At 39.0% G+C, this 288,358-nt stretch overlaps 2 protein-coding genes across 7 annotated transcripts; both read right to left on the minus strand.

Annotated features, from left to right (window-relative positions):
* Positions 1-2,173: 2,173 nt before the first annotated feature.
* EIF1AX (eukaryotic translation initiation factor 1A X-linked) lies at positions 2,174-24,788 on the minus strand. The gene is made up of 7 exons (XM_030306337.1): positions 24,552-24,788; positions 18,048-18,131; positions 14,913-15,016; positions 13,776-13,826; positions 10,942-11,023; positions 8,203-8,294; positions 2,174-6,029 (listed from the first exon to the last, which is right to left on the minus strand). The coding sequence occupies exons 1-7, from the start codon at positions 24,565-24,567 to the stop codon at positions 6,024-6,026; spliced, it is 435 nt and encodes a 144-aa protein (XP_030162197.1). The 5' UTR covers positions 24,568-24,788; the 3' UTR covers positions 2,174-6,023.
* Positions 24,789-30,815: 6,027 nt separating this feature from the next.
* On the minus strand, positions 30,816-151,378 carry RPS6KA3 (ribosomal protein S6 kinase A3). 6 transcript variants are annotated; one of them, XM_030306332.1, is made up of 23 exons: positions 126,077-126,170; positions 125,069-125,105; positions 119,398-119,454; positions 90,721-90,837; positions 85,029-85,110; positions 75,561-75,641; positions 74,682-74,761; positions 73,979-74,085; positions 69,929-69,966; positions 69,578-69,720; positions 69,330-69,400; positions 59,568-59,656; positions 59,302-59,366; positions 59,125-59,227; positions 55,913-56,037; positions 53,789-53,914; positions 51,156-51,245; positions 49,090-49,248; positions 46,939-47,100; positions 43,539-43,615; positions 42,885-43,002; positions 37,539-37,679; positions 30,816-36,245 (listed from the first exon to the last, which is right to left on the minus strand). In XM_030306332.1, exons 3-23 carry the CDS (start codon positions 119,437-119,439, stop codon positions 36,123-36,125), a joined length of 2,139 nt encoding a protein of 712 aa, XP_030162192.1. In that variant the 5' UTR covers positions 119,440-119,454; positions 125,069-125,105; positions 126,077-126,170; the 3' UTR covers positions 30,816-36,122. The 6 variants fall into 6 exon arrangements, with proteins under 6 accessions (XP_030162192.1, XP_032448162.1, XP_030162195.1 ...); XM_032592271.1 differs by having other exon boundaries at positions 125,069-125,169; XM_030306335.1 differs by lacking the exons at positions 125,069-125,105; positions 126,077-126,170 and adding an exon at positions 151,050-151,378.
* Between the last annotated feature and the right edge of the window lie 136,980 nt (positions 151,379-288,358).

The following is a 288,358-nucleotide window of genomic DNA, read 5'->3' on the forward strand; positions in this document are numbered from 1 at the left end:
CTCATTGAAAACTAAAACAAAAAATTTATTGACTGTTTCACATTTTTGCAATTCTATTACTGTTTTGCTTGATAGTCTCAGATCTGCTTCTGTATTCAATGTGTTGTAGGATGTGGTTTTCGTTAAAGCATATAAAGAAAATCCGGCCTCAGAGGTATGCAGATGGAAAGGGGAGAAACATTCCAATAGCCTCTTCAGATAACTGTGTATGTTCTTCTTTGTTACCACCCAATCTTAGCAAATGGTAATTTCTACAAGGTTAGCTGCAATGTGGAATCTAACACTGAATCAATGATCTTTCTATTACATTAAAATCCACCCATCATTTAGAAAATATTGGTTGATTCAGCTGTGAAGATCTTTCAAACGTCAACACATTTCATTCTACAATATTAAAAAGCCATTCATTCATACCATTCACTAATCTCTTAAGAAGTCTCTACTGTGAAGTTGCCAAGCTACCGATAACTAGTTTTTCCAAACTCTTTAATTTTTTGCTTGAGAGCTTTAATCTTATCAACACCAACAAATGCTGCCAGTTGTTTTCCTGGAGGCAATAGCCTCATCTCATTCATCTTTGAGGAAATGTTAACCACAAACACAAGCTGCAATAACCAGTTTGTCACTTGTTCTTTCAAGTAAAAATAGTGTTCCATGAAAAACAGTGGACAATTCAGCTTACAACTCAATCACCCAAGTATTTTTCCTTGAGACAATGGTTACACTTCATTCACAGTATGCAGAAGTGCTTTATGTAGCACTTCCTACTTTGTCATTTGCTACTTTTTATGTAGCATTGCCTACTTTGGGCACCTGGGTGGTTCAGTCGGTTAAGCGTCCGACTTCAGCTCAGGTCATGATCTCACAGTTTGTGAGTTCAAGTCCCGAGTCGGGCTCTGTGCTGACAGCTCAGAGCCTGGAGCCTGCTTCAGATTCTGTCTCCCTGTCTCTCTCTGCCCCTCCCCTACTCACACTCTCTCTCTCTCAAAAATAAACATTAAAAAAATTAAAAAAAAAAATAAAGACATGTACTCTAGGGCTGGATTCAATGAAATTAATAATTTTTACTGCTTCTCAGGGGCACTCTTAAGTAAAATTGGCTTTTTAAAAAGACTGAGTTTCTATACTTTTTCAAGTTAACAAAATTCCAATTATTCTTAGATTTCTAAAGTATTTTAAGTCATAAATATGCATGGATTTTTATTAAATTTGCAAAAACCCAACTATATTTCAATACCTGACTCTCCAGGGGATCAGCAATGGGAGTTTACTCAGATTTTGTCCCCACTTTTTGATCTGCCGTTATCAAGTTGTGAATCGGACAAAGCCTGGATTGGAACAGAAGTGACCAGTTTTTAAAAAGTGAGCAGGTGGGGGGCGGGGGGAAGTGAGCAAGTTCACCAGAGGATATCTGTTTCACCCAAGTGTCTGCAGAGTACAAAATAAGGTCCAACCTGTTGAATGTGATTTTGGCAATTTGAGGTGATTCTGGATGACTGATCTACCTTTTGAAAACATCTTCTGCACAGGTTAACAAACTCACACAAAATGCAACCCCATTGTTAGTCTGAACATCTTAAACAGCCAAAAACACAAAAATAAAATACAAAGTATACATTATTCTCATATCACAGTTGGTTTTCAGAAAAGAATCTTCATGAATGTAACTTTAAATAGTTTAGAGAAAGTCATAGGGGCGCCTGGGTGGCTCAGGTGGTTAAGCCTTCGACTTCACTCAGGTCATGATCTCACAGTTTGTGGCTTCGAGCCCCATGTCAGGCTCAGTGCTGACAGCTCAGAGCCTGGAGCTTGCTTCAAACTCTCTGTCTCCCTCTCTCTTTGCCCCTCCCCCACTCATGCACTCACTCACTCTCAAAAAATAAACACATAAAAAATTTTAAAAATTGAATTTCCTTAAAAAAAAAGTCATAAACAGGGGCACTTGGGGGGCTCAGTGGGTTAAGCATCCTGCTCTTGATTTCCTCTCAGGTCATGACCTCATGGTTCATGAGATAGAGCCCCCAAGTTCAGCTCTGCAAAGACAATGTGGAATCTGCTTGGATTTCTTTCTGCCCCTCCGCCGCTCACATTCTCTACTCTCTCAAAAGAAACGCGTAAACTTAAAAACAAAAAAAAAGTCATAAACCGTTCAAAAAGAAGCAATTGCATACTATTGAAAGTTATTTCATATTTTATTTTCTAATTGCATTAGTTTGCGTCCAATTGTTTTTACATAATTCGAAATGACCGGAAAGTAAACCTTTTAATCAGTCAGTACTAATTAGCTGTCATGAATCTACATAGTAAAAGAACTCATTAGACTTAAGAATAAAATATGACCAGAGCTATCAATAGCTATAAACTTTCAATGAAGAAATATAGAGTAGTTGGTATTTTGCAAAAACATCTTTAAGCAATTTAGAGACTTCCTATCTGTTAGCCTTATGCTGAATTAAATGATGGTAACAATTATTTTAAATATTGTATTGACATGAATATATATATATATATGCACACATATATATATATTCTACAAGTTTTTTTTTATTATAGTAACCAAAGACTGCAAGTGAAAGAAATGACAAATAGAAAATATAAAGACGTGCATGTTCAATTTTATACGGTCCTGGACACCAAGTGAAAAGCAGCAGACACTGCTCTAGGTGCATTACACATATGGACACATAATCAACCCTTCCACCAATTCTGCCGGTACTCTTCTTATCATCCCAATCTTACAGGTGAGGAGCCTGAAACTCCTACAAGTGAGAGAAGGTGCCCATGGTCACTTGCAGGTAAAGGGCAACGTGAAGGGTGGGGGAAAAGGCCTCCTGACCCCAAGGCCCAAGCTCTTCACTCTCCATCACACTGCCTAAATACCTGGCAGCTGGGGGGAAGAGAGGACCCAGTCCAATACTCTCCAAATTCTTGGTTCTCTCTGTACTTAAGAAGCTTGTGTCTTAATGCATCTGTAGTGAGACTTAAGATTTTGTCCTTTTCTGAGTAGGAAGAAATAAGCAAGGATAAAAAAAAAAAAATGACAGTTTAAGGTAAATCAACAACACAACATGGTGTGTAAAAGTTCATGGGAGTCCAAACAGTATAAATGAAACTTCTTCTTGCTAAGCAGGATAAAGATCTAAGCATTTCCTACCAACACAAATCTTTTTAATCATTATGACAGGTAAACATAAAGAACTCACTTTCATTCTGATACTTTAACTGTAAAGTTATAGTTAATATTGTATATTTTAAAATCTGTAAACAACAGAAATAAAGTATAAATCCACCTAGGTATTTTTATTTCAAACATGCTTTTACCTATTTGATTACTCAGTTGCTCTGAAGTCAATACTGACAGCAGTTTCTATCTACTAAAGATGTTATTCACCATCCTATAATTTAATATTTACACAAGATACATGAGATTAAGTTAAACTACAAGTCACAAGTTTTGTAACCAACTATATTCACAGCCATGATTATTCTGTAGATGTGGTGAGTAAACCAATGGCCAATCCTTAATAAAATACAAGAGTTTTCATCATGCATAGTTCACAGGCACCTTAAAAGGTGGCCTCTTAAGAGGCTGGATGTTCAAAAAAGATTCAACAGTCAAGCAATTAAATCCTGGCAAATCTTTTTTCACACAAATGCTTGGTTTGGTTATTGAGCCATTTTAGTAATACAACTTATTTGTGCTCTAACTGGAAGTAGAATAAACACTGCATGAAAAATGCAAGCCCATAAAATTCATTAGTAATACCTAATACCCTCTTAGCAGGAAGAATCATTATTCTTGGATTTCAAACATTTTATTTTCTTTTAGGGCATACCCTATAGCATTGTGTTATGGGAATCAAGGAGTATAACCAAAAAACACAAAACACAAACCAAAAACCAACCAAACAAAAAAACTCAACAACATACATACAGATGCTAAAAAACTAAGGACCACTCCCATTCCTCATTTGAAATAAATCAGTAAATCTATACAAATATCACATTAAAGACAAGTTAGTAAAACACTTCTGCCAAGCAGTGTTGCATATGACCTACAACTTTACCAACCACTTAATAATCATTAGGGTATGAGATTTTCCAGGATGCAATGGCACTAGATTGAGCTGTTATTACCTAGGCAAGGAAAAAAAAAATCACTAAAAAAAACACATGAATGGGGGCCATAGTTGTAATTCAAGAAACTTGAGACAAATCATATTTGCTAGAGGAGGTAAGCAGAAAAAATGTGAGTTGTACCATCCCTACCATGAACTACCACAGAGGCAGAGTTACTACATTCTTGGTAAAATAACACAGAAGGATCTATATATACCACAAATTCAGCAAAACACTTTTTTGTACACAGGCCTAAATATCTTTGGAAGTTTAGGTTTTGATGAAGACAATCACTAAGTCAATTCTTCAAGGCTAGTTTCTTTAAGTATTAAAAACCAGCCCATGGTCTCAGATGCATTCCATCTGGGTAAGTGTTCAGAACTCCAAAGAATAAGAAACATGAATCGCAACTATCCACTCATTTCTATTCTTTGATTTAATGTTTTCTAGTACCTCAGATTTTGATTCCAGTGCTTGCACACTTAGGAATAAGCATGAGATTGGAGAAGATACGCTTATTTTTTTGAAGCCACATGAAGGTTTCTCTCCCTTGGTAGAACTTTTCATCAATGAAAACATCTCTGGAGACCAGGAGAATAAACGTTTCACAGCCTAAATGATGGATCTCTTCTTGTGAAGTTGCAGAAGATTTCAATGTAGCTAGCCAATAAATAGCCCAGCTCTTAATTTCATCTTAGTCAAGTTGAGAACAAAAAAACTAAATAAGAGAAAATCCAAATTCCCAATAATATACAAGCAAAACAAATCTTTACACACAATAAAATACATCCTAAACACAAAGTAAGGGTATAATATACTCTGCAGCATGACATTGTCTTTATTGTATTTCTCAGCTGTAGCTCTTCCATTCAGAAATGAGAAACCATCTTTTCAATAAATTGTTATTCGCTCCCTTTTTTTTTTTTTTTTACCAGCTTAGGGATGGTTTGAAAAAAGCTTAATTATACAGTTGTTAGGAAATTAAATTTTCATTTATACATACTTTAAGTGTTTACAAAGCACTCAAAATTGCAGCTTATGTATATGACTTCTGAAATAAAATGACACTTTTAACAATAGTTTTGTTCTTTAAAAATTTTCTACATACATGCACATGATCAAAACAATCTTTTCTTGTTTGGGAAATTTCCTAAGCATAGTAAGAAAAAAAAATGGACAACTATAGCAATATTTCAATGTTAAGATGACTAGGTGCCACCTACTGTTTGATTCCTGTAACTACTAACCTTACAAATTAAAAACTGCTATTAAAACCCAGGTCCTAAAACCTGCATTTTGTAAATGCTTTTTTGTTGATATGTTTATAGTGGCAAAATAAGGTTATGAAAGAACATAAGTGATATCAAAATTAGTACAAAAATAGCCACATGCTACTTAAATATGAAAAACTGACCTAATCATTTTTTAATTCAAATGCAGATTTCTGCCTCTTTTAAATTGTATCAAAATCTCAAGGGAACATCTAAGTAACTGGAATATACAGAAAGTCAATGTACGGTCAACAGGCTAGTCAAAGTTAGGGCTTAATCATGATCGATAATGAATGTACGGTAAATGGTTTATTTGGAACATTCATTTACTAACTGGAAGTGGTCAAAGTAGGAAAGGCAGTAATGCATTTTTCTCCTCTTTTTAAAAAATAGTAGATGTGGTCTTTTACCTATAAGCTCCAATACATCAAAAGAACAAAGGGGGCTTAACATTTCATGTAAGAGAATTCGGCATTACCGGTTTTTCAAGAAATACCTTAGAAACAAATCAGTCTGCCTTAACAAATTGCACTCATGCTAATAAATTTTAATCTTCTTTAACAGGTCACAGCCAAAATCCAAATTGTTGGAACAATCCTCAGAGAAATTGGAATGTAAAATGTTGAATTCAATTTAGATCTGGAAGGGAAAAGAACATCAGATCAAATGAAAGAATTCTTATATTCCAGAAGTCTACCACATAAGGGAGCCCTGCACCCCCTAAGGATATCTTTGAAGAGGAAATTCTCTACACCAGGTTTTTCTCAATTATAGTTTGCTGCCAGTAAATCTTTACAACTTCCTTCAGAATGTTATGCTATACAAGATGTTTTTAAAAAAAATTTTTTTTAAACGTGAATTTATTTTTGATAGAGACAGAGTGTGAGCAGGGTAGGGACAGAGAGAGAGACAGAATGTGAAGCAGGCTCCAGGCTCTGAGCTGTCAGCACCGAGCCCGACGTGGGGCTCGAACCCACAAACTGCGAGATCATGACCTGAGTTAAGTCGGATGCTTAACCAACTGAGCCACCCAGGCACCCCGTATACAAAATATTCTTAAAAATATTCTTAATAAAGTTTACTGTCTCTCTTTTGTGCTGGTGATGAGAGATTTTTTTTATTCTGGGGGGGAGCAGATATGCAGGAGTACTATTTCTTTCTTTTAATGTTTATTTATTTTTGAGAGACAGCGTGAGCGGGGAAGGGGCAGAGAGAGAGAGAGGGAAACACAGAATCCGAAGCAGGCTCCAGGCTCTGGGCTGTCAGTGCAGAGCCTGATGCGGGGCTTGAACCTACAAACCATGGGATCATGACCTGAGATGAAGTCAGGAGTTTAACTGACTCAGCCACCCAGGCACCCCTAGGAATGTTATTTAAGGTACAAGTGTGACAGTTAGCAAATTCTCTCAATCTGGTTATAGGAAAGAAGGCTAGCATACCTATATACCATCTGGAGAAATGTCTTGGAAAAATAGGGTTCTCAGGTGATAAAAAAGGCAACCCTTGCCTTTGCAAATGGTTCAGGGAAACTCCAATTCCTTTAGTATCCACTGTCTTTAGCATCTCTTTCCCTGCCGGACTAGAGTCCAGTTCCAAGGAATCACTGGCATAGATTCAGAAATTTTTTTCTTAGAAAGTCTTCACCTTGTTTACTAGATCCTCATCCTAAAACCTCTGTGTATGTGGTTTCATATTCAAATGTGTTCTCTGCTTAGGTTAATTTCCCAAAATGCCTTCTACCCCAGCTCTAAAAATGTTTATATCACCCCTTAATTTACAACACAATTCCATGTCAGGTTCTTGTATATAATCATTAAATAATAATATCAATAAATCAATAATAATCATTAAATAATAAATAATATAATAATTAAATCTACTATCAAAGTATCATTAACAATTTAGTCACTAGAATTCTCTGGCTCAGGATCTCCAAAGGGAAGAACATTGAAAAAAAGTAGGATGTATTTATATAAAAATTCATAAACACATATACACATTGAAGATATGTACTCAAATTTTAATTCACCACGAGCATTCGTAATGGTCTGAAGACGCATCAAAATATAAGATAGATCGATGGACAAATAAAGATAAGAGATATGGGATAAATCAACTATAGGAAAATGTTAATTACAGAATCTTGCTAGTGGGTACCACTTGTGATGCCTAACTCAGACTTCCCCAAGACCAGCCTTTGTAGTTCTGAAAGGCTCCGGTAATTCTGTTGCAGTCTTAGCAACTAACTTTTACTGTTAGCAAAACAGTACATTCTCCTCAAATACACCAACTACAAACCAAGAGTTTGCCAACAGTGCATATCCAACGGATAAAATAGTGTACTGACAAATGGTCTCAATTTTAACAAGACTTTTAATATATGTTGTAATTCCAATGCTTCATATCAAGCTGTTCAAACAAGATTCTTCTTTTAACATACTAGTATTTCAATTGAGTAGGCATGTTTCTTTGAGAAGATCTTGTATTTCTTTCAACTGTCTCCTAAATTTCATAATAGCTATCTCTTTAAACACTCAAACAAGTTATGACTGCAACGCCTAGCATTCAGGTTGCCAAAGAAGATATTGATCTTTTCTGGAAGAAATGGTGAAAAAGATTATAAGAATCCTCAAAGTATAAACAGTTTGACTAACTGTCTGATAAATAATGAGCATTTTAATTCATGGACAAATCTTGAAATATATCCTAAGTATTCAACATTCTTAGATTAAACAAAGATAGGACAAAGAGCTGGTTTCTCTGTAGATAATTCAGAAACAAAAGTTGAAAAATGTAAGGTGCATCTACTTACATCATCAATGTCTTCATCATCGTCTCCAATGTCATCGAACTGAATTTCGTCATCATCTCCAGGACCAAATGTATCCGTTTCATTGATTTTAGCTAAAGAAACAATAACAAATGCACTCATATAACCAAGATGATATTAAAATGAGTAACTGTCCACTAAAAGAAGTGGTCTGTTGGGGCGCCTAGGTGGCTCAGTCAGTTGAGCGTCCAACTTCGGCTCAGGTCATGATCTCACAGCTTGTGGGTTCGAGTCCCACATCGGGCTCTGTGCTGACAGCTCAGAGCCTGGAGCGTGCTTTGGATTCTGTGTCTCCCTCTCTCTCTCTGCCCCTACCCCGCTCATGCTCTGTCTCTCTCTCCCAAAAATAAATAAACACTAAAAAAAATTAAAAAAAAAAAAAAAAAAAAAGGAAAAAGAAGTGGTCTGTTGAATTATGAAAAGAGACTCTTAGGAGTCAAACTTAAATTTTAAGTTTTGTTATAAGAAAGATCCTCCTAACTTCTACCTAACAGCCCTACTATATAGAATTTTATACAACAAAATCTCAAGGTCACTGCTAAGCCAAGATGGAAAGTATGAGTTCTAATTTTGTTTGCAGAGATTTTTTTTTTAAGTCAGCTTTATGCCCAGTGCGGAGCCCAATGCAGGGCTCGAACTCACGCCTGTGAGACCAAGACCTAAGCCAAGATTAAGAGTTGGACACTCAGCCAACTGAGCCACCTAGGCACCTCTAACAAAGGTATTTTTAATTCAGGGGGCACCTGTGTGGCGCAGTCAGTTAAGCATCCGGCTCTTGATTTCAGCTCAAGTCATACTGTCACAGTTTATGAGATCGAGCCCACAGAGGGCTCCATGCTGACAGTGCGGAGCCTGCTTGGGTTTCTCTCTTCCCCTCCCCTGCTTGCTCATCCACTCTCTCAAAAATAAGCAAACGTTAAAAAAAAAATCCAATTCAGGGGCACTTGGGTGGCTCAGTCAGTAAGCGTCTGACTCAATTTCAGCTCAGCTCATGATCTCATGGTTTGTGAACTCAAGTCCCATGTCAGATTCTCTCTCTCCTCCTCTCTGCCCCTCCTCTGCTTTCTTTCTCAAAATAAATGTTAAAATTTCTTTTCTAATTTAATACTTGACAAATGTATTAGTTTCAAGTGCACAACACAGTTGATTTGACAATTATATACACTATGGTATGCTCACCACGACAAGTATAGTTATGTTCTGTCACCAAAGTTATTACATAATTGACTATATTCCCTATGCTACTTTTCATCTTACTTTAGAACTAGAAGTTTGTACTTCTTAATCCTCTTCACCTATTTCGCCTATTCCCCCAACCCCCCAGCAACCACTAGTTTGTTCTCTATATTTAGTAGTCTGTTTCCCTTGTTTGTTCATTTAATTTTCACATTCCAACGCTGCACAAAAGTTCCTTTTTCTCCCCATCTTCGCCAACACTTGTTATTTCGTCTCTTTGATACTAGCCACCCTGACTGGTATGAGGGGATATCTCACTGTGGTTTTGATTTGCATTTCCCTGATGATAAGTGATGCTGAGCATCCTTTCATGTCTATTGGCCATTTGTACGTCTTCTGTGTAAAGTGTTTATTCAGAAAAAAAAAGTTATTGAAGAAATAAAGTGTTTATTCAGTTCCTCTGCCCATTTTTAATGGATTATTTGGGGGGTGTTTGGGGTGTTAAATGGTAGAAGTTCTTTATGTATTTTGGATATTAACCCTTTATCAGACGTATCATTTGCAAGTATCTTCTCCCATTCAATAGGTTGTCTCTTTGTTTTGTTGGTTTCCATTGCCGTGCAAAGCTTTTTAGTTTGATGTAGTCCCGACTATTTATTTTACAAAGGTATTTTTAGTAAGGCAGGCTTCAGTCACACAAATTCTAAAGCCATTACAACTTACAACTATGCTTCAAAAAAAAGGTCAGAGCACAGGCTAACAATTTACCACTCACCAAACAGATTCACCAATCAGAAAATTTAGTCAAATCATGATTACCCCTAAGCAAGAAAATGAACCAGGACGTGCTAGTCCTATTCCCAGACATACTAGATTGAAAATGTCAAGTATAGAATTTCAGCAGAATTTTCATGCTTAAGTAAAATCATATTGTTTTTCTAATAATCTCCAACAGAGATAAAACAAACACAAAAAACAACACACAACGAAACAAAAACACCAAGTGAAAAATGTAGCCTTACAATATAGTATGTAAAGTACACTGCCCCTTTGGTGGGGTTATGAGGGACTTATTTTTGTTCAAGTTTCCCACATGAGAATGCGTAACTTTTTATTGGTGACAATGTTGGTTTTAAAAAATCCAAAGGAATCCTATGATACCTAGGATAAGAACTGAAAACTGACTTTGTAAAAAACAACAACAGTAGCTAATTACAATCACTGCTTCGTATTTAAAGTAGATGAATACTAACAATCTCTTGAGAAGGTTATTGTGAAATAAATACCGTAACAGTATTATTCTTTGGATTGGTATTATGCAAACGTTCAGAGTTTATAAAGTCTACACCAGGAGTGTAGTTATTAGGGATATAAGTTACTTTTTTTCTTAATGTATCCAGTATTATGAAGTATAAGCATGCATACTTAAATCATGCAAGCACTGAAGTAATATGCAAAATCCACAAAATTCTAACAAAATTTCTTCACCTAGTAACACCAAATACTAACACCATATGACAGGTTAATAAAACAACTCAGACATACCATGCTCTGGAAGCTCGCCATACGCCTTTAGACTTCTAGCTTCATCTGCATTGTATTTTAAGATTACATCAGCTTTATTATCCTGAAAGAGACAAGTAACTTTTAGAACTGATTATGCCAAAATATTATTTCATAAATTACTTTCAAACTGGATAAAAAATTAAATCTCACATCTTTATAAACTTTTTTCACATTTCAGTTTCCTCCTTCCCAGTGTACTTGTTGTGAAGAGCACAGGATCATGTATGGAATTGCTGAATGACTATATTATTAATTATACTGGAATTAAAATTTTAATTCAGTATTAAAACAAAAATATAAAATAATACTTTTCTCCTACTCTCTAAAAAACATGCAGAACTGTGCCAACCCAATCTTTTTACAGGATGCTTAAACAGGCTAATTAAAAAACTGAGACTGGGGGCGCCTGGGTGGCGCAGTCGGTTAAGCGTCCGACTTCAGCCAGGTCACGATCTCGCGGTCCGTGAGTTCGAGCCCCGCGTCGGGCTCTGGGCTGATGGCTCAGAGCCTGGAGCCTGTTTCCGATTCTGTGTCTCCCTCTCTCTCTGCCCCTCCCCCGTTCATGCTCTGCCTCTCTCTGTCCCAAAAATAAATAAACGTTGAAAAAAAAAAAAAAAAAAAAAAAAAAAAAAAAAAAAGGTGTCTTGTTAACCCTGAGGTTATTCCCCTTCCGTCTCATCCCCTAGGCCAGCAAAGATAAACAGGTGCGGAGGCGGCTCCTGTCTGCTGTTAACAACCATCTGCCCCGTGCCTGGATTTTGTTTTGTATTGACCCCAAACCCCAAACATTGTATATCTTCAAAATCCCCTTTCCCCCTCACGTCAAGTTAATGTTCCTAGTTTCTTTGTCTCCTTGTACATGCCCATCACGTTTGCAAGCCTTATGATCTAAATAAATATGGGGCAAGGACCCTTATTTGGGACTCTTGTCTTTTTCGCGGACATTAGCCATCTCTTGTTTTAATCCTGCGTCTGCTCTTTTGCTAGTCTTAAAGAGAACTTTAGACCTAGAGTCTACGACAAACACCTACTGCCTTAGAATGTTCACGCTTTCCCATTTGAAAAGAATCTTAGTTAAGGAAAAAGTGTTCAAGTTTATTATTTCAACTTCTAAAGGTTCTTTGAACCTAAAAGTAGGTCCAAATGGCTACAAAAATGATCAGTGATGCAAGGGCAGTGTGATTCAAACCAGCACTTCTTCAGCTGTGTATAGAAGCTCAGAGGTAAATTGTTAAAAGGCATATTCTGATTTAGGAGGACTGGGGTGGGGTCCAAAACCCTGCATTTCTAACAAGTTCCCAAAAGCCACTGATGCTACTGGTTCCCCGACCACCCTTTTAAGTGGCAGGGGCAGACAGGTGGCTTGTGAGAGATTAAGAATCAGAAAAGTTGGTCTTGACTGTCATTTTATAGTCAGAATGTTACATCTTTCTGAACCTTGGTTTCCTCATCTGTCAAAGAGAGAATTATTCTTCCTACTTCTGGGGTTATTTTAAAATCAAAAGAAAATGGACATTAAAATGGTATTAACTGGGGTGCTTGGGTGGCTCAGTTGGATAAGTGTCTCTTGATTTCGGCTCAGGTTGAGATCTCACAGTTTGTGGGATCGAGCCCCGTATTAGGTTCTGTGCTAATAGCGCACAGCCTACTTGGGATTCTCTTTCTGCCCCTTCCCTGCTAGCATGCACATGTGCTCTCTCGCTCTCAAAACAAATAAACATTAAAAAAATGTTTTTAAATATGTAAAAAAAATAAAATGGTATTAATTAAAGCAGGATTTTCCAACCTCAGCACTATTGATATTTTAGGCTGGATAATTCTTTGTTGTAGGGGCTGTTCTGTGCAATGGAGGATGTTTAGCATCTACTATATGCCAAGAGTACTGTCTCCCTCCCCTTGGCCAGCAAGTTGTAACAAGAAATGTCTCCAGGCAGTGCCAAATGTTCCCCGGAGGAAACAAATTCACTCACGGTTGAGAACCACTGATTTATAATAAAGATTTTAATTCTTTATTCTGGAATATATATTTTAAAAAATTAAAGTACGATCAAGGTTATAAGAATAGAAACATCACTCACAACATGATTAAATACATGGTGATGAGTTCTAACAGGTGGAAACCAAATGGATTGCACAGACCCACAATGAGCAGTCTCCAGGTTGAGATCATGAAGGGCAACTATCATTTTCTCTCCTAAGTGCTCATCCAAATTTAGAGCACACACTTCTATCATGGTTTGTACTGTAATTACTTGTGTGCCTTATTCTCTTCACTACCAAGCCATAAGTATTTTTGGGGATGGGAGTTTGACTCATTCAGCTATATACACTACAGCAGCAGTTTCCATATTTTGATTTCAGTATGTACGCATTAAAAAAAAAAAAAAAAGAAAGAAAGAAAAGAAAAACTGGCATGTGAGGCCCACCCTAAGATTACATTTTTACTTTAACAAATAAGAACACGAACAACACCACAACTATATAACATCATTCATTCCAATAAAGGGAACTTTTTAAATATCAAAAAGGGAAAAAGGACCATTTATAGCTTGATGGAAAATTCACACTGCCTATTATTTTTTCCACAGTGAAAATGTGGACTCCAGAGACTGGCCATTTGGGAACCATGATGACTAGTGTACTAGGCACAATATTGAAAACATAACTAGCCCTTAAGAAATGTTTGTCAACACAACAGTCAAGAGCATGAAGAGGTGGAACTGGGCAAAAACAGTCATGACTTAAGTTCTAAGAATTAATGGCTCATAAATACAATCAAGTGAATGATGAAAAAAATTATTATTATTTTTTACCTGGTAGTCTCGGAGACCAACCAATATAATGTCTGAGGTATTTATCCAAACCTAAGAAAGAAAAGTCACTGTATGTTACATTTAAAAATACAGAATCAAAGCAACACTCGGTCAGTCTTTCCATAAAATACTATTCACCCAACTGTGGGTGAAGTACCTAGATTCAGAATTAGGAAAAAAAAAAAAAAAATCCAAAAAACTTTATTAAGCAGGTGAGCATGTTTCAAATCTGTAATTTGGAATGTTAAAACACACACACACACACACACACACACACACACACACACACAGAATGATCTTATTTAACTAAATGAGTTCATTAATTCCAGAAGAATGATTAGAAATTTAGTAATTTGTAATAGTGAATTACTCCAGGTGGTTAATTATCTATCCATTATATGTGAGAATATAAAGTTAGAAATGTGTTTTCTCCTTGCCTCTCTTCCTTCCACCAGCCCACATACACAAAGCTGGCAAACCTCCCTAAAATAACCCATAAAATCAGAGTCAGAGGGACTTTTACCCAACTTGACTAATAAATTGGCCTTAACACCCACTATGATGGGAAATTAATTACTTTCCAAGGAAGCCCATCCAGCATCACAATTCCAGAAATTTAGTATCACCATAACACTTAATGTAATTCATATTGAAATTTTCTTAACATGTTTTACAAGGATTTCCCCCACCCTCAAATCAGAATCCATACACGGGCCACCTACCCCATTTAACCATTAGGTCTCTTTAATCTCCATTCAACTGGAATAGTTCTTACCTTCAGCCCTCTTGCCGCTGCTGCCCATTTCCCCCAACTTTAAGGTCACTAACCTTGTAGTAAGGGTCTGGACATTTGTTTTACAGTCTCCCTTAATTTGGATTTGTTGGTTGATTCTTCATGACTAGGTTCAGGTTAAACATTTTGGGCCTAACAACATAGGTGACGTAAATGAGTCTTTAAATGGAATCCGTATAAAGTTATCATCATGGAGTTTGCTGTTTTGATTTATCATAGTGTATCACTGTTCTACTGAAATCTTTGAGTAATTTACAAAAATGAGGTCCTTGACCCATAAAAACTATAGAGCCATTTCCCCCCATTAATCATAATTTTAAAGTAAAACAAATCTCCACACCTACCTTTTTCCTCAATTTCCCTCTGATGTGACATAACCTCTTTACACCATCAAAACACATGGCTTCTAATCGTCCATTTCCCAACATTTTGATTACTTGAGCATATTCTTGGGGGAGAGAAAAGAAAAGTGTATGGGATACTGTTCAACTTTTCATACAACAGCAACTTAAAAATCCACATAAAATGAACGAGAACACAGGGGCACCTGGGTGGCTCAGTCGGTTGAGCGTCCGACTTTGGCTTAGGTCATGATCTCACAGTCCGTGGGTTCAAGCCCCGTGTTGGACACTGTGCTAACAGAGCCTGGAGCCTGCTTTGGATTCTGGGTCTCCCTCCCTCTCTGCCCCTCCCCTGCTCCCGTTCTCTCTCTCAAAAATAAATAAAACATTAAAAAAATTAAAAAAAAATTGACTAGAACACATAGGTATATTGGTTAGGAATAAATGTGTAGTAAAATAAATATAAGGGAGTGATAAACCAACCCAATGGCAGAACCAGAATCTAGATTCCATAATGCCATTTCTATGGTAAACTGTCTTTACTATCAGAAATGCTTTAATTACCTACTGATTTTGAGTAAGTAGAATGACTCTGGTCTTCTAAACTGTATGCTTTACTTTTTAAAGTTTTATTTATTTAAGTAATCTCTACATCCCACATGGGCCTCAAACTCATGACCAAAATCAAGAGTCACAGGTTCTTTGGACTGAGCCAGTCAGGCACCCCTTAACTGTATGCTTTACTTTTGGAGATCAAGGTGGCGTGTCCCAAAATGTACATCACACCCCATCAATCTCTCACACTGGGATCCTCTCCCAATTTTGGATCTCCTTTCCCTCAAAACCTTCAGAAGCTAATCCCAACATAATTTTTGGTATATGTGACACATAAAAAGTAGCTTTAACGTTAGTCATGTCTTTGTGAAATTAGATTTCATTATTAGGGATTATTCTAAAGTTTTTGTGAAGCCAGAAAGATACTTAGGCAAAATGCCAAACTTTTAATCAAAACCTTCCCAAAAGGAAACCCAGGAAGTCATGCAGTTTTACTACCACTTGGAAAACTGAGGGGATGATGAGCATTCATTAGCTTGCAAAGGGGCCTTGACTAGGGGGCAAGGGAGGGTATTGCTTCAGAACCTTGAGCTTACTCAAGTTGTGCATAAGACTGACTCCCACAGAGAATATCCACTGATTTGTAAATACACTGAGACTTAACTTTGAAAGGCTCAACTGTAGGGCTGACACGCTGAAGTGAGTTGCTCAGACTACAGTGAACCTAGAGCCTCAACATGGTAGGCCAACTCAAAGGCAGTCTGTCTTCCAAAGTGGGGAAAATGAAAAAGTGATGGTCACAGTAAAATCAACTATTAATGCAGGGAAGAATGAGAAAGGCTAAGAAACTGAAATGTCTTTTAGCCATAATATGTGTTTCATTTTTAATGGCTTATATATACACAGCCATGAACAAATTCATCAAAGTTCTATAAAAGGATAATCGAATAAAGTTCTTTGTTAAAATATGCTGGAAATTATTGCAATAACTGGACAACTTCAAAAATAGATTATATACTACATATATAATGTATTCATGCTAAATTATCTGAGCGTGATAATTCTATTGTAATTATGTAAGAGAATATACTTAAACACAATAAGGTAAAAGTATCATGAAGCCTGCAACTAACTTTAAAATGGTTCAGGAAGGGGCGCCTGGGTGGCGCAGTCGGTTAAGCGTCCGACTTCAGCCAGGTCACGATCTCACGGTCTGTGAGTTCGAGCCCCGCGTCAGGCTCTGGGCTGATGGCTCGGAGCCTGGAGCCTGTTTCCGATTCTGTCTCCCTCTCTCTCTGCCCCTCCCCCGTTCGTGCTCTGTCTCTCTCTGTCCCAAAAATAAATAAAAACGTTGAAAAAAAAAATTAAAAAAAAAAATAAAATGGTTCAGGAAATACACACACATGAAGGGTTTAAGGGAGTTCATTGCATTAATACTGCAATTTTTCCGAAGCAGCTTTTGAAGTTGCTCAAGGGTTGTGGGGCACCTGGGTGGCTCAGTCAGTTAAGCATCTGACTCTTGATTTTGGCTCAGGTAATGATGTCATGGTTTGTGATACTGAGCCCTGCATGGGGCTCTGAACTGACAACACAGAGCCTACTTGGGATTCTCTCTTTTCCCTCTCTCTGCCCCTCCCCTGGCTCGTGCTTTCTCCTCTCTCTCAAAATAAATAAACATTAAAAAAAAAAAAAAAGGAAGAAAGAAATTGCTCAAAAATATGGGAAACCAGTGTTATGTATCTTAGTTTGGAAAGGTCAATTGTTTGGTTTTACTGTATTCTGTTTTCTGAAATTATATGCTAATAGTACTGGAGAAATGAGGCCAAGGCCTCTAACTCATCCCTTAAAAATCCACTGTCCAATGAAAATACTATGTAGCACCATTTACTGGGTGGCTCAGTCAGTTAAATGTCTGACTCTTGATCTCAGGGTTGTGAATTTAAGCTCCGCGTTGGGACTCCATGCTGGGAATGGAGCCTACTTAAGAAAAAAAAAAATCTACGAAATCATGGAATTGTTAACTATAGCTTTTGAGGCTTAGTTCTTTTTGAACTGTACAATTCTTTATTAGTTATGAATATTCATGCAAGACAATGAAACCTATAGGTTTATAAAAATGCTACCAATAGGGGTGCCTGGGTGGCTCAGTCTGTTGAGTGTCGGACTTCGGCTCAGGTCATGATCTCACAGCTTGTGAGTTCAAGTTCCGCGTCAGGCTCTGTGCTGACAGCTCAGAGCCTGGAGCCTCCTTTGGATTCTGTGTCTCCCTCTCTCTCTGCCCCTAACCCACTCGCATTCTGTCTCTGTCTCTCTCAAAAATAAATAAACATTAAAAAAAAATTTTTTTTTTTTTTTCAAAATGCCACCAATCAACACACACTGAGCATACCAAGAATTGATTACTAAAAGAAGGGCTCTAGAGAGGTGGGGGGGGGGGGGTGAGAAATGGAGGACAAAGAGGAACACATGATTTTATTGCTCAGGATTACAAAGTTATATCTTTTATGTTTAGAAACTGAAAATTCCCTATTTTAAAAAAGAAAACTCTTACTAAAAAAACCCCTCACTTATAGAAACGCTTACCCTGTCCATCTTCTTTAAACACCAGCTCTCTCTTTTCAGATTCATTCTCATTCTTACCTCTGCGTCTATTTTTACCTCCTTTACCTAATGGTTTTAAAGAAAGAAAAAGACATTAATTATTTGCAAAATAGGAAAGAAACTAAATGACTCACAACATGCTTTTAAAAAATCACTTACATTTAAAAATTCACTTAATGTGGTCACACAATCATATTAAATTTACAATCTCCGATCATACTAAACACACACATAGCATTACTCCCCTACCCTTCTTGGAAATTCCTTTTGGGTTATTTCTGTCATAAACTACAAACTGCAAGCAGATATTATATAAAAGTACATAGATCCCTGAGGACATCTGCATTCAATGACCAAAATTCCTAGATCATAATGACCACTGGTTGAGCACACTGCTCAATGAACCCCTCCCACAGGTGCCCACAAAGGCCAGGGTGGGAGATATTATAATGAGTTACTGATAGATTTCTAAATAAATAAATAAATAGTCCCCCACCCCTTTTACCAGACTTCCCCACGAAAGGTCTGAGTTCAATTAGGATGACTGGAGGTGAGGGGGTCAAGTTACAGCTCCTGGAATGGGATATACTGATTTTGTTGTGGAGGGAGAACAACTCTGGCTACCTTCAGAATTTGAATTCTACCTTATAGCTGTAGCAAAGATTCAATGAGCCAAGTATTTGAAGTTAAAAAAGCAAGTTACTACTGCCTGAACTTGGAAGCAACCAAGATGTCCTTCAGTAGGCAAATGGATAAACTGTGGTACATCTACACAATGGAATGTTTTCAGGGCAGTGAAATTATTATTCTGTATGATAGTGTAATGGTGGATACATGTCACTATACATATGCCAAAACTCACGCAATATACAGCATAAGGAATGAACCTTAATGCTAATGTAATCTATGGACTTGGCTGGGCTGGTTGGGAGAAATCAAAGGCCAGATCCTACTAATACATATACTGGCTCATGTTAACAACATGCTGGGGGGGAATATGAGAATTCTACTTTCTGTTCATTTCTCTACAAATGTAAAACTGCTCTAAAAACAAAGTCCATTAAAAAACAGGGGCATCTGGGTGGCTCAGTCAGTTGAGCATCAACTCTTGATTTTGGCTCAGGTCATGATACCAGTGATGAGGGAAGCAAAGGCAAGAAAAATGTAGTTTAAATTAAATCCCCTTACAGCTTACAGCCCACTCTGATAGATACCAGAGACCTGCAGCATGTAACATTCCACAAGGAGTTTATGGCTGCCTTAATGTCGATAAATGTTTACATGATATGAAACACCCAAAGCAACTGGAGCGCCTGAATGGTTCAGTTGAGCGTCTGATTAGCATCCAACTTCGGCTCAGATCATGATCTCCAGGTTCACAGGTTAAAGCCCCACATAGGGCTCTGTGCAAACAGCTCAGAGACTGAGCCTGCTTCGAATTTTGTGTCTGTCTTCCTCTCTCTCTGTCCCTTCCCAAGTCACACTCTTGTCTTTCTCTCTCAAAAATAAACAAACATTAAAAAAAAAAAAACAACCCAAAACTAAATGCAACCTTATCTTGACAATAGCTAAATCTTCAGGGTTCTATAAGATTCTGCTTTCAGCATACAGAAATTCCTTAGAAACTATCTCTATCCCCCCGCCCACTGCCTCCACAAACTTAAAAGTGTATCATCAGTCGCTCCTCACAATCCCAGCACAGCTCTTTCTGCCCACGGATCCTGTCCCCTGTGTTATAATAAAATCACCTTTTTGCACAAAGACATCTGAAGAATTCTTTCTTAGCCGTTTGCTCATGAACCCCACTTCAAATTTCATCACTAAGGTTGTGGGATCGTGCTGAGCATGAAGCCTGCTTAAGATTCTCTCTTCTCTGCCCCTCTCCCTTGCTTTCAAGCAAGCGCACTCTCTAAAACAGGGAAGAAATCAGCAAAATCCAGACAGTGGGGGCAAAGGAAGACAATTTGTTTTCCTCACTAGATACCTTATGGGGGAGAATCAGATAGATGGGGAACTTAAAGATTTTTTAACAGACTTAAAAGACATTATCTACCAATAGCAAGGTGTAGACCAAATCTGGATCCTGATTTGGTGTGGATGGTGCTGGTGCAAGTTTAGTTGTGAATTGTGTCTGGGGCCAGGAGGTAACTACCTAAATGTATATTATACTAGTATACTTTTGTACATATGTATATATTCAAAATTCTTCAAAATGTAAATTTAAAAATGAATACAAGGTGAAGAAGAGTAGAAGGCTACCACTGGTGTAAAAAAAGAAAAATGCATATTCATATTTGCTTGTATATACATAAAATACTTCTGGAAAGGCATATGCAAAAAACTTAACAATGACCGCCTGTGAGAAGAACTGTTTGGCAACAGGACATGTTCTAGAAAGAGACTGCACTTTTCACATTTTGAAATTTGAATTGTGAATGTATTTACTATTCAAAAATTAAAAAAAAAAAATACTTCAACCAAAAGCAGAGGTATATGATCCTTTAGGTGGGAAAACTGGTAAAAGGTTACTGTCCTTATTACAGGTACCAAGAAGCAGGCCTAACCTAGCCATAAAGAAGAGACAAACAGGAACAATATTTCTGAGATGGAAACAAGAGAATTATGACCAGATGTAGAGGGAGGGAAAAGCAAAGGATGAATGGAGCTTTCACAAAAAACTTCTCAGGATCTCAGACTACGTAAAATGAGGGAGTTAGAACAGAAGATGTAAACACCTCCACCTTGCTTCTACCATTTAGAATTCTAGATTCTTCTATCTCCTGATATCCTTAAAAAAAACCCGTAATTCTCCCTCTCCCTTTGTTTTTCATACTTTCAATGATGACAATACCGATCATTTCCCGACTCTCTTTTTTTCTTAGAGGGCCACTTGCACTATTTTTTTTTTTAAAGTTTACATATTTTGAGAGAGAGAGAAAGAGACAATCCCAAGCAGGCTCCATGGGGCTCACCTGGGGCTCAAACCCATGAACTGTGAGATCATGACCTGGGCCGAAATCAAGAGTCGGATGCTAAACCAACTGACCCACCCAGGTGCGCCACCACTTGCACTATTCTGGATCTTTACCAGCCCCCACCCCACATAATGCCTATTCCTCTGGAGCTTCATTAATTCCAAAGTCCCACCATCTGCTAGCCCACTTTCTAAGGAAATTAAATTTTCTCTTACCTATCACTTCTATGCTAATTTTGTATCTCAGCCCTCTACTTCAACTAAGCATTGGTTTCATATTTACAATGGGTCCAGTGAATGGGCTACTGTCATCTCAAGCTCAAGATTTTATTCAAAACTCAGTTTTTCTTTACAAAGCTGGTCCTTAATCAACACTCCCGTTTCTGTTAGTGGTAACATGATCACCTTATGGAACATAAATCTCTCAACCTATAAACAAGCCAGCCTACCTCTCAATACTTCCCTTCCACTATCTTATACTTCAATCCAAGCAGATTTCTCACTGTCCCAGTAACTTACCCTTAAGTTACTATGTCCAAACTATGCCTATGAGACAGGTACTATTTTGTCTTTATTTCACAAGAGATGATAGTCTTCGAAAGGTTAAGTGACTTATCCAAGGCGATATCACATGAAGTGAGATCTGGGATTTGAAGTGAGCAGTATGTCCCCACTTAACTATACTCTTAACCACTATATGATAAAGTCACCCATTTACTTGTCATAATCACCCTATGAAGTAATAACATTTATCCCCAGTTTACCAGGGAGTTCACTGAAGATCAGACAATTAACTCATTTATTATTTCAGGGTGTGTGGGTGAAGAGACTCAAACCTGATCTTTTTGTTCCTGACCCTCATATTAGGGTCCCTCTCCACAGCATTTTGTTCCCATTCCAGAACCTACTAAACCACATTGATGGCCATTTTCAAAAGGTAGGAGAAAGGCTGTAAGTGGTAGTGATACTAAAGAACTCATGGAAAGAACCTGGAAGCAGCAAAAGGTTCATAGTCCAAACAAAATAATGAATGTGCACCTGGCCACTGCAAAGACAGACACATTAACTTCTAGAATCCAGTGCACTTAATGAGTCCTAGGGGCAGTCTCATAATGCTTTGTGCTACTGTCAGGTGGACCTCTATATCCTGACCCACCCAGAGTCCTTAGAGTTCAGTATGTGAGGCATTCTTCAGGGAAACCCAAACTGCTTTCCTAGGAAGAGTAAAGTTATCTCTGGCTTCAAGCCATTAATCATTCAAGCCAGATCTTCAAACTAGAGTGAAAGCTCCTTTAGGGCAAGGATCTTACTGGCTTTGTTTACTGAGTTATTATATACAGAGCTGGGCAATTCTTTGAATGAATCCGTCAAGGGTAGTCTATACATTCCTAAAGGAGGGGCAATTTTAAAATTAAAGGCAGTAACTTCCTCAAAGTGTGGGAGCACCTTACCCCAAATGGTCGTCATGAGTGGATCAAAGGATACCCTTTTTTTCTGAGGTAATAAGCTAAAAGAATCTAGAGGATTCTAGAGGAAATAAGCTGGTAACAATCAGTCCAAAGCAAAACTCATTCAACACACAGTTCATGGCAATTTATATCCTTGTGAAATCACCACCAAGATTATATTCAGAAGACTTCTGGCTCTTCCAATAAAGAAAAACAAACAAACAAAAAAACCCCATGAATTTATTTCTACATTAGTAAACCTCATCTTATAAAATCCAGGGGTCTTGGAAAGCACTGTTCCTCTAAGGTAACAGATTGGTTTTACATGTAATGGAATGATAAACACCAAATTCAGAAAGGCGGTTACCTCCAGAAACAGGAAGACAGGGGAAGAGACAAAGGGTTTTAACTGATCCTGTGTTTTAATTTCTCAAGTTCAGAATAATGGATTCCCAGGTGTTCACTATATTGTTACATTTTTCGTACGCTTCAAATATTATTTATAAAGAATGATCTATTGCTTGCCAATTCATCAGAACTAACCATACCCTGATCACTCCCCTCTCTATTTTACTGCCATGTAATGGAATACAACTTTAAAGGAGGCTAGTGAATTAGATGTGATTTAATGTATAAGTTTAGTGCAGAAGTCCTGTTCCCGTAGAACCTATTATTATTCATCCGAGAGTGAAGTCAACAAAAGGAAGGTGACTTAATCCAACAAGTATTTATTGAGCATCTACTAAGTGTCAAGTGCTAGCAATTCAATGTGATTAAGACAGATACCATTACTGTCTATTATAGCTTACAATCTAGTGAGGGAATTGGAAGCCTCCTCACTAGAAATAAAAGGGAGAATAAGATACTTACTGAGGTGATCCAATTACCATCTAAGAGGAAATAAGACAGGTTACCCCAGAAAAATTAACAGTAAAATGCTACAAAAAGGGTCTGCAAGCTACATTTTGAGATAACCACACCAAATCTTGCACAGAACTGCAAGCAAGTACCCCAAGGGATAAAATGAGTAGCCACAGAGACAAAGAGGAAATCAGGTAGAATCCCTGGAGCCGTCTGTGAAGTAGAAAAGAGAACAGAAGTAGGCCTGGATCCAGGCAAGGGTCTGAAGGATTAGTAACCAAAGGAAACTTCCCGTGGGTTGTGTAATACGCTCCTCTCCTGAGGGAAACACAATGATTTCCCTGTTTCTACTGGCACAATTTCCTTGGAGAAATTATAAAGATACTTAAAAAGACAGAAGTCTCCTGAAGTCTAAAAAAGGGGATAATTTCTTTAAGACTCTTCCGCTTTTAGGTAGATTAGGCCTTCCATTTTAGAAATTCCAAATAAACGTCTTCAAGACTGATAATTTGTGGACGTTTAGCCTCAGAATGGAGAAAACTTAAAGGTCTTTACTCCTAATACAATATATACAAGATCTGAAGCAAAAATAAGAAAACCTGGTTAAATATGAAAGTGTTCCAAAAAAAAAAAAAAAGGTAAACGCCGTAAAGGGATGGGGAAGAGTAAATCTCTAGACATGAACCCTAAATATGTAAATACGCATTAAGGTTTCATTCACTGTGAAAAAGGGAGAGGGAGTAGTCTCAAAAACACTCAACTATTCATTAAGAAACCCATGCAGGAGTACCTGATCACTAAAGCAGGCATTACTCTTTCAAAGTTAAGAACTGCTTCCAGGGCTTAACTCTCGTTGCCCAGGAAGTCCAAAGGCTCCCATTTGTGAAACCCTGGCCGCCCGGGAGAGGTCTCCCCACGGGTCCATAAAGCGCCGCGGTCAGTCTGGCGCGAATCGGGAGCAAAAGCCCACATTCTCCCGCAGGAGGCCCTACAAAAATGGCGTCGGCTCCACCCCAATGTGACCAAACTGGTACACAAGAGTAACTTCTCAGCTCCTTTCCCAAGCCCCAAACCGCGTGTGGATCGTCCAGCCGCCTGCAGGCAGAGAGGAGTGTAAGGTCACTGCGGCCTGGGCAATACGGGGCGCCGCGGACAGGACCGGGCCGACCGGAGTCGCGGTCCCGGGGTCCAAGGCAGCATTACCTTTATTCTTGGGCATGGCGGTGACGGCGGCCTCCCGGCGTTTCCGACTCCTATCCGAGTGGTGGTGGTGGTGGCGGCGGCAGCAGCGACTCTTCCGAGGGGCCCCAAGGGCGACGCGTGGGACCGCGCGGTACCAAACAGGCAAGCGAGGCCGGGTCGCGTGCGCGGGAGAGTCTCGCAACCGACTTCTTCCGAGATCCGCCTGCGCCCACGCTCAGCCGCAGCAAATGGCGTCGCGACTGCTTGCGTCACTTTTCCCCGCCTCCCAACGCCGGCTGGCCCGCCCCCACCTCTCCGGCCCTATGGCGCAGGCGTGGCCGACTGACCCCCATTGTTAGGGCGGAGGGTGACGCGCTTTTGAAGCGTTCGCGGTAGTTCGCAGAAACACGCAGGGGGCGGGGCCATGAGCGGGGAGGAGAAGGAGTCACGGAGGGAGTGGGCGGGGCCCAGGCGTCAGAGTAAAGGACGGATTCAGTTAGCGCCCGCTGCTGGCTGACATCAGACCTCCCTGCTGCTATGTGACAAACCCGTGTCTCTGGGCTTGAGCTGCTGACTCATTAACTAATCTCACAGCTAGTTTTAACTTGGCCCTTTCACCCGCCCGACCAGGTCTGGGGCCTGAGGGGAAGGGCAAGGCTTTCCTGTCATTCCCATTACCGAGGCATAATATCTGCATGACACTTGTTATTTATAAATATCTGTCTTCCCTACCTCACTGTAGGCAGAGACTACATCTGTTGCTTACTATTCCCACCAGTTAGCAGAATGTCTGCCACACACTGGGTGCTCAATATACACAAGAAGGGAGGGAGGGGAGAAGACAAACTCAGTGTTATGGGCTGAAATGTGCCCTCCCAAATTTCATATGTTGAATTCTTAGCCCCGAACACCTCAGAATGTGACTATTTGGAAGTAGGGTCTTTAAAGAGGTAATTAAGTTGAAATGAATTCATTAAGGTGGGCCCGAATGCAATATTGACTGGTGTCTGTATAAGAAAAGGAAATTAGGGGCACCTGGGTGGTCTGGCTGTTCATGGGTTCAAGCTCTGAGCTGACACTGGGGAGCCTGCTTGGGATTCTTTCTCTCTCTCTCTCTCTCTCAAAATAAATAAATAAACTTAAAAAAAAAGAAGAAGAGGAGGAGATTAGGACACAGGCACAGAGGGGAACACCATGTGAACAAGAAGGTCAATAAGCCAAGGAGAGGAGCCTCAGAAGAAACCAAAAGTGCAGACCTCTTCATCTCAGACATCTAGCCTCTAACACTGTGAGAAAATAAGTTTTTGCTGTTTAAGGCATATTCAGTTTGTGGTATTTTGTTATAGTAATCCCAGCCAACTAATACAGCTGACTATGCAGGACATATAGCTTCACTATAAAGTAAACTTATTTTAGGGGCACCTGGGTGGCTCAGTCAGTTAAGTATCTGACTCTTGATTCTGGCCCAGGTCATGAGCTTGAGCCCCACATCGGGCTCTGTGTGCTGACTGTGGAAAGCCTGCTTAGGATTCTCTCTCTCTCCTCCTCTCTGGCTGCCCACCCCCCCTCCTGCTTATGTGCGTGTGCTCTCTCAAAATAAATAACTTAAAAAAATAAAGTAAATTTATTTCAAATAAATCACCTTTATTTCAAAAAAATTTCTAACGTTTATTTATTTTTATGAGAGAGGGAGAGAGAGAGAGAGAGAGAGAGAGAGAGAAAGAGAACAAGCAGGGGAGGGGCAGAGAGAGAGGAGACACAGAATCTGAAGCAGGCTCCAGGCACCGAGCTATCAGCACAGAGCCCGATGAAGGGCTCAAACTCACAACCCATGAGATCATGACCTGAGCCGAAGTCGGATGCCTAACCAACTGAACCACCCAGGCATCCCTAAATAAGTCACCTTTCTGCAAACATTAGGGTTTCAGCATTATCTCTCTAGGGAAATGGACATACCTCAGTGACAGAGAAATGAAGTCTAATTGTTGAAAACGGTGGTTCTATACCGGGAACATTTGACAATGTCTGAAGTATTTCTAGTTGTCACAACTGGGGAATGCTGCTGCTGCTGGCACCTAGTGGACAGAGGCCAGGAATGCTAGTAAACGTCCTGCAGTGCACAGTACAGGCCCCCCGCCCCCAAACACAGCATAGCCCAAAATACTAATAGAGCTGAGGATGAGAAACCAATGACATACATTTCTTACAGGGAAACTAAAAGACGATGGGCACTTAAAGTTCTGGGTTTCTCTTTCCATTTGCAATATTTTGCAATATTTACAATTGAGGATGAAGGATATCTATGAAATTTATTTAAATTTTGCTTCAAGGCCAAATGATTATGGACTTGGGCTTTGAAGTCAGAGCTGGGTTCAAATGCAACTTTGCAGCAATTTATTACTCTATGACTATGGACAAATTACTTAACCAATTTATAAGTCTCAGTGTCTCAGCTGTAAATTGGGTATAGGAATAGTACTTACCATATTGGGTTGCTGTGGGAATTAAATTGATATAATGTATCAATTTAGCAGTTGTGCCTAGCACATGGTAAGGAATCAGACTCCAAAGTATCTGGAAGTTCAAATATTTAAAAACCAAAAGTCCCTGCCAATTACTCAGTATAAAACCCCAAAGGAGAGAAAAAAATCAGGCTTCATTTTTCCATTATAGGATGGTTCCCACATTTGACTAATCATCAGAATCACTTGAAAAGAGGTTAGACATAGGGACATCATAGGGGGAAACAGGTACTGAGCAGAGGACAAAGACCCTGAGTAGGAGCATGTTTGGCATATTCAAGAAGGCCAGTGTGGCTAGAACACAGTAAGCCAGGGGGAGTTGGGGCAGATGAAATCAGAGCGGGAAGGAGACCAGATCACTTGTTATAATCCTCAGTAGGTTTTGAACAGATCATTTCAGCTTCTTTACTAAGAATAGACTATAGGGGTGCCTGGGTGGATCAGTCAGTTAGACTTCAGCTCAGGTCATGATCTCATGGCTTGTGGGTTCAAGCCCCTTGTTGGGCTCTGTGCTGACAGCTCAGAGCCTGGAGCTTGCTTCGGATTGTATGTCTCCTGTCTCTCTGCCCCTCCCCTGCTCATGCTTTGTCTCTCTCTCTCAAAAATAAATAAAACATTAACAAAAAAGAAGAACAGACTGTAGAGGGGCAAGGGAAGAAATACACCATGCAGGATACTACTGCAATTGCCTTGGACTAGGGTATAAGGTTTCTTTGTGACATGATGAGAATGTTCCAAAATTACATTATGATAATGGTTACACAACTCTGTAAAAATATTAAAAAACAATAAATTATACTCTTTAAATGGGTGAACTTTATGGTATTTAATTATATCAATAAAGCTGTTTAAAAAACAAAAGAACTGGGGGGTGCCTGGGTGGCTCAGTCAGTTAAGTGTCCGACTTCAGCTCAGGTCATGATCTCACAGTTTGTGAGATGGAGCCCCGTGTTGGGCTCTGTGCTGACAGCTCAGAGCCTGGAGCCTGCTTCAGATTCTGTGTCTCCTTCTCTCTCTGCCCCTCCCCCACCTGTGCTCTGTCTCTCTCTGTCTCTCAAAAATAAATAAATGTAAAAAAAAATTAAAAAACAAAAGAACTGGGAAGATGGATCTGACCAAGGAGAAATGAAAGAATTGACAAATGGTACTGAGAGCTTAGTTGAGGTCAGAAAACATAAACTTGCAGTGGTAGCAATTTGCAAAATTGTATGTTTTTTCCCAACAATACCAGTTACTGCTCAAGTACAGTATAAAAACAAGGATGTAAGGAAGTTCAGGATGCTTCTGAGGTAGAAATTCACGTGACCAACTATAGGGCAATGAGGTTCAGCCTGGTAGTAGAGGAAAAAAAGAATTAGGATTCAGGGTAGGGTCGTGGGGAGAAGCCAAAGGTATAAAATTCAAATTCCTTAATATGACTTATTATTTCTTTTTTTAAAAATTTATTTCTATTTTTTAATGTTTATTTTTGAGAGAGAGAGAGAGAGAGAGAGAGAGAGACATATTTTGAGTGGGCGAGGGGCAGAGAGAGAGAGGGAGACAGAATCCGAAGCAGGATCCAGGCCCTGAGTTGTCAGCACAGAGCCTGATGTGGGGCTCGAACTCATGAACCGCAAGATCATAATCTGAGCCAAAATCAAGAGTCTTAACATTTAACCTACTAAGCCATCCAGGCACCCCTGTAACATATTATTTCTAATGATTTGGCTCCTATCTCTTGAACCTTATATCTTCCTTATGTTTTAAGTTCCATTCATACAGAACTTTTTATTTTCTTGACTGTCTCTTACTCTCTCTGTACATTCCATTCTACCCCTTCCTTCCCCTTTTATGTTGCAGCATAACCATTGTTCTCTTAGAAGGTCTGCCCTGATCCTTAGGCAACTCTGCTATATACCCCTATAGCACCCTGCACTTCCTTCACCTAATTTTGCTAGTGTCAGTCAATTCTATTATTTTAGGGTGGAGTAACAAAATTTCCAGATCTACAAAGCTGCAGAAGAGTGACCATGGCAAAAACTGCTGCTCCATGCTGGCTTTTCTGAGGAGCCACATGTTTCTCTAGATAACCTTGGTAGGCTGGCTAATGGACCCCAAAGATCTCCATGTCCTGATCCCTGGAAACTGAATATGTTATCCTACAATGGTAAAAGGAATTAAGGTTGCAGATGCAATTAATGTTGCTAGTCAGTTGACCTTGAGATGGGGAGATTATTCTGGATTAACTGAGGGGGTCAATCACATGAGTCCTTAAAAGTGAAGAAAAGGCAGAAGAGAGGAGTCAGAGAGATTCATGTGAAGATGACTCCACCCACTGTTGCTAGTTTTGAAGATGGAGGAAGGGGGCTACAAGGCAAGGAAGGCAGGTGGCCTTAAAAAACTGGAAAAGGCAAGGAAACAATTCTCCCCTGGAGCCTCCAGAAAGGAATTTGGCCTGTCCAACACCTTGGTGTTAGCCCAGTGAGACCCATATTTGACTTCTGACCTACAGAACTGGAAGATAATAAATTTGCATTGTTTTAAGCCACTATGTTTGTGGTGATTTGTTACAGCAGCAGAAAACAAATACAGTAACATTCCCATGTTGCCTCTGTATAATGCCAAGTAGACCTTGAAGCTCTCCATCTTAACATAACTCCCTAAATTAATCCAAGTGGATAGTCCCTAAACTGTGTTTGGGGCTCTACTATGTCTTCCTCCAAATGCATATGTTGAAGCCCTTACCCCCTGTACCTTGGAGTTAAGCTCTTTAAAGAGGTAACTGAGTTAAAATGAGGCTGTTAGGGTGAGGCCTTGATGCAATATGACTGGTGTGCCTATAAGAGGAAGAGACACCAGGAGTGGGATGACCACGTGAAGAGGCAGCAAGGGGATAGCCATCTGCAAGCCAAGAAGAGGCCTCAGGAGAACCCAACCCTGTTGGCACCCTGATCTTGGACTTCCAGACTCCAGAACTGTGAGAAAATAAATTTCTGTTGTTGAAGCCACCCAGTCTGTGGTATTTTGTTATGGGAACCTGAGCTACTAATAAATACACCATCATAATATTAAAAAAAAAATACTAAAAATGTCACCTGGGAAGGAAAGGGCTGACTGTAGGCCTATAACCTATTCCCTACCAGGATTCAATGGCCTCAATCAAATTTCCTTTTATACGTGCCAATGATATTTACTAGCAGAAAGAAAATGAAGAGTCCTTATCTCTAAAATGCCTTTAGTAAGATACATTTGGTCTATAGAGATGGCTCATTGTAAAACTTGGAATTTATGGATTTATGAAGCATGGTTGGCTGGAGAATGGGGGCTCATCATTTGTGCAATTAGGAATTAAAAAAAAGATGTTGCAAAACCAAATGATTTAAGCAATGTCTCCACATACATTGCTCAGAAGGAAACTTGTCCTTTAACTCTGAATCCAAAATGCACCATAATGAGAAAGAAAAAGGGTATTTTGGAGCTCAGTCTGATAATCTTGGACTTCTCCAAGAAAAGCTTGTTTCATCTGTGCCTGGTGATCACTCTGTATGCTTTGAATCATTACTCAAGTTTGGCATTGGGTAAGGTCTATGACTTAGGAGTCTGATGTGATACTCTTTGGGCTAACCAAGACTTTGCATACAAAAATTATTTTGCACTTATTAACTCAGAAACATTCCTGTTTTAAGTTCTGTCAGTCCAATATGGACTGATACTATACTTTGGATAGAATTTGGCAATATGAAGGATTATCATATAATTGAAATAACCTGATAAATGACATACATGCATTTATTTGAAACTTTATTATATAAATTTTCATTTCTTTTAAAGATTACAAAACCTGTTCTGTGACAGGAATACAAGCAATATTGTTCCAGGATTATTCATGGATACATCTGAAAGAGCTTAGATTACACATTAATAGTATGATTTGAAAACTTCCCAGATTAAACTCTTAAGTAAAACAATTTAAAGTATTCAGTGATATTTAATCCTTTACAAGCATTTCATAATTATGGCAGCAGGTGCCAAGCATCTGATGTGATTTGACCACCAATAAAAGGTACAACACATAGGAACTCATGATAAGGTACCTTGGGCTTCTGGCATGCCTCACTAGAGAGAAACTAGTATAAAGTAAGATCATGTATAATAGTAGAAAAATACTTGTGATTTTTTTTCTTTTTAAAAACTGTTTAAGTAGATGCCCACCCCATTCCCACCCAAGGCCAGAAATGCAAAATAATTACAACCCTTAGGCGTATACCTTCCCTTTTGCTCAGGGTAAGAGTTAAGATAAACCTAATACATGTACATAATTTTAAGAATTAAAACCTCATCACCCACAATTAATAAGGATGCTAAGGAATGGCAATTATATATATATATATATATATATATATATATATATATATATATATATATGGCTTTAGATGGTAAACTACACTTAGAGAAACATAAACCAAAACCTTTATCCTTATGCCCTTGCTTTGTATTTAAAAGTTCTACTTTAAATACTTGTTTGAAAAACTCAGTATACAGTTCATTCAGTACTATAGTGATAATAGGAGTAAAGATTTTCACTTCCATTAGATAATGAACTAATCTACTTAGACTATTACAGAGACTTCTCCTCTCACATACGTTTACATATTTTGTATTCAAATGGTACATGCTCTCAAGAGGTTTTCTTGAGGTCTGCATCTCTGAATTTAGTCTCTAAATTTTCCTTTCCACTTATCTCTATTCAATGTCATATATTTTGCTAGTTGCTCTGAGAGAAGTCATGGACATTTAAACAGCTTATCATGCACTTCAAGGTTATATGGCAAAATAATGAGGAAAGTGCCTTAAGAGGTAGGAAGTAGACTCTCATCCCAACCCTTGGTATGCCCTGTTATGAACAGTTAAAAGACTAGAATCAAAGTGGTAAATGTGAGACTGATAGTAACACAAGGCTTAAGAAAATTAAGTCGACTTAATTACCAGAATTCTTTGAGAACACTCAGTCACATTGGAACCAGTTACAAGTCACCTGACCACAAAAAATACAGCAGTGTCAGAAGTACATAAAGCACACTGTAGATACAAATTTTTCTTGGCCATCCATATTTAGGTACTATAATTCTGTAGATTCTTCACTAGAAAAAGTGGTTAAACGTGGCTCTGCAGAATACCACAGTCGCAAGAAAGCAAATCTCATTCCTTCATTAATTGGTCTCCACCAATGGTCACTTGGGGAAACCAGCAAGATATAAGCAATCTGGAGGTGAAGAGAGGACTATTTTCACTAATTGAAATATAAATACTGAGTTAAGTCAACTTATCTGTGAATTAACTAAAACTCAAAGTATACATCTAGTTTGTGAGTCACAAGGAGTTGAAGCTTTTGGAGGGACAGAACTCTAGGACTAGAATTGGAACCTCTTGGTTTAAGCACCACGGGTCAACCATGGAACCCGTTGCATTTGTTAATCACTGAAAACAGACCTTTTCTAACCCTTCACATTCCTGAGATATCTGTCCTAATGCCTTCATAAATCTCACAACACTTGATACTACCATGAGAATTTTCTCTATAAAATACGGTAAAGCGAGCTGAAAAATGTTCATTTATAAAGGCCAGCAAGTAGAGAATTTCAAAGCCATGTTGAGATATATATTGCTGACTTCCATAGTGATTAAGTACATCTGTACCAAGGCTCCCAAATCTTGAATGCTTTTCTGCTCTCATCCCAGGCTGGACCCCTCAGCCCCTTTCCAACCCAACCCATTCTGCCTACTCATGAAGCCGTTGCACCCCACTCCCCTTATAAGTCTTTCCTGTACTGAGGGTGCAGGGCACAGCAAACAGGCTAGCCCCACCTCCCATAATGTGTCCTGGCCCCAACAGCAACGACTTCTTAAAATTAGGTGAGAAACGGTTGATTCAAACCCATACTTTGCAGCCCCGGGCATGTGAAATGTGAATCTCTACTGCATACACATCACACCACTCACTAAATGGCTTTTCCCACACATTAACCTTGCAGCATCTTGATTCTGTGCATTGGCAAAATCACTACATTTTTGGATTTCTGGGGTTGCATGTGAATGAACAAATCCGCATCAAAACTGTTAAAGTTAAGGAAGGGTCTATGATTATACTTAGAAAAAGGCATCTCTATAAATTAGAAGGAGCTGAAATGAGTTACATAAAAAATTAAAAGGACAAAACTTACCTTAATTTAACATCATCACTTGAAAGAGAAGATATAAAACTCATGGTAGTGTAATCCATATTTTTCAGCGTGTGCTTGGCAAAGTTAAATGCAATCTTCAATTCTAGGTATTATTTTGGATTATAAGGTAAGAGGGGGGTTGTAAAAGTGGCCTGATAGTTTCGTTCCTTCTTTCACACTGAAATATCTTTAAGACTGAACTTAAACCTTTCTGGGAGAAGCCATGGTAACCAGCAAAACTAACTGGTGAAGGGCCCAGAAGAAGTGGACTCAGAAATTAATGAAAAGGTAAACCCGGTGCAAGCACTACATTTAGAGCACAATTGTTGGCCAACTCGCCTGTTTTAAGTCAAAGGCAATAGGAAACCCAGGACCACAGATGAAATAAATTAAGGTTATGAACTGCATTTTAGGCAAAAGCCTTCACTTTTGTGAACATATGACTTAATTTTCTCCAATAAAACTGGCAGCTGGAGTAGGCAAAGAAAGCAATATCTTTGAGAGCAATCAATTTGGCATTCATATACCAGTAGAGTAAATGTCCTAAGAACTATATATATATGATTTGAACAAGTATGCTCCTGGTTGGGTGATAATATGAAGGGAAGGCAGCATGGTGTTACGAGGGTAAAAAACCAAACGAGAAGTCTTTGCTTTGGGTCTTAGGTTCTTTACATGCAACATGAGAAAGCTGGACTAGATAATTTATAAGGGTTTACACATTTACTTCTGGTTCTAAGATTATGATCGACAAAACACCTAAGCAATTATGGAATTGCAAGTGTCCAAAATTTGCAAGTGTATCTTTTTTCTGTCCAGAGTTACATTAACATTTTAAAAGTGACAAGAATTTGGGATGGTCATAGTTTGAAATACTGAATAGAGAGAGAAAGGAAAAAAAAAGGTTTCTTTCCAGGCAATGGGAAGCAGCTTTTGATAGTTAGCATTTGTATACTCAAAAATTAAAAAAAACCAACACTTTCTCTTACTAGATCTTCTGATATCCTTCCTCCTATATGTTTTTTATTTAGAAGATAAACTTACATTTGATTTCGATGTGATAATCATTTTGTGTCACTTAAGCAAAATTAACATTACAGACTTTCCCTTTCTCTTTAGTTGCACAGAGGAGAAATTAAGAAATGATAAGTGGCTTCCAAGACATTTAACTAAAGTATGCTTTCTTGGCTTTGTACTTTCAAGAGAAGATTTAAAGCTTCAGGCAGGAAAAAAAAAAACTTCTGATGTAAATGGCTTAGTACATGACTATGATCCGTTGGGTACATTTCTGATAAGGCTAAGCTAAATCACTTTCTCTTTGTTCATGTTTTTCATGTTATAAATTGATGTATGGTAGATAGCTTGACCAAAATACAGGTAATAATGGATACAAAAGTTTCCTTAATTAAATGAAACTGTGAAAACTACCCAGATTAGATGTAGATAATGAATACTGTAATCGAAGCAGACCCCGTGACCACTATGAAAGCTGATCAGTTCTGAAGTTAAAGGAAAAATTATAGGGCTATAAATCATCAGAAGGAATTCAGAAAACACTCAATGGTGAACATTCACTTAGCCTACCTTAGCTATGATTTCAGGTGAGAACAGATATTGTTTGATCAAGAATGTTTTATTCCCTCGAATAAGAAAGTTTAAATCCAATTTCATATAGAGGCTGGTGGCCTTTATTACATTCAAATTAGTGTTTAATATAGAGCATTGTAATGGGACAGAACTCATTATGATTTACCTTTTTTTCCAAAAAAAGCATACTTTTCTTGCAGGTATACAAGAACATGTATCCTGTTATTCATAAGCGAAATTCTGCAACTTGATCTATTTAAACATGAAAGATCCAATGGGACTTGAATGACCTGTTGCTAAATTTTCCTTTGCCAATCTCTTCACCATAACTCTTAAAGGCCTGATGTATACTGGCAAAATCCCAAATTATATGCCAAATACTAAATATGGATACTATTCAAGATTAAAAGTGCAAGAACTACTTCCTCAACTAAGGAAAAAAGAACCCTAAGGAGTTGCAACGTATATGGACTAACTTCATAGTTGTACTCTTGATGTCATGCCACACACATGTGATAACTTTCTCTACCATAACAGCTCTCTAGGTTAGTCTGACAAAGCACCTGACTTTAAGAAACAAACAAATGAACGAACCAGTGAAACAGACATGGGGAAAGATATGTACATTTTGGAAGTATTACATTCAACAGCTGTTCCACAATCTGGCCATTTTTAGGGCTGTCCAACAATACTGTTAATCCAGGTGAACTATTTAACCAGATTTAATAGTCAATTGATTAATAATAATAGATTCCAAGTTAAACAAAGCATGTATACATTAAAGAAAGCAGTACAGAAATGTACTGTATATGAACTGTTTACAAAAACATACAAAATGTTGGATGGCACAAGGGATACAGTGCTAATAGAAACGGATTGTTTAAGCTAAGTGCTTAACATAAACTGTCCATCCCTATAACTAACAAAGAATATTTCAGGGACATGAAATATTTCCTATAAAAATAATGCTATATGGTGTAGAGTACTTTATTCAGTGTATTTTTAGGTGGTATTCATATGTTCATTATTCTCGTTGATTCAGTGAATATGTCTTCATCATGTTTCCATTTTCATTTCATCCGAAGCTCCAGGAAAATCTAACTTGCTAACAATCATTTAAAGCGAGAAGAGACGGAAGCAGGAGCAGCAGCAGGAGCAGCAGCATTATGGGTACCAGCTGGGACAGTGTGTGCTTGCAGGTGTCTCTCAGATATGTGCTACCTGTCGCCAGAACTTGTGCTATCAGCTTACACCATGGTACCAAATATCTCACTGAGGTCACTTCACAGGGCTGTGGAGGTGATTTTTTTAATACCTCTCCGCTGAGCAAGAGTAGAACGGCCTACTGGTTCCAAAACCGGTGACTGATTACGGTTTAAAGCAGAATACGTAGCTGCCATGGCACCCTGGAAACAGGAAAGAAAGGTCACAACATAAACGACAATGGGTAGTCACATGTACACAGAATATGAAATTGAGATTCCCCCCTCCCTATTTTCTTCATATGAAAATTTATACAGATTTAATAGGGCTCATAATGAAAACAACCACCCTGGTCAAACCCTCTGATTTACCTAAAGTTGAAGATGCAAATGTGGGTGCCTGAAATTATGGATGAGAAAGGACAGGGATGGTCTTATAACAAGCAGTCCTCACTTTTCTCAGGACTATTCAACTTGTTGTTTCTTTGCAATCCTTTAATGTGAGAGGTAGCAAAGCATGCTCTTTGGAACCTGTATTTTGCCACCACTGGTGACCTTAAAGTTTGTTTTGTGTTTTGCATAAGAAAGTAAAGTATAGAAAAAAATTAGGAAATGCTTAAGCTTATCTGAATGATAAATTCAGAAGTCATTCTTTTTTAAGATTTTTTTTAACATTTATTTTATTTTTGAGAGACAGAGACAGAGCACAAGCAGGAGAGGGGCAGAAGGAGAGGGAGACACAGAATCCGAAGCAGGCTCCAGGCTCTGAGCTGTCTGTCAGCACAGAGCCTAATGCGGGGCTTGAACTCATGAACCGTGAGATCATGACCTGAGCCGAAGTCAGACGCTTAACTGACTGAGCCACCCAGGCAACCCAGAAGTCATTCTTAAACTAGTTTTTTTTTTTTTAATTTTTAAAAAATGTTTTTGTTTATTTTTGAGACAGAGAGAGACAGGGCACGAGCAGGGGAGGGGCAGAGAGAGAGGGGGACACAGAATCCAAAGCAGGCTCCAGGCTCTGAGCTGTCAGCACAGAGCCTGATGTGGGGCTCGAACTCACCGACTGTGCCACCCAGGCTCCCCTTAAACCAGTTTTATTGTGATATTTTGGTGTGTCTTGACTTTTCCTTTTCTTTTTTAACGTTTATTTATTATTGAGAGACAGAGAGACAGAGCATGAGCAGGGGAGGGGCAGAGAGAGGAGGAGACACAGAATCCAAAACAGGCTCCAGGCTCTGAGCTGTCAGCACGGAGCCCGACGCGGGGCTCGAATTCACAAACCATGAGATTGTGACCTGAGCTGAAGTCGGACGCTCAACCGACTGAGCCACCCAGGCACCGCGACTTTTTCTTTTCTAAAGCACTCACTATAAGGGAACTCCATTCGAGAAATGGAAACAGGATGAGGGAAAGGGAAAGGTGGTGCGGGCATGGAGAGGGCGGCTCAAAGTCTTCTGCAGAACATGTGGAAAAGAGTGCCTGAATAGGGACACTCACCTTGACTAGATGGGGCGCGTCCTGTCTATTTAGTTGGTATTGCGGCAGTTGGTCCCAGTGGACAATCCAAGGATGCCTGAGCACGAGGGCAGCTGTCAGTCTCTGATGAGGGTCCACATGAAGCATCTTTGACACCAGGTCCTGGGATGGGAAGAATAATAATAAGACAAATTTAAATCTTTCTGTTTGTTTTTCTATAGCCCTTGACACTGGTCAGCATTCTTCCTTAGCTTCTATGACACTATTTTTTCCTGGTACCTAACCTTTGGGCTCAAAGCAATTTGGTCAACATGATAATTTCTTAAAAAAAGAAAACAAAGAAACAAACAAACAAAAGCAAAAACCTAAGTCTCTGTTTTCTCTTCCCTTAGTTAACAGTAATTTTGGTGCATTACAAAGAGTAAATTTACCACATTTATGTATCTTGAAGTACTTTGGCTCTTTTTTTCATCTAGATATTCTGATTTTTCTATACCTTTGTAAGTTTATTTCTAAGTAATTTTTAGCTACAGACTTTTTTTGTGCTGCTGGTAATAATGAAAAACAGAATGTAACTGCCCAATAATATAAATTTAATTAGAGGGCTCCAAATGCCCCCTACAAAAGATTAGAGTTTTTTTTTTTTTTTAAATAGGATCCATGTTCAATGCAGGGCTTGAACTCACGACCCTGAGATCAAGAACTGAGCCAACTGAGCCAACTACCAACTGAGCCAGCCAGGGGCCCCAGATTGGAGTTATTTTTATTTTTTCCCACTTCATAAGCAACTTATAGGCATTATAAAAAAAAAATTAAGAACTACAGAGAAGCAAAAGAACATGAAGAACTCCCAGAATCCCATTCTTCAACAAGAGACAAATGCTATCTATCCAAATGCTTTCCTATGCTGAGGTATAGATCCATATAATTGCTAGTTTTATACTTTCAAAAATACCACAGGATTTATAAAAGCCATCTCCAACTTGATTTTTCATTCCAAATGTATCTACTAAGTATCCACTGAAGGCCAGGTATCCTGCTAGGCATTGGGTATTTAGCAATGAATAAGATAAAATGAACTCTAACCTCATGAAGCTTTCAGCCCTGTGAGGGAGAGACAAAGAATCAATTACAAAGCAAACAGTAAGTTCTTGGATGGGATGAATAAAGAGGTACAGTTGAACACAAAGAGATGCTTAACCTGAACAGGGTGCTGTGGCTTTGGAGTGACTTCCTTAGAGGAATGTGAGACCTGAAGGATGAGCAGGAGATGGATTAGAGAAGAGGGCGGTGGTGGGGCGGGGGACAGAGCAATTCAAGTAGGCAGAGCCGAGTGTATTTAGAGGAGAGCCCTCAGGGATAGGAGAACATGCCACAGTTAAGGAACTGAAAGGAACGGCAATGTGGCTGTAACAAAATCTGCAAAGGAGACCGTGGCAGCAGATAAAGTGATAAAGGTGAGAAGGGACCAGACCCTGAAGGTCCTTGTAAGCTACATTAGCAAAGTTGCACTTTTTCCGGAGGTAAGAAATCATTTAAAGCAAAGGAGTAATACAGTCATGTTTGTACTTTAGAGAGATTATGCTCACTAAATGTGAACGAAAATGGATTGCAGGGTACAAGCCTGGAGACTCCAATGTGAGACCGGTGAGAGTTGATGGCTTCAGGGCAGTATAAGAAATGGAGAAATATGGATGGAACTGAGGTACTCAGAAAAAACAACAGAACCCGGTGGCTGACTGGATATTGGGAATCGAGATGTTATTCTAAGGATTCCTCTGCTATTAGATACTACCAGTTTCTTATTTTTAGTTTTCATTAACAGCTAAGAGCGGGAATAAGTTACTGAACAGAATTAGAAATAAAAGGTGAAACAACCAGTAACTCCCCTTCCAAATTCTTAAAGTGCGAAAATGTTCTTCAAGTACATAAAAGATTGCAAAACTGCTGAGGGACACAACAAAACTCTACTATAACTTTAATCAGACCTGTGCATTAAGCAGTGCACTTGGGCCAAGTCACTGAGAACCACTTCTCTTCCTCCTGTTCTGTTACCCTTCAATGGCTATTCCTCCTAAGCTTTCTCATTAAATGGTGGTGGCTCCCTTGAATTCCTTCCATAGCTCTCATCACTCTGCTCAGATAAGCTCCTTTGTGCTCATGGCTGTAGCTACTCCAGATGATGACAACTTCCAACTCCACAGTCCACCCAAGACCTCTACTTCTTCCTAAAATCTACATCCATATAGCCAGGTGCTTGATGGACACACATCTCTTAATTATAGATCACAGTCACATTTCAAATTCTTAATTTCCAAATCTGTAGTCATCACTCCTCTCAAAACTACTTTTGCATTCCACATCTTGGTGAAGGGACACCACTACCCTGCTCGTTTGCCTGACGTGGAAATAAGGACTACATGCTTGCTATCTGCTTCTCCCTTGCTTCTTATGTCCAATTAACCACCGAATCTATTCTGCCTGCTAAATTTCTCTTCCATTTGGCTCAAATCCTGCTACTACTGCTCTAGTGTAGGTCTTCATCATTCATGACCTGAACTACTGCAAAACCTTACAAGTAAAGTCCCTAATATTAGGTCAGTGAGGAATGAATGAAATAATGTAGGCAAAAGTACTAGCATAGTTCTTGGCACATAAATGCCCAGTAAATGGTCCTGTTCTTCTCAAAGCCACATATGAAACATATGGCCCATATGACTGATGACATTCACATGTGCAATGTACTCTTGAGGTGACATATCAGATTGATAGAACCCTCCTTCTTTCCAATATTGTGGGTATTCAATTATCACATTATACTTGCAAATTCAAGTCTTTTAAAAAAATTTTTTTTATGTTTATTTATTTTTGATAGAGAGAGGGAGAGCGCAAGCGGGGGAGGGGCAGAGAGAGAGGGAGTCACGGAATCTGAAGCAGGCCCCAGGCTCTGAGCTGTCAGCACAGAGCCCAACATGGGGCTCAAACTCACCAATCATGAGATCATGACATGAGTGAAGTCGGACGCTTAAGTGACTGAGCCGCTTAGGCGCCCCAACAAACTCAAGTCTTAACTGGACAAATTAGCAAAAGTTGTTAGTAATAATGTAACATTTATAAGAAAGGCTGTGACTTAGATCCCATTTTTATCTCATCCTCACTTTTCTTTTTCTTTCACCCAAAACAGCATACTGGCATGCAAGTCAATGAGAACGAAATTATCAAAATTAGAGCAAGGTGAGGTTATCTCTAGAATTTATTTAAAAAGCAGGCAGTGGGTAAGCTCTGATACTTCATATGGTGACATTACTTGATATGCCTCACAACTGATCATGGCAATTTGTGGTAGACTCCATGGATAAGAATTACCCCACCAGAGAATAAACTTAAACAAGGAAAATTTTCAGGGCGCCTGGGTGGCTCAGTTGGTTGAGTCGGTTGAATCAAGACTCAGTCTTGATTTTGTCTCAGGTCATGATCTCATGGTTTGTGAGATCGAGCCCTGTGCTGGGCTCTGTTCTGACAGCACAGCCTGCTTGGGATTCTCTCTCTCCCTTTCCCCCTGCCCCTCCCATGCTCGCTCTCTCTCAATAATAAGCATTTTAAAAAAAGAAAATGTGATCATGAAAATGCTTAAGATTTTTCAACACTTCTCCAATACCTAGAATAGACCCCAAATCCTGAGCATAATCTACAAAGCCTTTCATAATCTGGGTTCATCAGCTACCTTCTCACACGTACCCTGTACTAGTCCCATCAAACCGTGCACAGCAACCTGGAGGCGTTCTGCCATGCTCAGGCTGTCGTGACCACAAATAGCATGTGCTGCTCTCTCAGCCTGGGATGGAATACATCCTTCTGCTCCCTAAAGCTGCCAAGAAAGTCCCTTCACTGCTTCTGGAAAGCTTTCCTGGAAATCTTTCTGACTGAGCACCATCTGTGAACTTCTTCAACATAAAAAAATGTACCAATGTAACAGCACACGTGACACTGTACTGTATACTTGGGGCCATCTCCCAACTAGACTGTGAGATTCCTGAGATCAGGAATTCTATCTCAGTCACATCTTTTATCCCTGGACTTTCACTTATTAAGTAGGTTGTAGGTGCTCAATACATGGAAGAAAAAGAAATCCCAGAAAAATGAATCATCTGGTTTAAGAAATGTTATGGCTAATAAAAGGGAAAGGATACCAGGTCATTTTAAATCAGTTATAAAGCCAAATGTTATCTATATAGACATTAAATTGGCTAACATAGGCTTCATCTCTAGGCCAAAAGTATCAATCGACATTTGTTACATGCCCTATTTACTTACACAATCATCTCACCTCAGGCTTCCACCTCTAAGAGAAACCAGCAAGCACTTTTACCAGTAATTATCTTCTTTATCTCCTCTATGTTTTTCTTCCTTGGAAGTGGAAAACTCTGCTCTTCTTTTTTTTAGGTTTTTTAAAATGTTTATTTATTTTTGAGAGAGAGAGACAGAGCACAGGTTGGGGAGGGGCAGAGAGAGGGAAGGAGACACAAAATCTGAGGCAGGCTCCAGGCTCTGAGCTGTCAGCACAGAGCCCGACGTAGGGCTCTAACTCACGGACCTTGAGATCATGACCTGAGCTGATGTTGGAAGCCTAACTGACTGAGCCACTCAGGCGCCCCTCTTTTTCTTTTTAGTTTTTAAATTTTTTGCTCTTCTTTTTAAAAGAGCATTTTCTACGACTAAAGTGGAAGTAGAGCAGAATTGGAAAGCAAGTCAGCCAGAGGATGGCAGATCTTTCAGGGACAAAGGCTTTTCAAGTGGATTTCAAACAGATACTATAAAACTATACTACTGTTTACTGTGAAGAAGAGGAGACCCCTTTCTACATAATATGGACCAAAAAGAGAACATGGTATAGTCTATTCTAGGGAACAAGGGCTTTGGAATCAACTGTTTAATTTGAAGCACCCACATGTAGCTGGTGGGTAACCAAAAACAAATTCACACCAAAATTCTGGGCCTTGGTTTCCTTCTGTGAAATGGAGATACTAACGCCTATTTTACAGGGTTTGTTAAGAAGATTAAATGGGATAATTTAGGAGAAGTGCAGTGTGAGGCACAGAATAGACACACAAATCATGAAGACAACCACCATTATTATTCATTATGTTTGTAAGTAAGAAGTAGTTTTAGATATATAGATAATAACAAAGCCAAACCAATACCTCTGGGAAACAAATTAATTGGTCCATTTGTGAGTTCAAGTTATTTGGTAACATCACTTCAAAATACTACTTCATAAACAAAAGTTTTTAACTGGCATTATTTTTTCTCACTAGGGATTATGAAAAATTATTTTCTCAAAAGTTTATTATAGGAAGCTATACTTGCCTTTGCTGTGTCTGAAACAGAATTCCAGTAACCACCACTGAGTGAGAATTTCCCGCTGCCTATCCGTGCCAATATTTCCTCTGGTGTATCATCAGGGCCATTTGCAAATGGAGTGTAACTATTTTATAATAAAATTAAAATGTTAATGAATAAAATTTCTTTTTGGTTGGTAATCTTCACATTTCTTTGCAGTATCCAAGAGTACTCTGAGTAATTTAATGTAATACTTCACTGAAATCTCCAAAAGTGAAAAACATCAACATCACGAAGCTTCATAAAGCGCCAGTTCAAGGTATAAGCTATGAACTATTAATTAGACTTAATATATTATAAAATAAATATTTTAAGATATGACATATAAGAATGAAATATTTAAAGTAGTGTATATTTATGACATAAGAATACAAAAAAGGCATGGAAAAAAGTCAAGGTAAGACCTTAAGACATTAGTAAATGGTACATTATAGAAAATCATCAATGATACAGTTATAAATATATATTTACAAATCCACACACACATACAGGATTGTATTATTAGGTAATAGGAGAAAACATGAAAAGAAGGATATTATAACGCAGAAATGAAAGAAATAAAACTAGATAATTTGAAGAAAATATTGATGAATAAATGCTTGCAAAATATGGTCCACTCACCCAGTAAGCATTGTATAGAGGAGGACACCAAGACTCCATATATCACAAGCAGCATCATAGCCTTGTCGTTTTAAAACCTAGAAAAAATAACAATTAGTATTAATACACCACTGTTTACTTTAGAGATGTGAATAGGCCATGAACTACACTGTATCTTCTAAATCAGTGTATTTAAGAAAAACCTCAACAGAACATGATTAGCAAACAAGGCAATAATATATTAACCCTATTCCAAAACATTCTATGACTAATATTTCATATATATGTAAAATTTCATTTTGGTATTTGAATTAGCATTTATTGAGTGCTGCTGTAGCATAGAGAGAACTATAAAATAAATTGAAGCTAAGTTTCTTTCCTTCCCATCCCCACTCCCCTCTAAGTTTCTTATTTAAATGAATATATATTTAGTTTGTATAAGGCTGCAAAACTGGTTACATAAAACCATACTTTTAAGAACACATATGAAAGTACAAATGATAGAGTGCAAAATTATACTTCTACATATATAAAATGATTCACTTGAGCATTTAGTAGTCACCAACTATTCCTAGGAATGAACAGTGATAAACACAAAACACTCTGGTTTCCTTAAGAAAATCAGAATATGGCAGGGGAAATAAATAAATAAATAAATAAATAAATAAATAAATAAATAAATAAAGTTAATAATCCAATGTGGTAAGTATTTTTTTGGCTGATTTTTTTTAATGTTTATTTATTTTGAGAGAGAGAGAGCAAGCAGGGGAGGGGCAGAGAGAGAGAGGAATAGAGAATCCCAAGAGGCTCCACGCTCAGCATTGGGCCCAATGCGGGGCTTGATCTCATGACTGAAAAATCACCACCTGAGCCAGAATCAAGAGTTGCACTTTGACAACGTGGTATTATAACAAAATTATATTTAAAGTGGTCTGAATATAAAGATGAGGAAAAAATTCATTCTTGAAATGTGGAGAGAAGGAAGGCTAGAGGGCAGCCTGCTTGTACTGGGCCTATAAGTAAGAATTCAGGAGGCAAAGGGAGGAGGTTGGGGAGGACCGAGACACTCAAAGGGCAGAGGCAAGCGAGCAGAGCATGCTTAAGGAGAGGAAAGGATTCAGTGTGGCCAGATCTCTAGGTAGGGTACACTGGAGAGAATGAAAGGCTTTTACATGTATCTTGTTAAGGAATTAAAATATTTTTCCAGGGGCGCCTGGGTGGCGCAGTCGGTTAAGCGTCCGACTTCAGCCAGGTCACGATCTCATGGTCCGGGAGTTCGAGCCCCGCGTCGGGCTCTGGGCTGATGGCTCAGAGCCTGGAGCCTGTTTCCGATTCTGTGTCTCCCTCTCTCTCTGCCCCACCCCCGTTCATGCTCTGTCTCTCTCTGTCCCAAAAATAAATAAACGTTGAAAAAAAAAATATTTTTCCTGTAGGCAATCAGTTGTCACTGAAGCATTAAACAGGGAAATAAAATAAGTAGATGTGTACACCAAAAGGATAACTCAAGGTATAAAGGAAATGCTGATAAGAAGACAGAGTGGAAAAAAGGCCAAATGACAGGAAACAATTTGTATCAAACCAAGTGAAAGGCTGTGAGGAACCACACCAAGGCAGGACATGGATAGAAAGAGATGTAAAGATAAAAGAGGAACAACTTAGTTCAGATGAGATGTACAGGGTAAAGGATAAGAGGTCTAAAATATTTAGGAATCAGAATGGAAAGGGTTTGATGACCCACTGGATATAGAGAAATGATGGGGAAGGAGGATTTTAGGAGGGCTTCCAAGTTTTAACCTGGATGACTAAGTGGTGAGTAGGAGACAAAGAGTTAAAAGCTCAAGTCTAAAGAGAGTTTAATTATGGAAGATTTCCTGAAAAAGATGAATTCAGAGGCCTTGAAACAAAAAACATCCAATGTGCCAAGGCAAAACAGCTACATGGTGATTTCAAGAAGCAGATTGATTGTCTGAAGCAGAAAACACTGATGGGGAAAAATGAGATGGCTAGATGAAGTGACTATGCTTGGATATGTGTCAGATGCTGTGGGTATGTAGACAAACAAGCAGAGAGTCTGTCCCTCCTTAGCTCTAGTACCACCAGAACAGGTGCAAGGAGTCTTTTTAAAAGTATTATTTTATAACTCAAAGTAAGAAAATTACAAAAAGTTTGGTAAATATAATGCAACCATTCTAACACTACCAACTATTATCATTTTTTGTGAAATATATAATGGTAAATGCACAGACTTTGCAGCCATATTGCTGGGGCTCAAATCTCGACCTGACCTCAAACAAATTCTGTAACCTTTCACTGTGCACCTGGTTTCCTATAAGAATTGAGTGAAAGTACTTACTTCACAAAGTTATAATTAGAAGGAATTATTACATGTAAACCCTATGTTGTGAGGATGAAATCAGTTAATACATGTGACTGGCACATAACCCCTATGTTAGGGTTGACTATCTTTTTTTAACTTTATTTATTTGTTTTGAGAGAGACAGAGAGAGCATGAGTGGGGGAGGGGCATAGAGAGCGGGAGAGAGAGAATCTCAAGCAGACTCCACGCTATCAGCATGGAGGCCAATGTGGGGCTCAAACCCAAGAACCGTGAGATCACGACCTGAGCTGAAACCAAGAGTCAGATGCTTAACCAAGTGAGCTACCCAGGTGCCTCGGTTAACTATTATTTTTTCTTATCTAGTTCATAGTTATGTGTTTTTACACAATGATAATAAAAAGACAAGAAATCGTGAGGGCAAAGCAGTGGATTTTAGATTTGCTACAACGGGGAACAGAAATTTCTTAGGAAAAGAAGCAACTTGATCAAAGTAGGGCTTGAAAAAGACTTCAGTAACGCTGCAGCTCTTCTGTGGAATGATCAGAGATCGAGAAAGGGAGCAAGGTGAAATTAGGCCATGGCAGTCATTTGGGGTGTGGTGAAGGAAGCAGGGCCTAGGATGGCAGTTTTGTGAACAGAAGAACCTCAAACTGGTTTTTGAGGATAACAGAGATGATACCTAGTTATGTAGCTAAAGACAAGAAGAGACCATGATGTTTTAGCCTCAGAAATACAGGAAGATGGTGTCAAAACCAGTAAATTAAAAAGGATATTAGGAAAGGATGAGAATAAGCTACTTTCCATTTAATTCCATGCGCTGACAAGCACAAAAGTGTTAGTGACAGTAGACCACTACAGATGAGTGATTATGTAGAAAGACAGAAGTTAGGGCAAGAAAAGGACTAAGTAGTAGGGGACTGAGGACAGGATGAACTACCATCAGAAGAAAAAGAGCTGACATTTTATTTTAATTATTTGTTCAGTAAGTCTTCAATTAAACAACTATTAACTACTCCATATTAAACACAGCAAATGAGTTTTTAAATATACTGAAATACTGGAAGCAAATAATTTCACAATTACCTCTGGTGCAACAAAATTTGCAGTATAACAAGGAGTCATGAGAAGACCGTTTTCTGCTCTTAGCTGTTTGGCAAAGCCAAAATCACAAATTCGAATAGATTCTGGATTGCCAGATTCATCCACGTAAAGAATGTTGCTAGGTTTCAAGTCTCTGTGAACCACCTAATTGAAATACAAATTAAAGAGGTACATTAACAATACAACAACACATTTCCATGATGGAAAATTCTTTATTCACAAACTGTCAAGCAATGTACTTAACAAAAGGATGTGAGTGCTGACCTTCAAATGATCTCAACATTATAAAAGGCTGATAATGTAAGCATAACTCTCTAATACAGAACCAGGGTAAGGAAAGAAGGAAGAAAAAATAGTATGTACTTCCCTCCTCTTTGTCCATTGAGTACGTAGGTTAGGTTAAGGTAAAATGCAAATAGCAGTAATATCTGCCCCTAGGTTATTCATTTATTCAACAAATATTTATTGAATGCCTATCATGTGCCAGGGTATTATATAAGAAGCTCCAGATACCATATTAAACAAGACCTGTAAGATCCTTGCCTTTCCATGCTAGGAGCTTGCACGGTAGTGAGGAAGGCAGAGAATAAACAGGTGAGAGATGTGTCTCTAGAGGAGGTAACATCTGGTCCAAACAAGCTGGAACAGTGGGGGACAGTCATTCTAAGGAGAGGGAACAGCATGTATAATGGATGTATACAACAAACAAGTGCTGACAGGCTCAATGGAACAGGCACTGGGTTTAGGGGTAAAAAGGAAAAAAAAATCCAGACTTTAAGTACTGCCTATTTAATATCCAAGTGACAACGTCACACATACTAAAAGATATTGTTCCTTTAGATTTTTGTAATATTTCTCCCCCTTTAGTTACCTACTTGAGTACTTCTTTCACATAAACCTTGACATTCCTTATTAGACTTCTATGTTTCTTCTACCACTAAATTCTGAGTCTAGATTCTAATCAATCACCTCAGTTTTAGTTTCTAACATTGAGAACATTACTTCTCCAGATCATCTGAGTAACTAATTACTGCTGAAGCAATGGAAAAGAATATAGAAGACTTAGATGACTGCAAAGTCATCAATTCTCCAGTGACTATGGAGTCCCACTAATTCTTAGCTAGTATACTAGGCAAATCTTGACCAGCTAGAAATCAAGAAGCTCTAGAATGAAAGTGACACTTCCCACTTGTTAGCTTCTAGGAGCAAAGACAAACAAAATGAGAATAACATATTGAAAATAAACTCCTTAAGTAGTCTCTTAATTTCCTTGTATTTATTTAAAAAAATTTTTTTTATGTTTACTCATTTTTGAAAGACAGAGAGGCAGAGCACAAGCAGGGGTGGGGCGGAGAGAGAGGGGACACAGAATCTGAAGCAGGCTCCAGGCTCTGGGCTGTCAGCACAGAGCCCGACGCGTGGCTCGAACTCACGAACTGTGAGATCATGACCGGAGCCGAAGTCGGATGCTCAACCGACTGAGCCACCCAGGCGCCCCACGTATTTATTTATTTTTTAATGTTTATTTATTTTTGAGAGAAAGTGCGAGCGGGGCAGGGGCAGAGAGAGACATGTGGAGAGAAGATCCGAAGTGGGCCCTGCACTGATAGCCGCGAGCCCAATGTGGGGCTCAAACTCACAAACCAGGACATCGTGACATGAGCCGAAGTCGGACGCTCAAACAACTAAGTCACCAAGGTGCCCCTCTTAATTTCTTTTTATAAGTGAATACAACCCATGATTCTATGGTTGTGCTTCTAAACTTGCAATGGATCTAATTCTCAAGAGCACAGAGTGGCCTAGCAAAAATGGTGATACGTCTTCCTGGTCAGAAGACCTCACTCACTTTTTGTTGGGAAGCATAAGAACTTAATATAAACAAGTCAGGATTTCAAAGTAGCACTTCAACCTTGGTGGGAGAAATTTTAGTAAATGAAGAACAGCAAATAATTAAGCTAATAGTATTTTCCATTAATGCATAAAGTAACTTCTACCTTTGTAATTTTAGTTCAAACATTCAGAAAGAATAGGTAAAAAAAAAAGGTGAAAGTGTGTGTGTGTGTGTATGTATATATATGTATGTATGTGTGTGCATGTGTGTATTTGTATATATAAAATGTTAAAAAGACTTACCCCTTGTGCGTGAAGATATTCAACAGTTTTGGTTATAGTAAAGAGGACAGCACTGGCCTCTCTTTCGGAGAAAAATTTCTGTCTAAGAATTTTATCCAGCAATTCACCCCCTTTCATAAGTTCTGTCACTACATACACGTATTTTCCATCATCATATACCTGTAAGATTTAACACCAAAATGTCAAAAATTATTTGAGGCTTTACATGTGCTCAGAACAAAGTCTACAGTCAAGGAAATTTTTATTTATCACAACTGATGGAATTTGCAAGCCATTTTATACATGCAAGAATATTAAAACAGGAATTGATTAGATTGAATGTCAGAAAACTAATCTGCAACTTCCTTCTGTGAAACCTAAGTCATGGCAATCAAAGTAACGATGGGCATCGTATATGAAGGGGTACTGAACTGTTGCTCTCAGGTTTGTTTCTCTTGATCTTTCTATCGATGACAGCGGGGACTATGATTTTCCTGGAACTTCTGCAACTGCAGAACTTCTATATTTACATAAACAGTACAATGAATCAATTCTGGTTTTGATTAAACTGAAATACAAGCTGTGGCACAAATTAAGTAGGAAGATCAAGTAGCAGAAAGATATTCCATCTAACCACACAGAAGCATACAAGTTTCCTCCCAATGCAGAAATAGAAAGCTCATTGTAATTTTGGATTTGTACTTCAGGCAATCCCAAACTGAGATAGCCTCTTTATTAAGCTTCAGTTTCTTTTATTCCCCGTCACCACCGGGTTACTGCACACCTTTATTTAGCTCCGTAAGAGGTAGTGGGTGCTGGGGCCCCAAATATGTAGAAAACAAGGTACCTGTCCTCAATGTTTTTATTCTAGTAGGGAGAAATAGACATAGAAATAAGTTTAAAAAAATGTTGGAGATGCTGTGACAAAAGCAGGGAAAATTTTAGAGACCTTGGAATTTGAAATCAAAGAAGGAGGAAAGATGTAAAAACCAGTAACAGCTTAGGGAGTTTCCAAGTCAAGGAAGAAAGAATTTTCTGTATTTCCTTTTTTATTTAGTTGGTCAGATTCTTGGAGGTTTTGGTAATTAAAGAGTCACTTAAGATATGTAGCTTCACATTTTAATGGGACTAAGTTAACATTCTTCTTCTAACAATGAGCAGTGATAAATTAATCTCAGGAAACTGGAGTTTTGGTTAGGAAAAAGGAAGAGTAAACTTTGGAATTCACAAAATCTCAGAGGTGAAAGGCAAAAGGTACCTTAGAAATTCTCTGGCTTAGTTGGCCATGTGACATATCAGGTCTATGACACCCAGATATGGCCTTTGAGCCTATGTGAGCACCATCAGCAAGAGAAGGTTTAATGCTGCCTGGGGAGTTCACACCCTTTGCCAACAGCTCTGGTATGATAAAACCACAGGCAGAAAGGAAAGGATACCTCACTTGTCTAGGGTGTGGCGATCCGAAGAACAGACCTCCTGGAGGAAGTAATGTTTTAGCAAAGTTTTAGAGGAATGGTGGTTAGCCAGGCAAAGAAGGGAAGTGGTACTGTTCATTGAGGAAATCATAAATTCAGACAGAGCAGCATGAGAAAAGGAGGAAAGCTGAAAGATGTGTACATACTAGAGCATGGTTAGAGCATGGGGTATGAGAGGAAGTGTGAAAACTACTGCAGACAGAGGAAGGCAAGGACTGGAGGTGAGTGGGGGTATGAGATGTAGGTAGGCAAGTAACATATCTGAGTGTTTGCTTTCTCAGGCAGTACTGTGGAAGAGAGTTTGGGGAATCCATAGAGTCTGAGACTAGTTAATCCCTAATACTAATTAATATCCACATGTTCCTGTAAATATAGGTATTAAAAGCAATAATGTCAGTAACATTTTTCTTCTTAAAGCAAAAATACAAAAATTAACTACATAAACATATTTTTCTTTATAGCTGAAATTATGCTACATATGTTGTACTCCAGTCAATTTTTTTAAAACTTACGATATCGAGTTCTTTGTCTACCACATGATATTTGAAAACATTCCCAGAGCGAGTTAGACAACTGATTCAAATGATCGGAGTTAAAGAATTTACTACTTACATCCTTTAGAGTAATGATGTTTGGATGCTGTCCATAACGAAGAAGTATTTCAATTTCTTCTGTTGGGTCTCTCTTGCTTTTATCAATAATCTAAAAGGCAGGTATTTATCATAAAATCTCATGAACTATACAGTCACAAACCTTAAGTATTAAAGCTACAGATCTTAAGTATTATCTTATATAAATACTAGACATATGAGCCATTTATCAACCAGTCTTATTTAAGTCCCTGGCCACACTGTCTAATCAAAATTTGAAAGCCAGTCTAAGTTTAGAACTTACTAAATACTCAAAGGCCTCAAGAAAAGGTACCAAGAACATCTCTTTCTTCCATCCTTGAATGTCTTAAGCCCTTGTAAATGTAGTCAACTTTTAACCCCTATCAATACAGAAAATTAAGGAAAAGATGTATATATAATACTACCACTAGCCATCTGTTTACTAAATTACCTTTACTTCCTTTAATAAAATGCTTCAGTGGAAGAACCCATTAGTTGTAAGCTACTTATAAAGAATTAATTAAGAGTTAAGTGGAACAAGCTCATTTTTGAAGCTAGGCAGAAAGCTAAGCAGAAAACCACACCTAGAATTTTACTTGGCTAAAGTTAAGTGTAATTATTATAATAAAGCCCTTTAAAATACTAATGTAGCTTTCCAATCCTTTTATGTCAGCTGTTTCTTAAAAATACATCTCTTAAAGTTTTAATCTGTTAAAGTAATATTATATATATATTTTTTAAATTTTTTTAACGTTTATTTATTTTTGAGACAGAGCATGAACGGGGGAGGGTCAGAGAGAGGGAGACACAGAATCTGAAACAGGCTCCAGGCTCTGAGCCGTCAGCACAGAGCCCGACGCGGGGCTCGAACTCACGGACCGTGAGATCGTGACCTGAGCCGAAGTCGGCCGCTCAACTGACTGAGCCACCCAGGTGCCCCAGTAATATTATATTTTTAAAAGGATAACACGTTTTGCTTTCATTTTGTCCAGAGGGTAGTCTGAAACAAATTTTGTGACCTACATATTTTCGATTTAGGCTTAGTAATTAATGTACACAATAAATAACTCCAATGCTCCAGCAATCTAGGAAAGAGTTTGCAACTCACAGTGTGAGCCAAATCTGCTATCAGAAGTGAATTTAGTTGTAAAACAGTTCCGTATGTGAAGAACAAGGAATACAAACATAGGTGTACACTGTAATCAAATGCAAATGACAGTGTGGAATTAGGCAAATGGATGATTAAGAAGAAGGTATATTGAATAGACATGCAAATTCAAGGGAGATGAGTCTTCTGAAGACGAGAACACACTGGAAGGTGTTATTCCTAGCAACAATCTCTTTCATCCGTTAATCTGAGCAGAGCTTACATTTCATTCATACTTTTGCTTGCAGATCTTTGATTTGTAGTAATTTCAGTAGAATGAATTTATGCTGGAATTTGTTTTATGAATCTAATTTAAGTCACAAGACTCCACAAATAGCTTGGAGATATTCTCAAGGTTTTGGTATACTGCTCCTGGTTTCTGTAATTCAAAGGGGGCCTCAGGGCATTTCTACTTTTTTCTGATGTGTTTATGGAGACAAGATACATCCTTAAACTGCCTACCATGTACATTACTCACCTTATCTCCTTTCATGTAAGCAATCAGAAAATTTCTATGTACTCTAGATTTCACTATGAGCAAAGAGTAGAAGAGCAAATTAAAATGCCTTTTTATGGTTCATCCTTACACTGTACAGAAGGCCAGACACTGATGACTTTTAAAGCAATTACATCCAAGTTTAGAATAGTAGTAACAATTTTTTTGTGTATGTGTGTCTTCCCAGCTATTTGCTATGCATATATAAAAGACATTTATTTTATTTTTACACAATGAAATCATGGTAGATCTGTATGATAGATGGATGTACAGAAGTAATAACAATTAATGCTACTCCCCTACTAACTAAACATTTATAGATCACTAAACACTTATAGATCATTTCTAAGGTTCAAAATAAGCTGAAAGCTTTAGACATTAAATTGTTTGCAATGGGAGAGCAGAGACTACCATCCCAAGAAGTGAAAAGGCAGACACCTGAATACAGTATTTTTTCACTTTCAACTAAAGGTTTGTAATTCAAACTTTATCATAGAGCCATGTGCTTTGGTTTTTGACTTAGAAAATTCTTACTGTCTTGACCCTTGATGAAATTAAAACAGCTAATGATAACAAATTTTATAATGGTGGTGCATATTCTTTTATTGGTGCACAGATCAAGGACAGTATGAACACTTTTTGCCAGAAAAATGTAAACATAAAAAATTTGGCATACAATCTTGAGGAATTCCCTGACTCTTAGACCACAAAATTGGGGACTTTTTAGAGTAAAAGAGTGTTACTAAAAATCAGGTGTAAACGATACTGTCTTGAGCAAACTGTAGGTATGCGCTTACCTTTAGTTTACAGGTGAATCCATGGTTCCAGATTAAGGGCCCTGAAGGTTGCAGATATTTCAGTTTACCATACCCCCCCCCCTTTTTTAAATAAGAAAAAGCACATTTACCAAAGAAGAGTGTAATTTTTAAGTGGTACGGACATGCATGAATAAGAACTGTTAGAGATGCATTTTAAACCTAAAAATATTTACCTTCACTGCAAACTCCATGTTTGTAGCTTTATGTATGCATCTCTTGCAAACAGAGTAGGAGCCAACGCCAATATCTTCTTTTACTTCATATCCATCAGTAAACTGAATACTGTTTCTGTGCAACTGCTACAAACACAATTATAGGTTGACAAAGAGTTTTATAGTGACTATGGTATAATTCATAATAGTGGAATATGTTACTCGGTATGCATTGTTGATATTAACAATAAATATAAATGAGTATCGGCAAAAATAAAAATGAATCTTTACAGCATTTATTCTTCCACAACTGTGTATTTTAGCAGTGTCTACCATAAAATGTACAGCAAAAAATAGGCTAAAAAACTTGTGTTAAAAAGAAAAAACTGAGTACGTACAACAGAAAACACAGAGTTATTGATAAGGAGCTGAAAGCCTTGCCTGTGATTGAGCCCTATTCCACTCCCCAGCCAACGCTAGGTCCCTGAAGTACTTTTGCAAATAGGGAGCAGTGTGAAGCCTCCGGTACGGAAGAAAAGATTTAGGAGGATTCAGAATGAGAACATCTGGATGCTTGTCTCAGATGCACCTCTTGCAGGCTATGTAACCCTGAACGTGTGTTTTTTCAGAGAGCAATGGTGAGGATTAAACAAAATATTTGAAGGTGATACCTGTTATTGTCATTGGGGACTATCAGTAGCCATGCCCTCTGTTCTCTACCCTCAAGTCGGAGCTTCAATAGACCTTCTGCTAGAGAAGCTGTTAATGGGTTAAGGACTAAATAACATGGGGTAGGATGGTGGCTAGCAAATGAGCGCTTTCATAAGTACGCTGAGGGAAGTTGTGCTGCTCTTGGCTATACTGAAGGGAGAGCATCCCCTGCCACATCTGGTGTCTATGTGCTTTGTATAGGTTAAAATTTGAATTCTGTAGAATATATGTTTGTGACTTCTATGTTAGGTAGAGAAGTTATAACTTATAAACTTCCTATACATCACATGCTTGTTACAGTAAAAGGGACAGACTATTTCAACCATGAATTTTATTTAAAAACCAGTGCTTAAAATGGTTTTCTCGAAAGTGGAAAGCAAGATGACTAACCCAGGAAAGAAACGTTAGAGCAAAAGCAACTTCATCATGGAGCAAACTCAAGCACTAATTAGTACCCTAAAAAACAATCAATGCTTCAAAAGACATATCTAGCTCCCTCTATGATTAGGAAGATGAATTACATTTATCTTTCCATGATACTAGGATGGGAAGGAATAAATCTAATGGTTTATACTATTTGTGTTCCTCGAATAACATTTAATTTACTAGTCCAGTCTCCTGTTACAAACACACAGACATCTAGAAACCTGCTTCTGTGGCTTTTACCTCCTTCTCCAACTCTGATACACAGATGGGATAATGAGGAAGGGCACACCCTAAGGTAGTACCTACAACCATTTCTTCCTAATAGCAATGGGGATTCCCAATGAACAAGGAAACAAAACACGGAAAACATAAGACTGAAGTTCACTCTTATTTCTTATACATTTCTATGGCAGAAGTTGGCAAACTATAGCCTCTGGGCCAAATCTGTTTCACTGCCAGTTTTTTTTCACTGCCAGTTTTTATAAATAAAGTTTTATTGGCACACAGCCATGCTCATTCACTTAGCTACTGGTCTATGGCTGCTTTTGTGTTACAATGGCAGATATGAGTGGTTGTGACAGAGATCATGTAGCCTACAAAGCCCCGAACATTTAACTGGCCCTTTAGAAAGCAAGTCTGCTGAACCCTGTTCTAAGCTATCAGGGAACCAGGAGACCTCAGTTCATCATAGCTGACCTGACAGAGTCAGAAGATGAAACAAACTAGGCCTGATAAACATTTTTTCTTGATAAACAGGAAAGGGTGGAGACAAGATGGTGATATATGTCTCAACTCTCTTAGAATTCCCCTTTTAAGTCAGACAGATATCCAGAATTTTAGTGCATGCCATCTTTTTAAAAGCAAATGAAAGGAATTTCTAAAAGCAATGTCAATGGTATAAAATTTATTTTAAGCTGCCCACTTAAAATCAGATCAAATACAATCATCCACACAGTGAACTCTATCTTACAACATTTCAAACTTTAAATTACTTATACATTCACTCACCTGCACAATTGAATGCACACCAACTGTCTGCATAGCTTGGCTTTCATCATCTGAGGTGATAGCAACAAAACTAAACCCCCGAAAAAGCTGATGTGCATTAGCACTGGGTGGAATGCCAGGTGAGTCTGAAAAGAATAATACATTACTGAGAAGGTAATACTTGAAAGGTAATTAAGGGAATAACTGTTGACAGTATGGCCTTTCTCACTAATTCTGGAATTTTACTTCTTAGACACCCAGTGCTTCCAGTGCTTCCAGGATAACTCAGTAAAATCAGCCCTGTCCTGATGGCTTATGGGTATCAGAGCTCTAACATCCTAGTTCTTCTGAGCCCAGAAAATAGCTAATTCGTTGAAGAATATAATAAATCGATGAATTACTGGGCTAATGTTATTGTAAATTAGCAATGATCCATAGAATTTTCTGTAGTGATGTACATTTTCTTTATCTGTGCTGTCCAATATGGCAGCCCCCAGCCACATGCAGCTCCTGAGCATTTTAAATGTGGTTAGTGTGACTGAGAAACAAAATCTTAAATTCTGTGCTATGGCTCCTGGTCATGTGGAGATACATGTTCATCTACAGATAATTTAGGAGAAAGGAATTTAGGCCAGTAATCTTAATACACAATATCAGAATCTGGAAATCTAAACTACAAGTTAAAAATTACTGTATTTAGGGGCGCCTGGCTGGCTCAGTTGGTTGGGCGTCTGACTTCGGCCCAGGTCATGATCTCACAGTTCGTGGGTTCGAGCCCCGCGTCGGGCTCTGTGCTGACAGCTCAGAGCCTGGAGCCTGCTTTGAATTCTGTGTCCCCCTCTCTCTGTGCCCCTTCCCTACTCACGCTCTGTCTCTCTCAAAAATAAACATTGAAAAAAATTACTATATTTATATATATATATTTAAGGATCAAAAGTAATATTGAGGAAAATCATGGCATGTAGTCCTTAAGCTGTACCTTATGACATGACATATATTGTTATTCAAATTATTTATGTGGAATCTACTGGCATTAACAAAAACAGAAAACTACTTTTAAAATATAGTTAATAGTTACTATAAAAATAAAATCATAACAAAGGTACTACTCATAAATGTAAAGACACAATTAAGCATACTAATATTTATAATCATATTATAAAGGCTAAGGGCAAAAACCAAATAGGCAAATCTACTTAAACATCAACTCTGCATAAAGTTCTTTTTTAACATCAGCTTCATAGTATCAGCAATAAATACTGTTTAGTGAATTTTAAATCAAGGTGACAGTATTCTACTGAAGACTTTTGCTAACTACCTGGGCAGAATACAATATAGAATTGTGCTATTCTGAGGTCTTTCCTCTATCAGGACAAATTGTAATGAGAAAGCAAAGTAAAACATTACCATCTATCACCAATTCAATGCATATCACTGTTTATGTTTTTGATAAAATTGTGCTGATGTATTAATTCAAATTTCTAAGACTGTCTTATAAAAATAATAAACATCCATCAATGCTTAACACAAATCATGAGGATACTGACTGGAAAGTTTTTTTTTTTAATTTATTTAAATTTATTTTTTTTAATTAATTTTATTTTTTAAAATTTACATCCAAATTAGCATATAGTGCAACAATGATTTCAGGAGTAGATTCCTTAATGTCCCTTACTCATTTAGCCCATCCCCACTCCCACAACCCCTCCAGTAACCCTCTGTTCTCCATATTTACGAGTCTCTTATGTTTTGTCCCCCTCCCTGTTTTTATATTATTCTTGCTTCCCTTATGTTCATCTGTTTTATATCTTAAAGTCCTCATATGAGTGAAGTCATATGATATTTGTCTTTCTCTGACTAATTTCGCTTAGCATAATATCCTCCAGTTCCATCCACGTAGTTGCAAATGACAAGATTTCATTCCTTTTGATTGCTTAGTAATACTCCATCATATGTATATATACCACATCTTCTTTATCCATTCATCCATCGATGGCCATTTGGGCTCTTTCCATACTTTGGCTATTGTTGATGGTGCTGCTATAAACACGGGGGTGAATGTGTCCCTTCGAAACAGCACACCTGAATCCCTTGGATAAATGCCTATAGTGCAATTGCTGGGTCGTAGGACAGTCCTATTTTTAATTTTTTGAGGAAACTCCATACTGTTTTCCAGAGTGGCTGCACCAGCTTGGATTCCCACTGACTGGAAAGTTTTATAGCAAGGTTTGAATGATGTGCTCTATGGAAAATACATACAAGCACACTTTTTATTTATTTGCTTGTCAGTGATAAACCTGGGGTCTGGTACACCTAAATGAGGGAGTATTAGAGTGCAAAACATACCCTTATGTGTATACACACACTAATAAATATAGATTACCATTTCAAAGATAATTTCTCTGTAATAGTCACTGTTGATGCAATTTTAGGATAAGGCATGACACAGGATATGAAGCATTTTAAAAAATGTTTATTTATTTTTGAGAGATAGAAAGAGAGCATGCACAAGCAGGGGATGGGCAGAGAGAGAGGGAGACACAGAATCCCAAGCAGGCTCCATGCTGTCAGCACACAGCCTGACGTAGGGCTGGAACTCACGAACCATGGGATCATGACCTGAGCTGAAATCAAGAGTCAGAAGCTCAACCAACTGAGCCACCAGGTGCTCCTGAATTACTTTGAAATGATGACACCTCATACAAAGTTTAAGCTATGTTTTGGATTTAAACTTTACAAGTACTTGCAGAATTGTACTTAATATTAGAGTTTTAAAGAGCACTATCTATACTGAATAGTGTTTTAAGTAGAAACAGCTACAGGTAAATAAACACACAACCAAATAATTTTTTCACATAAATAGTATCAAAGTTTAAGGCACAACATAATTTGCTAAAAGATTTTTTTAACTTTGAGAGAGAGAGGGAGGGAGAGAATCTTACACAGGCTCCATGCTCAGTACAGAACTTGATGTGAGGCTCGATCCCACAACCCTGGGATCATGACTTGAGCCTAAATCAAGAGTTGGATGCTCAACTGATTGAGTCACCCAGGTGCCCCCATAGTTTGTTATAAGGTTCAACATGGATCTTAACTGCTATAAAATGCTGTAAAGGATTTTCGAATTATCTAGTTACCTTAGCAGGCATATGGTAGGAAGGGGAGGTATGAGGATAGCATACTTATATATCTATATATAGTCTTACATTTGGGTTTTCACATTTTCTCCTTACCTTTGGGAGTTTTTGCAGTAAACTCAGGATCAAAATAGAACGTATCTTCAGGTCTGCCAGTTGCAGGTTTAAAAGGTGGATGAATTTCTCTTCTGTACAGTTTCTAGAGGAAAAAGGAGAGACTTAGATATGCGTTAATTATAAAAAAATTCAAGCACATTTTCATTCTATACTTACATTCCAGTCTATTGTTGAGAAAAATGAGTGTCTTTTAATTTCCTCAACTCCATCTGGTCCTGCACCTATCAAAAATTAAATGGTTTAGAATTTTTGATTAAATATTTTTATTTCAAGGAGGAATATATAGTTTATTTAGACTTTGCTTTTAATATTTGCCCTAATATGTCATAATTACACATTAAAAACAAATATCCACCCCCCCCCCCCGCCAAAAAATCCCAAATACCAACAAACACAAAAAAGAAACTAATTACAATTTTTACCTAATCTGTTTGCAGGATTTCGTTTGAAAAGCATTCGCAAAAGACTCTGGGCTTCAGGACTCAAAAACTGTGGCATCCCAAGTTTGGCTCTAAATAATAAATCCACATAACAACATTTTATTTTCTGGAAGTATCTGTATTTCATTTTTAAAACTTTTAAACTAGTCTTTTCATTTTAAGATAATTGTGCGTTTATACTAAGTTGTAAGAAATAATACAGATAGATCCTGTGTACCCTTTCCCCAATGGTAATGTCTTCCAAAACTAGAGTATACTATCACAACCGGAATACTGACACTAATGCAATCAACTTATCTCATTTAGATGTCTCCAGCTTTAACCGCTGGAGTCTGTTTGTGTGTGTACATGGAAATTCAGTTCTTTGCCATTATATTATAGGTATAGGTCCCTGTATCCACCACCACAGTAAAGATAATGAACAGTTCATCACTACCAGGATACCTCACACTGTCCCCTTATAACCATACTGGCCTCCCTCCCTCTCCAATTCCTAACCTCTGGCAATCATGAATCTATTCTAAATTTCTATAATTTTGTCATTTTAAGAATGTTATGTAAGTGGAATCATAAAGCGTGTAATTTTTTCACTCAGCATAAATTTCCTGAGATTCATCCAAGTTGTTGCATGTATGAATAAATCATTCCTTTTAGTTGTTGAGTAGTATTCCATGGCATGGATGGACCACAGTGCGTTTATCCGTTTACCTGTTGAAGGGCACTTGGACTGTATCTAGTTTTGGATTACTACAAATAAAGATGCTATGAACTTTCGTATACAGACTTTTGTGTGAACACTTAATAGAATTTTAGTCCATAATCTTCTAATAAACTTTTCCATTTTTTCTGATTTTTGCAAAAAGCACTACTGTGAGAGTAAAATGATCTGAGTCTTAGTTCCTGCCCTGTTACTAAGAACTTTGTGACCTTGTGAAAAGACAATCCCTTTGGGTCTGTTACCACTCCCTCATAAGCAAAGGGTTGACCGTTACATCAATGGCTCTCTACTGTAGCCTTGGAATCTTTTTTCAAAAGGAATTTAAGAAATCCACTATTTTTAAAATTTTTTATTTTTAATGTTCATTTATTTTTGAGAGAGAGAGAGAGACAGAGCGTCAGCAGGGGAAGGTCACAGAGAGGGAGACACAGAACCTGAAGCAGGCTCCAGGTTCTGAGCTGTCAGCACAGAGCCTGATGTGGGGCTTGAAACCACAAGACATGAGATCATGACCTGAGCCGAAGTTGGACACTTAACTGACTGAGCCACTCAGGCACCCCAAAAACCCACTATTCAAAACTGCTAAAAGAAATGTGCTTCATATGCCTATTTTTTCCTCCCATTCCCTTTAATAGCCCCACAAGGAAGAGCAGCTGGTGGGAAAGGGGTCTGTGGAACACCTAAGAGTCTGTGGCACATAGTCTGAAAACCACCAGCCTGAATGAGCTTGAGGGTCAGTTTCAGCTCTAATATATAATTTTATTCTTTTTCCTAACCTACAAATTAAGGCCACTACTGATCCCGTAAGTATGAAAATAATAACAGAGCTGGGGAAATGGCTAGCGGAGAAATTTCTACTTCAGAAATAGAGCCATTTATTATTGAGTTGTTATTGCACTACTATGTGCCAGATATTGCCCAGTGCTGAGGAAATAGAGATAAAGATAGGCCCCCAGAGTCAGCAAGGAAGACAGAGACAGATAACCCTAGTACATTAAGAGAAAACTTCAGAAGGACATATGGAAAGACTGCTAAGGGAACAGCAGGGGATATCTAATTTAACATGAGAGACTATGAAAGGCCTTAAATGCAGTTTAAAAGTTGAGAATTTATTCATTTGGCCAGTGTCCCCCTAACATTTTACTAAATAACATTAATCTTTCTAGAGCTCAGCAACGACAATAAAAATATTTCATGATCTAATGAATTTGTGGAATACTATCTATTTTACTCCCTGTTGGAGACACAGAATAAAATACATTGTATATAAAAGGCTGAAAAATCGAAAGTAAGGAAATCATTATTTTTCTAAACATTTGTTTCCAGTATGTCTTTTTCAGAGAATACCTATTCACATCTTGTAGAATTAGGGCTCTACCAAACAAATCTGGAAAATACTGCCATATTAGGTAATAGGTATATAGCAGAGGTTTCTTTCTTTTAATTAAAAAATTTTTTTTTAAGTTTATTTATTTCTGAGAGAGAGAGCGAGCGAGCGAGCAAGTGAGCATGAGCTGGGGAGGGGCAGAGAGAGAGGGAGACACCAGAATCCGAAGCAGGATCCAGGCTCTGAGCTCTGAGCACAGAGCCTGACATGGGGCTCGAACTCGTGAACTGTGAGATCATGACCTGAGCCAAAGTTGGACACCCAACCGAATGAGTCACCCAGGCGCCCCGTAGAGGTCTTTTTTTTTTTTTTAAAGTTTATTTATTTTGAGAGAGATAGAGGGAACGTGAGCCAGGGAGAGGAGCAGAGAGAAAGGGAGAGAGAGAATCCCAGGTAGGCTCTGCACCAGCAGCACAGAGCCTGATGCAGGGCTTGAACCCAAGAACCATGAGATCACGACCTGAGCTGAGACCAAGAGCAGGACACTTAACCAACTGAGCCACCCAGATGCCCTTAGCAGAGGTCTTTAAACAGTGGACTAACGTGACCAAATTTATTTCCAAGAAGGTAACTGCAAAGGTAGTAGTATAGAGTGATCTGGAGTAGAAAGCAGTGGTAGGTTGTAGGCATTCTATTTAGGAGCTTGACCCAAAGTGTAGGTAAGAGACCACCATGGTCTGAGAACCGTAAGCAGTGCAATGCAAAGGAAAAGCTGGGACACTGAAATATTTCTAAGAGCAAATTTGATGAATACCTGCATGTACAAGAGAAGGGAAGAAATCAAGAATGATTCCAGGTTTCTGGCTCGGGAACTGAAAATACAACAAGAAGAAAAGAACAGCAAACAGATAAATTTAATCATGTGTTTTCATGTTTTGGGAGAGGCATGCAGGTGAGGACATGCAAATACAGGTCTGATGTCTGGTTAAGAAAGAATAATTTGAGAGTAATTAAAATGCTGAGAGTAGTTACAGAAAAGACTGAGGTCAGCCAGGAAAATGAGCACAGAAGGGAAGAAAAGTCTATCAAAGATGAAACCCTAGGAAACAAGAACATTTAAGCAGTGGTCAGAAAAAGAACAATTTGGGCATTAAAAATAATGAATGCAATTATTTGTAATTGCTGCATCATCCTGATTATTAAATCCCAGGGGTTCATTATAGTAAAGTAAGAAAAAGTCAAAGCTAACATAAAAGTCAACTCACTGGACACCATCCCCACTGGAGGTAACCAGGGCTCTGATAACTGGAAATAATTAAGAAAACAATCAAACACTTATTCTGCCTTTCTTGTTTGAGCCTTATTTCAAGGTATTTCAACAGCCCTAGCTGATGAGAGAAAGTTCACGGTTTTGGAAAATATCAGCTAATAAATGAAGAAAGAATAAAAGTAATAGAAAAGCACAATTTTGGAATCCCTACTAAAATTGTTATTTCAAGTAATGATTACCAATGTTTGAAACCACTAGATGAAAGCCTGCCAGGGAACGTTGCATAGAGGGATCAGGTGTAATCATGGGAACTCATCACTTAAAGTTGGGCAACCAGGTGTTGTAACCCTTCTGATGTGATGCAACAGAATGCAGCATGAGCTATGAAATAATCTTGCCAAAAAAAAGTTTAACCAGAAATGGAATAAAGGAACAAGTTCAACAATATTATAGGGAGAATAAAACAATTTCAATACTCCTAGGAAAAAACTAATTGTTGTGTAACCATGTTAACAAGAGAGCCACAAAAACTGGCTTTAAATTCATTCAATTGAGCAAAATCAACTTGCCCAGGTAAACAGTTTTTTTGTTTTTGTTTTTGTTTTTTTTTTTGCAAATCAACCAATCAGTAACTGCTGTCCATCTGTGAAAATCAGACAAAAAAGAAGGGACTCCAACAACCACACCTGAGTGCAAACTGATCAACAGTCCCACCCAAGTAACCACTCTTACAGATGATGTCGACCCATTTATGGCCCTGAAAATCTGCCAGTTCTTGAGCTCCACCCTTCCCCAAAATCCTCTGTAACAACAGTGGTCTGTGCTGCTTAGGCATGCTATTAGATCAGCATCACTCTTCCTTACTAGAGTAAGCAACAGTATCAGCTTTATGCTTTTTATTTCATATACTGAGAGGTTGTCTTTTGACAAGATAAATACAGAAAGTGGAATTCTATAAAACTGTATTGGTTTCTTCTACAAGTAAACGGTAGGGGGAAAAAACAATGGTAGACTGTTCTAGAAGAATGGAAGCTTAAGAAATACAACCAAATGAAATGTTCAGATGTGATTTGGGGCTTTAAAGACAAAGTTCTGGAGAAAATCTGAAAAATCAGGTTATGAATTGGTATTAGTGGATACCTTACCAATGTTTTGTTAGGTGTGGTTATGAATGAAAGAAAACATCCTCACTTTTTAGCAATGCACACTTAAGTGGGTGACAAACGATATGTCTGGAATGCTTAAAATATTTCAGTGAAGAAGAAAAAGAAAAAAGCAATAAATGAAGCAAATGTGGCAAAATCTGATGACTGTTGAATGTAGGTGCCTGGTATTTGTGTGTTCACTGTATTATTTCTATTTTTGCAAATTACATTAGATAGTTTTCATAATTAAGCAGAGAAAAGCAGGCAGAGAGGAATGGTCAAGCAAGAGATCAAAAGAGGAACTGTTAAGGAAGTAGGAGAAGCAGGTGAGAAGAGGAAAACCTAAATGGGGAGGAAGGTGCCAACAGTGTCAAATTCTCCTCAGAGAGACTTTTTTTTAAAATATGAAATTTATTGTCAAATTGGTTTCCATACAACACCCAGTACTCATCCCAACAGGTGCCCTCCTGAATGCTCATCACCCACTTTCCCCTCCCTCCAACCCCCCATCAATCCTCAGTTTATTCTGTTTTTAAGAGTCTCTTATGGTTTGGCTCCCTCCCTCTCTAACCTCTTTTTTTTTTCTTCCCCTCCCCCATGGTCTTCTGTTAAGTTTCTCAGGATCCACATTCAGAGAGACTTTTCTTAACTGCCTCACCTAAATTGGCTCCTGCCCCTGCCCCTTCCCTCACACTTAAGAAATATTCTGGTTTATTATCCCTATTGCTATTACTTTCTGAAATATATTAATATTAATTCCTTGTCTCCCCAACTAGAATGCAAACTCTGTGAGACCAGAGATCTTCTCAGTCTTGTTAACACTGCATCCTAAGTATATGTAGCAAGACCTCGATCATCTGTTGAATGAATTGTGTGAACAAATGGTACAGAGAGTTGCCTTTCTAACAATCTGCCACTGATTTAAGCAACCAGATCACTGGTGACCATAACAAGAGGAGTTGCAATAGAATGGTGGAAATGAACGACAAACAGGGTGTGGAATAAAAGCAGCCAAAAAATGGTAACAGAAAGCACAGACTACTCTTTACAGAGGCTCTGTGTTGAAAGGATGCAGGAAGATGGTGCAAAAACATGAAAGGAAGGCCAGGTCAAGAAAAGGGTTGATTTTTCCCAACACTAGAGTATGTTGGTCAGCTGAAAGGAAGGGGCCGAAATAGATGGAGTGATGAAGGTTTAGTGAACATTCATTTATATAGCAAACATTTTTTTTTACCTTTTTTATTGTGAAAAATAACATAAAGTGTAAAACAAACAAACCAACCCTGCACAACCCCAACACCAAAGTATACAGTTCAATGATCTACCACAAAGTGAATAGTCAACTGGCCAAAAAATAGAACATTGCCAGAACTTCTCATCCAATGTAACCACTTTTCTTATTTTGCCTTCCCTGTTGCCATCTGAATATGGACCTTAAAAAACTGTAGTTTGTCTGCTTTTAAAACTTTATTTTTTTTTTTTTAAATTTTTTTTTCAACGTTTATTTATTTTTGGGACAGAGACAGACAGAGCATGAACGGGGGAGGGGCAGAGAGAGAGGTAGACACAGAATCGGAAACAGGCTCCAGACTCCGAGCCATCAGCCCAGAGCCTGACGCGGGGCTCGAACTCACGGACCGCGAGATCGTGACCTGGCTGAAGTCGGACGCTTAACCGACTGCGCCACCCAGGCGCCCCTTTTAAAACTTTATATACAGAATCATATAGTATTTATTTTTTGGTGTCTGAACTGTCCTTGCTCAAAATTCTTGCACAATTTACCCAAATTGTTGCATATAACTATGATTTGTTCATTTTCGGCACCCCGGGACCAAAGGCCTCAGCCTGTTTTGGTATGGCTTTTGAGCTAAGAATGGTTTTTACATTTTTAAAAAATGTGGGGGCGCCTGGGTGGCGCAGTCGGTTAAGCGTCCGACTTCAGCCAGGTCACGATCTCGCGGTCCGTGAGTTCGAGCCCCGCGTCGGGCTCTGGGCTGATGGCTCAGAGCCTGGAGCATGTTTCCGATTCTGTGTCTCCCTCTCTCTGCCCCTCCCCCGTTCATGCTCTGTCTCTCTCTGTCCCAAAAAATAAATAAACGTTGAAAAAAAAAATGTGTATTTATTTTTGAGAGAGACAGACACAGTGCGAGCAGGGGAGGGGCAGAGAGAGAGGGAGACACAGAATCCGAAGCAGGCTCCAGGTTCTGAACTATCAGCACAGAGCCTGATGTGGGGCTCGAACTCACGAACTGTGAGATCATGACCTGAGCCGAAATTGGATGCTTAATCAACTGAGCCACCCAGGTACCCCTTTACATTTTTAAAGTGTTGGAAACAAACAACAAACAGTGAGAATATATGACACTGTGTGTGGCCTGTAAAGCTAAAACATTTACAGAGTTTAACAACCCCTGCTGTATTCCATTGTATGAATATGTCATAATTTATCAATCCATTCTACTGCTAATGTCCAGTTCCCACTTTTTAGCTATTACAAATAATGCTGCTATGAACATCTTTGTACTACTTTCTTGATGTGCAAGTACCTTGATGCATGTAAAATGAGTGCACCCTGAGGATTGGGATTATTGGATGAGGGTGTATATATACATTTGGCTTTAGAAAATAATGCCAAAAACTGCTTTCCAAAGTGGTTATAGGAGTATTTATATTCCTTCCAACTATGGATCAAAGTTGCCACTACTCCACATCCTGTCAGCACTTTATATTGTCAGTCTTTTTACTGTTAGTCATTCGGGTGGGTGTGCAGGTGTAGCTCGTTGTGGTTGTGATCTGCATTTTCTGATTAATGATGGTGAGCAACTTTTTATAAGTTTATTGGCCAGTGAATATCCTCTCTTGAAGTCCTTATGTCTCCTACCCATGTTTCTACTGGGCTATCTTTTTCTTATTGATTAACTGGAGTTCTTCATATATTCTAGATACAAGCCCTCTGTTGGTTATGTGTCTCACATGTCTTCTACTCTCCAAATGGAATCAATGTGAAGTTATCAGTTTTAATGTAATAATAATTTATCAATTTTTTCTTTTATGGCTAGTGTTTTTTGGGTCCGAAGACTATTTTTCCAACCCAAAAATCATGAAGATACCCTCCTATACTCTCTTCTAGAATCCTTTTTGTCTTTTTACACATATATATAAAATATATGTATATTTGTGGCTCACTTTGGCAGCACATATACTAAAATAAATGTATATTTGTAATATTCTTGGAAAGGATTTTTGTGTGTGGTGTGAGGTAGGGATTTTGTTTTTATCTTTTTCTATATGAATAACAATTTTTCTCGCATAATTTATTTAAAAAGGCTGTTCTTGGAGCACCTGGGCAGCTCAGTCAGTTAAGCATCTGACTTCAGCTCAGGTCATGATCTCACAGTTCATGAGTTTGAGCCCCACATTGGGCTCTGTGCTGACAGCTCAGAGCCTGGAGCCTGCTTCAGATTCTGTGTCTCCCTCTCTCTCTCTCTGCCGCCCTCCCCCCACCCCCCACCACTCATGCTCTGTCTCTCTCTCGAAAATAAATAAAAACATTAAAAAAAATAAAAAGGCTGTTCTATAATTTCCAATGGTCATAAATCGTGTCTATATATGTATAGGTCTGTCATCTGACTCTCATTTTATTGTGCAAGTCTATTTTTTATACTTCTTTAGTGACATATTGTCCTAATTACATTTATAGTAAGACTGGATATTTGGTAAAGCAATTCTTCTTATCTTGATCTCTTTAGGAGTGTTTCAGCTTTTCTTGGTCCTTTGTATTATGTGTTATCATATTAGAATCAGTTTATCAAATTTCACACAAAAACTTCTTAAAATTTATATTTGATTTGCACTGAGGCTAGAGTTATGCTGTTCAATATGGTAGCCACTAGCAGCAACAAACAGCCACCAAGGACTTGAAATATGGTCAGCCCAAATTCTAAGTGTAAAATGCACACTGAAGAAAATAAAATGTACACTGAATTTCAAATAAGTATGAAAAAAAATAATGTATCGTATTGCATTAATCATGTTTTTGTAGTTTTTTTGTTTATTTATTTTTGAGAGAGAGAGAGAGAGAGAGAGAGAGAGAGAGAGAGACAGGGTGAGCAGGCGAGGGGCAGAGAGAAGGGAGACACAGAATCTGAAGCAGGTTCAAGGCTCTGAGCTGTCAGCATAGATCCCCACACAGGGTTCAAACCCACAAACCGTGGGATCATGACCTGAGTTGAATGCAGAAGCTCAACTGACTGAGTCACCCTGGTGCCCCCTATCATTTTTTTAATGTTAATTACATGTTGAAATGATAATATCTCGGACATATTGGTTAAATAAAATATATTACAATTAATTTTACTTTTTTTTTTTACTCTTTCAATGTTGCCACTAGAAAATTTACAATTATGTATGTAGCTCACATTACATTTCTATTGGATGATGCTGATCTATACAAACCCACATCTTTACAACACTAGGTCTGTCATAATGTGAATACAGTACAACTTTCCAAGTTATTTTGGTCTTTAAAATTTTCTTTAAAATACAATCTTCCAGTTTTCTGCATGGAGTTCTTGCATAACTTTTGCTACATTTATCTAGGTATTTGAGATTTTTAAAATACTATTGTAAATACTATCTTTTTAAAAAAATTTATTTTCTGTTGCTAGTATACAGACTTGAAATAGATCTTATTTACTGACCTTTTATCCAACAACTTTGCTAAACTCTTATTAATTCCAAGAATGTATATGAAGATTTGGATTTTCTATGGACACAATCATGTTGCCTAAATAATGACAATTTTATCTCTTCTTTTTAAATCTTAAACCTTACTTCTTTTACTTGCCTTACTGTAGTTGCTAGTACCTCCAGGACAATGTGAACGGAAGTGGAATAATGGATGTCCTTGTCATATTCAAAATCTCAAAGGTAAAGCTTCCAATATTTTAGCGTTAACATGAGGATTATATGAGTACTCGTTTGGAGGGTGTAAACCAGAGACCTGGGCCCCTGGAGTTTCTGCTTGGGGCAGGGATCTTGCCTCTGGCTATATTTGGTGGGGGGCATGAATAAAGGCCACAGGCTCCAAACATGTATGTGGCAAAAAAATAAAAAGGTAAGTTGAGTACTCTAAATCTATGGGGCTTGTTCATATTTCAAACGTTGTATCGATGAATTTCTTAGGTATTTCTTATAGTATAGCCGACACTCTAAAATTTCATTTTTTAGTTTGAAGCATTTATTTTTAAATCTCACCAAAACATATCCACTAAGGAGTACTTACTTAAGAATCATAGTCATTGTTTCTTTTCGATCTTTTCCTTGGAAAGGTAGTGTACCAGTGAGCATTTCAAACTACAAAAGGCAATATCATTAAAGGTATTAGTCAATAAGTATAAAATCTCAAGGCCAGAAAGTAAAAAAGCATCATCGTAATTACAACCAAATCTTGTAAAATTGCTATGTAATAAAACAAATGATTTATAGTTCTACTATATTTATTACTGACCTCAAAAACACCCCAAACCTTACCATTAACACACCAAAAGACCACCAGTCTGCACTCTGAGTATGACCTCGACGATTAACTACTTCTGGAGCCATATATTCCACAGTTCCACAAAAAGAGTATGCCTTCTTTTCATGGTCAATAGACTCTTTACTTAGGCCAAAATCTGCCAAAATAAATATTGAATTCATAAATATCCTACAGTAACTTCCCCACTTAAAGTTTAAACTCTGAGTGCCAATATTTACCTTAACTATTACAAAATTCTAATCCAACTTTTCAAACAACGTGCTACTCAATATTTGTACCATGATCAACTTAAAAGAAATTATATACAGTAGAGGAGAATATTTTAATAAAATTAGGATTTTTACCTGTTAACTTGATGTGACCTTCTTCATCAAGAAGTATGCTGAAACAAAGTCAGAAAATCTTTTCAAACCACTAGATAGAGATTTATGGAAGCTAGGATGGAAATTACTGTGTTAAGCACTAGATTACTACATTATTCTAAAATATTTAGACTGTGAATAAAGCAAAGATAAAAAAGGAGAAATAGTTTTTAGATGCACATATGTAACAAATCCCAAAGGCAAAGTCTTACATATGTGTATTAAGGACACCTAAAAGCTATTAGAAAAAGAATCAAAACCTATATATATTCTTTCCAATTTCTAGTTGCTTTCCTTTTTTTTTTAAATGTTTATTTTTGAGAGAGAGGGGGAGAGAGAGAGAGAGACTGAATGCAAGCAGGGGAGGGGCAGAGAGAGAGGGAGACACAGAATCTGAAGCAGACTCCAGGCTCTGAGCTGTTACCACAGAGCCTGACATGGGGCTCGAACTCACAACTGTGGGATCCAACCTGAGCAGAAGTTGGATACTTAACTGACTGAGCCACCCAGGTGCCCCTCTAGTTGCTCTTTCTAATGCCATTCTTCAGAAGTAGCCTAATGCTTGCACAATAGACAGATAATCCACATATTTGAGTCAACTGCATTAAAGGTGTAATTTTCTTGGTCATATTTTAGGCATCTGACTCAATCATTCTTTCCTAGCTTTTCCATCCAATCCTGTTCTTTTTTTAAATTAAATTTTATTTTTTAAAGTTTATTTATTTTGAGAGAGAGAAAAAAAGTACGAGTAGGGGGAGGGTCAGAGAGAGAATCCTAAGAAAACTCTGCAGCACAGAGCCCAATGTGTAGCTTGAAACCACAAACCGTGATATCATGACCTAAGCCGAAGTCAGACACTTAAAGACTGAGCCACCCAGGTGTCCCCATCCAATCGTCTTAATACACCTTCCTTACACTCCTGGTTTTTCACTGACCTATCCCTTCACTGTATACAGTCTCCAATGTTTTCTCTCTTTCTCAGTAAACTGTGAGCTCCTAGAGGGTTTTACCTTATTCATCTTGTAGCGCAGTGCCTGGTAGAGCAGAGACAAATAAGAAATGTACGTTGAATGCATGGGGCCAGTCTACAATGGGTCAATAAGGCATGCCAAATAGTTTGGGCTTCTTCTCAAGTGCACTAACATAAAAGGTTTATATGCGTGGAGGGTAAGGATAATCAGATCTTCATTTTTATAAAACAATTTGGAGGGGAAAATAAAGGGTATTTGGTGATCTCTTAGATATGGACCATGATAAAGGACATATAGAGAAGACACTCAGGTTTCTGGCTTTAACAGATACTTCAGTGGAGAGTAACATCATTAATTAAGGAGCTATAAGAAGGGGTAAGTACTAAGCTGTAAGCCAATAATTCTATTTCTGGATAGGTATTTTAGCATACTGACTTGAAAGGCCAAGTAATAAACTGTTTCACTTATATTCAAAGCTATTCCATAACATAGGCATTTCCTTACTTTTAATTCTAACTAAAAATATGTGAAAGCCAAATTTTGCTGTAATATAATTTTACTGTGTCAAAAAAACTACTAACCCTCCTATGTCATTAATTCAACTATGATTATAATAAACTTTACAACTGAGGATAATTCATTAGGGACATATTTTTCATGTCTCTTTCATAAGGGATTTAATATGAAAAAAATAAAAATCTTGATTATTCTTGATTACAAAGCAGACCAACCATTTAAGGAATATAAAGGGAATTATTAGGTATGGTGGAAACCTCCTTCCTTCTGTCCAATAAATACATAAAAGACAGTTCTAAAAACAAAACAAACTTCAAATCATTCTTAGTAATTTTGAGAAAAAAAGAAAACATGGCTAAAAGAACATTACTTATGCCTTCTATAGCAAATTCATTCTCTTAAGATAACCATGCCCACCCTTTATCTTTGAAAGAAAAATATAGTTATATTAATAGGGAAAGTTCCCTTTCAACTACTAATAATCATTTTTAGCCATATTTATTATAATAGAGTTCTGGTTTAAATAGAATCTGGAAAATCCTTTACAGTGCATAAAACAGTCTAAAAACTGAAATGTCTTCCAAGTTCTATATGATGGTATATATTTGGATTATTTAACAACTAAATGTTATTTCAATTAAAAGCGTCATCTAGACATCTATATGAAAGATCTCACTTCTTACATACATTTGCTCTTATTCAACCCTTAAGAAGGGCTGATGTTCTATACATAATTTTATTACCAATGCTACTCCAATGGTCTACAGTAAATACATTCAATTAAAGGACATAAAACAAGGGGCACCTGGGTGGCTCAGTTAGTTAAGCATCTGACTTCAGCTCAAGTCATGATCTCACAGTTCGTGGGTTCAAGCCCGGCGTCAGGCTCTGTACTGATAGCTCAGAGCCTGGAGCCTGCTTCGAATTCTGTGTCTCCCTCTCTCTCTCTCTGCCCCTCCCCTGCTCTCACGCAGTCTCTGTCTCAAAAATAAGTAAATATCAAAAAAAAATTGAAAAAGGATATAAAACACTAACACATATTTTTATTACAAATGTTTAATCATGTTTATAGTAATTTTTTTTCTTCTAAGGACTATATGCTTGAATATTTATTCTCACCAGAAATTATATTTTATGTCATGATAGTTAGAAATGCGTAAAATAATGTGAAAAGCTCAGTAATTATCTGGGGAGTAACAATGGAACCAATATGAAACTTATCCAAAACCAAAATATATGAAAAACAAAGGTAAAATGTGAAAGTGTAACAGTTTCTAAATGATCATGTAATAGGATTCCAAAGGAGCATTTCCTCTGTTTCCTGTTTAAATATATAATTTAAACATTGTATGTAATGTTTTAATGTAAGTAGTATCTAAATTCTTGATAAAGATGATGGTTGTACAATTCTGAATATACTAAAAACCACTGAACCATACATTTTAAATGGATGTTTTGTATGGTAAGTGAATTAAATGTCCTAAAAAATAAAGACGCTTATTTATATCTTTAAAAAGGAAAAAAAAAACTTTCTTGCTCAAAGCAGTAGATAGTAAACACCAGCTAATTAAAACACAGAAGTGTGTGAAATTTAATATCAGCTTCTTGATAGCTGCTACTACAAAAACAATGGGAAATTTGCTCAACTCACACTTAAAATTTGAAATTATGTGGAAAAGGAATAAATGGTATTTGGAGGAAAGCATTAGCTCTATGCCATCCTTCATACCAAAAAATTTCCAGATGTAGTTAAAAGTAAAAAAAGAAACCATAAAATTAGAAGAAAAGTATCAGATTATGGGATTGGAAAAAGCTTTATAAGAATAAAAGTCATGGAAGAGATCACAAAAGATTGATCTGAGGAAAAAAAAATACTTGTGTAGGTAAAAATACAAAGTTAAAATTAAAAAACAAACTAGAAAAATCTATTTGCAATATATGTCAAATGGTTAAATTCTTAATTTGTAAAGCTCTCTTACAAATCAAAAGGAAAAAAACAATACTCCAAAAGATAAATGAACAAAGGCCATGAACAGAATAGTCACACAAAAATACAAACTGCCAGGGACACCTGGGTGGTTTAGGCGGTTAAGCATCCGACTCTTGGTTTTGGCTCAGGTCATGATCTCACAGTTTGTGAGTTCTGGCCCCATGTTGGGCTCTGTGCTGACAGCATGGAGCCTGCTTGGGACTTCTCTCTCCCTCTCTCTCTGCCTCTACCTGGCTTGCTGTCTCTTGCTCTCTCTCAAGAAACAAACAAACAAACAAACAAACAAACATAAAAAAATACAAATTGCCAACAAACATATGAACATGGATTTCAACTTCATTAGAAATAAAAAACGCAAATGAAAGCAAGATAACAATAACAGAGATTATGATTGACAGATTTTTAAAAGTATGAGAATATATAGTGTTAGCAGAAATGTGAAGCACAGGCGTTCTAGCACAATTCTTGTGGTAGTTCTATGAAGTAATTTTATTTTTTATTACCTCCTAAATAATCACATTACATTGTATTCGACTTAGTAGCATAATTCCTTACTTTTCTGGTTTTAAGTCTCTATAGATTATTCCCAGGCTATGTAGATGGTCTAAAGCAAGTGCAAGTTCGGCCAAGTAGAATTTGACATCTTCTTCTGTGAACATCACCTAAAATAAAATAATAATTTTTCTGTCTTTATTTTCTTTCTGTGTCTGTAGTTTTTATTTAAAATTCCATCCTAGAGTTCAAATATTCAAAAATTATAAATATGCTAATCACATGTAGTTTTACCCACAATTTACTTATGAAAGGAATTTGCAAAAATTATTGAATCAGTTGACTAATCACTTTCTAAATGCTAAATGTGCACTGTGGGAGAAATAATTTTACATTTTGTTAAGTAACAACTATATTCAGATTGTGACACTACTGCCCCACCACAGTAACATCTTAGAAATGAAAAATGATCTTTAAAATGTATGCTGAATTTCCACTACTAATCGTTTAAGGATATCTTGATATATTATTGCTTCTGAAAAACTATAACTGAAAGAAGCAGGACAAAAGACAAAGAATTTATTAAAGTCCTACTGTCAGAACAACTTCAAAAAGGAGGAAAAGAACTCTTTTTGGCTCTAATTCCTTAATATAAGAATCTTGTGCCACTAGAGAAAATACAATAAACACAATATTGAAATATAACAAAGCTTTAGTTAAAACAGTATACATATAGATAGATTAAAAACAGAGATTAATTATATACCTCTTTGGATAAGCGTGTAAACAAATCTCCTCCCCTGAGAAAATCCAAAATAAGATACAACTTCCCTTCAGTTTGAAAAGCTGAATGAAGAAATGAAAATTTGTTTAATCTACCAGGTTTTTTTTTGGCTTATATTAGGTCAACTCATTCACAAATGAATATCATTTTTAAGCAAATTAATGATTATATCACAGATCTAAAGAGATTTTTATTTAGAACATAACCAATGATTTTTAGTTTCCATGTGGAAATGTTAAATGTAGTGTTTCTTATTATGGAACCACTAGAACATTTGTTACATTTTCTTCAGGCAATAGTCTCTCAGGAATATAATAGTTTTAAAACATGTGATTAATAAGAAAAATTCCCAACATGGTCACTTTACCATGAAACAACAACAACAACAACAAAAACATGTCACTTAAGTGCAGAAAAAATGTGGGTTGGTTAGCTTTAATCACACATAATAAGAATCATCACAACTTTACCCACTGAGAAAAAGCACATATACCTTTGGGGAAAAGAAAGGTGATAAAAGCTTCAGGATGTGACATTAGGGATTTTTTTCTTCCTTTTAAGAGAAGTTGGGTTGGGCTAACACATATGGACTACAAAATGCTGATACACTGTTATTAATTATTATAATAAAAAACAATGATTATTATTACCTATTCCTATGGCTACCACTCAGAAACATAAGTATAAATGCAATAAAAGCTTCTAAAGTTTAAGAAGTAATGGCTTAATTTCCATGACTTTATTTATCTATTAAACACATATAAATCTACACAAGCAAATATATACATTAATACATCTGAATGCACTCAGGGAGTGAGGCATTAGGTGGAGGAATGAGGCTGCAGGTGGTTCACAACTTACCATAATGCAACTTGACAATAAAAGGATGATTAACTTCTACCAAGATATCACGCTCCATTTTTGTCCGAACACGGTCTCGAACTACAAAATATTGCACATATGGCTATACTACAATAGCTTTCAGAGACAATCCTTAAGACAAAATCTCTTTGGGGACTATTTTAAATAAAATTTTGCTAAAATGTGAATCTACATTTTTATATATGCCAATAAAGCTATTTATACATACAAATAAAACATGACTCTTGAAGTTTTAAAATTAATATATTGTTTACTAAATTACACAACCAGAAGAAATTGTTTGTATTTAAAAATCTGTGCTTTAACTTAAAAAAAAAATACAGATAACATATCAGATGTTGAATCAGACGTTGGCTTTAAGATCAAATTTACAAACATTTTAATCTAAGTTATGAAAATGGCCAAAAAGGAGTAACTTTTGAAAAACAAGGCATCCCAATGAAATATTAAAACATACACACAAAAACGGAATAGGTTTCACTACCCCTACCAACCTTATCAACCAAACAAGCATTCATTAAGCATCTATAAAATGTGGCAGACATGGTGAAGGATGAATGAATATACCGAAAAAGGTCTATTTTGAGTTAAGGAAGAGAAGGAGAGGGAGAAGAAATAATGTAGTGCAGCTGAAAGGGCGAAGGCTTTCTGGAGTTACAAAAAATATCTCGATTTAGATCTGTGTAATACAGAGCAAGTTACCTACTTAAACTCTGAGTCTCAGTTATCTCTCATAGATAAAACAGGGATAACACCACTGTACCTTTGGGGGCTGTGTGACCATTTGAGATAAGGTTTGTACATCCCAGAGCCTGGTACATAGGAGATACTCAATTAAATGGTAGCTATCGCACCATGAATACAGTAAAGGGATAAAATGAGTTATTACCGGGAATAAGGAGTACAGGAATTCAGAGAAGGGAGAGATGAGTTTTACTTGCACGGGAAAGCTAGAGGGAAGAGGTGGATTTAGGAACTTTTAGAGTGGAACGTAGATGGGTGGGAAGGATCAGGCCTAAAGAAGAAAAGTCCAGGTATGGAGTACCAGTGCAAGTGAGAACATGGAGGCATGCGTGAAGAAAAGAAAGCAACCAAATCAGTATGGAAATTGGGGAGGTGAAATTGGGAAGACCCAGATTCTCGATAATTTGGAATGGCATGATAAATTTATGTTTGATCCTGTAGGCAAAGCTCTCTTTTACCAACCAAACATTTCCTGAGTAAATTTTGTGTGTCAGGCACTGGGAGATACAAATACAAACAAAATCATCTTCAAGCAGCTCATAATCTGGTGGGAATGACAGATGAGCAAAAAAAAAAAAAAAAATTGAATACATTCTGGTAAGTATTCTGTGTTGGCAGCTCAAGGGATTTGAGAGGTGAAAATAATCATTCATTAAAATTTTAATTTTTTTCTGTTGCATAATAAGGATAAATCATAAACAACTTTTATTTTTCAGGCCAGAATGACTGAATGGTTGTGTCAGATATTAAGCAGAAAGAATGGGAAAGAGAATCTTTTGTGGGGGGAAAGAAGGGACAGAAAGATGAGTTGACGGGTTTTTTTTTTTTTTTCAATTTAAAGTGACTGCAGATTGGGGCGCCTGGGTGGCGCAGTCGGTTAAGCGTCCGACTTCAGCCAGGTCACGATCTCGCGGTCCGTGAGTTCGAGCCCCGCGTCGGGCTCTGGGCTGATGGCTCAGAGCCCGGAGCCTGTTTCCGATTCTGTGTCTCCCTCTCTCTTTGCCCCTCCCCCGTTCATGCTCTGTCTCTCTCTGTCCCAAAAATAAATAAAAACGTTGAAAAAAAAATTAAAAAAAAAAAAAATAAAGTGACTGCAGATATTTAAAACACAGAAATAAGACCTCTGGAAAAAATAAACAAAGAAGCTAACACAAAATCCTATGTTTCCCATTCTACCAATTTTCCACTTCCAACTGGGAGATTTTGGTGCCAGTGACTGGAAATGGGCAAACCAAGTATAGAAACCAATTACTCTTGATACCTATAAAGCTTTGTCTTTTAAATGACTTGTCCAGCTGGTGTATCAAATTCAGTATCAATCTCTGATTTCATTATCTGTCCTATCACAACAACTCTGGTGTCTTCTAATATTTATGTGAATGAGGTTCATCACCTAGGACTGCTGATAATTCTGCTCCAGTCTAGCCCACATCTGTGTTTTTTCTACTGCTACCCATATGATCTTGGATTCAGTTCCTATTACCTTAAAAGGTAGATTCCAAATTCCTACCTCTTTCAATAATTATACAAACATTACAAATCTTATCATTTAAAACTCACCTCTCTGTTCAGTAAGCAGCAAAAACATCCACCAACATACTTACTGTATATCTCTCTTCTATTATTCTACCACAATGAAAAGAACAATCATTTGGGAGTCAAGAGCTACAGTTTTTAGTGGCTCTGCTAACAACTGAATTACCTTAGTCAAATCCTCACACTCCTTGGGGACTTCCTGCTTCCTTCTCTATAAAATGAGAGGCTAGAGGGACCCCTGGGTGGCTCAGTTGGGTAAGCATCCAACTCTTGGTTTCAGCTCAGGTCATGATCTCACAGTACATGAGTTTGAGCCCTGTGTTGGGGTCTGCACTGTCAGTGTGGAGCCTGCTTGGGACTCTCTCTCTCCCCCCCTCTCTCTGCTCCTCCCCTGTTCTCTCTTTCTCTCAAAATAAATAAACTTATAAAATAAAATGAAATGCTAGAACAAGATGATTTTCAATTATGATTATCTTGTGAGGTGGTTTCCTTACATGTAACACTGATGAGACCTTGTTTAGTTGAAAATGAGCAGTGAGATATTGTCACTAAAGGATTCCTTCATTTTGTCTGAGGTAGGACTGTTTAATAATTCTAATCTGGTTTCTTTTACTTATGTAAAGACCTATTGACAAATACAAATCATCCTACAATCAGGAGTTCTGATGAGGATATACTGCTTTAGAAAAAGGCATGTTTTATATTGGTAAACTCTAAACCCTGAAGTAGAATTTGTTAATAATGACTCATGCTGGCAAAGCAACTACGTTCCTCTGAAATAATTTTTCTCATATAGTAGTTATTAGGTTTTAAATCCTCCTTGACTTGAACATGAGAGTGAACAAGAAGAAATAGTGTTTATGTTTCCAGGATTATATATTAAGAAACTGTTGAAGCAATGGTTTACAAAACTTTTAGGCCCACAGACTACTGTATTAGGACAAAAGTCCCCACAAACTCAACCTCACACTACTGACTTCTATTTGACCCCACTTATTGAATTAATAGGAACTCTGAAATGGAAACAAAGAGACTTCTGCTTAAATATAGATGTTTTATTTTCTACTTTCTTACAAACCCCCAGTGAAATTACATTAATGGAACAATTATGCATAAACTCGTAAGGACAAAGAACAAGGAGAGGAAGCAAGAGCAGAAGTAGGTAAGAGAAAGCTAAAAGCTAAGACTAAGGGAATGAAGCCAAGGAGAAAAAAGCAAATTCTTGCCAGAGAACCCTTTCCAATTGGTTATTTGGTACTTCACTCTTAAATGAGAAAAAGTTAGCAAAGGACCCGTAGGCATTTGAGGAAAGGCTCTAAAGATGAAAAACAGCTCTCAAAATAAATAGAAAGAAAAAGGAATATGGTGAAACAGAGACAATGTAAAGAACACAAGAAAACTTAAAAATCACCCTTGTCATTTATATCCACCAAGAGAGCAAAAATCATATGGCACCCATGAAAAAGAAGCTTTAAAAGGGATAGGGGGAAAGGAACCATTATCTTCAATAAACTACAAAGAAAAAAAGTGTAGAAGAACTCACAGATTAAAAGACTTAAAAGACATTATCGACCAACTACAAAATATAGATCTTATATAGATCCCGATTCAAACATACTGCAAAAAGAAAAATGAATCATAACAATAGTCATAATTGGAAATGTGAATACTGACTGGATATCTGTATATTAGATTTTTAGGTATAATGTTAGAGTTGTATCATTTCTTTTAAGAGTTTTTATCTTTTAGAGATACATACTAAAATATTTATGGAAAAAATTGTACAATGTCTGGGATGTGCTCCAAAGTATCAAAAGAGGGGGAGGGGAAGAACACAGATGCAAAAAAAAAAAAAAATTGACTGTGAACTGGGAAATGCTGAAGCAGCAAGGAGGGTATATGGGTGTTCTCTATATTCTTTGGTTTCTTTCTTCTTTTAAATTTTTTTAATGTTTATTTTTGAGAGAGAGAGAGTGAGAGACAGAAAGAGAGAGAGAATGAGCGGGAGAAAGGCAGAGAGAAGGGGAGAGAGGATCTGAGGCAGGCTGTGTGCTGACAGACCAACACGGGGCTCGAACTCATGAACCGTGAGATCATGACCTGAGTTGAACTCGGACGCTTAACCAACGGAGCCACCCAAGGTGCCCAATTCTTTAGTTTCTTTCTCTAAATGTTTGACACTTTCTTTCTTTTTAAAAAAATTTTTAATGTTTATTTATTTTTGAGAGAGAGAGACAGAGACAGTGAGCGAGTGGGGGAGGAGCAGAGAGAGAGGGAGACACAGAATCTGAAGCAGGCTCCAGGCTCTGAGCTGTAAGCACACAGGCCGACCTGGGGCTTGAAATCACAAACCGTGAGATCATGACCTGAGCCGAAGTCAGATGCTTAACCGACTGAGCCACCCAAGTGCCCTGATACTTTCTGTGAGAAAAAGTTTTAAAAAATGGAATAGAGAACACGGAAAATCTAGGAAATTAAAAACGGTGGTCGAGGGGCACTTGGGTTGCTCAGTTGGTTAAGCATCCAACTCTTTATTTCAGCTCAGGCCATGATCTCATGGTTCGTGGAATTGAGACCCACATCAGGCTCTGCACTGACAGTGTGTAGCCTGCTTGGAATTCTCTCTCTCCCTCTCCCCCATTCCCTCTCTCTCTCTCTCAAAATAAACAAACAAACAAACAAAAATGATGGTAGAAACAAAAAGGTCAATAGAAAGGTTGAAAGACAGTTGATAATATTTCCTAGGATATAGGGGGAAAAGGACAAAACTGGAAAACAGGAGGGAAAAACAAAATTAAGAAATGATCCAGGAGGTCCAACATATTTGAAGAGAAGCTGTTACAAAATGGGGAAGTAATGACAAAACACTCTGCCAAAACTGAAGAAATGAGTTTCTAGAATGGAAGAGGCCACCCCATACCTGGTATGATGAATTTTAAAAGTCCACACTAAAGAAATACCACTGTACAAGTTCCAGAACACCAGGGATAAAGTATAGAGTGATTCTAAAGACTTCCAAAGAGGAAAAGCTGCTTATGCACAAAGGACTGAAGTCAGAATTGCAATAAGCAATAAACTTCATAACTGCAACACAGGGAACTGGAAGACAATGGAAACAACGCCTTCAAATATCGGAGGGAAAATTACTTCTCACCTAGAATTTTACACTCAGCCAAATTATAAATTAAGCGAGGGGCAGAATAAAGACATTTTAAGACATTCAAGGTCACAGAAAAATTAGAATCCATTCACCCTTTCTGAGGTAGCTACTAGAAGATATGTTGCACCCAGACTGGAAAGTAAACTGAGAAAAAGGTAGAAACAGAATTTAGAAAATGAGATCTAATACAGCAAAGATGTGAAGGAAAAGTGACTCCACTATACTATTTGGCTCAGTGAGGAACAGTATGTACGTACATACATATGTATGTATGTATGTATGTATGTACGTATGTATGTATGTATTTATGTAAATTTAGTTGTTTATTTTTGAGGGGGGGTGGAGGGACAGAAAGAGAGGGAGAGGGAAGATCCCAAGCAGGCTCCATGCAGTCAATGCAAAGCCTGACGTGGTGTTCAAACTCACAAACCATGAGATCAAGACCAAAGCAGAAACCAAGAGTCATATACTTAATTGACTGAACCATGCAGGTACTCCAAGAAGTTTTTATAAACCTGCAATAATGAAAACATTACTGGGAAGACATGAAATGGGGAATTGTGTGTGGGTGATAGTATGAGAGAACTAAATCCTAATCTTCCATGTTACAAAGTCAATAAATTATAATATCACCAAATGAAAACAATCAAAGAATTGCAATAAAGAATACTGAATGTGGAGGTAAATGGCAGAAGAAGCAGTTGAGTAGATAGACGAAAGTCACTGTCTCTGAGGGTCAACAACTGGATGGGAGGGGTTGGTAAAGCTCTGCTATTTTATAAGATTCTATACATAAATTACTTTGATAAAAATAAAAATTGAGTTTAAGAATACATTAAAAATTATCTGACAGTTTACAATTCCAATATGTCAGATATTTTCACTTTTCTATGGTTTCTTCTATAGCTCATATGCATATAATTTTACATACTTGTGGTAGCCAAATTTGTTACAATTGTTTACTTTCATATTTTCATTAAGTTCATTTTGGGGATTATATTTGAAATATTTCCTTTAAATAATATTCTATTAAATTATATGCTATATTAAAATATTCCTCCATTTTTCAATGTTTGTGTGATTTCTAAATTATAAACATTATAAATTAATGTTGCTGTAAGAACTGTCAAGTACATGAATTCTTTCTTTGAGATTATTTCCTGAGGTTAATTTAGCAGCAATAATGGCTCTTTGTATTTACTGCAAAACCACTTTCCAATTTATGTTGCCATCATATGAAATAACTCATTAAAAATTTTTTTTTTAACATTTATTCATTTTTGAGAGACAGAGAGAAACAGAGGGTGAATGGGAGAGGGGCAGAGAGAGAGGAAGGCACAGAATCCAAAGCAGGCTCCAGGCTCTGAGCTGTCAGCACTGAGACCGACTGGGGAGCCCAAACCTACACACCATGAGATCACGACCTGAAGACACTTAACCGACTGAGCCACCCGGGGACCCCAATATCCAATTTTTTACATGTATTTCTTTATTAGCAAAATGAACATTTTTCCAAAGATTATTTTATCCCCCTGCATAAAACTTATCCTGAAATCCTTTAGGTAGAGGTTGTAATGTTACCTTTTAGGAACTCCTATTAATTGTTCCTTTTACATTTATTAGTTGGAATTCTACTATAAGGAAGAGCCTTCCCTTTCTCCATATTACTTAATATATGGATCAATTCATGGATTTTATACTATCACTATCATGGATTTTTGCAATGTTCAAATTGTCCTAGATTTGGCTGTAGGGGTCCTTTATTGATTCTTCATATTATTATTTTGTAATATTTGAAGTGAATAATTACATGATTTCCTATTTATACTACTTTTCATTTTATGAAAAGCTAAAATTTTTGAAGTGTCAATTTATTTGAGATTTGTAATTTGCTCAATATCTCTTCACAAGTTTCTTAGATGTGTTAATTTGTAAAATCCACTTAGATTGTTCAGTTAGATTGCTATATTTTTTATGACATAGAGTTTAAGAGAAGACTAATTTTTTTCCAGGTTGCTCAGGAATATTTCGAACAAAACTTATGAAATCATTATTTCTCAATGTTCTGTATACCTGGTTTGTCATACAGCACAGCAAGTACTCAATATTTTTATAAATACATTAAAATTTAATATGTAATACTTTTTTCATTCCAATTCACATTCAATCAGTGTTTACTGAGGGCATAAAATATGCCACTTTCCTTTTTTAATTTTTTATTTTTTTCCCTTTTTTAAATATATAATACTTTTGTGATGTTTTATTCTGATTTGTATGCCTATATTATTCCCCCCAATAACATAGTGAATTATTACTGTTTTAAATAAGCTTTAAACCTGAGAGAGCTTATTCCTTTCTTATTCTTCTTTTTTCAAATATTTTTTGAGGTGTATGCTTTGTTTCAAATGAAATTAAAAAAAATTTTTTTAAATGTTTATTTATTTTTGAGATAGAGAGAGACAAAGCATGAACGGGGGAGGGTCAGAGAGAGAGGGAGACACAGAATCCGAAGCAGGCTCCAGGCTCTGAGCTGTCAGCACAAAGCCCGACGCGGGGCTTGAACCCACGGACCGTGAGATCATGACCGTGAGATCATGAGCCAAAGTCAGACGCTTAACCAACTGAGCCACCCAGGCGCCCCTCAAATGAAATTTTAAATATTTAAAAGAAAATTCAATTGGAATCTTGAGGATATGGAGCTAACTGGATGGATGGCTAGATGAATACTGGGATTCTTAACAACAGTTGGCCTTCTGTAAAAGGAACTGGGCATTTATTTTCCTTCCTGATATCTTTTAGATTTTTCAGTTTCATAGTTTATGTATGTTATGCACAACACAGATCCTGTTAAACATATGAAACCTACTTTTGTTGTTTTTGTGAATGAACTCTCTTATGTAAGTTCCACCTATGGAGTTTTTTAAAAATTAATTTTGAGAAAGGGGGGGGGAATGAATGAGTGGGAAAGGGGCAGAGAGAGAATCCCATGCTGACAGCGTGGAGCCCAACACAGGGCTTGATCTCACAAACTGTGAGATCATGACCTCAGTTGAAATCAAGAGCCGGACACTTAACCAACTGAGCCACCCAGGCGCCCCTCCACCTATGCAGTTTTATAACATGGAATTCCTAAGCATAAAGTTATAGAAGTACTGATATAAAGGAGGGCACTGAGGATAAAATTTAATTTCCTGGTCCTAGCAAGAATCAACTATGTAGTGTTCCAGGAATAGAGACTGGATAGGAAAGAAAATACATTCAGGAAGGGAGCAAGAGAAAGGAAGCAAAGGATGTTTATAGAAAAATGTGGAATTTCTTAGAATAATGATATCCAGAGTGGGTGACTAGCTGGGAAGAATAACATCAGAAATAATAAATGATCATCACAGATATTCCTTTCAGAATATTCTAAAATCTTTAAAATTACATGTAAATTGAAGAAGAAAAAAATGATGTTGGGAATCAATACAAAAACAACTGGAGGTTATGTGGTAAAATAACCAATACTACTACATAAAAGGAAGATGTAAATATTTTAAGAACTATGTGTAATTTCCTCTAAATGACTATTTACCTGTAAGAGTCAAATCCTACATTAGATTGTTCAAAATCTGAGGCTTAGTATAAAAATTTACTTGGAGACCAAGATGATAAAGTCCTTAAAATAAACGGTATTTTGCATCCAGTAAATCAGTAAGTTTTCAAAACATTAAAATAATGACATTAATTTGAAGATGAATCAAACCCAGTTTGAATCTTCTCAACTTCTACTTGCATAAGCCCAAGATGAATTTACGATACTTTTATAATATGGCAACTCCCATTCTCACTAGCCATATGATTCCTAGCCCAGTAGGAAAAATTCACTAAAAGAAAGTCTAAATTTAAAGACAGTAATAGGAACAGATTCAGAATGTAAGTAACTGGCCTAGGAGTCACTGGAGATCTACTGAGACCTTTCAGTCTGTTTACACTACACAAACGTTATAAATAGTCGCAGCACTTACCTTTCAAGGTGGCCTTCTTCAATACTTTCATGGCATAAAGCTGTCTAGCATCAGAGCCTGAGATTTTTTTGACTAAGAAAACCTGTATTTAAATGAGAGAAAGAAAGTTTGACAAAGTATCACAAATGACACCACTGTTAAAAATGAGACCCTTTCTATAATACAGTTTATTATTAGAAAGATTCTAATACACTGTAGAGGCCGATTTTCCTTATGTATCAATTATAAGTACAATGAGTTGTAACAGCTGGCTATAACTTCAGGTGTCAACATAAGTGAATACATTGTTTTCTTTCTTTTTGTTGTTTGCCAATTCTAGAAAAGCATGTCACATATAAGACACAAATAAACATTTTTAAGCTATGTCATAATTAGATAAAAGCCTAACTTGTTTGAAGTATAACACAGGTGGTCATTGCTCTGCTTTTAACAAAACAAAAATTCTTCTGATTCCATAAAAATTGTCACACAGTTGTTCCCCTTGACCACAATTTTCTGTTGATACAATTATTCATTGATGATTGGTCTTTTCTATGTATGAAAACTACACATAAATTTCTCATTGCTGGGCAGAACAACTTAAAACAGTTACATTGAAGAAGGCTATTCACAAATATTTTTTTAAATTTTGATTATTTATCTTTATTTATTTTTGAGAGAGAGAGAGAGAGAGAGAGAGAGAGAGAGAGAGACAGAGACAGAGTGTGAGCAGGGGAGGAGCAGAGAGAGAGAGGGAGACACAAAATCTGAAGAGGCTCCAGGCTCTGAGCTGTCAGCACAGAGCCTGATGCCGTGCTCGAACTCATGAAATGTGAGATCATGACCTGAGCCAAAGCCGGCGCTTAACCGACTGAGCCACCCATGCGCCCCGTTGACTGTTATTTATTTAATATTCTAGTTTTAAATTCTTTTTTAAAAATATAATTTATTGTCAAATTGGCTTACATACAACACCCAGTGCTCATCCTAACAAGTGCCCTCCTCAATGCTTATCACCCATTTTCCCTCTTCCCACCCCACCGTCCACCCTCAGTTTGTTCTCTATATTTGTTTCTTGTATTCACAAATATTTAATGTGACTTAAGCCAGAACCCCACCTTTCAAAAATAAAATTATCACATATATCTAAATATGCAAAACACAGTTCCTAGGTATGTTACTGAGCTTCTTGGCTTTCCAAATATTTTTAGCTGCTTTCAAAATACAGTGTGAAATTTATGCAAAATGAATAAAGTCTGCTGTAGATAATTCATGGTTGTGCTATAACATGGCTAATACAAGAGTACCTATAAATCTCTTCTATTCATTTTGATCATTAGGCTTGTGATCTTTTTTTTTAAAGTTTTTATTTAAATTCCATTTAAATAAAATGGGCACCTGGGTGGCTCAGTCACTTGAGTACCTGACACTGGCTCATGTCATGATTTCATGGTTCGTGGGTTCAAGCCCCATGTCAGGCTTTGAGCTGTTAGTGCAGAGCCTGCTTCAGATCCTCTGTCTCCCTCTCTCTTTGCCTCTCCCCCAGTCGCGAGCTCTCTCGTGCTCTCTCTCTCTCAAAAAAATTAAATAAACATTAAAAAATTCCAGTTAGTTAACACACAGGGTAATATTAATTTCAGGTGTACCACATAGTGATTGATGATCTTTTTCATGAAATCTTTACACATACTTGCTAAATGGACCTGAATTCCAACTCTTTTTTCTACCTAGCAGTGTTATTGAGCTGCCACAGATGGGAAGAGAAGCAATTATAATCAACAATTAACTTTAAGGTCAGCTCTCAATTATATGCACTAGCATGCCAGGTTATTAGCACAAAATTAAAAAAAATACTACATTCAACTGATTCTAGGGCAAGGCAGAGTTCCTCACTTTGAGAAATTGTGCTAAAGGTGATTGGCAATGACCTCAAGCCTAGTAAAGAGCACCACAACTTGCACAGAAACCCTGATGCATTGGAGGTTCCTCTCCCCAAACCAAACCCCCCATCCTATCCCCCTCTGTGATGCTCCACTCTTTAGCTCCTTGTAGCCAGTTAGCACGGAGCGAAACTAGGGAGAAAAAAAGCATTCTTAATCAGGTTCCTAAGATGGAATGACATTCAAATGTTAAAGGTAAGCAACGATTATTAGTATTTTTAAACAGAAATAAATTTTAATTAGGTGGAGATAATTAGGATTTTTCTAATATTTATTCTTAAGATTCTCTAACCAAGCTTCTTTGTGCCACCGTACAAGAAAATTCTCCCTGTGGATTGCAAGCTTTCTTCACCCTTCTTTGAAAGTACTTTACCACATCGGCTGCCTGGGTGGCTCAGTTGGATAGGCATCTGACTTCAGCTCAGGTCATGATCTCATGGTTCATGAGTTTAAGAACCAAATCACGTTCTCTGCTGTCAGATTATCTATGTCCCTCTCTCTCTGCCTCTCCCCTATGCTTTCTCTCAAAAATAAAATCATTTAAAAAAAAAGATTACCTTAATACTTTCAGCACATGTTAGTTTGCAAAGGACCTTCACAAGCATTTGTAATACATCATCATGATAATTTTGGGAGGCAGGAGGACTGAGCAATGCCTATTTATAACTGCCCAAGCTAGGGCTTAGCGAGGTTAAATAATTTGACTAGTGTCACAGTGGATGTATTGGAACGAGAACCAGGCCAGCCACCCAGTTCTGTGCTCCTGCTTAGGGCACTATTAATGTTCCCTCTGGCAGGTTACCAGTCAATGTAGCAGGAGCAGCAGCGGTCCCAGATGCCATCAGATCTTCCCCCACCAGAGCATTTGTGACCTTTCGAACTCCCCCATGAAGCTATTCTAAGCTCTGACAGGTCATTCCTGTTTCCTTGGCTTACGCTGACTTTTTAGGATGAGTAAGAAAGGAGACGCTGTATTTTTAATGTTTGCTATTTATAGTAAGGTATTTAAATTACTTTTAAAGAAATAAAGGGAGATGCATGCTAACTTCTGGCAACTTAAATACTCTATTCCTTGAAAATCTAATGTATAGAAAGGAACCCATATATTTGGGTTTATCTGTAATGCATTGCAGGATAATACAACTCCACAGCAGATATTATGTGCATGGCCTTATATTATTTAATTCTCACGACTAACCTATGAGGTCAGGACTATTATTTACTCATTGCTTTTTTCCAGAATTATATGATAGATACTGTGTTGCCAGCTCAATGCTGAGACATGTTACAAAGCATGTCCCCTGCACTCATGGAATGAATATATAAGAGACAGCCAATAAACAACTACACAAATGAAAAGCTGCAATTGTGGTGAGTGCTGTGAAGATGAGGTATAAGATGTTCTGACAGGGTAAAATAGAGGAATATGACCTAGTCAGAATGGCAGAGAAGACCTCTTTGAGATCATAAGCATGAGAGGAGTTAACAAGATGAGGAGGGGGTGGGAGTGGAGTGGAGTGTTGCGTGCAGAGGGAAGTGCATGTGCAAAGGCTTTCTAGTGGGATGGAGCCTGGTGCATAAGGACTGAAAAAGGTGGACAGTGTGGCCAGAACACAGGTAGTGAAAAATACATAAAGTGATGCTGCTGAGGTAGCTAGACACCACAAAAAGGGGCTCCTCAGATATCTTAAGAATATGTCTTTATCCTAAAGACAAAGGGAGGCTACTAAAGTATAAGATTAGCTCTTGTTGGCTGTTATGTAAATAGTGGCTTGAGAAAAGAATAAATTTGGGAAGCCCCAGTTAGGAGCCTCCTTCAATAGGCCAGGGAGAAATGGTGGTTCCATAGACTTGAGGAGTGGCAGTGGAGAAGGACAGGATAGACAAGATTTGAGAAATCATTACTAAATCAATAGGACTTACTGACAGATTAGATTGGTGGGTGGGTGGCAAGAGGAAAGGGTAGGCAGTAGAAGGATATGTCAAAAATGACTCCCTAGTTTTTGGCTTAACTGGATACCATTCATAGCTGCAGAGAAAAATGAAACAGGGCAGGTTTGGGGGGGGGCAGGGGAAAATCATGAGTTTGGTCTTAGACATGTTGAGTTTAAAATGCCTTGGAGACACGTTAAGAGAAAAAAATATGCAGCTGTCCAGAGTTCAGAGCTTAGAGGCATGATCTAGATTGGAGATAGAAATCTGTTAAGACAGCTGTATATGTGTTATAATTAAGATAGTGGGTATAGAGAAAATAATTAGTAGGGAGTGTAGAGTGAGGAGAAGGAAGCCTAGAATGGAACCTTGAGGAATTTCAATACTTAATGACTGACTGGGAGGAAAATGAGCCTCTAAGAGGTTAAATAACTTGCTCAAGAACATGAAGCAAGTTAGGCAGAAGGAAAAAAAAATCGGATCCAAGTCTGACTGACCTATAGGGCCCAAACTTGCAACCATTATGTTATTCTGCCTACTTAACCTAGATGTGAATTAAAAGCATCACTTTGGGGGGGGGGGGTTGAAAGAGGTTAACAGCTGTAATAAATTACCTATATTAACCAAGAATTGCTAAAGAGTCCCTCTAAAATACACAAGGAAGTTCAAGTGTTGTTTTGAAGTTTGCAAAGCACATTATCTTCAAATGTCTCCTCACAGGGAGGTGGTAAGGAAGCACTGCAATGTGCAAGTTGAATGCAATCTCAGAATTTTCCTATCATTGAGAAACGGATTAGCAGAAGAATGAAGATATTGCATTTTGCGGAACAATTTTAGTTGGTGGGTTTGGGAAACATTTTTTGATAGTAAAGACAAACATGGACATCACTGAATACAATGCAACCTTTGTATTCATTTTAAATTTATTTTTTTATATTTAAAATTAAAAAAAATATTCATTTATTTTTGAGAGAGAGAGAGAGAGTGAGTGAGCACATGCAGTAGGCTCAAACTCACGAACCGTGAGATCATGATCTGAGCCCAAGTCAGCGGCTTAACTGACTGAGCCACCCAGGTGCCCCAATATTCATTTTAAAGACAAGATGTAAGTCCCCAAAATTTCATGACTCATATTGGCAATCCCCACCCTAATTCCTTAGAAGTATTCATCTACTTTCTACGGGTATTAGGGATAGTCTGGAGGGAAAACTGAGACATATTGTGATAATTTATCTGCAAGAGCACCTTCCAATTCTACATGAGGACTCAAAAAGAGTATCATAAAGTGTACAAAGGGAATATTTTTCGATTTTTAATCATTTGCAAAGTGCAATTAAGAGAGGTCACATGTTCTTTTTAAAAAATTTTTTTTATGTTTATTTACATTTGAGAGAGAGAGAGAGAGAGAGAGAGAGAGAGAGAGAGACAGTGCACGAGAAGGGGAGGGGCAGAAAGAGAGGAGACAGAATCTGAAGCAGGCCCCAGGCTCTGGGCTGTGAGCACAGATGTGGGGCTCCAACTCATGAGCCATGAGATCATGACCTGAACCAAAGTCAGCTGCGCAATCGACTGAGCCACCCAGGCGCCCCTTAGAGAGGTCACATGTTCTTGAAGATAAAATGAATATGAAGTGAATACTGCCAATTTACAAACATTTCCAGTGTACTTTTCAATGACTTTATTCACTTTCCAACACTTACTGATAGTGAGAAATGTAAGAACATAGAAACACTGCTTGTAGGGAGATCAGTATTTCATAAAATAGTTCCATTCCCCATCTGTACTAAATACACATGAATTCTCCCCAAAAAACTTTTTAAAAACACACACTCATGACTTACCTTTCCAAATGATCCCTGTCCCAATACTTTTAAAAGTTCAAATTGGGAAGGATCTGCCTTTTCATGTCCTTCCTTTACATGATGTGTGATTGCAATTTCTTTGATACTGCCTTCTTCCTGTTGATGCAAATATAAAGAAAGAAAAGAGAGTCAGAGATACTTTCTCCAGCTAAAAGTTAAGAAATATAAATTTAACATATCATATTAGAAATCGTCAAATTATTATTTTTTTAAGGAAGCTTTATGCCCAACATGGAGCTTGAACTCATGACCCTGAGATCAAGAATCACATGCTCTACCCACAACGTAATTTCAACTTAAATGTAAGAGAGAATAATAGCAGCCCACTGCATAGACCAATTTAACTTCTACTTGACATTAGCACTGAGTATTTCCAACTCTTCATTCTTCCTACTGGAGACAATTAGAACAAATAGTTTCATGGGGTGAGTGCAGAGGGTGTAAAGAAGTCTGAAAACAGATTGGAGTAATCTGCTGTGCTTTGACATGTGCTTGTATTTGGTAGAACCAATGTTACACACACACACACACACACACACACACACACACACACACACACTTTTTGGGAGATGAGTTGAAAAATATTCCAAGGCAAACATAGAGATTTCTATCCTCAGCAGGGCCATTTGAATCAGTATGCTGAAGTTTATTCTGTTGGAAATATGTTAAGATACGTTCTGTTTCTAGGACTACTTGAGATCTGACAGTGGAGAAAGGAATAGCTCTAAAACACAAAACCCAAAAAGATTTACCATTTGGACAGAGGATTAGACACAGGAAAAAAAAAAAGTACTATTTAGCATAATGAACAGTGGAAGGTCTTGGGATTAAGAAGATTTTTAATTTTTTTAATGTTTATTTATTTTTGAGAGAGACAGAGACAGAATGCAAGTGGGTTAGGGGCAGAGAGAGAGGGAGACACAGAATCTGAAGTGGGCTCCAGGCTCTGAGCTGTCAGCACAGAGCCTGACAAGGGGCCCGAACTCACGAGCTGTGAGATCATGACTTGAGCCGAAGTCAGATGCTCAACCGAGCCACCCAGGTGCCCCGGGGTTAAGAAGATTTTTAAAGACAGTGGATGCTTCAGTGTATCTGAGCGAAAGTATCAGAAAGGAGAGAAAGGTTGAAAATACATCCAAGTATACACAGAATTTCAGTTACTTATTCACTCTGGAATTAGCAGATTAAGTATACCTTATTTAATCAAGACATGTACTATATGTTACAGCCAAAAACTACAGTAAGACAAAACTCAGACTGTCAAAGACTGTTTTTACTTCTTTTTTTTGGCCTATGATGTTATTTTTCTGAGTGCCTAAGTATTATTAGTAGAATCTAAATGTGCTGTACACAAATAATTCATTATTTTTATTATTCTTGTTTTACATAAATGTTTGAACTCAATTAACACTGAGACAGAATGTTGGCTATATATGGAATTCAAAGATTTCTGAAAAAGAATATTAGGTATCCTAATGTGGCAGGTTTTGAAAATGAATAGTAAAAGGAAGAAAAGCTCCTATAACAGGTCAAAAAATACATCCAGGCCCAGCATTTTACTCTGTAAGACACAAGTTTGTAGGCTGTGCTACAGTGAGGCAGCTTAATCATGTTGGACTCTCTCAGAACTTTGGCAACAATAAAACAATCTCCTAATATGGTTTAGTCCTTTATTTTGTAATTTCACATGCACTACCCCCTGTACTTCTCACAAACATCTTGTTCAGTAAGTATTAGGGTAGGATCAAGCATTACCTGACTCTGAGACTCTGCCCCATTCCTGGGCACCCCTTCTCTGCAAATGACACTGGTGTACAAGGGCTCAAGAACGATAGCTATTTGTAGCTATATTAGCAAAGGCAGGAAGCAAATTACTAAATTCTTTTAAGAAAACTTTCAAAGAACAGTGCATACGTGGAATTAAGTAAGATTTGGATTAAAATCCAGCAAATATTTATTAAGCACTTACCATGTACCAACTCTGGGTTAGGTACTTTTTCACATTTTTATGTTATGCTTCATGACAAATCTCTAACTACATATCAATGTTAGAGTTGATAATAACAGGGTGGAGTATACCTCAGAGCAAGCAAAAACATCTCCGAATTCTCTACAGACTCCCCCATTCCCCACTAGAAATTTGACAGACCTTTTAAAGGTCAAATGGTTTGAATATAGTCTGAAGTTTAAAGAGATTAAGTAAAGAACATAAGCCAGTAACTGGTAGACTTATGGCTCAATTCCAGGTTCTGACTTCTAGTGACTTCTAAAACAAGGCTTTCAGCATTATTCCACACTGAGAATGTCATAGGCTTCTGGTGGTTCCCCATCCAAGATCAATGGCAGGAACATACAGACTTATTCCCTTGATCTTTGTAACTGGTCTGTATCTCTTGGGTCAGTTAGCTAAAGTGATTAGAGAAATGTCTCAGAACCTTTGGTAGCATATCCTTACCAACAAAAAATAATTTTTTTTAATTAAATTAGCATATACCCAATATTTGTACACCTATTGGCTTATAAATTATATATACTTTTGTATTGCTAAATTATATACCTTATGCATGAAATGAAACTATAAACAAGTTCTCCTTTTCTGTAACCCAAAGTGCTGTCACATCACATTTTAAAGACTAGTGGATTACAGACTTAAGAGGCCAAGTTCATGGGTTGGATTCCAGTAATGTGCCAGTTAGCCTCCTATGGAAAAAATCATCCGTTCAAGAGCCCAATGGGAATCTAACAGCCATTTTTGCCCTTAAATCACGAGGCTGTGAAGAACTATACTCTACAAGGTTCTATATGTCTTACCGGTTTTCTTTCTTGGGTAAGTGGGATTTAATTTTAGGTTGCAATATTGTTTCATCTTTTATTTCATAACAAATTCTATAGTTGTGTGTCACAATGATGCAACACAGGGAAGGCATCACTTAGTTAAAATGTTTTGCATTTTGTAGCAGGCATATAGAATCAAGCCTTACTTTCATAGTGAGAGCTACAATCAGGTCATGGATATCAAAATAAACAGCAGTAACTATTTTCTTTTATTTAAGAAAGATTTCATCTTTGATGACTACCCTTCCTTTCCTCTCTTGTCAAACAAGTTACCAAAAACCATGGAATCTCCCTTTGATCCTTTCATTCAACATACACTAAAATATCTACCATGTATCAAACATGGTAATGGAAATATCCTTTCTTTCCTTTTTCTTTCCTTTTTTTTCTTTCTTTCTTCCCTCTCCCTCCCTCTCTTTCTTTCTTTCTTTCGTTCGTTTGTTCGTTCGTTCTTCCATTTCCAACAGCACCACTCAGGTACAATCCTTCATTACCTTTCCTGTGGAAAACTGAAACTAGCTTGGTTACTCAGAATGCTCCTTTGTGCCACTGCCAGTCCAATTTATCCTCCTGACAAATTCGTTTTCTAAAAGGAGACAGCTTCAGTCATATGACCAGATGGCTCAAACACTCTTCTGAGTTTTCCCAAATTAAATGCACTGCTTCACCTTGGAATTTGAGGCCCTCTACAATACGGCTGCAACTTAGTTTTCTGGTATTTTCTCCCAACATTGCCTTACATGTAACCTTTCATCAACCTGGGTTATTTCCTGTTCCTTAAACGTGTTTTTAAAATTAAAGTAATATGTGCACACAAATGACAAATCAAATAGTGACAGAATACCTTATGATGAAAAGCAAGTCTCCTTTCACCCTCATACCTAGGCCTTTAAACAAAAGTTAGTTCTTTCTGCACTTACTTTCATAATTCCTTGGTTGATTAACTTTAAGACAATGCCTGCTGATTTAAAAAAAATTTAATGTTTACTTATTTTTGAGACAGAGAGAGACAGAGCGCGAGTGGGAGAGGGACAGAGAAAGAGGGAAACACAATCTGAAACAGGCTCCAGGCTCCAAGCTGTCAATACAGAGCCTGACACGGGGCTCAAACCACGAACCTGAGCCAAAGTCAGACACTTAACCGACTGAGCCACCCAGGTGCCCCAAGACAATGCCTGCTGATTTAAAAATTAGATGATTCACTTATATCCTTTTATCATCTTTCTCTCCACTGTTTGATAATTATATTACTTCTACATAAACTTTTCTTTTTTTAATGTTTATTTATTTATTTTGAGAGAGAGTGCCTGAGCAGGGGAGGGGCAGAGAGAGAGGGAGAGAAAGAATCCCATGCAGTCTCCAAGCTGTCAGTGCAGACCCGACACAGGGGCTCCATCTCACAAACCCTGAGATCATGACCTGAGCCAAAATCAAGAGTTGGACTGAGCCACCCAGGTGCCCCAAACTTATGTTTTCTCTTAGTTTTGGATAGAATCCTAACTCCTCACTTTGTAAAAGGAGGCTAATTAGTGCCTGTACATTTTTTTCTCTCAAGCTTCCCCAATCTGCTGCTGATCGTATTTTTACATTTTTATTAATGTTAAGAAAATTAACATTCTCTGCTATAACCACAGCCAAGTCCTTCACGTTGTCTCCACAGCCTGATTTTAAAAGCAGAAGGCTTATAAGCCAGCATCCACATATATTTTCATGACAATATATTGTTTAAATGTAGGCTAGAAAGTACATTTAAATTTCCTTTTATATGGGCCTGTAACAGTGACTTCCAAAACAATCTGAGGGGACTTAAAAAACCACCATTTCATCAAATGCTTAAATTCATGATACATTTTACTTTGAGTTCTATTGGGACCATGAATTTTTTGCATGTTTTTTTTTTTCCCTGTTTGTAACAGCAGCAGCCCCCACCCCCACCCCATCATTCTGGGGGGAGGGAAAGGTTAATCTGACCATTAGTCTTAATTTCTCCTTAACCCTTTACCATACTTCCCATTCTTCTGAGAGCACTCTCTTACTCTCCCATCAGGAATGGTTGTTCTCTAGGCCTTGCTGCGCAGCTATTACCTCCGGATATCTCTTCAGTGCTTTTCTGGTCGAATCCACTATTCTCAGTTTCCCATGTCTTTCTCTTTCTTAGATTACTCCCTTGTAACTTCCTAAGAAAGGTGATGTAGAAAAAAAACTTTCTGAAGCTTGCACATCTGAAGATATCTTTATTTTGTCTTCACATTTGTATAATTTGGCTTTGTACCAAATTCTAGAATAAAAACAATCTGGCCTCAGAACATTGACACCAATGATCCAATGCCCTCTAACAGCCAGGACTGCTACTGAAATGGGTGATGTTAGCCGGATACACATTTTTGGGAAGGTGAACTGATTTTCTTTCCAGAAGCTTTTTTTTTTAATTTCTTTTTTACATTTATTTATTTTTGAAAGACAGAGACAGACAGAGCACAAGCAGGGGAGGGGCAGAGAGAGAAGGAGACACAGAATCCAAAGCAGGTTCCAGGCTCTTAGCTGTCAGCACAGAGCCCGATGTGGGGCTCGAACTCACGAACAGCAAGATCATGACCTGAGCCAAAGTCAGACGCTTAACTGAGTGAGCCACCCAGGCGCCCCTCTTTCCAGAAGCTTTAAGAATTTTCGCTGTCCTTGTACTTCTGAAATTCCTCATTAGTGAGATAAATATGGGTCTTCTTTCCTTCTGAATGTTAGATGGTTAGTGAGACTTTATAATCTAAAGACCTGAATTCTTTGCCTCTGGGGGAAATCTAACATTTCTTTGATAATTTCCTTCCATCCATTTTTCAGGGTTTGTCTTTTTTCAACTCCTCTATTTAGTTGGGTATTGTATGTCTGGGATTGAATCCTGTATGCCACTTATCTTTTCTCTCCTATTTTCTGAGACACTTCCTTGATTTTATTTTCCCACCCTCATACTGAATTTCTTATTCTGGCAAATCTTATTTTATTTTGTTTTTAAAGAGAGAGGGAGCATGAGTGGGGGACAGGGAGAGAGACAGAGACAGAGAGAGAGAGAGAGAGAGAGAGAGAGAGAGAGAGAGAGAGAATCTTAAGTAGGGTCTGCACTCAGTGCAGAGCACCACATGGGGCTTGATCCCACAACCCTGGGTTCATGACGAGCCCAAACCAAGAGTCTGAGGCTCAACCAACTGAGCCACTCGGATGCCCCCAGCAAGTCTTGTTTTAAAATAAATTTGCAAGTGCTCCTTTTCTCAATGTTTCTTAAAAAAAAAATAGCAACTTTGGGCGACTACGTGGCTCAGTCCGTTAAGCATCCGACTTCAGCTCAGGTCATGATCTCGCGGTTTGTGAGTTGGAGCCCTGCGCGCATTCTGTGCTGCCAGCTCAGAGCCTGGAGCCTGCTTCCGATTCTGTTTCCCTCTCTCTCTGCCCCTCCCCCACTCGCTCTCTCTCTCAAAAATAAATAAAAAGTTAAAAAATTTTAAAAAAATAGCAACTTCCTCCACTCCCTACCCTCTTCCTCCAAAATGGATGCAATCATTCCAAACCTCTTTGAGGATATAAACTAGAATTTCAAAAGTCTTTTCTAAATTGGTGCTAGGGAAGTACAAAAAAGTGTTCTTGGGTGTGGAGACAAAAGATCAAGGCCTATGGCCCAAGTTCTGAAAATCTGTCACTGTTTTATCTTCAACACATGTTTTTGTTCCATGTTTAAATTTTTACTAGTTACATTAGCAAGCTATTTTCTATCTACTTTTATGTATATGTAGTCATAGTAGTATAAGAGGTAAAACATCCTTGGTTGGTATCTCAATGTCTAGCCTGTGCTTAATGTCACCCGTGTTACCAAGTTATGGGACCATGAGTATTTTAGAAATGAATTTGAGGTTCACCTAGGACGTAATATTAATAATGTTTGGGCAATCTTGGACAACAGGTAAAAAAGCAAACATGTGCTCTTCTAGCTCATACCTAGAATCCAATGAGATGGATGCAGAGAGGAATATCAAATTTGTGAAGTCAGGACTGACATTTGCATGTGAAAAACATATCTTGTCAATAAATCACCTGTTACTGAAATAAATCTGTCACATGAAAACATAGAACTACAGTTTGACAGTTTATAAAATTGTGTTTTTGCCTGTAAGTACACAGAAAGCAACTATAATTTTATGAAATAAGAATGTTGCCAATGAAGTAGAGCACATATTTAACTTATATCCATTATTACTCTGTGAGGTTCACATATTTATACATTTTCTAGTACAAGTGTATTTTCTGCCCATTCATCATCACAAAAAAACTTACTTTGTGTATTTTCAAAAGTTATAGTAAATTCTGTATTTTTATTTTTACAAAGTCTATGTTTATTTTGTAAGTAAAGTTCTAGTTGTAGGCAAAACTGTGAGGCTGGCAGCTGTTCTATACCACAATCCTGTATCATTTGTTTATACTATCACTTTCGGATATTTGCCACCCCCAACCTAGGTGTTCAATACCTTCAAGCTATGTATGGGAACTCGTTTGTCCATTTAAATATTTCTTTCCTGAGTACCTAATACATGCCAAGCACTCTTCTAGGTCTCCGAGATATACAATAAATGAAACAGACCAAAATCTCTGGTGTTTTGGGGAGAAACCAAACAATAATAATAGGTATATTCATGTTAGAACATGATAAATATCATAGACAAAAGATATTAAGTTGGGTAAGAGGGATCAGAAGTGCAGAGATGAAAAGGACAGCTTCCAATTTTAAATAAAATCATCCGTGTAGGTTTTATTGAAAAGGTGCTATGTTAGTAAAGACCAAAAGGATGTGATGGAGTCAACCATTTGGGGAAAGAGCATTTCAGGCAACAGACAAGCCAGTGCAGAGGTCAGTGTGGGAGCACGCATGGGAACCAGTGTTTGCATAAGAGAATGCAAAAGAGAAGAAGAAAATAGGTCGAAGAGGGAACTAAAATTCAGGAGGCTCTGTTGCTTCTGCTTCTTTCTGATTGGTTCAAATGGAAATGTTTCTGATCTATGACAGACTCTCTTAGAAGGCAACTCAGATCATGAGCCAGGTAGTGTGCTAGGTGTTACAGATACTAAGATGAAGAATAGTGGGGCGCCTGGGTGGCTCAGTCGGTTAGGCATCTGACTTTGGCTCAGGTCACCTCGCAGTTCGTGAGTTTGAGCCCCGTGTCAGGCTCTGTGCTGACAGCTCAGAGCCTGGAGCCTGCTTCTGATTCTGTGTCTTCCTCTCTCTCTCTGCCCCTCCCCCACTCATGCTCTGTCTCCCTCTGTCTCAGAAATAAACATTAAAAAAATTTAAAAAAGTTTTAATATCATCACTGATGACCGAAACTATGATACATCAAGAAATTAACAAATTCACTGTTCTATTTATACTGTGATTAATACCCACATACAATAGTGAAATAAACAGAAACAGTTTCTCAGGTGTGACAGACTTTGGTTAACAAAAATTCACTCTTTGTGTAGCAAAGAAAGACAGTAATTTGATCAAGAAAATGTGCCTATAGGGGTGCCTGGGTGGCTCAGTCAGTTGAGCGGCTGACTTCGGCTCAGGTCATAATCTCACAGTTCGTGGGTTCCAGCCCTGGGTCAGGCTCTGTGCTGACAGCTCAGAGCCTGGAGTCTGCTTCCGATTCTGTGTCTCCCTCTCTCTCCGCCCCTCCCCCACTCTCACTTTGTCTCACTCTCTCAAAAATAAATAAAATGTAATAAAAAAAATTTAACAAGAATAGTATCTTCCCTCTAGGAATTGACCTAGGGATTCCAAGATTTATTATTGGATAAATACTTGTTGAGATATGACCCCTGATAGAAAAAGCAAGGCCAGTTAAGCTAAAAAATATATAATTTTAGGAATTCTGCAAAGAATGTCATTTTAGACATCACAGAAAAATGGCAGAAGAAAATTTATGGACAGGTAGATCTTATGGTGTTTCTCCAATCACACAGAAAGCCACCCTGTTTGTTTCCCAGGACTACCAAGAGGTCCATAGGTTCCTTACTAAATGACCCTTAAAGTTCACCCTTTAATGGGGAAAAAAATTAACTTAGCGTTTCCTTTTTAAGTTGAGAGGGAAAAGATACAAGTTTGTTCTTAAAATGTAAAAGGATTAAAGAAAAGGAACAGAAAGTGATGTTATTTGAGTTATAGAAAACCTAATATTGAAACATACTGCCATAAGTAAACAAACTGGGTGATATTAATTGATTTTAAAGAATGATTCAACATTTGGCATTATGCCCTGACTTGTATACATAATTTCCTTTTTCCTGCCCTCCCGTGAGTCAGGAAGTGTGTTCTTAAGGCATTTGTATTTTCTAAATTGTTTTGAATGTCAGAAAATATGGTTGAAACTTGAAGTAAACTATTTAAATGTTTCTTGGTAAAAACTAATGAATAAATCTTTTCTAACCATGAATAGTAACCAGTTTTTGGCCTAACATAAAGAAGACCTTACAAATGAAAAATGTATACTTCATTTGCCTCTTAAATGTAACTCAAAATCAAAGTATTAATCTCTATATAGATACAAGGTTCTATAATGTACTGTATTTTTTAATTTAAAAAATGTATGTTAATTTTTAGATGATCAAGATACATAAAAACTATTTGGCTGTGACATAATTAGGCTGTTTATTGAAGCCATGGTGAAAGCCATATTTTAATATATTCCAGATTACAATTTGACCAAATCCAATTCACCTTTTTTCTAATGGATTATAAATATGCTCAGCATTTTTCAGTTAACCACAGTTTCTAAGAGAGTATTCCAAGCCAGCTTCTTACATTTGTTTGAGAAAACAGCATTGCTGTTTTCCAGACTAACTCTCCTAATCACTGCCGCAGAGAGCACAATTTTCTCCTAATCGGGAATCCCAATCAACAAATTTAATTCTCTTTAAAGAGCAGCAGGATAGCACAATTCTCATGGCAAAATATCAAGTTAATTTGGCAGAATTTTAGATGACATAAAATGCAAATTATCATTTGTTAAGCACATTTCAACAAAGTAATGCTTTGAAAACTCTGCCTACTCTAAGTCAGATAAAATTACTCAAAGTCACTTAAATATAGTTGATAAAAAACTTCAAAATTTTAAAAGAACCAATTTCAACAAAAGTCTGAATTTAAGGTCTTGATTCTTTAAAATAAGACATTCTCCTACCCATTAAAATATTGCTTACATTATAGTAATCTCCTATTAGTAAGTTCACAATTTTTTTCATGTCTAGTTTAATACTGAAAGTTACCATCACCATAAAAAATTATACCATATAAAATTACCATCACTAGCAAAGTAAATATTACTCTACCAGTAAAAGCTAATGCAAAAATAAGTTTACAAAATATACAGAGTTGAAATGTATAATACACATGACTGGCTTACTTTTGGCAAACAGCCTACAAAAACTGGTTTTGAATTTTGAAGAGCTTCTTAAAAGAACATATAAAATGAAATTATTGTTTAATTAGTATAACTATACTTAGCTCCAACTAAAACATTTTAGTCTTTAAAGAAGTTGAACAAAGCTTACCTGTATAGAGCGAACACGAAAAGACAAAAATTTAAACATGGCTACGAAACCATGATGGTGATACAAGAATTTCTGACCGTAAAACTTAGGTTAGAAAGGGAAGGCCAAGCCCCTGCAAAGTTTTCTCCTACCAGCTGTTCCGGCAATTAGAAAATTTCCTGTCAGGCGGGTCCTGAAATGCTAGAAAAAGAGGCCTGACAATTTTCCTGTGGTAAAAGAAAGGAGAAACGTAATGGCGAGGGCACTAATGTAGCTGATAGGTAGGGAGGCCAGAACAGGAAACCAAAACAGATTTGCTGATAGCAAAATCCTGTTGAAATGTTCTTAACTCCTGGTTCCCAGCAATCTAGACAATTTTCACAATCAGTGAGATGAACATTATTTCATTTCAAAATCCTGAGAAATTCTAGTATTTCTTAACTACATGACTCTTCAAAAGCAAATGAAACTAGTCAGCACTATTAAAGTCATAAAAGTCATTGATGCACATGTGAAATTTTATCCTTTGTAATGTTTACACACACACTCCAAAGGGTAGTCTCAAGACTATTTTAAGGTTATATATAGACAAGTCATGGGTGTTCTCTGTCAGTGAGGAATTGTTTCATAACTATGGGAAGAAAATGACCACTTGTTGATTGCAAGCAACTTTTTGATTGTGATATAAGGACAAATTTTTTCAGTTTTAAATGAAAGTAAATTACATTTAAATTCACATTGGTTATAGACATCAATTATCAGCCAGGTTAAAGCCTTTTAGGTCCATGGCTAAAAATCCTAGTTGATAAAATCTAAATTAAAAAAAAAAAGTCTAATCCCTGGGTTATTAGTGAGCAAAAAGAACACTTACTGAATGAGCCAAACTGGAAAAGGAGAGGTCAAGTTACCAGACAATCCTTTACTCCATTTCATCCTCTAATAGTCTCCAGAAGTTTTTCTAAGGTATTTTTATTTTGTAAAATATTTTGTAAGTATGCCAAGAGTCAGAATATGATCACTGACATAGTGGCATTTAAACAAAACTCAAGGGCAGAAACATCGAGAGCTGTGGGAAAATGCTCTACCTGATGTACATTAACCGATGTGGAACCAACAAAAACATCACGACCTAGATGAACTGAATAAAATAGCTGCATTTTAAAAACCCAAAGAGTCTCTAGAAAACCCCAAAAATGATCAGCTAGTTTTCTGGATGAAGGAACCATGGTCAAGGCAGGCACATACTTGATGATATATCTATAATGGGAGCTCAGTTCAGTACTCCTTTACTGAGCAAACATTAGAGTGTCCATTGGGTGCTTACAGGTGCCATATGGCTCTTCCTGTCAGATCACAATTTTGCAGCTATGTTCTATAAATGTTGCTGCTAAATTTAATTTTTATGGCAATATTTTACAAATGACATAATCGAAGTTAAAGAATAAAAAAATTGCTCAATTTAAAAAATTATCCTATATAATACATTAGAATCAACTGGGAGGGGTGCCTGGGTGGCTCAGTCGGTTGAGTATCCGACTCTTGATTTCAGCTCAGGTCATGATCCCAGGGTTGTGGGATCAAGCCCCGTGTTGGGCTCCATGCTGAGCATGGAGCCTACTTGGGATTCTCTGTCTCCCTCTGCCTCTCTCTCTTGCTCGCATGCGCTCTCTAAACCACCCCCCCCCAAAAAAAAACAAACCAAAAAACCAAAAAACAAAACCAGAAAAATCTTTAGAATCAACTGGGACCCAGATAAACGTCCAAGATAAAATTCTGAATTCTGCTAGGAGATTGTGCTGTCCTCTTGATTAAAAATGCATGCCTGAATTTTTCACCAATCTTAAGGAAAGCACTTAAGATTGATTTTCCATCAGAACACGAACCTGCCCATCTCCAGAAGGAATTATTTAAGTCTCATTACAATGCTACAAAAGGGCAGCAAGGTTAGGACAACCACCTAACATAAAACTGCAGTCTAAACATGAGGTGTCTCTTAAGACTGCCAAGGAGCAGCAAACAAACAGCATGGTTAATGCACAACTGATTAAGACGTACAAAACAAAATAGGAGTGTCTCTATACAGCAGTCATCAACTTTATTCAAGTAATACTTAAGGAACAACCAAATAACCTTTTTGGAATTTAAAGGATTAGTGTGAATTGGCTTTAATGACTACTGATGCTCAGGTTAACAGTCACATTTTGCTGTGTGCTGTGCTTTTTAATATCAGCACTAAGAAAATGAAGCAGTATTTCAAATACCGAAACCTAAAATAAGTTTTCCTGAGTTGAAATAATACCTTAATTAAAACAGTGTGGTACTGCTATGTAAAAGATAAACAGGGCGAGAAAAAGAGTAAAAGAATAAACTTGACACTTTACATCTGAGGGAGGGAGATATTAGGACAGTTGGTTATTTGGGAAATGGAGAAGCCATAGAGGAAAATATTGATACAGATTTGATTATAATATTCAAAACCTTCTCTACATCACAAGGTACCACAAATAAAGTTACAAGACTAGTTCAGGTGATTAGAATCCCTTATAATTATATTACGACTCATCACAGAGCAACTGCTTTATTTGGGTGTTAGCTATTTCCTAACCAAAAATGAAAGCTCTTAGGCCCTTTGGTACACTGCTTAGGGCACTGATTACTGTTTAAGTCCATGCCACTGCCCCTGCCAGATTGTTCTTCAGAACAGGCACCATACTTACTTTTGTATCTCCATAGCAAAGAGCATATAGTAGGAATTCAAATAAAGCCTGCCTGAGTAAGAAGCATATGCTGAAATCTGAAATGGACACTACTTGTGTGGTTGTGTGCATGAAACTAGATATTATTGTTTATGTTTATCCTGCCTCTTTTAACTTTACTTAAATTTGTTATTAAAATTTCGGCTAGTTTTTCTTTATCTTTTATCTTACTGGTTTTAATGTTTTCCTTATTATTTAAAAAAGTAAATTTTATTATAAAAAGTATGCATGTCCATTACAGAAAACTTAAATAATGAACAAGAAGGAGAAAAACAAAAGAAAAAAACCACAATTTTATTTGGTGCTTTTCTTTCCAGTTTTTTTTCTGTATACACACACGCATACACTTGAATCCTACTATATGCATGTATCCCTTTTTTCTATAAAGGGCTGGACGGTAAATGCTTTTTGACTTTGTAGGCCATATGTTCTCTGTCAACTCTGCTACAGTATACTCTGTATACTGAGGCTTAGCGTACAGCCAGAATACTCTTTTAAAATTTATTTATTTATTTATTTATTTATTTATTTATTTATTTATTGAGGGGGGTGGGTAGGGCAGAGAGATAGAGAATCCCAAGTAGGCTCCACACTGTCAGTGCAAAGCCTAATGTGGGGCTTGAACTCACGAACTGCGAGATCATGACCTGGGCTGAAATCAAGTGCCACCACTTAACTGACTGAGCCACTCAGGCGTCCCACAGCCAGAATAATCTTAAAACAGAAATCAGACTGGGTCATGCCCCTGCCTCAAATTCTTCAATGGCTTCCCATCACAGAACAAGACTCCAATTTCTCAGTCTATGGACTGTAAAGCAAGCACTAATAAACACTACTTCATCCTGACTTGGGAATATACTCCCTAAATCATTCAGATATGATGTCAATATTTGGTTTTAGACAGTGTTTTATTATGTTAAGGTCAGACTTTCTCTTTACTAAAACAGGCATGAATAGTCTATTTTATAAAATGTCTTCTTATCTATTAATATAATCACTTAGTGTATCTCCTTTGACCTAAAGATTTGATAATGCAGATCAACAAATGTCCTACGGTCTGTATTTCTGGGAAAAATCCATTATTTTAATATATGTATTTGATTTATAATTTATTTTATTTTATTTTTGATGTTTTATTTATTTTTGAGAGAGAGAGAGGAGCAGAGAGTGAGGGGGACAGAGGATCCAAAGCAAGCTGTGTGCTGATAGCAGCAAGCCTGATGTGGGGCTTGAACTCACAAACCATGAGATCATGACCCGAGCCAAAGTCAGATGCTTAACTGACTGAGCCATACAGGAGACCGTGATTTGTAAATTTTTAAAAGGATTTTTGCATCTATACTCATAAGTTAAATTGGCACAATTTCCTTTTGTGTGTTAATTTTCATTTTTAGGGCCTTGTTAACTTTACAAAATAAACTAGAAGGCAATGCAAATTTTTCCTATGCTTTGGGACAATTTAAAAACCACAATTTAAATGATCTATTTCTTAAAATTTTCAAAGATTTCTCCAGGAAATCATAGGCACCGTAGTTGGGAGGCACAGAGTTTAATAGCTTAAATTTCTTCCTTGCTATTGGTATATTAAGCTTTCTATACCTTTGTAAATGATACCATCTAGATTTTCCTAGAAAAGCACATATTTCAGCAAGACTTTTGTATTAGTATATAGTTACACTTAGTATTCTGTTTTCAAAATTAAACTTATGGAAAATTTCAAGCATATCCAAAACTAGACAGAATAGCATAAGAAACGCTCATGTCCCCAGCACTAAGCTGTAACAATGACCAACTCACCGCCAATCTAGCTGCATACACTCACTTCACCCTACTCCCATAATTAATTATTTTGAAGCAAATCCCAGACATTATATCACTTCACCTATAAATATTTCTGTTGTTACAATGTTAGAAACTCTTTCCTATCTATGATTATACTGTGTTTTGCTTTCTGAATGTTGTATATCTGCCTTTTATCTCACCTCCTGTTTTCTCCTTCACTGATTTTGGAATCTGTATTTAGTTCCTTCCTCTGACTTTCTGTAAGTTCACTTTGTAGTTATTTTTCTAGCTTCTTTCACTGAATCCTTAGATCCTTTATTTGAATTCTCATTTATTAATAAATTTTTCTTTCAAATATATTCCTAACAATATCATTTAAGATACTGTATTCTAAGCACTGTGGTTACATGAAATTATTTGTTAATTCTTACCACACTGAGATAAGTACTATTATCCATACTAGAGATGAAATAACTGAGGCATAAAGAGAAGTTAAGGAAGCTGCTACCCAAGTTCACACTTTCTTGAAAGTGGGAAGGGCTGTGATGTTGGTGGGAGCATAACCAGGCAAGTCTATCTGGGGAAGGAGCACGTATTACGTACGGCCAGTGGCTGACTTAGGACACAAACCAGGAGGTACTAAAACTTGTGATAAGACCTAGAAGAAAGAGCTCAGTAGAGGGTCCATAGCAGAGTTTCTGAATGCTTTTCTACACCATACATTATATTCGTCTGGAAAAACACCAACCCTGGCCAAACCCAATCATCAACCATTTTCATAACTCCACGACAGCTGAACCATGCTGGGGAAAAATCAACCCCTACGACAGCAACTTAAAATGAACATATTTTCTAAAATGAGTTCTTTAAAAACAAAACAAAAAAGATAAAAATAAAAAATAAAAATAAAATGATTTATTTGGACACAATTTTTTGTATGGACAAATTTTTCAAACCCTGAAAGGTTTAATATCTAAGGTTTTCCACTTAAGTACAGAAGAGTTACTCTCTAGCACACATCCATCAGTAGATAATGTTACAAAGTGCTAAAGTTCTAAGGTTTTAAATCAGAGATAGGAAATATCACGAACCCGAACCAGATCGTAGTGACTTCCCAGAGCACTGAGAGGGGTTCCTTCTAAGATCCTGTCTCAATGGAAAGCATGCTGTGTTCCACTTGCAACATCTCCCATGAGTATGGAGAGAGCACAAGGGGGCAGCTGCACCAACGCCCGAGGTAAGAATACTGCAGTAAGCAGGGATACATTCTACGTGGTACTGCTCATCAACTAATCCACACGTGTTTTTGTGTTGTTTTCTTCATGTAGGTACAGAGGTTACGACTTTGAACATATGACAGTATTTCAGATTGACTTAATAAACCATTTATACTTAAGCAGAACTTAATCAAATCAGTTTTCTCTCTTTCCAATTGTGGATTAGATCACTCAAATTGAAAAAAAAAATGTGTAGACTCCAGCAAAGGAGAAGCAATTTTGGATCAGAGGTCCCATATGAGGTAGGCAAACCATGAAAAAAAGGGGGGATATTTTATTTTTTTAAAAGCTCTTAGGGGTGGATGAAAGGGACACTAGGGAGTGAAAAAATAGCCCTGAAAGAAAGCCAAAAATGTAGCAAAGGGAAACCTTACATACTTGGAAATTTTGCCTATTGTACACATACTCCATTTAATGCCACCATGCAGGCTAATTATAATGCTATTTATCTCAGAAATATTTTCCTAACTGATATATACTTACATGTACTAGAGTGTATTTTTCCCATGCTCTGAGTGCTAAAATATACTCTCAGCCAATGAGTTAGAACAACACACAATACTCTACACAATTAGTAAGTGTCGTTAATATACCACTCCACAAATGTTCCCTGCCAATGAGCACTCTATTGTACTTGCCTGTGTTGAGTGGGTTTTTCACTGTCTATTGTCTACTCTGCTAGTTTCCCTTTCTATAGATTATTTTGTGTTTGACCCATGGTGACTGCAAGAGGTGTGCAAGTTATATGCTGGACTTGTGGCTATGAGTATCACTTTGGATGTTCAAATGCAAGTTTTAAGGCAGCATGAGGGAAACTTCAAGGAAATGGAGGAAATCAGCAGACAACTGGGAACTGGTAAAATTCCCTGGATACTATGAAGGCCATTATACACATTACTGCAGCCTCAGGGTTGCTATATGAACCAAAGCTAGAGCATCATGTGGAAATTGGAAGAAACTACTGCTAAAGGTCTATCATGACTTCAGGGGATGTTAAAAGAATAGGGAGAATTTCAGGGTGCTGCCTGTGTCCTTCATAGAGGTACTACTCCTTAACCTGGCATTTAAGGTCATCTATGAACTATCTTCCCTGTATCTTTTTAAGGCATTTTTATCACTATTGCTTCTAACAAGCTTTCTCCAATTAAAAAAATTTTTTTTAATGTTTAGTTTTGAGAGAGAGAGAGAGAGAGAGAGAGAGACAGAGGGAGAAGAGAGGGCAAGCGAGCTTGAGTCAGGGAGGGGCAGAGAGAGAGGGAGACACAGAATTTGAAGCAGGCTCCAGGCTCTGAGCTGTCAGCACAGAGCCTGATGCAGGGCTCGAACTAGTGAACCATGAGATCATGACCTGAGCCAAAGTCGGATGCACGACTGACTGAGCCACCCAGGTACCCCCAAGCTTTCTCCAATTCTTGACAATCATGCAAGGGACTATGATACAAGAGCTACAAAGACTGAGTTGATAAATACAGTGTTTAAGACTATAGTCATATAATATTATGAAGCTGATGTCGTAAGTAATTAATGTATTCACAGTCACTGGAAATAAATAAGAGAAATGGAAGGGTCAAAGGACCAAGTTAAGAGAAAAGTAACCCATTTCATATTTTTTTTCTGAGGCCAGGCCTATTGTCAGCCACAAAATTACTGTTCCTAAGAGGCATACTTTATCTCTGGTGAAGTCTGAAAGACTAGGATCACACTCTGGAAGGAAGAAGACAGAAAAATGAACACTTACTGGGTTCCTACTTTGTGCTAGGCACTTAATTATCTCCTTTAATTCTGAAGCCTCAGAAGAACATTTGCCTGGTACTGCAAGAACCATTAAGATAATTATTTCCCTACTAAGCAAGAAAATGTTTTAATGATGGTTACAGGATGACTGTAGAGACTTAAACAATCAAGACTCCCTATTTCTTCAGCATGGATCATGAAGAGCATGGACTCCTCTAGCCAGCTGAGAAAAGATGGAAAATTCTGGAGTCCAGGAAGATATCTTGGCTTGATATACTACATAGCACTCTACCTTCTGCTATGAAGGTAGTCTCTCCCCAGCTCCACCAGAATAAAGGCTAAAAATAATCAAGTGTCCAGCAGGGGGTGCGGAGAACAAAAGACACTGGCTAGAACAAGTTAACTGGTGAGAAATTCAACAAGTTATACGTAAATATGGATTAATATGCAAACATTCCTGTTATATTCCAGTATGAATCAATTTAATTGGATAAATTTTCTTACATTTTATGATACATGGAGGAAATAAAAGTTTTTACTTCAGGTGAGTAAAGACAGGAAAGGATTGAACCTTTTAAAAGTAAAAATAAAGGAAAAGAGTACTGAAATTCCAGAAGATGGAAGAGAAGTGGATCTACGATATGGGAAGAAGGCAGAGTGCAGGACAAAGAACAAAGGGAAGAGAGAAGAGATGAGGTGGGAAGAAGGGAAACAATCCAGCTAGAATGAAATGGCTCTACCACAAACAGAAACCAGTAGACATGTTCAAGAGACAACACAAGGGCAGCTCCATATATCAAGAGGGTCTGAGTGGAAGTATTTTGTTTAGGAGAAATTTGGCTTACTTTTATGATTATCATTTTAGTCAAACTGATGTAGCTACCTCTCACATTCCCCTCCCCACTTTTGGCTTTTGTTTACTCCATTTTCCCATGAGAATGCCTTCACTCAAATATTGACATTTACTTCTAAAAACCTATACCAAAATTTTATGTCTTCTGTGAATTACCTAATTACATCAGTTATACTAATTTTATTTTAAATTCTAGTCAACTTAAATTTTTATCAATGGTTAAATGGTCAAATAGTGCTGCAAGGCTTATATGACAAACAGCAGTACTTAGTGCTTCTGGTACCCTTCCAGCTCTTTTCACTGCTCCCTCTGGTATTTATCTCTAATCAACAACATAAGAAACAACAGGCGTTGGCGAGGAGAAAGGGTAACCCTCTGCACTACTGGTGGGAATGCAAACTGGTGCAACCACTCTAGGAAACAGTACAGGGGTTCCTCAAAAAGTTAAAAATGGAACTACCTTACTACCCAGCAATCACACTAGGTATTTACCCGAAGAATACAAAAGTACTGATTCAAAGGGTTTCATGCACCCTGATGTTTACAGCAGCATTATTTATAATAGTCAAATTATGGAAAGAGCCCAAGTGTCCATCAACTGATGAGTGGATAAAGAAGATGTGGTGTGTGTATACACACACACACACACACACACACACACACACACACGAATATTACTCAGCCATAAAAAGGAATGAAATCTTGCTGTTTACAACAACATAAATGGAGCTAGAGAGTATTATGTTAAGTGAAATAAGTCCATCAGAGAAAAACAAATATGATTTCACTCATAGTGGAATTTAAGAAAGAAAACAAATAAACAAAGGAGAAATAAATGAAAGGCAAACCAGGAAACAGACTCTTAACTATGGAGAACTGATGGTTACCAGAGGGGAAGTGGGCAGGTGGATGGGTGAGACAGGTGATGGGGATTAAGGAGTGTACTTGTTGTGATGAGCAACTGGTAATGTATGGAAGTGCTGAATCACTATATTGTACAGCTGAAACTAATATTATACTGTGTTAACTGGAATTTAAATAAAAACTTAAGAAAAAGAATAACCTTCTATTACTTCCTTTTGACTCATCAATTTCAGATATTATCTCCAGACATTCTATTCTATGATGACTTAACATTCACATTGCAAGGTATGGTTAAGTCAATATTTAGCTTTTATAATTATTATGACTATGCAAACATTGTTCACTGCTAAGAAATATACTCCAGTTATATTTCTTGTGTACAACTTCTGTTTTCTTCTTCTTTTTTTTCCAACGTTTTTATTTATTTTTGGGACAGAGAGAGACAGAGCATGAACAGGGGAGGGGCAGAGAGAGAGGGAGACACAGAATCGGAAACAGGCTCCAGGCTCTGAGCCATCAGCCCAGAGCCTGACGCGGGGCTCGAACTCACGGACTGTGAGAGCGTGACCTGGCTGAAGTCGGACGCTTAACCGACTGCGCCACCCAGGCGCCCCTTCTGTTTTCTTCTTAAGTTTGAAGTTGGTTTGTTTTAGAATTTGCTTTCTTGGTGCCTATCTCAAATTCTTCTCACTTTGCCTCTTAAGTGAATTTTCAATACTCCAACCTATTGGATAATTCATCACTTCTATTTTTTTTTCCCTAGGAGACAGCCTTCCTGGAATCATCTGTCTGCTTCAATCTGGACTGAGTACTCTCTAAGCCTACAGAATGAACCAGTCTTCTGAAGCACCCTTTATTCATCACAATGGGAAGGAACTGTCTTCATTGTGCTTATAAATGTTGGATCCTTTGTTGCCTGAATCACATGTCTTTTTCTTAGTTAACAACCATCTAGTGTTGGCAAAGCCATTTTCCAGCAACTTCCTAAAAATAGGTATATGTCTGAAAATATCCTGGTTGAAAATCATTTTCACTAAGCATTTCAAAGGCATTATTCCTTGCCTTCTAACTCAATGTTGAAATGTTTCATATCATTCTTATATCCAGTCCTTTATATATATTTAAAAAATCTCTAAATGGGGCGCCTGGGTGGCTCAGTCGGTTGAGCTTCTGACTTCAGCTCAGGTCATGATCTCGCGGTCTGTGAGTTCGAGCCCCGCGTTGGGCTCTGTGCTGACAGCTTAGAGCCTGGAGCCTGCTTCGGATTCTGTGTCTCCCTCTCTCTCTGACCCTCCCCCATCCATGCTCTGACTCCCTCTGTCTCAAAAATAAAATAAACATTAAAAAAATGTAAAAAATATCTAAAAGCTTGTCTTAGTCCATTTGGGCTGCTGTAACAGAATACCATACACTGAGTCACTTATGCTAAACAACAGAGATTTATGTCAGAGTTTTGGAGGCTTGGAAGTCCATATCCAAACTGTCAGCAGAATCAGTGTCTGGTAAGAATCTGTTTCTTCATTCATAGACAGTCATTTTCTTGCTGTGTCTTCACATGGCAGAAGGGGCAGGCAAGTTCTCTGGTGTCTCTCTCTCGTTTTTTAATGTTTGTTTTTGAGAGAGAGAGAGAGAGAGAGAGAAAGGGAGGGGGGGGGGAGGGGAAGGAGGGGGGGAGGGAGAGAGGGGGAGAGAGAGAGAGAGAGAGAGAGAGAGAGAGAGAGAGAGAGAGAGAGAGAGAGATAAAGAATCCAAAGCAGGCTCCAGGCTCCACACAGAGCCTGACACAGGGCCCAAACTCACAAACTGTGAGATCATGACCTGAGGTGAAGGCGGAAGCTTAAGTCAGAAGCTTAATGGACTGAGCCACCCAGGAGTGTCTGTGGGTCTCTTTTATAATGGCACTAATCCCATTCACGAGGCATTTGCCCTCATGACCTAACTACCTCCTACAGGCCCCACCTCCAAAAACCATTACGTTGGGGATTAAGCTCCAACATATAAATTTTGGGGGGACACATTCAGTCCATAGCAAAACTTCCAGGGTTGTTGATCACTGGTGTTTGAGAATTCACAATAATGATTCTTCTTGAGAGTAGGTATTCTTGTCTGTTTGTTTTTATTAATAGGCTTTCGGCATGCTGTTTAAATCCAGAGACTCACAGTCCTCATGTTGGGGGAATTTTTTTTTTAATCTAAGAGAATGATTATCACTGTATCATCATGGAAGAAAAAAATACTAATTTGAATGTGTCACACCACTGACTTTAACAAACATTTTGATTTTAGAGATATTAAAATGTGGGGGACAAGTATCTTTATCTAATTTCTTCCTTTCCATTTCCCTGTTGTCTCTTTCCGGAATTCTTATTAGGCAGATGTTAGATTGCTTCTTTTTCTTTTTGTCTCCTATTTTCTATCTCTTTCTCTTATTCTCTTTTTTGGGAGATTTCCTTAACATTAGCTTCTAAATATTCTACTAAAATGTAAGATATCCCTATCCCATTTTTTTTTTAAAGAGAGAGAAAGAGTGGGGAGAGGGAGAGAGAGTATCTTAAGCAGAACACAGAGCCCGACATGGGGCTCAGTGTTATGACCCTGATATCGTGACCTGAGCCAAAATCAATAGTTGAGCCCTTAACCAAGTGAGCCACTCATGCACCCCCCCACCCCATTTTTAATTCTAAGAATTTATTCTTTTTCTGATTATATAAAAACAGCATCCTACTCTTATTTTAGGATTATCAATTTTGTCTCTTAACACTCAAAAGATAGTAATTTGACTTTTCTTTTTCCTTTTTTCTACATTGTTCCTTCAAGAGCTTATTCTTTCATTTAGAAGCCTTCCTCAAATGTCTAGTGATACTTGGCTTTTTAGTCATATTTAAAAGTGAGGCACTAGGGAGTAGACCAGATGTCCTGGAGCTTGTCAACTGTCAGGCATTTTTGTAGGTTAGTTGGCCAAGTAGGCAGCCTTTACATTAAAGATCTCCTAAATGTCACTATCTGAAGGACTTTTATGAAAGACCATTCAATTTCTTCAGGAAAGAAGACTTTACTTTTCTGCCTGAAGATATGGTCCTGGTTGGTGTAATGGGTAAGGGAAGGGGGGCATAACACCATTTAGTAGTAGGTTCTCACTTGATCTCCCTGTTTCTAGCCCAGTGCCTCACCCCACTTCCTACTATACTTTGGGTTCTGTTAAGTCTGGAGCCACTGTGATTCATTTTTCTCTATAAAATATCTTTTATCTCTTCCAGGGGTAGGAGAGGGAAGAGAATGGAGGCTGTTTATATTGACATTCAACCAATCTCTGCTTTCAGCCTCATGGCATTCTTCCACTTTCCATGGTACCTGGCAACCTCATTCTTGAGCTCTTCTGGGGCTGTGAGGGCAATAAATAAGGCATACTTCCTGCCCCTATAGCCCTCTAAAAGCACTTAGGTCCTTTAACTTAGGTCCTCTTGTTCTGACTCTTTTTCTGCTTCTCATATTTATATGTTGTGGTTCAAATTACAGAAGTCTTCTAACTTCAAAGACCATGTTTCTGTTTCTTATTCTCCTTGCTATTTTGTGTGATTATTTACCAGAAGAGAAGAGGACAAAAACAACTTTATTTTTCCATTTAAAGACTTAAAAGTTTCCCTTAAATGCCTGTATGCCTCCAACAGCCTAGCAGAGTTCTTGGTACCCAGCAGAAACTCACTAAGTACTTGGCTAATGAACGATTAGAAGTAGTCAGAGTACAGACTAAACAGCTATAACAAAAAGACCCCAAAATACAATGGCTCAAACAAGGTAAGTGCCTATTTTTTTTTCTCATGGAGCAGTCCACAGGTAAGAGGGTAAATTAGGGTGAAGAGGTGTCACAAGACCATTAGGTCAATAAAGGACCCAGGCTAATTCTCTCTTGTTATTCTCCATCTATCCTATGGTCTTATTGTGGTCAAAACTGGCTATTCATCATATTCTACATTCTACATTAAAAGGGGCCAATCAACCTACAAGAAAGCCCACCAGTTGAAAAGCTCCCATTGATATAATTATTAATCACAGTTTCTATGGGCCAAGAATCTGGGCTAATGAACATGTAAGCTTGGATGCAGAAACTTTTTCAGTCAAAGTTCAGATGAGAATCTAGCCCTGGCCAACTCCTTCACTGCAATCTGTGAGACTCTGAACCAAGGGTTCAGAGAACCAAGGACCCAGTTAAGCTGGGTCTCCCAGATTTATGACCCATAGAAACTGTGAGATAAGAAAAGTATGTTGTTTTAAGATACTAAATCCAGGGTAATTTGTTATGCATCAAACACATAACTAATGCAAGATCTCCATTTTTGCTATTTAAATTATCAGGAATTGACAAAATGAAAACTTTTAATTGTACATTAAAGGCGAATACAATTTAAAAGTATAAGGCTAATATATATTTTGACAATCTTTTGGATTTAATACCATTAAAGAACTAGTAAATATTAGGCTTTTGTCTTATACTCAATCCTAATTCCTATAATCTGGAATGATCTGCTAAACAACTTGATCCACACTGCTAGTAATATTTTAGTCCTGCATTTTTCCAACCCTATCTCTAAAATGCGATGTTCTTCCAGATGTAAATGTTACTAATGTTCTGAGGGAAAGTATAAGCCATACAATATCACAATGGAAAATGGTTTTAAACTAGAGAGAATAAAAAATTTGAAGGTTTTCCTTCCAAAGAAAGTGTTACATAAGGAAAAATAGGTAACTGGTGGCAGAAAAATCAATATTAACACTTACTATTTGTTTTTATGTTTGCTTAAATGCTAATAAATATATACTACAGATGAATGAAGTAGAATGCCTCAAATAGCTTGGGAGGTGTAGAAATCCAGACTAACTGTGAAGGTACCCTCAGGCACAGGTCCCAGGCACAGGCCTGGGACCCTGTGTTAGCTAACACTTAGTTTATGCATTCATTTAATTAACAAGAACTTATTGAACACCTACTGGGTACTGGATTTAAAACAAGGAATAAATCAGACACAGTCAATGCCTCATGCAGCTCACAGTTCACTAGGGAATAAGTAAATAAGTAATGGGATCTAATGTGGTATTGCCATTTAGGGTATACTCACAGGTTGCTATGGAAGCACAAAGGAAAAACACTTAGCTCAAGGCAGAAATGGAAATGGTAGTTCTGTCAGGAAGATACCTCAGTTGAAGGGATATCAAACTTGGACCTGAAGGATAACTGGGAATTAACTGGAGGGAGGTGCTAAGGGAAAAGAAATCTGGGAGAGGGACTATCACCCATGAAGGCCCAAAAGCAAAAGAGAACCTGATACACTGGAGTGAGTACACTTTCAGGAGAGGGCAGAGGAATGTGGCTGACACAGAGAAGTACACAAAGGCCTTATTATACAGGGCCTGATAGGTCACACTGTAGTGTTTGGACTTTATTTAAAGGAAGCACAAAACTACTGATGATTTTAAGAGGAGTACAATGATCTTACTCTTTCATAAGTGACAAAATGTTTATGACAATTTGCATGATTTCTGAAAACTTTCCCAAGATGTTAAAAAGCATAAAAAACATAAAACATTTTTATATACTAGCAATAACTGGATGGAAGACAGCAGAAAAGAAATCCCACTTATAACAAAAACTATAAAATACCCACAAATTATCTTAATAGATTAATGTATAGGACTATAAGAAACAATAAAATTTTGATAAAGGATATAAAAGAATATCAGAGTAAATGTTCTTGGGAAGTGAAGACTCAACATTATTAAAATAATTTTCTTCATGTTAATCAGAAAATTTAATGGAATTTTGATAAAAATCCCAATAACCTTTTCAGGAGTACTTGATAAATTGATTGCAAAGTTCATCTGGAAGATGTATAAGACCACAATTCTGAAAAGTAAAAAGGTGGGAGGGCTTGCCTTGCCACATAAAAAAAAACATAGTAAAAGTACAGTAATTGAAAATGTATGTGAGACATTCAGGGATGCTATGAAGTGAACTGTGTCCTCCAAAAAGGTATGTTCCATTTCTAATCCCCAGGACCTATGAATGTGATCTGATTTGAAAATAAGGTCTTTGTAGATTTAATAATGTTAAGATGAGGTCATAATGGAGTAAGATGGGCCCTAATCCAATGACTAGTACCCTTATGTGAAGAAGGCAATTTGGACATGGAGACTTATAGGGAAAACACCATGTGACAACAGAAGTAGAGATTGGAGTAATGTGTCCAAGGAGCACCAAGGACTGCTGACAGGCACCAGAAACTGGAAAAGTCAAGGAAAGATCCTCTCCCAAAGCCTTCAGAGAGCATTACTCTGTCAACACCTTGGTTTTGGACTTCTAGTCTTCTTGACTGTATGAGAAGAGAATAAATTTCTGTTATTTCAAGCCACCCAGTTTGTGGTACTTTGTCAGGGCAGCCCTAGGAAACTAATACATGGAGTACATGGCAATTTTATATATGATAAAAGAGGAATCTTGAATGAGTGAGCTGTATAGATTTTATTTGTTCAGTAAGTAGAGGTTAGGACAAAAGGCTATTTGGAAAGAAAAGTGAGATTTCTACATCATAATGGGAACTAAAATTCCAAGTAGACCACAGACCTAAATGTAAAACACAAAACCACAGGTGGCAGATGAAAATGTAAGAGGATATTTTCATCACCTTGGGGCTGGGAAGGATCTTCTAACTGAAATATAAAACCCAGAAGTCAAATCTGACCATTTAAAAATGAAAACTTCTGTACACATACAATGAAAGACCACGTAATAAGTGTTAAATAGGGAGAAAACATTTGCAAGAGACATTATAGACATGGAGCTAATATCCAGAATGTATTTGATCACATAGACCATGAGGAGATAATAAGCAACACAAAAGAAAGTTGGTGAAACACAAAAATACAAAGGCCAGTAATACATGGATACTCAACTTCACTAATAATCAAATGAGATGCAAACTGAAAAGAGAAAGTATTATTTATTTAAAATGGCTTGAATGAAAAATAATGTCTAATAATATCCAGGGTTGAATAGGATATGCTTGAACAGATACTCTCATACACTGACACTTTTACAACCTTTTTGGTTTGGACAGCAATTTGGCAATGTCTATTGAAATTTAGATGTTCATACCCATTGTTCTAGCACATCCTTCTCTAAAACTATATCCTACTGAAACACAAGTTCCCAAAAATAAATAGGAGGAAAATTATATTAAGTCTAGGACATGCATAAAATAGAATATCATGCAACAATTTAAAAAGAGGCAGATTGGGGCGCCTGGTTGGCTCAATCAGTTAAGCGTCCAACTCTTGGTTTTGGTTCAGGTCATAACCTCATGGTTTCCTGGGTTCAAGCCTTGTGTTGGGCTCTGCGCTGGCAGCATGGAGCCTGCTTGGAATTCTCTGTCTCCCTCTCTCTCTGCCCCTCCCCACTCGTACTATCGCTGTCTCAAAATAAACAAACTTAAAAAATAAAAAAGGCAGATCTACATGAATTGCCATAAAAAGATGTTCAAGACTTAGTAGGTGAAAAGAACAGTTGGAGAGTATATATATTTTGTAAGTATCAGTAATAATGATCTTATGTATGGAATAAAAAGATAATAACTGAACTTCTAACAATGAGTCTCTTACAGGCAGGGAATTTATTAATTCATTCATGTAATATTTAATGAGTGTCTATTATGTCCCAGTCACTGGTCTAGGTGCTGGGGACTTAGGAGTAAATAAAAAAACAAGATGAGGAAGGGGTGAACGTTTATCTTCTACATTAACTATTTCTTTCTTAAAAAATGTTTACTTATTTTGAGAGAGAGAGAGAGAGCGAGCGAGAGAGCAAGGGCCAGTGAGCGAGTGAGGGAGGGAGGCAGGTAAGGGCAGAGAGAGAGAATCCCAAACAGGCTCCACACTGTCAGCTCTAAGGCTCATACGGGGCTCAAACTCAACGAAACCTGAGCCGAAATCAAGAGTCAGATGCTTAACCAACTGAAGCACTCAGGTGCCCATACATTAAATATTTCTGTAAAGAATCACTTTATATTTTTGTCCTAATGTGTCTATGGTGTGATTTTTTTAAAAAATAAGCTGTAAGGTACTAATGAAAAACTTTCAACAACATAAAGCAAATTATTTTGTCTTTTTCGTAAGATCAGTCTTATCAAACAGTTCTCTTTTAATGTTTTATTTATTTTTGAGAGAGTGCGAATGGGGGAGGGGCAGAGAGAAAGGGGGACAGAGGATCCAAAGCAGGCTCTGCACTGACAGCAGTGAGCCAGATGTGGGGCTCAAACTCACAAACCGTGAGATCATGACCTGAGCCAAAGTCAGACACTTAACCGACTGAGCCACCAGGCATTCCATTAAACGGGTTTTAAAAATGGCACTGGCAGGGGCCCTGGGTGGCTTAGTAGGTTAAGTGGTTGACTCTTGATTTTGACTCAGGTCATGATCTAATGGTTCATGAGTTTGAGCCCCACATTGGGCTCTGTGCTGACAGTGCAGAGCCTGCTTGGGATTCTCTCTCTCTCCCGCTTTCTCTTTGCCCCTCCCCTGATCATGCTCTCTCTCTCTCTCAAACTAAATAAACTAAAAAAAAAAAGGCACTGACATATTCAAGATTATATTTTGGTAAAATTAAGAAATCATAGGGGCGCCTGGGTGGCGCAGTCGGTTAAGCATCCGACTTCAGCCGGGTCACGATCTCGCAGTCCGTGAGTTCGAGCCCCGCGTCGGGCTCTGGGCTGATGGCTCAGAGCCTGGAGCCTGTTTCCGATTCTGTGTCTCCCTCTCTCTCTGCCCCTCCCCCGTTCATGCTCTGTCTCTCTCTGTCCCAAAAATAAATAAAACGTTGAAAAAAAAATTTTTTTAAAGAAATCATAAACAAGTTTCTAATACCGTAGAATCATTATTTTGTCCAGTTAAAAAATAAGAATACTTAAATTTTATGGTATCTGATTTATCTATATCCCTTATGATACAATATTTTACTTACAGTTTGTGGATTAATCTCCTCCTCTCCCATAGGTTCATCCATAATTTGCTGTCCATTCTGTGAAAAGCACAGCAAGCAGAAAGTTACCAACAGAGATTTCACATCAGCTAACATTAAATGAAGGCAGACAAAGCAAAATCATAATAGAATATTTTCACCCCTACAGGATTCTAATGAAGTACCAAACCACCAGATCAGTATGTAGTTTTCAATATGCAACCGGTTGTGCTTTAAAAGTTAACTATAAAAACATTTTTCCATGGAAATTATATAACAAATGATGATTAACTTTCCAGGTGAGTCCTTGAGTTTATTTTAATAGTTAAATGAATTACAAATAGTATTATTTAAATCTCACCAAACATCATTTATAATACTTTCTATGGCAAAACACATTCTAAAATCCAACTCCATTGACTGATTAATCAGGGCAATGATTAGTTATTTCAGGATTTGAAAAGTAAGCTAGATCTCCATATCAAAATTGATTCCAGATGGATTAAACATTTAAATGTCAAAAATAAAATTATATAAGTATTATAAGAAAATATAGGTAAATAATACTTATGGGGTAAGGAGGGTGGAAATAATAAAGGAAAAAAATGACATTTGAATTGATAAAAGTTTAAAATGTCATCTACCAGACACAAAAAAGATAAAAAGACAAATTGATTACAAAAAAAGCAACATATGACAAAGGGCTGGTATCCTCAATGACATAAAGACCTTTGTTTTTACCAACCTGTAAGAGAAAAATGATGAACCTCAACAGAAATGAGCAATAAGGGAAAAAAGAGTTTAGCCTTAGTACTAATCAAAGATACACATTTAACAGAAAGATACCTTTGCCTCTCAAACTGGTTATGATTTACAGAAAAAATAAAACCCAGCACTAATATGAGTATGGGGAAAAGAGCACTCAGTATATACTGCTAGGGAAAGTATAAATCAGCACAACCTTTTAGGAAGGTAATCTAAGTCTGTATTAAAACAAGTGTGCAAAGATGTACATACAAGAATGCTCACCATAACTTTTTCCAAAAAGAACTCCAAATTGGAAACCTAAATTCTTAACAATAGAGAACTAGTTAAATATATGATGGTACATCCATATAATGGAATACTATACAGTCATTAAAAATGATAATAAAGATGTAAATTTATTGACATGGAAAGACAGTCACATGTAATAAGTGAAAAAGCAGTTTACAAAACAATATGGATTGTAATGATCCCATTTTAAATAAATATATACATGTTCCAATGTATATATTTCTATGGGAAAAACTCTGGAAGGGTATACACCAAAATGTTAACAGTGGCTATTTCTGGGTGGTAGAATTTTAGACAATTTAAAATGTTTGTTTTGCGTATTTGAATTTTCTGATGTGTCTACAATGAATATGTATTATTTGTGTAATTAATAACAAAACAAAACCAGAAGTCAGGAACACAACATCTTCTCTATTAGTTCAATGATAAAAGGAGTAAATGCCCCTGACCACTTGTCAATTCAACAAATGTACAAGGATCTAAGCTAACCATCTTTGGAGCATTATCAACTAGGATATGAAAGGTAGCCCACCCATTACCCTACCCACATGAGGCAGATGCTTTGAATTTGAACTCTGTCTACTCTCTAAATCCCTGTTTATCCATCCATTCATCCACCCATTTCATTTCATTCACGCTAAGATTTAGGTGCCACGCTGGAGATGAAGGGTTAAGAAAACATGACCCCCAACCTAGAGATCCATCCTAGAGGGTCTCACAGGTATACTGACCCATAAAAAGAGCACCTTTTATTTTCAAACACTCATAGAGTATGCATCTAGGTTAGGGAATACCTATACAATATTACAAAGCACAGAAACGGTGCTAAAATGCAGAAAAGGAGGAAGCAGGTATAAAATCTTTATTATCCTAAGACACTTTCAGAAGCTACAGTATTGCTCACTGCTATGGTAAGGACTCAAATAACTCCAGGATACATCTTTCTACCAAAAGCCACAACCATTTACTCAATTGAATACTGACCGTTTTTATCCTAACATCACAGATAAACCTTAAACTAGGTCATAAGAATGCTGGTTTTGGAGTCAGACATCTAGATTCAAATTTCTGCTCTTACACTTAGTATGAAGCCTTGGACAAATTATTTAAAATATGCTTTAGTTTCTTCATATGAAAAGTAGAGATTAAAAAGTCTCATCTTCAGAGAGGTATTGTAAAGGCTAAGTGAGATAAAGGATATAAAATCCTAAGCACAGGGTCTGGAACTTAATAAACAATCAATGGTAGCTATTTTAATTATATCCAAAATTCAGTCACCCCCTTCACAGCCCACCAATTTGCTACTTCTCCCATATTTGCTATCTTAGTGAATGGTACCATCACTCATCTAGTAGTGCAAACTAGGTTTTCTCATTAATTGTACACAGAGTTCTCTTTCTATAACACAGATCTGCTGAATGGATCCCCATTATTTGACTCTCAGAACCCTTGGTCTAACTGAGCTACAATTACACTTTCCATGGGAATATAATTTGAGAACCATCTGTTCTGTGTAATTTTCAGTGCATACAAAGAATCACAACTTATAACTTACTTTTTAAGGCAAACTGGTATAGTAGAAACAGCACTAAACTTGGAATGGAAGACCAGAGATAGAGCCCTAGGTCTGCCACTTACAAGTTTTATGATTTTTAGCAATTCAGACAGTCTCTAGCCTACTACCTTATCTGCTTAAAATGGGGATACGTGCCCTGTCTACTCAAAGGGTTAGTGTTAGACTCAAAACTGAGATAACTCAAAAGAAAGTACTTTATAAATCATAAAGAACTGTACCAATGCAAATTACTATTATTAAGGTGAGGTAGCTTCATTGAGGATAAAATAACACTTCCACAAAGTCCTTTTAATCTTTGAATCAAAAAAAGTTTAGGATTGGTAAGGGATCTTGAAAGTCTTCTGTTCCAAATAAACATCATATGCTTCAATTCTTTTTTTGCCATTCTCACCTAGATTTGAACACTATCAGAACAAGAATGTACTACTCATGTGGCAGCCTACTAAACTATCTCAGAAAAAGTACTGGCTGCTAGATAAGATTCTTCATCATATAGTAATTTTCCTCAGCTACAAATTCCCTTTAATAGGATTACTAACATACGATGACTAACTTGCCTATAGTCTATCTGCAAAATCACAGGAAGTAAATCTACACCTATGACTGTAAATCATCCTGAGTCTGTTCTTCACTAGATAACTCAAGTTCTTTCAAACATTCCTTTTAGACAGATGAGACTAATTTTCTGAGCATGCACTCAATTCATCTTAAAGGGTGATATACAGAACCGCATTCAATTAACACTCCAACCTTGATACAACCAATGCAGAGTAAGGAACATTATCACCTCCCCTGTCCTAGATAACAAACTTCTATTAATTCAGTTCACATATGCATTGTTTTTGAAATGTCTGAAACACATTGCTGAGTCATACTAAGTTTTCTGTCAATTAAATTCTTGTCTTCCTTCTACTGCAACTAAGTCCCATACTTGTTACGCTTCATCTCATGAAGAAAACCTCAAATTTTTGATTCATCTTTTTCTAGTTGTGATCTTCTATAGTATTACTACAGCCTCTACAGAATGACTTCTGAATCTGCTAATCAGCCTCTTCACTATTTTCATCTTCATGTAATCCATAAATTTTACAATGTATTTTCTTTTCTAAGCTCCTCATTCAGCTAATTAACAGTAATATACTAACAAAGCAATCTGAAAAAAAAATTAAGTGAAACATGATCTAAACGCAGTTTATGCTCTACCTTTTGCAAAAATATCTACTTCCTTTGTGAGTTTAGCAAAGACTGAAAATTTTGAACAATTTAATTTTAAGGCAGGAAAATATAAAAGCCAATGTTGTCCTACATATTGGGGAAGCTTTACAAATATCTACTTTAAAAAGCACTTTTACTTCAACAAATCTTTTGTATCATTTCATCAAAATAAGGACTCAAATGTTATCTATTAGAAATGAGCATAATTACTCTTGCAGCTAAGAAGTTTCCTTTTTGAAAATGGCCTTTGGCTTCACTAAAGATTAGGCTACAATGGGCCATCAGTCTGACTTGATATATCAACTTCTACAGTTTCAAAACACATGTGGTCGAACCTCGCTAACAGGTTTAAACCCCAGCTGTTACCTGATGTTGGGTAAGTTACTCAACATTCTGAGCTTCAGTGTCTTTATTTGTAAGATGCATATAATATCTATCTCAAAAAGATGTTGCACTTAAATGAATACATCAAAGGACAGTAGACGCTCAGTAAATGCTACTTCCTGTCCCTTCTCTTTTGCCTGAACTGTGTAATACATACACTTCTACAGTTAACTTCTAAAGATGTAGAGCAATGAGAAAGTACAGGAGAGTGTTGAGATACTTATTTTACCACCTAATATAGTCAATTTCCCACCAAGCAGGGTGAAAGAGATCATTCATACATGTGGTATATTTTTATACGATGTGGCCAAAGAATGAGTACAGACAAAAAGGATAGTTTAAAAGTAAGGCAAATGTATTTATCCTCTCTCATCCCACCATTATGCCATCCAGCCAAAAAACTACAGAGCTTGGCAGATTGTACATATGCAAATATTATGTGAAATACTGGAAAAGGTTAGGAAATGCTAATCATGCTTTACTCCGTTAGTCTGAAATGTGTAAAAGTCAAAAATTAGAATAACGTACAATATGGGTCTCATCAGAACAAATCAGACAAAGGAGACTGTTAGCTTGCATTTCAGCAGGAATTGTTTTCAAAATAACTTCTAACGTTGTGATATAAAATGATCACTTAAGATCATCTTTCTGGTTTCAAGAGGATGAACAATTCAAATCAGTAACTCTGAACCAAGGTTTCAGGACTTCTAGGGTATTCCCAAGTACTTTAAGAAAAAATCTGAAATGTTAAAAAATATGAATATTTTACTAAATAAAAGTTTCATTTTAAGCAACTTTATTAAACAGATTGTTTTACTGTAATGGCATGTTACAACAATGCACATTTCTGGGTTGCTGTTTGATACCTTTGAAGAAAATATAAAATATGTTAAAAATGCTTTGAGCCCAGTAGGAGATCATCATGTATGAGTATACTAGAACTAAAAAAAAAAAAAAAAAGATACGTGATTGGTAAAATGCTACCTTGAGATTACTAGAAAGTATCTACTGACATCCTCCTATGTAAAAATGAAATATATATATGAACACTGGGAAAAAAGAATTCCTCACAGAGAATAAGAACCTGAAATAATAGGAAGGGGGGAGGAAAAGAAAGGCTCCAGAGCTCTACTGTGCTAATCTGGAGACCCAGGTTGTAGGAATAAAAAGGACAATATATAAATATTTTTTTACCACCCTCAAGTTCCCACAAGTATATTTGCCTTCCAAGCTCCCTGATATTAGCAGTGGTCTTCTTGCCCAAAGCATATGGAATAGAAGTTGCATGAAGGTGCTGAGGATGAGGCATAAGAAACCTCTCTTGAATTTCAGTTCAGATACCATCAAATTATTCAGAATCCAAAGAATCTTCTATGCAATCACATTGAAACAATAAGAAACAAGCATTTTATATTCTTAATAAGGAATGTATATAATCCTTACCAATATGACAGGATTAAGAATCAGCTCCTCATTTATCCTAAGGAAATATCAGAGATGTGCATAAAGACTTATGTACAGTGATATTCATCATACTCATTATACTGAAAAATAGAAAACAATCTAGATGACCAACAGGGGACTGGTTAAATAAATCATAACACATCTATTCATATGTAGGAATACTATGCAATGCTTAAAATAAGGGCCTCAAAAAATTAATGATGCAAAAATATGCTTGTAATATATTAAATTAAAAAGGATACACAACTATATAGTATGACCCCAATTTTGCACCCCCCCCCAAAATGTGTGCATGTAACTGGCAAAACATATATAAAATCTTAGCAGTAGTTACCTGGGTCCTAGGATTTTCTTCTTGTACTGTATTTTCAAAATTATATGCATTTATTATCTATTCTTTTTATAATGAGAAAAAAACAACCAATATATTAGAAAAATCCATTATTTCTAGTTAAGGTGCCCTTATGCTTGCTTTGCTATTCCTTGAGTAACTAAACACCTGCTATTACTCAGGACTGTTCTACTTTCTAGACTAGGGTAGAAATGACCTCTGGTTATATCTATGTTTTTAAGTTTTAGAGGACCCTTTCAGAAGCTTTTTTTTCTGTCTGGTCCTGTGGTTATGGCCTCAGAAAATCAGTTTTAGGCCTGAACCCCATCTTATGTTTCTTAGAGTGTACCCCTAAGGGAAATTCTGCTTATGAAACAGGAGTATGTTGAAGTAAGAATTAAGAAATGAAAACACAGTAGCCAAAATTAAATCTGCATTGTGAACAGCAAATATCAGAATTGACACTGCAGAAAACAGAATCCATGCCACAGAGGACAAACTTGAATAAATGAAAAAAAATGAAAGAAAATATTAAAAAACTATGGAGGACAGACATAGAAATAATCTATGAATAACAGATGTTCCTAAAGAAAAAAAAAACAGCATTTTAATCAATCAAAAGTATAAGAAAACTTTCCAGTTCTGAAAAAAAATACCTGAGACTGGAGACTGAGAAGGTTCAACAGAGATCATCAACACCAAGACATGTCCTGGCAAATGTTTTTAAATTTCAAGGATAAAGATATAATCCTACAAGCATACAAGCAGAAAAAAACAGGTTATTTTCAAAGGAACTAAAATCAGACTGACCTCAGATTTTTCCTCTGCAGCAATAAAATGCCAGAAGACAATGAAGTAATGACTTACAGAGAGCTGAAAGGGGAAAGTTATGAGCTAAGAATTGTATACCTTGTTCTAGTTTTTCATGTACAAAGGTCACAGGAAATTATTCTTAGATCTGCAAAGTCTTATAAAAGTTCACCATCCTGTTAGTACCTTTTTTCATAATTTGTTCAAAGGTATGTCCTAGACCATTGAAAGAGAATCAAAGTAAGAACTTAAGAATATTGAGGTCGGAAAGAACTGGTGAAGTATACTGACACCAACTTAATATTTACAAACAAATGAATAAAATAATTAACCCCACTAAAGGAGAAAGGGTCAGTAATGAAGAGTAAATAGCTGATATAAGTATATAAACAATATAAAACCTTAGAAAGCTAAAGGTAGGATTTGTATTCTCAGGCTAAATTAATGTGGACACAAAAGAGGTAGTGGAAGAATGGAGAAAAAGATTCTCAATTCTCTCTTTCCTAAAAGGATTATTTAAAAATCACTATTTTTAGTAATTACCTAATAAATATACATTTTTCAACGTTCTGAGAAACCATACGATAACCAAAAATTTTATTTATTTATTGCAGCCCAAATCACTAGAGAAGATAATAACTGACAAAGACTATAAAAAGTACTTTACGAAAGCATCACATTCAACCCTAAGAACATGAGGTAGGTATAATTCAGTCCTATTTTACAGATGAGGAAACCAAGGCTCAGCAAAGTCAATTAGTGAACAGCAAGAGTAAGACTCAAACCCAGGTCTTTCCAGCTCTATAATTCTTTCTTCAATATTTCAGAACCTCCTCAAACAAAAACAATCTGCATGTCAAAAGAAAAAAAACAAACCACAAGAATAAAAAACTTACAACAGAAATTATTCCAAAAGTAATAATGTAAGAAATGTAAAGTTTAAAGTGTCTATTTAAAAGAAAAGTATCTTACTAGAATTTGATACTATTACAGAATTATTGGCATTTTTATGAGTTTTGATGGTATGGTGGTTATGTATTTTAAAAGTCTATCTTTTAAGAAATACAAATGAAATATTTACATATAAATTGATGTATCTAGGATTACCTTCAAAATAATCCACTGGAGGCAGGGAAAAGAAGAGAGAGTGTGTATGGGGGGTGAGGGGAGTATAGATGAAACATGAGTTGATAATCTTTGAGGGTGGCTTATGGGAATATGGTAGTTCATTATACTATTCTCTTGGGGTGCCTGGGTGGCTCAGTCAGTTAAGTGATTGACTCTTGATTTCAGCTCAGGTCATGATCTAATGGTTCATAGGATAGAGCCCTGCACTGGGTTCCATGCTGACAGTGTACAGCCTGCTTGGGATTCTCTCTCTTTCCCTCTCTCTCAAAAATAAATAATTAGGGGCGCCTGGGTGGCGCAGTCGGTTAAGCGTCCGACTTCAGCCAGGTCACGATCTCGCGGTCCGTGAGTTCGAGCCCCGCGTCGGGCTCTGGGCTGATGGCTCAGAGCCTGGAGCCTGTTTCCGATTCTGTGTCTCCCTCTCTCTCTGCCCCTCCCCCGTTCATGCTCTGTCTCTCTCTGTCCCAAAAAAATAAATAAAATAAATAAATAAATAAATAAATAATTAAACCTTCAAATATATATATATATATTTTTTTTTCTATTTCATTACTATATATATATTACTATATATACACAGTAATAAAATTACTACTGCCTTAAAATTTTTTTTTACCCTTTATTTTTGAGAGACAGACACAGTACAAGTGGGAAGGGGCAGAGAGAGAGGAGGAAACACAGAATCTGAAGTAGGCCCCAGGGTTAGGGTTAGGGTTAGCTGTCAGCACAGAGTCTGATGTGGGACTCCAACCCATGAACTACAAGATCATGACCTGAGCCAAAGTCGGATGCTTAACCAACTGAGCCAGCCAGGTGCCCCTATTTACTGCCTTTTTAAAAAAAGTTTGTTTGTTTGTTTATTGAGAGAGAGAGAGAGAGACAGACAGACAGACAGACAGAGACAGGCAGAGAGCCAGGGAGGGGCAGAGAGAGGGAGAGAGAATCCCAGGCAGCCTCTGTGCTGTTAGTGTGGAGCCTGACATGGGGCTAGAACCCATGAACTATGAGATCATGACCTGACCTGAAATTAAGAGTTGGACGCCTATTGGACTGAACCCCCCAAGCCCCCCAAATACTTACTGCTTTAAAGAGAAATTCAAACAAAACCGGTAAAAATAGCACAACGGACAAATAAAAATAAAGTGTTTGTAATATTAAGGCCAAAAATAAAATGTAAGGCAAAAACCTTAATCCAATTAAAAAGGTCATCTGATTTGGACTAAAAATATAATTAGTGCTTAATACATATAGTGATAATAATTGCTATTGTTTACTGAGCAATTACCATACACCAGGCAAATGTTAAATACCATAGATCACCTTTGATGCTTTTACCAACTCTGTGAGGCATTATCACTAATTTACAAATGAAGAAATTAATTCAAGATGAGTATGTCCATCTATTTAAGCACTATATCCTCAGGCCCTAGCAAAATGCCTGGCACACAGTAGGTGTTCAATAAATATCTGTCACAACAAATAAAGAAGTCTAATATCTTGCCTAAGGTTAATAAGCAGGGCCTAAATTCAATCCCAAATCTGAATCTAAAACCCCTACTCTTAATCACATTTAAATCTTTTAATAATGATATTTCACAGAAGAGTAAAATTGTTTATTTTCCTTCTGCATAGGTTTCACTATTTTTTAGATCTTCTATAATTAGCATGTTATTTGTTCAAACGACATTAAAAATAATAAATGTAAAGTAGTATTCAACATTAAGTCACAGAATAACAACAAAACACAAAAGATGTTTTGGGGACTATAACATGAAATGAACACAAAATAGAAGGGGAAACTTTAGCACACTAGTATAAGCTAGCATAATGAACAATATAAGGACAAAGTATTTGAAGTAATTTACATTAGAATAGGTATTGAATTTTATAATGTAAAAAGAATGTTCTTTTCAAGTATCTATGAAAAACTATAAAGATTGTATCTAGATCATAAAGTAAATACAAAATGTTTCAAATCAGGAATTGTATAGATATTTTCTGATTATGATAAAGAACCTGAATAAAGAAGTAAAATAAAGCACTCATTCAGAAATTAACATTCTTATAAATAACTACTGGTTCAAGAAAATACTAATGGCAATCATCACTTACACAGTGGTTTTTTTTGTTCGAAGTACAGTGTTAGCCATGTTACATATATTCTCTAATTTAATCCCAATTAACCATTAATAAACCATGAGGTATGTTATTATGTATAGCAGAGAAGAAAAACTTGAGTTACGAACTTGCTCAAGATCACAGAGCTATCAGGTTTGCAGATAAGATAACCAAACCCAAGTCTGAATTCAAAGCTCATCCTCCTACACAGAAATGCTATCATATTAGTCAGAATTCATGTACAGACATCTACCTATGCTCATTTTTCTCTATTTATAAAAATTTATACTAAAAAGTAGAGAAAGCTTGAGTTCCTCCACAATTTACACAACATGTTCTGAAAGTGTCCATTTGTTAAATACACTATTCTAAGAAGGCAATGGTTCATTTTCTAACATATCGTTCAGACACGGTATTTCAAATTGCATAATCTCCTAAAAGCGATCCCTTTGAATATATTTACACTCTCAGTAGGGCATTTAAAGAAGGAAGAAACCATAAAATTAGATAAAGTAGGGAATCTATGGTAAACAGGATTTGCCACTAAACTAACTTCTAAAAAGCAATATGATTGTGGAAAAGTCATTATTTTCTGGTACTTATCTGCAATCCATGAGTTTGATGGAACCTTGGTCAGCATGGATTTGAAAGTCTGCCACAGGACTGTGGGCAAGTCCTTAAGCCTCTCTGAGTTGTGGTTTCTTCATCCATAAAATATGTGGATATCTAAGAGCTCTTCCAGCTTGAGAATGTTATAATCTTGTGACTTTAAGGATTAAAGTTATTTAAAATTTGTAGAGCTTTTACACCTGAGGAAATTACAGATTCTGTATTTAAAGGTGTTTTTATGTTACTTTTTTTAGTTTTTTACATTTATTTATTTTTGACAGACAGAGAGAGACAGAGTGTGAGCAGGGGAAGGGCAGAGAGAGAGGGAGACATAGACTCTGAAGCAGGCTCCAGGCTCTGACCTGTCAGCAGAGACCCTGACGCGGGGCTCAAACCCATGAACTGTGAGATCATGACCTGAGCCGAAGTCGGAGGCTTAACCGACTGAGCCACCCAGGCGCCCCTATTTTTTTAAATTTTGTAAATGTTTATTCATTTTTTGAGAGAAAAAAAGCGTGACAGGGGGAGGGGCAAAAAGAGAAAGACACAGAATGTGAAGCAGGCTCCAGGCTCTAAGCTGTCAACACAGAGATGGACGCGGGGCTTGAACCCATGAACTGTGAGATCATGACCTGAGCTGAAGTTGGACGCTTAACCGACTGAGCCACACAGGCGCCCCTGTTTTGATGCTATTTCTAAGTCTAACTCCTTCTTTCTCTTCTGCATCAAAACTACAGTTTTATCTATATCCTTCAGTGGTGCCTTTGTTCCCAAGTGTAAACAAGGAGAATATGAAAGAACAATCGTTTAAATGTTGTCATCTGAAAGAGAAATACTAAGAAAATAAAACACTGTTTTTCTGTGCAAAATAAGGAACCTAAACCAATTTTATGATTTCCAGAATCCAATTTTACTATTCTTTTTATTCTTTCTTTCTTTTTTTAAAAGATTTTATGTTTATTTTGAAGTAATCTCTACACCCAATACGGGGCTGGAACTTACAACCCGGAGATCAAGAGTTGCATGCTCCACTGACAGCCAGCAGGGTGCCCCCCAATTTTACTATTCTTATTTCATTTGTGTTGAAAACTAATTGTCAACTTGTTGTTTAAGGTCCTCTAAATTCCCAAACTTATTCCTGCTTTCCTAATACCTTCAAGTCCCACCTCTTAGTACTCTAATGGAGTTGGTAGTATTTTCCAAATCTGTCTGATGACCAGAATCACCTAAGACTCCTGGTAAGGATATATTACCTGGCCTTATCCCAAGCTGAGTCAGAAGTTCCAGAAGCCCCATGGCCTCATGGTATTTCATTTTTTAAACAGGTACTTTAGGTGACTCCTGTGATTAGACAAGTCTGGGAAATCACAGGGTAGAGAAAAGGTCACGGGCTTTGGAGTCTGACATATTAAGCTTCAAAACCTGACTTTGCCCTTTACTGTAGGTGTGACTTTGGGCAAGTTACCTAACATGAGCCTCAGTTTTCTAATCCGTAAGATCTGTATACTAGTTATGCTGCAGGTTTTGGTAAAGTTCAGGGTCTAGGGGGTTCAGTGTTAGCTTCTCTTTCCTCCTGCTCATCTTGCCAGAGAAAATGACAAGTACAAATATTTGAGGGGATTCTGATGAGTCTCATATCCTAATGCATCCACTTCCATGTAGAGGACTAAAAATCTGACTACTAGATAACTCTTTAATGCATTACTTGGGTTGGCTAATTTAAGAGTCTCAGGAACAAGTCTAATGACTTCATCTGGTTTCCAGAGGCTTAATGAAGCCCTCCTATCTAAAACAGATACAGTGTGATGATGGGCTTCAAAGCCCAAACTTCTGGGGGGCACCTGGGTGGCTTGGTCGGTTAAGTGTCCGACTTCGGCCCGGGTCATGATCTCACGGTCCGTGAGTTCAAGCCCCAGGTCGGGCTCTGTGCTGACAGCTCAGAGCCTGGAGCCTGTTTCGGATTCTGTGTCTCCCTCTTTCTCTGCCCCTCCCCTGTTCATGCTCTGTCTCTCTCTGTCTCAAAAATAAATAAACGTTAAAAAAAAATAAAAAAAAAAAGCCCAAACTTCTGTTATGTGACTGTGGCAAAAGGACCTGAACCTGTTTCCTCTGTCTCCACACTGGTAAAACAAGTGTTGCTTAAATGTTTGCTGAAGTGAACCCAACATACGTTACTGATAATATAATGGTTAACAATCACTTAAAATAAAGATATACAGTCTTACAAACATCCTTATGAACAAAAAGAAGGCAGCAATAATAGCTTGCAAGTAAGTAAAACAAGACAGAATGGGATTTGCTCAAATACACAATAAATTAGAGCTTAACATTCAAGCAAAATTCCTATTTGTGTAGTAGAAGTTGGATCTTAACACAAAGTGTTTTAGACAAGTTGGGAGTTGAATTTACTTGGGAAAAAACAATCCAAACTACTCACTCATTAAAAAAAATATGGGTATACATATTTAAAAATTACCACAGGTATAAACACAACCTGGCAGGAAGGCTTATTTCTGAAAAAATAACAAAAGATATAGTTTCCACTTATAACTCCATGACTAATTCTAGCTGCATATTTAAACATAAACACTATTAATAACAGCATTTTACTAAAAATTGTTACTTTTAATTGCTAAGATAAGGTATAAAGTAACTAAACGCGTAAGAAATTTTTTAAAAACTAAAAATCTGGGCTCATTCAAGACAGAATAAAAAGTTACCCTCGATTCTTAAAAAATAATAAGAAAAAACAAACCTTAAATCCTACTGAAAATAATTTAAAGAACCACGGCTTTCCTATCAATTTATTCAAATTATTCTTTAATGCAACTAATTTTTTCACTTAGTTCCTGCCCTTTGATTATTATGTTAATTTTCAAACATTTAATCTTTTTTACTATTTTGGATGACTTTTTTTCCATTATCATTTCTAACTAGGAAAGCTACTTATTGATTTCTTAATATATTTTGTATAATACCACCTTATTAGACCCTCACTGGTTTTAAAGAACTTTTTTAGTGATTTCCTTAGATTATCCAAGTAGATGATTATATCAACTACGAATAGTAATCCTTTATTATTCTTTTTAATACTCTGATTTTCTGGTCTAATTGCATTAGTAAACTCTCCCAGAATGTTAAATAGAGGTGAAAACAGCAGGCATAATCTTAATGAGATTGCCTTAAAATATGTCCCCATCAAGCATGATGCTGGCTATTGGTCTGAGACTGTTTTGTTTTTTTTTTTAACGTTTATTTACTTTTGAGACAGAGAGAAACAGAGCATGAACGGGGGAGGGTCAGAGAGAGGGAGACACAGAATCCGAAACAGGCTCCAGGCTCTGAGCGGTCAGCACAGAGCCGGACACGGGGCTCGAACCCACGGACCGAGAGATCATGACCTGAGCGGAAGTCAGCTGCTTAACTGACTGAGCCACCCAGGGGCCCGTGAGACTCTTTTTTAATAACATTAAGGAAACACCCTTTTGTTCCTATTTTACTAAGTTTTTAATTGAGAATAGACATCGAATTTTATCTAGTGCTGACTTTTTTTAACTTTTAGATTAGAAATGATTATAGATTCACAGGAAGTTGGATAAATAAGAGAGGTCCCACATACCTTTAACCCAGGGGTTACATCTTACATTAACTTCCTGTCAAAACCAGGAAATGTATACTGTACAAAGCCCAGACCTTATTTAGATTTCACTGGTTTTACAGGTTGTGTGTGCATGTGTTCTACACAGTTTATCACACTATAGGTTCCTGTTATCTACCACCACTATAAACATACTGACAGTTCATCACCACCAGGATCTTGTGCTGCTCCTTTATAACCCACCTCCCTCCTGCCCTCTTTTTAACCCTGGCAACTACTAATGTAGTCTCCATGTCTACAATTTTGGCATTTCAAGAATGTTATATAAATGGAATTATGCAGTATGTAACTTTATTCATGAAGTATGAATTCCCTTGAGATCCATCCAAACTGCTGCATGTATCAATAATCCATTCCTTTCAGTTGCTGAGTAGCATTCCACAGTGTGGATGTACCACAGCTTGTTTAACCATTCACCTACTGAATGACATTTGGTTTCAATTTTTTGATATTACAAATAAGATGCTATGAAAATTTGTGTACAGACTTCTGTTTGGACATATATTTTCACTTCTCTGGGATAGATGCCCAGGACTTTCACTGCTGGGTTACAGAGTAAGTTTATGTTTAGTTTTTGAACAAACAGCCAAACTATTTTCCAGAAAGGCTGTATCCTTTTACATTCCCACTAGCAATGCATGAGGGATCCAGTCTGTCCACATCTTCACCAACATTTGGTATTGTCACTATTTTTTAATTTGGCTTTTCTAATAGGTGTGTAGTGATTATCTCATGATTTCAATTTTAATTTCCCTGATAGCTAACCATACTGACATCTTTTCATATGCTTATTTGCTATCCATATATCCTCTTTGGAGAAATATCTGTTCATTTCTTTGGTCAGAATTCTAAATGGATTGGTTGGCTTAAGTTAGTTAAGTTTTGAGAGTTCTTTATATATTCCAGATACAAGCCCTGTCTCAGATACAAGTTTGCAAATATTTTCACCCAATCTATGCCTTGTCTTTTTATCCCCTTAACAGGGTCTTTTTCATAGAGCAAATGTTTGAATTTTGATAAAGTCTACTTTTTTTTTTTCTCTTATGGATTGTGTTTTTGGTGTCTGGTCTAAAAACTCTTGGTTTAGCCCAAAGTCCTGAAGATTTTCTTCTAGGTTTCAATTCTAAAAGTTTTATATTTTACATTTAAATCCATGATACATATTTTTTTTTCTGTTTGAGTTGATTTGTGTGTCTGTGTGTGTGTGTCTTTTTAGCAGAAAGTTTATTTTCTATTTTTTATTTTAAATGCTGTATAGTTACCAGTGTTACATTAGTTTCAGGTGTACAACATAGAGACTCAACAATTCTATACATTATTCAGTGCTCATCAAGATAAGTATACTCTTAATTTCGCCATGATATATTTTGAATTAGTTTTCATATGAGTTTATTGTTTTACCCATGGATCTGTAACTGCTCCACATACCACTGTTGAAAAGGCCTATCCTTTTTCCAGTAAATTACTTTTGCATTGATAAAAATCAACTGGCTGTACTTGTATGCATCTATTTCTGGGTTCTATATTATATTCCATTCATCTATGTGTTTATCCCTTCACCAGTACCATAGAATTTTGATTGCTAAAGCTATATGGTAAGTCTTAAAATTGGGTGGAGTGGATCCTCCCACTTTATTTTTATCTTGTAGTAGATATTTTAGTTCCTTTACCTTTCCATATAACTTTTAAAATAAGCTTGTGTTAAACCTATACAAGAATTTGGGGTGAACTGATATCCTTAGTATGCTGAGTCTTCCAACCTATGAACACAGCATGCCTTTCTCTATATTTAGATCTTTGAATTTTTTTTATTGGCACTTTTAGTTTTCAGTATTTAAGTCCCATAAAGTCCTATACATGTTTTGTTAGATTTATACTTATTTTTTTGAGCAATTACAAATGGTACTGCTTTTCATTTTTGTTTCCACACATTCATTGTCAGTATGCAGAAATATAATTTATTCTTGGATTCTCATCTTGTATCTTACAAATTTGCTGAACTTATTATTTTTAGTTTTATGTAGATTCCTTTGGATTTGCACTGGAGATAATCATTTCACTTGTAAATAGGGACAGTTTTATTTCTTCCTTTCCAATCTGTATGTATTTTATTATTTCCTTTTCTTGCCTATTACACTGTTAAGAACTTCCAGAACTATGTTGAATAGCAGTCGTGAGAAAGGAGATCCTTGTGGCGCCTGGGTGGCTCAATTGGTGAAGTGTCCAACTTCAGCTCAGGTCATGATCTCATGGCTCATGGGTTCAATCCCCATGTCAGGCTCTTTGCTGACAGCTCAGAGCCTAGAGCCTGGAGCCTGATTTGGATTCTGTGTCTCCGTCTCTCTCTCTCTCTCTCTCTCTCTCTCTCTCTCTCTCTCTCTCTCTATCTCTCTCTCTCTGCCATTCCCCTGCTTGTGCTCCATCTCTCTCTCAAAAATAAACAAACATTAAAAAAAGGACATCCTTTTCTTGTTCCTTCCTGATATTAAGAGGAAAGCATTCTGTCTTTCACCATTGAGTATGATGTTATCTGTGGGTTGTTTTGTTTTTGGTATATGTTCTTTATGAAACTGAGAAAGTTGCCTTTTATTCTTAGTTTGATCAGTTTTTGTTATGAATGTTTAATCCAGTTTAATGCATTTCTGCACAATTAACAATGTGATTTTCCTTCCTATTTAATATGGTGGACTATACCAAATGATTTTTGAATACTGAGCTAGTTTTACATCCTTGGAATAAAATCCATTTGATCACAGTGTACGTTTCTTTTCATATGTTACTTGATTTCTTTTGCTAATATTTGTTGAGGATGCTGTGTCTATGTACTTGAGGGATACTGGTCTATACTGCTTTCTCTTCCGTACTGTCTTTAGGTCTTGGTTTCAGGCAATAATGTCCTCATAACATGAGTTGTGAAGTGTTTTCTTTTTTTCTGGAAAAGACTGTATAATTCATGTTATTCTTTTATTCTTGATATTCCAGATCCTTCTTTTAAAATTTCTTTTCTGCTTGAAGAACTACCTGTAGTCATTCTTCCAGGGTCTGCTATAGACAAATTCTCTTAGCTTTCCTTTATCTGAGACTGTTTTGAACATACCTTCATTCCTGAAGGATATTTTCACTGGGCATAGAATTCTGGGTTGGCAATTCGTTTCTTTCAGCACTTGAAAAATGGTGCCATTTCCTTCTGGCTTCCATGGTTTCTAATGTGGGATCTGTCATCATTTGAATCATTGTTCCCTTATATGTAATAGTTCATTATCTTTAGCTGCTTTCAAGATTGCCTTTTAGTTTGATTAAATTTTTTAAAAAAATTGTGGTAAAATACAACATAAAATGTGCCATCTTAAACACTTTTTAGTGTACAGTTCACTGGTGTGTTAAATATATTTACAGTGGCACCTGGGTGGCTCAGTCTGTTAAGTGTCCTACTCTTGGTTTCGGTTCAATCATGATCTCACGATCTATGAGGTCCAGCCCCACAGTGGGCTCCGGGCTAACAGCATGGAGCCTGCTTGAGATTCTCTCTGTCTCTGCCCTTCCCCTGCCCATGTTCTTGTTCCCTCTAAGTAAATAAACATATTCACATTGTTGTATGACCGATCTCCAAACATTTTCATCTTGTAAAATTGAAACTCTATACCAATTAAACAAGTTCTCATTTCCAAAGGTTTGATTTTGATGTGTCTGGGCATAGATTATTTTGGGTTTCAGTTTCTTGAATCTGTAAGATTTTGTCTTTTGCCAAATTGGGCAAGTTTTAGCCATTATTTCCTCAGGTCCACCATAAATCTTTTGTTAATGTTCCCCAGAAGCCTAATGCTCTCTTATTTTTTGTCAGTTCATTTTTTCCTCTGTTGTTCAAATCAGGCAATTTCTGTTGTTCTATCTTCAAATTTATTCTTTCCTGTTATCTCCATTTTTCTATTAAGCCCACGTAGCAAATTTCAGTTACTCTATGTTTCAGTTCTAAAGTTTCCATATTCTGCTTTGCATCTTTTCTGAGACTAATTTTTCATTTGTTTCAAATGTGTTTGTGATTGCTCACTGGAGCATTTTTATGATTGCTGCTTTAAAATCCTTGTTAGAGGGGCGCCTGGGTGGCGCAGTCGGTTAAACGTCCGACTTCAGCCAGGTCACGATCTTGCGGTCCGTGAGTTCGAGCCCCGCGTCGGGCTCTGGGCTGATGGCTCAGAGGCTGGAGCCTGTTTCCAATTCTGTCTCCCTCTCTCTCTGCCCCTCCCCCGTTCATGCTCTGTCTCTCTCTGTCCCAAAAATAAATAAACGTTGAAAGAAAAAAAAAATTTTTTAAATAAAATCCTTGTTAGATAATTCCAACATCTGAAGCATCCTGGTGTTGGTATCAATTGACTTTTTTCTCATTCATGTTGTGATTTTCCTGGTTCTTAGTATAGTGTTCTTCAAATGAAGAATGGACATTTGGAGATAAGACTCTGGATCCTACTTAATCTTTTTTAGCAGGCAGTCCACCAGTTGAGATGTAGTGTGAGGGCAAGGTGAATGTGTATGTTCAGCTTACCGCTGGGCCCCACAGAAACTACCCTGGCAAAATAGGAGCAATGACTCTTGCTTTTCTGAACAGGGGTAGGATGGAAGTTCAGCTAAATTCTTGGTCCCAGTGAAGGTTGGGCAACAACCTGCACCATCGCATTGCTTCTGAGTAGGGGTGCAAGCTCCCTGATGGATCACATTGACAAAAGGGAGACAGAAAGCAGAGGGATGACTCACACTGCTTTGTTGCTATAAGGTAGAGTGGAGAGCTCAGCTTCCAGAAGGGCCCATCTAACAGGATAAGTGGAAGGCCAACCAGCCCCGCCATCCACCATTTTGTTCTGCCTTATAGATGCCAGATGGGGGTGGAGGCTGAGCCGTCCACCAGGCCCCAATCACATCAGGAAGGAACAGAAGCAGAGTTGACTAGTCCACCTCCAATCATCTTGTTCTGCCTTGTTGATTTTGAGTGATGGGGTAGGCTCAGCTCCTCAGTAACAAAGGCGAGGGGGAGGCTTACTGGGGACTAGCCTTGCCTCACATCACTTTGTTAAGTCTCGTTTCCAGATTGGGGTTGAGGCTCAACTTGGCTCCTAGACCCCACTGACACTACTTTAGTGACAGCATCACGTCCTTCTGCAAGTGGTGGGATGGGGGGGGGGGGAGCAGTGAGGGAAGATCAGACTCCTACTCCACTTGTCAAAACCACTCAGCTGGGGGAATCAAAGTGTTGTCTGCTTTTGCTAGTCAGGGAATGAAATATGAGGTCCTTGATCTGCATAGCTAACATCACCAGGTGGAGGAAATCAAGCAGTGCCACTTGCTTCTTTGGAGTAAGATAGGGCTTTTCTGGAGTGTTTGGCTATAGTAGGGAGTATCCTACCAAAAAATTAACTGTTGTTCGGCTACCCTTTCCCCAGTCACTTGGCTAAAGAGAACAGACTTTTCCTGACGCCCTTTTTGTCTGTGCTTGTTTGTGGTTCAGGTTGGAGGCTTTTACAGGACCCTGTCCAAGATACATGGGAGGCAATAAAAAAAAAAAAAAACCCAAGGAACTCACTATTAGCATCATTCCTTGAGTACCAAAGTCTGTAGGAAGTCTGCCTTATTTCCACATTTCAGTGTTCCTGTGCTTGTTTGATGTGTTATGTCTAAGGTGTTTTAGCTGTAAAAGAGAACCTAGGAGGAATAGGGCTCCTCCAGCTGGGCAGAACCAGAAGTCTACCCCCAAGTAATTAATTTTATGTTGAAAATAACATTTATCTTCTTTGTGTGTGTATGTGTATTTTAAAAGGAACTTTATTGGGTGTCAAGGGTGATAATATTTACTTTCTAGTCTTCTACATTATGGTTAAAAATGCACTATGGAAAACTGCTATAGCATTATGGATCATAATTTTCTCTTAAAGTTCCAATTATATCTGTTTATAACATTCCTGGCTAATTTAGCTTGCTTCATGTTATTTAACTACCTGTCCACTTCAGTACTTTTTAACTATAATATTCTAAAGGAAAAAATTCTGTTTCATTCATCATCACCTAGTAATATACTTTACACACTCAGAACAGCCAGGGTGAAAAGTTCACTTTAAAATTCATTTATGAGCTCTTTTCGATAATCCAAAGGTAATCTTATTTTTAATTTGTCTGTTACATTTCTCTCTTTAAGAAACACCAACTCTGCTACCAAAATCCATTGTGATAGTTATTCCTCTTGAATTATACCAATAGCCAGCAGAACTTGAAGGAAAGGAGGCAAACGGTTTTGTTTTGCATTTTCCTAATTCTTTAAATGAAACACCTGTATATCTCACCTAACCTAAGAAATGGATTCTTGAATTCATTTATCTACTGACTTATATTTAATTTCGGAGAGTCTAGACATTTGGTTTTGACTGACCTTCCATTACTTCCTGTATTCTTGCTTTAAATAAGAAACTATAGAACAGTATAATAAGACTGAAGAGACTGTAAGGAAAAAACCATTGCTTTGCTCTTTGCTTTCTTGCTATTATTTCCTATAATTAACATTCTTCATTGTGTTCCTCTAGAAACTCTGCTCTGGCTGGGAAAAGGGGTAGTCCAGGTGATGAGGTAACATAAGGCGTCTCCATAGAATATAGGGCTCTACTGACCCAGTTGGAAAACCAGAATTCTAGGAAAAGCTTTGAATTTATCATATATAAAAATGAAAACAAATCTATTGAAAGCACAGATTGAAACTAAGTTTTCTGAAGAAATATGTACAAACAGTCCCTGACTTATGATGGTTTGACTTCTGATTTTTCAACTTTACAATGGTGCAAAAATGAGTATTTAATTTCATTCAGTAGAAACCACACTTTGAATTTTTATCTTTTCCTGGGCTAGCAATATGTGGTACAATACTCTCTCATGATGCTGGGAGTGGCAAGGAATGGCTCCCAGGTGGCTATGTGATCATGAGAATAAACAACCAGTAAACTTAAAATAATTGTTTTTCACTTTCAGTTCAGTAATCAATAAATTACATGAGATGTTCAACACTGTTATAAAATAGGCTTTGTGTTAGATGATTTTGACCAACTCTAGGTGAATGTAAGTGTTCTGAGCATGTTAAAGGTAAGCTAGGCTAAGCTATGACGTTTGGTATGTTACGTGTATTAAGTGCATTTCCAACTTACGATATTTTCAACTTATGATGCAACATAACCCAATTTAAACTGAGGAAAATCTGTATACAACAAAGCATAGATAAGGATCTTCTATTAACAGCATTAGAGCAAACACTCCATTTAAGTCTCCAAATCAGTAAAAAATAAGCACAATTATGTATACAAGTAGACGAAAAGCACGTGAAAAGATCCTTAACATTCTTAGTTATTAGCAAAATGCAAATCAAAACCACAATTAGATCCCACTTATTGCATACTACGATGATTATAATGAAAAAGAAAGTAACAGGTGTTGGTGAGAATGTGGAGAAACTGGAACTTTCACACACTGCTGTTGGCAATGTAAAATGGTTCAAGCAAGTTGGAAAACAATTTGTCAGTTATTTAAAACATTACATATAGACTTAACATATGACCAAGCAATTCCACTCCTAGATATATATCCAAGAAAATCGAAAAATGTATGTACAAAATGTTCACAGCAGCATTATTCACCATAGCCAACAAGTGGAAACAACCCCAGTGTCCATGAACTGAGAAGTGGATAAACAAAGTGTGGTATATCCACAGAGCAGAGCATTACTCAGCCCCCAAAAATGAAGCATTGATACATGCTATAACATGGATGCATTTTGAAAATATTGCTAAATGATGTGAGACACAAAGGTACATATTATATGATTCCATTAATACGAAATGTCCAGAAGAAGCAAATCTATAGAGAAAGTAGAGTACTGGTTGCTAGGAATGGGGACAAGAAGGAATAGGGACTGACATCTAATGAGCATGGACTTATTTCTGGGGTGACGAAAATGTTCTGGAATTACTGGTTGCAGAACCTTGTGAATACACTAAAATCCACTGAATTGTATACTTTACAAGAATGAATTTTGTGGTATGTAAATAATATCACAATTTTTAAAAAATTTAATTAGGGCTATTTAACCTAACAGGTAAAAAAAAAAAAAAAACCCACACAAAGGAAAAAACCCGCCAATGATTACGCAAAATTTAATTTCCTTTTCTTATACTGTAGCAAGATAGATGGTAACTTTTTCAGACTGAATCATATCCTATTTTCTGATACTTTGAGGGAGTGTCAAATACACTTTTCTGAAAAGATGCAAGTATAAGGAGATAATGATTTAATATGTGGCAATTCAAAAACAGAGCACAGTTCCCTGAGCACACACCTAGGGACTTCTTTGTGAAGAGCTGATAATTAACATCTGGGCAGCCCCTCCTTTTCCAAATACTGTAGTTTTTATTTCAAATGTTCATTTGTAAGACAGCTGTTTAGAAATACCAAAACATTTTCCTGTACAATGTCACAGTGTTTCTCAGGCCAGCTCACAAAAGCCTATTTAACCCATAGTATGTTTGAAGAGTAATACCAATTTCACTTTTCTAACTCTACCTATACTTTCCCATAGAAATATCTTCTCATGTAAACCACCTAGAACCTTTCTCCCTATAGGAGATTTCATCTTGAACAAGTCACTCACCTACATGCTGTTCTCAAGCAGGGTAGTCTAGTGGAAAGTCAATGGAATTTGCAACCTGTGATAATTGGGTTTGAATCCTGCCTTCTCTACTTACTAGTTGTGCAACCAAGAGCAGCTTAGTTAACCTTTCTAGGCTTCCTTTCTTCATCTGTAGGTTGAGAAGAATTAGATCTACCTCATTCAAGTTGATATAGACAGTGTCCATTCAGAGAGGGCATTCAGTAAACATTAATCTATGGGATGTATCAATCCACTTTTCTAGTATTAATTAGCACAGTATAGTGAACAAAATACAACATTTTTTGATAGCTTAATTTCCCCAGTGCTTGGGGTTATCACTTCAATGATAAAGGTCACTGTAAAACTAGCAAAACTGTAGAAAGTGCAGAATGGTGATTTGAAGGGCATATACCATGTAGTAGAGTTTATAAAAAATCTTCAGGGTAGTCGAGGAACAAGACAAAGCTGATTAAACATAATTTGAAAACGCATAGTAAATATGTTTTCATTTAGAAAAAGCTTTAGCCTATTAATTTCAAAATAACAAATAACAGAATGCAGGGCTGAAAAACACTGGTGTAGAAAAAAAGTTGGATTTGTACTAATCCCATAATCTAGAACTGTGCTGTTCAATGTGGTAGCCGATAGCCACATGCGACTATTTAAATTCAAATTAAATTTAAATTCAGTTCCTCAGCCACACTAACTACATTTCAAGTTCTCAATACCCACATGTGGCTAGTGACTACCGAACAATGCTGATCTAGAAGTTTTGTTTTGTTTTTAAGTGAATCTTTCAATTATTTTATATTGTTTTCAAGCTCCTAAAAGTGAAAAATTGAAATAACGTTTTGGGTAACAGAGGTGTTTAGCATAGGTCCTATGACATTTCTGGAGACAAGTTTTCTCCTAAAACACTGTATGTGAGATACACTGCAATCTATTATGTCAAAGTGATCTTTGGCTTCAGACTATCACTTGACATCTACTTCTAACACATATCAAATGACAGAACCAAGTTTCCTGTAACAAGCTTTGTGGACCACAGGATTAGAGGCAAGCTCACAGAGATCTAGATGACCAGGTCAGGTTTGAAGATGAGATCATCATTATCAAGATTATAAAAGTCAATTTACATGGTAGATTAAACATTAACTAGTTTTTAAGGTATGTAAGATACCATGGATATACTAGTTAAGATAGGGAAATCTGATTTAAGTTATGCTACTGCTGTAATTCTATTCATACTAATAGAAGAATGACAGGAAGTGTAACAACATTTTTGGTTTACACATAAATGTAGGGTAGCTAATAGTCAGGAAACTAGCACTATTTCATGAAAAAAAAATCCCAACAAAAATCTCCAAAAGACAACATGGACACCTAACTCCAGGAGGGGCAGCAGGACTAGCTTTCCGTCTTATAGCCGCCTGCTCTTTAGCTTATTCACAGTCCTTTCTAGCTGACACCTTCCAGAGAGGAAGGTAAATATGCAGAGCAGGCAATGCCAGGAAGTGAGCCATTCAGTCACTGTACGCTGAAGCATAAAACACTGTTTATCAGTAGGTAATGTGTCCAAAATGCCCTCGATCCCAGAGGTATGTGTATACGACACACAGAGATCATGAAAAGGGTAAGGATGTTATTTTACATTATTTGGTAAGCTGCAAGTGTAACAAGGTTCCCAAGTTAAAAATGACTGCATCAAATTATCATTAACCTTAGCTGTTTTCTAGTAACTGCAAATTACAAGCAATTGATTTAAAAAGGAGAGTGGGGGAGGTAGGCAGGTTGATGGCAGCATAAAGTTGCCAAATGATAAAAAGAGTTTTTAAGAATTAAGAATTTGAGACATAAGTTACAGAGCAAGTCAATATAGAAACCACTTAATGAGGGCAATTAGCTTGATATTATGGTAGAATATGACCATTAATTTTCAGAACATGGAATAAAAAAGTTTAAGTTATCTTAAGCTTTTATTTAAATTATATTTAAATGTTTAGCCCACTATTAAGATGGAAAATTGTTCTACAATCTAATTTACAAGATTTCAATCCAAAATCAAACAAAAACTCTTGACAGTTAAAGAAAAAAGCTTTGATAGAGTCAATTAAACATAACAGCTCATTTTCAGGCAATACTGGATCATGTTACTATAGTTATCAGACTGTCCAAAACTGTCCTTCAAAGCACTTGTGTCCTCTGAGACTTCAATATGGTTCATGAAAAAGGGGTTCTGACATCAAGTCTCAAATGCTGTCGGCTATATCCTTTTTGCAGATTCATCATAGATAACATCATCTTCAAGGTTCTATGAAGTTATGCAGTAAAGACATTGGTCAAACCCTGTTTAACTCTATAATTCCCAAATTCATTTGATTAGGTCTCACTCCTTTGGTTTGTATGTTTTTGGTTTTGGATGGCAGAGATGGTTGCTGGGGCACAGATACACCATTAACATTTCCAGAGACTTCCCAGCTAAAAATGCTGTATACCCTACATAAAGTTCTTTAAGTACAAATACCACATAACAGACCAAATCCAAAGTATTATATTTCTAGACAGAAAAAACCAGTTCCTCATGGCATATTCAAATAACCAAAACAAATGTATTTAGAGTAATGAGGAGGGAGGTGTGCCATATTAATTTCTGTCCCTAAAAGTGAAATTAACAAAATCAATCCTAAAGTATAAAAAGTGTGTACATTTTGTTTTGATATGTTTTAAAAAGTAAGTTAAAATTCTACTTCTTGAGACCATATATTGACTTCATACATTTCTTCAGGGACATACTTCCTTCAAGAAGTTGACAACCAGGATACACTAGGTTTCATCGATTATAAGACACTATCATGTGTAAGATACACTGTTATCTTCTATATCACTACCAAAAAAAAAAAAAAAAAACCACTGCTAATTGAACAATGGTATGCCATGGACTATGAGATGCCTTCCAATTTGACCAATGTTGAAATGTGAACTTTTCTTTCTTCCTTCTTCCACACATATTCTTCAAATGTTCTTTATCTGTTTTCCCCTTTTAAAGAAGATATCAAAGAGGGGAACAATACAAAAAGGGACAAGATTCAGGAGATTTGCATTTACCGTACCCTTACGGTTATATTCGGATATTATAATGGCTCTGTTTAAACAGATCAAACAAATCATTTTTAATTGCTCTACTTGATTCTGAAAAAATCACCCCAGAGGAAAAACAGAGAACTTCCTCAGACAATTCGGTTAGAGACAGGATTCATTATGTTACTTATTAAACACTTAAACCATGCACTGAACCACCTACCTTATGTATATTATCATTTCATTTAATTCTTACCACAACTCTATGAGGTAGGTATTATTTCATCCCTCTTTTTACACATTAGAATGTTGCAGCACAGAGACCTTAAACAACTTGCATAAGATTACTAAATTATTAAGTGGCAGAGCCAGGACTCAAAACCAGGTCTGTATGGCCCCAAAGCCTAAGTTCTTTAACACTTTGCCATACATTCAAATTATCTCATAAAGTGCCTTCTCAATTTCAAGGAGATAAGTAAAATTGAAATATTTAATTGCTAGCAACTGATATATAAAATGTATGAAAAACTTATGTCTTATATGGATACATTTTATCCTAAATCTGCTTCATAAAATGCATACATTTGTGTTTTTTAACTCTACATTTCATAACAATTAAAATTTATAGTTATTTTATCTTTGCTTTTATGTTATTTGGTATTAAACTGACAAACTGGAATATATGAGATCTGCTAACTGTTCCAGATTAATGATACGGAAAACTGTATCAATTCTGAAGTGCAGGAGGGGAAGACATCTAATGCCAAGAATTAAAATACAGTTGTTTGTATTTTCTATTATGTGAATTGGGGAATCAGATATATAATATATATGTCTGCACAATTGTATCCCAAGGCTTTGAAAGTTGTTATCCACCAAAACACATAAACAACTGAGCTCTATCACACTCATGCATTACCAAGAGACCACCAAGATGTCACTGTTGTACACTGTAATCTGAATCACTGGGTCTAAAGCATCTGGTCTGCACTTGGCAAACCGGGGCCTTTCACGTCACCCAACATTCACAGCCTGGTATATCACATGTCCCTGGAACATGGAACTCTAGAGCAAATCTTGTTAATGATCACAATGGTATAAACTTCTTAGTACGTGACAAATTTTTTAAAAATCTTTGCAACAATTCTGCCATTCAGACTTCTGATAAATGATCTGCTACATTTTTGATCAATCTGTAATTCACTGATTATCATGTCCTAGGTCAAGAGTGAATATCCCAATTATGCCACTCTCCTTATATAAAAATAGGATATACTCATTGTGATTTCCTAAACATATTTTAAAAAAGGCAAAGTCGGGGCGCCTGGGTGGCTCAGTCGGTTAAGCGGCCGACTTCGGCTCAGGTCATGATCTCACGGTCCGTGAGTTCGAGCCCCGCGTCGGGCTCTGTGCCTGGAGCCAGAGCCTGGAGCCTGTTTCAGATTCTGTGTCTCCCTCTCTCTGACCCTCCCCCATTCATGCTCTGTCTCTCTCTGTCTCAAAAATAAATAAACGTTAAAAAATTTTTTTTAAAAAAAGGCAAAGTCTGCCTATACTTGTTTCTTTAAGTTTATCTCTTTATGTTAAAACTTAAATGTACCAAATAAATTTCACATTTTGGGTCAACCTAATTAGTATAGGAGGAGCTGTCAAAATAAAACAAACTTTCCTAAGTTTAACAAAAACTGACATCCTATATCATAATCAGTGAAAACAATGAAGTGTTCAGTAATGTGTCACAGTTATTCTAACAGTTGGCATGTAACAATACCTGTCCTGTCCTCAGATCTTCACTTGGGGGAAAGAAAAAAACCCTGAAAGGTGGTACAAATGAAACAGGAAAAGGAAAAGAAACTTAATGAAACATTTTTTTTCAAAATCAATGATCATACTTTAATAGAATGTTTTTCCCTACACATAAAATATAAGAAACCTAATATCAACGTAGTAGAAATACTATAGAATCCAGTATGATCTTTGAAGATAAAAATGGATGCACATCCACTGAAGATACTTTCTAACACAAGGGTCTCAATTTTTTATAAAGAAAATATTTATGTAGTTAATATTTTAATTCATTATGGGTACTTGCTATTTAAAAGAATTCAAGGCAGCTATTTTTATACAGCACATTTCTACAAAGCAAACATAACCTTAATTTTATTATTTTGGAAAACTGTTCTTATTTAAATTTACTATCATTTATCCTTTATTGAAAACTGAGAAAAAGTGTCACTTGAGGTCAGGCTTATGATCCAGTAAATGTTATCTCTGAGAGCGGTGGCAAGGAATTTACAGAAGAGCCACAGTCCTTGATACCCATCTCCTAAACAGTCAGATACTCAAAAACATACTAGCATCTTTCAATAACTCGTTAAAGAGCTGTGAATTCACCTGGACTACTTAGGAAGCTATTTTGTTTTTAATCTTGTACCAACCTTGACTGCTTATATAGTACTTCCTTTATTATCCTAAATTTGCTTCTTTAAACATTTGGCCTAGTTCTAGCCTATCACGTTCTGACCCATGTTTGAGTTAACCACAAGGGTTTTTTTGTTTTGTTTTGTTTTGTTTTGAGCATCATGAAACCCATGTGAGGTTTGAAAGCAGGAAGGCCATGTAAAGGAATGAAGAAACTGCCTGTACTGTCGGTGAGGTAGTCAGGTCTTTTAAGATTGTTCATATTTCAATGTAAGATTAAAATGATAAGAACAGAAAGAAGATTGATAATCACCCTATTCCTCACCATCATAATTCATTCAGTGGTCATCTACTGGGTCCATAATACATATGTGCCAGGCACTGTGTTAAGTGCTGAGGATACAGAGGAAAAAGTGTCTGCTTACAAGATTTCACAATCTACTAGGAAATTCGAGGCCACAAATTTAAATTCCTATAGAGACCAACCCTGAAACCTTTCAGCCTGGAGAGAAAAAACTTGATGTATTTACTCAAATAAATGACTTTCAAAAAACCGATTTTATTCTGGTAAAATATAATTACTCTCTGGTAAGTACTCCTTACTGAGGAGGAGATGGCATAATAATAAATCCAATATTAGACTTCTCAATGAAAATTCTCAACCCTTTTCCTTACTGGCTCCAATTTCCAAAGTTGTAGCAGAAGTAATTTACTTGAAACAGCTGAACAACTAAAGGCAAAATATCTACAGTCAATTTTTAAAAATCTTTTTAAAATTAATCTAGGCAACACTAGCTCTGTGTGACATACCTTATGCCAAAATATCAAGAAGATTCTTTGAACATGGCAAATTATGGAATCCTATCTGCCAGGTTCTGGAGACCATGACAGTAACTGAAATAACTAGGCTTTAACAAGTGAGACTGCTTATAATATCATAACTGTTTCTGAAAAATACATGACCTCTAACTACTGGCTTATTTATACCCTAAATTTTTCCACAAAGGATTGGAAGCAGCTAATATAAAGCGAAGCACATGAATTACATGCACCTGGCTTTGAATTATGGCTCTGCCGTTTACTATTTATAATCTTTGGGCCCTTAACTTCTGAGATTCAGTTTCTTAATCTGTAATAATGAGGACCACAATCGTACTATGTTGGGTCACAGGAAGGATAAGATGAAATAGCATGTAGTATCTGGCATATACTAAGTGTCAGTTTTGTGCCTTCCTTATCCAAAAGTATGCTATGTAGAAAAAGGATAAGGTGGAATTTTAAATGATTTTTTTAACACATTGATACGTGCCAAGCAGAAATGTGGACTGATTATGAGTTGCAAATGTTACCGTTTGCATGTAACAATCAGGCTCAAAGCAAATTCAATTTCTTTTCACAAGGTCAGCACTTTGAGAACATGTTATTAACCTTTTAGCTACACTGTTTAACGCAAAAAAAAAAAATGTGAAGGAAAAAAATGAATGAAAAGACCCTATTGGCATACTGATTTTCACACTATCCATTCAAAGAATGATTAAACGTTCTAAATTCAATTTTCTTATAAAACATCTATAGAATTAAACGGGCTAACATAATTTTAAATGTAATTCTGCTAGTCTTATAAACGTGATTTCCTTTAAAAAATATTCAGTAACTTATCTCAAGATATTTTCTATTGAAAAGCAGCGTTTAGTTTAGATTTTAAAAATATGGTCCAAGTCACAAAATACTAAGTACCAGTCGTAAGCACTATTTCAACTCTGCTCACGTTAGGGACAGCAAGTGAACATTTTAAACAGCAGTGGAGGTGACTAGGAAAAAAACTGAAAAGCGATTTGAACTGATCCCCCTCCCCCTCCATTATACCCGAGAATGCAAGTGTCCGGCATCTCACTCAGATCAAACTGAGCCTCGGTCTTACTGACGTAACCGGTAACCCTATCCACCTCTCACACTGCGGAGGCCGGCAGGGCAGCGGCTGCCGCCAAGTACACCACTCATCCGAGCCTGCCCCATTCCACCCCCGCGTTTCAGTCATGCTTTCCAGAAATGGGGTCACTCACTAACTATTACACACACGCAGCCTATCATCCTGTAATCCCCCAAAGTCCGCTGCGGGGATAGAAGACAGCAAAAAGTCAAGAAGGAAGAATCACAGACAAGCCACCATCAGGAATTGATTTTCCACTTCGGAGAGGAGCGCTGATGCCCAGGAGTGGGTCTCGTCTGGATTATTTTCGCAGACCCCGAGTTGGTTCTGGGACAGGGGCGGCTGCAAAAGCTCGATGCTGTGCTGTGTCCAGGGAAATTCTGTTTTGCCGTGTTTGGGTACACTGTTTGGGTTTTGGGCACTCGGTTGGTTGTCTCAGGGACGGTCACCCCGGGCGAAGAAAACCTGAAAGCCCTTTACGGCGGCTGCTGAACGCCTTGAATATCACCCTCTCACCTCCACGGACAGGAAACTCGAGTTAAAGCTCCTAGGGACGGGGTCCTTGAGCTCAGTGACCTCAGATATGGGGGAGGAGGAAGGACCTCAGGCTTCCACTTTCCCCTTTGCACCAGCAGAAACCGCTGCGGCAGACAGACTGGGGGAAGGCAAAAACCTTGGCTGTCTTGCACCCCTTAACCAAAACCCCCACAGGTCGCCAGCCCTGCCTTGGGCCCTTCCAGTCCCCGCGCGCCCGACTCAAAGCACCAACTCTCTCCCCTGGCCGGACTCGAGAGTCCCTGCTCCCCAATGAACCCAATCCATACCCCTCCCTTACACCCCAGAGTCACCAGGATCCAGGGGGGGCCCCAACCAGGCAGGGCCAAACTTCCCAACTCCTCTCCGGCCCCCGCTCCGCTTCCCGCTCCCCCCACGCAAAGTTGATTAAAATCGGCTTCTTGCAAAGCCCCAGCGCCCACTCCAAACCCCACGCGCCACCACACCACAGCCCCCCGAGCGAGGGAGGGGAGGTGCGGGTGGAACAGAAGGGCAAACAGACCAACCCCAACTACCCAAACCGGAATCACGGACCAAGGGGAGACGCGAGCGGCAGAGGAAGGGGCCAAGTGGCCAGCTCCAGGGAGAGGAGCTGGCCGGCGGGGGCGAGGGGAGGGGCTCACCAGCCCCCGACCGCCGGGCTGCACTCACCTCAGCGCTGTCGGACGGGCTCTCCACAGCCATCTTCTGCCACGGGTCCGCCAGCTGCGCCAGCGGCATCTTCCCCCCCGGCCCGCCGCCTTCACCGCCTCCTCCCTCCCCGCCCGCCCCGCGGTCGGCCCCGCTCTGTCGCCACCCGAGCCCCACGACAGCAGCGGCGGCAGCAGCAGCAGCACCAGCGCCGGCTGCCCGGGAGAGGGCTCGGCGCCGACACCGAGCCTCGAACGCCGCGCGCCTGGCTGACGACGTCCGCGCGCCAAGCGAGAGCCTCGCGCCGCTGCCGGGCACCGGGTCTCGCCCCTTTCTTCCTCTCCTCCTTCCGCCGCCGGGACTACAGCTCCGCCCCCCCCCGCCGGTTCCCGCGCCCGCTCCCAGCAGAACAGCGGCGGCCGCGCGCTCCCCCACTTCCGCTCACAACATGGCGCCTAAGCGATACCTGTCTCTCAAAGCGAGGCTCTGCCGCCGCCGCCACCGCCGCGCGCACCCGGGGGCGGGGCTTGAGAAGACACGCCCCCTGCCGCCGCGCTTTGCCCCTCCCTCCTTCCTCGCCCTAGCCGGAGATTCTGGGCCTCGCCTACTTTCAGGAAGGGCGAGCCGGAGAGATCTGGAGGCGTCGGCGGGTGGTGGGGGAAAGAAGAGGGGAAGGGCAAGAGGAGCGAAAGGCTAGAAGCTTTTAACTGCCAAGGGTCCGAGCAGGTCGGAGGATACTTAGCGATGTAGAAAACAGTGGCCCCGCCTAGCTGGGGAGAGAGATGGGCGAGGTGCAGTGAGCGCAGTCCGGTGCCAAGGACCCGGGGAGGGAGCGTGGGGTGTCTTTTCGGTCTGACTCCTCGGTGGGTATTTGTGGGCACGTCATGTCTATGGGCACATCCTTTAATGGGCCAGGACCCGCCCTATCCAGGCTCACACGCTGAGCATTCACCTGCCCCCCCTCCTTAATGCACCCCACGACGGGGACACGTAAGGCTTTGTGCCCTGGAGCCCCCTGGAGGTTTGGCTCTCGGTTTAAGGCTCTCCAAATCGAGGCTCTGGTTATATTTTTAATGTTTGGAATGTATTTGTCTTGCTTGAGTTGCCCCCCACCCAAAGTCTGCAGAGCCCTCAGGCATCATTAGCCTCGGCTCTCGAAGTCCCCCACTCCCTGATACCTAAATCTGCACGAAGAAAACAAGGATGTTTCTTGAGGCAGCCCCTCTCGGCAGAGGTTGGGGAATTATTTTAAAATATACTGTTGGCAGGAGCCTGGGGTTCCTGCTCCTCTTGTTGACTTTAAATAAAAGATTAGATTAAAAAACCAGGCTGGCCAAGGGTGGAGGAGGGAGAGTGAGGGAGGGGCTCTAACTCCTCCGGCCTAAGATAGGGAAGCCCTGGGTTAAGGAAACCCAATCCCCAGACGGCAACGGAATCCAAGAGGACGGAGTGTTTGTGGGGAGAGGCCTGGGCTCCTGGACTGAGTCCCGCCGGGGGTTGGGGTGGGGGGTTCTACCCCGTGTTCTCCGCGCCGGTTGCCTTGCGAGCTCCGTACGCGTGGGCAAAATTGCGTAAAAGTCCCCGGGCTGAGTGGAAAGGTACTGCAGCCACCGGTCATTGCCCGACCCCCCCACCCCCACAAGGAAAAGGAAAAAAAGTAAAGGGAAATCTCCAGGCCGGCCAGTGCCTTCACCCCCTCCGGTCTCAGCTCAGGCGCCCCAGTCCTCCCACGCCCGGCGGCCACAACGCGTCCCCCACTGAGCTTCCGGTGCACGCCTCTTAACAGCTCCCTTTCATCATCCCGGGACCCAGACACCTGGCGAGCACTCGTCCTCCTCCCTAACGCAGGTGTGAGGTTGAGATTAGAGCCCCACACCTAGCTGGCCTGGTCTGCGCGGGCGGTGCAAGGTTTCTCGCTGGGCCCGAGGGAGGCAGGTGCTGGGATCTTTCTGCTGCCTTCGCCTGCGCGCCCTCTGGCACAAGCTCGAGGCCCGGGAGCCTCGTGGCCACCTGAAGAGGCTCCATCTGTTTAGGGAACCTGAGGCCGGAAGTCCTTGCTGCGCGCCCTGTCTTGCAGCCTTGGACTCAGGGGGACAACTCAGGGTTGAGCAACATCTGGGTAGGCTCAACGTGGTCTGGGGGGTGGGGAGGATTTAGCTCGTGATTTTGTCACCTCCCCCAACATGCTTGATTCAAGTGCTGCAAATCCAGTCTGAATCCAAACTTAACTAATTTTGGTAGCACCGACTCCGTAATTCCAGACGGTAAAAACAATTCACAGAAGTTTCAGGATAAGGAGTTGTGTATTGTTTTGCATTTACGTAGGAAGTGCCTAATTTGTCTTTCATTTACATTGCAAAGCCACATTACCATTACTTATAGCGAAAAGAAGTTGGTCAGTTTAGTTGTTTTAAGGTAAATTAGCTCGCTAAACAGTGATCAATTATTCCAACTAACATTCTTGCTTTGATAAAATCATACCTATTTAAGGAGACAATTATGTGTCCTAACACAGCCCTGTGTAAATAATTCACTGTAAGGGTGAACCAGCCTTTTTAAAATCAAATTGTTTACTGAAAAGTTGATTTCAGTATCAACTTTTATTCTTTTTACCTCGAGAACTAGAAGAATAACTTCTAAAACAAAGTTAATGTGAACAGTAGTCACATTGCAGGAATGAAGCATGAAATGGACTGTTAATAATGGTCTGTGTACCTGATAAGTATTTGTGAATTGATTTAGAAAAAGCACCATTCTCCTTCCTTTGGCCCAAAGAGAAAAGCGATATTTTTTCTTTCAGTTAACAAACCGTTTTCGTTTATTTATTTTATAAATACAAGAGAAGTGCAAGAATTGGGGAATTGGGGTGGGAGAATTTGGGAAAATCAAATGAGGCTGGGGGATATTTCTTGTGGGTGGCTGCAAAAAGAGTTATTTGAACAGAGAAGCTGACATTACCCTGAGCAGGAGTAATTTTTTTTCTTTCCTGTTTAAGAGAGGAAAACCCTTAAGTGTAGTTATTCAAAGAATAGATGCCTCTAGAGATCACCCTGTGCAGGCTAATATGGTGGCTACTAGCCACACAGGGCTCTTGAAATACTTAAAATAAGATTGGCTGGTCACAAATGAGATGTGCTGTAAGTGTAAAGTTCACACCAGATTTCAAAGACTTAGTACAAAGAATGTAAAGTAGCTCAGTAATAATTTTTATATTGACTACATGTTGAAACAATATTTTGAAAATATGGAGTTAAAATATTTCATTAAAATTCATTTCACCTGTTTCTTTTACTTTTTCACATGACTACTATAAAACGTACACTTATACACTTATATATGGGGCTTACTTGTCAAGAATGGAATTATAGTTCTAGAGGACAACACTCTTTAGAACTTTCACATTCAGCCTTTTATGTCCTAATATAATGTTAAGTGATATCCTCACATCCTACTGTCTTTTTGCTGCTTGGTGTACAACCAGCACAAAGGGCTGATTCTATGCACCCCCTCCCCCCGCATAAGTCTCTCAGTCAGAACCGAAATATTGGAAAGTTATTACTTGAAGCTACAGCAAAAGGAAACAGCAAACCTCAGTCGAAAATCTGGACTAGATTTCCAAGAAATCATTCCTGATGTATGACAAGACAACCAAATTTAACTTCCTCTGTCCCCAACAATTTCCTGCTATAATTACAACCTTTGTATACAAGTTTAAATGGGCATTTACTTAACAAAATAACATTTGTTCAAAAAATGGAGTTCCATCAGTCTGGAAAAGTTACAAGATGACTAACTCTGGCTCATGGCATAATCTCTACCTTATATACATCCAGAATTCACAGCTCTATTACATATAGTTTTGTTACTAGTATAGAAAACCCATGAGGTGTAATCACTGTCAACTCTCTGAAAAGTCCTTTCCCTTTACATTATCTGAAGCATGTTTATTATTCACAAAAAAAGAAAAAGTAATTGCTAGAGACTATTTAACAATTTCTTTACAGAGAGAAAGAAAACTTAGGTTCAAATTATCTCATGTAAGATAATAATCAAACAAAATACATGGTGACATATCTTGCATGTGTACAAATTTTGTGTTTTTTAAGTTCCCAAATAAATATCAAGAATATTTTCTTAATTGACACACATCTTAAGTGACAACAGGAATTTCTACATCTGTTTGAACATTTTAGTTGAGAGAATTCAAATTTTGGGAAATGTAAGGATTTTCTCTAGGTTCCCCTCAAGATACAAAGTTCAATGATTCTAGAGTTGCCTATGATGAAAGACGCTGATATACTCTAATAAAGAGCTAAGGGTATTCTATGATACAAATACTTGAAATGCATCTTTAACATTCTTCCCAGTAAGGCAATATGGGATCATGATAAAAGCTGAGACAGGCCTTGGCCCAAACTGCAGGTTCCTTTATGTCTTTAAACTTCAACTTGTTGGCCTAGAAAAGGGTCTGGCACATAGTAGTTGCTCAGTAAATATTTGCAGACTAAGCTTTGTTTTCCTCATTTGAAAATAAGGATGATAATAATACACACCTGGTAGGACTGATAGGAAGATTAAATGGAAACAACGTCTGTAAAGCATTCAGCACAAAGCCTGCCACATAGGAACCACTCAATAAGTGGAGGCATTGTTATCAGCTTCAGAAAGGGAGTATTCCTGCCTATATAATGTAATTCAAATACTTCACTCAAAAGTTATGGTTGTGTGAGCATTTTATTATGGTATAATCTATTTCTTTAGTGCATTCTTGTATCACAAAAAATGATATGGTGAGTAACTTCCTGTGGAATTCAAATAAAAGAGCGTGTAGGGTAACTTACTGCTCTGTTTTTCAAGCCACATATGTTGAAATGCAAATGATTACAGGTCAGTTACCTCATAGGCTATGATCAAAACTTTGTTTATGTAATGCTCAAAAGAAACTACCCAATGTCTGATTCAAAGTTAACATTACCTGACTCATGGAGGGAGGATAGGAGGAACAGGGAAGTATGGAGGAGAAGTCTGTGTCAGACATGCTTCAATGTTTTCTTTTATTGGTTTCCAAAATGCTTAATCCTTAGAGGTGTCACGTTGTTTCAGAGTTGTTTGAAGGGAAAGAATTATGGGACTTTGAGACATGACAAGGAACTGAGAAGCCATTCTTGGAGCTTTAATAAGCTACTGTTTTCCTTCAGTTTACATTTTACTAGAATAGAAAAGGCCCACTAAATGTTCTTGTTTATGAACACTAATTCATAAGAGGGAGATAATACATTAAAATTTCATTTTCAAACTGATATTAAAAACGGCTGCTTTCACATTAACCAAAAATTGCAGTACAAAGTACTCCTTCAGAGGATAAACATTGCCGTTTTCTAGCTATCAATTTAGTTTGTTTGGTCAGAGCAGTGGTTCTCAAATTTTTTCACTCCACAAACCATTTTAAAGCAAAAACCAAAGGACCACCAGTTTCTACTGATCACTGTGAAAAAAAAAAAAAACCCAAAACTTTATGGGACTGTTGTTTTAGACCATGGCTGTTATTGTGGTTACATTTTTTAAAAAGTTTATATTTGTGTTTTTGAATGCAGATTTGAGTCTGCAACTAGAAAAGATACTTTATGAAAAGCCTGACTTTTTTTTACTGAGTTGGATTTAAGACTAGCCCCACAACAGGACCTCCACTGAGGAAGTGACTTGGAGGAAAGCTATGGAATTAAATGGAACTCTATTCCTTGACCACCAACTGAACTCCAAGTCTATATGCTTGGAAATCTGCAGCTTTAATCACGATAATTATATGAATGAAGGAGTGTTGAATCAAATCTGTCGCAGGAAAAACTGGCTGTAGATTATTAATGCCTTACTTGTGGGTGAAATATATTTTTTATCAAAACAACACACTGATTATGATTTCAGTAGCTTATTTTAAAGGCACGTTCCTGTAGACTAGTAAATAAAATGTATACTTTGGGGCACATAAATATTAAAGAATTCCTTTATTAAATAAGAAATTGGTACAACTTCAAGAAAAGAAAAAGAAATTTAATTTAAATAACTTACAATTGCCTACTAAATAAGGGATGAATTCTATTGACCAAATGAAATTCAAAGAAACCTTACCTAATGAAACTACATGAATATGTTGAGTTCAAGTGGTGTTCATAGTTTCGAACACTTTACCATCTTATATAATGATGGTGATGTTGACAGTAAAGCTAGACATTTACTGAGTACATACTATGTTTCTGGCACTATTGTTAAGTGTTTCACAGGTATTAACCTATTTAATATTTATTGCAATTCTTTTTCTTAAAGAAGTTTATTTACATTGAGAGAGAGAGAGAGAGAGAGAGAGCATGTGTGCATGAGAACAGGGGTAGGGGCAGAGAAAGAGGGACAGAGAGAATCCCAAGCAGGATCCACGCTGTCAGCACAGAGCCCAACACGGGGCTGGATCCCACCAGCCATGAGATCATGACCTGAGCCAAGACAAAGAGTCAGACGCTTAACTGACTGAGCCACCCAGGCACCCCAATAATCATTGCAAGTCTAAGACTACTAAATATATATTATTGGCAGCTAACACCTATTGAGTACTTGCAAACTGTTAAATGTTTACATACATTATTTTGTTTCATTCTAACAATAGATACTGTTAGCAAAAATTAGCGTTTCATTCTGATAAAGAATAAATGTTTTTCACTATAATTTTTTCAAAAAATGTTCATGAGAATGCTTGGGGAAAATGTGCCATAAAATACAATTACAGAAGTGTGTAAAAGGATCTTTGTTAAATATGTTTGCATGTCATATCACTTTCTTATTCTTTCTTCTTTTTCACCTTGGTAGGGACAGCAAGATTCTGTGAATGTCATTTTGCAAAAAAAAAAAAAAAAAAAAAAAAGATGTTTTAGTTTCTCCAAACAGTAATCGATATAAAGCTTTTGAAATAATGCTAAAGGAGATAATTTTCAAATGGAAACTTTTCTTTCTGTAATTCATCAAGGGTCTTTAGACTACTCTAGTGGATTGAATTGTGTCCCCCCACAATGATATATATATATTGAAGTCCTAACACCAGTGCCTCACTATGTGACCTTATTTGGAAACAGGGTTGTTGTAGATATAATTAGTTAAGATGAGGTCACACTTGAGTACAGTGGGCTGCTAATCCAATATGACTGGTGACTTTATAAGAAGATGGCCATGTGAAGACAGAGACGCAGAGACAATGTCATGTAAAGACAGAAGATTGGAATGATACATCTACAAGCCAAGGGACACCAAAGATTTCTGGCAAACCACCAGAAGCTAGGAAGAGGCAAGAAGTTAGGAAGAGCCAAAGAAAAATTCCCTTACAGCGGTCAGAGGGAGCATGGCCCTGCTGCCACCTTGATTTTGGACATTTAGCCCCTAGAACTGTGGTCAATAAAGTTCTGTTGTTTTTAAGCCCCCCAGTTTGTGGTACTTCATTACAGCAGTCCTAGAAAACTAACACAACCACTGAGAAGATTTTTGCTTATACACTTGTGTAGCGTTTTTCACTTCTGAAAACATTATACCTACTATTAAGGATTTCCTAAAATAGCGGGTACATCTCTGTAAGCAACAGAAAAAAACAATGATAGGTGGGAATTTGGAACGTGTTTAAAAATGGATTAGGAATAGAGCCTAAACTTTAATTTCTTCAGGTTAAACACTTAATGCTGACAAAAGAATCCCTGAGTTTTATTTATAGATCTCCAGAATCCAGATGGTTCTATATCAGCATTCCACCCCCCCCCCCAGCATAGTATAATATGCACTCACTATTATTTGTTAGATTCAAGTGAAAAAAATTATGCTGCAGCTTCATAAATAGTTCCTGCTGTCTGGGAGGTCTGTGTTTGGGCTGATTAACTTTTTCATTTGGAAAGTAACTTCTTTCTACTTCTACTTCTCTTCCTGTATTTCTCAAGGTGGTTTGTGACATTACCGGCTACTTAGTTCACCAAATTAGAAATCTAGAGTTCATCCTGTCATCCTATTCTACTCCCTCTTGCCTTGCCCACCACGTTATTTGACAACTAGATTTTGTTGATTCTATTTTCTAATCTGGATTCTGTCAAACTCTCCTACTCGACCACCCCCACTAGAGCTCAGACCCTCACCATCTCTGGCCTGTATTATGATGGCTCCCTCTAGAATCTTCCTGACTTTAACCCATTTTCCGCACGGTGGCCAAAGGGTGCTTCCTAAAATGAAAAATTTCATTTTGTTCATCCTCTTCTTTAAAAAATTTTTTTTAATGTTTATTTACTTTTGAGAGAGAGAGTGAGACAGACTGTGAGTGGGGGAGGGCCAGAGAGAGGGAGACACAGAATCGGAAGCAGGCTCCAGACTCTGTGGGGCTCAAACTCATGGACCGGGAGATCACGACCTGAGCTAAAGTCGGATGCCCAACTGACTGAGCCACCCAGGCTCCCCTTTGTTCATCCTCTTCTTAAAACCCACAATGGCTTGGGGCGCCTGGGTGGCTCAGTCAGTTGAACTTCTGACTCTTGACTTTGGCTCGGGTCACGATCTCTGGATCGTGGGATCTAGCTCTGTATTAGGCTCTGTTGTGAGCATGGGGCCTGCTTAAGATTCTCTCTCTCTCCCTTTGCCCCTCTCCTCCACTTCCACCTTCTCTAAAAAACAAACAAACAAACAAACAAACAAAAACACCTCATAATGGCTTTCCATAGCTCAGGATAAAATCCCAGACGCTTTGCATAGATGCAAGACACCTGCCTTTTTCTCCAGCCATTAATGGCAATTAAGAGAAATAAGGATTTATCATGCCTTTTCTTGTATAAACTGTATTTCAGACCAACCATACAAATTAGTTGATGAAAGTTCTTTGTAGAAGAATTTTGGCTTATAAATGTAGAAGAAATGATAGACCTAGAAAAGCACCATTTTGAAACCTGTAATGGAAGAACTGATTTAGGCAAAAACTGTAAATTAATGAAGTCATTAGATGAAAAGTGGATGGGGAACTTGAAATGGAAGGATCAGGCTATTTCCGCTTGAACTCACTGATCATTCTTAGCACTAGAAAAGGTGGGACAACTAAACACTATAAGCCTCTTATGTCATGCAAAGGGAATCATATAGTACTACCTATGAAGTCTTCTTTCTAAGAATCTGAAGGGATTCAATTAAGCCTCTAGAGCTGTGCTGTCCATTATGGTAGCCACTTGTCACATATGACTGTTTAAACTTAAAATAAAACAAAAATCTAAAATTCATGTCCTCAGTCCAACTAATCACATTTCAAATGTCAATTTTCATCTATGGCTAGTGGCTATGGTATCCGTGTACATTGTAAAACATTTCCACTCTGGCAGAGAGTTCTATTGGACAGTGCTGCTTTAGAGCTAAGTTCTGTTTTCAGGAAAAAGGAGGCTAGAGGAAGAAATTGAATGACACCAGAAGCAAGAAAGTAGACAAATAGATAAAGCAATATTGAAAGAGAAGAACAAAGCTGGAGGTATCACAATCCCAAATTTCAAGATATACTATAAAGCAGTAATAATCAAAACGCTATGGTACTGGCACAAAACTACACACATAGATCAAGAGAACAGAATAGAGAGCCCAGAAATACACCCACACTTATATGGTTAATTAATCTATGATAAATGAGGCAAGAATATACAATGGGGAAAAGGCAGTCACTTAAATGGTGCTGGGAAAAGTGGACAGCCATATACATGCAAAAGAATGAAACTGGACCACTTACACCAGACACAAAAATACACTCAGAATGGATTAACAGCCTAACTGTAAGACCTAAAATCATAAAGCTCCTGGAAGAAAACTAGGTAGAAACTTCTTTGACATTGGCCTCAGCAACATTTTCCTAGAAATGTCTTCTGAGGCAAGAGAAAATAAAGCAAAAATAAACTATTGGGACTACACCAAACTAAAAAGAAGCTTTTTCAGAATGAAAGAAACCATCAGCAAATGAAAAGGCAACCTACTGAATGGGAGAGGATAATTGCAAATGATATAACCAATAAAGGGTTGATATCCAAAATATATAAAGAACTTAGACAACTCAACACCAAATATCCCTACAGATAACGTGCCTGATTAAAAAATGGACAGAGTATCTGAATAGCATTTTTCCAAAGAAGACTACAGATGGCCAACAGACACATGAAAAAAATGCTCAACATCACTATCAGGGAAATACAAATCAAAACCACAGTGAGATATCACCTTACACCTGTCAGAATGGCTAGTAGCAAAAGCACAGAAATAACAAGTGTTGGTGAGGAGGTAGAAGAAAGAGAACCCTCATGCAGTGTTGGTGGGAATGTATGTTGGTGCAACCACTGTGGAAAGCAGTTATGGATATTTCTCAAAAAGTTGAAAATAGATATACCATATGATCCAGTAATTCCACGACTGTGCATCTACCCGAAGAAACAAAAGCATTGGTTCGAAAAGACACATGCACTCCTATATTTATTGTAGCATTATTTACAATAGTCAAGTATGGAAGCAGCCTAAGTGTCCATGGATAGGTGAATAGATCAAGAAGATGTGGTATATATATAAAATGTAATATTACTCAGCCATAATAAAGAATGAGATCTTGCTATTGGTGATAACATGGGTGAACCTAAAGGATATTATGCTAAGTGAAATAAGTCAGACAGATAAAGACAAATACCAAATGATTTCACTTATATGTGGAAACTAAAAAACAGAATCAAATAAACAAAAAAGCAGAAACACCCACAAATACAGAGGACTGGTGGTTGCCAGAGGGGAGGGAGGCAGGGGGATGGGCAAAATAGGCGAAGGAGAGTAGAAGGCACAGGCTTCCAGTTCTGGAATGAGTAAGTCCCAGGGATAAAAGGTACAGCATAGGGAATATAATCAATGGTATTGTAACAGCACTGCCTGGTGACAGTAGCTGCACTTGTGGTGAGCACAGCGTAATGTATAGAGCTGTTGAATCACTATGTTGTACACCTGAAACTAATGAAACATCGTGTGTCAACTATATTTCAATTAAAAGATAAAATATCACTATTAAATCATGAATTCTAACAACACGAAAGAGAAAATAGGCAAATATAAAGAATGTGGGGGAGCCTGTGTGGCTCAGTCGGTTAAGCAGCCGACTTCGGCTCAGGTCATGATATCATGGTTTGTGGGCTCCAGCCCCGCGTCGGGCTCTGTGCTGACAGCTCAGAGCCTGGAGCCTGTTTCAGATTCTGTGTCTCCTTCTCTCTCTGCCCCTCCCCCACTCACGCTCTGTGTGTCTTTAAAAGATACATAAACATTACCCCCCCCCAAAAGAATGTGATTATATTCTTCAGGTTTAGTTGGTCCAATGTCTGCAACAAGTCAATGAAATGAATAAAAAGGGAGGGGAGGAGGAGGTAATTCATGCTCTATATTAAAAAACAACCAGATGTAATGCGTGGACCTTGTTAGGATCTTGATTTAAGCACACAAATTGTAAATATGTTTTTGAGACAATCATGGAATTTTGATTATGGATAGAATTTTAGTGGTTTTAACATTTTTACTCAACTGTGGATCCCATTTAGCTGTTAGGGCACCCATTTCCCTAACTTTAACATCTGTGGCAGCTTCAAGTGAGAAAGAGGACTCCAAGTCTGTCCACAGGACATCCTGAATGTAGTCAGTGAGCAAGCAGGGAACAAGGCAAAAGCAAGCAAATATGGACATTGGGGAGAGAAGAGTTGTCCCTTCTGTTTGGCAAAAGGACCGCCCACGGCAAACAGTCCCCGAGTGCGGCAGAACTTTAGAACTAGTCTAAGGTGTGTATCACTCTCCCAGGTATGTCTGCTCTTTGGGAGCAAGATGGGGCTGTAGTTCTGAGAAGGATTGGAAGCCAACTGTATTGTTAATAGAGAATAATCAGTTTGATGTGAAGCCAAGAGACCAGAATTGAGGTCTAGGACCGGGAGATGGGGCTGGCAGGAATGAGAAAAGAAGGTGGATCTGGGGTTGGAATTTCCACCATGGTATTATAAGCCTGGATGATTGGAGAAATCAGGTGAACTCTAGAACCCTGGAGAGAAGACAGCCAGATGAGCAGATTGCTCTCCCCTTTCCTTTACGGAGGAAAGGCTCAACTCCAGAACCCTGTATCTTACAGTGGTCCTTAAAGACAGAAGGACCATTTTCAAATCCCATTTGCTAGATTGGATTCCACTAGTTTCAGACTGCACAAAATTTGCTTCCTTTGGTTCTCCTTTTCCTCTTCCCCTCCCCCCCCCAATATGGGTCATATCCAAAGTTCTACCTTTTAAAAGGTATTTGATTTTTAACTATGATAACAAACACATAATGTAAAATTTGCCATCTTATCCACTTAAGGGTATAGGTCAGTCAGTAGTGTTAAGTATATTTACACTATTGTGCAACTGATCTCCAGAACTTTTTCATCTTGCAAAACTGAAACTCTGTACTCATTAAACAACAACTTCCATTTCTCCCTCCCCTCTCTGGCCACCACCATTATACTTTCTGCTTTTATGAATTTCACTATTTTAAATGTGTCATATAAGTGGAATCATACAGTTTTTGTCTTCTTGTGACTGGCTTATTTCACTTAGCATGACATCTTCAAGGTCCATCCATGTGTAGCATGTGTACATTTCTTTCCTTTTTAAGGCTGAATAATATTCCACTGTGTGTATATACCACGTTTTATTTATCCATTGTTCTGTCGAACACTTAGAGTTGCTTCCACCTCTTGGCTATTGTGAGTAATGCTACTATGAACATGGGTGTGCAAAGTCAAAGTCCTTTGACTACTTTGGTAGATTGCAAAATGGCCATAAATTGTTCCCCTTTCTGTATCCATGCCCCTTTGTGATATGACTTTGCAGTTCTCCCATCAAAGCGTGGAGTTTACTTCCTTACTACTTGAATCTGAGACAGCCTGATGACTAGCTTTGGCCAGCAGAATGAAATGGAAGCAGTGTGTTTCTGGTTCCAAGTCTGAGCCTTAAAAGGTTTTGCACACTTATGCTTGCTCTCTTGGAATTCATGTGTACAAGCCAAGGTTAGACTAACAAGACAATGAGAGAGCATATGGAGCAGAGATGAACCATCTCTGATGAGGTCTGAAAGATGTGCATTCTACATAATAGGTAGCAATTATGGAGTCATACTCAGAAAGTTTGAGTGGTGAGTTTTATCAATATCCACTTCAACATAATTCCAACAACTATCAGCAAAGCTGATACATGAGTGAGCCTGCAAGAGACCAATATAAATGTCCAGCTGAACTCAACCCAAATTGCTAACCCACAGAATTATGAGATAAATAATTGGGTGTTGTTTTAAGTATTTTTGATTTGCTATGCAGCAATAGATAAATGCTACATATTATTTATCTTTTAACTGTATGACTTCCTTGGAAATTTCATCCAATTTCTCAGAGACTTCAATGATCACTTCTATATTAAATGACTCCAAATCACCCTTCCTAGCCTTGACTCTGATCTTTTGCACAGCCTTATCTTGAATTTGGAAGTTTATGTTGCATACTCCCTCTGGATATCTTGTTAACACTTCAAACTCAATGTTTTGAAATCTGAATTTATTATATAATATCCAAACTTTATATCCTCTACTGATGTTTCTATTTCTGTTGGTGGTACTATCATTCTTTTAGCCAACCATACTTGAAACTTCAGTGTCGTCTTTGATACCTCTCACTTCTTCCCATAGATGATATTTTTCAAAGTAATTTTTTTTTGCCATCTTTCCTATCTTTATGTCTATAGAACTACTCACTCATCAAAGCTTTCTTACTGTTCTCCCATCTCTGGCCTCTGCATCCTCCAATTAATCTCATACACTGATTTTAGTTTCACTTTTCTGAGATTCAGAGTGATGAGTTCACTCCTCAGCTTTTCTCATTACAAGCATATTTTCCTTATGTCTGCCTATTTCAACATCTGGGTCATCTCCATTGATTTTCTCCGTTGTTATTTTTTCTCTTGAGTGTGGGTCATGTTTTTCTCTTTCTTCATATGTCTAATAATTTTGGATTGTATCCTGGATATTGTAAATGACATGTTTTTGAGATTCTGGATTCTGTTCTCTTCCTCCAAAGGAGCTTTTTGTTTGTTTTTGCAGGCAGTTAACTTGGCTGAGCTCACATTCCAAACTGTTTCCCCTATGGTGGGCAGCAGCTAAAAATCTCAGTTGTTGTTGTTGTTGTTGTTGTTGTTTTTAACCTTACCTGGACTTTTTGGAGTCTGCTCTCTATATGTGTACTTCTAGGATCAGCCAGAGATTTAGGCGAAGTTTAAACATAGAACTTAAAGTATTCCCTTTCTGCCTCTCTGTTCAGATTTCTATCCCCTCCCCCGCCTCAGTCTAAACTCTGCCCTTGGGTTTGTCAAACCAAGAAAACTGAGGGTTTAGCTGCCCTGCCAGGTGAAGACTGGAACTTGCCTTCAGGCAAGAAGCTATAAAATAAATATGGGAAGAGCTGATGCTGTCCTTCAAGTGTTGACGCTGCCCACCCCCCCGCCCTGCCTCCTGCCACCCCAGCATCTGCCTGCTTTTGTTTTGCTCTCCAGCGACTTCAGGTAGGATTTAAAAAACAATCTTGTTGGGGCGCCTGGGTGGCGCAGTCGGTTAAGCGTCCGACTTCAGCCAGGTCACGATCTCGCGGTCCGGGAGTTCGAGCCCCGCGTCGGGCTCTGGGCTGATGGCTCAGAGCCTGAAGCCTGTTTCCGATTCTGTGTCACTCCACTGATTCCTACTCAACTTTGACCAAATCTAGGACTTGGTATCTATTACAGACTCTCCCTAAATGGATTACCCATGTTTCCCCACTTCTGCTCAGCGCCTTGCTGTCCCTGAGCTTTTGTTCACTTTGTGAACAAAATGCCTTTCTGATCTCTGCCTATCAAAATGCTATCCACCTCTCAAGTGCCCCAGGGCTTGGTCCTAGGTCTCTGTCCTACTCTATCAACACTTTCTCCCTACTGATCTTATCCAGGTCCATGGCTTTAAAGACCATCTATATGGCAATGATTTATAAATCTATGTCCTCAGCCCATTTGTCACCACTGATCTCCAGATTTGTATATGTAACTGTCTACTTGATATCTCCACTTGGATGTCTAAAGGTTATGTCAAACTTAACATGGTCAAATTAGAATTCTTGTTTATCTCTTCCCTCAGGCTTACTCCTGATGCAGGTCCTCTCAATTGCAGTAAATGTCACCACCGTATATAAGCCAAAATCCTGGGAGTCATCTTTAATTCTTCTACTTCCTTTACACTCCACATGCTATCTATCAGGAAGTCTTTGGGCTCTAACTTCACCATGGATCTTGAATCTAGCCACTTCTCTCTCACCCCCGCTCACCATTGGAATTTAAGTCACCATGATCTCTCACCTGTACTTTTTCAATTGCTGACTCCGAGGTATTCCTGCTGCTGTGCTTACTTCCCAACAACACCTCCATCCTGCAACCACAGGGATCTTTTAAAAATGCAAACCAGATCATGTTACCTTCCTGCTCAACCCTTCAGTGCCTTCCCAAAGCACTTAGAGTAAAATCCAGACTCCCTCCTATGGCCTACATGGTCTTACATGATTTGAACCCCACCTACCGCTTTGACTTCATCTTCTGTTGCTCTCCCCTTTCCTCATTAAGCTCTGCCCACATTGGCCCTATTTCTATTTCTTGATTTCACCAAACTCTTTCCCTTTCCCTGGAACACTCCACTCTCAAATCTTTATCTTCTTGTCATCTACATTCCCCATTGGATTGCACCTTCTGTGAGGGCTGGGACCTTTCCAGTAAATTTTTCTTGAAAGAAAGAATGAATTCAGCATCAATGTACTTTCTCCACAAAGCCTTTCCTGTACCTCTCTGATGGCAATATTCTCTCACTGTCCTTGAATTTTATATCCACATCTCATTTAACATTTACTGCTTCCTATCTCTTGTTACAGTCATTTGTGTATGTGTTTTATCTTGTCAAATTAACTCTGATATCAGAATGGGCAGAATCCCTGTCTGATTCATCTAAATATTTCCCACCTGGCCTACTACAGGGCTTTGCACGGAGTGATGCTTAGAAATGTTGAGTGAGTGAATAAATAGCCGAGACACTCTTTATTTCTCTTGAAGGGGAGTATTATTAACATTAAAAACAGCACCAACAACTGTCTTAGGCTATTGCTAAATTCCTTTGAAATTAATGAAACATAATTCACTAAAGCCTATTTTATGAAATGTTTTAAGTGGTTTGCAATGTTCTAGTGCTTAACTAGAAATGGCAGAAGGTACTGAAGTATTCTGATTGAGGTACATTTGAACAACACTGCCTGAAATGTTCATGCAACCAATATATCTAAATGTCCTAAAAACATACCAATGAGTCATGACTAATTCAGCCAACAGAATTCTGTGGGTACATTCTATATAATGGATAGGTAGCAATTTATGGAGTCGTACTCATAAAGTTTGAATGATGAGTGTTATCAAAACTCATTTCAACATAATTCCAGTCCCTGAAATAGAAAAATTTTCACTATGATTATACAAATCTTAGAGCTGAACCTTAAATAGACTGCTTTTTATGATCTCATCTTCTTCCTTAGCTCCATTTTACTTATTCTCTCTAGTTTTCCAGCTCTTGCTTCTGAACTATGGTTTTCCCTCATACTATTTCAAGCCCCTACTCAGAATCTAAACTCATTCATCAAGCCCGTTAATATCATATCACGTTCATCTCAGAGAGAAATACTTTTAAATATATTTTTTCATCTCATAGAACTATTCACAAGTTTTATTGTCATAGTTTGCTGGTCATCTTCAGCTCTTTTTACTTGCTTTATTAACTTTTTATATAGAAAAATCAATGCTTTAGATTGTGGATTATTTATTTGGGGGTGACTGTTTACTTTTCCATTTTCTCTATTTTTCTGTTTTGCATGTATTCTGCTATATTTTTCTTAGGTTCAACACAGAGGAGTTTTAATAAATTGAAAAGAGAAATTAAAGCAGAGCCAACATGGAAAAATGACTGACAACTATGTGACTAAGGTAAATGAAATGCAAAGTTAAGATGCTTCTAATCTTGAACTGCAAAAGACATTGCTCATAAATGACACTGTGGAACAAAGTATTAAATAATTCAAGACCATTGATGTCATTGTTATCTGCACAAAAACATTTAACTGAAGATAAATAATCTTTTCTCTCTTCAAGTTATTTTGTATAAGAGATTTCCCCTTCTTGTACAAATTTAAATTCTACTCATCTTTTTATCCCAGTGGCTAAGCTTCTAGAGTAATGCACAAAAGTCTAGTTAACATGAAATGAAGCTAAAATATTGCCCTTTTGTATTTATACCAGAAGTGGCTTATCAGTTAGGTTGTTTTTGACTGCAAAGAGATGAAGACCCAACTCAAAGAAGCTTAAGGAAAAAGGAAATTGTTATCTTATTTACCAAGAAAACTAAGGATAGAGTGATTGCAAGGTTAATTAATTTAGAGGCTTGATAATGTTATTGAAAGCCCAGGCTCTTTTCATAGAATTCTCTGCCATTCTCGGAGAATTGGTTTGGTCCTCAGGCATGTCCCATCATATCTGCAAGATGTTTACAACAATTCCTGCTGTCATATGTAGACAACAGAAATTTATTCTCTTGTAGTTCTGTTGGCTAGAAAGAAGTCCAAAATCAGTTGTCAGCAGGATTGTTTCCTTCTGGAGGCCCTGAGAGAGAATCCATTTCATGCTTCTCCCCTAGTTTTTGCTACTTACTAGCAATCCTTGGCATTCCTTGGCTTGTAGATACATCCCTCCAACATATGTCTTTGTCCTAACATAGTGCTTTCCCCCATGGGTCTTTGTGTCCTCACATGGCTTTCTTACAAGAACACCAGTTATTGGTTTAGGGGCCTTCCTAATCCAGTATGAGCTCATCTTAACTAATTACATCTGCAAAGACCCTATTGCCAAGTAAGGCCACATTCAGAGGGTATGGGTGGACATAAATTTTGGGGGATACTATTCAACCCAGGACAGTGGTTAATTGCTTTCCAGATCCTTGTATAACTTAATGGGAAAGAAAGAATTTTTCCAAAGGCAAGTCAGTAGCCTGTCTGATGGTAAGTGAAATGAAGAACACTGTAATGAACTTCTTTCACTATTAAAAAATTGTACTTCCATGCATAAGCGTTTAACACATTCCAATAGAATGTGTTAAAATGTGTACATACAACTCTGTAAAAACTGCTATTTTATTTTTGAAGGGCTCCTTCTATATTCTCTGAATACATTATAGGTATTGAGCAACTCTCTCTATAATGTTCATGCATAGATCTGTATACATGTGTGAGACTACATGAATACTGTAGGTACCAGACAGCTTGCTTTGTAGTGGATGATTAATGGCAAATATACATTTGATGACATTTTAGGAAAATTATATTAAAATACAGCAAAATCAGAAACAATAATCCTGACTGGATAGTATTTAACAAAGAAGGATTCTCAATATAATTTCCCCAAGTATGTCCAATAAGTTGTAAAGTTCTTGATGCAATCTTTCCCAAGGCTTCTTCCTTCCATAAATAGAAGCTCATTTTTAAATACCTCTGGCACTATTATTACTTTACTCTTAGATATCAGGATGAACATAGATTTTAACATGCTGGCTTCTCAGGGTAAAAACTGGCCAGCAATTTATCAGAATACCATGGAAAATTATTGAACTCAGACCACTTAAGCATTGCTAGAAAGATCAGGAAAGAAGACAGGAACTGGTTAGTGTCTTAGAAAACTCCTTTTTGGCTTTTGTGATAAATATGGGTAATAGATATCATGTTCTTCCCTTGTCCAGAGAGTCTAGAGGCATTGGTGGATAAATTGTCACAAATATAAGAGCATCTTGTTATTTCTCTTATGTAACAATTATCACACTTATAATTACTTATTTGTGATCTTCTCTATTCTAATATAAGTCCCATGAGAAGAAGGACTAAGCCTGTTTTATTTTTGTGTCCCTAAGGCTTGGCACAGTGACTAGCAAAGGTGAGTCGAAATAGAAATGGGCTTAACTTCTTATGGATATGGATAACTCCACTGGTAAATATTGAATGAGATTCCATGGTACCCTATTAGAATTAATACTTTTTTAGTGTCACGTTGGCTGACACTGCAAGGTACTCCCCAGTAACCATTCTCTTCATCTTTAGTTGGGAACATGGCTACCTAAAACAAAGACTACATTTCCCAGTTTCCCTTGCAACTCAGTGTGGCCAATGGATATTAGCAAAAATGATGTGTGGTAGTTTCCAAGAATCCTCCTTAAAAGATGGCCAATGTGTGTTCTTTGTCTCTAATCTTATTTTCCCTTTCTTCATCTTGCTGCCCAAAGCACAGGTATGATGACTGGAACTCTTAGCTACTATTTTAGGCCACAAGGATGAGGGCCACACCCTAGGGTTGTAAGGAACTTGGGTTCTTGAGGATTTGTGAAGCAGGGCTCTTATATCAGCCCTGGATTGCTTACTTTTTTAGAGTCCCCCTCCCCTCCGCAAGGTTTTTATGTGAGAGAGAAATAAATTTTTACCTATTTAAGCCACAGTTATTTTGGGTCTTTGCTATTTGCTACCAAATCTAATCTAAGTGATAGATAGAAATAAGATTTTAGGATGCTACAGCTGGAAGATGGCTTGATTGGAGCTCACCACTCTCATTTGACAATTGATGACCAAAAATGTTAAATCATTGACCCAGGTCATGAAAATGGAATGGAGGTAAAGTCAGGTCTAAAATCCAGTTCACTTCAGATCTCTTTTTCCTACTCCATTTTGCCTATTTAATGAAACAGATATATCAAAAATAGTTGGTATCTTCATTATTATTTTTCCATTGACTTTAGTTACAATATTACAGGTATTACTAGTCACAGGTTAATAGTCCTTTAGTTAATTGACTTGAAAATTTGGTGGAAAAGGTGGTATTTCTTCCATATCTACTGATCCTCAGCTATATGCTTGAAAATGTCAGAGTTTTGTATTTGTTTATGAAGATATTAAATTAGGCTAATATAACTGGATTATAAGATAACGCCTCACCACTGGTGTATGTAACCACATCAACATGATCTACCGTAACTTGAATATTCTTTGGACATAATTTTAGCTTGATACAAAAATGACTACTTACTTTACCAAGTCTTTGTGCCAAGTTTACCAATGAGACATACTTCTTGTGGACTATATAATAAAATCTGAAATAGCAGGTCATGAAAGTTAATGCTGTTTCCAGAAGTTATTACCTTACAAAGAAGCTTGGGTATTGGGAGAAATCTTAACTATAAAATATATTGAGTAACCAAGGACAGAGCCAGAGACTTATCTAGCTGAGTTCTGGTTCTCAATCCTAAATATTTCATGCTCCATTTCTTTCTAGTATAAATCTTGAAACTATAATTGCCAGATATTAATCAAAGATCACATATATAATGATGATTTTTATCTCTCCAAAGATGTGACTGGTGCCCTCATTACAGTAAACTGAATAATAATGTATAACTTGAAAATCAAACATTGCCAAGAGATTGACTATGGAATCATTCTGGCATGATAAAGTTGTTGGTTTGATTCCAATAATTTAGAATTTGTGGGAATTTTATTGTATTTATTTTGTAAAATCCTTAAAAAGTTCAAGTAATAGCATAATACAGAAATATTTAGGGGAGTATATGTTTATCTGCACTAGTGTGGGAGAATGTTAAAGGACATAAGTTGTACTAAGGCAGTAGTTCATAAATATTTTGAGGTCATAATCCCTTGAGAATTTGATGTAATTTATGGATCTACCCCAAGAAAATACCTATACCCAAGGTAGCAGACTTAATAGGGATTATCTCCCTAGTACCTTTCTTCTGGAAACTGCTTTTCCATCTACTTGGTTATCACAGGAGCCCCAATGCTGGTGCAACAAGAGCTCACCCCTGGCTGCAACTTATTGGTCAGTAGATAAACCAAGTCAAGCCAATCAGAGTCAGCCCAAGACTTGCCAACAAAAAAGGAGAAAGATAGCCAATCTGTCACCAGATACTTTAAAAAGTGAGATTTAGGGGGGGTCCTGAGTGGCTCAGTCAGCTAAGCATCTGACTCTTGATGTCAACTCAGGTCATGATCTCAGGGTTCATGAGTTCAAGCCCCATGTTGGGCTCTGCACTCATGGCACAGACCCTGCTTGGGATTCTGTCTCTCCCTTTCTCTCTGTCCCTCCCCTGTTCATGCATGCTCTCTTTCCCTCCCTTTTTGAAAATAAATAAACTTAAAAAAAGTAACGTCTTAGAGTTTGTATGCTATATAATATTATTTTAAAAAGTGAGATTTAAAGGTCTTATGTATTGGTTAGTCATGTTTTCCATCACCTGGACAAAGTCAGTTTGCAGCAAGGAGAAGAATAAAGCCAATGAGCAGAGAGAAATGTGATAGAATTCATCAAGTGTGTGTATTATTCTAGTAGTTTCTAAGGCTCAGCCAATCATATTTCTGACTTTGGATTTTGTGAGAAATCGTAATCCTAACTTCCTCTTTCTTCTGGAACAACTTTAGCTTGAGTATTTTTCACTTGCAAAAGATAGAGTACTACCTACAGCACACAGATACACATGAAACTGTCCCTGCAACATTAGGGGATTTGCCAAGGGCTAAGAACTCCATGTATTAGTGTGATTACTCACGATCAAATGGATTTTGCTAATTAAACATGAATCATCTGAATAAATGAAGTAATTTCAACGTGTCTCATATTTACAAAAGTCTGTAAACAGTTTAGATTATTGTATATATGTATGAAACAACTTTTGTTTCATTAGCAGTGTCCTACAATTTATACTTTCCCTATTTCAGACTTCTCCATCCATACTCTCAAGATTTTAAAAAAGTTTTAAGTGCTTTTAACATTATTGCATTGATTTTCCTTTTGAATATAAAATGAGAGAAAAGAAACAACAGCATGCCACTTTATTTTCTCCTGCTCTAGGAAGCAACTGGGTCCTAGTAAACCATAAAATAAAATTTAGAGTAGTTCAGTTTGTGAACCAGAATGAAAATTTTATTAATTTATAAAAGGGTGTAGACTTTACTAGTGATTTGAACCACAGAGTCTTTTCTCCAAGGTACTCCCTTCATGATACACAGAGAAACCATCTTATTTATCGGAAGGTCATGCTGATGAAGATGGAATTGCAGAGAGAAGAAATTGGATGATAAGAGATATAGTATCCAGGCTTTGCTAGATCCTAATGAACTACTCTTCTCAAAAACAGAATTGTAGTCAATTGGAAAATAATAGATAGCTTCTCATTGCACTGACAATTATTTTTTGGCATCTGTTCTGCTGGATGGATTCTGGATATCTTCTTGAATTTTTAAAATTTTCATCAGAGACATTACCTTCTCTCTGTCTTTTGACTGGTTCGCTTATCATGTAGACCCTGGCTTTCGCCTTTACTTCCTGGACCAGGAGCTCTTTATTACTTGCCAGGTCCAGCAGGTTTGACCAGAAGGTCCACAGAAAGCTGACTATTGGAGGCAATTCCACTTCCAATCATGAGAATAAACTTAACAAAACTAAAAGAAAAACATGGGACAGCAACTTGTGCAAATTATAGGGTCACAGCCTGAGAATAAACTTGTAACATAATTGTGAAAGGAGAGGCTAATCTTTTGGAGGATGGAATGATTCTCTTCAGCTAAGTCTGCTCCCATTTCATTTACATGAAGCCTTCCCTTTTATAAATAGGTAGATGTAATAGAGTCTCCATGATAAGAGATATTGCTTTTTATTATATCTGTGATAGAGCTACACACAGTATTTCATCAAAGAGAGTGTCAAAATCTAGAGGCTCTCTGTATTTCCTGCTTTAAAATATTCATGCTTCCTTTCTTATATCCTTTTGATCTTATAAATACTATTGTATTTCCAAAAAAGAGAAGTTATAGGCTTTAGAAATATACATGGGTTGTGACATTTGAAGCCAGTCTCTGACATTTAGATGGACTCATATTCAAAACACATCTTTCAAAATTAGCATACGACACAGGGAAATACAGTCAGAGAAAAGTGACTATGCACACACTTCAAGGTTTTACTTCAGGTATTAAGTAGGAATCGATTTGACTGAAATAAAAAATGTCTGCAGCAGGGTTCTTGTGAGTAAACCATCTTAGAAGTGGATCCTCCAGCCCCAGTCAAGCCTTCAGATGACTGTAGCCATGGTAGACAGCTTGACTGCCACCTCAAGAGAGACTAGGACCCTGGACCTCCCAGCGAAATGACTGACAAATTCCTGACCCACAGATATTGTAAGATAATAAATGTTTATTGTTTTAAGCTGCTAATTTTGAGGTCATTTGTTATGAAGCAATGATAACAATGATACCTGATAAAGCCTATAAGGTACTATGTAATCTTTCACAAGGCTACTGTTTTGTATCTTCTACCACTATTCCTATTGTCCACTGCCTCCTGTGATTGTTTTACTATTGATTGACTCATTAAGCATTTCCCGGCCTTAGAGTTTGTGTTCTTCCTGTTCCTCCTATTTGGAGTGCTATTTCTACTTCTCTGTATATAATTCACTCCTTCAAATCACTCATGTGGAAATAAGAAAAAATATATTTTAAAAATCAATAGTTTTTCTCTTTTCTAGCAATAAGTGTCTAGAAAGGGAAATTGAAAACATCTATTGCATTTATAATATTGAAAAAAAAACCATGAGATTCTTAACAGAAAGCTAATAAGAAAGGTTCAGAAATGCCATAAAAAGGCTTATAAACTCAAACTGAAGGTTATAAAATAAAATCTTACCAGATGGAAAAACATTTCAAATCTTGGAGGAGGAGACAATATAAAAGACTTGACTCTCTCCAAATTAATATATTAATTCAATTAATTCTAGTTAGAATGCCAATAGGTGAATTTTTTTATTTAGAAAAAAAATTATTTCTTTTAACCAGGTGAAAAAATAAAGGTCTGAGTAGAGTCAGGCATTTTTTTCTTTTGAAATACCAGAATTGGGGTGCCTGGGTGGCTCAGTGGGTTAAGTATACGACTCTTGATTTTGGCTCAGGTCATGATCTCATGGTTTGTGAGATCGAGCCCCATGTTGGACCCTGCATTCGTTGTGGAGCCTGCTTAAGCTTCTCTCTCTCCCTCTCCCTCTGTCCCTCTTCCACTTGCTTTCTCTCTCTCTCTAAGAAAGAAAGAAAGAGAAAGAAGAAAGAAAGAAAGAAAGAAAGAAAGAAAGAAAGAAAAAGAAAGAAAGAAAGAAAAAATGGGGCACCTGTGTGGCTCAGCCAGTTAAGCATCTGAGTCTTGATTTCGGCTCAGGTCATGATCTCACAGTTTGTGGGATTGAGCCCCATGTCAGGTTTTGTGTTGACAGTGCAGAGCCTGCTTGGGATTCTCTCCCTCTCTTTGCCCCTCCCTGGCTCATGCTCTCTTTCTCAAAATAAATAAACATGAAATATCAGAATATCAGGAGCAATATTTTCCAAATGAGAGAACATATTATAAGGTCTGATCAATATGAACAAATAGTTCAGTGGAGAAACACGGAGTCGAGAAAAAGATTCCAACATGTATAAGAATTTAGTACTGACAAACAACTGTGGGAGACAGTGGAGAATTGTGTGAGAGAGCTGAGAAATGCAAGAGAAACAAAAATTACATGAGAAAGAATTTTTAGGACAGGGAATCATGCAAGAGACAGGGATTTGTGGGAGAGGACATAGAATTGTAGGAGAGACAAGGAATTGTGGGAGAATTGTGAATGCAACAAAAAACTGGGAGATGGAATTTTGGAAGAGACAAAGAATTGTGGGAGAAACTAGAGAATCATGAGAGCAAATGGAGAAATGTGGGAAAGATAGGGATTTGGGGGAGTGAATGGAGAATTGTAAGAGAGAATGGGGAATTGTAGGAATAAATAGGGAAGTGTGGAATAATTTTGGGAAAGACAGAATTGTGGGGGAAAATGGAGAAATGTGGGAGCAACAGGGAACTGTGTGAGAGAAGGGGGAATTGTGGGAGAGAATGGAGAACTGTGGGAGAAATAAGGAATTGTGAGAGAATTGTGGAGAGAAGAATAATTGTGGGCCACACGGAGTTGTGCGAGAGACAAAGAATTGTGGGAGAGACCAGAGATTCATGTGAGAAAATGGAGAATTGTGGGAGAGACAGGGAATTGTCAGAAAGAATAGGGAATTGTGGGAGAGACAAAGAATTTTGGGAGACCTAAGGAATCGGAGCAACAAAGAACTGTGGGAGAAATCAGAAATTCATGAAGAAAACTGAGATATCTGGGAGAGAATTGGGAACTAATGGCAAGATAAAGAATTGTGTGAGAGACAAAGAGTTGTGGGAAATATAATGAACTATGGGAAAATTATGGAGAAATAGGAATTGTGGGAGAACTCTGTGGAGAGAATTGTGGGAAACAGAAGGAACTGTGGAAGGGACAGGGATTGTGGGAGAAAATGGAAAATTTTGGGAGAAACCAGATAATTGTGGGAGAGAATAGGAATTGTGAGAGAAACCAGAGAATTGTGGTAGCAACCAGAGAATTTTGGGAGAGACAGGGAAATGTGGGAGAGAAGGGAGAATTGTAAGAGAAGGGAAAAGTGTGGAATAAAGATGGACTTTTTAATACATAGGGCAGGCATAACTGACCTGTGCATCTGGAAGAAAACAAAATTGGACCTTACACATACAAATAAATTTGAGATGGATTAAACACTTAAATGTTAAAAAGAAAATAATAAGTATCCTGTTAGAAAAATCTAGGAAACTACATGTAGCAGGAGGGATAGGTTAGACTTAACCAACACTGAGCCCAGGTATATATGATTTTAGAAAATTATGAAAATATTCATAACTTTAATGGACAAACAATATATTTAGAAAAACTTTAGCAACAGTAGGCAGACATAATGATATATTTAATAAAAACGAACTTTTTTTAAATGTTTATTTCTGAGACAGAGAGAGACAGAGCATGAGTGGGGGAGGGGCAGAGAGAGAGGGAGACACAGAATCTGAAGCAGGCGCCAGGCTCCGAGTTGTCAGCACAGAGCCCGACGTGGGGCTCGAACTCACCGACCGTGAGATCATGACCTGAGCCGAAGCCAGACGCTCAACTGACTGAGCCACTCAGGTGCCCCTATAAAAAAAGAACTTTTTAATTCAATGTAAAAATGGGCAAAAGATCTAAAAAGGTAATTATTTAAAAACTCACTCTTGAAAATATTTATTAACCTACGTTGTTGAATGAGAACACATTTTATTGAATGATTGAAAACATTTAAAAATATAGATCAGTTTACATTTATTTATTTATTTATTATTATTTAAAAAAATAGTAGTGATATAATTTCTTTTTTAAATTTTTAATGTTTATTTATTTTTGAGAGACAGAGAGAGACAGAGTGTGAGTGGGCAAGGGGCAGAGGGAGAGGGAGACACAGAATCCAAGGCAGGCTCCAGACTCCAATCTGTCAGCACAGAGCCTGATGCAGGATTTGAACTCACACACTGTGAGATCACGACCTGAGCCGAAGTCGGTGGCTTAACTGATTGAACCACCCAGGCGCCCCTATCAGTTTACAATTTAAATGTTTCAACAATGTTCTCTGTAAGATAGACAATTTGAAGATAAGTATCCAAAAAAATTGTAGTTATATCTCCTAAGCTTTCTACATTTCTATTTTATACATCTAATTTCTCTGCCAATAGAAGAAAAAAAAACAGGCCAAAATGCAAATCCAGATGGTCAACAACACATGAAAAGATGCTCTTAGCAAAGGGAAATGCAAATTAAGGTAACCATAAGACATTGCCTAAGAAACAGGTACAAAATTTAAAAGGATCTGTAACTTATTACTGGTTGGATTCAGGGCAAAGGGTACTCTCATTCATTGCTGGACATATCTGACCTACTACAGTTTTTTGCAAGACAGTCTGGCAGCATCTATTAAAACTAAAAATCTCCAGGCCATTTGAACTAGTCATCCCTTTTCAGGGTATCCAAGTCTTAGAAATGAGGACCAACAGGGGCACCTGGGTGGCTCAGCTGGTTAGGCGTCCGACTTCGGCTCAGGTCTTGATCTCAAGGTTCATGGGTTCGAGCCCCACTTTGGGTTCTGTGCTAACAGCCTGGAGCCTGGACCCTGCTTCAGATTCTGTGTCTCCCTCTCTCTCTGCCCCTTCCCTGTTTGCACTCTGTCTCTCTGTCTCTCTCTCTCTCAAAATAAATAACCATTTTTTAAAAAATATAAAGGAAAATAAATGAAGAACAACAATTATGAATGAACACACACACACATACACACACTGCTTGTAGTGGCAGAAGATGATTATCAAAGTAAATGCCCATCAACAAGGAATAGTTAATTAGATTATAGTATATCCACCGATTGGGATATTGTGCAATCAGCTAAAAAGTGATGGAGAGGTATACCAGTTCACTTGGAAATTTCTAAATGCTATTTTTTATTGAGAAAAACAAGGTGGAAAAAAGCATGTATAGTATAATCTTATCTTTCTAAAACAATGACCAAAATGATACCTTAAATGTATATGTGCAGAGGTATATATATGTGTGTGTGTGTGTGTGTGTGTGTACAAAATATGGGCTTGGAGAAAACATGTATGAATAGATACGAAATTGATGTCATGGATTGTTTGGAAGGGGGATAGATGCCAGAGAGGGAGGAAAGAGAGGAGGAGAGGGAAGCCAAACTGAACAGGAAAAGAATTAAAAAAGACTGCACCAAAAATCCAAATATGTATGATATTATCACATTTATGCATTTTTGTTAAATTATACTTAGTAGAAATATAAAAAGGAAAAAATTTTGAATGTGAATACCAGATTTTTTTTTTTTTGTAAGAAAAGTAAGTGCTCTGAGCTTAGGGCATAATTTGAAAACCTTTTTGTAAGGTGAATTCTTGCCATGAAATTCTTTTCATTTTTCTCCTTTCCTTTTTCTTTTTCACTATGAGCCAAAGACCAGAAAAAAGTGGTAATGTCAAAGTTCTAATTGAGTTCTGGTTACCATAAATTTTCCCTAAGGAAAGAGAATTACATTCGCTACTGTGCCACAAATTTCCCACAGAGATCCCCTTTAGTAGAAAACAGTAAATTTATATTTTGCATTTTCTCTTTAATATATCCGTGCTTGTGCTAATATAAAAAGATTTAAATACCTTAGTCAAAGTATTTAACATCTTGTTTGGCTATCAGGTATGGTCTTTCCTGGGAACAGAGGGCACATTTAAATTGGGTAACTGAAGAGGGTTTAATAGAGGGACTGTTTACAAAAGCACTTGCAGGGGTTAGGGGAACCAGGGAGGGAGAGTGCATTACCCTGGAAGTAGTAATATTGAAAAGTTGTTATCATCTCTGAGCCTGGAGAAGCAAGGGGAACGAGTGGCTACTGAGACCCAGTTGTGTTGAGCGAGCTGACAGTAGTCATGGCCTTCAACAGAGGGATGCAGCCAGCTTATAGATCCTGTGGAAACAGATCTGAGGGAATAATACCCCAACCTGCTCTTCTCCCCATCGTCTGACCTACTGATGCTCCCCATTCTTCAAACTCAACTGGAAGCCAGAAGACAAGGGAGCCCTGATGCAGTCCAAATAGGTTAGCCTCCAGGAGCACAGAACTGGTCAGAGGGTTTATACTAACGGGAATCCATATTTGAAAAGCTTAGCATGAAGCCATATGGCACTAGTTATCATGTGACCTAATTAAAGTAGTTAGATGCCACCCAAAACACAGAAGAGAAGCTCCTGGGTTTAAGACCCATAACAAGTAAACTCTGATAGGAGTTGGGAAGGAGAATAAAGAATAAAAAATTTAAGTTTTCTCAAGGAGGAAGGAAAAGTCTCAGGACATGGGGGATGAGGTTCAGAAAATAAATTTCACTAATGTAACACTTTTATCTAAAGTTGGTTATGTTCAGATGTACATACTCTACATGTAGACCAAAGATCATTTGTTCATGAGTTACAATATCTGGGTTTGGATCCGTGCTACTACTTAGCTCTGTCACTTTGGGTAAGTCATTTCTCCCCTTTGGGTAAGTCATTTCTCCTCTCTGAGTTTGTTTTGTTCTCCACATAAGACGAGCGTAGGACTAAAGATCTAAGCTTTCATTCAGTTCTACACTGTATGATGCTACTATTTCACCCAAAAAGAAACTTTTAAAAAGGTTTTATTTTTAAGTAATCTCTACATCCAATGTGGGGCTCGAGCTCACAACCCCGAGATTAAGAGTCGAACACTCCACCAACTGAGCTAGCCAGACGCCCCTCAAAAAGAAATCTTAAAAATAACTTGACTAAAAGCTTAAAGTTGAGTTAGAAAAATAGTTCAGAGCATTTAGAACAAGAGTGTAATTAAAATTATGATTTCAAGCAACTTCTAATTTTCCCCTTAGGATACCTCACCATAGAATTCAGCAGGCCACTAAGAGACAATAAAACTCCCTGTTTGATGGACACCAAGTTCAAATCATTATATCCATAGGGAACACTATCATTGGGTAATGACAATAGAGTACTTTAGGAAGAGGCAGTAAAAAGCAGGAGATAATCTGGTTTCAGTGGATTGTATTATAGCTGAAAACCACTGAATAATCTACATCCTTCTCCTTGTAGAAAATCTCAGAAATCTCAGAAGAACAACACTGGTAAGAATGTAAAAGGAATGGAAAAATACAAAGATGGAACCATGGTACCCTATGGCCTATTGTACCCCTTTCTATTTAGCAAAGGGAGTACCTATCTCTAGGCTACCCCTGAATTATATGAATGGGTATGAAAACATTGCTGTGGTAAAACTAACATTGCTGTGATATGCCAAGAAAGTGGCAATGAAAGTTGCTGTTTGACTCTTTTTTTCTTTCTTTACTCCTTCTTTTCATATGTATCAAATGTCCTTGGAGCATTTTTTATAAATTGATTCTCTCTCACTGCCATGACTGGAGGACCAAAGCACCGATATCAATAATGATTTTTTTGATGATGGTACTTGTTACCAGAGTCTCTCTTAATTTCGTTTTCTTTTCTTTTATTAAAATTTTTTTAATGTTTATTTTATTTTCGACAGAGAGAGAGAGAGCAGGAGAGAAGCAGAGAGAGAGGGAGACACAGAATCTGAAGCAGGCTCCAGGCTCTGAGCCTTCAGCACAGAGCCTGATGTGGGGCTCAAACCCATGAACTGTGAGATCATGACCTGAGCCAAAGTCAGGCGCTCAACGAACTGAGCCACCCAGGGGCCCCACAGAGTCTCTCCTAATTTTAGAGCAACATTGGTTTAGGTCTACTTGATTAACTCATATCCAACAATAAAAAAGGAGAGGGTCCCTCAACCAGGGAAGAGGTGAAAGCAACTTATAATTTGTCAATAGCTTAGTATGAAAAATTTTATTTTTAGAGATATAAAGCCCTGGTAGTAGGCAATAATATCTAGAAGACTAGAAAGGCAATGTTCTATGATAATTAGTCAATGTTGAATAGAGGAAGATGTTCTATGATAGAATATGGCATAACTTGTTAGTCAATGTCAAGTGGGGAAAGATCAAGAAAGGTTAAGGCCTGGGATTTGGCCCATCTGCCAGGGTCAGGGTAGTGGGTATTGGGAAAAGAGGGATTGACTTTAGCAGATGAAGTACAGCATCCACAGGGCGTGGTAAAAAGCTGTTGTAATTTCAGGCAAACAACTCGCGCTAGGAACCGAAGAGGTTCCGGGAGTTCTAATGAGCAGGTCGAATGCATTTAGAAGGAACTGGGGGAGAGAGAAATGGATGAATCCAGGTAGACGGGCAGGGAAAGCAGGTAGCACGCCAGCCTGATGGAGTTTAGAAGCCGCGGTAACAAAGCACCATAAACTGGGTGGCTTAAACAGCGAAGACTTCTTGATTCATGATTCTGGAGGCTAGAAGTCTAAGATCAAGGTGTCAGCAGGGTTCATTCTGAGGGCTGTGAGGGAAAAATTTGTTCCGGGCTTCTCTGAGGCTTGTAAATGGTTGTCATCTCCCTGTGTCTTCATATAATCTTCCCTTTATGGATGTCTCTGGGTCCAAATTCCCCCTTTTCATAAGGACACCACCAGTCAGATTGGATTAGGGCCCACTCTAATGACCTTATTAATCTTGGTTATCTGTAAAGATCTATGTCCCAAATAAAGGCACATTCTGAGGTACTGAGGGACTTTAACACAAAAATTTTTTAGGGGGTAGGGAGTACACAATTCAACCCATGACAAGGATTGATGACCACAAGATGAAGCCCTAGCACTAGAGGAGATTGGAGGATAAGACCCATTACCAAGACAGGAATTTAGACACAGGGACCAAGAAAGAACTGGACTATTCAAGCTGGGGTATATGGTGGGGAAAGCCTTGGAAATGAGACAATTGCCAGAACTGGAGTCTGGAGCCAAGGCTTATGGATGCCCAGGTATCTGAATTGAGGTACAAGAACTATTGAAAGATGGGCTAGAATTAGCTGTCTAAGCCTGTGTGCACAGTCAAGAGGAGGTCTCAACTTCTGGGAGACGGAGGCCAGCAAAGACAGAGACTCCATGGGACTTCAGAATGCATTGGAAAATTCCACAGGAAATGGAAAATTGAAGTGGGAGGCATTGAATTGGTATACTCCTGAGTGAAGCTTGCATAGAGAAGTTTTGCCAAGATTGCCTGCTCCCGATCCTTGCCCAAACGGGTATAGCCAGAAACTGATTATCTTTGCTCCCGATTCCCTCAAAACGGGAGTGTGACAACCCTAGGTTCTTAAAGGCATGCGAGAGACAGGTACTTAAAGCAACCAGATCAATATAGTCCATATTCCTAGAGCAGCACTTTCATCATATGGAGATTATAATGAAAATAGATGCAAAGTTTGTGAATTTTATGGTAAACAGAGACTTGAGAGAAGTCAAGCTTGCACTCTCAAGCTTGTAGAGTGCAGCCGACTCTTTGGGACCCACCCATGTCCCCTTGACACTCATCATTCATGTATAAGCCAATTGATGTCTTAACTGCAACCACGTGCAGCTATCTGCTTGAGCCCTTTCTATTGGTCTGAGTAGTAGACAGTTCATCATCCAGGGATCTGTCATTAGTCAATGATGAATGGGAGCTGGGATTTAAATACTCCAGCTTTCTTGACCTTGGGTAGGGGTGGGGGAGTGGGGAGGAAGCTTTGACTTACCTCTGTACTGCTTCCCAAAAGCCCCCAGTGGGATTGAGCCCCATGGCCACAGAGATAACCTGTTCATTAAAGCACCGTGTATTTACTTCCTTACCTTTTTGGCTCACTTCCTAACTCTCCCATCGGTGCTTCTTGGTATTGCCTCCCAAATAAACCACTCACATTCTAGTCTCCAGGTCTGCTTTTGGGGGCAACTTGCCCAAGCCACTGAATCTGGTTTGAACCAAGCCCTCAGACCAGACTCTAGGGTAGGTGGGAAGATGGTGGAACTTCAAGAGTTTATATCCCTCTGCCTTTAAAGTAGCTTTGCAGGTAAATTAAGAAACACTGGTTTAAGTGACTTAATCATCTTTCATTTGGAACCGTTAAACCAGTAGCCTTCAACCTTTATTCGTCCCCTCACTTATCTGTGAGGTACCACCTATTATCTTCAATGATTCAGGAAAACTCTGACAAAAGCACTTTATGACCCTCGAAATACAGAAACCTAAAAAGTAGCACCATAGAGTGTGGAGGAATCACCATGATTCCCCCAGAACTAGCTTCCTTCCCTCGAGTTCGATTTACCTTTTATTCAAAAGGTACGTATACTTGAAAAGTGCTAGTGGATTTCTCTATTGTTAGAAATAAGTCTTTTTCTTTGGCTCTTATTTAAAAATGAGAATTACAAGAGAATCTCCCAGGACTCTTTATTGTTGCTTAATAAAACGTGTTTAATAGCAGCGATGTCCCTTGACTTGAGCTCAAACAACACAGAGCGGTAAGTGTGAATTATTCCATCAGCCTTCACCCTGCTCATGCTTTATTACTTAATAATGCTGCTTTGCATGGAGTGTCAGCAGGCCGCCTAAGAAATGATTACAGCATCATGCTAAAGAGGTGGTACAATCAGTTGCTGCTGCTTCTACAAATATTGCTCCATGATCTATGCACTTAATTTTTATTTCAATCTTTTTAAATTATTTTTGTAAACAAATTTTGGTAGCCAATAAAGGAATACAATAAATAAATGAAACAATAAACAACTTGCTCTTGGGGTAAATTGAATGCCACTAAAGGCATGTTATCATTGATAATTTAACTAAAATGTTTATAGTTTACCATCATTCTTTATTAAAAAGCACAGGGGTTATTAAACTGTACCAATTTAGTCTTCTTGCCCCTTGAAGGATTCCTTGAGATAAACAAGCAGGTATGTCTGAAAAAAATTTTTAAATAACAGGAACAGAATTGCTAAGAAAGATTGAATTTCAAAGTGAATCTACTGGGATGCTGGAATGTTCTCTATTTAAGTTTGTTTTCACTCACATTTATATGCAAGAGTGTGGAATAATAATTAAGGTATTTCTAAGGAAATGAACACAATTATTGAATTACAATGTTATTTATGGAGAAGGCACTAGCAAGACACGTTTATGTCTATGGTTTACTTTTGTCCTGATTAGAAGATAACCTCATGAAATTTATGCTATTATAAATGGATTATTCACCTCACTTTGTTTACTGAAACACTGAGTTTTTTTGTGGATCTGGACCTGAAGGGAACGGTAGGGCCCTCTCTTCATTTTCCTCCAAGTTTAGAGGCTTATTCCAGTTTTACAGATATTTTATTTTCCTGCAAGAATTGAGTCTCTTGGGCCTGGGCTTCCATTTTTGTCATTGAAAAAGCAATATATATACATTATGAGGTAATTTTTGTAATACATGTATTATTTATAATCTTTAAAATATTGTTGTCTTTTCATGAGGGTTTATAGTGATTTTCTCTTGCAACTTGATCCAGGCTCTGGGATCATGCAAAATATCTCAAATTCTCTGTATTTTGGGATTACAAAAGTGGCTGGTAAGACATTTGTAGTAAGTAGGATGCATGTGACATTAAAACTACAGGATTATAAGTGTCCTACTATGACCACTTTGATTTTTTTAGAACATTTATTAATGGTCACAGAGATGGCCACTTTTAGGTGTCAACGGAACCAATGATGATTTCAAATTTAAAAGAAATTTGATTATTGCAATGATATGCTATCCTTTCTACAGTTAAATTGCCTTTCTCTCCTTCCTTCCTATCCTGTACTCACTTAAAAAAATTTTTTTTAGGGGCGCCTGGGTGGCGCAGTCGGTTAAGCGTCCGACTTCAGCCAGGTCACGATCTCGCGGTCCGTGAGTTCGAGCCCCGCGTCGGGCTCTGGGCTGATGGCTCGGAGCCTGGAGCCTGTTTCCGATTCTGTGTCTCCCTCTCTCTCTGCCCCTCCCCTGTTCATGCTCTGTCTCTCTCTGTCCCAAAAATAAATAAAAAAACGTTGAAAAAAAATAAAAAAAAAAATTTTTTTAATGTTTATTACTTTTGAGAGAGAGAGAGAGAGAGAGAGAGAGACAGAGACCAAGCAGGAAAGGGGCAGAGAGAGAGGGAGGCACAGAATCGGAAGCAGACTCCAGGCTCTGAGCTGTCAGCACAGAGCCCAATGCGGGGCTTGAACTCACAGACCACGAGATCATGACCTGAGCCGCAGTCGGCTGCCCAACCGACTGAGCCACCCAGGCGCCCCCGTCCTCACTTTTGATTGTAAAAACAATATTATGACATCTAAGAGTATGAAGAGAAAAGAAACAAAATTCCTGGTACAACTGCCATTTTTTTTTTTTTAATTTTTTTTTTCAACGTTTATTTATTTTTGGGACAGAGAGAGACAGAGCATGAACGGGCGAGGGGCAGAGAGAGAGGGAGACACAGAACTGGAAGCAGGCTCCAGGCTCTGAGCCATCAGCCCAGAGCCTGACGCGGGGCTCGAACTCACGGACCGCGAGATCGTGACCTGGCTGAAGTCGGACGCTTAACCGACTGCGCCACCCAGGCGCCCCAACAACTGCCATTTTTATTTGTTGCCTTCTATTCTTTGCCCATACACATTTATATTTTCAAACATAGTAGCAGTCATATACATGCACGATATTGTATTCTGCTTTTTTATTGTCAATTCTCTTTTGAAGAGAGATCTGGAATTTTATGAGGAGATTGCAAAACAGGACTAAAGAAGCTATGTCACTCTAGCTGAAAAAAAAGAAGAAGAGGGGAACGTGTTGATTGTATGAGTTTCAAGCTTTTTAAAAGTGGTGTAACATTTACCTTAGATTTTCTTAACCAGAGATTTGAACCCAACCATCTTGGGTTGGAAAAGGGTATGGAATGTAATCAAACTAAAATTTGTGAATGAAAGTAGAGCAGCATTTGCTTTCTGCCAGATTGCTAATTAAATGCCATGGAAGACTTTGCGTATTTAATTTTAGTCATGTAAAGAATGTGCAATAGTTGGTAGGCAAGAGTTTTGGCCGGGAAAGAAATGACTATATTTTTAGATCATTTTGCTACCTCTGTAAATTTATTATCCTTTAAAGTAGCTGAAGTGTAGAAATGGAAAAGTTCCTTCATTTGATCCAGAATTAGGGTTTTGTTGCGTTAAAGGGCAAGGTCCTTGAGGGAATAGGCAAAAGAACGGTTGAAAATGATGTGCCATGAATTCTAGACAGAAGAGGCAAGGAGACAGATGAAGATATGGAGAGCTGAAGGGGCTGGAGATCTCTGTAATAAGAACAGACATAATGGTAAAAATAGAGCAAGAGAGCTGGAAGAACGGAGGGTTGTGTTCAGCAGGTTTATTAAAACTAAAATAAAACTGAAATAAAATTTGAAATGCAAGTGAGTTGGCCTATTTAAAAAGCTCTTTTTTGTTTTGGTTTGGTTTTTATGTTGTAAAACATTAAGCCCAGAATAGAGAACAATGCATGGGAATTGAAATCCATTCATTATCGGATTCACACACTAATTCGACAAATACCTTGCTAAGCCCCTCCTATGTGTCAGGCACTATCTGAGGGGCTGGGAATACAGTAGTGAATGAGGCAGAAACATTTCTGATGGTTTGGAGTTTCGACTCTAATGGAGGAGTCAGACAAATAAATAAAATATCTAATTGTAAGATATAAATGATAGCAAGGGCATAGAGGCATGAGGGGTGGGGAGCTAGTTTAAACATGATAGAGAAGTGAAGAGGGGAGATGGGAGGGGAAACAGCAAGTGTGAAGGTAGGCCTGTCCCTAACATTTGTGAAACCCAGGAAAAAATATGAATGGGGTTCATGAACTTTATGTTTGTTTGTTTATTTATTTATTTATTTATTTATTATTTTTAGTTTTTAATCACTTTATTTTAGAGAGAGTGAGCATGCAAGTAGGGGAGAGGGACAGAGGGAGAGAGAGAGAATCTTAAGCAGGCTCTATGCTCAGTGTGGAGCCCGATGTGGGGCTTGATCCCACGACCCTGGGATCGTGACCTGAGATGAAATCAAGAGTCAGACCCTCAACCAAATGAGCCACCTAGGGGCTCTGGACTTTATGTTTAAATGTTAAAAATTGTAAAACCTACTCTGCCATTCAAACTTGAGTATTGGCCTCGCAGGTCAGGTTTAGATTTAGTACTTTTGGATTTCTCAGGGTTTTGCAGCCGAACTTGGTGGTACAGGGTAAGCCAGCTTCTGGCTTCTAGTTCCAGCCAGAGGTCAATCCCTCTTTCTCTTCCCACGCCATGATCTTCCCATTACCATGAGGGATCTTGCACAATGCGAGTGGTCACCCCTGCCTGCATGTCTGAGTTCTGTCCACACTGCCCCCAAACAGCTACCCTCTGATGGCTCTGTGAATTAAGGATGTGCACACTTTTGATACAGTCAGCTCTTGGGAAGATGAACCAGGGAAGGAGCCCATGCTGGCCCTGGAAACCAGCTCTTGGCCCTTTGGGCAGTGTATTCTGGGGTTGTGTACCCAGAACGTGGACTAGATGGGGCAGGGGCTCTGGATGGGCACAACGTTTTGACATCACTGGCTGTGCTCTGTGGGGAAGGGTGTGTCTGGGGGAAGGTCAGAGCAAGACCCTGGAAATCAGGGGGCCCATGGCAGTGGTCTCTTTTGCCAGCACCTAAGGATGGTACCTCGGCTTGTCACGCTTACAGAAGAACAAGGAGACTATTCCCTATAGCCTCAGGATTTTGTGCTGTGATGATGGAGGAGATATAAAATTTCTCTTCTGTGGCCAATTATAAAAAGTAAAGGAAGGAAGAAAAGGAATCCTTGGAGGGAACAGTAATGAAGTTCCTGGCAGTTACACTGGTGCGAACTGTAGAGCTAGCACAACCCTCCCATCTTACAGATAAGGAAAGTGAGTTGCACACCAGTTGTGACTTCGTAGGTTTTCACAGCTAAAGAATGTCAGATCAGTACCAAAACCAGGTTTTCTGAAATCCATTCTAGAATTCTCTTGACCACACCATGTAGTTTCCATGCCACTGAAGGTGATCAAAGATGAAGGAAGAAAGAAGAAAATGTGATGTGGAGGCAGGAGGAAGGAAACATTTCATAAACACAAGACAAAAATGTGGTATTTTAAGGAAGAGGTTTGCCCTTCATATGAATGATTCTTGGATTTTGGTGTATATTTTTGGTAGCAGTATGCGGTGAGTCACTAACAAAGAGCTTAAGACAGATGAGTTAACATAAATGGACCAAAATAAGCTGTGGTCTCTAGGCTGAGCAGCTGTTGGACAAACCTGCCAATATTTTATTTCCCAGAGACACTTGCAGCAGATGAAAGTGAGCAGGCGGTGAGTGCCACATTAGAAAATTCCACACCATTCAGTTTCCTGTGCCTGACATGTGACTATCCAGGGGAAGGGGAACCCCCCCCTCCCCCAGCTCTCTAGTGAAGCTCCACTTTGTGGAAGAGGATAGGCAGGGTTGCACGTCACAGCAGGGTGTGGTAGTGAAGGGACAATACAGAGGCATGGGAATCCGGACACCCTGGGTTTTCGGCCCTGATTGTGCCACTAGCTGTGTAACCAAGGGGGACTCCTTCAGCCTCTCTGTGGCTCTGTTTTCAAATTCTGAAAGAGGGGCCTGGATTGAATGACATCCTAAGTACATTCCAGCTTAAAAATGTATAGTCCACATTCATTGAGCACTTATCTTTTGGTAGTTACCTCCAGGTGTGCTTTACATATGGATTTTCCCCTCCATTAAATCTTCAAGGTTGTTTCAACAGTGGACTCATTTTGCAGATTAAGAAACTGAGGCTGAAAGGATAAGAGACACGCCTTAAGTCATAGAGCGAGCAATTGCAGAGTCTGGACTCAAACCTGAGACTGTCTCAGAAACCTGGCTTCTTAACCACCATTCTGCGCTGTCTCTTCTCCCTAAGCAGGAAATTAGGAACACGTTGCCCTCATATCCTTTCCCTCTCCACAGCTATATATCTGTTTCAAATTGTTATGCTTCAATTGCACTGTACTGGATTTTCAGGCCCTAATTGGAGCCCTTCATGGCATCTACCCACTGCCTTGTGAGTGAATGGCATTAAAGATAGTAAATCAAATTCAGAACACACACCTCACACGGAACAGAAATAGTGTTGAGCAGGGCACAGCAGGGCCATTTGATTCACAGGATCATCAGCGTCTTGAATATTTTGTATGTTCTCTCCAGTGAACACTGTGTACTTCATGTTCCTGCTGATGTCACTGGCAGAGATGTCTCTGGGGAGACACCCTGTTTGAAAAGCCAATTCAGTAACCTCTTCTATCCTGATTTAATATAATATGGCCATGGTAATGGTGGTAATAGTGGCGGTTTCTTTGTTCCTTCTCATAAATTACACACACTTTAAACACCTTCTTGTACTGCCTGTCTTTCGATGAAGATGGCAGACAGCAGAGGAACATCCCTCTCTCCAATACAAAATAGAGAAACTCTAAGATTGTGGGTGATTTGATCTAACTTTGGCTCCAGATTGATCTTTAGTTGGGGACTGACAATCCTGTTTTCAAAATCTGTAGGGATATTTTATGACTGAAATCACACTTTCCATAGTTCTTTCTTTGATGGTTACATATATAGAAATAGAGAACTGAGGCAATATCTAATAATTCAAATCAGTAAAGCACTGCTGCTTGTATTTATTTGGATGTTTTAAGCCATAGAAGCTTTGAGCTGAAAAGGGAAAGAAACATACGCTCAACCTTCTAAGTCAGACAACAAGTAGTAAAATATGGTGGAATAACTTAATGACCTTGATTCTCTACCTCTTCCTTTGGCCACATCTTTTACCACATGACCTTGGGATTTCATTCACTAAAGAGGCAGAGTTTATCTTCCCTCCCTTGAATTTGAGTTGGCCTTGTAACTTTCAGCCAGCAGAATGTGGTGGAAGTGATGGTGGGTCAGTTCCAAGTCTAGGCTTCAAGGAACCTTGTGTGTTTTCATTTTCTTGCTCTTCTTCTGTGTTTGCCATGAGAACATGCCGTGGTTATCCTGCTGGAAAATGTGACATGAGGAACAGAGCTGAATTTCCCCAGTCATTGCTGCTGACTTACCTATCTGAGCTGCAGCTGACTGAAAGACCAGTTAGTGAGTTCAAGGGAGATTAGAAACACTATTGAGTCTAAACTTCCAACCCACAGTTTTATGAACTAAATAAATGCTTATTGTTTAAGGACATTGAGTCTTGGGGTGTTTTGTTACACAGCATTATCTGGCAACTGACAGCTGACACAGAAAGTGAGACTTTAGTTGTAAGGAAAACACAAGAATCAAACTGAGATATAACACAAATCTGAAGTCTTTCCAAATCAGCATGGTTATGGATTATCCCTCAATAGTTATTCTGTACACATATACTGGGTCTATTATTGGTGAGGTCCTATGCTAATTGGAATGCCCAGTGAATGGGAGCCTAAGAGAAGCAAAAAAAAATAATTAACATGATCCAGAGAAGCTGGCCACGGGAATGAAGTCAATCAAATGGCTGATGATATTTAGGGTGGTAGAAAAGGGTGAATTCAAGGAGTTGGCTGTGGGGCCAAGAGTCAAAGAGAAAAACATTGACAGTAGGATGAAGTTAAAAGCTAAGATCAAGAGGAAGGTATTGAATGTGTTATGAAGGAAATACCTATATTAGAGGTGTCTATGTGTGATTGAGTATTTAAATAGAAAATAGGTCAAATTAACACAAGAAAGCATAGCAATGCCATCAGTATACCCCTGCCCTGCAACTATCCAGTTTATTGGGCTCTAGACAATTTCCAGCTGCCACTATCTACTTTCCTGTACTTGAAGGCTTTTTCCAGAGTTGTGGAAGGTCAATTTAAAGGCAAGATGTATTGGGAAACTAACATCTATGCTCCCCCTTCCCCAATATGTCAGCAATCCTCAGCCAATGACCATGGCGGTCAATACATAAATACCCCAGCGCTCTTGGCTCTCTTGGCTTGTGGGATAGTTTTGAAGCATGTATTGTATGCTTTTTAAATGATTTGCCCACAGAACTAAGCTCCAGTCACTTATTATGGCAGCTGGCTTAACAATATGCCCTTTATTTGCTGCTTTCCCATCCCTTCCCTATCTCACTTCCCCCACTCACTCCAAGGCCACTAGCCTCCCTCCTGCTCCTCTTCCCGCCCCAAAGCCCTTGCAGCCGCTGCATTCCCTGCCTGAATTTCTCCTCTCCTGACATGTTTGTGACTGATTTCTTCTTGTTGTGCAGGCCTCAGGCTAAATCTCACCTTGTTAAGGAAGACTTGCCTGGCCATCAGACCCAATTGAGCTTCATCATCTGATGTTAATTCTCAATGTCACTTCTTTTATCGGATGTTTTTCTTATTTCTTTCTTTGTTTTCATATGTTTTTGGCAAGGGTATAAGCGGGCAAAGGCATTTTAGGAAGGTCATTCAGCAGTGTGTACTAAAGCCACCTATGACTCAGCAGTTCCATTCGTAGACATACATCTCAGGAGAATGCATGCTTATGTCCAACAAAAGCCGTACGCAAGGATGTTTATCACAGCTTTATTCATGATAGACCCAGACTGAAACCAAAGCGAATATCCCTCAATAGGAGAATGGATACATTAATTGTGGAATAGTCAACGGAATATTCTGCAGTGGAACACTACATAGCAATAAGAAGAATGAGGTGCTGCTATGCATGCCTCACAGATGAATTTCTTAGAAATTTACAGTGAACAAAAGAAAACATATTATTTGATTCCATTTCTATGACATTCATGAACAAGGAAAAGTAATCTGTGGTGGTAGGAGCTGGAATAGTGGTTATCTCTGGGTGGGAGGATATTGACAGGGTGCTGGAAATATTCTATATCTTGATGTAGGTGATAGCTACATGGATACATACATACGTGAAAGGCCAGTGAGGTACATACTTAAGATGTGTATACATTCTATATATGTCATACATGAATAAAGTGAAAAATAAAAAAGTAGTTTCCATGAGAGCAAGGACATTTTTTTGACTTACACACTACTGCCTGACACAGTGTGCCATCAATAAGTACTTCTGGACTGAGCAAATGAATAAATGTGGATTTGCATTTTTTAAAAAACTTTAAACCAAAAATTAAGTAAGCTCTTACTGAATATCTATTCCACATGCTGTATATAGTAGGGGCATCAAAGATGAGTCAGCCAAATGAGAAATATACAACTGATTGTATAAAATGGCAGCATATCATAAATGCTATAGAAACAGATGCCAAACAAAGCGTTAGCAGTGCTAGAAAGAGAGAAGCATTTCAATTGCAGCTTTGGGTAAACAAGATTTGATCTGGCCCTGGAAATATTTGGGCAGGTAGGGCTGAGTGGGAGAGGAAACAAAGAAGGGGGTGGGTGTGAATGGCAGGGAACAAAGACTCAGAGACAGGAAGCCCAGGGAAATGTTGAAACCTGAGGTGGCTGCAGTCAGGGCTGGGGAGTCATGGGGGAGGGAAAGATGAACATCTGTCAAAGCAGCTTGGGGCCCGCTCACAAAGGGCCTGGACTACTTCGCAAGGAGTTTGGCCTCCATACATTCATAGGGATAAAGTTTCAAAGGTTCTAAATCAAAAGAGTGATTTTGAAGGGAGACTTGTTATCCTTCCTAAATTAATATTAAAAAATATGTTCACTTACAGAAGAATCTGAAAAGCCAGTTCAATGCAAAGGACACACTGATAGAATCACTGCTTTCACTCTCGCATACCGACTCTGGGACACCTAAACCAAGTGACATGGAATTCACATACCATAAGATTTACTATTTTGAAGTATACAGTTCAGTGGGTTTTTAGTATGTTCACAAGCTTGTGTAACTATCACCACTAATTCCAGAACATTTTCATCACCCTGAAAAGAAACTCCCAAACTCATTGTACTCATGCTCTCTATTTCCCCCTTTCCCCAACCCTGGCAACCACTAATCTACTTTCTGTCTCTGTAGATTTTCCCAGACGTATTTTTCTTTTTATAGTGTTTACTCTGAGCTGTCAGCACAGAGCCTGACAGGGGGTTCAAACTCACAAACCATGAGATCATGACCTGAGCCGAAGTCTGACACTTAACCGACTGAGCCACCCAGGTGCCCCGCAGAGGTATTCTTCTATGTGTACATGGACAAATTTGCTTCTCCCCCCATTCACACAAATGAGTTTGTACATACTGTAAAGTAAGACTCTTGAACATACATCTTGACTCTTACTCTTGAACATATCAGATTAGTTTGTAAAAAATTCTGGGTGGCAGGGTAAGGATGGATAGGGAAAAAAGGTCGGGGGGCACTGAGACCATTTAGCAATGCCTACAGTACAGAGGAGCAAGAAGTCCTACAGGCAAGAAGCAGGATGCCAGCAATCTAGTTGATGCTGGGGTGTGCTACCAAGATCCACACTTCAGGACTGGCATGTGCTTCCAGGATCCCCACTCATTAGCCCAGCTAGAGGAAATGCTGGTGGCCAATGGACCTCAGCTGAGTCTCCTTCTGGGCCTTGCCTTCACCTAAAGAGAGCTTGCTAGCCCAAGATCACACTCTTTCTCTAGGGAAGCTTACATCCAAAGATTGGTCGATGCTGGGGTGGGGGTAATACACGGCTAGACACCTTCCCCAACTTGAAAAATCTCTGAAGGGCCATCCCAGCTCCAGAGCTCCCTAAAAGCTGAACCTTTTATTGTGACTGTATTGCAGCCCATTTCTTCCCTCTGCCCAAACCTGCTTGCTTCAATTCTCCACAGGCATTGTCCCTAACAAACATCCTGCACTTATATCTCTGTCTTAGAATAGTGGCAAATAGTGGCAAATAGTGAGGATGGAAATGGAGCTCATGTGTGTCGAAGTCTTTGTAGAGTAACTGAGTGGACAGAGCTTAGTGATCACTTGGACGTGTGGTGTGGGAAGGGTGGGAGAGTTAAAGAGAAGGAGCAAAACAAACATATATAAATATATATATATATAATTTATACATTAGGTTTATATATACATGCACATATATTACTTACATGTATGTAAATACATAATCCATCCTCAGGCACTTACTCAGTGTCTACTTGTGTCTACTTTGTACCAAAAACAGTTCTAGAACAGAGAGGTTCAAGGTGAAGTAGATCTGGTTCTTCTGCTTAGTGAATCAACAGCGTTTTGGGTCAGACGGGGAGTCAACAATGAATTCGAATACAATTTGTTGCACACTATGGTAAATGATAAGGAAAAGTGATGAGGAAATATTAAGGGAGTGAAGATACTGCCAAGATTTGAAGCTGAGGTGTTTTGAAAGATGGTAAAGTCATCATGTGACATGGAGAATGGAGATGAAAGAGTCTGCAGGTAGAAAATAAATGTCAAGGTCATGTCCTTTAAAGAGTTAGAAATATGGGGCAACTGGGTGGCTCAGTTGGTTAAGCGTCTCACTCTTGGTTTCAGCTCAGGTCATAATCTTGCAATTTGTCAGGTTCTGCGCTGAGTATGGAGTCTGTTTGGATTCTCTCTCTCTCTCTCTCTCTCTCTCTCTCTCTATCTCTCTCCTTCTCTGTCCTTCCCTTGCTTGTGCTCTCTCAAAATAAATAGATAAACAGTAAAAAAAAGAGTTAGAAATATGGGTTTGGAACTCCTGAGAGAGGTCATGGATAGAAATATAGATTTAAGCGGCATCTATATAGAAATGATTGTTAATGCTTTGGGAGTAAATGAGATTGTCAAGGGAGATCGTGTAAGATGGAAACTTGAGAAAGTTCTGCACCAGAGCTGACTAATTTCTGAACTTAGTCAGCTACTCCCTATGCCAACACCCATGGCAGACATAGCTAACTGAACATACAGCCTCAGAATTCTTCTTAACTCATGGTTTCTGGCAGCCATTACCAATAAATCCCCTTACCATTCCTGGTTTCTTCTCCAAGTCTAGGTGTGGTGACCAGGAACAATTGTGGGCCTCCAGGGAAGAATGAGCTGCTCTGATTATAAGGTGCAGAGAGAGTACCCAAACAGGCAGGAGAAATAGTAGGGGAGTGGCGGTGGTGCAGTCCCAGGAAGAAGAATAGTGTTTCAGAAAGGAAGTAAAAACATTGGTCAAACGATAGAGTAAGTTGAGAACTTGAGGAGACAGTGAGATTTGAGTGGGTGGCCAATGGTGACTTTACAGAGAGTGCTTTCACTAGTGGTTTGCAAGAGAAGTAAGATGAAGGAGGTTTGAGTACAGAACGGGAGGCATTTCCAAATGCTTGTCTATAAATGGCCTGCCTTGGACCCCTCTGGGGAGCTTGTTGAAAATGCATTTCTAGAGAGCCATGACTCCGGCTGTACTCTGGCCTCCCGGGAGCACTTCTATCGGGGTTATCTGTATAGCAGAGAGAGGCTAGAAGCTATGGGCAGTTGCTCACTGTGGCAGATGCTATTGATGTTCCTTTCACATGAATTAGCCCTCACCACTCAATACACACTGTTGGTGTCATACACAAGCACATGTGACTCTCTGCCTGAGGACTTTCTTTGGCCACTGGAGCATGCTTGCCTGCTTTCCAGAAATGCCAAAAAGTTAATTTTTCAGGGAGCAGCCCTCAACCAATGAAGGAGAGAAGTTGTTTGATAAATATTTCAGCTTCCTCTCCTCTCAGGGGGAACAACTGGGGGCTTGTTTTATGCAGTCTCTCACTAGTCCCCTGTAGGATCGAGTCTGAGGTGTCTAGAACATGCTCATTAACATACCCTGCATTGACTTCCTTCCCTCTGTCTCACTTCCCTACTTTTCTATTGGTCCCAGATCACCTTTCACCTAAACTATTAGTACCCATTTCTTTGTCTCCTGGGGAACCCCAAAACTCACCATCTCATTTCCTCTTCGTGGGCACACATAACAACCACATATTCCAGGGGCCCTTCCAGTCTGGTTGAGCCCATGTGACTAGGCTCTGACACATGGGCAGAAGTGGTATACATCACCTCCAGGCCTAGCCACAAAACTCCTGGTCTGATCATCCCTCTCAGTCTTTCCTTTCATGGTGACTTCAGAGGCCATGTGTTTAAGATGGCAGCATCACAAACTAGAATTGACGTGGATTCCTAAGTCATCATTTGGAAGGAATCTACTAGCGAGAGCTGTCTCACTTATATAAGACTGTGGCATGATTGAATGAGACAAAGAAATTTACTATGTTAAGTCACTGAGATTTTTTTTTTGTTATAGCAGCTTGCATTAACGACCCTGAATCATGTACCTGCCCTCTCAGTCTTCCCTCATTCAGTTCTCCAAAATGACTGTCCTCCATCTTCCTTCAAAAATTTCCATTGCTTCATGTGGCTGACAACACAGCTGAAAACAGCCATGTGTTAAAGTCAAGGCATACAATTATCTGATTAAAGTACACTCAATTATGAACACTAAGAACCAAATTAGCTACTGAAAGATAGTTCTGTTTTCAAATGGATTCCTGCTTGGTAGGGTCTATGAGGGAAATTTTCCTACATATGCTTCTTGGGGTCTTTGCATAATGATTGGCCTAGCCCACTTCCAACCCTACCTGTTTTGTATAGAAAAAAGAGGGGTCAGCCACTTCTAAGGTATTGCTGACCTCTAGCTCCAGGGATAAAGTCCAAACTTGTTAGCCTGACATTTTCCAGTGTCCCAGGTGGCCCCAACCTACATTCCTACTCTGATCTTTGCCCTCCTTCCCATGAGACCTCTCAAATCGTACTACTCATGACAGGTTATGCTTTCCCACCTCCACACCTTGGCTCCACTGTACCCTCAACTTGGAGCATCCTTTCCTCTCCTCTGCTCCTTACCAGACCCAACCCCCACTCATGGGCCTGACTCAAATTTTGTCTCCTCTGAAATCCCATTTTGACTTCCCTTGCCACTATTCATTTGGTCTTCAGCATTTGCTCTTATTACTATTTTTATCTTTTCATGTGTTTATGTCCTCTCTTCTGAACTACAAATGAACTATTTAAAGGAAAAATTATGCCTATTTCTCTTTTTAATCTCTATAGCTTTTAACATAGTTCCAGGGACATGATTACTAAAAATAGACAGATAGACAGCAAATTGAACTTTGTAAATATCAGAAATGCAAAGTCTTGTTCACATATAATTTTTAAAAACTTATTCAGGAGTGCCTGGCTGGCTCAGTCAGTAGAGCATGAAACTATTGATCTTGGGGTTGTAAGTTCAAACCCCACATTGGGTGTACAGATTACTTAAAAATAAAATCTTAAAAAAAAACCCAAAAACTTATTCAGAAATAATTTTGAACTTGCAGAAAAGCTGCAGGAATAAAAATAGTATAAATCACATCTGTAAATGCTTTGCCTAGATTTACTTGTTTACCTATTATAATTTACCTCATTTCCTTTATATTTCCCTCTCTATCATCTATTATTTTCTCTTTCTCCATACACACACACACACACACTCACTCTTTATGATTTTCTGAGCCCTTCGAAGTTTACTTACATACATCATGAGCATTTACCCTTAAATACTTCAGTGTGCCTTTCCTAAGAATAGAAATAGTCTGTTACCTAATTACAGAGAAGTGATCAACTTCTGCCAACTTAATACTGATACAACACATTTGTGTCAATAATTTGTTCTAATTCCAATTTTGTCAATTGACCCAATAATGTCCTTTATGGCATCTTTCCCCTCCAATACAGGATCCAATATAGAGTTACATATTGCATTTAGTTGTCATGTCACCCTAGACTCCTTTAATCTGGAGAACATTTTTGTAGCCTTTCTTTGTCTTTTAGGACAAAGTTACTTTTCAAGTTAACCCTTCTCCCCCTTTCTAAAGAATGTCAGAATTTGAAAACATCTTCTAGGTTTGGCTGGCTGTACTATATGTGCGCACATGGATGGGTGTGGGCGTTCTGAGAAGTGCCAGAATCACTCCCAGCAAGACTGCACACTTGAGCCTTCTCATTTTGAAATTATAATCAATGGCAATATTTTTTACGCTTCTATACAGGAACCTTTGACTTATTTTATTTACAGTATCTTTCTCCTTCCTTAAGAGGAGTTGGAGTGGAAGAGGAAATCGCAAATCTCTCCTCCAGCTTCTGCTGGCCTGAAGGCTGCAGGGGAGGAAAAGTCAATAGAGGAAGTGAGAGAGTAAACTGAGAAGTTGAAATCAAAGCGGTGGGCTGCTGAGTCTTGCCTGTGGTGTATGTCTTCTCTGAAGTCAAAGCATTTTTACAGACAACATTCAACCATAGCTAAATAAAATCCCTATGCCATTGAAAGGGAAGGCATTAGTAATTTCCGTTGTCTCTGAGTGGAAACAGAGACACTGACAGGCGCAATGGCTTTTCTACTTTGAGTCTGAGAGGCGGTGAGGAATCATGGAAAGAGTTGATAAAGGATGAATCTGTTCAGGAGATATGAATCTATTTATTACCATTGCTGCCAAGTAGTTATGTAGCTCAGCAAGTCACATCCTCTCTGAGCTTTGATATCATTATCAAATGAGGGTTTGGAGTGGAGTAGACTGGTTCTAAGTTTCCTTCCATGCCTCTAACATTCCATGATGAGGAGTTCCAGCATACTTTACTACACATCTATGGCGTGTCTACTACATGTAGGGCATTGGCTAGGATGAATAGGGCCTTGTCTTTGTTCTCAAGCATCTCCCAGCATGGTGGTAGTGCTAGAGGGAAGAAGTGTAAGCAAAGAATTGTGAGAAGGGCCATAACAGGGGCAAGTTCAAGGTAGAAGTGTGTTACAAAGGACAGAGTAAGCAAATTTCCCTGGGGAGAGGAATGTTTCACCAAAGAGGTGCCAGTGGTTGTTGAACAGAGTCTTGATAGTGGGGACAAGGCATTAGAGGCAGAAGGTGCATGGCTGTTGACTGGATATCTTTTGAATTTGCTGGAACACAATGTGCCCAAGGTAAAGTGAGGGTAGTGAAGTTGGAGTGGGGGCAATACAGGGTCCGATTTCAGAAGGCCACTTTGTCAGGCAGAGAGGAGTTTGAGGGGTGAGGTGAGACTCAAGGCCAGATCATTGGGGAATCTATTGCAGAAGATAAAGGATAAAGGACTCAGAGATTCAGGGGACACAAAGCGGCACAGTGGTTGGAGGCATGCTTAGAAAGATTGAGGAAGTTCACCAGCTGAATGTGGGGCCAAGGGAGAGAGAAGGCTGTCACAGGACTCTGGGGTTTCTGATCTGGGCAATGGACTGAACTGTGGTGCTAAGTGCAGTTGGAAGTCCCTAAGGAGGAGCAGGTTTGGAGATGTACAATGAGATCTGTTTAGGATATGTTGGATATGTACATGGATATGAAGCTCAGGAAAAGTCTGAGCTGGAGGCAGATTTGATGGTTAACATGTTAGAGGTGTTAAGGATGTCACCCAGGGAGACAGTAACTTTAGGGAAAGACCATGATTGACGGGGAAGAATAGGAGTTCTGTTGTCTCAGTAGGTGTACATTCTTTATCTGCTGAGATCCTCTTAGCTATATGATAGTGGGCAAGTAACTTTGAACCTGTTTCTTCGTTTTTAAGAATGGCCTCAATTTGTAGACATATGAGAGTTTGATATAAAAAAATCCAATCTATGAAACTTATAAGCGGAGCAGGAAGGACACCCTGGGAAACACTATTACGCTGCTTCCTACAGGCATCAGGAGGAGCCATTTGGTAAGTTCCCCTCACCCGTACTGCCTTTCTTGCCACAGTTATCTCAGAGAGTTCTTATGAAAATTAAGCGACATTAGGTTTGTGTGAACACTTCAATATAAATGTTAGCTATTATTGGGGCACCTGGGTAGCTCAGTTGGTTAGGCGTCTGACTTCGGCTCAGGTCATGATCTCACGGTTCGTGAGTTCGAGCCCTGCATCAGGCTTGCTGCTGTCAGCGCCGAGCCCACTTCGGATCCTCTCTGTCCCTCTCTCTCTCTGCCCCTCCCTGCTCTCTCTGTCTCTCTCTCTCTCAAAAATAAAATTTTTTAAAAAGTTTGGTTATTATCAAAATGAATGAAACAGAGACATGACCAATTTGTCAGCATTTTCTGTGGTGTTACCACCGCGGAGTGTCTGTCAGTATCAACACTGAGGAATGTTCCAACTAGCCAGTGGCAAAACTGCACTAAAACTGAGAGTCTCTGACTCTTGTCCATAGTTAAGCTAATCACTGTGTAAGGCTATTTTACAGACCTGGGATTTACCTGGTGTTGTGGGGCAGAAAGGAGTAGAACTGTAGATTGGAGCATTTGTGAGACCAACAAGGGCTTGAGGTCTCTTGTGATCACTACTTGTCTACTCTGCTGTGCCCCCAGTGAGGAAGTGGAAAGATGAACTCTGCCCTTAACCATGTGATCACAACTCCTCCCAGAACTTTCAATTCTCGTCTCCAGGCAGGATGGATAACCCCGCTACACAAGCAGAGGCATTACTCCAACAACACGTAAAGCATGCCAGTGCCCAGAGGGTTCTTGATGGATGAGTTCGCTGGACAGGCCAGATATTCAGCACAGAAGACAGCAGTATTTACTGGGTGAGGCAGGCCCCGGTCCAAATTAGCCCATGATTACAGAGGACCCGGGCCATATTCTGGTGTGGGTGGCAGGGATGGGCAAGACCGATAACCTGAGCTCACGGCAAGGTTGCTTTAACTGTTTTTTTTTTTTTTTCCCACAAAGCAGCTAATAAGCCAAGCAGATGATATATATGACCTAATAGTGCAGGGATGTAGATGGAGCTCCCTGTCACTTGTTTTGCTTTTCTTAGTGAGCTTGGCAGCCTGAAAACAGTGAGATGGCCCTTAGGTCAGAAGAGCCCAGAGTTGTAAGCCCATTGCCGTTTAAACTTCAGCCATGGAAGCATCCAGAAACTTGTACAGCCATATAAGGCAGCAGTCTGGTACTCAGCACCCCCCTCACTCAAGACAAAGCCTAGGATTGGTCCCTGAAATTCTGGCTGGACCACCACAGGAGCAACTGCCTCTTATGCATGCCTGCGCTGTAAGCCCTAGGAGCTTTTCATCAATGGTTACTTCCAGGGTTTCTTCAGCAGGCATGCAGTGGCCTACAGTACTACGGTAATACCGAGTTAAACCCTATATCCTCTCTTTCCTTTCCATTCCCTCTCTCTCTCCCACCCTCCATTCCTTCTTTCCTGTTCTCTCTTTCTTTTTAATAGACTTTATTTTTTAAGACACTTTTATATTGCAGAAAAAGTGATCAGATAGTACAGATACACAGATAGTTCCCACATACCTCACCTCCTCCACTACCTTGCATAATTTCCCCTCTTATTAACATCTCACCTTAGCAAGATACATTTGTTATGATTCATGAACCAAAATTGATACATTATTATTAACTAAAGCCCATATTTTCTTAAGATTTCTTTAGTTTTCCCCTAATGTCCCTTTTTCCAGGATCACATCCAGGATACTTGACATTTAGCATGTCATGTGACATCTAACATCTCTTTAGGCTCCTCTTGGGTGTGACATTTTCTCAGATTTTCCTTGTTTTTTGATGACCCTGACAAGCTTGAGAACTGATCAGGTATTTTGTAGGATGCCCCTCTATTGGGATTTGTCGGATGTTTTCCTCACAATTGAACTGGGGTTATAAGTTTGGGGAGAAAGACCACAGAAGTAAAGTGCCATTTTCTTCACATTATATCAAGGGTATGTGCTATCAACATGACTTTTGACTTCTGATGGTAATCTCTTTCATCTGGCTAAAGCAGTGTTTGTTAGGTCTCTCCACTGCAAGGTTACTCTCCTCCTTTCCCACACCATTCTCCTTGGATGGAAGTCATTCTACACAGCTCATATTTAGAGAACGGGAAGCTATGGTCTATTTCCTTTAGGGTGGAGTATCTACAAAATTTATTTCCAATTCTTCTGCATGGAAGATTTCTTTCTTCTCCCCATTTATTAATTTATTCAATCATTCATTTGTGTCAGCATGGGATCGTGGATATATTTTGAGTTATAAAGCAAAACTATTTTATTTATTGTGTTGTCCAAATTGTTCCAGCTTTGGCCATTAGGAGCTCTTTCAAGTTCCTACCTACCTTCCTTCCTTCCTTCCCCCACCCCCCCCCTCTCAGCATTTCCTTCCTTTCTGGCATTACAAGTCTCTCTTGAAAAATAATCTTGTTCAGTTATTCACCCAACCAAAATGCAGTGTGAGCTTACTGTATATCAGGCAGAGAGAATTCAAGGATGAGCAGATCTTAGCCCTGCCTTCAGGGAAGTGTCAACGTGGGGTGGGGAGGTGGGCAGAAGGAAGGAGAGACAGGCAAGAAAAAAGAGCCTGGTGAGTGCTTTGGCAGAGAGTGGAAGTCAGGATGCTTGCCTCAGTTATGTGTACTCACTTCTCTGCCTCTCCTGAGCATTTCTGACTGATTCTCTTAGAAGAACCTTCAGCTCTACACCCTGGGTTAGTTTTTCTTTCTTCTCTTCGTCTCTGCTCAATCTCTTCACTTTTCTAGGCAGGGGAATATTTTAGAAAGAGCATAGCAGCCACCACAGATAAGTGTTAAAGATTATCTACATTGATATTTATCATGCATAAAATGGCTCCTGACTATAGGAAAGAAGGGCTATGACAGTCCTCTATTAGCACTTTGCAACTCCCGTGGACATGGGGTGGCTTGTAATTATGGATAAAAGGGAAAGTAAGTGAGAACTTCAGTAGCAGGAATTTGATTTTCTTACCTCCCAACCTGCAGCCTTATCGAAGATCAGTGTCCCAGGAACCTGCTGTCTCAGTCCCAGCTTCACATTTCCAAAGTCCGGCTAATGGCCAACTCTTGGTTAATCGACATCTGAGCAGTAATTATTTTTAGATTGCCCACTATATGTTCTGCCACTCAGTGTTATGTGAGCATGTAATGAAATCCATGCCCTAGTGCATTAACTAACCTTTTGAAAAAACCTTTCAATAGCATCTCCCCCTGCTTCCCCTTTCACAAAGAGCTGGCAAAAAGCCCCTGGACTTGAGTGCTAAATGTTGAACCATTAAAAACTCTGGTGAAAGCTATGAAGTCATCAAGTATTGACCTGAGAGAACATTTAGCACCATCTGATTTCTCCATCCTGACATCAACATGAAACGGACCTTACATGCCAATGAATCACTTTCTCTATTTAAGTTCAGAGGGTTTGTCTAAAATAGCTCCCTTGGTACAAAATGGAAACTCAGCCCAGGGATTATAATGGTGAGTGGTATACTCAAGTTTTGTGCTTTCATCATAAGAAAAGGAAGGCTTACTAAAATTAGATTTTTTTTTTTTGGCCGGGGGAGGGATGATAGGGTAGAAATGTCTTCTTATTCACTGAAGCCATTAGGAAATAAGAAATCCAGTCCCACTTATACATTTTCTTAATATTCTATGTTTTCCAAATGTACTGTGAGGATCTTATTCAAAATGTAGATTCTAGCACCCCACACAGACATGCTGATTTAGTTGGTGTAGTAGATGACGTCGGTCCCTGTTCATATTTCTTTTTTTTTTTTTTTAATTTTTTTTTCAACATTTTTTATTTATTTTTGGGACAGAGCGAGACAGAGTATGAACGGGGGAGGGGCAGAGAGAGAGGGAGACACAGAATCGGAAACAGGCTCCAGGCTCTGGGCCATCAGCCCAGAGCCCGACGCGGGGCTCGAACCCACGGACCGTGAGATCGTGACCTGGCTGAAGTTGGACGCTTAACCGACTGCGCCACCCAGGCGCCCCAATATTTCTTCAACCCTCACCATTTCAGTGCACCCCAACCTGTACCCCAACTCCTGGCACCTTCATCTTTTTGCCAGAGGCCTCCTATTTTGCAGGCCAAAAGTGTCAGGGAATTAATGCCACCCAAGTGTAGCTTCAATGACTGAGAGAAGGTGGTATCCAAACACAACTCCCTCTCTTCCTCTGTGGCCTAATTGTGAGATGCATGTACTATATTGTTTCCAAAGTTCCCCAGTGGGATTAAGCCCCAGTTGCTTACAGTGGTAATTGGCAAGAGAGTACATCTTTTATTGGCTGCCTTCCTTCCCTGTCTTACTTCCTCACTCTTCCCTACTTGCGTTTCCTGGAACCACCTCCCAAATCAACCTTCTGCAGTTGAATCCTTATCTCAGGGTCTGCCTCTGATGGAACTCAAACTAAGACAGTTGGTCTGGAGTTGAGCCTAGTAACCTGCATTTTTAACAAGCACCCTAAGATGATTTAGTGCATATGGCCTAATACAACATTTGGAAAAGTTCTGTTCTGAGACTTTTATGATAATTAAATGTAAGGTTATTAGCATTCTTTTTTTTTTATTGTTCTGCCATTTTCTAGAGCCTTTGCATTTCCCTCAAGTCTTATGACTCTTGCTTAGGGAGAGAGATAGAGGGAAGTTTTGTCTGACCTCTTTACTCCAGGGTCCAGGCAGAGGTGGGGGGTGAGAAGCCAGATGGTGCTCAGTTGGGTCTCTTTTGGAAGTCAGGGGGTATGAAGGGGACTTAGAGAGGAGTTTAAGGGATGATTCCTGAAAGAGCTGTCTCAAGAGAGCACCACAAGTGGAAAAATAAGAGTCAAGGAATGAAATAGCATCAGTGAGTGTTGGAGCAGTAGAGTTGTTGGGTCACGAACTGGAAGTGTGGAACCAAAATAAAGTCAGAGAGGTGAAGGTATTGGCTGAGGGCATAATGGGAGGAGGTAATGAGATTGAAGGCCAGTTTAAGGTTAATCATATGAAAGCCAGTGGTTCATTCTGCAGTTTCTACCATATGTCTTTGACATTCTCTGTGGAGCTAGGGACAGACCAGTATAGACGACCCCTGAGACAGAATGAACATGAAATTATGGCACACGTGCACATGCACACACACACACACCCGTTTGTAGGAATTGGACATTGAGACAACTTTGAAAAAGAAATCATGGGTAAAGCAGAACTTTGTTGGACTTCCTTATACTTACTTTTCACTTTACTATTGTTTTAGTAAAGTGTCTTTTCAGAGTGTAGAGTCTGTAATGGTTTTAAACTGGACCTGGAACACACCCTTCAAAAAGCTCAGCAGGTAGCAGCCACATGCCCATTGAACTGCCCTTTGTTCTGAATCTAATCCAGGGTGTTCATTCTAGCCTATGAGCTAGTTGTTATTCCTAATACTAAAATTGCCAAGTGAACACCAGCTCATGTGACTAAGACCCTACGCCTGCCAAGCCCACACCAGGTCCCCTTCCTTGAAGGAGTTGTACTCTGTCTCTTGTGCCTCCAGTTCCTGGCTGAGATTGGGTTCCTTCTAGATCACACTGAAATCAAGATGCTGCCACTCTTAGTTATCTTGCCCAGAGCCTTCTGCTCTTGCGTCCATGCCCACTACATTATCAGATAACCTTGACTATCAGAGCCAACTGTACAAGCCCTGGGTTGCTGGTCATACTCCTTGAGATCAGCCTTACGGGCCACTTAGAATATTTAGCCAAACTCTACTGAACCCTGCTGTGTTGCTCCTAGATCCCAGCATGCTTTGCAGGTGAACCTGCATGGTTAATTAAAAAAAAGCTTTAAAAAGTAACAATTACAAATATGATCTCCACTAACAATATTCATCTGTGTTTTCATTGGTGTTTCTCAAGCCCTTTGAACAGCACCTGGCATAGTAGGCATTCAATTAAACCTCGGTGAATAGACGAATGATATGATGTTGACAGGGAAGAAAAGGAATATGGCATGTCACATAGACAGCTTTCCAATTAGCTCAAATATGTATGTGTTATAAGTGGAAAGGGGACTAGACATAACTGTTTCACGAAGAGTTTTAACTCGGTACGGGTAGAAACATGTAAGTGTTTTATTTAGCTGTAATCTGTGCTTCCAACTGTGCTCAGTCTTATTGCCCTGCCTGTTTTCTTAATAACATCTTGGGCAAATTCCATAACTTTCTGATCACTTCTGATTATTAGAAGTCCAGTCCAGTTTAAAATTTCAATCTCAACTTTGATCTCAATCTCATTTCCTCTCCATGACCAAGCCTAAAGTAGAGCTGTGTTGGAGCGGCCTGGTCTAGCTCTAAAATACATCCTCCCCTCTTTCCAAGTCCTACCTCACCAAATATGTTGGCTGGAGGGTGGTGGGAGAGGAAAAGAAACAAGGGTATCTTTACTAAATGGGCTGTTATTGTTGCTGTCTCTTGGTTTCTCTGCCTTCTTTGGTGGCACACTGTTAGGTCTCCATACACTGTGGTGGCAGCCTTCCAAATGCTGACTTTTGATGGGGCACATGGTGAGTTCTTTAGGGTAGTGGTTCTCAGAGACCCTTTCTTTGGTCTGTAAGATCAAAACTGTTTGCATACTAATACTGAGACATTACTTGTCTTTTTCACTGTGTTGGTATTTGCAATGATAGTGCAAAAGCAGTGGTAGGTACAACTGCCTGTGCCTTAGCATGGACCAAAGCAGTGGCACCAAACTGTACTAGTAGGCACAGTATTCTTCACTCTTGTCACTTCCGGTAACAAAACAAAACAGAATCCAATTTCATTGAAGACTGTCCTTGATGGAGGAGTAAACATTACTAATTATGTTAAATATTGACTTTTGAGTATATGTCTTTTCAATATTCTGTGTGATAAAAATGTAAGCATGCACTTTTGCCACACACTGAAGTATGATGGGTGTTTTAAGAAACATTATGTGTATGAGTTGTGAGCTAAACCAGCCATGGAAAATTTTCATGGAAAATCATTTTCACTTGGAATAATGCCTGACAGACACACTATGGTTATTTAGAAGTAGGTATTTAGCACCATTTTTCTTGTGACTGATTGAAGTAAGCCTGCTGCTATCACTGCTACAAAAACAAAACAAAACAGAAAACAACTGATGGCAGTTATGAGTGATAGAATTTGAGGTTGAAGCGAAAATTGAAATTTTGTAAAGCTTGTACTCACCATTGTGAGCACCAAAGCTTCTGAGTTCTTAAAACCTTTTCTGGTGAGCTGACTGGTGAGATCAGCGGTGATATTAACAGATGTGACTTGTTGAAATTATACAACAAAATGTATGAATGTTTGAAACATCTGCATGACTCAGTGAGTCAGTACCTTCAGATTTCCAATGCATGATTTGATAACATTATGTAGGGGTAAAAGATCCATTAAAAGTGTGAGATAGACCAATGGATTTTAACGTAACAGGATATGAAAATTTCATTGTTATGATTCTGGATTTCATGGTGCAACTAACCTTTAAGAAAATATCTATCGAGTTTTAGTGTAGTATCAGAGTATTTATAATTACCTGAAAAGCTCATTTTAAAAAGTCATCTCTTTTCTAATTACATACCTGTATGAGGCAACAGTGTGAATGCAGAGGCAGATATGAGGATCCAGCTATCTTCTGTTAAGTCAGATTTGCAAAAACGTAAACCAATGCCACCCGCTATTTTTTGAAAGTTATAGCTATTTTTCATAAAAAATGTATTATTTATGCTAACATGTAATGGGCTTTAAGTTATTTTTAAATGAATCAATAAATATAAAAAATTATCAGTTTCAGATTTGAGCACAGTAAATACTAATAGTTGTAACTCATATAAACAGAAGCTCTTTGGGATCTCAACAATTTTTAAGAGTGCCAAAGGATCCTGAGACCAAAGAATTTGAGAGCCAATGATTTAGATCTTTGCCGCTCCAAGTTGGTCCACGACCCACATAATCTGGAGCACCAGGGATCTTGTTAGAAATGTAGAGCCCCATCCTAGACTCGCTGAATCAGAACCTGTATTCTAACAACATGCCTGGATGATCCGTGGGGGCACAGTAGGGGTTGAGAAGTATTGTTTAGAGGGCCCTGGAGGCCTCCCTACTATATAGGTCCCCAATGGAAGAGATCTGTCTCAGCTTCTTTTTCCTCCCACTTCTTCTGCCACTACTTGGGCTTATGCCCCAGGCCTCCTGCTACTGGGGGTCCCTATGTCTAGTGGGCAGCCCTCTTGAGGGGGATGCTGGCATGGTTGCTTAAGCCTAGATACCTTCTTCCTCAATGTCTCCTCGGGCTGTAGGAAACACTTGCCTTGCCAAACTGTGGCATGCAGGAATGTCCACCACAGCCCTCGTCACTGTCCTTTTAGCTGCACTGTTCATCATCCACCTTGCCCTACCCTTTCTATACTGCCAGGCTAGGCGTCCCTGGGTGGCTTAGTCGGTTAAGGGTCTGACTTCAGCTCAGGTCATGATCTCACTGTCTGTGAGTTCGAGCCCCCTGTTGGGCTCTGTGCCTGGAGCCTGCTTCTGATTCTGTGTCTCCCTCTCTATCTGCCCCTCCCCTGCTCCTGCTCTGTGTCTCTCTCACAAAAAAAAAGTAAAAAAAAAAAGTAAAAAAAAAACTACACTGCCAGGCTAGAAGCAGGCACCAATTTCCATGTTCACACAAGCCTCCAAAGTCCCAAATGTCCCTCACTGTGCTCTGATGTGTGCTCTAGGATGGGCCTGCCGATTCTGCCTTTCAGCAAGTAACCAGCTGGAAAAAGGGGATGGCGATCCATGCCTCCTCTTCCTCCTTTTCATCTTCTTTTTTGGTAACAGCTTTATTGAGATACCAGACAGTTCACTCACAGAATTTACTGGCTTTTAAAACGTTCACAGAGTTGTGCGACTGTCTACACACACAATTTAAGGACATTTTCATCACCCTAAAAAGAAACCCTATACTGCTTAGCCATCATCCCTGCCATCCTCCCAACACCCCCTCCCCCTAGCCAGTGGCAACAGCTATTCTGTTTTTTGTCTTTATGGAGTAGTCTTTTCTGGTCATTTCATACAATTGTAATCACACAATATGTGATCCTTTGTGCCTGGCTTCTTCCTTTTTTAAAAAAAATTTTAAACGTTTATTCATTTTTGTGAGAGAGATTGAATGGGGGAGGGACAGAGAGACGAAGACAGAGGATCGGAAGTGGGTTCTGTGCTGAGAGCAGAGAGCCTGATGCAGGGCTCGAACCCACAAACTATAAGATCACCACCTGAGCTGAAGTCAGACGCTTAACCCACTGAGCCACCCAGGTGCCCCACGTGCCTGACTTCTTTCACTCGGCATCATGTTTTCAAGGTTTATCCATGCTGTAGCATATTTTAGTACTTCATTCCTTTTTATGGCTGAATAATATTCTGTTGCATGGGTGTACCACATATTATTTATCCATTCATCCATTGATGGACATTCAGTTTGTTTCTACTTTTTGGCTGCTGTGAACATTCATATACAAGTTTTGTGTGAGCATATGTTTTCATTTCTCTTGGGTGTATACCCAGGAGTGGAATTGCTGAGTCACGTGGTAATTCTGTGTTTAACCCTTGAGGAGCTGCCAGACTGTTTTTCAAAGGGGCTGCACCATTTCACATTCCCACCAGCAGTGTATGAGGGCTCCAATTGCCTCACTTCCTTGTCAACACTTGTCATTGTCTGTCTTTTTGATTATAGCCATCCCATGCGATGTGGCCAAGGTCTTGCAGTCTGTGCTTCTTGCGGGGACCCCATCTTTCCCAGGTGGAAGTGATGGAGTACCCATGTACCACTCTGTGTTCCCACACAGACTGATTACTCTGTGACTTCTGTGACTCATTCCCAGTACTCAACTTATAGAGGCTCGAGGGAATTGTGCTACTCCCTACTGTAGGGCGTGATGTTTGACAGGATTGAGGGCCATCTGTCGGGTGACTGGTCCCAGTAGTTCGTGGCTATCTTCAGAATGTGCAGCTACTTACTACTTCTCTGTCCTCAGCTTTAGGCCCAAACTTCTGTCCAACATTCTCTAGTTTAGAAAAGAACAAATACAAACCTGTAAAATTATTATCAGAACTATTTCAACACCAGATGAATTGAGGTTTGGCCAAGAAAAGCTAACTCTTGTGGGGGTTGGTCTTTCAATTTATCCCTGGCTTACAAAGAATGCAAATGGGATTAGACTGGCTGCTTGGGTCTGATGGGGTCATGTCGGCGGGGCAGCGGGAGATAGAAAGAATGCAGAAAGGTCAGAACACATTTGGTTAAGAGGAATTGAAGGCAAAGATAAGTGAGGAGATCATCAGAGAGCCAGAAGCTGCTATAAATGTATTTGTGTCTTCTGACACAGAAAAATGACCACCAGAGAGGATTTAGACAAATGCATATGAAATTGCTGAGCAACCGCTGGTATTTCTGAGGAATTGTGGGAAGAGGAGAGCTCAAAGACTGGAAAAGGGAAAATGTCAGAATTTTCCAAAAACTCTAACCTCAAGCTGGAAATTGAATTCATTCAAACATTCTAGAGTGACTTATTAAATTGAGTGGTTTCTGGGTACTTGGACACAGAAGAGGGGTTGGCTAGCAAACAGTGTGGTCACTAAGTCAAGCCCTGTGAGTGCCCTGGAAGATTAGGGATGTGTTCCAGCATGGACACTCTACGATTGGGTTTTCATCCTGTTTGTCATAGCACTTTACCTAAATCCATTTCTTGATAAGACGGAGAATTATGGACTAGAAGAAAACCAGTTGGAGATGGTGTGCATACGGAACTGGTTGAACAGCTCTCCCCAGGGAGTGCTAATTAATGTTAAATCAAAAGCAGATCTCTAGTAATAATACTAGCAATTATAATAATGATGATAGAAATAGTAGCTGTTACTGAGTTCTTACTGTATGCCAGGCACTGCTAGAAATGCTTTACTTGTGTTAACCTATTAACCTTACAATCACTCCACAAGATAGGAGCTGTTACTAGGGCTGGGTTTACAGATGTGGAAAATGAGGCTTTGAGCAATTAAATTATTTGTCTAACGCCACGCAATAAGTGATGGAGCTGGCACTTGAACCCAGAGTCTTCCCTCTCAGCAAACATGTTCAGTCCTGCTGAGGATGAGGGTATATGTTAGAAGACAGACTCAGGATTCTGCTATAGGAATCCTGTCCCAAGGAAGTAGTATTTTATTTTTTCCATACTAGGTCACTGTTTTAGGGTACATGATTCAAAAGGGATTGGGGTGTGGGTTAGTAGGTAGATGATATACCCACCTCAGGCCCAATGCCTGGTACCTAATGCTCAGGCACTTCAGTTCACCCCTATTTTTCCAGCATGGGTCCTTCTTGCCCCGTGGGAAGATAAGCTTAGGGAATGGAAACACCTGACCTATGGAATCAGAACAAGCAGGTTTGTGTGTGAATTTAGCTAGTGCCTTCCTTTTCCTAGGAGCTGTCTTTTCTTAAAACTTATCTCTGATTGTGGAGGGAAATGTTATGACTCGCATTTAAGGTATCTATCTCCAAATGGCTGTATTTTGGGGGTCACTCTCTGAGCCCCGTGTATTCCCTCCAGAAAGGCCCCATCAGACTTTAATGTGCATGGGAATTCCCTGGGGATCTTCTTAAAATTCAGATTCTGATCCAGTAGGTCTGGGGAGGGGCCCAAGACTCTGCATTTCTAAGGAGCACCCGGTGGATGCTGATGCCTCTGGTCAGTGGACCTGTTTCAAGTAGCAGCACTCCACATCACTCTTCAGAGCTCTGAGCTTATTAGCTCAAAAATGCTTAGTAACTCATAAATTGATCTGCACATGTCTCTAATTTAAGAACACTAGTCCTGGGGTCCTGGGGTGCTTCAGTTAGCTGAGTATCCGACTCTTGATTTTGGCTCAGGTCATGATCCTAGGGTCGTGGAATCGAGCCCTGAATCAGGTTCTATGCTCAGCATGGAGCTTGCTTAAGATTCTCTCTCTCTCTCTCTCTCTCTCTCAGGAACAAGACAGGGATGTCCACTCTCGCCACTGTTATTCAACATAGTATTGGAAGTCTTAGCCTCTGCAATCAGCCAACACTAAGAAGTAAAAGGCATCCAAATCAGCCAGGAGGAGGTCAAACTTTCACTCTTCGCAGATGACATGATACTCTCTATGGAAAACACAAAAGATTCCACCAAAAAACTGCTAGAACTGGTTCATGAATTCAGCAAAGTTGCAGGATATAAAATCAATGCACAGAAATCGGCTGCATGCCTATACACCAACAATGAAGCGACAGAAAGAGAAATCAAGGAATCGATCCCATTCACAGTTGCACCAAAACCCATAAAATACCTAGGAATAAATCTAACCAAAGAGGTGAAAAATCTATACACTGAAAACTATAGAAAGCTGATGAAAGAAATTGAAGAAGACACACAAAAAATGGGAAAAGATTCCATGCTCCTGGATAGGAAGAACAAATATTGTTAAAATGTTGATACTACCCAAAGCAATCTACATACTCAATGCAATCCCTATCAAAGTAACACCAGCATTCTTCACAGAGCTAGAACAAATAATCCTACAATTTGTATGGAACTAGAAAAGACCCCGCATAGCCAAAGCAATCTTGAAAAAGAAAACCAAAGCAGGAGGCATCACAATCCCAGACTTGAAGCTATACTACAAAGCTGTAATCATCAAGACAGTATGGTACTGGCACAAGAACAGACACTCAGATCAATGGAACGGAATAGAGAACCCAGAAGTGGACCCACAAACGTATGGTCAACTAATCTTTGACAAAGAAGGAAAGAACATCCAATGGAATAAAGAGAGTCTCTTCAGCAAGTGCTGCTGGGAAAACTGGACAGCGACATGCAGAAGAATGAACCTGGACCACTTTCTTACACCATACACAAAAATAAACTCGAAATGGATGAAAGACCTCAATGTAAGACAGGAAGCCATCAAAATCCTCGAGGAGAAAGCAGGCAAATACTTCTTTGATCTTGCCCGCAGCAATTTCTTACTCAACATGTCTCTGGAGGCAAGGGAAACGAAAGCAAAAATGAACTACTGGGACCTCATCAAAATAAAAAGCTTCTGTACAGCGAAGGAAACCATCAGCAAAACTAAAAGGCAACCGACAGAATGGGAGAAGATATTTGCAAATGACATATCAGATAAAGGGTTAGTATCCAAAGTCTACAAAGAACTTCTCAAACTCAACACCCAAAAAACAAATAATCCAGTGAAGAAATGGGCAAAAGACTTGAATAGACACTTCTCCAAAGAAGACATCCAGACAGCCAACCGACACAGGATAAAATGCTCAACATCACTCATCATCAATGAAATATAAATCAAAACCACAATGAGATACCACCTTACACCTGTCAGACTGGCTAACATGAACAACTAAGGCAACAACAGATGTTGGTGAGGATGCGGAGAAAGAGGATCTCTTTTGCATTGCTGGTGGGAATGCAAGCTGGTGCAGCCACTCTGGAAAACAGTGTGGAGGTTCCTCAAAAAACTAAAAATAGAACTAGCCTATGACCCAGCAATTACACTACCAGGCATCTATCCATGGGATACAGGTGTGCTGTTTTGAAGGGACACATGCACCCCCATGTTTACAGCAGCACTATCCACAAAAGCCAAAGTATGGAAAGAGCCCAGATGTCCATCGATGGATGAATGGATAAAGAAGGTGTGGTATATACATACAACAGAGTATTACTCGGCAATCAGAAAGAACGGAATCTTGCCATTTGCAACTACGTGGATGGAACTGGAGGGTATTATGCTAAGGGAAATGAGTCAGTCAGAGAAAGACAAATATCATATGACTTCACTCATACGAGGACTTTAAGAGACAAAACAGATGAACCTAAGGGAAGGGAAACAAAAATAATATAAAAACGGGGAGGGGGACAAAACAGAAGAGACTCATAAATATGGAGAACAAACTGAGGGTTACTGGAGTGGTTGTGGGAGGGGGGATGGGCTAAATGGGTAAGGGGTATTAAGAAATCTACTCCTGAAATCATTGCTTCACTATATGCTAACTAATTTGGATGTAAATTTAAAAAAATAAAAAAATAAAGTTAATAAAAAAAAGATTCCCTCTCTCTCTCTCTGCCCCTCTCCCCTGTTCATGTGCAGTCTCTGTAAAAAAAAATACATGAAGTGTTTTTAAAAATTAGTCTTCAGTTACCAGGTTATGGAAGGCACCGTGAAATATAAGGTGGACTTTGGAGGGAGGTTGGGGTAAAAGAATACTTTATTTGCAATTCAGAGAAAGATTTAACTGACCTTCTGACTTTAGTCATTTCAGGGTTCAAAGATGACTGGGCTCACTTGAAGAATCAAAACATTATTACATAGATGGCCAACACAGGGCTTGATTCTCATGACAAAGGTGGCAAGACAAGCATGGCAGAAATTTAGTACTCACATGATGAGTCAGTGGTGAGGGAAACCTACAGGGATGATGTCATCAACTCTTTTCAATTTATATTTACTACAGAATCTATAGTTTTTTTTCTCCCCAATACTATCTTTAAAAAAATGAGCCTTTTTTTTTAAACTCTCCTTCTCTCTTTGTCACTCTGGAGGTTATAAAAAATATTTTTGCTTTTTAGCTAAAAATCTTTGTGAGATCTAAATTTGATTTTTCAGATTTTTTCCTTAGCAAAGTTATAAATATTCTCATTTTCTACATTTTGCACAACATTCTTATCCCTTCTAAAATTAATCAGGCTACCTCTTTACCCACCTTAGAGTAAGAAAAATGGAATGAGCCATGTCAACATTTGAAAGTCTGGGGAAACATGCTGGAAATGAAGGTCTGTGGAGATTGATGGAGGAGATAAATGCACAGAGAGACAACACCCAGTGCAAATCCATTATCCATTTCTAGTTTTTTTTTCCCCTAAAGCAAACCCACTTTAGGGTGAGGGTAGGAGAGGGAATTAAGAATGGATAGTCAAACATTAACTTTGAAGATCTCTCTTGTTGATTTTTTATTTTTATGTTTGGACACTATGTATAGTGTGCCAAGAGGGTTATTGATATATGTCCAGGTTTTCATTGACTTCACTGATTCATGTTTCTTATCAGTGGCCTTATATCTGAACATTAATTATAACTTTAGAAAAGCAGCAACATCCATAAGCAGCAAAATGCTAGACCTGGATGCAATAGTACATCCCCCAAAAGCTCTGTTATTTAATATCCCTTTGCCTTATGAGATCAATTTCTGCTCTGGCATAGAGATTTCTGGAAAAGGTCAGTTCTGATATTAGAAGGGAACATTTAATCAAAAATAGTATGTAAAAAGATAATGCAGAGATTATATCAAATAATAACCTTTATTCTCTGTGACATAAACCAACCATTACCAAGAATATTGAAACTCAAAGCTGTTGTGTGTTGAGTCATATGTAGAGAATTAATATTAGCTATAAAGTAGCTATTATACAGAATATTATAATGAAAACCACTGTTATATTTATAGAATTAGTATCATCCATGGAAAAATAACTTTTTATATTATTAAAGTTAGCAAATGCTCTTGTTTCACTCAAGGCAAGGCATCATTTAGTTATTCATACTGTTGGTAAAACTGTCACTGAATTTTAAATTTTTTTTTCCAACGTTTTTATTTATTTTTGGGACAGAGAGAGACAGAGCATGAACGGGGGAGGGACAGAGAGAGAGGGAGACACAGAATCGGAAACAGGCTCCAGGCTCTGAGCCATCAGCCCAGAGCCCGACGCGGGGCTCGAACTCACGGACCGCGAGATCGTGACCTGGCTGAAGTCGGACGCTTAACCGACTGCGCCACCCAGGCGCCCCAGAACTGTCACTGAATTTTAAAATATATCTCATTTAGGTTCAGTTGAATTATGTTTTATTTTAGAAGAAAAAAAGAAAAACAAGTATAGTAAACATTTTGTTTTAAATGATAAAATCCTCAAATATTGTTAATGTAAAACCATGAAAAAATTAGTTATATATGTCCGCTTTTCACCAACTTGTTAGGGAATAGAAAATTGATGATATAGAATGTACAGCAAAATTAAAGGACTAATAATGATTTTAGTAAGAACTAATAGGCACTGGTGTTGTGTGTTTTCTTAGGAATTTTGATATTTTGCAGTATGACAGTTGGGTAATTCATACCTGACTTTGTTGTCATCACGCACAAGATAGTCTATGGAAATTCATTCCCATCCCCACCCCATGCTTTCTCCCTGCAGTGAACTGCCCCAAGACCCCTCCTGCTTTAGCTCTTCCAATCAGCCCTCTTTGTATACTCCCATCTGGTTCTCTCCCATCCAGGTGCAGAGGCCTCCTTGACTCTCACAGTAGCCATAGTGGTTACCAGCATGAGTTTTGGTGGTAGACTACTCTGGGTTCAAATCCCAGCTCTGCCATTTTCCAGATGTGTGCTCTATACCTGGGCTAACAGCACCTCATTGTCAGAGTGGTTGTGTGATTCAAATGAGATAAGGAATGGAGACTGTGGGTGTGTAGTATGACCACATTCAGCCATACCACTTCCTGTTTCTCTTCTCATCTCTTCTTACTTGCCATGGTCATGTATATTTTCCCCATCTGGTACTGGCCCCATCTTCTACCCACTCTTGGCTTCACACCAATTTTCATCAGAGGGTGCACTGTAATCAGAGCCTTGAAATGGTGTCTAACGAAATCCTGCAATTAGGCCTGTGGTGGGACCACTGGGTGGTTCAAAGGGCTGCAAGCTCTAGAAGTTTCAGAGTGAGTTCTACCAGGGAAGAAGCCATGTATTCTTTATTGCCAGCAAATCCCTATACCTGGAAAGTAGAAGGCACTGAATAAATGTTGATGGAATAAATCCAATGCTGCCTCCTACCATCGGGGGTTCCAAACTGGGCTGGAAGAGGGACTAGAGGAGAGCATTCAGTTGTGTAAATAGGGACTTCTAGAGTAATTTACCTCAGGACTCAAAACATTTCGCTTGTTAATCATCTCCACAGTTTACTTTGTGCTTTCACATTCATTGTTTGATTTAAGATAAGATTTTACTCCATTTTCCTCTCCACAGAGCCTTCATTCTTAATATGAACCTAGACTTGTCATTTTCCTGCTTGATATTTTTTAGGGCTGACTGGCTGACTTCAGGATAGAATTTCAACTTCTTCACAGGAAGGCTCAGTCCTTCTACAGATAATTTCTGCTCCTCCTGTTGTCATCACTTGCCCACTCTTGTCCTTAGACATACAGAACTCTCTAGACATACAGACCGGCCCTCCCCCCCCCCCCCAGCTAGTCCCACTTCCACACAAGGATCTCTGACTTCTGTTTGTGTTGTTCCCTTTGTCTAGAATACACTTTCATTTATCTAGGCTACAACATCCATCTATCAGTCAAACTCAGAATAATTTACAGGGCTATGGTATTGGTGATGGAGGTTTGAGGCACAATTGGCTGAGACTACAGGGACAGGAAATGTGTTTAGAGCATCTGTATCCAGGATAAGAGGAAGCCATGAAAAGGGTTGGAGGTAGGGTCAATCAGGAACTTGGTAGTCAAGGTGGAAGCAGTTTGTTTGAGGCCAAGGGAATGTTTTTGAATAGAACAGTTTCTTCATACCCAAGGTTGGCAATCTCAACCAGGGAGTCAAGTTGGGGTGAAGGGAGAACCCATACATGTTGTCTTAATTTGGGTTCCCTCAGAAGTAGACTTTGAGACAAGGATTTGAGTGTAAGTAGTTTGTGTGGGAGTCAATCCCAGGAAGCACTGGGTAGGGAAGTCCTAAGTGAAGTACTAAGGAAGTACTAAATGAAGCAGTGAAGGAAAAGAATCCTGTGGAGAAGATGTTATTGAGCAGTATATTGCTGTGGGCAACTGGGGCTCAATCCACCTGGGAAACAATATGAGATAACGTAGAATATGCTTCATATTCTACCAAAGTGTAAGGGAGCTGGGGAATGCATCCACCAGCTCCCATATGCCACTGGTTGAGGGCTGTTTCTGGGTATGCCAGGGGGAGGGAGAGAATTAGCCCTATCCATACAGGCTGAGAGGACTCCAGCAGTGTTTGTAGCTGGGAATCACTGGGTCAGCACATAGAGGAATGGTAAGCTCCAAGGAGATATATGCAAGACTTGTGCATGGTGGTCAGAGATGAGACAGGTAGAACCAAGGGGACAGCAATCTCAAAGGCAGAAGGCCCAAGAAAGTTCAGGCAAACAATGAGGAGCTACTAGGGTGGTTCCTTATGGAAGATCATGGCTGAATAAGCAGGGGAATAATTGTCAGAGCACCGAGTTAGGTAACGAGGAGTTTTGAGTCTGACTCCCTTCTCTAGTGCCTTCTATCTGTGAGCTCCTGGCCAGATTATTAGACCCTTTTATATCTCAGTTTCCTCACAAGTAAAATCTGCCTTACCTGCTTACAGATTGTAGAGAGGAACAAGTGGAATAATTCATAGGAAGCTCTTAGAAACCTGTGCAGCATCATAGAAGTGTCAAAAGGAACAAGATGGTGAGGAACACATTGGGAAGAAGTTTAATTCTAAAACAATTTTTGTGTCTCCAGCTAAGGGGCTTCATGCCACTTCCATGAAGGCAAAAGCCAATGTCAGGTGACCAACCAAGCTTAACACTGAGTTATAAACATCTGGCTGTGGTAGAAGGCCTATAGAAAGGACAGAGAAGTTGCTTCTGGCAGCAAGGAATTGGCTTTTAGTACTGCCATTGAAACCAGCAAAGGCCATGGCGAACAACACTGACAGGTGACACCAGTCCCTTGGAGAAGTGTGCTGGGATAAGTGGGAGATGAAGATTTCATATTTTTTTAGAAAAGGACTTGCATCTTGAAAGGAGTGAGTATAATCCAAACACTAGCACTTTTCACTTATGTTCCACAAATCAATCATCCCAATTACCCTCTTAGAAATTTTATTTATATTTACTTTTTTAATTTAAAAAAAGTTTATTTTGAGAGAGAGAGAGAGAGAGAGCACGAGCAAACAGGGGAGGGGCAGAGATAGAGGGAGAGAGAGAGAGAATCCCAAGTAGGCTCTGCACTGCCAATGCGGAGCCTGACGTGGGGCTCGAACCCACAAACCCCTGAGATCATGACTTGAGCTGAAATCAAAAGTCGGACGCTTAACCAACTGAGCCACCCAGGCACTGCCCAATTACACTTCTTAAACAAGGCATCAACTATATATGAACTTTCCCCTGAAGTATAGGTCAGCCTTTCTGTTGCCAGAGGAGATATGTGGGTAGAACTAATCAGTCACGCTTATACATAAAATACCAGTCTGCTGAGATAATCCTGGCAGTGGCTCTTGTTAAGTATAATTTCTCCTGGTGTAAGCTTGAGCTGTCATGAAGGGAAAACAAGAGGGTTGTTTCAGCAGCTCGAGAATGGCTGCCATTTTCACCAGGATGTCTAATATCATTGTCCTCAAGGGATCTTGATAATGGTGTAATTTTTGGTGAACACTGTTTAATCGAAGGCATTTTGTGAGAGTCTTGCAAAATATAAAGGCTTTACTTGATGGTTCAGCTCTCATACACTGGGATTTTCCAAATGTGGTGCAATAGAACCATTAAAAAAAAAAACAGTGAATGAACATGAGGGAGGATGTTGCCTGTGATAACAGAGAAAATGTAATAACACGGTTTTACTGGAATCAAGTAAGATAAAAATATTATAGTGGGTCTATCTGGGAAGCCCCTAATTCTGGGAAGAGGAAGGACACAGCTAGTATTTTACAATCTCTTGAAATAGAATTTCGCCCACTTCAGCAGATTTCTCCCCCACCTTATGCAAAAGTCTGTTACACTTCACTTTCTATTTGCTTGTTATTGTTTCATCATTTACTAGTTTTTCCCATTCCATTCCTAACTGGTAAATTACCACTGATGTGAATTATTTTCAGAAACAAGGAGAAGGTACTGGAGTTTGCCAAACAATGACACAATCACTCATGGCAATCCAAAGTTGGAACTCTAGGTATCTATGCTGGACTTAGAAGGAAGAGCTTCCAGACAACATGATTTTATTCGGCAAAAACTAGCCTTTTCTGTTCTTTAGCATTGCCTGTACATTGCCCAGAGTGCAAGGAAGTGAGTGTGTGTTGGTTTGCACAGATTTCCTAAGTTCCCGTCAAGGAATTCTAGCTTATTTTGAGCACTTTCCTCCTCTAATTTCACAGTTTGGGTATCTATAGGAATGCCTGGGTTTAGCAAATCCACTTGGAGCCTCTCCTCCCTATCTTTGCCTAAAAATGTGGAAGGGCTCCTATGGCATCCTTTTATATCATTAGCTTAGGCACGCCCTCACAAGACCATAGAAGTTTCCTTGGAGGTTTCTTTTCTTCACATTGGGTAATGTAACCTCACTCCAAATATCTTAGTCACATACTCATTATTTGTTTCTGAGGCTTATCTCTGAAATGACATCAACTTCTCCAAGACCTTCTTATAGATTTATTTGGCCAAGAATCATAATCAGTAGTTTAGGAGGAATAGTCACTAGGGATACAATAGATGTATCACGTGCCTCTCCTGCTGCACTTGCTGGAGGTTGGCATTGTTGGAATTTGCAGTTACTAAAGGAAACTCTACCAGGCTTTGTCCCTTCATCTGACCTTTGTCTCTCTCCTCAATCTCATCTGTTGCTCCTGTTACCTTTGCTCTCTGTTCTCCAGCTTACTGAATTATCTTCAGTGTCCTGAAGTTGCCATGGCCTGTTTCAGTTATGTTGCCAACAAGAGAACTCAATTGTATCACTAAGGTAATGCTAGCTGCTGTCACAGATAAACTCCAACATCTCAGTGGATGAAAATAATAGACACCTATATATCTCTTCCATGAATCCTGAAATGAGTGCTCTTGAGTGATTGGTGGTCTTCTAGGTTGTTATTCAGCACCCTGGTTCTTTTCCCCAGGTGAAAAAAGCTGCAGGATGATGCCTGGGAGATTTTTACGGGTGGGACCTGAAAGTGATACAGCACCTCTATTCATGTCCATTGCCAGAACTCAGATATTTGGCATATCCAACTGCAAAGGATGCTGGGAAATGTAGTATTCATTCTGCTAGAAGAAGCGGTTTGGTGAGTAACTAGCTAGCTTCTGCTTTGCCACTCGAGCTAGTTTAGGCCCATGGTAATTTGTTATAGAGCATCTGGTGGCTCAGAGAACATTGGGAGGATCAGCTTAGAGGTTATATGTCTAAGGACAACACCCAGGTTACACCGCTGAATTGCTCCAGTAGAGATCTTGCTATGTTACTGCTGCCATCACAGGGGGGTACAGTCACCCTAGGCTCATATCATGGCTATGCTGTATGGGACTCTATGGCCTCCACTGCTCAAGGCTTTTCCATCATCCTCTGCCATCACTGCCTGAACAATGATTTTGTGTAATGCCTGCTTTCTCACCCTGCTCTCTTCTGAATCAAAGTTTCATGTAGGTGCATCTGATTAGCAGAGCTCAAACACTCATGCCCAAGCTGCAAGGGAGGCTGGGAAAGCGATGTGGGGCATAGGAACCTAACATGAAAATTCCTCAAATACAAGGAAGTTATTCAAAAGATGCCAGGAAGAACGTATGTCCCCCACTGTTTTAGTTTGGGTTCCCTTAAAAGCAGACCCTGAAAAATGGACTTGCGAACAGGCAACTTATTTAGGAGATGGTCCTAGGAAGCAGGAAAAACCACTTACATGTGCCTTATTGAGCTGGTGGTTATCCCTGTGGGCAACTGGGGCTCAGTGACTCTGAAGACCCTTTGAAGAACTGTGTAGAATGTATCTTGGAAATGTCTTCCCAGTGTCGGGGGATGCTGGAACATTTATCCACTCTCATTTCTCATTGGTTGAGGGTTTTCTTGAGAACAGTAATTGCATCCTCCCCACCTCAAATGTGCTTCTAGACTGCCCTTGGAGTCCTGGAAGAAGCTTTGGAAAAAGTCCTGAGACAAAAAAAAAAAAAAACAAACAAAACAGAGAGACATGGAAGGTCATGAGATGGCATGCTTGTAGCATGCATGGTAATAACCAACCACTTCACACAGCTGAAGTGAAAATTGGAGGTGCGCTGAGGAGACATGGTGCAGACCACAAAAAGTGTCTGCCATAGTCACCTTTTCTTGGACTCTTGGTATTTGCATATTGCTGCCTGCTGTATATCAGACTCTGTGACAGGCCCTAGATACTTAATGAGGAACAAATGTGTGTAGTCCTGCTTCTCATGAATCTTAGAGCCAGTGAAGGAGAGAGATGCTAAACAAATCCATAACACATTTAGTTACAAATTACGTCATTGCCACAAGGAAACTGAACGATGTTCTGGAGAGGGAGGGCAAGACAATAAGGATGGGCCAATCGTGCAGGGCTTTGTAGAGAAAATTAAAAATTTTGCTTTCTGTGGGGGCGCCTGGGTGGCTCAGTCGGTTCAGCATCTGACTCTTGATTTCGGCTCAGATCATGATCTCACGGTTCCTAAGTTTGAGTCCCACATTGGGCTTTGTGCTGACAGTGTGGAGCCTGCTTGGGATTCTCTCTCTCTCCCTCACTATCTGAGCCTCCTTTGCTCACAGTCATTCCTTCTCTCTCTCTCAAAATAAATAAATAAACATTAAAACATTTTTAAGTTATTTTTTTCCCCCTAAGCAGTGTTGGCAACCACTGGAAGAGTTTTAACCAGGGCAATGACATGCAGTCAATCCCCATTTTTCATAGGTTCCATGTTTTCTAATTCCAACAGGGTCCAAAATGTATTTGTAACCCCCAAATCAATACTTTCAGCACTTGGTCCTTTGTGCATATGTGCAGACTGGCAGAGAATTTGAGTTGCCTGCCATGTTCCCTGCTGAGGTCAAATAAGGCAATACTGTGCCTTCTTGTTCTAGCTCTCATACTGCAAACAAGTGACCTTTTTGCAGTATATCTAGTGCTGTGTTTTTCACATTTTTGTGATTTTTTTTGGTCAGTGATTTTGTTGTTTAAATAGCTCCCAAGCCAGTGCTGAGGTATTTTCCAGTGTCCCTAAGTGCAAAAAGGCTGTAATATGCTTTATGGTGAAAATATGTGTGTCAAATAAGCTACGTGCAGGCATGAGTTATAGTGCTGTTGGTTATGAGTTTAATGTTAATGAATCAACAATATATATAAGATGTCTTTCAACATAAATACACCTAAGACAATGTTATATATTGATTGGTTAATGAAAATCTGAGCAGAGGCTCACAGGAACCTAAGTCTGTATTTCCCCTAGGAACAATGCTTCACTATTTGCTAATGCTGTGTCCACAGTAATTTTTAGAACATAACCACTTGAAGAAGAAGACTTGAATGTATCTGGTTATGCTTTAAAGGAGGTTCCTCTGGTTGGTCTGTGGAGAACTGATGGGAAATAAACAAGAGTATAAAAGTAGAGTTAAGTTATAAGTTTGTTGTAATCATCCAGATGAAGGTGATGTTCATGTGGGTCAAAATGGTGGCAGCGAAAATGGAGAAGAGTGAATTCTACCTTCAAGATGGTAGATGAGGCATGAATTGGAGATGGATTGGGTTGAGAGGGGGACAAGAAGTGGGTGGGGGTAAGGAGAGAGAGGTGTCAGTTATGAACGACTTCCAGGTTTTCAGCTTGAGCCAGGAACTCTTTGCTAAAATGGGAAAGTTTGGAGGGAAGATTTGGGTGTCCTTTTTGGCTATGACATGAACTTCTAGGTCCTCAGAATGCAAAGAAAAACTAAAGTTTATGGAGGAGACTATCAGATGAATTGATACTTTTAAGAGAATGTGTTACCAGCTCATGTAGAGAAATGCACTGGAACATCTGACAGCAGAGAAAACAGGCACTTGGCCCAGGCAGTGTTGAGAGATGGCTTCCTGGGTGATGTTGCATCTGAGCTGAGACTTGGAGGATGAATTCTAGTTGTTCAGTTGAGTGTGGAAGGATGTTCCAGAGGTAGCATGTTTATGTGCACTGCTGCGAAGGCTTCCCAACTGGTCTTTTGGGATTTCTCCTCTTAATGAATTCTACACCTCATTGGCTGATAAATGCATGGCTGTAGTCATACTACCTCTCTGCTGGGAAACTTTTGAAATCCATTCCTGACATTCACAGTCCTCTCAGGCCTGTTGTTACAGGCCTTTCTAGCCTTCTCTCCTGTGATCAGTATATAAAGGTGCAGTGTGGCGTTCCTAAAATTGGGTGATAATTGTAAAGCAAACCAGAAAGGTAGGGGTGTTGCTGAAATCTGATCAGAAGGCTGATGTCACGGAGGGGTACCTGCCGTGGATGTATCAGGCTAGCACACCTTGATGAGGCCGCCTATAAAATCATCTCCCAGATTTCCTTTCTCGGGAAGAATAAACTAAAAACTCTGGATCATGTATGTGGGAAAAGGTTTAATAAAAAGATTTGGAGCAGCCACAAACTGTCTCCAGGCTGGCTGGACCCTAGCTCAGTGAACACTGGATGCCACAGCTTGCACCACCATATCAGTGGCAGTGGACAGTGGCTGCTGCCTCCTCTGCCATGGAATCTGGACGCGGCTGCTGTTGTTGCCACTGCTACCAAAATGGATTCTCCATTGTCCCTGCTTCTTTGTTTTGCTATCTCTCAACTTCAAGTCTGGGAAGAGTGTGTGCAATTGTTAAAGTAGTCTCAGACTGGCAAGTAATCTGAAATAATAAGTGTAATAAGACATCATCCACCTTGAGGCATCTTTTGCCCATTGCAACTTCTTTCTTTCAAAAAATAAATTGCACAGCTTGGTCTACATAATATCACATGATCTTTAAGGTCCTTTTTGCCTCTGAGAGGCTATGATTTGCTCATGTTCTATAGCTAACTACTTTTTCAGTGGGGGATTTATTCTCCAGGGCAAGGCTATTACAAAAAATATGGACATCTTTCTTGGTTCATTTACTTCTCAATTTTATGCTACCAATTTTTGTTTCAAACTAGAATGGAAGCGCAGAATCCACATTTCTTCAGAGCAGCAGACTGCATTAACTTAATGTCTCTGTATTACAAGACAGCCAAAGGGCTGTGTCAAAGATATTTAGGTGTTTTTACTCTCATAATTACACTGGTTTTAGCAAGATGGGTGTGATTTCTCAGGCACTCTATTACAGTTGGGAATATGAAACTGCTTTTCAAAATTGCTAAAAGCACCTCAGTGTATCTGCAATATGATAATACTAATCCTAGCCTGACATAAATGCTAGTTTTATGGCTGCACACTCTGTAGAAAGTGTATTTTAGCCTGAAGAAAATGCCAGTGTTCAGATAGTTTTGGCTTTATTTTGTCTCCCTTGGTCTGTAATAATCATGTTTAATTTTGACACCTTTAGTTAGACATCATGAAACCCTAAATGCTCTGTTACAGTAAAAGAACTTGGAGCTGAACTAAAATTTCAGTAATTTGTTTAAGAATTGTGTAATCTATGGGGGAAAATGCAGTCCTATGCACACTGTCACTTAATTATATCAAAATGTAAAAATCACTGTCATATTTGTATTAGGCCTTCAGTGGAGGAGAAAGTAATGGAAATTACAAAATCTCTGATTTGGTAAGGATTTTTCATTTCATTTTTTGCGGTGTTGCAGTGAATTATTAGATTTTCTGTGAAAAAAGGGTGGTTTTGAGGTCAAAGAAGTATGGGAAATTCTACATTCTGTGTTTCTTCTGTGCGGGTTTAGAGTGTACGTTAATACTTTACAGGCACTAAGAAGTTGTGAGGTAAAGAAAGATGTTTAACTTTGTAGCACACTTCTTAAATTTGATCATAAAATTTGTTTCTGTTTTTGTTTTTTGTTTTTTTTTTTTACAAAAACATGTTGACATAATGAGATAATCAAAGGTTCCATACAGTTTGCAGTTCTATACAAAGGTTCTCATAGTCTCCTACCCCATTTGTAACATTCTTGCCAGACATATGGTCATCCAGGATTTGTCTGATGGTTACCTTGGCAAATTCAAAGAAAGCATTAAAGAAATAGACCTTGGTACTGAGGTGAGCAGCGCAGTGACTCGTTATTACATTGGCATCTTCAAAGAGAGAACTCCCCTGAACAGTTAAGTTACAGAAGGAATAATTTGATGAACTAAAGCATAAAGTTAGCAGTTTATCAATATAGCTTTCATCAAACTATCCTACAGCTAAACATTATTATTAGTAAAGAATGTCTTGACAAATTCTCAAGTACTGAGTACTGCCCCCCAACGTGTCATCTCATATTATTTAGTTTTAACTTTATTTTCTTTTGGTATTACTACTGTATTGCACTTAATTATAGTTGATGCACATCAGTAATGTGCTACAATATTGTGGTTCTCCTGCCAAAGTAGAAACTTTTGATATTAGCCAAGAGGCATTTTCACAGATTTGTTGCCAAAGAGTGGCTTCCATCATTTGTCATATCTGGAAATGGAAGGTGTGGTGCTCCTGTATGGTTTTTGTTTTGTGGACAACTCCTCTCCCCAGTTCTGGGAAATGACTCGGGCCTGGCTAGGCAATGCAATCCTTCCCTCTTACCAAAGTGGTTGATTCAGCAATGAGCATGTGACTTAAGGCAAACCAATCAAAGTCAACTCTGGGGGCACCTGGGTGGCTCAGTCGGTTAAGTGTCTGACTTCAGCTCAGGTCATGATCTCACTGTGAGTTCAAGCCTCGCATGGGGCTCTGTGCTAACAGCTCAGAGCCTGGAGCCTGCTTCGGATTCTGTGTCTCCCTCTCTCTCTGCACCTCCCCCACTTGCTCTCTCTCTCTCTCTCTCTCTCTCAAAAGTAATAAATAAAACATTAAAAAAAGAAAGAAACTCAATTCCAGAATTGTGTCAGGAGACAATTCTCCATTGGTCTTTCACTTTTCTGCACATTTTATAAGGGAGGCACTGAGTGCCCTTGTTCTTATCTTTTCAAGGAGGTTTTTTTTTTTTAGTTTTTATTTAAATTCCAGTTAGCTAACATACAGTGTTACTTTAGTTTCTGGTGTACAATGTAGTGATTCAGCACTTCCATCCATCACCCAGTGCTGATCACAAGGGTACTCGTTAATCCCCATCACCTACTTCACCCATTCCCCCACCCCCTCCCCTCTGGTAACCATCAGTTTGCTCTCCATAGTTAAGAATCTGAAAAAAAGAGGTTAGAGTGGGAGAGAGCCAAAGCATAAGAGACTCTTAAAAACTGAGAACAAACTGAGGGTTGATGGGGGGTGGGAGGGAAGGGAGGGTGGGTGATGGGTATTGAGGAGGGTACCTTTTGGGATGAGCACTGGGTGTTGTATGGAAACCAATTTGACAATAAATTTCATATACTGGAAAAAAAAGAGTCTGTTTCCTGGTTTGCCTCTCTCTCACTCTTTTTTTCCCCCCTTTACTCATGTGTTTTATTTCTTAAATTCCACATATGAGTGAAATCATATGGTATTTGTCTTTCTCACATGGACTTATTTCACTTAGTGTAATACTCTCTAGCTCCATCCATGTCTTTACGAATGGCAGGATTTCATTTTTTTTATGGCTTAATAATACTCCACAGTGTATACATAGATACATACACCATATCTTTATCCATTCATCTGTCTATGGACACTTGGTCTGTTTCCATAATTTGGCTATTGTACCTAATGCTGCTATAAACATCAGAGTGCATGTATCCCTCTGAATTAGTATTTCTGTATTCTTCAGTAAATGCCTAGTAGTGTGATTGCTGGATAAGATAGTTCTATTTTTATTTTTTTGAGGAAACTTCATTCTGTTTTCCACAGTGGTTACACCAGTTTGCATTCCCATCAACAGTGCAAGAGGGTTCAAGGAGATTTATTTAGCCAACAATCTTGGAAGACTGAGATAGTGTCTCTCTCCAGGGCAAAAGACAGGCATGCTTACCGTCCAGTATAGTAAATATAATAGTTCTCTCCAGACCATTATAAAAGATTCAGTTTCAAAAAGTTCAAGGTTCCTCTCCTATAATGAAATCCTCTGTGCAAACCTGGCCTTCTTTGTATTGCCCTGTGGGGATTTGGTCTGGGGAACTGGTATAAAAACCTGATACTCTAGCTACTGCTATTGCTCTGAGTAATAAACTATCTTTCATCTCTGTGCTAGAAGTCTTGTGTCTTCTCCCAGCATCCATGAAACTGTGGCAGGCTAAATTGTTAGTGTGTAAGTAGGGTAAAATCTCAGACCCTTCACAATTCTTGACACTGTACTTTGGTTGTAACTCTTAGTTGTCTTCCTGCTGAAGTTGCTGAGAAGATGGGGTGTACACCTGACCTGCTGGCAGCCATCTTGCCACCACAGGAAGTGAGCTTGTCTGCCTCAGAATGGAACCAGCACAGAGGAAAGTAAAACATAAAATGGGGGAGGAGTGGGGAGAAGCATTGTTATAGCTGCCACTTATTAATTACCTACCATGTGCCAGGCAGTGTTAGGCATTGTTTGTACTTTTGCCATAAAATCCTTTAGCAACCTTAAGAAGTTGGTATTTTATCCCCACTTTACAGAATAGACAATTGAGTATTGGCAGTTAGGCTCCTCTTAAATGTGGTTAGTAAAGAGAAATACAAATATTATTCTCTCTCCTTTTTGTTTAGGCCTTTTAAATTAAAACATTAAATAGTATAAACATTAAATGATTTTCCAGTAATAACTTAAAAAAATTTTTTTTAAATGTCTTTATTTTATTCTGAGAGAGAGTGCGAGCTGGGGGAGAGGCAGAGAGAGAGGGAGACACAGAATCTGAAGCAGGCTCCAGGCTCTGAGCTGTCAACACAGAGCCCGACGCGGGGCTCGAACTCACGGACAGCGAGATCATGACCTGAGCCGAAGTTGGACACTTAACCGACTGAGCCACCCAGACGCCCCAGTAATTATATTTTATATGTACTAAAGAGTAATCTTTGAGGAGGAACAAATCTTAGGTTCAAACAGCACATTTTTCTTACAGTAAACTGTAACCATTACCTGCTTCACCAAACCCTACACTTCCCTTCCCCCCCCTTAGAACTCTCAGGCTCAGAGTGCAAGGACCTTGGACAATCCATTTACCTCTGTGTGCTTTCATTGTCTCATCTATACATGGAGGATTGGTAAGAGTGCCCATCTCAGAGGCTTGTGGTGACTGAAGGAGTTGCCACATGGGAAGTGTGTAGGGGGTGGCAAGGAGTGAAGGGAGGAAGGAAGGGGAAGAAGAGGCAGAGCTAAGGACTTCACAGAACCTTGTTCACTGGGAGAATATCCTTCCCACCTCCCAGCTTCCTTCGTTCTTTTTCTTACTCCCACTCAATAAAGAAAACAAGCAAAAAATTACTTTATCCAGAACCTTTTTGATAATTTTCCTCAGATCAGCATCCTAGGCCCCAGGCTCTAGGTTTCTCTTCTCTATGTCATTAGTATTCACAACTTTGTTATGCTCTTCAGTTGAGTTATCTGCTTGGATACCAACTTTTTTTTTTTATGAAATTTATTGACAAATTGGTTTCCATACAACACCCAGTGCTCATCCCAAAAGGTGCCCTCCTCAATACCCATCACCCACCCTCCCCTCCCTCCCACCCCCCATCAACCCTCAGTTTGTTCTCAGTTTTTAAGAGTCTCTTATGCTTTGGCTCTCTCCCACTCTAACCTCTTTTCTTTTTTTTCCTTCCCCTCCTCCATGGGTTTCTGTTAAGTTTCTCAGGATCCACATAAGAGTGACACCATATGATACCAACTTTTTTAAAGTTTATTTACTTTGAGAGAGACAGAGACAGCATGAGTGGGGGAGGGGCAGATAGAGAGGGAGACAGAATCCCAAGCAGGCTCCGCACTGTCAGCACGGAGCCAGATGTGGGGCTTGAACTCATGAAACCATGAGATCATGACCTGAGACGAAACCAAGAGTTGGATGCTTAACTGACTGAACCACTCAGGCTTACCCTGCAACTATTCGTTTTTAAAGACGCTTTACCTCTCCTCCATTTCTGACCTCCAAGACTCACAAGAACAGAGCAATGTAAAATATATTTACACATGGCTTCTTTCTGTGTAATTCTGAATCTTTAGTTAACAAAAAAAAGGAAAAGAGGAAAAAAATCATACAAAGCTTAAACAACATGAAACAGATGCCTCCTTAGAAGTTTTTTTTAAAAAGAATTGATCCCTAAAATATCCCACTCCTTAATTTATTTCTTAATAGTTTATTTTAATACCAATCTTACTAGCAGCCACTGATTTGAATGCAAATCTTGCTCAAGTCAGCGTTCTTTTGGCATCATACCCTTTGGGTTTGGGTTTTTTTTTTTTTTTTTTTTTTTTTTTTTTGGTTTCAGCTTTGGACTATTCTCTAAAATGGTAGGGGCAGGTTGAGGGAGAAAAGGGCTAAGAGATGGGAGGGACATTTCTGCGGCTCATTCTCATTGCTTGCTGCTCTGCTTCCTGGAAAGATGCTCATTTTACTCATCTACCAGTGAGACAACAGAGCCCTTGTTATCCTGTCCACTCCAGTTTCATTCTACAAGGGATTTGAGATGATTGTCTCCTTAATGCTGCTGCACATAAGCTGGGAACAATAGGAAAATCTGGGCTGGAACCAGTCTTTCTTATCCAGTGATGGGTATATGTCAAAAACATGAATGAAAACGAAGGTGAGCAATGCTATCATTAACACTTAACATAGCTTGGCACTGCTCAAACTTTTTCATCTCAGGACCCCTTCACACTTAAAAAAAATTGAGGACCGCAAAGAGCTATTATATAAGATATTAAAGTTTTTAAAAGATATAAGATATTAAAACATATATTTAAAATTCATTAGTTAATTCCTTTAAAGATAATATTAATAAACCATTACATGTTATCATAAATGACATTTTTTTGAGAGAACCAGCATGAGTGGGGTAGGAGCAAAGGGAGAGGGAGAGAAAGAATCTTCAGCAGGCTCCATGACCAGTATGGAGCCTGACACGGGGCTTGATCTCACAACCATGAGATCACGACCTGAGCCATAATCAAGAGTCGGATGCTCAACCGACTGAGCCACCCAGGCACACCCATAAATAACATTTTCAAAAATAAAAATAACTATTTTCCAAAACAAAAACATTTCATGAGAAAGTAGCATTGTTTTTACAATTTTGCAAATCTCTTTAATGTCTGGAATAAAAGAAGATGCATGGATTATCAAATCGCACATCATGTAGCTTCTTGAAAACTCCACTGCACATTTGGAGGAAATGAAAATGGAAAAGATAACGTCTTATTATTATTCTGAACATAGTTTTGACCTCACAGGCTCCCTGAAAGGGTCTTGGGGACCCTTGGGGAATCTCTGGGCTCTGCTTTGAGAATGGCTGACATAGATGAACTTATTTCTAAAGTGAACTCAGGCAGTTAAAAGTCATAAAGGAACAAAAGGATGGCACTAAAGGCAAAACTAGATTGTGTATAATTAAGGAAAAAGAGATTTTTTTCTAGGTGATTCTGAGAAATGAGATTTTGAGTATATCAACTATAAGGAAAGGTAGCACTGTCCAAGAGAACTTCCTGCAATGACGGCAGTGTTTACATCCGTGCTGTCCAATACTGTAGCCACAGCCACAAGGGGCCAGTGAACCCCTGAAATGAGGTTAGTGAGATAGAGGAATGGACTTTTAAACTTTGTTTGATTTGATTTAAATTTAATCTGAAATAGCCACATGTGGCTAGTGGCTACTATGCTGGATGGCACAGTTCCAGACAAAAGAAAAGAACTGGCTGGAGGAAGCCACTTCATCAAAGGAACAAGAAATCTTCTATCAGAAAGGGACATCATTTCTTTTCAGAAGAAAGAAGCCTCCACTCCCAAGTGACCTTAAGGCTAGGGTTGGAGAGATGAAAATGAGGCTATAGATGGCTTTTCCGGGTGGCCGTCACCACTCTGCTTTTCACAAGGGAGTTTGTGATTGCTAGAACACAGGGTAATCTGTCATTGACTATTACTGCATGACACCATCACTTCTCAAGGTGCACTCTTCTGCCACAATCGCGTGCTTGATGTCACTTGAGATGATTTGATTCTGTTAGGGACACCAGGACCAGGCCATCCCCAGAGGGTGTTTGTTCCCACCCTGAAGGTGGTGGTTCTTATTAGGGTTAGGCACTCTTCTTGCTTCACCCTAGTCCTGACGTTGGTCCTGGTGAGATGTGTAAGGGAGATCAGGAGATAGAATATATAATAGGCCTGGTGCATTGTCTTGAACACACTAGGGTCTCAATAAGTGTTATCTTTATTGTTTCTTGGGGACAAGGAGCCTGGAAAGCAGGAGGTGGAGCTGGAGTTGGCACACTGGCTGCTGTTGAAGTTGTTGGGCTGTGAAAGGCCCCAACCTGGGGCCCTTGTTCTCAGTCCCTGGACAGGATGTCCAGCGCTCTAAGGCATATGCCTGTGAGTGGGGCCTCAGTTACCTCATCTACAAAATGAAAGGGTTGGAGATCAGTGACCCATCCTTACCCAGGTGTGAGAGCTGTTCCTCTGTACCACAGGGCTACCATCCATAAAAAGTGCTGAACTAGAGGAGCTCTATAAGTCCTTCTAGACAAGAAATGAGTTCTTGTGGGTGATTAAAATGAGTTGGATAATTACCCTGTGGTTTTAACCAGTGTAGACATAGCCAATAAAGGTAATTCACAAAATGACCTGTCCATTTTGTCTAGGTAATAATTACCCTTAATCTAGGCCTTGATGGAATAAGAAGCTGCCCTGGAATGTCAGCAATGGGGAACAGGGAACAGAGAGGAAGTCCGTCAAAGAGGATTCCAAGGAAGATAAGAGGGTACTGAGACTGGCTACAGAGGAAATGGAGAGGCAAGAGACAAAGATGAAGTAGGGCTGTGGTTCTCAAAGTGTGATTCCTGGGCCAGCAACAAAACATCACCTGGGAACTTGTTAGAAAGTATTGAGCCCTGCTCTACTTACTGAATCAGAAACTCTAGGACGGGAGTCCCGTGATCTGTTTTAAAAAGCTTCCAGTGTGATTCTGATATACAGCAAAGGTTGGGACTCTCTGGTGACATGGATGTGGTTGGCGCCCCACCCATACCCCCCTTCCCAGGCTGTGCACCCACGGGCCAGCTGCCAAGAATATTGGGCACTAACTAGTCCCAGCCAGCCCCTTCTCTGCAGACTTGCCCTTGGCCGAACAGGAATTACATGGCCTGAGAGGTTACGACCCTTTGCTGCTGATCCCAGGGCTCAGAGTCTGATATTGGGGTCAAAAAGCTGGCTCTTCAGTCCTGAGAAGAGACAATTTGCAGTGTCATTTATGCTCTGAACTTTACCCAAAACCCCATCTTGGCTTGACTCTTTCCCTGTCCCATTCTGCTTCCCTCACTCTGTAACAGGCTTTTGTGAGGAACGGTTTTTCACTCAATCACAAGCATCTGAATCCCTGTCTCAGGCTCTGCTTCTAAGTTAAGGAGACAGCTCTAATGTTAGGAAACTGAGAAAAGGCTCCCATGATGGAAATGAATATGTAGAGAATACCTAACTTATAATCACACAATCTGATGTTGAATTTTAAGAAATTGTTTTTTCAAATAGTAATACATTTACATGTTTCAAAAATCAAAAGGTATAAAATGATATGTGGTAAAAAGTCTCTCTCCTAACCTATTCCCTGTCTGCCCATGCACAGGCCACCAAAGTAGTTAAGGGCTTCAGTATGATGCCAGGGATGTAAAAATGCCTATACAAGCAAATACAGATTTATATTCTTTCATCTCTTTTACACAAAGGACAGATTTCTATATACAGTGCTCTGCATCTTGCTTCTCCCTCCTTTACACTATGCTTTGAAGGACTTCGCATACATGTACAGAGAGAGCATCCTCATTCAGTTTTTACAGGATTACATTGTGGGGATATACCATGATTTCTGTAATCAGCACCCCTGTTCAGAGCCATTTAGATTATTTTCAATCTTTGGCTTCAATCTGACGTTTGAAAACTATTGGACCACATAAAGTTGTCTGTATAAGTGTGATTCTCCGCAATGTGGGTGTCCTACATTTTTAGTAGTCAGGTGTTCAGGAGGGACAATACGCCTTTCCTAGGGGGTCATGTTAAAGGTGTGAGGATTGTATTATGGAGGAATTTCCCCTTTACAGAAACCTGAAGTATGAAATGATATGAAAAAAAGCACATAACTTAAGAAGTGATGATTTTCTTTTAAAAATGCTATGCTTCATTTAAGGGGCACCTGGGGGGCTCGGTTGGTTGAGCGTCCAATTTCTGCTCAGGTCATGATCTCACAGTGTGGGTTCAAGCCCCGCATCGGGCTTGCTGCTGTCAGCGAGCCTGCTTCTATCCTCTGTCTCCCTCTCTCTCTGCCCTCCCCCTGCTCATGCTGTCTCTCAAAAAATAAGTAAACAACAAAAAAAATGCTTCATTTAAAAAGAGGTTTACCCAAGTGTTGCTTTAGATGGAGAGTTGCTAAGTCTTACAAATATGTTTCGATCTTACAAAAATTGAAATTACCTTCATCTTTGCAGGAATATATCCAGTGTATTAAATAAAGGGAGCTGCTCCTATATTGTATCATATTTATCACATACTGTATATGGATTCATAAGGACCATTTAAGCATTAATATTATTGTGCTGCAATTTTGTTACAGTGAACGGGTATTGGTTAGGGTTTGGCAATCTCACTGTTGAGTAAACATTTTTGTCAAAATGATACTTATTTTTATGAAATTCAATCTGAAACGATCCTTGGGGATCTTGAAAGATGTAGCTCACTTCTTAGAGCCTAGCTTTGGAAAATATTTTGGCTTGGCATTGTAGATATTTTATTTTTAATCTGAAAAATCTTTTTAACTCTCTTTACCAGTTTTCTCTTTCGTTTGTTAGAATAATTAACATTTTCTCCAAGAAAAAAGGAGACATTCCGAATATATAAAACAACTGGTTTGCTAGAAAGCAAACTTTTATTTTTCTAATTGCTGAGGAAAGCCTAATTAGAGCGACTCTTGTCGTGACCAGCAGTTTTCTAAACGTTTTCTCTTTTTTGATACATCAGAACTATATGGCATAAGTTACCATTTCATGTCCAAATTTTGTTGTTTTCTTTCACTTAAAGTATCACTTTGCTGTTAATTTCCACCAATGTTACACCTAAACAGATTGCAAATACAGAGAAGTGTTACCAATACTGTTTCCCCAGAGCAGGGAAGTTGTAAAATGTTAATTGAATGGAAGAATTTGGTCTTTATACGTTAGTGGGGTTTCATTTATCTCAAAAATTGGGATTTAAAAACCTTGAAAATGCAATATTATCCCCTGAAAATGCAAAGTAAAAATAGCAGTTGTTGCCACTTTGGTGTATATATACAGGTAAGCAAGGCAAGAGGAGGGAGAGGGGAGAGGAGGGAAGAGGGAGAGGGAGAGAAAGAGAAAGACAGAGAGAGAGAGAGAGAGAGAGAGAGAGAGCGCGCTCTCATTACGCCAAGGGAGAATTTGAACTGAAAGGGCACTTTCTAAATTTCCGGATGAGCCCACAGAAATGACAGACAGTGAAGAGTCAAAGACAGTTTTGAGCAGGATTTTGTGGCAAAACACGGAAAACAGGGAAAGCATTTCATGTTTTATCCATGTGCTCAGTTGTGCCAATAGTGGCTGAATGTTGCATAACAACATAGTAGCTGTGCTTACCGCAGCTGTCGTTTAAGGAATGTGGCAGATTTGCCTGACTTAAAAAATCTTCCGGCAAAAATTCCATTTTTACTTTAGGAATTTTACTTAGGAACTGAGGAGAAGGCTCAGAAAAATGCAGAGTGGAATGCTCACTGCTCTTTACTTGTCCTATCCCTCCCCCTGATATTTGGGCTAGGGGAGGGCACAGCTGAGAGGGGATCCCCAGGGGCTGGACAGGGGTGCTGGGGGGACTATTGTTCCACAGGCTGTTGCAGTGTGTGAGGCCAATGGGCAAATAGAATCAACTCTGTTGGAGTTGGGGAGGGAGGTGCTCACCGCAAGACAAGACCAAGTACAGAAAATCGAGGCCATCTGCCTAATAAGGACATAGGAAGCCAGCGGCTGCAAAGTCAGCCTACAGAATCTGGGGGCCCAGGTACACTTTTTATGTAGTTTCCTAGCAGGTTCTCTCCTTTCTCTCCCTTCCTTCACAGCCCCCTTTCACCAATTGACCTGGTGTGGAACTCTGAAAATCTAAGAGCTCACCCATCTGGAATGTTAAGAGGCAGCATCTAGATAAGAGGGCTTGGATTACACGGCTACATTTTCCTCATCTTTCTTTTTTTTTTTAACCTTCTATCAATTTCGGTTTTAAAAAGAAATTGTTGTAAATAAAACATACGTAATATAAATCTACCATTTTAACCATGTTTAAGTATATGCTTCTGTGGTTTTAAGTACATTCGCATTGCTGGGTAACCATCACCACCATGCATTTCCAGAACGTTTTCATCTTCCCAAACTGAAACTCTGTCCCCATTAAACACTAGCCCCCCATTCCCTTTGCCCCCAGGCCCTGGCAACCACCCTTCTGCTTTCTGTCCCTAGGCGCTTCATGTAAGTGGCCTCATTTTTGACAGCATCAAAGTCCTTCACAGTCCTGTTTGCTATGTACTTGCTGGCCGAGGCCTTGCATTTGAATGTAGACGCTATTGATGGGGAGAGACATGAGGTGTCTGTCCAGTTAGGCAAACGCTGAATGAGGACTCACAGCCCATCAACGACATGTACACGTGCCCATGCAGACCGCCAGGGGTGGGGAAGAGGAAGCTGCCATTTTAGATTGGACTTTGGGTGGAGAGTCTCTGTATTTCAGTTACTCACTGGTAGACAGAGGAAGTTGAATTTTAAAAGCTGTTTAATGAGGGAATGGTGAGGGCTGGGCAAACATGATTAGTCACAGAGCTCCGGGCCTAGGTTATTTATTCTCTGGAGAGGTCCAGCGCCTGTGAGTGGAATGGATTGCCGACTGGGACGCTGAGTAAATTTGACCAAGAGGCCTAAACCGAGGGGGAAACTGGTCTCTTTATGAGCTCTATTGACACTGAATAGAAACGTGGGCTTAATTCCAATTTGTTTCCTAGCAAAATAAATACACAAATATCAAGGGAACTTCCTTGTTTTCAGAAAGAGGAAAGAGTCGAAGTTATTATAAGTATGAAAGGCAAATGAAAAGGGGATGAGTGGTTTTGAGGATAGGATAAAAATATCTTGGTAGGCAGTTCCATGTAAGTGTAAAAGGATACTCTGAAATCTTTCCTGGCTGCAAGGGCAAGCAGGAGTGGATTGCATCCCCCAGAAAGGTTGTGGATGTGATTATATTCAGGGACATGCTGGGCTTGGACACCAGACCAAATCACAACATAAACATTAGAAATAACGCCTTTGTTTTTGTAAAAATCACGACAAACTCATTTCTCTTCAAATGCCAACGTTATGTTAAAATCTAGATCCACATATGCATGTAATTATTTATGGAGTGAATGAGTGAACAATATAGATACTTGAGAACTATAAAGAGGTCCCAGTTTAAAGAAACCCTATGCATTTTAATAATCAGCGACAAATCTCCCATTCGTACACTATTTAGCAACTGGCCCTCACCGCTGCAAATAGCACCGCTATTTGCTTTAAATAGGGGATTATGATGTGGACCTCTTCTTGTTAGAAGCTAAACTGTTACATCCAATGTTTTGTGCTTTCCAGCAGAGAAGAGTCTGTGCATGGGCGGTGTCTATCAGTTACTCCATATAATAAATACATCAAACATTTAAAAGTGAACTGAGAACTGAAGGTGAATCCTTTCAAACTTCCGGTGTTTTATAGCAGTTTTGATCATTTATTATTCATTTAACATTTTCATGCCCTGATTCTAAAAAATAACACATGTAAATTGTAGAAAATTTAGGAGATACAGATAGGTATCACAAAAACAAATTAAAATGGTAATCCACTATTCAGAGATAAATACTGTTCTACTCTAATGTGTTTTCTCTACTCCAGTTTGTTATATATATCAAAAATGGAGGTGGACAGTTTTATATCTTCCTTTTTCATTTAACATTCTATCATAAGCATTTTTCTCAGCCATTAAAGATTTTTCAAGCATGGTTATGCTAATGGCTGCATCATTTTATTAAACATGGTTATTTTATCATGTGGCCATACCATACTTTATTTTACTATTCACCTGGTGTCCGAAGTTTAGGTTCTTGCAAGCTTTTGTTATCAGAAATGGTTCTGTGATGAGCTTTTGTTTTCCAATGATCTTTGACCTTTTCCTCACGTCAGGATCCCAAGGACAGGGAATGAAAACTTTTTAAGCTTCTTAAAACATTGTACTACATTCCTTTTCTGCAGTTACTCTCTCCCAAGTAGAGTAAGAGAGTGGCTGTTAGTATTGTCTTTAAAATAGAATAAGCACAAGAATGTAAAAACAAACATTTCCACTATGGCAGGTGTAAAATGATGACCTTAGGGTTGTTTGAATTTGCACTTCTTTGATTGCTAGTTAGCCTGAAACACTTCAATATGGTAATAGGTTATTTGTGGTTCTCCGGAAAATTGTCTGTTCATGTTCTTGGTCCACTTTTTTGTCTATTTGTTTGTCTGCCTTTTTTATCCTTGATAAGATTTTTTGTTTTTGTTTTTGACGCTAAAAACACAGTCCTTTGTCACCAGTAGTAACCAATAGAAAACTCAATAGGAAAACAGACGTTCATACTAGCAGTGCAAATCAGAAAGCTCCTGGGAGGATTTTATAAAGAAAAGTTTTAAATTTTACTGAGGGATCTGAATACATGGAAAGCTTGATACATTTATGTTTAGGAGACCTCAATACTCTATAGATGCAAATTCTCCCTACGTTAAGCTATACATTCAGTATAATTAAAAACAAAAACCTCCACAGGATTACTCTGGGAAACTCAACAATTGATACTTAAATTAATATGAAACAATGACAGTGCACAAAAATCTTAAATAATTTTGAAAATAACAAAAGATGGTGGGGGGTGGGAGAGAGAGACTCGTTCTACCAGATATCAAGATGTATTTCAAAATTACAACAATCTGAAACAAATGGTATTTTGACACAGGAAGGGAAAAACTAATATATGAAACAGAGGAGAAATACTGCCTCCCCCAAAAGGAGTCATTGATATATACAATGGCCTGTTTCACAAATCAATTGGGAAAAGACCAACTATATTCAATACACAAAGTTGGGACAATTGGCTCCCTATACGGAAACATGTTCAAACTAGATCCCTACATCATATCCTCAAATAAATTTTGCTACATGGAAGTCCTAGAAGTTAAAACAACAGCAACAACAACAAAACAAACATGCTCTCAAAGAGAACAAAATGTCAAGAAGATCTTGATGATCTTAGGGCGTGCAGTTCCTATCTCTGGCCAGGACAGTGCAATCCCTTCCAACTTATCTGCCTGGTTTCACTTAGGCCTCCCTCCACCTGTTCTCTGCTTTGCAGAACACAGTGACCCTTCTAAATTGCAGGTAACATAAGGTCTCTTTCCTGCCTCTCTCCAGTGGCCCACAGGTGGCCCCTCCCCTGCCTATCTCTCTCACTTCGTTTCCTACCTCTTGCCCCCTGCTCACTGAATTCCAGCCCCACTGACCTCTTGCTGATTGTGTCACAAACATTTCAAACACCTTTACCATCCCAGGGCTTCTTTTCTGGCTTTTCCATCCATCTGGAATGCTTTTGCCCCTGATATGTACATAGCTTATTCCCTTATTCCTCCCACGTCCCTGCCCAGAGTGGCATCCCCTGACCACCCTAGGTAATGCTCCCTTCTCCGTCTCTATCCACTTACACTTGTTTACTTTTCTTCATAACACCTCTCCTCCCTGGCAATAAATTCCATGTTTATGTAAGCTCTACAAGGGCAGAGGCCTAGTCTGTCTAGTTTATTACTGTAAGTAATAATAGAACAAAGAACAAAGCAGGCATTCAATAAACATTTGTTCAATGAATGAATGAATGAATGACCTTAGGTTAGATTCCTTCCTTCCTTCCTTCCTTCCTTCCTTCCTTCCTTCCTTCCCTCCTCCACTTTGTCTCCCTTCCTCCTTTCATCTCTCTCTCTCTCTTTTTCAACAAGACACAAAAAGCACAAGTCATAAAGGAAGAGATTGATAAATTTGTGTATCAAAATGTAATGTATCCGTTGGGCACATGATACCACAAAAATGTTAAAAGCCATATGATAACAATAGTAGGCATTCAAAACAGGGCGGAAAGTCCAGAAATAAACCCATGATTATCTGGTCAATTAATCTTTGACAAAGGAGGCAAGAATATGCAATGGGAAAAAGATACCCTCTTCAACAAATGGTGTTGGGAAAACTGGACAGCTATATGCAAAAGAATGAAACTGGACCACTCTCTTACACCATACACAAAAATTAACTCAAAATGGATTAATGGAAGTAATTTTTCTGACATCAGCCATAGCAATACCTTTTCAGATATATCTTCTGAAGCAAGAGAAACAAAAGCAAAAAGAAACTATTGGGACTACATCAAAATAAAAACTTGTACACAGAGAAGGAAACAATCAACAAAACTAAGTGACAACGTCCTGAATGGGAGAAGATATTTGCAAATGATATATTTGATAAAGGGTTAGTATCCAACATATATAAAGAATTTATACAACTCAACACCAAAACCCCCAAATAATCCAATTAAAAATGGGCAGAAGACATGGACATTTCTTCAAAGGAGACATACAGACGGGCAACAGACACCTGAAAAAGTGCTTGACATCATTCATCATCAGGGAAATGCAAATCATCACAATGAGATATCACTTCACACCTGTCAGAATGGCTAAACTAAAAAACACAAGAAATAACAAGTGTTGGCAAAGATGTGGAGAAAAAGGAACCCTTATGCATTGTTGGTGGGAATGCACACTGGTGCAGCCACTGGGGAAAACAGTATGGAGTTTCCACAAAAAAATTAAAAATAGAACTACCATGGGATCCATTAACTATACCACTGGATATTTACCCAAAGAATATGAAAGCACTAATTTGAAGGGATATATGCACTCCTATGTTTATTTCAGCATTCTTTGCAATAGCCAAACTATCTAAGCAGCCTAGTGTCCATTGACAGATGAATGGGTAAGGAAGAAGTGGTATAAATATACAAGAGAATATTATTCAGCCATAAAAAAGAAAGAAATGCTTCCATTTGCAACAAAATGGGTGGATATAGAAAGTATAATGCTAAGTGGAACAAGCCAGTCAGAGAAAGGCAGATACCTTATTATTTGACTCATATGTGGAATTTAAGAAACAAAGCAAGCGAACAAATGAAAAAAAAAAGGAGATAAGCCAAAAAACAGACTCTTAACCATAAAGAACAAACAGATGTTTACCAGAGGGGAGTTGTGTGAGGAAATGGGTGAAATAGGTGAAGAGGATTAAGAGTACACTTATCTTGATGACCACTGAGTAATGTATGGAAGTGTTGAATCACTAGTTGTACACCTGAAACTAATATAACACTGTATGTTGACTACACTGGAATTAAAATTTTAAAAAGCAAAACTACAAGGATTAGTACCCAGAATATACAAGAGCTCTTTCAAATCAAACAGAAAAAGACACGTAAGGCAATAGTATTGAATAAAAAATATGGCCAGTCAATTTACAAAGGAGGAAACACTGAGGACTACAACCCCTAGGGATGAAAGCACAAAAGGAAAAGGTTGGAGTTTTTTTTTTTAACTTAGAGGTTTCAAGGAGAGACCCTACGGGGCTTGGACTTACACTTCCGAGGAGGCAGGAGCTTATTGGTTGATAGTAGTGTTTTTGAGCTCAAAGGGAGCATGATAAGCTTGCTCTGGGAGTGTCAGAAAAATTGCAAGCTGGAATCTCCTCCTCCTCCTCCTCCTCCTACTGGCATGATTCACCACTGTTGGGGTGAAGAAGCATTACTAGATGAATGCTGACAGCCACAGGATGTAAATGGGAAGAAACCTTGACTTTTCTTTCTTCCCCAGACTTTTGGTTTTCTTTGAGTCCTCTACTGGTGGGGCCAATACAGGGAGCAGCTGGCAAAAGAGAAACTTGGTTTACACAGTCTCAGCTTCATATAATAAAGTGGGATACAGGAGACAGGGCTTGAAGTTGAGAAGAAAATAGCTTAATAACTGACACTCCCCAATTTTGTGAGTCTTCTTAGAAGACAGGGTCTTGCCTCTGCAAGGGGGTCAGATATACTCTGTTCTCAACCCTGGCAGTTGGAGTGTGACCTAGGCCATTTAAATGGACTACGATTCTTGAGTGAGTGACATCAAGATTGAGGAAGAGTTGAAAAATTACTCAGGGTTGAAATTGCCATATTGGGAGTCCAGAGGTGGGGTGTTTAATGTGCAAAAGTGGTAGGACCAGCAGTGGCACTGAGTAAGAATCTACTTGTGCCATTGCTTGGCTGTGTTCCCTACTGTCTGCTTGCCCTTGTTCTTGCCTGTCTAAGAGACGGTCTCCAGACGTTTCTTCTGCAGTTTAATGACCCAATAACCAGGATATCCTTTTTCTGCTTACTTGCATTCAAGTACTCAAACTGATAAAAATATCATGCATGTGAATTTTTAACAAATGACTGGAAGCAAACATTAGAAAATATCAAGAGTTGTTAATTCTGGGTGACGGGGCCATAGGAGTTTCTTATATTTTTATTTGTATTTTTGTAACTTTTAAGTTTCTCAAAAATAGAAAAATTAAAATTTAAAAATCATGTGAAGATTACTTTAAAAATGCATAAAAGGCAGAAGTCAGCTAGTCACCCATATATTTTCCTATATTTAAAAAAGATGCATTTAACTCTAAAATGTATCTGAAAATTAGCTGGTAGGTATGGGAAGTGAAGCCTCTATCTGGAAATGTTTTTCCCAAACTTTCAGTTTTCCCAGTGTCTAATTTCCTAGGCCCATTGGCCAAGTAATATTAATGTGAGTTAGTTTTTTTAAAGTCTTAATACATTTTAGGGCTATTTTTCCGGTGTTCTATAAATCTTTTAGTGATAGATTTGGACAAGCTGTATTAATACCAGCCAGAGCTAATTACCATTTTAAACCCTGAATTTCAACCACTCATTTTTTCCATAGTTTCCTACTGTAGGTTGGGTCATTCGGGAAGCAGTCTTGGAGACAGAGTTTAGTGGGCAGGATGTTTATTAAGAGTGTCCTTGAAGTCAACACCTGTAGAAGGGAAGGGAAGGAAGCAGGAGTGGACAGAGGGAGAAGCCGACCTGTGAAGCCGTCCCAGGGACAGCTTAGGGCAATCTCACAGGGAGCTGTGTGACGAAAATGGCCCATCAAAGTCATCCTGCGTTGGGTCCAAGTGGTCAGGCCTTTATACCCCTGCCTTTCCAGGGTGCGGGCCTCTGTAGCTGAGGTGGTCCCTGAAGGGGCTGACAGCACTCCCTACAGTGGGGGCAACTAGGCCCTTCACTGATGGGGGCTCCGCGCAGCATGACTCCATGTCCGCCACGTGCTCTAACATTGGAGAAGCACTTTCTATGTGTTGGGCCTGTGCTAGGACATGTTCACATTGGTTATATCACATAGTTCTCACGGCACTCTGAGGGACTGGTTGCATTTTACATTTTACACATGAGGAAACTTGGCTTGTGTTTGTTTTTCCTGATGAAAACCCAGCACGGAGCAATGTTTCACAGGTGGCCAACCATTCGGAGCAGCCTGCCTGCTTACGTAGAGGAAGAAAGCCAGCTCTTCACTGGAGAGTGTCAAAAATTTGGACTTGAGGTTCTTCTTTTAACTTCCTTTTATACCCTCAGGTAATCACTCTTCCCTCCTTGCTGTCATTCCCTCTTTCATTTCAGTTTATAATTTTTTAAAGAGGTGTAAGTCAAAAGAAGACCAGTGAGAGCTAGCTGCAGTTCTCATTTCTTTTTTCCCCTTTAGGGTGTTTGCAATGGGGAGGGGGTTGTCTTGACATGGTAAGTACAAGCAGGGTTGTATGAAAGAATTGATGTCTGCTCCTCTGACTTGTTGCCCCAGGATTGCTTCCCTGCCCTTCATTGAATTTCTCATTAGTCAGCAACTGGATGTCCCAGCCACACGGAACACAGAGGTGACTCAATTTGTTATCTGATGATCTGGAAAGTTAACACCAGCAGGGCGGTGCTTTAGTATCATTAAGAGAAGCAAATCGGTACCTATTAGAACTTGGGAAGACATTTCTGCTAGGGAAATGGTGAGCATAGCTTTCTTTTTTTTAAAAAAAAATTTTAATGTTTATTTATTTTTGACAGAGAGAGAGAGAGAGAGAGAGCAAGAGAGAGAGAGAGAGACATAGACAGAGCATGAGCAGGGGAGGGGCAGAGAGAGAGAGAGGGAGACACAGAATCCGAAGCAAGCTCCGGGCTCTGAGCTGTCAGCACAGAACCCAACATGGGGCTTGAACTCACAGACCGCAAGATCATGACCTGAGCCGAAGTTGGATGCTCAACTGACTGAGCCATCCAGGCGTCCCTGAACATAGCTTTCTATGTGAGGATGTTGACAGGGAGACTGAAGAAAGCCAGATATCAGGAGAAAATCAGTGGGGTGAGGCAAAGCAAAGACAGCATGGAGCAGGGGAGAGTACTGGAGTCAATTTCAGGACTGGCTCTCACATCAACTTGTGAGGCCGAAGACAGCTCTTTGGGCTTTGGCGTCTTTGTGAAGTTTCCTCAAAGCTCTGCGTTTCTACAGAGAGTCACTTGGAAAGACAAGCATGGTAATGATGACACAAAATTTAAAAAACTGTCATGGGAATACAGGGCTCAGCCTAAGGAATATAGTCAATGATAATAGCACTGCCCGGGGACAGATGGTAACTACACTTGAGGTGAGCACAGCATAACATCCAAATTTGTCAAATCGCTGAAACCAATGTGCACCTGAAACCCACGTAACATTGTGTGTCGCTATACTCAAACAAAATTTAAAAAAATTTAAAAATTATATAAAAGCATAAGAGATGAAGCAAAGGGATGGTGTTAGATGTTCCTCTCACTTGGATTCTTTTAATCATATGAAACTGTTAAAACAGTCAACTTCTTTCATATTAAGATTTGATGATCATGTGGACTGATGGGGGAAGGGAAGATTGCTCAGTATTTCGGGAAAGGAAGACTCAGTCAATTTTCTTTTGGTGAGTTATTAAGTTCAGTCTTGGGATGACCATCTTTATACTTGGAAAGGGTAAAAGTGATGCTTTCACAATGAAAGGAAGATTCTGAAGAACTTGGCACATCACAGAGAAAATTATAAATTCTTGGATCTAGCAGATTGTGGCTCATGTTTACTAAAAATACTTTGTGGGCCCAAATCAAATGATGAGAGAATAATTCAGATGAACAAAGGCACCAGAGGTGGAATTAATTTTGAAAAGTATACAGAGATGCAGACTTAGTAGAGACTCTCTGCTACAACAATGTAAGGGAAATGCAGGCGTCTACCTTTTATTGAGTAAAAGTAATGGCATTGAGCTCCAGGACTTTAGTGCAGCACCCTCGCTTCAGATTCCAGCTTCCAATTTACAAGCTTTGTGTCTTTAGGAAAACTCCTGGGGTGTCTCTGAGCCTTACTTTGTTCATCTGTAAAATGGGGATAATATTAGTACCCGTCCTTATTGAGGATTAAAAGTACTTGCATAGTACTTGACACAAAATAGAAGCTCAAAAATATTAGAAGAGTAGGAGCGCTTGGGTGGCTCACTCAGTTAAGCAGCTGACTTTTGATTTCAGCTCAGGTCATGATCTCACAGTGTTTGAATTTGAGCCCTGTGTGGGACTCTTGGCTTTCAGCAAAGAGCCTCCTTCAGATCCTCTGTCTCCCCTTTCTTCCCCTGCCCTCCTCACGCTTTCTCTCTCTCAAAAATAAATAAACATTAAAAAATTTAAAAACATATTAGAAGAGTATAAACATGAAATGAATGTCTTCATTTTTACAAAGCTATTCTGAAAATAGCAGCAATTACAGAACAGATAGAGATGCAAACTGAGGACGTCTGTCTAATGTAACTAAAGTCATCTACAAACTGAATTGTGGAGATTTTAGCACAGGGAAGAAAAGCCAAGAGTTGAAATTTTATATTCTAGTCATTATGCTGTTTTTACGCCAGAACTCCAAAGCTTCATTACTATTTCCTGTTGCTTTAAATATTGCACTAATTACTGTGTCCTCTGAGAATGAATTAACAAAATTACGTCTAGACTCATGAGTGTAGAAATCATCTTACTTTGTATAGAGATTTTAAATGGTTACATTGTGAGTAGATACACATGCAGCAGGATAGGATATTCATGTAATTCATTCTCTTATCTTAGAAAAAAAGGTTAATCAAATGCCCTGTTTGAGAAAGAGATAGAAAACAGCCCGGCTTGTGCTTCTTCAACATGCTTTCCTGGCATTATCAGTTGGTTGCCTCAAAATGTGACCTTATACTGTGAGCATTGAGCCAATTCCTTTCTATCTAATTTGAGAACTATTTACATATATGTAATATATATATATATAGTGTGTTGTATATAGATTAAACATTCATACATGTATATATAAAATATATATATTTTTTCCCTTGGGGACATTTTAGCTATTTAACTCTAGTAGTCTGTGCTTTACCTGTTGTGAATTTTCCAGAGTGGAATGTTTCTTTTGGCTCCTTCCTTTCTCCTTGTTGCTTAAGTTGTTTGTTGTGTGTAAATATGTATGTATAAGTATGCATATGAACAAAACACTATGATAACACTTCGCCTCAAATGAACGCAGTGATTGGGCAAACTGACCTTTCAGGAACTTGGTCAAGAACGAATAAATAAGTAAAACAGGTCTCTGAGTGCCTAAACTAGATATCAGTCAGTGCATGTGCAAAAACTCATGCATTTTATTATAGTAAAGCATCCCAGATCCTTACTCAGCGCTTTTTTATTTGTACTTAACACACAGTTCTTTTTTTTTTTAATTTTTAATGTTTATTTATTTATTTTATTTTTTTAATGTTTATTTTTTTTTGAGAGAGAGAGAGAGAGACAGAGTGTGAGCAGGGGAGGGGCAGACACAGAATCTGAAGCAGGCTCCAGGCTCTGAGCTGTCAGCACAGAGCCGGACGCGGGGCTCGAACTCACAGACCTCGAGATCATGACCTGAGCCAAAGTCGGACGCTCAACCGACTGAGCCACCCAGGCGTCCCATAATGTTTATTTATTTTTGAGTGAGAGAGAGAGAGGGGGGGGGAGAGAGAGAGAGAGAGACAGAGCATGAGAGAGGGAAGGTCAGAGAGACAGGAAGACACAGAATCTGAAGCAGGCTCCAGGCTCTGAGCTGTCATTAGAGAGCCCGACGCAGGGCTCAAACCCACAAACCAGGGGATCATGACCTGAGCCAAAGTCAGATGTTTAACTGAGCCACCCAGGCGCCCCGCACACAATTCTTACCCACATGATTATCTGCCCTCACTCCTCCCCCCCACAGTTCACAACAGATTAGAAGCAGCAAATGAGAAGTGTTATTTTGGGAAAGTACATTCATGGGGGTGGGATGGGAAGGCATGTCACTGCTAACTTATAGGAAGAGGGGGGAAGAAAAATTATAAAGCAATAACAGGATTAAAAAGGCCCCAGAGTCTGGTAACATTTAGAGTTGGGCTAACAGAATCTGAGGGCATCGATTATATATAAAAGAGAACAATTGTTAGATTTCACAATTCTTTTCAAATCCCAAATCAATAAAGAAAGGTCAGTTTATGTTTAGAGGTAGAACACACAAGACAGTAGGCAATAAGATGTCAAAGTATTTTAACCTGAACTGATGAAGAAAGATTAGGCAGGTTTATAGAGGTGTAATTTACATATGGTTAAACTTCTTTTTTTTAGGTGTATAGTTGTATGAATTTTGAGGAGTGTACACAGTTGTGTAACTACAGTATACAGCCCTTCAAGTTTGGCTCCTTTTGCTTGTCATAATGCTTGAGATGCATCTGGGTGAACTGATTAAAATTTAAAAAATGATTTGTGCTTAAAACTGGAAGAACTCACTTATCACCTAAGGTTTTCTGATAACTGAGATCTGCTCTACAGATAATATAAAAATAGTGGGTTCTCTTAAAGAAAATCCATGCTGTGGGAATACAGGCAACAGCATTCACCGTTGGGTGAGAAAAATAAATTGGTACAAACTTTCCTATTCTTTCCTAAGTTTTTCCTTCTCCTCTCTTCTTGTCAGACGAACACACCAGAGAACCTGTGGTCAGTGCCCAGCATGTTGTCTGGCACAGAATAGATATTCAACAATTAGTCATCTCCTTCCCCTTACCTTTCCCATTCTCTGTTTATATCCCACTTTCCCTTTTTTTCCCACACCCTTCAATACTCTCTCTTCAAGCAGCTTTACAGGTCAGCCAAGGTGAGTAATTATGTTAAGAGTTGCTCATTATTGCCCCAATTTCCATGACTTCTAAGAGCCTCTGAGACTTAGTCACCTGTGGAAAAGTCATCCAAAGAAAATAGGGCTTATGGTTTTGGCCTTTCATTCCGTATTTATATACATGTGTGTGTCAGGCCCATTTTAGGATGCCAACTGAGCTCACCCTTCTTTGAAATTGCCCTTGTGAAAGGGGTGGGCCCAGACAGCCATGTTAGTACTGCATAACTTTTGGCCTCAGCTGACTAGGCTGGGAGTAGACAACTGATCAGGGACAACAAATCATAAGCTGGGCTGGCTTAATCAGACCATCTCTCTTGAGAGCTGAAACAGAAGAATCCAGAGAGAGACTCTGGTGGACTCTTGAATTGAAAAGTTATGTAGAGCTGGCTCTCAGCCGTGGTGCTGAGAGAAACTGGAGCATTACTCAGACAGGCTTACAGAACTTTGGGGCCCATGAGAGGCCTCAGAATTAGTCTCTGTCACCAACATGCCAGTCTGCCTCCTCATGGCCTGACAAGATTATACTTCCTCTTTTTTGTTTTCCTTTTAAAATATCTTTTTTTCTGTTTATTTACATGTGGCTGAATAAAACATGGAATAATATAAACTTATGGATCAATTTAAATAATATAGCTGCAAATCACTTAGTAAGCATATATATTCACAAAGAGAGCTCTGCCAGGGAAAATGCTTACTGAGTTGATAGGAACACTGCCTTCTACATGCTTTTCCAGGAAAGCCTCATAATTGCTTGGAAAAAATGTATAATTTGTTTACAGATAAACATGAAATATATGTGGATTTTCAGAATTGTTCATTTAGAGAAGAAAAAGGAAAAAATATGGATAGTTTAGAAACAGTCACAATGAGAATGCTCCCGTGTATGGGCACTTATTGGTGCTGGAACACATGACATTTGACTATGCTCATTACCCAAATGTGTGATATATTCTGAAAAAACTAAATATGATGCTAAACAAAATTACATTCTTGAATATGGAGCTCTTTTTAGTTTGAAAAACTTCTGATGCCTGGGGATATATTAATTTTGGATAAAATGTTTGATGAAGGGAATAACATATGCAAATAATTGCATGTTTAGAACATCTCACTTTACCTCATGTGAGAACTATCTTTATGAAAGCTGATTAAAAAAAGTAAAACTTGATGACTACGAATGCCAAATATGGATTTTAGAGTTCACTCTTGGAAGGTGGCTGAAAATGAACTATTAAGTTATCAAAATCATGAGATGCTAATTAAGCAGATAACAATACAGGCTTATAGTCCTTGTTGAAATGTGGAAAAGCTGAGGATTGCAGTATATAGTATCTAATGAATTACATAAGCCTCTGCCATTTTTTGTTTCTCTCCTATATTAAAAATAAAAAAGTAATGCTGGTGTTATTGCTAGTGTTATAAATGGGAAAATTTTGGTTATTGTAGGAAATCAAGGTAGATAAATGAATAAGGTCACTAGAAACTTGATCATAAAAACAGATGTATTAAACAATAGAAATTCATAAAATGTGGAATTTATTTTCCTGAGGACACTGGTGTTCTATATCTAAGCCAGAACTGTTGAATCATGTAAGTTCAAAACAGTATTAATGATCTTGTACATACTTCCTCCTTGAATGTCTGCTTGCTTGTCGTACCTTAATAGTCACCACTTCTCCTACTCACACGAATGTGAATGACTTCCAGTTCACAACCAAACAATGTCTAGTAGAACACTCGCCTTGCACTTAGGATTTGTTTTCGGGTCTCCTGATAGAAATGTGCTTATATATAATAGAAGCTTCAAGGAATATTTCAAAATTGCAGGGTAATGAGTATAATAGTTTCTTGTTGCTGTTGTAACAAATTACAACAAATTTAGTAGCTTAAGGCAACATAAATTAAGTTCTTACAACTCTGGAGGTCAGAAGCCCATCAGTTTCATTGGGCTAAAGTCAAGGTGTGGATAGGGTTGCATTCCATCTGGAGACTTCAGGAAAGACTCGCTGTCCTTTCCTTTTTCACCATCTAGAGGTCATGACCTACATTTCTTGGCTGTGGCCTCCTTCCTCACATCCCTCTAACCTCTTGCTTCTGTCATCCTATCTTCTCCCATCTCTTTTAACCTTCTTGCCTGCCTCTTATAAGAAACCCTGTATTTATATTCAGGACCCACTCAATAATCCAGGATAATCTCACTACCTCAAAATCCTTAGTTTAATCATATCTGCAAAGTTCCTTGCCAGGTAAGGTAATATTCATAGGTCCCAGGGATTAGGAGTTGGATATCTTTGGGGACCATTATTCACCCTACACAGTGAGGATTTTTTTTTTAGTGTCACGTGGACAGAGGATATCAGGAGGAAGGAGGGTGGGAAGCTGAGTGAAGAATGGAGGAGGAATTAAGGGACAAGCAGATATAAAGTCTTACAGATTCTGAGTCCCAAAGGCCAGGTGGGAGGATTGGAAGTATATTGTTGTAAGGTTCTTATACCATACCTGAAGTAGCATGTTACTTGAAGGCAGACTGTGATAAGTTAAAGATATGTATTAAAAACCCTAAAGAAAGCACTAAAATAACACAGCAAAGAGTTTTGCCAATGAGCAAACAAAAAAGATAGAATGGAATCATCAGAAAACTGAATCCAGGGGCGCCCGGGTAGCACAGTCTGTTGAACATCTGACTCCCGATTCTCCTCCGGTCAGGATCTCATGGTCTTGAGATTGAGCCCCGTGTTGGACTCCGTGCTGGGCATGAAGCCTGCTTAAGATTCTCTCTTCCTCTCCTTCTGTCCCTCCCCTGCTCATGTGCACTCTCTCGAAAGAGAGAAAGAAAGAAAGAAAGAAGAAATAAAGAAAGAAAATTCAATCCAAAAAGAAGGAGAAAAGAGGAAAAAAGGAACAAAGAACAGATGGGGCAAATAGAAAACAAATAGCAAGATGGTAGATTTAAAAATAACTGTATCTTGACAAAGAAGGAAAGAATATCCAATGGAATAAAGACAGTCTCTTCAGCAAGTGGTGCTGGGAAAACTGGACAACGACATGCAGAAGAATGAACTTGGACAACTTTCTTACACCATACACAAAAATAAACTCAAAGTGGATGAAAGACCTCAATGTAAGACAGGACGCCATCAAAATCCTTGAGGAGAAAGCAGGCAAAAACCTCTTTGATCTTGCCCACAGCAATTTCTTACTCAACATGTCTCTGGAGGCAAGGAAAACAAAAGCAAAAATGAACTACTGGGACCTCATCAAAATAAAAAGCTTCTGCACAGCGAAGGAAACCATCAGCAAAACTAAAAGGCAACCGACAGAATGGGAGAAGATATTTGCAAATGACATATCAGATAAAGGGTTAGTATCCAAAGTCTACAAAGAACTTCTCAAACTCAACACCCAAAAAACAAACAATCAGGTGAAGAAATGGGCAAAAGACATGAATAGACACTTCTCCAAAGAAGACATCCAGATGGCCAACTGACATAGGAAAAAATGCTCAATATCACTCATTATCAGGGAAATACAAATCAAAACCACAATGAGATACCACCTTACACCTGTCAGAATGGCTAACATGAACAATTCAGGCAACAACAGATGTTGGCGAGGATGCGGAGAAAGAGGATCTCTTTTGCATTGCTGGTGGGAATGCAAGCTGGTGCAGCCACCCTGGAGAACAGTGTGGAGGTTCCTCAAAAAACCAAAAATAGAACTAGCCTATGACCCAGCAATTGCACTACTAGGCATTTATCCACAGGATACAGGTGTGCTGTTTCGAAGGGACACATGCACCCCCATGTTTACAGCAGCACTATCCACAAAAGCCAAAGTATGGAAAGAGCCCAGATGTCCATTGATGGATGAATGGATAAAGAAGGTGTGGTATATATACACAATGGAGTATTACTCAGCAATCAAAAAGAATGAAATCTTGCCATTTGCAACTACGTGGATGGAACTGGAGGGTATTATGCTAAGGGAAATGAGTCAGTCAGAGAAAGACAAATATCATATGACTTCACTCATACGAGGACTTTAAGAGACAAAACAGATGAACCTAAGGGAAGGGAAACAATAATAATATAAAAACAGGGAGGGGGACAAAACAAAAGAGACTCATAAATATGGAGAACAAACTGAGGGTTGCTGGAGTGGTTGTGGGAGGGTGGATGGGCTAAATGGGTAAGGGGCATTAAGGAATCTACTCCTGAAATCATTGCTTCACTATATGCTAACTAATTTGGATGTAAATTTTAAAAAATAAAAAATAAAGTTAAATTACAAAGTTAAAAAAAAACAACTCTGTCAATAATAAGACTAAATATAAATGGTCTAAATACCCCAATTGAAAGGGAGAAATGATCAGATTAGGTTTAAAAAAAAAACAAAGCAAGACTCAATCATATCAGAAATATGGAGAAGGCATGTTAGTTATATTTGATTATTTGATTATTTGTGTGGTTATTTTCTTTCAAATATGGTTATGCGTAGTAGATATAACTTGAAATGAACACCTCACGTGTGTTTTGTACTGAGATTTTACTCTTCTGTGAAGTTTAGAAATCTATTTCTTATTATAAGACTAAGATTTGTTAGTTTTAATTAAATGATTAAGAACTCTAAGATAGCTGAAAAAGGAATAGGTGTACAGATAATAGGAGTATTAAGAGTGTCTTAGCTTAATAACTCTAGGAACTTTACTATATCCTTTCTGAGTCAACAAGTGTTTGCAAAAATGTAAGTAATAATATAAGGAGAAACTTCAAAATCACATATAACAACTTTCATGAGATATCATCCTCAATCCCTACATAATGAAGAATATAGAGAGCATGAAAATAAGAGGAAATTACATTAGAAAAAAAAGGAGTTAACTGAAAATATCTTGCTCTTCCACCAGCCTCAGCTGAAAGAGAGCATTTACTCAATACCCCAAATTATTATTCCTATGCCATAATGGCAACTTTAAATTTTGGACTACTAAAATTTTATAATAAAATTGTAATATAATTAGGGGTGCCTGGGTGGCTCAGTCCGTTAAGTGTCCAACTTCAGCTCAGGTCATGATCTCACAGTCCGTGAGTTTGAGCCCCGTGTCAGGCTCTGTGATGACAGCTCAAAGCCTGGAGCCTGCTTTGGATTCTGGGTCTCCCTCTCTCTCTGCTCCAACCCTGCTCATGCTCTCTCTCTATCTCAAAAATAAATATAAACATTAAAAAATTTTTTTTAATTGTAATATAATTAAATTTTGGATTAAAGTTCTGATTTATTCTTGTATCTCGGAAGTTCATTCTGTGATGGTGAGATTCACTTTCAGCTAAATATCTATTTTAATACTCAGTCTTTTGACATTTAGCCAAGACATGATGAGTGACATGTGACATTCAGTGTGGTTCTTCCATGTGCATGTGTCCATATCCTGGTTTTTAAACTAAACATTGTAATAGGAAAGTGAAATGCCCTCCATCTCCAATACTCTTTTATTTAAAAATTTTTAATGTTTATTTATTTATTTTGAGACACAGAGAGAGAGCGAGAGAGCAGGGCAGGGGCAGAGAGAGAGGGAGAGAATCCCAAGCAGGCTCTGTGCTGTCAGCGGAGGGGGCTCAATCTCACAAATGGTGAGATCATGGCCTGAGCTGAAATCAAGAGTTGGACACTTAACCAACCGAGCCACCCAGGCTCCCCATCCAATGTTTTTTTATAAAATGATTTAAAATAACTGTATAGGGGAGCTTGGGTGGCTCAGTCTGTTAGGCTTCTGACTTCAGCTCGGATCATGATTTCATGGTTTGTGGGTTCTAGCCCTGTATGGGGCTCTGTGCAGACAGCTTAGAGCCTGGAGTCTGCTTCGAATTCCGTGTCTCCCTCCCTCCCCTGCTCATGCTCTCTCTCTCTCTCTCTCAAAACTAAACAAACGCTAAAAAGATAAGTGTATAAAATGAAATCACTAGACTATATCATAATTTAATTATTCCCTTATTGTTGGCTATTCAGTTTTTTCCCCAAATTTATGAGTGATTAAAAATGTTCTGAATGTCTGGTACAATGTATCTTTAAATTCATCTTTGAACTTTTTTCAGAAACTATGCTAATTTCCACTCCTACATCTAATGTATAAGAGTGCCATTTTCCTAAAGCCTTGCCAACGCTGCCTATTACTCATTTTATAATTTCTGACAACTTGATAGGCAAAATTGGCATCTCATTATTAATTTAGCTTTCAGTCTCTCTGATTACTTGGTCAAGTTTCTTCTTTTGCAACATTCTTATTTATGTCTTTTCCCTATTTTCAATTGTTGTTAGTATTTTTCATGTTTATTTACAAGAGTTCCCTGTTTATAGTAAGGATATTGACATTTGCTTGTTAAAAATGAAAAATGTCGACTTGGGAATGCCTTCTATATTCTCGTGTGTTAGCTACTTTGATAGGTTCGGATGGAGTGGGTGGAGAGGGAAGGTGAGGGTGTTTACTGGGTTTACTGGGTTTATTGGTGGAGAGCATGTGAGCATGAGTGGAAATTCAGTTCATCCTCTATATGCCTCCAGATTGATTCTCTTACACTAATACTGTCAATGTGCCTTCTTTGGCTCAAAATATCCCCAGTTATCTTTATCAGCCATCTAGCAAAACATAATTTCATCAGTCAGCCATTAACATTTCTCCATATTTTGGCTCTAAATATTTATTTTCAAATTGTGTCCAATCCAACCCAGCTCCATCTAGACTAGTGTAGTGTGTAAGTGCTGAAGATACAGTGATGACAAGGTGTCTATCTTCAAGATGCTCACAGATGAGGTGGAAGGGATAAATAAACAGAAGGATTGCAAGTGGTAATGTAGACCTTATGTCAGAAACATTCAAAATGCATTATGGGAGAATAGGGGATGGATAGTCTGACTGGAAGAGAGAGGTCAGGGAATCTTACCAAAACAGAGGATGGCTAAAATGCGTCTTTATATATGGATAACTGTCAGTCAGCCAAAGGTCATGGAGGAGGGAAGGATATTCTAAGAAGAGGGGAAATCAGGCGAGACTCAATTCAGGTCCAGTAGAGGGATGCAGACGGAAGTGGTCAAAGCTGAAGGGGACAGACTCGAGATAGTCTGTTTTGTCAAGGATTTTAGCCTTAGGGTAGTGGAGAGTAATGGAAGAGCTGTCAACAGAGGTCTGACTTCATTAGGGTTATGCTTTAGAAAGACCACCCTGGCTGCATCCTATAGAATCAATCAGAGGGGAATATTTAGAATCACTCTAAGTGCCAGTTGGCTTGAGACAGCCTTGATTTACACCTGTTGTCCAGGCATTCTGCCTGGTTTAGCATTAGTCCTAGGTTTTTTATTTTTAAATTAACTATTACAGTTACAAAGCATTAAAATAAGTCTGGACGAGTTTGGTAGCCCTCCCTCTTGTACTTCCAGCTCTGTCACGGTCTTGTCTGGTAGTGAGATGCATATTCACTGAGCATAGGTCTCAATTTATTGTGCAGTTAAATCTGGAATAAGACCAGTGACAGCCTAGCTCTCATTCCCCACCCCTTTCCAGATGTAAGCTAGCTAACACCTGTCTTTCACTGAAGGGGAGCAGGCAGGCTGCTCCCTGACAAAACCAAGTGGGTTCAGACATTAGCAGCTGGGGGGATCGAAGTCCTTCTGGTCTCAGGTAGTGGTGGGGGAAATATTTGAAGCTACTATCCCTGCCAACCTCTTTGTGTGCCAGCCAGTTGCTGTGACTCATGCTGAGCAGCCACTTCTTGGCAGTGTCGGTGGGAAATGCAGGCATCATAGGTTAGATGTATGTGAAGTATGTACAGGAAATAGGAAGCTGAGCAGTGCTGCTGTGGAGAATAGAAAGAGTGGTCTCAATGCTTTTGCCAGGAGTTTTGTTGTTGATGTAGAGCACAAACCTGCGGCTATTTCCTTGCTTATTATTTTTTTTTGCAATAAACCCTTTGGACATCAATGAGCTTAAGGGAATGTTAAATGAAATATACAGTACTGGATTTTCATCCCTCAAGCATATTGGTGTTGAGTGTGTAACCTGCAGAGTGTTTGTGTACATCTATCACCTGCCGTGGAGGCCAGATGTCAGTGACCACGTGGAAAATAGAAGACTCAAAGCTGCTGAAGAAGCATTATCATCTGCTTCAAAAGATAATTGTCACTGTGTGGAGACTGCCTGGAGATAGTGATTTACCACATGCAGCTGCAGACGGTGTGTTCTGGCTGCTCCTGACATGTGTGGGCCTTGGGCAAGAGGACAAATGAAAGCCCACATTCCATTAGGTTTCAATATTTACAAGTTATAAATCAAGCTAGCAAAGTGTTAAATAAAATATGTTCTATGCCCCTACTTAGAAAAAAAATACCTTCATTATGAGAAAAAATATGTAAAGCTATGGTTTTTATATGGAGTTGGCAACAACTCAAAGGTGATTGAACTTAAATAAAGAGCATGACTGAGTGTTGTCTTGATGGGCTAGCCAAATCTGGATGAGTAAGAAAAGTCAAGTAATATGTAACTCAGGAATTATTTATTCCACAATTTTTCCTTCATTTCAGCAAAATCACTAATTATGTTTTTATATATGAGATCTTCACATAATTTGTTTTCTATTGACAGTCATGATCTAAAGGATTAAAAAATAAAATCTGGGATGCCTGGGTGGCCCAGCTGGTTAGGAGTCCGACTTCGGCCTATGTCACAATCTCACCATTCCCGAGCTCGAGCCCCATGTAGGCGTCTCTGCCGACAGCTCAGAGACTGGAGCCTGTTTCAGATTCTGTCTGCCCCTCCCCCACTCACGCTCTTTCTCTCTCAGAAATAAATAAATATTAAAAAAATAAAAATCTTTTAAAAATAAAATCTTACAGCATTAAAAATGTATAATACTTGAATATAGGTTCATCCAAATATTTAAATTAAAGTGAATTTAAAATATAAAAAATGAAGTTACTTTTCATGTTTCTTATAAAAATGGTATCTCTCTTCTGAAATATTTAAAGTTACCAATTAAGATCAAAAGAAAAATACAAGTTATAATTAACAAATATCATCAACTTTCACAATCAAAATTAAATGAAGGTGAACATTTCAATTTAAGTCTGAAATTGAAACTGAAATCCAACTGTATTAAGGAATTTTATAAAAACAGAACTATTCACAATCCTAGGGTTTATTGTCCATCTAGTTGCCAATTTAAAGACTGCAGCAAGCTTCACTCATGTTATAGCTAGATTTGTATTTACTTACACACAAATACAGAAAACTAAAATAGATAAACGTATATGTGTGGATACATGAATTTAAGAATAATATGAATTGTTTAGTATTAAAAAATATTACAGATATATACTAAATCATTAGGACCTTTGGAACCAAGAAGTGGAACAAAAATAAAAAGCGAGGCAATGGATGCTCACATTAATTGGAACTAATTATGCATAATCTGCATTCTTGTTATCTGCAGGGAGATATTTGACAAGTTAATTGATTTGCCTTTTCTCTTATATAAGTCTCTCTACCACCCAGCTCCTCCTTCCACATTATAACTGCTTCTGTCTCTGTTTCTGGAACGTTGGGAAAGATTGTGGAAAAGAGATCCCTGAGCTGTGGAAGGTGTTAGTCTCAAGTGTGGATATGTAGAGTTTTGTTCCATAGACTACCAACCCTGGGTTTTGGATCTTGAGTTACAAAGCTGTCCATGATCTTTTGAATGTACTTACTTTTTTTGTGTTTGTGATGTTCAGGGCCCCTAAAATTCAGGGCCCAGGCCCGGGGGCCTTCTTGTCTACATCTAAGGGTGTTTACATCTCACTTTGTGCTGAGCTTAATTCAGCTTAACTTATTTCCAAGTTTTCTCATGCACATACAAAAAGTGAAGCCATACCTTTCAATGTGTTGGCTCTAGCAGAAGATGAAGAAATTCAGAGTTAAATGATACATTTTTATATTGCTGTTATTAGATGCCTCAAGTAAAAAATTAGTTCATTCCAATTATACTTTTATATTTGCATTCAGTTCATGGGATTAAATAAAGCTTTTCAAGGTTTATTCAAAAGTGAAAAGTGAAACATCTGCCATTATTATTAGTAAAGTCATAGTAAATTCATTTAAAAAGTTCAGCATTTGCAGATAAAATTACTTGTTTTGAGGGTCATCGATAAAACACAAATCTGAGGATAGCACAACATCATGGTGAAAACAATGTTCTTGCTAAAATTAAGAAATTTATGGAAATAAAACATACTTGCAATTAGTCAAGGCACACGCATAATTTATAATTAATTATGTATAAACAAGCTGCAATGTTCTACCAATGAAAATAGAGGATGTGGTTGTCAAAATTTACAAATGTTTCTATTATATAATGTTATAGCAACTGAAATGTGAAATTTTCTATGACAAAATTGATGTTGAATTAAAAATGCTTAGCATGATAGTATTGTGTTTTCTGTTTTTCCTGGTGGTCAACAAGTAGATTCTTGAAATGTTTGAGGCTCTGAAGAACTACTTTGTAAATCAATCTAAGTGTCCTACATTGTCATTGAACATTTTGTCAGTGAGTCCTCTAAATTTTATTTCATTGTTTTCTCAAAACCATTTGGAAATCTCTAATCAAAGCATTCAAAGAATGTTCACATTTGAAGATTTTAGAAAAATAAAGTCATTGCAAACAAAGCTTGCAAAGAGAAAAACAGTGAGATTAAGCTATTCAAAACTAGAGAGGAACTAAACAAACGTGGAATTTAAGATGCCTGCTTACAACTGTTCAATGATTTCCCAACGGGTTTACCATTATCCTTAGAATTAAGACTAAAATCCTTCAAATCCCAAACAACTGACTTACAAACAGACTTGGAAGAAACCCACTCTGGAGTTAGGGCAAAGAATTGCATATAAGGCAGTATTTACTTTGTAGGAGATGTTGATACAAGGCTGAGATGTGGTCACCAAGGAGACAGAAGATAGGAATGTGGGTGCTGGGATTGGCTAGGAATGCAGGGCCAGCAGCAAGAGCTCATTCAAGGTTGGCAAGCAAGTGACCTGGTATCATACTGGGATGGTTTGGAGAGCAACCCTGGGAGGGAAGTGGGATGGGGAATCAGGCAGAGCAGGGGCTCCTGTCTACACTTGCACTTTTTTCGAATGCTGAAAACCAGGGCTAGGGTCAGGCAAGAGTGCTGCAAAGGGCACAAAATTCAAGGTGGCATTCACTCTCAGATGTGTAGAAGAACACCCGAGACTCCAGCAGTGACAGTTTCCTTAAATGTTGCACTGTAGATGCTTCTCTGTGCTCACTCTAGTCCAGGCTCTGTAGAAAACTCTTTCAACACCCCAACAAGGGCTTTCAAATCTAGCTAAATATCATAGTCCCCTAGGGAGTTATTCTTGAGTAATTTTTTCATGTAGATTGTAAAATGCAGACTCCTATATCTTCACTTCAAATGTACTGAATCAGAATGTCTGAGGGTGGAATTCAAGGACCTATATTTTAAAAAATTGCTTAGGTGATTCTGATGCATGAGGTGTATAGTAGTCACTGGCCTTTAGCAATTAGATGTTTTTCTTCATGCCTGACCTCACAGCTTGATCCTGGTAGGTACTGGGTAGAAGATCTTAATTAAACACATGTCTTTGTCATATGCATTCTAAATTAACTGAGAAACAGATGCAGGATCCATGTGTGAATTAAAGAATATTATCACCAGTCCAAGAAGAGACTACAAAGCAAATTAGAAAATACTTGGAATTGACTATATCAAAAATTGTGGGATGAACATAATACAGTGCCTAGACGAAAATGTATAGCGTTAAATGCTTATATTTGAAAGGGATTCTTAAATCAATGGGCCATGCTTCTACCTTCTGAAACTACTAAAAGAAGAACAAATTAAACCCAAAGCAAGTAGAAAGAAGGAAATAATAAAAGAGCAGAAATCAATGAGAGAAAAAATGAGAGAAAATCAAACCAGAAGTTGGTTTTTTGAAAAGATCAATACAATTCATAAACCACATTGATCAGGAAAGAAAGATAAAATGCAAATTGCCAATACCAAGAATAAAAAAGGAGACATCATTAAAGATCATACAGACATTAAGAAGACAATAAGGGAATAATGTGGACAGCTTTGTGCCAGTAAGTTTGATAAATTAGAGGAAACATTTTGAAAGATGCAAATTACCAAGAGCTCATTGAAGAAGATACAGTAATCAAGATAACTTTACAGCAATGAAATAAACTTCTTTTATGATGAACCCTCTTTCTCCAAAAAACTACAGATGAATTCTACTAAGCACTCAAGGAAATTATAATACCATTGCCATACAAACTTCTCAAATAAAAGAGGGGCAAAATTTTCGCAACTCCTTTTATGAATCCAGCATTATCCTGATACTAAAAACCACACAAAGATAAAACAAGAAAAGAAAACCATAGACTAATATCTCTCATAAACATAGATGCAAAAATCTTTAACAAAAACTTGCATATCAAATCCAGTAACGTCTGAAAATGATATTATACAATGAAGAAGTGGGGTTTACCCCAGAAATGCAAGGCTGTTTCAACATCTGAAAAGCAATCAATGTAATTTACCATATTAACAGATTAAAAAAAGAATAATGCTCATTCTAATGGTTGCAAATAATTTTTGACAAAACTCAATATTGATTTTTAATAAAAATGTCAGAAAACTAGGAATAGACAGGAGTTTCCTTTACAACTAAACTTAATGGTGAAAGACTTTCCCCCTAATACCAAGAACAATGTAAGTATATTTTCTCTGATTCCTTCTATTCAACATTGTACTGGAGGTCCCAGCTATAGCAGGAAGACAAGAAAAATTAATAAAAGGCATGCAGATTGGATAGGAAGAAACAAAACTTTCTTTATGAAGAGATGGAATGTTCATCTATATAGAAAAGCCAAAGAATCTACCAAAAAGCTACTAAAACTAGGTGAGTTTAACAAGGTTCCATGCTTAAAAAATGCAAAACAGGGGCGCCTGGGTGGCGCAGTCGGTTGGGCGTCCGACTTCAGCCAGGTCACGATCTCGCGGTCCGTGAGTTCGAGCCCCGCATCAGGCTCTGGGCTGATGGCTCAGAGCCTGGAGCCTGTTTCTGATTCTGTGTCTCCCTCTCTCTCTGCCCCTCCCCCGTTCATGCTCTGTCTCTCTGTGTCCCCAAAAAATAAATAAACGTTGAAAAAATGCAAAACATTAGCAACACCTAACTGGAAATTGAGGTAATCAATATTATTTACAATATCATAAAATATGAAATACTTAGGTATAAATTTAATGAAATATGTGCAAGATTTTAATGTTGAAAATTATAAAACATTGCTGAGAAAAATTAAATAAGACCTACTAAATGGAGAGATATATCATATTTATGGATTGGAAAACTCAATATTTAGATGCCAATTCTCTCTGGCTTGATCTATAGGTGCAATGTATTCCCAATCAAAATCCCTGCAGGATTTTTTGATAGAAGTTTGCAAATTGATTCTAAATTGATTCTTGTATTTATGTGCAAAATATAACATCAAGTTTTATTGCTAGATAAAATGCTGGCAACATTTATTGAATGTTTACCATGTCCCAGGTATTGTTTCACCTACTTTGAATGCATTAGGAAATCTAATTGTCACAAAAACTCTCTAAGGGAGGTAGAATAGTGTTATCTCCATTTTATGGATATGCAGACATAAAGCAGGCAAATAACTTGTCTGGGTTTATCAGCTTTTAGGTTGGAGAGTTTGCCATTGAATCCAGGCAATTGAAATCCAGAGTCTGGCTGTTTAATTACTTGGAATCACCAGTTTCTGTACCAATTAGCTATTGCTATAAACAACCACAAAATCTCAGTGGTGAGTAATAATAAGCATTGAATTTCCACATGTCTGCAGGTTGGCTGGTATGGCTTTGCTGGTTTTGGCTGGGCTCAGATGGGCTGCTCCAAATATAGGTAGAGTTCATGTCTGCTTCACGTGTTTCTCATCCTCCCTGAATTATTGGCCTAGCCTTGGCCTGTTCTTCACATGGCAACAATAGAACGCAAGAAAGAAGGCCTCCCATTAGAACCAAGGCCCACAAGTCTTCTACTATTTCCACCTTTTAATTGCCCAAGCACAGGGGGCGCAAGTGGAAAACTGTAGGTCTCTCCTGCAGGGCAAGGGAGCCCACCCTAGTATACTTAGGGGGAAGAGAAAGCAAGCTCTAGAGATTCCTCCCATAGGCAAGAGGTCTCCAGAAAGTCAAATGCAAGAGGAGGGGCCATTTATGTCAGGGACATTTATACTACCTGACAGAAGATTAACAGATGTCAGCTTTTTGTCTATATTCGTGTCTCACGAGGAGAGGAATGAAGGGTGAAATTTCTGTCCACCACTTCTGTAAGGGCATAGAAATCTTAGGGGGACTTTCTATTTAAGGGACAATCAGGAACGGCGGGAAGAGAAGGTGAGGACTGGGTTCTAGAGTTCCCAGCATTCCTCTTCCCTTACCAAACGCAGAACTAGTAACAAAGAAGGGGCTCAAGAAATGTTTGCAGTTGAACAATAAGAGAAACTGTTGCATTTTCACTCTTGAAGAAACTCCAAAATTTCCCTCTTTCAAACCTCACTCCTGGGGGTTCTTCTTGGCTTTGCAACACAAACAGTTGTTTGCATTCTGAGGAGCATTTTAGCCATTTGTTTCAGTTGCCCTGAGTTCCTCCAATATGGCACAAAAGAAGCTTGTCCTGCTGGCGTTTAGAATTGATTGCAAAACTAAACCCTGGCTAGTGAAACTGGTAAATTTCATTTAGTGTGTGTGCATTTTTGTTGTATTTGTGTTTGTGATGTGCGTATGTGTGTGTGTGTGTGTGTGTGCATGCGCACTCTCTGTATGGAGTGTCTATAGGAAGAAGAAAGGCAAGATGTTGCCCAGCTGCATTGTTCTGGCAAGACTTTTTCACATAATTCTCCATGGAAGTTTCTGCAATGCTCCTCTCTCTTCCTGGCTTCCTGTTTCTATAGATGGCAAAGATTTGCTGAGTCTTTCCAGCTGTAGCCTAAAGCCATCACTGAAACAACTTTGGACTGCCCATTCTGAGGTAGAGGGTATAGGATGGGAAGTAAGGAGCCCTGTGCTCTTATTATATACACCAATCATTAGCAGAAGGAATTTGGGGTAGGCAACTAGTAGTGTCTGCTCCAGATGTTTTATTTCCAGCAATACCTTCCAGCCCGAGTTTTCTAAGAAATCATGACAGAAATGCTAATGTTTTAGGGATAGAAATGTAGCTCCCATGCCCCTCTGGGTTTCATTCAATAGCCTACAGAAGCTCATTGTGCCTCAGACCCAATTTATTCTCCTCTTTGGACTCTCTGAACCTCACTTGTCTCCTGGACCCTCTGCCACTTGTGTAGGTCTGGCACTTGTCTCTGTGAGGGCCCAAGTCATCCCCTTTCTGGATGCTGAGGCCTAGACCCTTTGACTCCTCTCACCGTTCCCCAATTCAAATATAACCACTGTGGGAGGGATCTAGTTTTCCCAGAGACTGTCAGAGAACTCAGGTAGTGCAACAGGGACGTGCAGGTGAGTTCATTCACATGGAGTGAACTTCGACCTATGGGAAACAAGAGACAGAGGTGAGTCAGCAGGTAAATTCCTTCTCTGTTCCACTCTTCCATGGATGGTTCTGAGATACCACTTTTTTTGTGCATAGCTTGTCTGAAGTCATATGCATGCTAAGTGACTGGCTGTGTTTCTTTGAGAAGCAGTGTCAGTACAGGAATGCATCATTTTACATTTGCAGTTAATCTTTCCCTGCCTCACTTCCTTTCCCCCATGCCCTCCTAGGATTGCACTTCCTAATAAAGGATTAGCACTTAAGCCTGGACTTAGGTTTTCTTTTGTAGGAAATATAGTTATTTGGCAATATAGGAAATATTGTCAAAGTTTCTGCAATCTCCTAAAAGCAAGGTTTCTGATAAATTGTGTGACTAATGTGGCCTAGACCTGAGGCTTCTGACCTCCTACCTCCAATGCATATACTTGGGGTCTACATTCAGGCATGCTCATGGGGATATGACTGAGCTTGCAGAACAGACTCAGCAATCAACCAGTTATGAAGAATGGAGGCCTGTCTCCTACCTAGTCTTAGGGTGGACAGAGAGTAATATACAACACAGGTATACCACTATGGGAATACCTGGCTTGGTGTTCCTTCTGCATTGAAACAGGGAGTGAAAAAGTAGGCAAGAGCAAGAGATGCTCATACCCCTGAGTCCCAAAAGTAAGATGGAAAGAATAATGGGAAAGCCCTGCTGGGCGGGCTTACATGATAGGAACTGGCAGGAGAAACAAACCCCGGTTTCCATATGCAATCCATGAGGCCATAAAAGAGGAAGGGTGGAGCTATGTTCTCACATTAGAGGCAGGGAGGTCCTGCCCAATGGTAAATATGCCAGATTAGACTACCATAACTCAGATTAGTCCCTTCTCTTCTCTTGAAGAGGAACAAGAGATTAAAAATGAAAGGGGAGTAGGAAGCCCATTCTCAAGGGAAAGCTAAGGAGAGAAGGATAAGTAGTGCCTCTGTAAGAGGAGATAACCTCATTTCTTTCTTTGAAGTGGTAACTATAATTTTAAAAACTCAGACATAGATGTTAGAAATAGGAAATCTGGATTTCAACAAGACCTTGAAATCCAGACAAAGTCAGGATAACCTTGAACTAGGTTTGTTATCCTTGGCACTACTGACACTTGGGGCAGGATAATTCTTTGTTGTGGGGACTGTCTTGTACACTGTAGCATATTTAGCAGCATCCATAGCCTCAACTCACTAGTTAGTAGTGGTACCCCCTCCACCGTTATGACAACCAAAAATGTCTCCAGACATTGTCACATAGCATCACCAGGCTACCAAGTCACCCAAGTGAGGAGAGGAGTCATCTTTGAGCACTTCCCTCTGTTTCACTACCACACTGCATTAGTTACCACACTTTCGGTCTTGCTTCCTTCATAGCTCTTTAAACATCCATTGTTCTCCAGCCCCAAGACTACTGCCTTAGATAAAGCCCCTATAATCTTTGGTCTGGATCCCTGTCCCTGACTCCAGTCTTACCTCCTTCAATCAGTTCTCTATATAATGGCAAGAATTATCTTTCAAAAACCTGAATCCTTTTCATAGGCTCCTTCAAAGCTTCCCCGTAGCCATTAGGATGTAATCTAAGCTCCATGCTTTGAAAACAAGGCTCCTTGTGTAGGGCTGGAAGTAGGGTGAAGCAAGCAAGACACCATGGGTGCAAAATTTAAGGAGACACTTATTCTCAAGGTTCGTTCAAATGCAGGGTTGGCACTTGAGAGTGAATGCCACCTTAATTTCTACTCCTCTGGTGGCTCCCTTGCCTCAGCTTTGTTGCTTTGCCTTTGCACTGGCCCACTTACTCTCTCTGGTCTGGTCTGTCATCCAACGCCTACTCAAACCCTCATTTCTAACCCAGGAGACTGCTTGTGGTCCCCTGAATTCACCTTATTCTTACCATTGTTACCTTAATACCTGTCTGAGCAATGGATTCTTCCTGAGGCTTCAGATAATGATAGAGGGACAGGAACCCAGAAAATACTGGTCTCATGATGAATCCCAAACAGCAAAAGGGCAGCAAATGAGATTTTTTTCAAAATTTTATTGTGATAAAATAACATGTAAGATAGAACTTATGATTACTTGTACCATTGAATGCATTCGTATTATTGTATAATCATCACCACCGTCCATTTCCAGAACTCCTTTCACCTTGCAAAACTAAGACTCTACACCTATTAAACAATAATACCTCGTATTCCCCCCTCTCCTAGCCCCTGGCAACCATAGTTCTACTTTGTGTCCTTATGATTTTGACTACTCTAGGTATGTAGAATCATATAATATTTATCTTTTGTGATTGACTTATTAAACCTAGCATAATGTCCTCAAGATTCAACCATGTTATATATTAGAATTTTCTTCTTCTTTTAAGACTGGATAATATTCCATTGTATGTATATATCACACTTTTAAACCCATTAATCTGTCTATGGACATTTGGGGTGCTTCCACCTTGTAGCATTGTAAATAATACTGCTATGAACAAATATCTCTTTGAGACCTTTCTTTCAATTCTTTTGAGTATACCCTGAAGGAGAACTGCTGGATCATATGGCAATTCTAGCAAATATGTTTTAAGCCTAGCTCAAAGGCATTCATTTTGAAAAGCTTTTACATGTAAAACAAACAAAATATTGAAATCCATCTTTTATTATAGTCATTGCCATAACAACATCATATCTCATAGCATATGGTCACTGTGGTGTAATTTACTTTAAAATACTTCAGCAAAGATAGTATGATATATATTTGTGCACGTTAGTTTTAATCTCTACCCTAGAGCAGTTGTTAAAATTCAGTTTTCTAATTGAGGACATTCATTCCAGGGATTATTCTCCCTTGAAAGACTCTAATCAGAAATCAACACTTCCTGGGGCGCCTGGGTGGCTCAGTCGGTTGGGTGGCCGACTTCAGCTCAGGTCATGATCTCACAGACTGTGAGTTCGAGCCCTGCGTCAGGCTCTGTGCTGACAGCTCAGAGCCTGGAGCCTGTTTCAGATTCTGTGTCTCCCTCTTTCTGACCCTCCCTCGTTCATGCTCTGTCTCTCTCTGTCTCAAAAATAAATAAATGTTAAAAAAATTAAAAAGAAAAAGAATTCAACACTTCCAAAGCAACTACTGTAAGCCTGCAAATATCTTTATCTCAGATCAATATCACAGGCTTTGTTAATTAGCCTCATGGATGTTAGACATAATTTCTCACTGGTGAAATGCATGGTATTCAAGCAGTGTGCATTGGCTAGAAATATTGTTTAGGAAGTCCTGCCCCTTACATGACAGGAGTCTAAGACTCTGGTAAAGCCAGTAGCCCACAGCCCTTGAGAATGGCACTCCAGGCTTAGGATTCCAGACTGGTCCCTTGTTTAGCCACTTATGGGGGGATTTGGTTCTCTGAATATGACTAGAGATTTTAGTAAATTCAACGGTTCCAGTACTGCACATGTATCTCATGTGAACCTTTCATGCAGGATGCAGTAGGAGCAGCTAAAGGGTCACCAGATTGGGACTTCGCTGAACTTCCAGGACAGATTGTATGGACATCTAGGTATCTTCTTGCTATGAATGTTTATATGAATGTTAGAATTTGGTCTGACACTTGCTCTTAAGGAGACCACTGCCCCTAATTCCTTATAAATATTGAAGACTACTCCTATCCATCCAAAAAAAAAAAAAATCCTAAAATCTGTGACTCACCAATTTACTCAGGTCATTTTGTGATTTATTGGAAGCAAATGGGAGGGTAGACCTGCCTAAGCAAACCTCATCCCAATTTGGATATGCTTGCCTGCTTGTCACCCAGTAATCCTATCATCCTTTGACCCTTAACATGTTGTAAATACAGCCCTGCCCAAGAGAACTGGGAAGAAATTGTTCCCATGGAACTAGATACTCCAACACTGTGATAACTTGTTCCCATATAATTGCCTCCCCAATGTCCAGCAATAAAGCTCACATAAATTTAAAAATTACACATAGATGAAAGGTGAAGGTAGAATGTTCTTCTACATTTTCCTTTTATGGCCTCGGCCCTAGGAAATACAAGATTTTAGATATACTAAGCACAAATGAAGAGAAACACTGCATATTAAAAGTGCGTCTGTTCGGCTCGGGTCATGATCTCATGGTTTGTGGGTTCAAGCTCTGCATTGGGCTCTGTGCTAACAATTTGGAGCCTGGAGCCTGCTTCAGATTCTGTGTCTCCCCCTGTCTCTGCTCCTCCCATGCTCATGCTCTGTCTCTCAATAATAAATAAACGTTAAAAAAAAATAAAAGTGTGTCTGAAAGAAAGAAGAAACACTTTATGGTGCCACAGTCAAGGATCATTGAATTATTTAAATACAAATTCATAGAATTTTTATAAACAATTAAATGGAGAAAAAGCAATATATGATTTGAGTAATAGTTAACATTTTCTTTAATTGTTTTAAGCTGGAACCATATTTTATGAACAGCAAATTACAAAGACGGAAAATTCATGACATAATTATAGAGTGTGAAGATTGATTTTCATATATTGCTTACAGAGTGAGTTGCATGGATTACTGTCATAATCAAATATAACTTGAACCATATCAACAGGACACATTTTAATGATATGCACATAATTGCTATTGTGCTGGGTGGTGATTTATCTGAAATGGTAAATAGATCACTTAAAGGATATAATTAGTATTATATTTACAGAGTTGAATTAATTTTTGTGCTTTTCTCTTCTTACTCTGATGCATATTGTACATCTTGGAGAATTAAGGCTGACAGCTCTCATCTTGAAATTATCTCATGCATACAGAGAAAATGGCACCCCACCTAAAGCTGAGGCTGGGCTCAAACATAGCAACACGTGGGATTCTATTGTCTCTCATTCATGAACCCTCTGCGCCTCAAGGTAGAAACTCCTATGCTGCCTCTCCCCACCTTGGGGTCTTTGTATCAGCTGTCTGAATGAGTTGTAACATCAACCCAGTGACTGTGGTGGCATCATGAGAAGGGTGCACTCCTGGGGTCCAGGGGAGATTGCTAAGAGAAGGGGAAACTTGAAATTTGAGGAACAGTGTGCCCAAGAGTGATTCAAGTAGGCCTCTCTTGTCCCACTCATTCTTTTAAAAAAATTTTTAACTTTATTTATTTATTTTGAGAGAGATAGAGGCAGCATGAATAGGGGAAGGGCTGATAGGGAAGGAGGGAGGGAGGGAAGGAGGGAGGGAGAGAGAGAGAGAGAGAGAGAGAGAGAGAGAGAGGAGAGAGAGAGAGAGAGAGAATCCCAAGCAGGCTCCACACTGCTAGTACAGAGTCCAATGCGGGGCTCAAACTCACAAACTGCGAAATCATGACCTGAGCTGAAACCGAGAGTCAGACGCTTAACTGAACCACCCAGGCGCCCCTAGCCCCACTCATTCTTTGTTCAGTCTCTCCCCAAATCATCTTGGATCCCAGTGCAAAGAAAACATGAACAGCATCCAGGAGAGCCCAGCCCTCAACCAACCTTCCAGCTGAATGCAGGCACATAAGTGATGGCTAGTAAGACCAGCAGAAGAATTGCCTAGATGATTCCAGTTCAGATTGTGGAATTGTAAATAACAAAAATACTTGTTGCTTTGAGACATTAAGCTTTGAGATAATTTGTTATGTCAGAATAGATAACTGAAACAGGGATCACGAATGTTATACAGATTTTTTAAACTATAGTTAACCCATATCATTCATGAGGTGTGTGCCCTAGGCTCTTCTTGAATACATTATGGCATTTAAATTCACTCATAATATGAATTCAGGTAGACTAAAATATTTGAGCAGCCCTTTCAGACTTAAGATGATTTTTTAATATAGTGTATTTGTAGTCTATTTATAAAAGATCTTGTCACTTCACATCAGCACCAACATCAATAGCTGCCATCATCTAAGGGAAGCTTTCACTAAGGAACAAAGTTTGCCTCTTATTAAAGTTTTCTGTGTAGATGCAGGAGAGAAGAAACTACAAATAACTTATCAAACTCAACACCCAAAAAACAAATAATCCAGTGAAGAAATGGGCAAAAGACATGAAGAGACACTTCTCCAAAGAAGACATCCAGATAGCCAACCGACACATGAAAAAATGCTCAACATCACTCATCATCAGGGAAATACAAGTCAAAACCACAATGAGATACCACCTTACACCTGTCAGAATGGCTAACATGAACAACTCAGGCAACAACAGATGCGGAGGATGCGGAGAAAGAGGATCTCTTTTGCATTGTTGGTGGGAATGCAAGCTGGTGCAGCCACTCTGGAAAACAGTATGGAGGTTTCTCAAAAAACTAAAAATAGAACTACCCTATGACCCAGAAATTGCACTACTAGGCATTTATCCACGGAATACAGGTGTGCTGTTTCGAAGGGACACATGCACCCCCCATGTTTATAGCAGCACTCTCCACAATAGCCAAAGTATGGAAAGAGCCCAAATGTCCATCGATGGATGAATGGATAAAGAAGGTGTGGTATATATATACAATGGAGTATTACTCGGCAATCAAAAAGAATGAAATCTTGCCATTTGCAAGTACGTGGATGGAACTGGAGGGTATTATGCTAAGTGAAATTAGTCAGTTAGAGAAAGACAAAAATCATATGACTTCACTCATACGAGGACTTTAAGAGAAAAAACAGATGAACCTAAGGGAAGGGAAACAATAATAATATAAAAACAGGGAGGGGGACAAAACAGAAGAGACTCATAAATATGGAGAACAAACTGAGGGTTGCTGTAGGGGTTGTGGGAGGGGAGATGGGCTAAATGGGTAAGGGGCATTAAGGAATCTACTCCTGAAATCATTGCTTCACTATATACTAATTTGGATATAAATTTTCAAAAATAAAAAATAAAAAAAAAAGTTAAATTATAAAAAATAATCACTTGGAGATGTGGTTGATAGGTGGTCAGTCAGGCTTATTTACTAGCTAAGCATCTTTTCAATGCTCTCTGGCCTTGTAGCATGGGTAATGCAATCTTGTACCTTAGCTAAATTACAAATTATGAATGTCATGGACATTCAGGGTGATTCAGGAATAGCTGGAACCATGAGTGTTAAATCCACAAATGGAAAGTGTGATAAACCGGGGTGGGTGCAGTTATTGTCTACCTAATATTCTGTCCTTCCCTCCCCAACTTTCTTCTTGTAGCAGAATTTATTTTGCTTATGGAAAATCCATTCTGGATGGACAGGGTTGAGATGACCCTTTCCCCCTTGCCACAGGGTTGGGCATGTGATCTGATCTGGCCATTCAGCAAATGTTGGGTTCCCTTGGAAAATGTGGGGAGCCTCTGGTGGTTAGTCATTGGTGGAAGTCACGTATCCTTTTCCTATAACCCAACTCCCAGATAGTATCTTACAGTGAAAAGCAATTCTTCGACTAAGTCTTACAAACAGTATAAGTATTTAGTAGCAAGTAGCTCAAAATACACTACTCAGCCTGTTCTGTAGTTTAGGGAAGTTGTGTTCTTACCTACACACTTAAAATAGCATCTAGCATGAGAGTCCTTTGTGGATGCCTCTATATTCTGAAAACTCTTTTCTTAATGTTTATTTATTTTTGAGACAGAGCATGAAAGGGGGAGGGTCAGAGAGAGGGAGACACAAAATCTGAAGCAGGCTCTAGGCTCCGAGCTGTCAGCACAGAGCCCGACGCGGGGCTCGAGTTCACGGTCTGTGAGATCATGACCTGAGCTGAAGTCGGATGCTTAACCGACTGAACCACCCAGGCGCCCCTGGATGCCTCTATATTCTAACAGTAGGATAGGTCAGCCCTATAAGCGGGCCTGAAGACAGAGTTCTTGAAGTGGAGTGATATATGGCAGTGGGGTTCCATCCCTTAAGTGCTGCCTGTGACATTAGACTGCCCATCTTGCCAGAATTCCCTGCAAGGGTGGTGGGAGTTCTACATTATTCCTAACCATTTACTACTTTGCACATTATTTATTTTTGCCTGTATCCTTTTTTTCTAACAGTCTTTATGTTAATTAGGAAACATTCCATGTGTAGATTTGGATAATATAAGTACTATATCACCACATCTGTTGCTGAATATTTTCTGTTCACCTGTCCAAATTGCACTCTCCACACTTTCTGTCCCTGCTTTCTGCCCTGGGAAACTGACCTGCATGGACTATATCAATGGGCTTCCTTATCCTCTGGCTTATAGCTGGGTTTGACTAATGGTGAGCCCAGCAGGTGATTGGGAATAGGGAGGAGAATGAGGTTAGGATATTTATTCCCCCAATTCCATCCCTGCAGGGCTGCCCCAGGCTGGCTGTGACCCATCTTGAAGGTCACAGCTCCTGTCAAAGTAGCAGTTTACATGACTTTCTCCTTCCAGGTTCTGGTAACTGATTTTTTCTCGCATCTCTTTGGATCTAGGGATGGTAAGAGACCTATTGTTATCAACTCCTAAATACCATACTATTCTTTCAGATTTTCCTATATCCTGTTCACACCTTTGTAAATCATACTTTTATTAAATCCTCCTTGAATTATGCTAATTTTAATGAGCATTTTCCCTGCTGGGAACTTGGGAAGGTGCTGATTTATGATTAGGGTACTTCTATGCTAGTTAGTCATTCCTGGGGTGTTGATTCCTGATTAGAAGATTTTAAATGCTAACTACTCCTAATGTGGAGATCAGACTTGACTTATACACATATTTCACTTTGTTCATACTGGAACTTTTAAAAAATAAATTTTCACATAGTTTATCATAAAACTTCTTGGCAACAGTGATTGATTCAAAAATGGACCTATAACCCTAGATGGACCAACTGGAGCTTTCCCAGGAATTTTTGCCAGGACAAATAGTAAAGAGGCAACTTTTTGCTGTTCTTGCTGCTGTGATTGCTAGATGTAATGACAAGTAAGTCTTGAACTTCTAATGGCTATGTCTTCCACCCAGAGAAGAAAGCTTACCAAAGCTTTTGTCTTCAACAAAAGACAGAACTGAGAGATGGGTAGAAAGGAACAAATTCCTGGTTATATCATTGTACTCCTGGATCCAGCTATGCCTGTATCTGAAGCCTTCTCTTTGAACATCCCAGTTATGAGAGGAAATAAATTTCTTTTTGGCTTGTGCACCTAAGCTAATTTGAGTTGGAGTTTATTTCACTTGCAATTGAATAAGTCTTGACAAATATACCAAAGGTCTATCTTCATAATGTTCTTCTATCTTTAGGAGAAAAGGCTGCACCTATACTGGTACTGGAAACAAGTTCAACCAGTGCAGGCAACTGTTATATCCTGACAGAGGAGATGGAGATGTTATCAAGGAAAGATGGCCAGCTGCCCAGGCTGGGGGTCAGTAGGCTGGTGACATCATCATAAATTTTCACACTGAGACTTTAACATTGCAGGTCTAGAAAATTGGTTCCATTGGTGTGATGGAGGCTAATCAAGTTTTGGGGGAGGGGTGGCTTCCACTAGCCAGTCTCACAGAGACTGAGACATAAATCTAAAGTAAATTCACAATAGAAAATCTAATGCTGCAGCACACCAAAAAGTTTGTCTCTGGTTGGTGTAGTCTCTCTCTTTTGGCAAATCTATTAAAAATGCTAAAGTATTATCCAGAAGGCTAAATGGAAAGCAAGGAATTAGAAGCAGACAGCAGGGAGTGAAGGCTGAGGGGTAAGTAAAGAGAGGGTCCTTTGCATGAGTGGAACGGTGAGTGTCTCCAAGTTGCAGCTGCCTGAGGCACTCATCCTCAGATGGGGGTTGTATTAGCTCCCTGTGGCCACCGTAACAAATCACTACAAACTGGGTGGCTTAAAAGAAGAGAAAACTCTCTCACAGTTATGGAAGCCAGAAGTCCGAAGTCAGTTTCACTGGGCCAAAATCAAGATGTTGGAAGGGCCACATTCCCTCTGGAGGCTCTAGGGGAGAGTCTGTTCCTTGCCTTTCCCAGATTCTAGCAGCTCCCCCATTCCTTGATTGGTGGCCATGTTACTCTAATCTCTGCCTCTACCTTCACACTACCTTCTTCTCTATGTCAAATGTCCCTCTGCTTCCCTCTTATTAAGATACATTTGATGGAATTTAGGGCCCACCTGAATAATCCAAGATAACCTCCCCATTTCAAGAGCCTTAATCACATCCACAAAGTCAACTTTGTCATATAAGGTAACATTCACAGGTTCCAGTGATTAAGATGTGGATATCTTTGCAGGGGCAGGAGGATAGGGGCATTTTAAGCCTACCACAGGGGTACATCTGTTGAGTAGGGTGGAATGCCTATTTTGGTTACTGAGGGTCATAGAGATACTGGAAAGTCATAGAAACACTGACTGATTCCTCCTTTCTGATTGTTCTTTTTCTGTTTTTTTTTTAAAAATTTTTTTTCAACGTTTATTTATTTTTGGGACAGAGAGAGACAGAGCATGAATGGGGGAGGGGCAGAGAGAGAGGGAGACACAGAATCGGAAACAGGCTCCAGGCTCTGAGCCATCAGCCCCAGAGCCTGACGCGGGGCTCTAACTCACGGACCGCGAGATCGTGACCTGGCTGAAGTCGGACGCTTAACCGACTGCGCCACCCAGGCACCCCCTGATTGTTCTTTTTCTAACCCCCAATATGAGCATCCTTCTTCTACCATTAAAATCTTAAAAAAAAAAAAAAGAGTCTAATCCAACCAGCTTTTTCCAATCAGCTTTTTAAAGTTCCAGTCATATTCCGGTCATATTCCTTGAGACCATTCTCAAAAATTTTTTTATGGTATGTGAAGGTCCTCAAATATCTTCAGTCACAAGTTTACAGGGAATATATAGTTTATTTTGTTGAATGCTAATCATACCTGTTACTTAATCTCACCCTTTTCTGGATGTGCCTAAATGTCACCCCTCCATATATTGACTGCAACAGACATTTTGGAATATCCAATACCAAAACCTCTTCCCATCCATTCTGCTCTCCTTTGCCTCCCTATCCCAGTGTGCATGTGTATGTGCATACACAGAGCTTCTTACATTTCTGGAGCCTTCTGGATACTTCTCCCACTTATGTAACTCTTTTGGCTTGTTTAGATTTAGGCAGAAATGAATCTTTGCTTTTTATCAAATATCAGTACAAATAAGATTTAGCTTAACAGTCCCAGCCAGCTTTGAATTAGGTAGGACTACAAGTATGTACAACGGCACCCTTGTTATATTCTGATTTTTTTCTTAGCACAGAACATTTAAAACACCTATGATTCTGGGAAGCTTTCAGACAATTATAAGCCATTCCTTCAACTGTGGCAGGCACGATAGCCATGAGTAAACTGTTAACATCTGTTTGAAAATTTAAAGGGTAGAAAATAGAACCAATACATTTGACAAGTTCTTTATGTTCCATGTATAAAGGGTTATGATAAATGAATCTTGATTAAATGCTTATTTTTAGTGTTATTGGCTTTTGGAGGAAGAAAATATTTAATTCCACTATGATTGTAGATTACGCTTCTTGGGACTCATGCCTCTCTTTATCAACAAAGGGTAGATTTGATTCAATATTTAATGTGTAAACACATGGCTCAGTCTCATGGGTGACCACTTCTGGTCACCAGGCCTTAGTTGAGTGCAGCATCTCCATTCAACAGAGGTGTTTGTATTAGTTTACAAAGGCTGAGGGACTTGTGCAACTTTTTTTCTCTTTTTTGCTATACACTATTTTCTCTATTAAGTAGATGACTTGAATCATTCAGGTTAACTTGTAATATGTAGTATAATAGTGTTTTACCTGTTGAAAAAAAAAACAACTTGCAGAGAAAGCTGAACTGATGCTACCTTCTTGCTTAAAATATTCATCTGTGATGTCTTATGACTTACAGAATAAAGACTGAACTCATTTTCATATATTTCTGTCTCCCAACTGCCCCCAGGAAACCTTTCCCATCTCATCATCACTAATCATTTGCTATTAGGAAATGATCCCTGAACATTAATTTCTACCTCGTTCTTTCCCTCCCTTCCTCCCTCTTTCTTTCCTGTCCTTCAAACCCTCTTTCTTCTTTCTTTCCCCCACTTCTCCCTCCTCCCTCTTTCTCCCCGTTGTGTCTTTCCAGAGCATACTCACAGGGCACCTCTATAGTATGATAGACTCTGCTTCGTGTGGTAGGAGAGATGCCATCATCAGTGCAGCTCCTAGCACTGTGGGAAAGATGGACAGAAGCAGCACTACTTATAGTATTTACACTGGTGGATGAATCACCCAACTTTGCTTGAGGAGATCAGTGAAATATTCAGGAAAATGGTGACTTTTATCCTGAGTTTGAAGGGCTCACCAGGTAGACAAAGCCAAGGCATTTATTGTTGGCAGAAGCAACAGCACAAATGGAAGAGCAGGGGTCAGAAACATCTTCCCTCCCTCCTTGCACACGTATTTACTGAGTAGGCCCCAGAAATACAGCACTAAACAAGAGAGATGATATCCCTGCTCCAGGGTAACACACCTACTAGTGGTGGAATGGCATGTTATTTGCTGAGACCAGCATGTCTCAAATGTGTCCGGGGCACCCTTGTCCCACAAGACACTTCACACAATGTTCGGGAAATGTTGCAATGTTAATATTCCCTCCTGCTGGAGATTCACAATGTACAATTTCACAGTCAAGGCCCTGGGAAGCCCTACATCAAGAAACCTGTTATCTTCATTTACTCAGCATTTCCCAAATGCATTTAAGCAGGGGAGCCCTGTTTTAAGTAGTAGTTATTAATATCACACAAAGCTAGTTTTCTAAATGAGGCTCTGCAGGAAATAGTCAAGTGTTCCATTCTTCCAACCTCTTTACCTATTATATCAGTTACCTATTTTCACAATAATGCTGCATAAAAACAGTCACAAAACCAGAGTGGCATATAATAATAAGTGCTTCGTGCTTGCATATCTGGGGTGGTTGGCTAGGTGGCTCTGGTGATCCAAGCTGACCTGGCTCAGATGTCTGGGGTCTGGCTGGCTCTTGTCTGGGACAACTGGGAAGAACTGGCTTTGTCCTGCTTGTCTTTCAATCTCCAGCTGACAAGCCTGGCCATATTTTCTTGGTGGTGACTGAAGTGTAAAAGGCAAGTGGAACTATGTAGGCAAATTTTTCAGAATGCTGCTTTGTCAAGTCTTCTAACATCTCAATGTCCAAAGCAAGACTCATAGCCAAGTCCAGAATTGAAACGGCCAGGGAAGGGGGGCCCTACAAAGTTATATGCCAAAGGGTGAGGATACAAGAAGGTGGATGAATTTGGGTCACTTGAGTAATAGACCACACCTTCTTAGGGCCCCATGTCAGGTATCACCTCTTCCATGAATCGTTTTCTGACTTCCTCAGACCCATACCCATTTTTACCTTCTGAGATTCTCTACTGCACATCCAGTCCTTACTTCAAAGTTGAGTGTTCTCTGGAACTCTCATGAATTCTCAGCTTGCTTCACATTGGCTCCCACAGTTCAATGACAAATCCTTTGAGGGTAGACACCATATTTTATGCTTCATTTGTACTTACCAGACCACCTAGCCCAGTGCTAGGCATGCAGAGGACATTTACTAAAGACTAACTGAGGTCAGAGTCTCATTAGATGCATGGGAGCCAGAGCTCCACGTCAGGCTGTAGCCTGGGGGCCACCCAGGTGCTACCACCTAGGTTTGCGCCCAACTATGGGGCCTGGACCAGCTCCAGGATGGTTGGATCTTGCATCAGGCAAATGTCCGAAAAGCCCTGCTGCAGAGCCAGAAATTGCTCCTGTGCACAAACTTCTTTGCTCTTGTTGTGCTCTCAATACTTGCAAGGACTCTAACCACTTCCTTGAACTTCAGGCCATACATGAACCTCACCTGTCTTGTGGTAGTGTTGCTCCTAAATTCAGGCCACTCAGCTCATTCCTTCCTGTCTCATTGTGGTCTTCCTGTCTCTTCTGACTGTGGGGTCCCAAAATTCTGGTGTCAGTTTCCCTCCCTGGCTATGCTATATTTCTGACCCCACATTTGCATGGCTAGAGAGAAGAGTGGTGGTGTGAGCAAAGTAATCTGGATTTGTGTACCTCAAAGTGACCATGGATCTGCAGCTGGGGGCTGCCCAGCGACAGCCTGACCCGGGGCCCTGGTTTCCCTGAGAGCTGGTTAAGAATGCAGACTCTCCTGAACCAGACTCTGCATTTTAACCAGACCCCTGGAGGCACAGCCAAGTCTGAGAGGCAAGTTGGAGGAGAACCAGCACCTGGTCACAGCTCCCTAGCCCCCAGCTCTGTGACCGGGGTGAGTGACTTCACTTCTTTGTTTTCTCATCTGCAAAGTGGGGGAACTGGATAAACTGATCTCTCTGATGTTCAATTCGATGTATTTATGCTTGCAATAATTCAGACTACTTTGTTTGTCAGATAAGTACAAAGGTGTGGAGAGTGTCAGAAAATTATATTCTGCACAAAGTCAAGAACTTTTAGAGCTAGAAGGAACTTTATTGAACATCTCCTCTAGCTCGCTCTTGTTCTACAGAACAGGAAACCGGTTTGCACAGCCACTTCTTGCCAAGCCTTGCTAAGGAGAACGTCTATCTGCTGTCTGAACCCTCACTGCATGAAGTGTGGTCCCCAGGCCAGCAGCATCACTGTCATCTGGGCATGTGTGAGAAATGAAGATTCTTGGGCTCCAGCCCAGAACTTCTGAGGCAAAATCTGAATTGACCAAGCCCCCCCACGCCCCCACCCTCCCCACTGCCGCCAGGTGATCTGTATGCACAGCCAAGTTTGGGGAGCACTGGGCTCACTGACATGGCCACTGGGAATGCTTGAAGACAAATGAACCCCAGAACAGAAATGTCATTTCACAGGCAGTAAGAGTGCTGGCCCTAGAAGCAAAGAGACCTGGATTTGAGTATCAACACAACACTTCCAACTTTGTGGTTTTCAGGAAGTTACTTAATCCTCTCTGAGGTTCAGTATCCTCTTTTGTAAAATGTGTAAAGCACTTAGTGTGCTGTCTAGCACTTGGGAAGTGCTTAGTTAATGTTAGCACAACAGGGCTTAGTGATTAAAGGCACAGATTCTGCACCCAGAGTGCCTGGGTTCATAATTCTTACTAGCTGTGTGATCTTCAGTAAGTCACTTAACCTCTCTGTGCCTCAGATTCCTCATCTGCAAAGTGGGGATAACAAAAGGATTGTGATGACAATTTTATGGGTTAATATCTGTAAAGCACTTAGACATTGTCTGGCCTATAGCAAGAGCTAAGTGTCTGTTAAAAAGTTATAATATTGTTATAGATTTGGTAAAAGGAGGACATCCCAGCATGTATACATTTTTTAAGCTTTAATAAGAGAGGGGTCCACTTGTCTCTCACATAAGGAAACCCAGGAAGTACGCAGCACTGTGTTGGCTTTCTGATATTATTAGGACCCAGACACCTAACTTTTCGCTTTGCCATCCTCATCACGTAGATTCTGCCCTCGTGGGTGAGGATGGACCCTGCGGCTCTAGCTTACATACCCCTGCACCAGGGTGGCAGAATGAAAAGGGGGCTCTGTATTAGTTATCTATTGCTATATAACTAGTTGCTCTAAGACATGGGAGCTAGAAATAACAAACATTTCTTATCTCAGAATCTGTGGGCCATAATAGGGAGAAGCTTAGCTGTGTGGCTGTGGCTCAGGGTCTCATAGGCTGCCACTAACGCATCAGCTGGGGTGACAGTCATCTGTAGGCTCAACTCAGGAGGCTTTCCTTCTGAGCCCACTCACATGGTTGTTGGCAGGGTTTAGAAGGTCCCCTTCCAAGCTCACTTAGTGGGTTTCTTCATAGGGCAGCTTCATGATTTGGAAGCTGGCTTCTCCCATTAGAAGTCCAGCCCACACTCAAGCCGGGGGAACTGCACAAGGGCCTAAATAGAAGGAGGTAGTCCATCACTGGGCCATCTAAGACTCTGCCTATCACAGGCTCTTCCCAGGGACGCAGCTTTCTTCAAGCTGCCTTCCTGGAGCTCCCACACACAACTTTTCCTTTTAGCTCACAAGCTAAGACTTGGTCATGTAGCCGCATCAAGTTGCAAGAGAGGCTAAACAATACAGTCTTTCAGCTAGATGCGTTTCCATCCTGAGTTAAAATCAGAGTTTCATCACCAAAAAAGAAAGGGGGAAATCGTTAGTTCACTTTCTACAGCCTTTCTATATAGGGGTGGGTTTCAAGGTCTGGTCTCCTGACCATCAGCATCAGCATCACCCAGGAAACTGGTTACAAATGCAAATGTTCAAGTCCCACCTAGACCTGCTGGCTGAGAGACTCTGGGGGTAGAGCTTGGTGATGTGCTTGAGCAAGCTCTCCAGGGGATTTTAATGCAGGCTCAAGTATGAGAAACACTTCCAAAGAAGACAAGTTACCTGACATTCATATGAATGTTTTAATAAAACCTATTTTGTTTACAAGCACCAACAACTTGTCTTTAGCATCAATCATGAACTAGGAGGCTTTTAAAAATGAGGTGGGCACTACTAACAATTTCATTACAATTCATTTTGTTGGTTTCATCTTGAGACTGCATAGAATTTTATCAGGTGATAAGCTCCACTGTACAGATAAAGCAAAGGGGGTATGAATAAAGTTTCCTTTATGGTTAGAAATGAACCATAGTTTCTCGGTGATTAGAATTTCATACCCAAATGCTAGACCCATAGCAGAGATACGTGATGGATCACTTAAATAACTGAATCCAACAAAGCTGAATGTTTTAATCAAAATTCAAGAAACAATAAATGAGAGCAGGCAATAAAAATTAGGTGCTATGGTGGGAGGTGCCTGGGTGGCTCAGTTGGTCAAGCATCTGACTTTGGCTCAGGTCATAATATTACGGTTCGTGAGTTCGACCCTGCATTGGGTTCTGTGCTGACAGCTCAGAGCCTGGAGCCTGCCTTGGATTCTCTATCTCTCTTTCTCTCTGCCCCTTCCCTGCTCACACTCTGTCTCTCTCTCTCTCTCAAAAAATAAATAACACGTTAAGAAAAAAAAAACTAGGTGCCATGATCTGAATGTTTGTGCCCCCCTCCACCAAATTCATATGCTGAAAACTAACCCCCAAGGTGGTGGTACCTTTGGGAGGTGATGAGGTCATGAAGGCAGAGCTCTCATAAATGGGATTAATGCCCTTCTAGAATAAGCCCGAGAGAGCCTCCTTGCTCTTTACATCAAGTGAGGTTATAGCTCAAAGATGCCATGTATGAATCAGGAAGCTGGTTCTCACCAGACACCAAATCTACTGGCGCCTTGATTTTTGACTTCCCAGCCTCCAGAATTGCAAAAAATAAATCTGTGTCAGTTACAAGCTCCCTGGCCTCTGGTGTTTGGCTGTAGCAGCCCAGACTGAGACAAGAGGAGATTTCAATAGCCCACAAGAGGTTTGCTGGGAGGGACACACATGGTGTGGAAGACAGAACATGGGGTCTGCAGCCCAGTTCCACCTGTGCATGCACCCAAATTTCAGTAAGATTCAGGATGGCTGAGCTCCATTTTTCTCCTAAAATGGAGACAGTCACAGCTACAAGTTTATTTCACAGGTGAGAGAAAATTCTCTGATGTGCTCCATATAGAGCACTGAAGTCAATCTCTGGCACATAGTAGGGGTCGACAATATGATGTAGTCTCTATTCTTTCCCTTTATCTAAATAACGTGCAGGCAGATGATTCATAGTCATAATACTTTTAAGTAGTTTCAGAACTTATGAGGAAATAAAGTACTCTAAACTTGGTTCTGATTTCCTTATAAGTCTTTATTTTCTTTTGTTTTATTCCATTTCTCCTCATGATGCCGGTTTATGTCAAGTTACATGATTCTTGCTCCATTTAGGGTTTACCATTAATTGCTATTTTTTCTTTATTGTTGTTACACTCTGGCTTTGCAAACGGATTTTGCCATTTAAACATGTTGGTTCTTCTTTGTTTTGTTTTGTTCTGTTTTGTTTGGCTCTCCTTTGAATAAAATATTCCTGACAATCTCTTGCTTTTGCAGAGCTGAGGGGAGCAATCAGAATCTATCATTTTCAGTGTGCCTCTACCATAGGAAGGAACAGTGACCTCATGCTGAGGTGACACACTGCTGAAAACAGCCCCATGTCTTCCTATTCCTGCGTGTGTGTGTGTGTGTGTGTGTGTGTGTGTGTGTGTGTGTGAGGGGAGCACCCTCTGCCTTACCCACCTCTGCTCTAGCAAAGTGTGCGACCTCCCTCTTCAGCCCCTGCCTGCCACTGTCGGGGGAGGCCCCTCAACTCCCACCCGAGAAGGGAGCTGCTCTGTTTGCTGAATGCAAGGCCCCTTCTCCCAGAGTGGGGCTCGATGGTGGCACAGAGACACTGAGGAAGAAGCTCAACAGTGAACATGAGTGGGCCTTCTGAGGGCACTGGGCCCCAGTGGGGTGGCAACTCAGAAGCCTCAGTCTTTGGTCCCCTCTTCTCTGCCCTGGTTTCTGCCTGGCGTTAGCTTTGGCCCTTCGGCAGAGTTGGCGCATCCTCTGCAGAAGAAAGGGTCTTTCCTTGGGGGCTGTGGGACGTGTTCTTTACAGGTTTTCCTTGTGATGAGGAGAGTGGACTAGAAAGGTGTCTGGTTGCTGTGTGGGAGTAGCCTGTCCTTGGACCCTGTGTGTCACCTCAGGGTCTGATATTAGGCAGGGTCCAGTCAGGGAACAGAAACCGCACCAGTTATTTGAATAGTGAGGATTTCTTTTTTTTTAATTTTTTAATGTTTATTTATTTTTTGAGAGAGAGACAGAGCATGAGTGGAGGAGGAGCAGAGAGAGAGGGAGACACAGAATCTGAAGGTTTCACAGTGAGGATTTCTTATGAAGACCTTGTTAACTAGGTATAAAGTTGTTAACTAGGTAATCAAAAGGGTAACAGAAGAGCTCTAAGGTGTCATGGGGGTGGCAACTGCAGGAAGCAGCTCCCACCCTTGAGGCTGAAGGAACAAAGGAAAACTCTGGAAACAGGCAAGCTTAGAAACTTAGAGGAGGGCCCCATACGGCTGTAAGTCAGACCTCTGAGGAGGGGCACTGCTCGGCTGATGCTGACATCTCTAAACTAAGGAGGGGCTTGTGGGGGTTTGACACACACTCTTGAGGAGCAGGGGTCCTGCTGGCAGAGCTGAATAGCAAGCAACTGGCAAAGGAGAAATGTGGTTTGTGGAGTCCTGGCCCCAGCATTACAGAACAGAGTGTGGAAGGGTGGGTTTGGGACTGTGAGAGAATGAATGAGTAATTGGACAGTGACTTAATAACTGGCACAAGTCCTTTTTTTTTTTTTTTTTTTTTCAACTGAACAAGTCCTAGGACAGTGTGTCTCAATTTCAATGTGCACCCGAATCACCTGGGGACCTTGTGAAAGGGCAGAGGGTTTGGGGCAGGGCCTAAGATTGCACATCTCTAACAAGCTCCCAGGGACGTTCTTGCGGGAGCAGCGAGATCCTAGGAGGCCTTGAGGCAACTGCGCTTGTGCCTTCCTGTCAGGTGCGGAGAGCAGCCCTGTGCAGGAGGACTCCTCAGTGCTGCTCAGCCGAGTCCTCATGCAGCCCTCCTTCCTCACCTTCCTGACTCTGGGGCTTTCTCATTTCTCTCCTCCACATCAGATTTGACAAGACTGTGCTGGCTGGCGGGGATTTGCAGTGCTCCCAGGTGGAAGCCTGGCCTCTTCTAAGTGGCAATAGCATTTTAAGCTGAGCCATGTCATGCCTTCAGTCAAATAGGGATACAGGAAGGGCCCTATTGATGGCTGCCAGTTTATGACAAGCCTACAGGGTATTTATTCTCCGATTTTCTGTTTAAGAGGTAAAGAAGCAGCCCAAACAGCACATGATCTCTATACAGGCTCTCAGTTCCATATCCACATTTTTCTAAGGAGATCATCCTGCCAAGTTAGTTTGAGGAGAGAGCAGACTGTCCTCAAACAGCTTGAATTACAAGACCATGCTTCATAAATCAAGGTATAACAAACAGGGTCGCAGTCTTAGGCAAAGCAAATGGGAATATGATAACGTCTTGAGAAAACGGAGCCAAAGAACGAACTCAAAGCAGCCAGGGCCAACACCAGCTCTTGGTGGCTTTGCTATGAGATCTCAGATTGGTGTTGAGCTCGTGACTCCACGGGAGGCCCTAGATCCCAAATTCCCTCTATGGCAGCTATTTGAAGCTGGCCTTTTGCTTCCTTATCACAAATGAGCTTTCATAGGAGAGTGGATACAAAGGTGAGTGGGCAGTTGAGGATAAATACTGCAATTCTGAAACCTCAAGCTGCAAAATATAAGTTATTTCTCACCTAGGTCATGTAGTATGCTTTTCATGACGGTGTCCCCAGGGAAATTTCCTCCTGGCATCTGAAGTTAGAGGGTTTCAATACACTTCCCCATTCACATGTTAAGATTTTATGTATGCTCTCTGCAGCCTTCTGAAATAGGACCCGAGTGACTTTTTGTGGGACTGATTTTGCAATGATAGAACTGGGCAGAGAGATGTCAAATGACTTTCCAGGGTTCCAAGACAGCAAAAAATTTGGTATAGCCCACTGGCCTAGAGAGATCAGTGCTCCACTCCAAACACCCTGGAAATATGGCTGCTTCATTCTGGTGCCCATCTTTTAAATCAGGGATTAGCATACTTGTTCTGTGAAGAAGCCAGTAGTAAATATTTTTGCCTTTGTGGGCCATATGGTCTCAGTTGCAACTACTCCACTCTGCCACTGTGGCATGAGAGCAGCCACAGACAATGTGCAGCCAACAAAAGTTTATTTATGAAAACAGGCAGAAGGTTAGATATGGCCAGAAGGCTGTATGTTGCTGACTCCTACTTTGTGCCAATGGCAAAAGTGGACAACATCATAAATGCATCTGATTTAACTCTTAAAGGAAAAGAGAACAGTAAAGAATATGAAACAGAAAGGAAGAGGGGAAGTGCCAGGGAGACACAGGCAGGTAGGAATAGGATAGCCAGGTGAAAAGGAAGAATGGGAAACCGATGGATAAAGTCGATGGAAGGAGACAACAGATGAAAGGAAAGAGAAAAAAGAAGGAAGAACTACTAAAACAACTTCAATTTTTTGAGACCAATAAGATAACAGAAAAGTATGTTTTGAGCCTTTCATTGGGAGAGCCAATGAAATTTTATCATAGTTTTTCTGTGCAGATGAATTTACTTTCCTCAAACCATTTTATTTTCAAATGACAAACTTAAGCAAAGCAGGCACAATGAAATTTGCAATATTAAATCACTGTCAAGTTATGCCTCTGTAAAAAGAATTGTCCAACTGACTGTTAGCTGGCTAACAACAATTTAGAAATACATAATTTATGACCAGGCATGATGAAATCTAGAAAATATTTCCTAGGAAAGAAAAGAAATATGTTTTAGCTGCCCGATAGCAAAACAAGTCCTTTGTTATTAATACACTGATGCAATGACGCCTTCACTATTTCAGAGATAAAAGGGTGTCTTTTTTTTTTTTTTTTTTTTTAGATGTCAAGTGCCTGCTATTGGTAGAGCTATCAGAAAGTCCTGGAGACAGTTCTTATTGTTTTGCAAACATATCCTCCTTCTACATACTTTAAAAGCTGATTTCAGATCTCTTTAGAGAAGCTTTCTTCTTCATAGTTTCCTTATTGGCTTTATTGCTTTCTTGTGCCAGCAAGCAAGCTATCTGAGCCAGCAGCACAAAGACTCAAAAACATTTGAAGACCCAATTCATGTTGTTAACTTTAGAGAATGTGTTTTTCTAAAAACACAGGAATGTGGGGGCTGGGAAATTGCATGACTGTGGACAGTGAGGTGAATCAAATAGGACTTTATGATGCTTGCACAGTTTTCACTCCTCCACATTAGAATTCTGGAGTATGCCATGTGTCCAGAAGTCCTGTGGCTGTTGATGTCTCCTTCCACTTGGGGCAGTGGGGCACAGGGGTTATGGGCACTGGCTTTGGAGACAGACCACCTTGGCTTGACTCACTGCTCTGCCAACTTACAGGGCAGGCAATATTAAAAGTTTGTGACTCACCCTGTTCATCTATAAAATGAACGTGACAATATCAGTATCTACCTTAGAATCTTTTCAAAGACCGGATGAATTAAAATATATGTGAACACTTAGGAAGATGCCTAAAGAAAGCATGCAATATATGTTACTATTAATGAGGGATGGAGAAAAACTGGATTTTCTTAAGAAAGTTTGTCACCTATGGAATGATGTGTGTGGTTTTCTTTTTTTTTTTTCCAACCAGGCTGTTAAATATTGGCAATATATAGTTTCATAATGTACAAATGTAATGCAAAATTGCCATGACAATTTTTGTGCTGAGGCAATATTGCAGCTAGTGAGATTTTAACAAAGGACAATTACTGCTGATTGAAAGTCGCCATGACATTAATGTATTGGCGAGACTGATTGTATTTAAGGGCTGACTTGAGCCCTGATATCTCCTCTCAGCTCTAGACCCCTTTTGGATATTAAAGGTACCTCAAACTCAAAGAATCCCAAACTCATCTCCAACTCGGTTCAATTCCAGGGAACTCTAACTCAGTGGGTACCTCATTACCTGCCCAATTTTGCAAACCACAAACTTGTAGTCATCGACCATTCCCTATCTCTCATCATATCCAACCCACCATCTTGCCAATTTTAGAAGATGTGGTTTATATATACAATGGAATACTAGTTGGCAATGAGAAAGAATGAAATCTGGCCATTTGCGGCAACATAGATGGAACTGGAGGGTATTATGCTAAGTGAAACAACTCAGGCGGAGAAAGACAGATATCATATGTTTTCACTCATATGTGGATCTTGAGAAACTTGACAGATGACCATGGGGGAGGGGAAGGGGGAAAAAAGTTACAAACAGAGAGGGAGGGAGGCAGACCATAAGAGACTCTTAAGGACTGAGAACAAACTGAGGGTTGATGTGGGGTGGGGGAGAGGGGAAATTGGGTGACGGGCATGGAGGAGGGCACTTGTTGGGATGAGCACTGGGTGTTGTATGGAAACCAATTTGACAATAAATTATATTAAAAAAATAACTCAAATGTGGGCATATCTTTCCATTACCATTGTAGAGAACCAATGTAATTCAAGCTACAAATACCTCATGTAGACTATTGTTAGCCTCCTAATTGGCCTTCAACCATCTATTCTTTGCCCCCATTAAATCCATTCTTCATAAAACCCAGATTCAGTTTTATTCTTGTAACTGACATCCACTTAATCAACCTGCTGGAGTCACCAGTGCTCCCCATTTATTCCCTCTGTAAAAATACACAATCCATGCACATGGCACACTAATTGCTCATTGCTGGTAGACAACTCTCCAGGGTGCTCATATATTTCTGCTCCTACAAGTTGAGCTGTATGTTTACCGAGAGTCTCTAACCTGTTTTTGTCAGTTTTTAAAATAATTACCTCATTTAATGTAGTATTATGTAAGTTGATGAAATATGGACACATTCATATTTCAGAGAATGTTTTTCTCTGAAAACTAGATTGAATGCTTTGGGAAGACTCAATAAAGGTAGATTGTTACAACGAATATTGTTCAGTTAAGTATGAGTGAGAAATCTGCAAAAGATCTCATAAAATAAAACTCTAGAAGGATTCTGCACTCAGAAAGCTTTCAAATGTATTTTAGTTCTTTCTTAAAAGAAACTGAAATGGAAAGCTGCAGACAACTCCTTAAAGATGCGAAAGAGGCCAAAGAAAGACATTAATCCAACCCATACTTAAAGACAAAGTCTTGAATCATGGAGAGATTGGGGTATAAATGCACATTTCAAATAAAACGTTAAAGGTATTCCTGCGTCATTTTTAATGATTCTTAT

This window comes from Lynx canadensis, chromosome X, assembly GCF_007474595.2.
Source record: "Lynx canadensis isolate LIC74 chromosome X, mLynCan4.pri.v2, whole genome shotgun sequence".
Lineage (NCBI taxonomy): Eukaryota > Metazoa > Chordata > Mammalia > Carnivora > Felidae > Lynx > Lynx canadensis.

Bases quoted from the DNA above. Each gene is read 5' to 3' on its own strand.
- EIF1AX (XM_030306337.1), bottom strand. The intron at 15,017-18,047 runs GTAAGCGTTTCT...CTCTCCCCCAAG, and splicing joins GTTTAAAGAAGATGGACAGG to AATATGCTCAAGTAATCAAA. The intron at 8,295-10,941 runs GTATGTCTGAGT...TTGTTTCTTTAG, and splicing joins TGGCGAGCTTCCAGAGCATG to CTAAAATCAATGAAACGGAT.
- RPS6KA3 (XM_030306335.1), bottom strand. From the start codon at position 151,118: ATGCCGCTGGCGCAGCTGGCGGACCCGTGGCAGAAGATGGCTGTGGAG. The intron at 74,762-75,560 runs GTAAGTTGTGAA...TTCTTCATTCAG, and splicing joins TATTGTCAAGTTGCATTATG to CTTTTCAAACTGAAGGGAAG. The intron at 47,101-49,089 runs GTAAGTCTTTTT...TATTTCAATTAG, and splicing joins AATATCTTCACGCACAAGGG to GTGGTTCACAGAGACTTGAA.